The 218,840-nt window shown below is 43.6% G+C and overlaps 1 protein-coding gene across 2 annotated transcripts; it reads right to left on the bottom strand.

Annotated features, from left to right (window-relative positions):
- Nucleotides 1-27,053: 27,053 nt before the first annotated feature.
- Nucleotides 27,054-218,208, bottom strand: BMP1 (bone morphogenetic protein 1). 2 transcript variants are annotated; one of them, XM_058194381.1, is made up of 20 exons: nucleotides 217,533-218,198; nucleotides 116,926-117,039; nucleotides 106,507-106,668; nucleotides 104,197-104,314; nucleotides 101,956-102,134; nucleotides 96,613-96,718; nucleotides 80,397-80,521; nucleotides 73,931-74,046; nucleotides 68,010-68,112; nucleotides 63,902-64,018; nucleotides 61,255-61,400; nucleotides 59,548-59,743; nucleotides 55,411-55,536; nucleotides 53,280-53,440; nucleotides 51,026-51,206; nucleotides 38,038-38,163; nucleotides 34,976-35,103; nucleotides 30,704-30,917; nucleotides 29,261-29,511; nucleotides 27,054-27,898 (listed from the first exon to the last, which is right to left on the bottom strand). In XM_058194381.1, exons 1-20 carry the CDS (start codon nucleotides 217,678-217,680, stop codon nucleotides 27,764-27,766), a joined length of 2,952 nt encoding a protein of 983 aa, XP_058050364.1. In that variant the 5' UTR covers nucleotides 217,681-218,198; the 3' UTR covers nucleotides 27,054-27,763. The 2 variants fall into 2 exon arrangements, with proteins under 2 accessions (XP_058050364.1, XP_058050365.1); XM_058194382.1 differs by lacking the exons at nucleotides 27,054-27,898; nucleotides 29,261-29,511; nucleotides 30,704-30,917; nucleotides 34,976-35,103; nucleotides 38,038-38,163 and adding an exon at nucleotides 38,191-39,380 and having other exon boundaries at nucleotides 217,533-218,208.
- Between the last annotated feature and the right edge of the window lie 632 nt (nucleotides 218,209-218,840).

Here is a 218,840-nt window from a genome sequence, read left to right as displayed (position 1 = left end):
GCAGTGCTTTTGCCGAGTTCTAATTGGAAAAACGTGGGCAATTCAGATCCCTGGTCCCTTTCCAGCCTCCAAGGTATATACATCACCCACTCACTCTTTCTATTCTTATTCATTGGCGGTGGTTGCTATGCGCTACACACATGCCCTTTACAATTCGCTCGGAACAAAATCCTGGCAAAACGACAATTAGCCTGCAATTACCCCAAAATGCTCTCTGCCGGTATTATCCCACTAGAAATATTTAAGCACTGCGTATTTTTAAACAATCGATGAAGAACTGGCTGGACTACTTGTTCCTCCTCCCTTCTGGAAGGACAAGACAAGTTGTGGTTTGCACACATGTTCGCTGGCTCTTCACTAGCTGGCAATTCCTAGGGTAGAGCATATGCTACTACCGGTCAAAACATGAACCTTCTCCAGTGGTGGGATTCAAATAATTTAACAACCTGTTCTCTGCCCTGATGACCAGCTGGGTAGGTGTGGCTCGGTGGTCATGTGACCATGTGGGTGTGGCCAACTCAATGTCACTCACCATGGGCGCTTTGTCTTAGCTGTTACAATGTAATAAGGGTTAACCCGAGAGGCAGTTTCTATAAGCAGGGCAATAAAGGTGAGGCTAGAAACACCACCAGAATGTTTCCTTCCTTACAGGATTAGCCCTGTAAAGTGGAAAAAAAACAAAATAAGATTTCTTCCAACAACCGGTTCTCCGAACTGCTTAGAAAGTTAATAACCAGTTCTCCCAAATAAGTGCGAACGGGCTGAATCCCACCACTGGGTAGTCCTCAACTTAAAACAGTTCATTTAGTTACTGTTGACCATTTTTCACACCTATGACCATCGCAGCAGCCCCATGGTCTCTTTTGCGACCTTCTGAAAAGCAAAGTCAATGGGAGAAACCAGATTCCCTTAACAACCAAGTTATTAATTTAACAACTACAGTGATTCACTTAACAAAAGTGGTGAATAAAGTCATAAAATGGGGCAAAGCTCACTTAACAAAATTTTTCAGTTACCCACATTAGCTTTGGGCTCTACTGTACACGTATGTTGAGGACTATGTGTATTGGGCCTCCTGCTTGAGCAGGGGGTTGGACTAGAAGACCTCCAAGGTCCCTTCCAGCTCTATTCTGAACTGGATTGGAGAAGGCTTTAACATGGGGAACAGAGAAAGAGAGAAAGAGAGAGAGAGAGAAAGAAAGAGAAAGAAAAAAGAAAGACAAAAAAGAGAGTGAAAGAAAGAGAGAAAGAGAAAGAAAGAGAGAAAGAAAGGAAAGAAGAAGAGAAAGAAAGAAAAAGAAAGAGGAAAGAAAAGAAAGAAAGAAAGAAAGAAAGGAAAGAAGGGGAAAGAAAAGGGAGGGAGGAAGGAAGGAAGGAAGGAAAGAAAGAAAGAAAGAAAGAAAGAAAGAAAGGAAGGAAGAAAGAAAGAAAGAAAGAAAGAAAGACCGACAGACCAGCAGCAACCTGGATTGGCTTATCACTTTGAGTGCACAGTTGGAAGACCTGAACAATCAGGGAGAGTTCATCATGGAGAAAATCTGTCTACTGTATGTGGTGTCTAGGAGACAACAACAACTTGATGGCACATAATCAAACAAATGAACAGCTATGCTGTAATGATTGTACCTCTTACACAATTACACCCGAGTAATTGCTTGAAACTTGCAAGGAAGGCTCTATTCTGGTTCTTCCAAACTATCTATCTTTGCAAGTTGGCCTTTCAAGAAACATCCCTTTCCTATACAAACACTTCTTCATGCGCTTAGAGCCGTGTGGCTCAAACCAGGGGTGGCTTGCTGGGAGTTCGCAGGAGTTCGTGAGAACCTCTAGCTAAGATTCTGTGCAGTTGGGAGAACCCCAAATCCCACTCCTGGATGGCCCTGCCACCCTGCTCCTCCCCTCCCAGGAGTCCCCACATGGCTCGCTTTGGATGCAGGTAAGTGCACGGCACTCACAGAGGCCTGGGGAGGGTGAAAAATGGGCCTACCAGAAGTTCAGGAAGGTCTGTTTCCGGCCTCCGGAAGGACTCCAGAGCCTGGGGAGACTGTTTTTGCCCTCCCGGAGGCTTGAGGAAAGCATCCGGAGCCCAGGGAGGGCAACCCCTCCCCCCGCCATGGTGCAGAAGGCCGACTAGGTCTAGGTCACGCCCACCATGGCCACACCCACCCAGCAACTGGGCAGAGAACCCCTTGCTCAAATTTTTGAAGTCTACCCCTGCCTTATACGTTCTTCAGTTGCGGTTCCTCCATTTTCCATTCTGTATGGTCACTGGCTACATTGACTGGGTACTTTAATCCGAATAAATTGGGGAAGTCTTGACTTCAATGAGCCAATAATAGCTGAGTGTCAAAGTCCTTAAAAGCTCAATGGACTAACTCCGCTTTTGAATAGTGCCTTGTTAAGAAGCTCCTTCAACCATCCATCCAGTAGCTGAAGTCTTTAAAATGGTCACAGACCTGTTCTTGATTCTTTTCAAACAACCAGCTTTTTTGTTATCCTTCTCCCAAGAAGCCCAAGACTGTATAAGAAAAATTCCACTTTCTATTTTATCTGCACAATAGCCCTGGAACGTTACATTGAGAGCTTCACAGCTGACTTAACCTATTGGTATTTTTTCTTTAACTTTGTAGAAGAGTTGATATTGATTAATTTTATCTGGTTTGTGGGTTACTCAGGCTGGGAAATGGGGTGTACATTAAACAGATAAAATTTTAAAAATCATGTTTTGTAGAGAAGGGTTCCAAGGGATCCTTCATCCCCTATCCAATAAATCAGAAATAGGTAATCCAGAGTCAGAGGTGGTATTCAGATGGTTCGTACCGATTCAGGCGAATCGGTAGCTGTTGTGACCGAGGCCCAACTTATTTTATTAAAACAGCTGAGAATTAATTCATTCTCAGCTTAGTCCAAAACAAATTCTTCATAAACAATCCTTTAGCTTTATCACTAACCTTTGTTGTCCTTGGCAACCTGCCAAAGGCTTTTTTTGGCAAAAACCCTACAAAGTTCAAGAGACACTGACAAGAAGCAATGGAATCAAGGTTGCTTTTCTACAAAGAACCCAATGGTTCATTGCTGTTCTTTTAAGCCTTATGGGAGTGGCCAATTATCTTCTGGCCTTACTCCCGAGTCGTCCCTTTTGCTGGCGAACCACAACAGTAGCGGAGATCGTAGGCCCACCCACCCTCCCCGCCCCTATGCCGTCCTATTTAAGCATGATTTTAAGTCCAGATGCATGTGTGGAAGGCTTGTGTGCAAGCAAAGCACATGTGCTGAGGGTCAGGCGCATATGCAGAAAGTGTGCATGCTTTTGTGAAGCACACACGGGGCGAACCAGTAGCAACAAAATATGAAACCCACTGCTGTCTAGAGTTCTCTCCAATTCCCAACAACCTGATCACCTTGGTCAATTATTAGGAATTATAGACGTTCAAGTATGGCAACTTAGCAGGACTTCAAGTTTTTCATCTCATGAAGCTGATCCCAGGACACACCTACCCTACCTTGATATTTATATTGGACAAGAGGAAAGGAAGACAACTTGAACAGATTCAATTAGGCAACTCCCAAGTCATGACCTGTTCTCCATTCTTAGTGCCAACGGAGATGCCGAAGGCATTTTTCTGTTAAAATATTCCTGCCAAGCTTTGCCAAGAGATAAAACCTAGAATTATTTTCTTCACCAAGTGCAGACTTCCAACAAAACCCACAGCAATTGCCACGAATGGACAAGCAAATGGGCTTCCGAGAGAGGTAAAGGATGGATTGAATTGGGATGGGCCTCCTGTTCTAGAGATCACAAAGCTGGCTGAGGAATTCTGGGTGTTGAAGTCCACAAGTTGTAAAGTTACCATGGTTGGAGACTCCTGTTCTAGTTGCTTTAAGGCTCATGGCATGCTGTTTTAATAATGTCCCGGCGGTGGAGGACACATCAAATCTCCAACCAGTGAAAACATAAAAAAGAATTGGAACTACAGGTAATCCTCAATTTGCAACCACAATTGAGACACAGATTTATGTTGCTAAATGAGGAATTTGTTAAATGAATTTTACCCCAATTTATGACCTTTCTTGCCACAGATATTGAGTGTTGTAGTCTGCCAGCAGCCTGCGGAGCTGGCAACGGAGTCAGACAGCGATGAGGCTGAAGAAGAGCATGGGCCAGTCCTGGAGGCTGGGGAAGACCCGGATGAGGGCTCTGCGTTGGAGGCAGAGGTTGGGCCAGGGCCATCGGGGAGTGAGGTGCGGACTCCAGAGTCTCCAGAGGCTGACAATAGTGAGGCAGAGGAACAGGAGGAGCCTGTTCATAATGCACACATGAGAAGAGCTGCCAGAAGGCAAGAGCAGCTCAAGCAAAGAGGACGACTCAAAGAGGGCCAAGAGATGATTGGCCCCTCCCATAAGGTTTAAATGACCAGCAACAGCATTTGGGCTGTTTGCCAGAAAACAACATTGACAGCTTTGTCTTCTTGCATTCATTTTTGTATCGGTGTCTTCTGAATTTTTGCCAAGAAAGGCCTTTGGCAGTTTGCCTAATTGGACCAAGGTTGGTGATAGGACTGAGGAATTGTGTTGGGAGGAATTTGCTTTAATTTAGTTGGACTACACTGAGAATGAAGTAATTCTCAGCTGTTATAATAAAGTTTGTTTGTTTTTACACTGACTGAGTTTCCTACTACCTACTTGGGCCTGGGTCATAACACTGACTGTAGCTAAGTTAGTAACATGGTGTTTAAGTGAATCTGCTTTCTCATTGATTTTGTGTATCAGAAGCTAGCAAAAGGTGAATCATATAATGCAGGGACACTGCGACCGTCATAAATATGAGTCAGTTGCCAAGCATCTGAATTTTGATCCATATGTCCATGAGGATGCTGCAACTGTAATAGGTCCCTTTTTTCAGAGCTGTTGTAACTTTGAACAGTCACTAAACGAACTGCTGTAAGTCAAGGACTACCTCAGGGGTGAAATGCTACCAGTTTGCCGTGGTTCAGGTGAACTGGTAGCAGCGGTAGTGGGTGGTTCGGCGAACTGGTAGCGGCAGCAGAATGAGGCCCTGCCCACCCACCTGGACGTCATTATTTCTTGGTTTTAACCAGGATATAATCTGTTTTTTACCCTCTGCACATGCATTTGCGCATGTGCAGAGGGTCCAAGTGCACACGGGGCGCATGCATTTCCAAACCGATAGGGAAGGTAAGTAGATTTCACCTCTGGACTACCTGCAATGATTTTTGGAACTGAAGTCTGAGGGGAACAACCAGATTCTCGGTCTAGGAATTACTTCCTATCCAATGTATCCAGTCAACAATCTTCACTGTGAGGTAATTTTTGAACGGCCGGTTCAAGTCCGAAATATCTGGCCCAATTATTGGATTTCATCCCTTTGCCCCATCCTTGTTTTCTGCAACGTATGGTTCTGGATGGTGAGAAACAGACTCAAGCTCAATCCCTCCAAGACGGAGTGGCTGTGGATGCCGGCACCCTGGTACAGCCAGCTGCAGCCGCAGCTGACTGTTGGGGGCGAGTTATTGGCCCCAATGGAAAGAGTGCGCAACTTGGGCGTCCTCCTGGATGGGTAGCTGTCGTTCGATGATCATTTAGCGGCCGTCTCCAGGAGGGCTTTTTACCAAGTACGCTTGGTTCGCCAGTTGCGCCCCTTCCTTGACCGGGATGCCTTGTGCACGGTCACTCATGCTCTCGTCACGTCTCGTTTGGATTATTGCAATGCTCTCTACATGGGGCTGCCCTTGAAGTGCACCTGGAGGCTGCAGCTAGTCCAGAACGCAGCTGCGCAGGTTATAGTGGGAGCAACTCGTTGCTCCCATGTAACACCTATCCTGCGCAGTCTGCACTGGCTTCCTGTGGTCTTTCGGGTGCGCTTTAAGATCTTGGTTACCACCTTTAAAGCACTCCATGGCTTAGGGCCCAGGTACTTACGGGACCGCCTGCTGTTACCTCATGCCTCCCTCCGACCCGTACGCTCACACAGAGAGGGCCTTCTCAGGGTGCTGTTCGCCAAACAATGTCGGCTGGCGGCCCCCAGGGGTAGGGCCTTCTCTGTAGGAGCTCCTACGCTCTGGAACGAACTTCCCCCGGGTTTACGCCAAGTGCCTGATCTTCGGACTTTTCGCTGTGAGCTGAAAACGCACCTATTTATTCAAGCGGGACTGGCTTAAAGGTTTTATTAAATTTTAATTGGGGTTATTATTTTAGGGTTTTAAATTTTTAAATTTCAGCCATTTGTAATATGCTCAGTTTTAAGTTTCTGTTTTAAATGTGAATATTGTGGGTTTTTTAATTTTTGGCTGTACACTGCCCTAAGTCCTTCGGGAGAAGGGCGGTATAAAAATCTAATAAAATAAATAAATAAATAAATAAACATCTTCCCTCAAGCACAGTTCAAAACATCAACAGCTTGCCCATTATTTAATGCTCTTTCAGTTACCCTTCTTAAAAGAATTCTCTAGCGAAGGTGACACCGTTTAACCAATCCTGGCTGCTCTTGCAAAAAACTAAGAAGAATAGGAATTGCATAGAAATTGGGTGGCGACATCCCAGAGCTGGAGACTAGTCTGGGTAGTTGAACAACAACTCCAGAAGAAAACAATGACATGGCACTTATTACACATATTGTTGTCAGGAGAACCACACAAACATGAAACCACCTGGAGTCAAAATGATTTGGAGAGAGATTGTAATTTACAATAAAGGTATTAAAGGTAAAGGTAACATATGTGCTAGTCGTTCCTGACTCTAGGGGGTGATGCTCATCTCCGTTTCAAAGCCGAAGAGCCAGTGCTGTCCGAAGACGTCTCCATGGTCATGTGGCCAGCATGACTCAACGCCAAAGGCGCCCAGAACGCTGTTACCTTCCCACCAAAGGTGGTCCCTATTTTTCCACTTGCATTTTTTACATGCTTTCGAACTGCTAGGTTGGCAGAAGCTGGGACAAGTCACGGGAGCTCACTCCATTACACAGCACCGTACCGCTGAACTGTCAACCTTCTGATCAACAAGCTCAGCGTCTTAGCCACTGAGCCATGATTTGGAGAGAGATTGTAATTTACAATAAAGGTATTAAAGGTAAAGGTAACATATGTGCTAGTCGTTCCTGACTCTAGGGGGTGATGCTCATCTCCGTTTCAAAGCTGAAGAGCCAGCGCTGTCCGAAGACGTCTCCATGGTCATGTGGCCGGCATGACTCAACGCCAAAGGCGCCCGGAACGCTGTTACCTTCCCACCAAAGGTGGTCCCTATTTTTCCACTTGCATTTTTTACATGCTTTCGAACTGCTAGGTTGGCAGAAGCTGGGACAAGTCACGGGAGCTCACCCCATTACACAGCACCGTACCGCTGAACTGTCAACCTTCTGATCAACAAGCTCAGCGTCTTAGCCACTGAGCCATGATTTGGAGAGAGATTGTAATTTACAATAAAGGTATTAAAGGTAAAGGTAACATATGTGCTAGTCGTTCCTGACTCTAGGGGGTGGTGCTCATCTCCATTTCAAAGCGAAGAGCCAACGCTGTCCGAAGACGTCTCCGTGGTCATGTGGCCGGCATGACTCAATGCCAAAGGCGCCCGGAACGCTGTTACCTTCCCACCAAAGGTGGTCCCTATTTTTCCATTTGCATTTTTTTACATGCTTTCGAACTGCTAAGTTGGCAGAAGCTGGGACAAGTCACGGGAGCTCACCCCATTACACAGCACCGTACCGCTGAACTGCCAACCTTCTGATCAACAAGCTCAGCATCTTAGCCACTGAGCCACCGTGTCCCCTATAAAGGTATTACCAACCTACAAATGAGTGTTTGTGTGCGATGGATGGATGGGAGGATGCATGTATGTCCAAGGCATTTTACATCATGTTAAAAAGCACTTGAAAATATAGCAAAAAATAAAAATAAAAATCACAACTAAAATATAACCGATATATCAACCCGCCGGCATGAAACAGCAAAACTCTGCCAAAAGGAATGTCTTTTAGCAATTAGAAAAACCCAGCCAGACTGGGAGTGAAGCCCGTTGTGTTTCTTCGCAGGTTGGACAAGTGAGCCTCTGTGGCTCAGACTGGTAAGACAGTCTGTTATTAACAGCAGCTGCCTGCAATTACTGCAAGTTCTAGTCCCACCAGGCCCAAGGTTGACTCAGCCTTCCATCCTTTATAAGGTAGGTAAAATGAGGACCCAGATTGTTGGGGGCAATAAAAGTTGACTTTGTATATAAATATACAAATAGGATGAAGACTATTGCTAACATAGTGTAAGCCGCCCTGAGTCTTCGGAGAAGGGCGGGATATACATGCAAATTAAAAAAAAGGTGATAGTTCTCTGAGAAACCTCATCCTCTTCTGGGTATCAATCATTCTTTCAACTTCAATCTCTCTCTCTCTCTCTCTCTCTCTCTCACACACACACACACACACACACACACAGAGAGAGTCTTCTCCGCTACACTTTACCCCATAATGTGGAAAGGGAACTAGCAATCTCTTTAGAGGTCTTGAACTAAGTTCCCGTAAGATTTTACGAACGTTCCTCAACACTTCCGCTCTGTCTGGAAGCATGCTGGCAACGAATGCAGTTGGGTTGCAATCAGTGGAGCACAACTCCACTCCCCCCCCACACAAAATACCATCCTTCAAGGACGTTGGAACAAATCCGAGGTTTCAGACATTCCCGATGAGCTGAAGGACATTATACATTAGGGGTGTCAAACTCAAGGCCTGGGGGGCCAGATCTGCAGGGTACTTAGATCTGATCCGCAGGGCCGCCCTGGAAACATCGAAGGACGAGCCCGTGGTGCTTCTGCCAGTGAGCCTCCCGAGCTCCGTTTTCAGCTGCCATGGCCTCCTGCGGCCCTCTGCCAGCTGCCCACGGCCCTTCCGAGCTCCATTTTTGCTGGAAGAGGCACCACGGGCTGATCCTTCAATGTTTCCAATGTGGCCAGATCTAAGCACCCTGCAGGCCAGATCCAGCCTCCGGGCCTTGAGTTTGATACCCGTACCTCCCGAGCTCCATTTTCACTGGCAGGGGGTTGCACGAGGCCGTGGCAGCCAAAAGCAGAGCTCGGGAGCCTGTTTTCACTGACAGAGTGCTCAGGCCACCACAGGCGCCCCGACGGGAGTGACGAGCTGGCCACAACCACCCTGGCCACGCCCACCACGGCCCGTGGTCATACACAACCCTGATGTACATGGATATATTTCATGTCACAACAAGCAAGGTTTTTTTTTTCATTAAAAAAGGTACAAATATGTTACCCTATCTTGATCAAAACTGGTTTAGCACAATCCTCATACCCCTAACATTCTTCATGCTTCCCATCGCTCTCCCAATCTCAAACACCCTGGCTGAAGAAAACAAAAAGTTACAATCCCTCACTCAATTTGAACACTGTCCTGCAGTGAGTTGTCCTGTGGTGAGATGGCTGTGGCAAGTGGCCTTGCAACTAGCTGGCCGTGGCGAGTTGGCTGTGGCGAGTTGGCCATGACGAATTGTCATAGACCTGCTACCAGACTTGAAATCCTGGGTTTAGAAAATGTAGAACTACGCCACCTTCGACATGACCTGAGTTTAACTCATACAATCATCTATTACCATGTCCTTCTTGTCGAAGACTACTTCAGCTTCAATTGCAACAATACACGAGCACACAATAGATTGAAGCTTAATGTGAACCGCTCCAATCTTGATTGCAGAAAATATGACTTCAGTAACAGAGTTGTTAATGCTTGGAATATACTACCTGACTCCGTTGCCTCTTCCCCAAATCCCCAAAGCTTTAACCAAAAACTATCTACTATTGATCTCACCCCATTCCTAAGAGGTCTGTAAGGGGCGTGTATAAGAGCACCTACGTGCCTACCGTTCCTCTCCTAATGTTCCCTTTGATTGTATCCAATTTCATATAGTTATTGCATACTTATGATTATATATATGCTTATATATCGTGTAGTTATTTCATGCTTATGCTTACATATACTGTTGTGACAAAATAAATAAATAAATAAATAAATAAATAAATAAATAAATAAATAAATAAATAAATAAATAAATAAACAAATAAATAAATTTCAAAACCTCTTGTCCTGTTTTGAAAGTGTAGCTAGGGCAGTTATAAGCACTGAAGAATCTTAAGAAGACATGTTTTTGCTGCAGTCGTAAAATTGCGATAATTATTTTTCCAAATTGCAGCCAGGGATACAAACAAGCCCTCGCAAACTTTACACCAGGATTTCTCAACCTTAGCAACAAAGGTGTACAGATCTCAGCTCCTAAAATTCTGGGATTTGAAATCCTCACCTCTTTTAAGCTGCCAAGCTTAACAAATACCGCTTTATACAATTCAGCAACCTATTTCGAGGTGACCCGTGCTCTCTCTCTCCCCGGTTTTTGGCAAAGCTACATTGATATAGTGACCAGACGTCCCGCTTTTGGCGGGACAGTCCTGCTTTTTAATAATTTGTCCCGCGTCCCGCAGCAATTCCAAAAAGTCCCGATTTTTTTTTGTTTCACTCCCATTCTGAAAATGGGAGGCGGCAACGCAAGAGGAGGAGGCAAAGAAGGGGGAGTGGCGGAGAAGGGGGCGCGAGAGGGAGGAGAGACGCTGCTTGACTTCACCCGAAAGGAAAAGAAGAGCGGAGAGGAGAGCCGAGGAGAGCCGAGCCTGCCTGGAAGAGCGGAGAAGCAGCAGCTGCTCCTCCTCCTTCAGGCAGGTGGCAAGACTCAGCGTGCATGCGCAGCGCCTCCCCCACCCCCCCACCCCCGTCAATGGTGTCCCGCTTTGCCATCGCTGAAATCTGGTCACTTTATACATTGACTCTCATAATTTCATACCGACTCAGTTGCTTTGAAAAAAATGAGTTGTCTTTGTGCTTCTGCCAGCTAACTGCAACAACCCCCTCTGCTGAAATACAGTAGGGTAATTTCTGGCCTAATTATTTAAACACAGCTTTAATTTTCCCCAAAATTGGGTGACTGGCTGGAAGCTGCAATTCATTGCGAGTGTGAGATTTTCACCATTTCTGACGTTCTGTACTGTTATTTTTTTCTTCTTCTTGTCTATTCAAGGTAGCTTTTTAATGGGGGAGAGGGGCAAACCAGTGGTGGGTTTCAAGTTTTTTTACTATTGGTTCTATGGGCATTGCTTAGTGCAGGGGTCTCCAACCTTGACAACTTTAAGACTGATGGACTTCAGCTCCCAGAATTCCTCAGCCAGCTTTGCTGGCTGAGGTATTCTGGGAGCTAAAGTCCACAAGTCTTAAAGTTGCCAAGGTTGGAGAGTCCTGGCTTAGTGGGTGTAGCATTGCTTGGTGGGCATGGCTTGGCTTGATGGGCATGGCTTGGTGGACGTGCAGAGGAAGGTTACTGAAAAGTGTTCCAACAAATTCCTTGTGTGTTCAATTACACTTGGCCAATAAATTCTTCTATTCTATTCTATTCTATTCTATTCTATTCTATTCTATTCTATTCTATTCTATTCTATTCTATTCTATTCTATTCTATTCTAAGAAGAGGGAGTCAAACTATTCTCCAAAGCACCTGAGAGTAGAACAAGAAACAATGGGTGGAAACTAATCAAAGAGAGAAGCAACTTAGAACTAAGGAGAAATTTCCTGACAGTTAGAACAATTAATCAGTGGAACAACTTGCCTGCAGAAGTTGTGAATGCTCCAACACTGGAAATTTTAAAGAAAATGTTGGATAACCATTTGTCTGAAATGGTGTAGGGTTTCCTGCCTGGGCAGGGGGTTGGACTAGAAGACCTCCAAGGTCCCTTCCAACTCTGTTGTTATTATTATTAAATCCCCATTTTCTCCCAATCAGCTGGGACCTGGGAGGCAGAGAAGAGATGGGGGCAGAATTTTTTACTACCGGTTCTCTGAATTACTCAAAATTTCCGCTACAGAACTGGTCAGAATCTGCTGAAACCTACTTCTGGGGCAAACCATAGAAGGAATGAATGCTATCTTTTGCAATTTTACCAACCTTCAACAAAAACAAAACTTAGGTACCATTTATAGCCACCTTATTAACACCACCTTATTGCAAAGCATTCGAAAGTATTATTTTAAAAAAAAAGCACCAGGTAGCCTACCTTGCTACTGTTAAGCACAAACCCCAATTCTACTTTCCTGAAAGGAAGCCTCCATCTTTTAAGTCTCATGCTGCTGATCTTACAAGTTCTCTCCCATTCCCAGCTGTTATTCTTTAAGCTAATTGAGCCTTTCCATACCAGGGAAAAATAATCCTGCAAATACTATTTAAGAAACAATAACTTTCAGCAGGGGATTTAGAACAGGTGAAAAAAAATATATATCTAATTATTGTTAATATAATAAAATGTGGCAATGAGTGTGGGTGCGATTATCCAGAAACTAAACATAAGAACAGGGGAATCTGATAACAATATAAAGGAAAGGAGGGAGATTCTGACAAAGCGGTTGGACTACGTGTGACTTCGTTAGAAAGGAAAGAAGTTAAAATTTTGAGCAGCAGAACAAAATACAGCAGGGGTCTCCAACCTTGGTCCCTTTAAGACTTGTGGACTTCAACTCCCAGAGTCCCTCAGCCAGCAAAGCTGGCTGAGGAACTCTGGGAGTTGAAGTCCACAAGTCTTAAAGGGACCAAGGTTGGAGACTCCTGAAATACAGGACTGTGGCATTTGTAGAGAAAAGGGTGTATATTCTCCAAACTAGGATATATAAAACTTTTGCCTGTTCCTGCCGCAATTTTTCCTGTTCGGAATTATTACAGATTGTACAGTAATTGAGACTAAATTGATTTTAAATCTAATAACAGCAGCAAGATTACTAATAGAACAGTATTGGAAGAAAACAATAACCTACAATAAAAGAATGGATATTGAAAGTTGCCAATTTGGCTGAGATGGCGAAAATATCAGCCTTTTTGAAAGACAATATGCAAGAAAGATACTTAAAGGAATGGAAAAAATGGATTGACTATATTCAAAGTAGATATCAGACTAAGAGTTATCAGACTGCTTTTGAATGATTATGATGTATTATTTTTGATTGTTTTTGGGGGAAGTTAGGAACTGATGAGAATTGCAGGAGTATAATTAAGTTGGGATGAAAATTTTTTAGCATATGTTTGTTTTATTTTTAACTATACCTTGTGCTCGTTCCGGGAAGGGGAGGGGGGAGAAGGGTTGTGAAGGGAGGTGGGAGGGGAGGTGGGGGGAAAGTGGGGGAAAATTTTTCTGTAAAACTTTTTGAATAAAAAAAAACCAAAAAAAAAACAACCTTTGCCAGACCTATCCTTGATTACTGTCCACTTGCTTGGAACCCTCACTGTATTTCAGACATCATTTCATTAGAGAGGGTCCAGAGATATTTTTACTAGGAGAGTTCTCAAATCTTTTGCTCGGAATAAAATTCCCTAATCCACCAGGCTTGAAATCTTAGGTCTAGAAAGCCTTGAACTACGTCATTTTACGTTTCGACCTATGCTTAGTTCATAAGATTATTTACCAAAATGTTCTACCTGTAAATGAATTCTTTAATTTCAACCATAATAACACAAGGGCAATCAACAGATTCAAACTCAATGTAAATCACTCTAATCTTGATTGTAGGAAATATGACTTTTGCAATAGAGTAGTAAATGTCTGGAACACTCTACCTGATCCTGTTGTTACTCTCTCTCTAATCCCCATACCTTTTACTGTAAACTGTCTACCGTGGACCTTTCATGTTTCTTAAGAGGTCCCTAAGGGGGTGTGCATAAGCGCATCAGCATGCCTACCGTCCCTGTCCTACTGTTCCCAATTACATGTAATCATTGTATGTGTTTATGGCTAGGTTTTGCCAATTTATATCCTTTTTTTTTGTGCCAAAAACTTTTCATGTGTCCATGTTTGTGTCTACCCTACTTGTTTTCTTGTATTTGTTGACATATAAATAAATAAATAAATAAATAAATAAATGTTGCACAGTGCTTCAGAAAAATCCTAGCAAGGTTGAATGTCAATAGATTATATGGATCTAATTAGATGAGGAACTTTTTGCTGTGAGTTGTACAGTAATTTATTGAGTGAAACAAAGTTATGGACCTTCTGAAAGGCTTAAAAGAACTGAACAGTACAGATAGTCCTTGACTTACAACAGCAGTTCGGATAGTGACCGGTTGAAGTTACAATGGCATTGAAAAAAGTGATTTATGACTTTTTTTCATAGGTACAACTTTTGTACAGGTACAGAAGACACTGATACAAATGTAACAAGACAAAGCTATCAATGTTGTTTTCCAGCAAAGAGCCCAAATGCCATTGCTGGTCTTTTAAGCCTTATGGGAAGGGCCAATCATCTTTTGGCCCTACTCCCGAATCGTCCTCTTTGCTTGAGCTGCTCTTGTCTTCTGGCAGCTCTTCTCATGTGTATATTAGGAATAGGCTCCTTCTGTTCCTCTGCCTGACTACTGTCAGCCTCTGGAGGCTCTGGAGTCTGCACATCACTCCCAGATGGCCCTGGCCCCACCTCTGCCTCTGACGCAGAACCCTCATCTGGGCCTTCCCCAGCCTCCAGGACTGGCCCACATTCTTCTTCAGCCTCATCGCTGTCTGACTCCGTTGCCAGCTCCGCAGGCTGCTGGCGGACCACAACACCTTCTGCTTTCAAAGCATTTGGTCTACCTCTAAAAAACCACATTTGCCAGCAATAGTTAAAACCTACATATTACATCTCCAAAATTTGGAGCTCCCATCTCCCCTCCCCGTTTACGCAAAATAAAACTATTGGAGAGGTAACATCTCAGGACAATATTCTAAGGAGGCTAACATTTATTTATGATAGAGGACAGAAGAGACTCCAATAAAACCATGCCTTCTTGGACCTTTTCCCACCATGAAATCTGGCTCTTGTCCCTGGCTGACATCTCCTCGCAGCTATCATTTTTGTCTTCTGAACTGTTATCCTCGGAGGGGTTACACGGTTCATTCTCAACTTCTTCCTGGTCTTCAGTTTCTTCTGCCCATTGATCTGGTGGGTGTTCTGGGTTTGGGCATTGATCCTCTTCCAGATCACATTTGCCTCCTCTGTGCGAGATTGGCACTTGCACACCTATACTCTTGTTTTTCCATTTCTTGCACACTTGGACTTCCTTGCCTTCTACTTCCACTCCGTCGTCGTCATCCAGATATATGTTTAGAGGCACGTCTAGGTGAATGCCCAACGGGATCATTCTCTTTTTCCGGCAAGGTTGTGCCAAACAGCAGCATTTCAGGGTCTTTGGGTAAGCGGCCTTCGCTTTCTTTTTCCCCCGACATTTTGTTTTTTTCCCTCCTTTCGCCTTCTGGTAGGAAGTTGGCTTGCTTCTTTTTGGCCTACCGAAGTTGTTACATATTGAAATTTTACACTGGGAGTTCTTTTTGTTGCTCGCAAGGGAGCAGGAGGAGTTCTTCTGATACACTTCCTTTCTTTCGGTCCAAGCGCAGACGGTAGAAGAACTTTCGTCATCACTCGGTTCCTCTTTGCCTCTTTGTCTCTTTCTGCCACAAGGGGTTGATGGGGTTGCAAAACCAGGGGCTCCTTCACATCCACTTTGGTTGCACGTACACGGGTTCTTCTTAGGGCATTTCCGCCCACGTGGAGATGAACGAGGGAAAGCTGCACATGGGGCTTGGGTTTGAACTGGCTTGCGGTAGCTCTGGGTGATGAACTCTGCCATAGAATAGGTGACCCCAATCTTCTTGGACAACTGCCTCGGGGTCAGACCTAATTCCCGCCACCTGGTTTTGTCAATTTCCATTCTTCTTCTGTTTACCATCTACCCCATCTTCATGTCACCTCCCTATGGCTTTTGCTCCCATGTGGCTTACTATGATCCACTAGGGCCAGAGGTTCTGTGACATCAGTAGCTGCAGAGTTGATGTCATAAGCATCACTACATTTAAGCCAGCCTCCTGCCTATCACATATGTGTGTCCTTTGGGTTGATTCTGCTGGAAGAGATAAATCTTTTTAAACAAGGTAATCCCTGGATTCTTGTTCTAAGAGTCCCATCTCACATTTGCAAGAATGGACACACCCATCAGGCCTAATTTACCATTCTAGGAAGGCCTTGAAATCATAACAACCCTGTCAGGAAATTGTTATTTGCCTAACTAGTTGGCCAGGCAATATATAAACTAACTATATATGTTTGTAGAAAGGCATGATATTGCTTTAAGTCTATGCTGCATCATTGCAAGCATCTTGATTGGTTGAGCTCTGTAGCCAATGTATAAAAGGACTACTAAATTATGGTTTGTGGGGAATCTACAGGGATGCTACAGCATTTTAACCTGATGACATGCTGCAACTGTATATTTGAGCTTTATGATCGTTGCTTGATCATGGCTAGTTACTGATTCCTCAAGATACTGACTGTTGTGAAGAACTGTGTTTTACTGAACTGAAAGAAGACCTTGTTTGTTGTACAGGTCTACGTTGGTAAGAAGACTTTGTAACATCCCTGACTGGCTTTATATGTGTATGACCTGGAATTGTTTTTGGACTATGACTTTTCCTTTTCCCTAAAAGTAAAGGAATATCAAACCTGAGTTTGTCTGCAAGTGACTGTTATTGTATACAACCAGTCTCAGTCATTTTCATGCGTAAGGTACTCTGCTCAACAGTCCACAATTTTCATCGTGAACCCAGATTACCCTTAACAAACCCATTTAATCAAATGTATTTATATATATCCCAAGCGTTGGTGATTTCAAAGAGACTTCCTTAGGGAGGCACTACGGCATCACCCAGGAGAACATAAAAAGGGAAACTTTGTCTGACCCTGTCCATCTGTTAGAGGAGGGACAGTTGTAGCTTTTTTCACTTCTGAACTAAATGTGACTCCAACTGCCCCTTATTCTAGCTCTTCAGAACCAAGGGAAGCAGAGGTGGCATTTAGCCGGTTTGGGAGAACCGGTAGCAGCGACCTGCAGGTGGGCCCCTTTCCACCCAGGTGCAATCCTGTCCTATATTGCTGTGTTTTTGATGCTACATACATGTCTGGAAGGCGTGCGCGAGCAAATTGGTGTGTTTTGTGACACAGCATGCATGTGCCGATAGTGCCCGTATGTGCGCTCATATTTCTGGTGCTCAGTAAGTGAATTCCACCTCTGAAGAGAAGATGTAGGAGAAGAACAGATGGAGTCAAGAGATGAATCAGCCTGGAGCCCTTCCCACAAACAATCTAATCCAGGGGTCTGCAAACTTGGCTTTTTTAAGACTTGTGGACTTCAACTCCCAGAGTTCCCAGCAAAGCTGGCTGAGGAACTCTGTGTTGTGTCTGCCGCCCCCCGAGCCAGGCCTCCTGCCAGAAAGTGACTTGGAAAGTGAGGGAGAAGGGCCGTCAGGACTTACTTCGGGAGCACTGGCTTCCCTGGCTCAGCTCCAGGAGCCAGAGGCAGGCCAGGTGGAAGATAATGAGGCCTCCGTCCCCTGACTCTTCCCCACCCCCAGGCCATGCCTTCAGACCCAGCTGATGGCAATCAGGCTTGGTTGGACCCTAGGTTTCGTAGGCAGGAGAGGAGGGAACAACAGAAGCAGGGGTGGGGCAGGTCTAGGAAGTGCTGAGTCATGGAGCCACACCCCACAGGATATAAAGGCAGCCAGAGCTGCTGTGCCTCTTCGTAGCAGGCAAATCAACTGATTAACTAAGAGCTGAAGTTTGTTCCTGGGTGACTCATCGGTGTTGAGGGAGATAACAGAGACACTTGGCAGATGCTCGCTATTTTGCTGCCAGAGCTGATAGTGCCAGCTAATTGGACGGAGGCGAAGGAGGACAGAACACTCTGGGAATTGAAGTCCAAACTCTTAAAAAAGCCAAGTTTGCAGACCCCTGGTCTAATCCAATCCCTCTTGAATTCCATGAACTCTTATCTAGTGTGGATTTAGTGTTGACCATTCGTTGACTAGATTCTTGTGTACAGATGTGAGCAATAGATTAGCTTAACTGAAATTTAATGTGCGGTTCTAATTTTTTATACCTGACAGAAGCTTAAGTGTTTCTCCACTCATTGGATGAAAAGCTTATGGCAATTGGCTTGCAAGTATTTGCATGTTTGCATGTTTACATTAAGCATAATGCAAAACTCAAAAGTAGTATTTCTCAACCTTAGCAACTTGTAAGATGTGTGGACTTCAACTCCCAGAATTCCCTAACCAATTCAAAGTTCACATATCTTAAGAGGTTGAGATACATTGCTCAAAATTAACAAACACTTATCCTGCCAACTTAAAAATTGTTCTCCAACTGTTCTCCTTTTGTATAAGCATTTAGGTTCTGCCTTTTGACTACACAGTAAAGGTAAAGGCTCCCCTCGCACATACATGCTAGTTGTTCCTGACTCTAGGGGGCGGTGCTCATCTCCATTTCAAAGCCGAAGAGCCAGCGCTGTCCGAAGACGTCTCCGTGGTCATTTGGCTGGCATGATTAAACGCCAAAGGTACACGGAACGCTGTTCCCTTCCCACCAAAGTTGGTCCCTGTTTTTCTACTTGAATTTTTTTTATGTGCTTTCGAACTGCTAGGTTGGCAGAAGCTGGGACAAGTAACAGGAACTCACCCCGTTTTGCAGCACTAGGGATTTGAACCGCTGAACGCCGACTTTTCGATCAACAAGCTCAGCGTCTTAGCCACTGAGCCACCGCGTCCCTCAGTACAGTTTTCGTAGAAGGTAAAAATGCTATAGCTTTCAGATTTCATAACTGCTACTACACAGGCCTTTCCCCCTCCCCTCTTCATTTAGAAGTAGATTTTATTTAATTTTATTTTTTCCTCTCTCTTTTTCAACAGAGCAGTAGCTTTTAATTTATTCTGTTGCTTTGCATGCAGTGTTGTTCTTTCTTTTTTATTGTATTATTATTTTATAGCTATCTTGTTAGTTGCCCTGGAAACCAACCAATTAATACTAATAGTGCATGATATAAAAGCAGTTCAACAGCAGTTCAACAGGATACAATCCAATCTCCAGCAAACTGCAAAATATTCTGCTGATATCAATAAGGTTTAAGGATATTTTAACTGTTTATATTCACAGCATATCAAGAGGCTGGTGTTCTAATTAGCAAACCACTCAACCATTGCATGTTAAATTAGGGATCGTGCCCATTACAATCAGCCTGTGAGAACAGGCAGATAAAGGTTATTATCTGATTGGAAGTGCAAGCTTCATTATCAGCGAAATCACTCACCTCCTCCCCAGATCATAAAATTAGGAAAAAATCTTTCTGTGACACACAATAAATGGGTTCTAAATGGGAAACCATTCAATTGTTGCATTCCTGCATCTTCATTCCATCCACCTCAATAACTCTCGCTATAGAGTAATAAAGAATTACATTCAAACTTGGAAAATTATCAACTTTTCATGTTAGGCCAAATTGCTGTCAAAGTCATTGGTTACAACCTAGTGGACATTACCTTGGGAAACCCGATTAACAGGGGTGGGTTCTACTTACCTTTACTACCGGTTCGTAACGGGGCCACGCACGATGTGCAGAAGCTTCCTGATGATGTCAGGGTCGGTGGGTGGAGCCTCCCGCCGGTTTTACTACTGGTTCTATAGAACCGGTTCGAACCGGGGGCAACCCACCACTGCCGATTAAAATTAATGGCGACTGTCCCAAAGCATGCAGGAAGACTTGCTTTGAGACCTGGATAATACCCTGTGTCAAGGTTCCAGAAAAACCTCTTCTGCATAAAGAAAACTCAGAAGCCATTGTCTTTAAGAGTTCTTTACTAGCATGAGGAAACTGGCACACGATGAGTGAAATTCCAAAACTGAACTTCCGGATTCTTTCCCCAGTTATACAAACCCCAAGAGTCCCACCACCCTGACCCCTTTGATGGTCACATGGTCCCACGTTCTCCCAGTTCATTCAAATATCTTCTCGCCACTCTTCCTGCAGATGTGAACACCATCCGACCTTGACCGCCTGAAGAATGTTACCATACCCCTCAGCCCCCCTTCTTCCCCTCAGGGGAAAAATGTGGCAGCGTCTGGAAACCTAAAGTCTAGTATGGTTTCTAGGCCTGACACCCTGTAGATGTCTTGTGCTGTGCCCTAGGAGTTAGTGGTTATAGCCTTCCACATTACACATATTGGAGATTTCAAATTGCTACTAGTGATGCAAAGTTTGTAGGAAGGTTCCCAGTATAATGAGTGGAATCCCTAGAGCTGCCGTGTAATGGGGTGAGCTCCCGTTCCTTGTCCCAGTTTCTGCCAACCTAGCAGTTCGAAAGCAGGTAAAAAATGCAAGTAGAAAAATAGAGACCACCTTTGGTGGGAAGGTAACAGTGTTCCGTGTGCCTTTGGCGTTGAGTCATGCCGGCCACATGACCACGGAGACGTCTTCGGACAGCGCTGGCTCTTCTGCTTTGAAACGGAGATGAGCACCATCCCATAGAGTCAGGAGCGACTAGCACATATGTGCGAGGGGAATCTTTACCTTGATAATGAATGGAAAGGAACATTGTTGTGCAGTTCCTGTGGACAGAGTGGCTTTTAAAAAAAAGACAGGTTGCATTAACAGAGGGATAGAATCAGAAGTGGTATTCAGACGTTTCGGGTGTACTGGTAGCCCAGCCGCCCCAGCTCTATGCCATCCTATTTAGGCACGTTTTTGAGGCTGGCCGCATGCACGGAAGGTGCGGGCGTGAGCAAAGCGCAGGTGCGGAGGGCATGCAGGTGCGCGAAGCAAGGGTGCATGTGGCGAACAGGTGGTAACAAAATGTGAAATCCACTGCTGGGTAGAATCAGTGGAACCACAATTGAACTTTGCAATGAGAGAAAGCCTCATGTATGGGTTACGTTTGACCAATCCTGAGAAATGATTATAATGTACCATTATAATGCAGAAAAAATAATTGCTACCAACCTGCCTTCCATTGAGGACCTGCATACTGCACGAATCAAGAAGAGGGCCGTGAAAATATTTGCAGATCCCTCACATTCTGGACATAAACTGTTTCAACTCCTATCCTCAAAACGACGCTATAGAGCACTGCACACCAGAACAACTAGACACAAGAGCAGTTTTTTCCCGAAGGCCATCACTCTGCTAAACAAATAATTCCCTCAACACTGTCAAAATATTTACTGAATCTGCACTATTATTAATCTTCTCATCCTTCCCATCACCAATCTCTTTCCACTTATGACTGTAACTTTGTTGCTGGCAATCCTTATGATTTATATTGATATATTGACCATCATTTGTGTTGTAAATGTTGTACCTTGATGAAGGTATCTTTTCCTTTATGTACACTGAGAGCGTATGCACCAAGACAAATTCCTTGTGTGTCCAATCACACTTGGCCAATAAAAATTCTATTCTATTTTATTCTATTATAAAGCATTAGTACCACTTTACAAGGCCTTGGTAAAGCCACACTTGGGAATACTGCATCCAGTTTTGGTCGCCATGATGTAAAAAAAGATGTGGAGACTCTAGAAAGAGTGCAGAGAAGAGCAACAAGGATGATTAGGGGACTGGAGGCTAAAACATACAAAGAACGGTTGTTGGAATTGGGTATGTCTAGTTCAGGGGTCAGCAACCTGCAGCTTTGGATGTGGCTCTTTCACGCCTCTGCTGCGGCTCCCTATCACTCAGAATATGCACCACAACCGCCAATGTGCGACACCCGCCGGCACACAATTTATTGCGCCCCCACCCTCCAGTAGGCCAACCATTGATAAATCCAAGAAAAGTTTCAGAAGAAAACAGAATGTGCAATTCAATTACATATGCTAATTTTGTGGCCGCTCAAGAAATAGTCAGGCATGGGAAGGGTTTCGTGACTCCCGGTGTTTTCTTTTCTGTGGGAAACAGGTCCAAATGGCTCTTTGAGTGTTGAAGGTTGCAGACCCCTGGTCTAGTTTAATGAAAAGAAGGACCAGGGGAGACATGATAACAGTGTTCCAATATTTCAGGGGCTGCCACAAAGAAGAGGGAGTCAAGCTATTCTCCAAAGCAACTGAAGGCAGGACAAGAAGCAATGGATGGAAACTAATCAAGGAGAGAAGCAACTTAGAACTAAGGAGAAATTTCCTGACGGAACAATTACTCAGTGGAACAACTTGCCTCCAGAAGTTGTGAATGCTTCAACACTGGAAGTTTTAAAGAGGAGATTAGACAACCATAAAATAGTATCGGGTCTCCTGCTTGTGCAGCAGGTTGGACTAGAAGACCTCTAAGGTCCCTTCCAACACTGCTATTCTAAACCAGATCCAGAGTTGGATGATGTGATTGTGGCTAGTTTTATTTCCATGGTATCACATCCATTAGCGGAAAACTTATATAAAAGCATTTCCTACAACCACTATGTGGTTAGTCATGTTTGAAAATGGCATTTAATATTGTCCCTTTGAGATCTTGGAAACAATCTACATGATGTTTTAATACACCCTTCTATTCTCATTGGCAAAACCCACATACTGTACATTATATCATGTTTATAGAAGGCCACCCCTATACATGTAGTCCTCATTTAATGGCCACTCTTTCAGTGACCTTCTGAAATTACAGCGGCATTCAAGGAAAACCAGTTGAAAATGTTTTACAGATGGCACCCTCCACCTGCAAGGCTTGCCAAGAGGTACCCGAATAGCTCCGCACTATGTTGGAAGTGTAAAAAGATATATGGAATGTACATATACATGGTAGACATGCCCAACACCGAAAAAATTCTGGGTTAAAATTAAAAAGTGGCTGGAAGAAATAACTAATCAACACCTAGACTGGAGACCAGAGACCTTCCTGTTGGGAATATTCAACACGAAATATAGTAAGGAAATAGGATACTTAATTTTACATATAATAACAGCAGCCAGAATAGCTTACGCACAGAAATGGAAAAACGAGAATATACCAACAGAGGAGGAGATGATAAACAAAATCTTGGAATGTGCTGAGATGGACAAACTATCAAAGGAGTTAAAAGAAAAAGAAGACTCTAGAAAGAGTGCAGAGAAGAGCAACAAAGATGATTAGGGGACTGGAGGCTAAAACATATGAAGAACGGTTGCAGGAACTGGGTATGTCTAGTTTAACAAAAAGAAGGACTAGGGGAGACATGATAGCTGTGTTCCAATATCTCAGGGGTTGCCACAAAGAAGAGGGAGTCGGGCTGTTCTCCAAAGCACCTGAGGGCAGGACAAGAAGCAATGGGTGGAAACTGATCAAAGAAAGAAGCAACTTAGAACTAAGGAGAAATTTCCTGACAGTTAGAACAATTAATAAGTGGAACGACTTGCCTTCAGAAGTTGTGAATGCTCCAACACTGGAAATTTTTAAGAAAATGTTGGATAACCATCTGACTGAGATGGTGTAGGGTTTCCTGCCTGGGCAGGGGGTTGGACTAGAAGGCCTCCGAGGTCCCTTCCAATTCTGATGTTATGTTATGTTATGTTAAGAGTCGGAATACTACATAATATGGAACAAATTGTATAATTGGCTAGAGACTAGACTAGAAACACTAGATGATGAAAAAAGGTGAAAAGCTTATATATATATGTGTATGTATATATATATATATATATATATATATATATATATATATGTATGTATGTATGTATGTATGTATGTATGTATGTATGTATGTATATGTATATAAAATGGCAATGTATGAAAGAAAATGAATAGTTAGAAGGATAGATAGGATAGAAAAAAGAAATAAGAGAGAATGGGACAAAAAAGAAAAGTACAATTAAAAGAAACGAAGGGGGGGAATAAGGATGTAAATATGAGAAGAATAAGGAAACGAAGCTAATGTAAAGAAGGAATATATGCTTTATGTCAATGTATGTTATGTGTTGTTGTTCTTTTTTGTTAAAAAAAAAGTGAAAAAAAGAAAGAAATTACAGAGGCACTAAACAAAGTGACTTAACACCCCAGGCCTGAAGTTACAGCTGTTGCAGTATCTTTCTGATTTGTGATTGAAATCTGGATGCTTGGCAACCAATTTGCACTTACAAGGTGTTGCCAAGCGCCCTGTGATTGTGTGATCAGCCTTCTGCAGCTAACCCCAGAAATGAAAAGAACTCCTCTTGTAAACCCTCCATGGATAAAAACCCTGTTTGGATTTGGACCTTTTTTTTTTTTTTGACCATTTCCAAAAGACCTCTTGCCTCTGGGGACCAGCTGAAAAAGATTCACCCCGTTTTCCCCACTCAGGGGCTGAAAAGTCTGCTTAGAATTTTCAGGGGTGGGATAAAAAAATTTTCGCAACCAGTTCTCTGCCCATGTTCTGTCCTCCTTCGCCTCCATCCGAGCGATGGCTTAATTAGCCGGCACTATCAGCTCTGGCAGCAAAATAGCGAGCATCTGCCAAGTGTCTCTGTTATCTCCCTCGACGCCGATGAGTCACCCAGGAACAAACTTCAGCTCTTAGTTAAGCAGTTGATTTGCCTGCTACGAAGAGGCACAGCAGTTCTGGCTGCCTTTATATCCTGTGGGGTGTGGCTCCATGACTCAGCACTTCCTAGGCCTGCCCCACTCCTGCTTCTGTTGTTCCCTCCTCTCCTGCCTACGAAACCTAGGGTCCAAACAAGCCTGATTGCCATCAGCTGGTTCTGAAGGCATGGCCTGGGTGGGGGGAAGAGTCAGGGGACGGAGGCCTCATTATCTCCTCCACCTGGCCTGCCTCTGGCTCCTGGAGCTGAGCCAGGTAAGCCGGTTCTCCTGAGGTAAGTCCTGACAGCCCTTCCCCCTCACTTTCCAAGTCACTTTCTGGCAGGAGGCCTGGCTCCAAGTCGCTTTCTGGCAGGAGACCTGGCTCGGTGGGCGCAGACACCACAGCCCAGGTGCTGGGTGGGCACGTCCATGGCGAGTGTGGTCTACTCAGTCTCCTGCATCACAGGGGGGGGGGCGGTTTTGCCCTACCCAGCCTCCAGAGACTTTCCTCGAACCTCTGGGAGGGCAAAATTAGCCTCCCCCCGGGCTCCGGAGGCCCTCTGGAGGCCCTCCGGAGGCCAGGAATGGGGCTGTGTCTGGACTTCCGGGAGGCCCGTTTTTCGCCCTCCCCAGGCTCCGGAGGCTTTCCTCAAGCCTCTGGGAGGGAGAAAATGGCCTCCCCCAGGCTTTGGAGGCCTTCCAGAGGCCGGAAATGTGCCTGTTTCTGGACCTCTGGAACTCCTGGGAGGCCCATTTTTCGCTCTCCCAGATCCTCCACACGGGTGTTGCACTTACCTGCCATCCAAAATGGGCCGCATGGAGACTCCTGCGAGGCAAGGTGTGGGTGGGGTCAGCCAGTCCTTGCAACTACTGGTTCGGCGAAGCAGATTAAAATTAACACCTGGTTCGCCTGAACTGGTCCGACCTGTCTGAATCCCACCCCTGAGATTTTGACAGGGAGGTTTTTCAACTGCTGAGCAGAGAGAGAGAGACAGACAGTCACCTGCAGCCCGCACGAGATTTCCCAGTGTCTCCACCCCAACCCTGAGGTACCTGGTACTCCTTACCTGGAACCTTGTCTGCTTAACAACCTGTGACATCCCTTAATGACTGGAACGGAAAGTGCTGAGATTGCGGTCATTGAGCAAACTGGTCATGTGACAATGGGCAAGTTGCCTAGTGCAAAAAATGTAGTCAGATGATTCTGGCGGGGGTAGGGTAGATGTTATACCTTCAGAACCGATTGTAAGCAGCTTTTGGGAGGTCCATCCTAATTTTGAATGGTCAATAAGCGACTGGTTGTAACTACCGGTAAAATATGATTCATAAAAATTTGGGTCAAATTTCAGTGGAGACAAATAAAAAAACACAACAGCTGTTTCGTATATGAACCCACAATTACAACCCAAGTTGATATTGCTTGATGACTATGGCAGACATGTGAGGATTGAAATTAATTTGAATGAAACCAAGTCACCATGATATTAGGGATATAGTGGTGCAGTGGTTAGAACGCAGTATTGCAGGCTAATTCTGCTGACTGCTGGCTGCCTGCAATTTGATTCTAACCGGCTCAAGGTTGACTCAGCTTTCCATCCTTCTGAAGTTGGTAAAATGAGGAGCCAGATTGTTGGGGGAAATAGGCTGACTCCGTAAACCGCTTAGAGAGAGTAGCAAAGCACTGTGAAGCGGTATATAAGTCTAAGTGCTATTGCTATCTGTCCCAAAGGAAGCTATTGTTTTTCTATCATTTCTTCACTCTTCCTTCTCCCTGAAGATCTATTAAGGATAAAATCTATCCATCAATAGTTCTAAGGACATGAAAGCATCTCAGAAAACAGAAACCTAAGAACAGAAAGATTCAGTCTACAGAAATAATAGATTTGCATGCTCTGCCTTCAGCCTGTTGTGGCCCGCCAGCGGTCAGCAGAGCTGGCAGCAGATTCAGACAGTGAGGAGGTTGGGGGAAGAATGTGGGCCAGTCCTGGAGTCTGGGGAAGGCTCGGACAATGGCTCTGAGTCAGAGGCAGAGAGGGAGCCAGGGCCATCTGGTAGTTCTTTGCTGTCTCTGGAGTCTGACATCAGCAAGGCAGAAGAACAGCATGAGCCTGTTCCCAGTTTGCGCATGCACAGAGCTGCCAAGAAACAGGAACAATTAAGGAAACAGGGTCGACTTGGGAGTAAGGCTTGGAGGTGATTGGCCCCTCCCATAAGACATAAGAGAGAAGAAAAACGGGACGTGAACAATTAGTACATCTGGCCGATTCAAGATTTGAAACTTTTGTTTGTGACTCTGTGCCAAGTTTGGCCTTGCCCTGTGTCTAGAAATTAGATCTTTGGCAGCATTCCACGTAAGATAGGTGGGTGTTGATAACCGTCCTCTGAAAGACTGTTTCTCAAGCTTTGCGAACTGAAAATGAAAGTAATTTCCAGCCGTATGAAGTAAAGAGATTTGCCAGAGCTAAGTTTGTGCTATTTAATTTCTAAGGAAGATTAGCTTGTTCTTTTTATAGACAGGACAAGCGAAAATGCACGTTTTGCTTTTTGTTTCAATTCAATTTTTAATTTAAAAAAAGAAGTTAGTGAAGGAAGGAGCGAGACATTTTTCAAGTTACATATTTTTCTTGGAGATGAATTTTTTTTTAAAAAAAATCACAAATGGTAAAGATGGAAAGAGGCCGATGGGCATCTGTTTAGAAGTACAAGAAAGAGTATTTATTACATCATTACAACAGACACAGCTTCCGCCAGCCCTGTAACCTCTCCACCGTATTGGCCGACATCTCTGCCGGTAAACTTGCTTTATGGAATTTGTAAAGAAAAACACTGGCTTTATTTTAAACCATACACCAGGGGTGTTGAACCTTAGCCACTTTAAGACCTGTGGACTTCAACTCCCAGAATTCTGGGAGTTGAAGTCCACAGATCATAAAATGGCCACGTTTGGACATTTCTGTCATAAACCATCAGAATCGGGGGAAACAAAACTCAGATGGAAGCTGCAAAGTGGTTAGTCCTGGAGATACTCTGGTCAAAAAAAGAAAAGAGGCACAGGAATGGACGTTCTTTTTTTAAAAAAAATAATAATCAAAAATCGAACGGTTCCCCTCAATAACCCAGAGCCTAGTCCACATAGGCCCCGAGCAGCTGACAGCACCTTTATTTCTGTGAGTGTTTCACACTCTGAGGTGTACTGTGTATTTCTCCTTCCAGTTTATGTGAATTTTTCTCCATAGATGTATATATATTTTTTCTTTTCGTTTTCTTTTTTTTCCTTTTTTTTGCAAACGGTGGAAAACCTGTCCCTCAAGTAAGGGAAGGCTGTTCTCACTTGAAGGGGGCTTTGGGGAGTTGGGAGATCACTTCCGTGTATGCAGCGTGTCCTGGAATTTGGTGCTGGTGTACCGTAAATGGAAGCCCTTCTTGTTGATGGTGTCGTCTGAGTGAAATCTTACCATCACGGAGTCACCAGCCGAGTAGACTTCTTCCGGAGGCTAGCCAAAAAAGGAGAAGATGGAAAAAAAAGGTTAAGGTGATGGGGGAGATAACTTGTGTAAGCCAGGATGACTCAAAGTCTTTGTAATCTTTTTTTAAGGGGTCCCTGGAACTCCTTGGATCCCATGGACCCTTTATTTCAACAAGGGGTGGGCTGCTGGGGGTTCGGGAGAACCTCTAGCTAAGATTCTGTGCAGTTTGGAGAACCTCCAAATCCCATTCCTGGCTGGTCCTGCCCACCCCTCCCCTCCCCTCCCAAGAGTCCCCACACGGCCCGTTTTGGATGCAGGTAAGTGTAGGGCGCGTGTGTAGCAGAGGTGGGTTTCAGCAGGTTCTGACCAGTTCTGGAGAACCGGTAGCGGAAATTTTGAGTAGTTCGGAGAACCGGTAAATACCCCACCTTTGACTGGCCCCACCTCCATCTATTCTCTGCCTCCCGAGTCCCAGCTGATTGGGAGGAAATGGGGATTTTGCAGTAACCTTCCCCTGGAATGGGGAGGGAATGGAGATTTTGCAATATCCTTCCCCTGCCACGCCCACCAAGCCACGCCCACCAAGCCACACCTACAGAACCGGTAGTAAAAAAAATTGAAACCCACCACTGGTGTGGAGGCTCAGGGAGAGCGAAAAATGGGCCTACCGGAAGTTCGGGAAGGCGGGAAATGGGCCTGTTTCTGGCCTCCAGGACGTCCTCTGGAGCTCGAGGAGGCCATTTTTGCCCTCCCGGAGGTTCAAAGAAACACCTCTGGAGCCTGGGGAGGGCAAAAACACCCCCCACCACCATGGTGCAGGAGGCCGACTAGGCCACGCCCACTATGGCCACGCCTACCAAGCAACCAGGCAGAGAACAGCTTTCTATTTGTGCAGCTTTCTGAGATTTGGTGTGTTTCTGTAGTGTTTCACTCCAACTACACAAACACACAAAATCTCACACAGCTGTATGTGGCATTTTTTGTTTGTGCGTGTGTGTCAGTTGTATTGTGTTGTGTTGTGTGTGTGTAAAGTGTGAAAGTTGGTTTTTGAACTTTTTGTGGCTGTGTGAGGTTCCTGTTTGTTGCAGGGGCCATTTTAGGTGAAGTGCAGCTGCTTTTACATTGTGCGTGAGTCAGTTGTGTTGTGTTTTGTGTGTGTGTGTAAAGTGTGAAAGCTGGTTTTTGGTACCTCTTATTGTTTTGTGTACTTTGTTTATTAGTTTTATTATTTATTGTTATTGGCCACGCCCACCAATTAAGCCACGCCCACCGAACCGGTAGGGAAAATTTTGAGATTTCGCCCCTGGATGAATATTGTCACATGCGCCATGTGTCAAACTTTTCATGCCAAAGCATGGCGAGAGAACTACGCAATACACAATATCTTACCCCAGAGCCACAATAACGTCCAAGACGTGGAGCTGTTCCATCGTAGCCATCGAACAGCTCCATGTAGTCATAGCCACAGTCAGCCTCTTCCTCGATCTCAAACGTTTGGAAGATGAGTTCAACTCCGTAGCCTTCCTCAGCCACAATCACCCATTCGCAGTCTGAACCTCCGGGATAGTTGTTGTCTCCAAATTGCGCGTGGGAATAAAGATCCTTGGTTTTCACCTCAGCTCGTACCTGGCCCCCACATTCTGGAAGCAACAAAATACGCAAGCGTAAATTAGGAATCTTAGTTAATGCAGAATTGGATTAGAAGGAAAAGATAGAAGTTTAGACACCAAGGAAGGAGAAGGTCTCATTCTAGTGTCCATGAAATGCAACAGACAAGTCTTGCTAGGTGGAAGTTCTAGATCTGTCCTAATTGGGAAAAGATTCCTAGAAGTAGTGGAGGCTGGCTGGCTTGCTTGCTAATCTATTTATCCATCTGTCTGTCCATCCATCCATCCATCCATCCATCCATCCATCATCCATTCATCTATCCACCCATCCATCATCCATCCATCTATCCACCCATCCATCCATCCATCCATCCATCTATCTATCTAATAATCTTTCCTAACCTCCATCTGTCTTTTTTTTTTTTTTTTTTGGTAATTATTTGTCAATTGAAACTGTTCCCATGTGCTCAAAGTCCTGTACATCAAGTTAATTCATCTCAGTTATCATAATGTTATGAAGGCGAAAGTGAAATCTTTAGCATCTTCTTAAAATGTAATGTAATAACTCAAAAGTGTTCCCCAAACATATATCCTGGACATAAACTGTTTCAACTCCTACCCTCAAAACGACGCTATAGAGCACTGCACATCAGAACAACTAGACACAAGAACAGTTTCTTCCCGAAGGCCATCACTCTGCTCAACAAATATTTCCCTCAACACTGTCAAACTATTTACTAAATCTGCACTACTATTAATCTTCTCATCGTTCCCACCATCCATCTCCTTCCACTTATTATGTATGACTGTAACTTTGTTGCTTGTATCCTTACAATTGATATTGATATTGTTTCCTGATTGCTTATTTGTACCCTATGACTAGCATTAAGTGTTGCATCTTATGATTCTTGATGAACGTATCTTTTCTTTTTCTGAGAGCATATGCACCAAATTCCTTGTGTGCCCAATCACACTTGGCCAATAAAAAAATTCTATTCTGTTCTGTTCTGTTCTGTTCTGTTCTGTTCTGTTCTGTTCTGTTCTGTTCTGTTCTATTCTATTCTATTCTATTCTATTCTATTCTATATGCATTTATTATGGGGAGGCTGATCGGTGGCAATCTTGATCTACCAACAACTTTGAGCTGTGATGATGGCCTCTGTCAGCTTTAGAAGCCTTTTCCTCACCACTATTCCGGTGGAGTACTGCCAGCACTAAGGGTTACCTGATGTATAGGCCGCCTCGAAGCCTTTCTTTTGAATAGAGTTGTCTGAAAAAAACCTGAGGAACATCCTGTTGCTGGTAGAGATGATAGGATCCGGTTCTTTAGATCCACAAAATCGTCCTAGAACAGAAGCTTTTGCATCTTTTCCGTTGTAAACCTCTACGTGATCATATGTGCATTCCTGGTGAAGTTCAATATCCAGCTCTCTGAAGGTCTGAAAAATAATTGCAATTTTTTTAAAAAAAGGAGACATTCAGAGGTGTATTCAGCTGGTTTGAACCGGTTCGCTCGAACCGATAGCGGAAATCATGGGTAGGTCTGCCCACCCACCTACCCGCTGTTGTGGTCCGCCAGCAGCCTGCGGAGCTGGCAACAGAGTCAGACAACGATGAGGCTGAAGTGGGGCCAGGGCCATCGGTGAGTGAGGTGTGGACTCCAGAGCCTCCAGAGCCTGATAGTAGTGAGGCAGAGGAACAGGAGGAGCCTGTTTCTAATGCACGCATGAGAAGAGCTGCCAGAAGGCAAGAGCAGCTCAAGCAAAGAGGACGACTCGGAAGTAGGGCCAAGAGATGATTGGCCCCTCCCATAAGGCTTAAAACAGACCAGCAACAGCATTTGAGCTTTGCCAGAAAACAACATTGGTATCTTCGTCTTCTGCTTCGTCTACGTCTTGCATTTATTTTTGTGACTTCTGAACGTTTGCCAAGAAAGGCCTTTGGCAGTTTGCCTAACTGGACCAAGGTTTGCGATAGGACTGTGTTTCCTACTACCTACTTGGGCCGGGGTCACAACACCCATCTTGGCTCTATGTCATCCTATTTAGGGACGTTTTTGAGGCTGGGCGCATGTGCAGAAGGCACATGTGCGAGCAAAGTGCATGTGCGGAAGGCTGGGTGCATTGTGGAAGGCAGGGGCAAGCGCGAACCGGGCTCGTGTGCACGTGAAGCAAGCAAGCATGGATGCATGCACTGAACCGGTAACAACATAATGTGCAATCTAGATACATTACATGTACAGTACTTTTGAGCCTTATCCAACAAAATGAAAGTTAACGTAGAGCAGAGGTTACTAACCTTTCAGACCTCAGGGACCACTACATTCATAATTTTAAATCCCGTGGACCAGTAATATGGATTTTTGAAAATTTTCTTGAGGACCACCAGTGGTCCACTGATGTAGAAAAAACTAAGGTTTTATACTCAGGCAGGAAAAACCAAATTGTTGTGACTCCAGCCCCCGAACCTGGCCCCATGCCCGAAAGTGACTCCGAGAGTGAGGGGAAAGGGCCGGTAAGGCTTACCTTGGGAGCACTGATGCCTTTGGCCCGGCTCCAGGAGCCAGCACCAGATCAGTTGGAGAACGTAATGAGGCCGACATCCCCTGATTCCTCCCTTCCCCAGACTACGCCTTCAGACCCAGCTGATAATAATAATAATAATCAAGCTTGGATTAATCCGTGCTTCAGAAGATTAGAGAGGCGTCATCATCAAAGGGAAGGGTGGGGCAGGAGCCCCACCCCACAGGATATATAAGGAGCTTTGGGACTGCTCTCATTCCACGGGAAGCAAAAATTAGCTGAACCGTTTCAAAGAGAGCTGAAAGTCTTACTCTGTGAGTCATTTGTTTGAACTTTGGCAGGCAGCTGCAATTTCTCTGCCAGGACTGATAAGAGCCGTGAATCCACTGGCTGAAGGCCAGCTCGTTGCTCCGAAGTGGGGAAGGAGACAGAACACAAATGTACAAATATAGATTTTGGGTGAAACCTGGCTGGCTCAAAAATAGTAACTGTGAGAGGGATCTTGAAGTCCTAGTGGATGTGACAGCACTGTGCAGAGGCAGCCCCCCCCCAAAAAAAAGCTAATACGATCCTTGATTGCATAAACAGAGGCACAGAGTTAAGGTTACATGAAATATTAGTACTGGTCCCAAAGGTGTTTTTTCAAGAGTCAACTGGGCTTTCTGGGTTTTCTTAGAAGATGTTCTGCTTCTCATCCAAGAAGCTTCTACAAGAAGCTTCTTGGATGAGAAGTGAAACGTCTTCAAAGAAAAACCAGAAAGTCCAGTTGTCTCTTGAAAAAAAGCACCTTTGGGACAACGATGACCTGGATGACTGAGAATCTCCATAGACGTATTAGTACTGGGTTTCTAAAATTTTCATAAGACCACACCTGGAATACTTTCATTTTATAACCACGTTATAAAAAAAGATGTTGAAACTGGGAAAAAAAAATGCAGAAAATAGCAACTAAGACGATTAAGGGCCTGGAGGCTAAAACATACGAGGAACAGTTGCAGGAATTGCGTATGGCTTGTCTAGAGAAAAGAAGGATACTAGAGGAGCAGAATTCCAGTATTTAAGGGGCTGCCTCAAAGAACAGGGGGTCAACTTATTTTCCAAAGCACCAGAAGGCAAGACAAGAAACAATGGATGGAAACTAATCAAGGCGCACAGAGCAAATAGACACAAGAACAGTTTCTTCCCGAACGCCATCACTCTGCTAAACAAATAATTCCCTCAACACTGTCAAACTATTTACTAAATCTGCACTACTATGAATCTTCTCATCATTCCCATCACCCATCTCCTTCCACTGATGACTGTATGACTGTAACTTTGTTGCTTGTATCCTTACAATTTTTATTGATATTGTTTCCTGATTGCCTATTTGTACCCTATGACTATCATTAAGTGTTATACCTTATGATTCTAGATGAACATATCTTTTCTTTTATGTACACTGAGAGCGTATGCATCAAGACAAATTCCTTGTCTCACACTTGGCCAATAAAAAATTCCTCCAATCACACTTGGCCAATAAAAAATTCTATTCTATTCTATTCTATTCTATTCTATTCTATTCTATTCTATTCTATTCTATTCTATTCTATTCTATTCTATTAACTTGTGAACAGTGAGAACAATTAACCAGTGGAACAGCTTGCCTTCAGAAGTTGATGGTGCTTCATCACTGGAGGTTTTTGAAAAGAGGCTGGACAACAATTTGTCTGAAATGGTATAGGGTCCTGCTTGAGCAGGGGGTTGGACTAGAAGACCTCCAAGGTCCCTTCCAGCTCTATTCTATATTCTATTCTATTCTATTGTCAGCAACTAATGTTAATGGAGAATTACTTTGAACTGCTCATAGTGTGTTGCAGGACATCACTTGTGAAATGAAACAGCTGGCTACGTTTTTGGAATAATTTCATCTTGCCACTGGGAAGTTGTGTTCCCTAAGAATGTCAGACGTGACTCATACCATGGAATCTCAGTACGCTTTGAATGCTTTGGACTTGAACTTCCTCATGCTTCCCTAGACATACTATTGGCTGGTTCTATGTTATTATGGGAATTGAATCATGACGCCTCTGGTTGACATGACTGTCAGAAGGATAGCATACTGACATCCTCACAAATTTGGATGTCACTATCATATTTGAAATCATGTAATCCGCAGAAGCCACGTGGGGGCAGGAATTTTCTGGATTGATGAAGTCATGTGTGGGAGGACTGCAGATGCTAACAAGGAGTCACGTTGTTCAGATAAGGCTTAAATTAAGATTTTGCTTCTCTAATAATTTTATTCTGTCCTTTTATAGCCAATGAAAGGACTTTCGTTTCTTTGATGCCCAGCATGGAATAATATACTCCACGATGGGAATAAGACCAGTGTTGTGGTCCATCAGCAGCCTACGGAGCTGGCAACTCAGCGATGAGGCTGAGGTGAGGCCAGGGCCATCGGGAAGTGAGGTGCGGACTCCAGAGCCTCCAGAGATTGATAGTAGTGAGGCAGAGGAACAGGAGGAGCCTGTTCCTAATGCATGCATGAGAAAAGCTACCAGAAGGCAAGAGCAGCTCAAGCAGACAGGACAACTCGGGAGTAGGGCCAAGAGATGATTGGCCCCTCCCATAAGGCTTAAAACAGACCCGCACCGGTGTTTCAGCTTTGCCAGAAAACAACGTTGTAGCTGTGTCCTCTGCTTCATATACGTCTTTGTTTTTGTGGCTTCTTGACATTTGCCAGGAAGGGCCTTTGGCAGTTTGCCTAATTGGACTAAGGTTTTTGAGATAACTGAGGAATTTGTGTTGGGAGGCATTTGTTTTACTTTGAGTTGAACAACGCTGGGAATGAAGTAATTCTCAGCTGTTCAAATAAAGTTTGTTTTTCCACGGACTAAGTTCATTACTACCTACTCAGGCCTGGGTCACAACAACCAGAATCTATTAATTTTTGCATCTATTGTTATCCTACTATCTTCTTCCTGGTACTTTACCAGTTTGATACGGTGTCCTGGTGTAGTTGTTATTGCCCAGGTACATTCCTTCTTGCTTGGGTATTTATCAGGCCAGTTTGGGCTGGTGATGGTTCCAGTGATGGATGTCATCTTGTGATCACAGCCAGCTAGAATAAAATATAAATTCATAAATAGACATAAATTCATAAATAGACAAGTTCCAAAAGCAATAAGCAATAAGGACTTTGACTTATATACTTTTGCACAGTGCTTTTACAGCCCTCTCTAAGTGGTTTGCAGAGTCAACATATTTCCCCCAACAATTTTGGCTCCTCATTTTACCGACCTCGGAAGGATGAGTCCACCTTGAACCTGGTGAGTTTTGAACTGCCAAATTGCAGGCAGCCGGCAGTCAGCAGAAGTAGCCTGCAGTACTGCACTCTAACCGCTGCGCCACCATGGCTCATTTCCTTTCTAAACCAATCTGGTTTGCATCCATCCAGTCATCCAATGTAGAGTCACATTGCTGTTACCAAGTTTGGCCTCACAAAAAGATTGCATCTTTGAACCAGGTTTAGTCATATTTACTGAACCATATTTATCTACCTGAACTATATGTATCTATCAGGTTATCATTGGCTTTCTGTTACAGCATATCAAGGAGAGATTTTTTTAATAAGATCTGCAAACTTTTAAACTGAAACTGGAATTTTCTGCAAGTAAAGTAGTGGACTTGAACCGCTAATTGTCTCATCCTGGCAAGAAAACGTGGGATGAAAAGTCAAATGTGCAGTATTTTCTTCAATGTTCTGTACAATTTTTAATGAATAGACTTTAAAGTTTATTATATTCCCTCTTCAAACAATTGTTAAAATTTCACTTTCAATTTTAATCCCTCTATGAATTTTAAGATGAGCTCTAGCAAGAATGTTGAATACATGGGTTTTGTTTTGAATATATCCGAATGCCATGATTTCTGCATGGTCCAGAAATTTGTGGAAAACAAATTCCCCAATTTGCATAATAGTCATCTGGTTTAAGACTTCTGGAAGCACTGGTCCCAACAGACCTGAAAGATGCTAGATGGGGAAGACTCTAAGGCAGGGATATCCAACCTTGGCCACTTTAAGACTATAACAAGTACAAAGTACCAACTTCCATGTATGGTGGCAATGCCCAGAAGTCAAAAAATTCTGGATTAAAATACAAAAATGGCTAAAAGAAATCACACACTGTAATATAGAATTGAAACCTGAACTGTTTCTTCTGGGGATTATTAAAGGAAATTACCCTAAAAGGATTAAATATTTGATTATTCATATAACCACAGCAAGAATCGTACTCGCACAAGCCTGGAAAATGTCCACTATACCAACAGACTCTGCAACAATCCGGAAAAATTTCGAATGTGCAAAAATGGACAAATTTACTTTAGAATTAAATAATAAGGAAGACTCAGAATACTATTAGTATCAATGGATAGAAATTAAAAATAAGGAATGTATAGAATAAAATAAGATACAAAATGTGTTTAAATATGTCGATTAAGTAGGAATATGTTGGAATAGATATAATAAAGTTAAGAATTATGTACTGTCAGAATGATGTTGAATTGTATAATTATTAAAGGTAAAGGTTCCCCTCGCACATACATGCTAGTCGTTCCCGACTCTAGGGGGCGGTGCTCATCTCCGTTTCAAAGCCGAAGAGCCAGCGCTGTCCGAAGACGTCTCCGTGGTCATGTGGCTGGCATGACTCAATGCCAAAGGCGCATGGAACACTGTTACCTTCCAACCAAAAGTGGTCCCTATTTTTTCTACTTGCATTTTTATGTGCTTTCGAACTGCTAGGTTGGCAGAAGCTGGGACAAGTAACGGGAGCTCACCCCATTACATGGCAGCACTAGGGATTCGAACCGCTGAGCTGCCGACCTTTTGATTGACAAGCTCAACGTCCTAGCCCCTGAGCCACCGCGTCCCTCGCATAATTATTACGGAGGTATTTTTGTTATAGATGTATTTTAACTTGTATTTTAGGATTTTAAATGTTAATAAAGGTTTAATAAAAAAAAGACTTGTGGACTTCAACTCTCATGTCTGGCTAGGGAAGTCTAAGACTTCAGGTGAAATAAATTGCCACCATGCAAAAAAGATGTGGAGACTCTAGAAAGAGTGCAAACAAGAGCAACAAAGATGATTAGGGGACTGGAGGCTAAAACATACGAAGAACGGTTGCAGGAACTGGGTATGTCTAGTTTAAGGAAAAGAAGGACTCGGGGAGACAGGATAGCAGTGTTCCAATATCTCAGGGGCTGCCCCATAGAAGAGAGAGTCAAGCTATTCTCCAAAGCACCTGAGGGCAGGACAAGAAGCAATGGGTGGAAACTAATCAAGGAGAGAAGCAAGTTAGAACTAAGGAGAAATTTCCTGACAGTTGGAACAATTAATCAGTGGAACAACTTGCCTGCAGAAGTTGTGAATGCTCCAACACTGGAAGTTTTTAAGAAGATGTTTGATAACCATTTGTCTGAAGTGGTGTAGGGTTTCCTGCCTAAGCAGGAGGTTGAACTAGAAGATCTCCAAGGTCCCTTCCAACTATTCTTTTCTTTTCTTTTCTGTTCTGTTCTGTTCTTCATTCCAATATCTATTCTATTCTGTTCTGTTCTGTTCTGTTCTGTTCTGTTCCATTCCATTCCATTCCGTTCTATTCTATTCTTCATTCCAATATCTATTCTATTCTATTCTATTCTATTCTATTCTATTCTATTCTATTCTATTCTATTCTATTCTATTCTATTCTAGATTGCCATGTTGGATATGGAGAGCATCCACATACAGTAGACAACTTGACCCAAATAACATTCCCCCCCCATATGGAGTTTAGTGCAGGGGTCTCCAACCTTGGTCCCTTTTAAGACTTGTGGACTTCAACTCCCAGAGTTCCTCAGCCAACTTTGCTGGCTGAGGGACTCTGGGAGTTGAAGTCCACAAGTCTTAAAGGGACCAAGGTTGGAGACCCCTGGTTTAGTGAAACGTTATGGCAAATAGACTTTGGAGACTCACAATGGGAGCCCTTCTCATGAAGAAAATAAGGCGTAATACCTTCTTTACAGTCATGCTTGTTGTCGTGTAGCACAAAACCACTGCGGCATTGGCACTCATAGCTGCCAAAAGTGTTGAGACATTCATGCTGGCATCCCCCATTATCCTTCGAACATTCATCTTTGTCTAGGAAAGAAAGCGTCAAATTGCTTAGCAAGCGGCCCTATTTTGAGTCACACGATCACTGCAGCCAACTCAAGTATATCCACATCCGTTCGGTAATTAAAAGGAAAAAAAAAGACAATGTCCCTTATCTGAATTCCTTTCTTAAAATCCATTTCTTACCACCTTCTCTGCAGCCTCTTCTTTAGGAGGAGAGTAGGACTCAGTGAACCATGGAGCCCGTTTATTCATTAGGCAGAATAAAATTAGTTATTTTCCTCTTTTATTAGTCTATGTGTATCCTGCACTTGAATTTCCCCAATGCCTTTTACAAATTATTTGCAGATAAGAATGGAGTTGTCTAGAAGACTTCAGCCTAACCTTCTTCCTGGCACTTGAGCCTGATAATGCTACAAACTGAGTTTCTCTTATCACTCTTTGTGTCTCTTCATCTTAGTCTTCATCATTTCCAAAATAAACAGTGGATAGGCAGTGTCTCTATAACGGCTGCAGCTGCACTGGCCCAAATTTGACTTTTCCAGAAAAGCAAAAGTAAGCTACAAAAACCACAGGCGGCTCACACCCTTAGCCAACCACGAGGCTCTGATCTAGAAATACATCTAGAAACAGCAACATCAGCATTCACCCAAAAGAGGAGGAAGTCAGAGAAAGTAAAGAGAACCACGCTCAACAATTCTAGCCAATGAACAGCCGAAGTCACCTATTAGATCTTGTACGGGCATAACCATTACCTGCTTACTGAACAGAGTTTAAAAACAGACACAGCGACAACAAGCAGATGCAGAAAAGAGAACAGGACATGGCATTCTTCTTTACTTAGCAACAGTAAATGTCGCAGACACAATAAAAACACAAAACGAAATCAGCTGGTCTCATGACAAACCCAGAGAAATTAAATGTTTCAGGGCATTAATTAATTAATTATTTTAAAAAATAACTATCAGTTCGAGTCAAGTAAAACTTTGAGGAGCGCTGCCAGAGAGTTGAACGCGGTGGCCTTCTTTCGATCGTAAATGCTCCGCGCTTTGAACACGGGAGGGAGAGAGAGAGAAGGAGGCGCTCGCTGTGCGTGGGGGCATGGAGGAACACGGGCGATTTGGTTCCTCTGGAGTTCCTGAGAAACAAACGGAAGGGAGGCCGAGTTCATTCTTAGACTTTCATGCGCTTCTTCAGGCGGAATTTCAAGCCAGGGGGACGCATTTTGGCCGACTGAGCCTTTTCTGAAATGAGACAGGGAAAAAACAAACAAAATTAAAAACGATAAGAGAGAACTTTCATACAAATGGGTAAAGTTATTCTTAAACAATCCATTGGAGGGGCATGCAGGAAAGAGGCCATACTCTTACAATAGCTATCAGAAACAGCCAAATGAAGAGGAAGCTAAGATAAAGGTTGGCATACCGTTATGGGAAGAAGACTGCCAGGGGGAACAGCATTAAAATCTAGTAGAAGCCAGAGAGGAACTGATGAGCTGATTCAAAATAAACCACCATTCTAACATCTCTGGATAATCTTCAAAAGCCATGATGGAGGACAACTTTGCTACGGGTGATCAGAATAGAGAGAGGGTTGGTATCCGGGAAGAATATGCCTCAAACAGGGGTGGGCTTCAAAAATTTTAGCAAGGGGCTCTCTGTCCGGTTGCTGAGTGGGCGTGGCCATAGTGGGCGTGGCCTAGTCAGCTTCCTGCACCATAGAGGGGAAGAGTGTTTTTGCCCTCCCCGGGCTCCAAAGGTTTTCTTCGAGCCTCCGGGAGGGCGAAAATGGCCTTCCTAGGCTCCGAAGGCCCTCTGAAGGCTGGAAACGAGCCCGTTTCCGGCCCTCCCGAACTTCCAGTAGGCCCATTTTTCACTCTCCCCGAGCCTCTGCGCACACCCTGCACTTACCTGCATCCAAAACGGGCCGCGTGGGGACTCCTGGGAGGTGAGAAGAGGGGTGGGCGGGGCCAGCCAGGAGTGGAGTTTGAGGGTCCTCCAAACTGCACAGAATCTTAGCTAGAGGTTCTCCCGAACCCCTGTGAACCCCAAGCAGCCCATTGCTGGCCTCAAATGCCAAGAATTCTTGGACAATGAAAAGATCGCTCCATCTCATCAGACCAGCAAACTGATGTGTCCTGATTGGGGATTTAGGGATTTTTGGGCGGGGGGATTGGGGATGAAACGCAAGTGGTTAGCTTTGAGAAGGGATCTCAAGAATAAAGACTTGAGAGTTCCAACCAAGGCATCAGACCAGATACTTCTAGTTCACTTTCTAGGAACCAACAGCAGAAAGAGAGGACCAAGGGACAAGACTTCTTTGGGAAGCCATTTTGTTAAACCAAAGCGATGAATTATCATGGTGTTCCCAACTGGCAGGTGGCACACAATCCCAAGTGAGGCAGAACTATTTATCACTTTAAGATTCCAGCAGCTGGCCTCTCTTTAATACAGCAGCCCAATCTCTGAAGATGCCAGTGATCGGACTTGCATTTCGGTTTTGTGTGGCACCACACAACTTTCACTGAAATTCTGCAACAGCAAATCGTTTCCTGCCAGCCTTCATTTCTGCAGGGATGTGAGTTTTCTTCCCTACCCTTCAGAAGACCCTGTGACTCTGCATTTGCTGGACTGAAGGTGGACTTTTATTGCTGGAGCATCCGGTGGAAATCACACAAATAAACTCTTAATTGCTTTCCATTCTCTACACAACTTCAAAGTAACCCTCAGGGGCTTCCAGATCAGGCTTTATTATAAAAATCATCCTGGGTTTCTTCATAGCATTTGATACAAGCAATCCAGACGTTACCATTCATCATTTGGCTCATTATCATTCATGATAGCTTATGATACCATGACTATTCTTCTCTTGGCTTTTCCTATAACTTTCTCCATGTTTAGGAGGGGAAAAGTAAATGGCTGCACAATCTTCATTGATAGGAGGCCCGCGTGGTTAGGATGCTGGCTTGACAAGCAGCAAGTTCATGTTCAAGACCCGAGTGCTGCTGTGGGATGGGGCGAGCTCCTGTCCTTCGCCCCAGCTCTTGCTGTAGGATAGGGGTGTCAAACTCGATTTCATTGAGGGACGCATCAGGGTTGTGTTTCACCTCAGGGAACTGAGTGTGTGTGGCCCGGGTGGGCATGGCCAGCTCAATGTCACTCATGTCGGGGACACCTGTGGTGGCCAAGTGCTAAGGCAACTTACCTGAGACTCTCCCCCACTCTCATTATAATCTCCTTCCTTCCTTCCTTCCTCCTTCCCTCCCTCCCCCACTACCCGTTTTCAGCTGTAACAGCTTCTTGCAGCCCTCTGCCAGAGAAAACTGGCTCAAGAAGCACCATGGGCTGGTCCTTTGCTGTTTCCATGCTGACCCTGTGGGCCAGATCTAAACACCCCGTAGGCCAGATCCAGCCTGCTGGCCTTGAGTTTGACACACCTGCTCTAGGACACGAAAGGAGCCCCCCAGCTGGGCGACCCCCAGATAGCGGTGATGTCTCTGGCTAACCCTTTCAAACTGGAAGTGCCTCGGTGCCTCTGACTTGAGCGCAATGTGCATGTCCATTGATGAGCACAACCAGGGCTCCCTACCGGGTTTGGGTTCCCCTTACTTTTGCTACTGGTTTGCAACAGGAGCGTGCACACGTGGCACTTCTGCACACGCGCAGAGCGTCTGTGATGATGTCTGGACAGGTGGGTGGAGCCGCCCGCTGCCATTACTACCGGTTCGCAAGATCCGGACCGAACCGGTAGCAACCCACCCAGAAGCCCATGGTTGAGCAGTTTGGATGCATCCCAATGCAGTAGATGGGCTGTTTCCAAATAAATCTGTAATCCTTGCTCTTCTCAGCCAAAATATGGAAAGTTTCTTGTCTAAAGAATTCACTTTTTCAAAACTTAAGAGTGTTAATGTTCATTGAGGAAGAGGCTCAAATTGAACCAGCTTTTCACTGCCCATAGCAGAAAAACAGCTTAGGCCACAGATGGAGAACCCATGATGCAAGTGTCGAAGGTGTCACGTTATGTTGTGACTCGTCCTCCCTTCTCTCCTCAGCCGGGCCCCTCCCATCTCCAACCGGGCCTTTTATCAGACTCCGAGTCTGATAATGAAAATGAACGGCCTGTCATGACTCCAGCCCCCCGGCCCTGGCCCCATGCCCGGAGAGGATTCAAGGAGTGAAAGAAGAAGTCCAATAAACCTCACTCATACAGAGTGTGTTCCTTTGGCTCAGCCTTCAGAGCAGGAAGCCAGCCAGGTGGTGGAATTACCTGGGCCTACTCCCTCTGACCCCTCCCTTTCCCAGACGCTGACAGCAGATCCAGCTGAAGACAATTCCGGAGATCTGAGAAGCAATGCCAGCAGAAGGAAGGGTGGGGCAGGCCTGGATAAATGCTGAGTCATGGAGCCACACTCCACAGCCTATATAAAGGACCTGCTTTTGGCATTCCAACCGTGAGTCAAGCAAAGTCTTATCTAGTTTGCTGATATCGGACCCTGTCGCTGAAGTCACAACTTGGACTCCTGCCTGCCCTGATAAACTTCGAAGGCACTTGGCAAGCTGCAGAGACTTCGTTGCCAAGTTTGTTACAAACTTCCTTGACTCGTTCGTCGGAGTGGGGGTGGGACACGACATGTTAAGATGTTTTGTGTGACACGCCAGTGTTCACCAACACCCAATGTCAACTCTTCTCAGAAGCACGCCTTGCTCTTGTGTGATTTTTGGAGCCTGTGGAGATCGTGTGAGGGTGGGGTGTGCTCTTGTGTGTCCTCCAGAGAACATGTGAGAGGGCCATGCTCTCGCGCAACCCCAAGATGAAAATCTGGTGGTTTTCAGAGACTGGGGAAATGGCAGAACATCTCTCTTCGAAGCCACTTTGAGAAAGAACAGCCTGTGTGACCTAGAGCTATCAACTGACAAAGGACACTTTCTTAAGGTAAGCGGCATGTGGCAGATCACACACAAGATCTGGAGATCTGGAAGTCACACACGATCAGACTGATTTTTTTTAAAAAAAATAAATGAACGTGTAAAGGATTGTTTCTCTTCTGTTTGAGTGTGCATCTGTGAGGGTGAGAGCGAGACACACACCAGCAGAGTCAAATTAGGCATATTCTGAATTTTCAACACTTCAAGCCCAGAAGATTCTCCATTACTTAGGCTCTTCACTACTACTGATCACCGTGGCCCATAATGAGACTTTGATCTTGAAATGACACCAACCACATACTATTTCAGCCTCCGATATAGTACCCTAGTGACACATCCATGGCACAAGGGAAACACCTACGCGGCGCACTTCTGCTGCGTGTGCAAATCGAAGCACAGACAAGAGGGGACGGGTGTGAATCACAGACAAGGATAAACATTGATAGGCAAATCCAGTGAATCACAGCCAACATAGACAAAACGTAAACAAAAGGGCAAACCCCATTTTAAGCAGTATTATACCAAGCGGGAACAATTGGCTCAATCTTCAAATGTGCCGGGAAGCCTGCTTATAAATGCCATCGTTTTTACAATCATCTCAATATTACTTCAGGTGAAACAAGTCACGTAAAGAGAGATCTTACCTGAATTCTGAATTTGCGAGCCAGCAAAGTTGGTGAAATACCAGATGCTCGTAGCGTTTGCAAACTTATTTTTCATTTAGCGGAAGTGAGGTAGGGTGTCTTGCTTACCAGCTCCTCTTAGAATTTCCCAGAATTTGGGGGCCACTTCCTGTTTTGCTCAGCGGGAGTTTCATCCTACCCGATATTCCCACAAGTGGGCTCCACTTCCTTACCACCCAACAGCTCTTGTTCCTTATTCCAGGTAGTCCTCGACTTATGACCACCAATTTCCATGGTTAGGTGAGACATTTGTTAAGTGAGCCTTGCCCCAATGGTGGGTTTCAAATTTTTTTACTATTGGTTCTGTGGGCATGGCTTGGTGGGTGGGGCTTGGGTTGGTGGGCATGGCAGGGGAAGTGTAGTGTAAAATCTCCATTCCCACTCCACTCCAGGGCAAGGATACTGCAAAATCCCCATTTCCTCCCAATCAGCTGGGACTCGGGAGGCAGAGAATAGATGGAGGTGCTGGATTTCACCCCTGGTTGGAGACCCCTGCTCCAAAGCACCTGAGGGCAGAACAAGAAGCGATCGGTGGAAACTAATCAAGGAGAGAAGCAACTTAGAACTAAGGAGAAATTCTAAAGATGAGGCAATCCTTCTGAACGGAAAATGAGCCACCTGCAGTGCTCCACGGTTTCAAAACTGGAGCTAACTCCCTCCCTCCCCCCCGCGCCCCATTTGACAATGTGGGTTACACTGCAGGTTCTCCAGAAATAAATTAAGCTATTTTTCAAACTCAGCAAGATGGCCTTTTTCATAATTGGAACATAATCCCCGTGTCAAAATGCCTTTAGAATTACTCTTCAAATTGCTTAGCAAAAAGAATCAAGTATGAAATTGGGGTGGCAAAATATCTTTGGGTAAGGAACCCAGCGTTGGCTTCATCATTTCACTGGAGATCAAAAAGGGGTCACCGACACTAGATGAAAAGAGACAAAAGGGAAGGAAATGTTTTGCGGGCTCATGTTTTCAATACCTGCCAAGACAAACGACATCTCACTGATTTACATAACTCAATCTTACTGACTCCACTACCATCTAGATGTGTCGGACTACAATTCCCATTATCCTCAATGTCCACCAGATGGGGAAAGTTGATATGATCCTGCATATTCATCATGAATGGATACCGCTGGTGGATACCAGTATAATGGAATACAGAGACATACTACATGTCATTACATAGTATAATACATGCAGGGCAGGGGTGGGATTCAACCAGTTCAGACCGATTCGGGCAAACCGGATGCTAATTTTACATCTGGTTCACTGAACCGGTAGTTGCAAGGACTGGCTGGCCCCGCCCACCCTGCCCCTTCCCTCCCAGGAGTCTCCACACGGCCCATTTTGAATGCCAGTTAAGCCCACGTGGAGGCTCTTGGGAGGGTAAAAAACGGGCCTCCTGGAAGTCCAGAAACGGGCTCGTTTCCAGCCTCTGGAGGGCCTCCATAGTTCAGGGGAGGCCATTTTTGCCCTCCTGGAGACTCGAGGAGAGCCTCCATAACTTGGGAAGGGCAAAAACGGAGGAGGCCTAGTAGGCCACGCCTACCATGGTCATGCCTACCCAGCACCGGGCAAAGAACCGGTTGCTAAAATTTTTGAATCCCACCCCTGATGCAGGGGCTTATTATCAACCTCTCATACCTGAAGAATACTCTATATTTAGCAATATTTAAGTCCAAGGTGTGAAATAAGGACTTTGTTTTCCATTCTGGATACATTTTCTTTCATTTTTTTAAAAAGGAAAGGAAAAAAGGTGATGAGGCCACCAATTTCGTCCATTGCGAGTCTGTTGGTGTTGACCTTAGGAGTTGTGGTGACACAGTGGTTAAAATGCAGTATTGCAGCTAACTCTGCCCAGTGCCAGCAGTTTGATCCTGATTGGCTCAAGCTTGACTCAGCCTTCCATCCTTCCGAGGTGGGTAAAATGAGGACCCAGATTGTTGGGGGAAAGAGGCTGACTCTGTAAACCGCTTAGAGAGGGATGTAAAAGCACTGTGAAGCGGTATATAAATCTTAAATGCTATTGCTATTTCTTCATAAAGGATTAGACAAACAACAGTTGCCCAACAGTCGCCCACAAGGAAACAGAGCTCACTATGAAAGAAAGCTCACGAGGATATTTCTGCAAAACGGTTGCACAAATAAACTAACCAATTAAATACCATACTTTTCGGAGTATGAGACACACTATTCCACCCCCCAAAAGAGGGTGGAAATGTTGTTGTATCTTACACACAGAATACAGCCATTTTTGGCCTCCCGAAATACCACCCTGCACGTCACATTTTTGCCAAAAACAGGGGGGGTTGGGAGGCAAAAAATGGGCCCGTTTTTCACAAAAACGGGGCCTGTAGAGGGTTTGGGAGGGCTGAAGGGTGTTCCTACAGGATGGGGAGGGCAAAAACGCAATGCATGGGGGGTTTGGGAGGCCAAAAATGGGCCCGTTTTTTGCAAAAACGGGCATTTTTTTGCAAAAATGTGGACGTTTTTGCCCTCCCCGGCCCCCAGGAGCACTCTGCAGGCCTCCCAAACACTCTGCGCACCCCATTTTTTTCAAAAAACTGGCCCATTTTTGGCCTTCCCCCCCATGCATCGCGTTTTTGTCTTACCTGGCCCCCAGGAGCACTCTGCAGGCCTCCTAAACCCTCTGCAGGCCCTGTTTTCATGAAAAATGGGATGCACAGAGGGTTTGGGAGGCCTGCAGAGTGCTCCTAGGGGCCGGGGAGGGCAAAAACTTTTTTTTTCTTGTTTACCTCTTGGTGTGTCTTACACTCTGGTGCATCTTATAGTCCAAAAAAATATGGTAAACCCAATACAAATCCAGAGGGGTGAACTCACTTTCCATGGGGATCTGTTGACTATGAGCGGAAAGCCCCTTCTTCCAGGACTATGTTATTTTTGCCCTCTTTTGCAGCTATAGGAGGAGGAGGATCGAAAAAAGAAAGGGATGCATCAGCCCCTTCCCCAACCCAACACAGGGATAATAACCTTAAACTAGGACAAAAAAAGAGGAGAGAGCGAGGTACTCACCCTGCTGCCCTTAGGATCCTCTTGGCTGAGTTGATTCTAGGAATCTTCTGGCTTCTTGATTGCTGGAGGAATCCTTGAAAGCTTTACAAGCCTTGTGTTTATTTTTTAAAAAAATCAAATCATGTCCCAATTCTAACTACATCATTTGTTTTGGTCTAGCTAGCTAAAAGTTCCCAGTTCCCAATATAGGTAATCCCCAATTTACGATCACAATAGAGATGGGAAAACTTATCATGGAAAGGTATGGCCCTTAAATGAGGCATCGCAGGATTGCACCCAGTGTGGTGAACCCCTTTTTTTAAAAAAACCATGGTCATTAAGCAAATCACCATGCTCGTTGAGACATTGTGTGACCATGATTTGAGACTTTCCCTGCTGGCTTTCCCATTATTTTTGCTTTTCGAAAGCTGGCTGGGAAAGTCTTAAACGACCATTATGAGACTCCAATTCCATTCCATTCCATGTTTTCTATTCTATTCTATTCTATTCTATTCTATTCTATTCTATTCTATTCTATTCTATTCTACTCTACTCTACTTCATCTTCTATTTCTGTTCTATTCTATTCCTTCTATTCTGTTTCTATTCTAATTCTAATTCTAATTCTTATCCTATTCTATTTCTATTTCTATTCTATTCTATCTTCTATTTCTATTTCTTTCTATTCTATTTCTATTCTATTCTATTCCAATTCCATTCCATTCCATGTATTCTATTCTATTCTATTCTATTCTATTCTATTCTATTCTATTCTATTCTATATTTATTCCATTCCATTCCATTCTATTCCATATTTTCTACTCTACTCTATTCCATCTTCTATTCTATTTCTATTTCTATTCTATTTGTACTAAGAACTCAGAGATATTTTCTGAGCTATGAAGACAACAGTGGTATTTTTTTTTCTTTTCTTTTTTCTTTTTCTTTTATGTACACTGAGAGCATATGCACCAAGACAAATTCCTTGTGTATCCAATCACACTTGGCCAATAAAATTCTATTCTATTCTATTCTATTCTATTCTATTCTATTCTATTCTATTCTGTTCTGTTCTGTTCTGTTCTGTTCTGTTCTGTTCTGTTCTGTTCTGTTCTGTTCTGTTCTGTTCTGTTCTGTTCTATTCTATTCTATTCTATTCTATTCTATTCTATTCCAATTCCATTCCATATTTTCTATTCTATTCTATTCTATTCTATTCTATTCTATTCTATTCTATTCTATTCTATTCTATTCTATTCATGAAACAATTGTAGGAGAGAAGGCAGAGGATCAAGACAATGGAAGTTTGTAGACATCTTAAAATCATCCTATTTAGTAAATAACTTAGGCTGATTAATCCAACTGACCACCATGCTCTTTTATAGATAAGCATGGTTTAAAATAAAAATACAAGTAGTCCTTGACTTATGACCACAACGGAGTCCAACGCTTCTGTTGCTAACTGAGACAGATTTTCAGTGAGTTTTATTCCATCTTACAACCTTTCTTGACACCGCGGTTGTTAATTTAGTGACAGGGCTATTAAGTGAATCTCGCTTCCTCATTGGCGTTGCTCATTAGATGGTCGCAAAAGAGGATCACATGACCCAGGGAAACTGCAACTGTCATAAATGTGAGTCATTCATTGGCCCAGCATCTGAATTTCAATCACGTGACTGTCATGTGACGACAGCGATGACGCTGAGGAAGAGCGTGGGCCAGTCCTGGAGGCTGGGGAAGGCCCGGATGAGGGCTCTGCGTCAGAGGCAGAGGTGGGGCCAGGGCCATCAGGGAGTGATGTGCGGACTCCAGAGGCTGTCAGTAGTGAGGCAGAGGAACAGGAGGAGCCTGTTCCTAATCATGCATAGAGAAGAGCTGCCAGAAGGCAAAAGCAGCTCAAGCAAAGAGGACGACTCAGGAGTAGGGAAAAGAGATGATTGGCCCCTCCCATAAGGCTTAAAACAGACCAGCAACGGCATTTGGGATTTGCCAGAAAACAACATTGGTAGCTTCATCTTCTTGCATTTATGACTTCTGAACGTTTGCCAAGAAAGGCCTTTGGCAGTTTACCTAATTGGACCAAGGTTTGCGACAGGACTGAGGAATTTGTGTTGGGAGGAATTTGTTTTAATTTGAGTTGAACGACGCTGGGAATGAAGTAATTCTCAGCTGTTCGAATAAAGTTTGTTTGTTTGTTTCACGGACTGAGTTTCCTACTACCTACTTGAGCCTGGGTCACAACACCACTGATATTAGCCGGATCAGTCTGCAGAGAATTTTGCTTAGATCAACTTTCTCCCAAAGTGATGGGGCTTTGTTGAAGGGACGCAAAAGTAATGCCACATTGAAACACAAGACAACATAAGCAGGTAATGGTTTCCCAACATCCTTTTCTTCTGAGATCCCAGTAAGCATTAAAACAGCCTGGCTACACATGGTTGACTCAAACAAAGAGGAGGAGGAGATGGGGAGATGGAAATCTTATGTGCCACACACATAATACACATAACACACCGGTCATTTCTGCAAGAAGACAAACAACCTTCAAAATCGTTCCATCTAAAAAAACCAAACAAACGAAAAGGGTGCTTCCTTATCGGCTAGCCTACATCAAGGTTGATCAAGGCGAGCAGAGAGTTGGGGAAGGTGCTGTTGAGCTAGCCTCTTCGACAAGAGGGCCTGCAGCTGGACTCCGGGTAGCAGGGTGGGGAAAGAGAAAGAAATACATCACGAGACCAAGCCAAGGGGAGGAGGAGGAGGTGGGGCAACTAGGACCATAACAGAAGCAGGAGCAGCAGTCCATCCATGGAGTTTAAAGCCTTGGTAAGTGAGCTAGCGAGTTTTAAATAACACGGAGCCAGAGGATGCAGTGCCTTAAGAGGAGAGGTTAGGTGGGTTTGAAACGGAGAGCGTTGGGGGCTTTCAATGGTTAAAATGGGCTTTTCTGGTTTTGAACTTGCACTGGTACCAACTGTAGCTTTGAGCTCCAGATTTTTCAAAGTGGGGCTTATAATGGAAGGGAAGGGAAGGCAGGAGAGGAGAGGAGAGAAGAGAGAAGAGAAGAGAAGAGAAGAGAAGAGAGAAGAGAAGAGAAGAGAAGAGAAGAGAAAAGAAGAGAAGGTTGATTTTGGTCATAGACCAAAAAAGACGTTTTATACAATACAGAATAACAGAGTTGAACAGGTCTTGTAGGTCTTCTAGTTGTTCAAGCAGCAGTCCCTATGCCATTTTGGACAAATGACTGTCCAATCTCTTCTTAAAAGCTTCCAATGATGGAGCACTCAGAAAAGGAGGAGGAGGAGAAGAAGAAGGAGGAGGAGAGGAGGAGGAGAGAAGAGAGAGAGAGAAGAGAAGAGAGAGAGAGAAGAAGAGAAGAGAAGAGAAGAGAAGGTTGATTTTGGTCATAGACCAAAAAAGACGTTTTATACAATACAGAATAACAGAGTTGAACAGGTCTTGTAGGTCTTCTAGTTGTTCAAGCAGCAGTCCCTATGCCATTTTGGACAAATGACTGTCCAATCTCTTCTTAAAAGCTTCCAATGATGGAGCACTCAGAAAAGGAGGAGGAGGAGAAAAGAAGAAGGAGGAGGAGAAGGAGAAGGAGAAGAAGGAGGAGGAGGAGGAGGAGGAGAAGAAGAAGAAGAAGAAGAAGAAGAAAAAGAAGAAGAAGAAGAAGAAGAAGAAGAAGAAGAAGAAGAAAAGAAGAAGAAAAGAAGAAGAAGAGGAGGAGGAGGAGGAAGAGGTAGAAGAAGAAAAGAAGAAGACAATCAATTGAAGTATAAATTCTTTGATGACTCTCCTTTAAATTCAAGAAGAAGAGAAGAGGAAGGGAAGAAGAAGAAGGAGGAGGAGGAGGAGGAGAAAGAAAGAAAGAAATAAGGAAAAAGAAAGAAAGAAGAAGAAGAAAAGAAGACGACAATCAACTGAAGTATAAATTCTTTGATGATTCTCCTTTAAATTCAAGTGAAATAAAGCAGAAGCTGCTTTTGAGTTGGATGCTACGGTGCAAACCTGCTAGGACAAGGAACTTCGGAACATGATGAAGTAGCCTTACTTTGCCCAGTGATGTGATTCCCAATGTGCAACCACAACCGTTTCTTTCTGGGGCCAGAACTCCTTGTCTTAAGAATGTGACCTCTTCCATTTGGAGGAATCAGGCATTGCATCCTCTATGCTTAATCCATCGTTTAAAAAGGGGAACGTTAGTGGCTGGAGTGGGAAAGAAGCGGGAGACAGACAGACATGCTTTCAAGAGACCAGGTGCCTCTACCTGAGAAGAAGTGAGCTCGGAAGCCTTTCTTGGAAACGGTGTTGTCAGACTTGAATTCAATGCGCATGTTGTTGTACTGGGAGGTGATTACCTCGGGTTTCTCTGCTCCACAAAACTTCCCATGGAGCTTGGCTTCAGAAGTGAGGCCGCTGCGCACTTCCACAAAATCATACTTGCACACCTATAGGGAAAGGCAAGAGGAAATCATTCCCAGGTTTGGGGGAAGGAGAAGAAGGTGAGAAGAAGCGGCCACAGCCAAGGGTTTGTTCTGCGTTCCGCATGGGAACGTGTCTTCCTTCTTGATACCTGAGACCGTCTTCCCACAAACCTTTGGGAGTCTTTAACTGCACGACTATTGCTTTAATTCATTCAGGACAAATTTTCTTATTAGATCAGTGGTGGGCAACTATGGCCCTTTTACAACCTGTGGACTTCAACTCCCAGAATTCCTGAGCCAGCCATAGTCCATAGATGTGCATCATGGAGAATGATTAAAAAAAAAACCACTACCTTTTTAGGCCAAAATGATACCTAACAGCCCCATCTCAACCCACTTCATTAATTCTTCTAAATTTTCTTCCGAACGGAATAGAATAACAGAGGTGAAAGGGACCTTGGAGGTCTTCTAGTCCAACCCCTGCTTAGGCACGAAACCCTACATAACTTCAGACAAACGGTTACTCAACATCTTCTTAAAAACTTCCAGTGTTGGAGCATTCACAACTTCTGGAGGCAAGTTGTTCCACTGATTAATTGTTCTGCCTGTCAGGAAATTTCTCCTTATTTCTAAGTTGCTTCTCTCCTTGATTAGTTTCCACCCATTGCTTCTTGTTCTGCCCTCAGGTGCTTTGGAGAATAGTTTGACTCCCTCTTCTTTGGGGCAGCCCTGAGATATTGGAACACTGCTATCATTTCTCCCCTAGTCCTTTTCATTAAACTAGACATACTGAGTTCCTGCAACCTTTCTTCGTATGTTTTAACCTCCAGTCCCCTAATCACCTTTGTTGCTCTTCTCTACACTCTTTCTAGAGTCTCCACATCTTTTTTTACATCGTGGTGACCAAAACTGAATGCAGTATTCCAGGTGTGGCCTTACCAAGGCATTATAAAGTGGTATTAACACTTCACCTGATCTTGATTCTATCTCTCTGTTTATGCAGCCCAGAACTGTGTTGGCTTTTTTGGCAGCTGCTGCACACGGCTAGTTCATATTTAAAGATTGTCCAAAATCAATTATTCCAACAGCTATTGGAATAATCAATCATCTTTCCAGAACAAAACAATCCATAATACAGAAACATAGTCCATCTTGGGAATATGGATGTCAAGCTGTTTTGGTGATTATCCTGCTATTGCAGAACAATCTTGTTCATAAATCTTCCTTCTACCTTCAGAAAGCAATATAAAACCCCAGGGCACTACGTCTTCCATATTGTTTATTTAATGGGCATCCCATCATCCATCATTGAAAATCCACAGCAGCTCAAGAGTTCTGAGATATCTGTTGTGGCCCGTCAGCTACCAGTGGAGCAGCAGACTTGGGGGATGAGGAGGTTGGGGAGGAACTTGGGCCAGTCCTGGAGTCTGCCTTCGGAGTCGGAGATAAGTGGGGAAGAACAGCAGCTGGGGCCTGTTCCAGATGCGCGTATGCGCAGAGCTGTCAGGAGAGGCGAACAACTGAGGAACAGGGGCCGACTTGGGAAGAAAGCACACCTGGACGCTGAATGGCTCCTCCTTGGCTGGGGAATAAATAGAAGCAAATGGGGAGTGGTAGTTGCAGGAGACAACTGTTCGTATTTCTTTCAGAAGATTTGCTTATCATGGTGTGTGCCTCAGAGATGTCTTGCCAGGAATTACCGTAATTTACAGCTTTGCGACTGGAAGCTCTCCGCCTGGCAATTATCCAAAGACTGATGAGGTCTGTTATTACAATTTAACCCTTGGAGGGATTATTGCCTGGACTATTCTGTGTGTGAATGACACGAATTCTCAGTAGCTAAATAAAGGGGTTTTTCGGGACAAGGAATCTGTTTCTTGGTTCTGCTAAAGCTGGGTCAGAATATAATCCATTGTGCTAACATAGGGCCTTCTTTCTAAAGCAGGGGTCTCCAACCTTGGCAACTTTAAGCTTGGAGGACTCCAACTCCCAGAATTTCCCAGCCAGCTTTGCTGGCTGGGGAATTCTGAGAGTTGAAGTTGTCCAGGCTTAAAGTTGCTAAGGTTGGAGACCACTGTTCTAAAGGACAATACTCACGTCATTGCCTTCTGTCTCAAAGAAGTCAAACAGCAAGGATATGCGATACTGAGTGGGTGCCACCAGCTGCCAGATGCAATTCTTGTTGGGTGGATATTCCTTCGGCCATCCAGGGCTTGTGATGGAGCCATTGAGTTTGGTGAGGAACCCGCCACAGGCAGCTGCAAAATACAAAACCGAACATGGAGGCTGAATCAATCTCACGCCTGGAAGGTGGTCCATAGTTGTGGATTTCTAATTCTAAGAGAAAACGAAGGCGATCAGATTTCGTCACGAAGCATCTCCAAACTGCCTTCTTTTAGAGCAGGGTCTCCAAACTTGGTGACTTTAGGTTTTGTGGACTTCAACTCCCAGAATTCCCCAGCCAGGACTTCAACTCCCAGAATTCCCCAGTCTCAAAGTTGCCAGGTTTGGAGACTCCCATTCTAGAACAGGGGTCTCCAACCTTGGCAACTTTGAGACTTGTGGACTTCAACTCCCAGAATTCCCCAGCCAGTACTTCAACTCCCAGAATTGCTGGCTGAGAAATTCTGGGAGTTGAAGTCCACAAGTCTTAAAATTGCCAAGGTTGGAGACCCCTGCTCTATAGCGTCGTTTTGAAGGTAGGAATTGAAACAGTTTATGTCCAGGATGTGAGGGGTCTGTAGATATTTTCACAGCCCCCTTTTTGACTCGTGTATTACAGACAGGTCCTCAATGGAAGGCAGGTTGGTAGCCATTGTTTTTTTCTGCCGTTCTAATGATCCTCTGAAGTCTTTGTCTGTCTTGTTGGGTTGCAGAACCAAACCAGACAGTTATAGAGGTGCAGATAACAGACTAAAAAAGGTTCTTCATTAGAAGGTCAATGTAAACATCTTTCTAGGTCATGGTAGGGTCTGCCCTTATGGAACTGAATTCACGCTGTTGTAATACAAAGCCCATTTTGAAAAAACAAACAAACCTGTCTGCATAATCCTGTCTCTAAAAAAACAAGGTTTGTCAGGACTCAACACCAGCTTTCACGAACCTTCCCTTCCTTCTTCTGTCTTTGTGTGGTGGCTTTGGCTGAATCACCTTCCCCGGTCTGTGGTCCATTGTACCGTACACAATGCTCTGAATCGATACACATTTCCATGTTAATCACCCCAATTGTGGTGGGAACGACAATGCATCCTTTTCATTAGCTAATGAATCCTCAGAGATGTTTTAAAAGGTGGCAAATATTGCTCAGTTATGATCCCGATAAGGAAACTTGGGTATAAATCAAGTTTTATTGTGGTGCCCTATATTAGAAGGAATTGGCTATCTTCTTCTTTCTCTATATTCTTAGTTCACAGGTTTTTGTCCGTTTGATATATAAATATCAAAGTATATATGTATGTATGTATATGTATATATGTATGTATATATGTGTGTGTGTATGTGAATATATATGTGTACATTCATCTGTATATCTCTATCATCTATCTGTCTATTCTAACATCCATCCATCCATCCATCCATCCATCCATCCATCCATCCATCCATCCATCCATCCATCCATCCATCCATCCATCCATCCATCCATCCATCCATCCATCTATCTATCTATCTATCTATCTATCTATCTATCTACCTACCTTACCTACCAGTATCTCTCTCGCTCTCCTATCTATCCATCTATCTATCTATCTATCTATCTATCTATCTATCTATCTATCTATCTATCTATCTATCTATCTATCTATCTATCTATCTATCTATCTATCTACCTACCTACCTACCTACCTACCTACCTACCTACCTACCTACCTATCTATCTATCTATCTATCTATCTATCTATCTATCTATCTATCTATCTATCTATCTATCTATCTAATCTACCTACCAATATCTACCTACCAATATCTACTTACTAGTATCTACCTACCAATATCTATCTATCTATCTGTCACCAAACCACGCCCATAGAACCAGTAGTAAAAAATTTTTGAAACCCACCACGGATGCTAGGTCTTATTTTCAAGATAGGTCTTATTTTCGGGATAGGTCTTATTTTCAGGATAGGTCTTATTTTCAGGATAGGTCTTATTTTCGGGATAGGTCTTATTTTCAGGGAAACAGGGCCTCTACATTCTTGGAACTAGACCAGATGCTTTCTAAACTGCTTACCTTCACACTTGCGTTTGTCAGGAGCCAACTCATAGCCAGGTTCACAGGCACATTTGTAGCTACCCAGGGTATTCACGCAACGCTGCTCACATCCGCCGTTGTTTGGTCTCGAGCACTCATCCACTTCTGGAATGACAAAAGAAGTGACGTTTCAATCTATATCTTTCTTTCTTTCTTTCTTTTTGGCCTATGCTGTAGGCTAAGACTTGGTGGCCTCACTTTAACGCTACGGTGTTCTGTTTCCAGCCTCAACAGGAAAAAATCTACTTTTCTTGCGTTCTATGACGGTGAGCTCAAGCGGGGGCTATTTTGATGAAGAGAGAAAGAGAAAAAGGAGTGAAAGAGAAGGAGGATCAAATCCCCATGGTCTAGGAGGAAAGATGTATTGTGATTATATGGCCAGCTGTGCAAAACAAGAATCTGTCCTGGAAACAGAAAAATGCAGTAAAAGGATGGTGTACCTAGCAGTCGGAAAAAAAACCCTACATTTTTCCTGTGTTAAGTCTGCCCCCCAGTGGCCCAGTACAAACAATCCTGCAAATAGAAATATTTGTTTGTTCGTTTACTCCTGCATTTGACAGAATAACAGATTTGGAAGGGACCTTGGAGGTCTTCTAGTTCAATCCCCTCCTCAAGCAGGAAACCCTATACCATTTCAGATAAACGGCTGTCCAATCTCTTCTTAAAAACCTCTAGTGCTGGAGCATTCACAACTTCTAGAGACAAGTTGTTCCACTGATTAATTGTTCCCACTGTCAGGAAATTTCTCCTTAGTTCCAGGTTGCTTCTCTCCTTGATCAGTTTCCACCCATTGCTTCTTGTCCTGCCTTCAGGTGCTTTGAAGAATAGCTTGACTCTCTCTTCTTTGTGGCAGCCCCTGAGATATTGGAACACCGCTATCATATCTCCCCTAGTCCTTCTTTTCATTAAATTAGACATATTAACAGATTAACAGAGTTGGAAGGGACCATATAGGTCATCTAGTCCAATCCCCTGCTCATGCAGGAGACCCTACACCATTTCTGACAAATGGCAGTCCAATTTTTTCTTGAAAGTCTCAAGTGATGAAGCTCCCACAACTTCCAAAGGCAACTTCTGTTCCATTGGTTGATTATTCTGACTGTCAGAAAGTTTCTCCTCATTGCTAGGTTGAATCTCTTTTTGGTCAGTTTCCATCCATTATTCCTTGTCTGGCCTTCGGGTGCTTTGGAAAATAGCTTGACCCCCTTCCTCCTCTCTGTGGCAGCCCCTCAAATATTGGAAGACTGCTATCATGTCTCCCCTGGTCCTTCTCTTCACTAGACTAGCTGTGCCCAGTTCCTGTAACCATTCTTCATATGGAGGCTAACTCCAGTCCCCTAATCATCCTGGTTGCTCTTCTCTTCACTTTTTATAGAGTCCCAACCTCTTTTTTTATAGTGTGATGACCAAAACTGGATGCAGTACTCTAGGTGTGGTCTTACTAGGACTTTATAGAGTGTTATTATTTTCTCACTTGATCTTGATTGTATCCCTCTATTAATGCATTGGCTTTTTTGGCTGCCGCTGGTTGTCCACTAAGCAGCTGGTTGTCCACTAAGACTCCAAGATCCTTCTCACAGTCACTGCTATTAAGCTATATCCAATTTCTGCAACTGCTCTTTGTATGTTTCATCCTCCAGTCCCCTAATTATCTTTGTTGCTCTTCTCTGCACTCTTTCTAGAGTTTCTACATCTTTTTTTTTATATCAGGGAGATCAAAACTGGATGCAATATTCCAGGCATGGCCTTACCAAGGTCTTATGAAGTGGTACTAATACTTTATAATGTTACATTATAAACATTTCTCAGGATTGCCTTGCTTTAAAACCCAAAGTCAGACGCAACCCATGAATTGGTCTCAAGGGATGTCTCTGACTGCAAAGTTGATTTGTGGTACCCTAGCATTTTTCTACCAGGTGTATGTGAAAACTGTTTCATAAGGCTAAAATAGCATGAATACTGCTTTCTTTTTTTTAAAAAGGAAGAAACTTCTCCCCCCCCCAAAAAAAGTGAGGGGGGGCATGTATGAGAATTCTCAATCGTCCACATCAGGGGTAGTCAACCTTTTTATACCTACCGCCCACTTTTGTATCTCTGTTAGTAGTAAAATTTTCTAACTGCCCACCGGTTCCACAGAAATGCGCCGTGTATCGTTATCTGCGTATGCCTCTCGCGCATCATGGATTGGGTTGGGGGGGGCGGCTACTAGCTCTGCTTGTCTGTTACAGATGGGTGGTGTGGGGGGAGATGCGCGAGCTATTCTGGGACGAGGCTTTTTTGTTTGCGGTCGCACTATAGCGCCATTTAGTTTCACTTATGTAACGTGAACTAAACTTATGCGCGGGTGATACAAATAGTATATTTTCAGAAAGTTAAATTGTCACGGGGAATTTTATGAAAACCTAATGAAAATGTTTTTAAATAATGCTATGAATTCTTTTTAAAAAGTCAATTAAATTAAAAAAAAAGGAAAGTGCTTCAGTATCAGACAAAACCCCTACCGCCCACCATGAAAGCTGGAACACCCACCAATGGGCGGTAGGGACCAGGTTGATTACCACTGGTCCACATCATGGTTTGTCCAAAGGTGCTTTTCCAAAAGACAAATGGATTTTTTTTTGCTTTTCTTTTCCTTTAAAAACATTTCACTTCTCATCCAAGAAGCTTCTTTAGTTCCCGACTGAAGGTCGAATCCTTCCATTCCCCACCATTCAGCCAGAACGGAAGAAGCATCTTAGATGAGAAGCGAAATGTTTTCAAAGGAAGAGAAAAACAGCAACAAAAACCAAGGAAGTCCAATTACCTTTTGGAAAAAGCACCTTTGGGACAAAAATAAGGGGGGGGGGAAATAGCCAGTTTGGCTCAGGTGTAGATCTCCCACACCGTGGTATCACCCTATCTTGCTATGGTCCTCAGGCCCTCCATAACTGTTGGCCATCAAAGCATTGCCCATCCTTTTTACCTTAAAATTCAAATATTTTCTTTTGGTTCACCGGGATGAACAACCTCAGCTTCTGAATCCAGTTCAGAAATAACACCCCACCACCACCACTCTGTGAGATCAGCCATTTCTCAGTGCTCTGTTTGGCTTCCAGACAGGTATGGGACTTTATCCTTCTAATTAGGGCTTTAGAATAGGGGTGTCAAACTCACGCCTTGTGTTTAGATCTGGCCGGCAGGGCCGCTGCCAGTTTTGGAAGGCAATTTTCTTTTTGCTTCTTAACTGCCACATATTTTAGCTGGAGAAGTTGGGAGGGAGTTTTTGCTGGAGCGGTAGAAAGTTAGCTGTAACAACATTCCGTATTCAAGGACTTTTGTCTGAGTCTGATGGAGACTGCCTGAAGACTGTATCCAATTGAGTGTGAAAAGTTGATTGGACAATGTGATGAACTTGTGAGTGTGGGGCAGGGCTGTGAAGTGTCAACTGGGTGTGGAAAACCCGGAAGCTTTCAGTTTCGGGTTTTCCCAGCTATGCCAACATGACATCTCTAATAAATTGGAACTTTGAGGAACCTCAAGCCTCAGAGCTTTATTTTGCTGGGGGTGTTCCTTGGAAACAGCAAAGGACTCTACCAGCGAAAACAGGCTCCCGGTCTCTGTTTTTGGCTGGGACGGCCTCCTGCAACCCTCTGCCAGCAAAAACAGAGCTCAGGAAGGTGGTCCACCCGAGCTCTGTTTTCACTGGCAGGGGGTTGCAGGAGGTTGTCCTAGCCAAAAACGGAGATCGCTGTTTTAGCTGGCAGAGCGCTAAGGCCACCATAGGCACCCCTGACATGAGTGACGTCAAGCTGGCTACGCCCACTCCGGCCCCCCTGAGGTCAAACACGACCCAGATGCGGCCCTCAATGAAATCAAGTTTGACACCCCTGCTTTAGAACAAAAAAAAAATATATAACGTTCCACCTTCTCCTCTTATCACCCGAGGGGTGGGGGGGGAGAGAGAAATCAGAAGATCTGAACTCTGCTTCTCCATGACACAATCCTCTCTACTTTGCACCAGCCCTTTGTCCGATAAGTGTCACCCTCTCCACGACTGTAAAGCTATAAAGTGTGGGTGCTGCTCATCCAAAGATTATCCAACCCTGCCTTGAATAACTCAAGCTCTATAGACCCTACCTTTGAAGTAGTTGACTGCAAAGCCAGCCTTGTTGATGGACCCATCGGAAACAAACCTCATCCATAGCTTGTTGGAGGTGCTCTTAATATCGTCGGGCCTGTCATAACCACAATACCTTCCAATCACAGGGTCTGACTCTGAACTGCCATCTCGAATCTCCAGATAGTCGTAAGCACAATTGTCATGGCGTTCGATCTGTGGAGATATTGGGGGGAGGGAAAAGGGAGGAGATGGACATGGACATCTCGCCAGACTGCTGAGTTTTCTTTTTGAAAATGTCTATCAGCCCTTGGTGGCCCCTTAATCTATATTAGATGGACAAAACAGAAAGGGAAAAGGCAGCTGACCTAAACCTTTCTGCACATGTGCAGAGGATAAAAAACGACAGCCGGGCCGGTGGGCGGAGCCTCACACCGCGATTACTACCGGTTCTCCGAACCACCAGCCAAGATTGCTACTGGATTAGGCGATCCGGTCTGAACCGGGAGCATTTCATCCCTGCTTCAGAGGGCTGTTTGGAAAGTGAAACAGTATTTGCTGTGTGAGCGAGAAGGAGACAGGAAGGAGCCTGGCCGTGGCTTAGCTCAAGTGTTCTGTATTAAAGCTGCTTCCTGCTGTGAAAGTAAAACTGAAAGTGAAACTCCTCTCCTCTGCTTGTGTTGTGCATTTGGAACAGATTTTTTTTGAGGTGGGTAGCATCAGTAGAACTCCATAGCATCAGAGCGTGTTAATAATAATATAGGAAATACTAATGCTCTGATGGTCATTTTGAAAAATCCTTTCTTAGTAATAATAATAGTAACAGAGTTGGAAGGGACTTTGGAGGTCTTCTAGTCCAACCCCCTGCCCAGGTAGGAAGCTCTACACCATTTCAGACAAATGGTTATCCAACATTTTCTTAAAAATTTCCAGTGTTGGAGCATTCACAACTTCTGGAGGCAAGTTGTTCCACTGATTAATTGTTCTAACTGTCAGGAAATTTCTCCTTAGTTCTAAGTTGCTTCTCTCCTTGATTAGTTTCCACCCATTCTATCATAGCGAGCACCTAGAAACCAAGAGGAAGATACATGGCAAATTTAAAGTTTGTAGGCTTTACGGTACTGGAGATTTTGTGATTACAGCGTGAGTGCTTTTCGCTTTTCGCTTTTATATATATAGATTTCATTTCAGTTTATGAATGGTTATGAAATGTCATCTCAAAAATCTGGAGCTCAAAAACGCAAGGAAAAACAGAAACGTGATGAGATTAATAAAAAAGGGGTGACAAACGCTTTTTCAATTTGGCGTTAAATACTGCCAGCCATTATGGAGCTTCAGTTCCCCTCTGGGATGCTGGAGCAGGAGGCACAGGAGGGCACTCTTTGTGTGGGCAGAGGTACCCTGGACACCGATGCCCACCAAAAAAAACAGAGGAGTCCTGGCTGGGAGGGGGAGAAGCTGAGACTGCAATAAGGGGCGGAGCAGCAAGGGGGGTGGAGCCATTCAGGAGAGCAGAAGCCCCGCCTCCTCCTTGCTGGATTTCCGCTTCCCTCTGCGTGTCCTGCTTCGCTTATCAATATGTAGCTGAGCTTAGTCTTGTTCCAGCACTTAATAATCCTCTCCGCAGCCCTGCCTCTCTTTATGAATGAGATAAAACTCTCATTTTTTATTTTATTTTTTGATATTATGGTGTGGTAGTCTTAGCGCACATGCTAAAACGCTGATACCTCAAAGGACAGGAACGTAAGACCGACGTGGTAGCCTTCCGAAACTGTAATCTTCCATGTACACAATTTATTGGGTCGGTAGTCATCTGGGTAGTTGGGAGACTGGATGTGCCCATTGTCTTTCTTCATGTCTCCTCCACAGATGGCTGGAAGAAAAATATTTATTGCGTTGATAGCTTTATCAGCGAGAGTTGAAGACATATTAGACCAAGGGTGGGTGGGTGGGTGTCTTTCCTTATTTCATCCCCACAAAATTGACTCCTATAGACAGGTTGGGCTAAAAGAAACTGACTGAAGAACCAAAGAAACCAAGGTCATCTAGGGCAGGGGTCTCCAACCTTGGCAACTTTAAGACGTATGGACTTCAACTCTGGGAGTTGAAGTCCACACGTCTTAAAGTTGCCAAGGTTGGAGACCCTACTCCTGATAGTTATGATTAAAACATGGCTGGGAGGTAGCCATGTTGGAGACCCCTGTTCCTGATAGTTATGATTAAAACATGGTTGGGAGGTGGAGGTGAACAGAAGTGACTTCATTCCAAGAGCTAGGTTTGGCCTAGTTGCTTTCAGTTGCCATTTCTGTCATCTAAGATCTAGTGCTTGGCATCTTTCAAATGTGTGGACTTCAACTCTTTAGTCACATAGACCATATGAGCAACCATCGAACCATGAGTTGACTTTGTATATAATATACAAATGGATGAAGACTATTGCTTAACATTGTGTAAGCCGCCCTGAGTCTTCGGAGAAGGGCTGGATATAAATGCAAATAAATAAAAAAAAGAGAAATATGTCCATGACTTCTCTGTAGCCCTACAGAAAATACTTGCCATTAGCTATCCCAAGAGATGCCCACTTAACAACTGCCTCGTTTAGCAACAGAAATGTTCGGCTCAGTTGTGGTCGTACGTCAAGGAACTACCTGTATTTATTTCAATCTATGACCACCTGACACCTAAATATGTTATTCTTTGATCTTTGTTTCTGTTTCCTGTGCCCCAAATAACTTTGCTTGGCCTAAAAGGGAAAATATTCTAATTTAGCTTTAGTTTACTTTATTGTCATTGCACCTCACACAATGAAATTAAATGCTGTCTTCAGTGTATATTATAACTATAAAAATAAAACAAAAACACATATCCCTGATATTCTATACAATTGAATTGAAAACCCGATATTGCATTCATATTGCACTATACAGCAGAATTCAATATAGTTACTGCTCTGGGATAGAAGCTGTTTTTTTGCCTATTTGTCCTTGTTTTTATTATCCTGTACCGTCTGCCAGATGGTAATAGTTTAAAAAAAAAAGGTGCCCAGGATGAGATGGATCTTTAAAAATGTTTTTTTTAAAAATTTGAATTTATATCCCGCCCTTCTCCGAAGACTCAGGGCAGCTTACACAGTGTTAAGCAATAGTCTTCATCCATTTGTATATTATATACAAGGTCAATTTATTGCCCCCCCCAACAATCTGGGTCCTCATTTTACCTACCTTATAAAGGATGGAAGGCTGAGTCAACCTTGGGCCTGGTGGGACTTGAACTTGCAGTAATTGCAAGCAGCTGCTGTTAATAACAGACAGACTTAGTCTGCTAAGCCACCAGAGGCTTCAGAAGTTTTGAACTTTCTTAAAGCAGTGGGAGCTATAAAGCGCTCCCAAAGAGTGGAGAGGGCAACCAATGATCCTCTGGCAGTGGTAGTAAAAAAATGCTTTTAAAAGATTAAAAAAAAAGGCTCCGACAATCACAGCTGAGGCTTTTTTTTAACCTTTTAAAAGTATTTTTTACAACCTATTCCTACCATTCGGGCAGGAAAAGTGAGCGAGCTGGAAAGAAGTGGCAAGCGGGCAAGCGGGCGACCGGGCGATTGGGTGGGCATGGGTGGAGGGGCCAGGGATTTTTGCTACTGGTTCTCCGAACCACCCCACCACCATCACTACCTGATCGGGCTGTCCCTCTGGGCAATGATGTTGACCCTCTGGAGTGCTATCCTATCTGCCACTGTGCAACGGGCAAGCTGTCGTGTCCCAGTCCTCCTCTGACGGCCAGGTCGAGGAAGTCCGTATCAAGCGTGGCTGCAAAGCCTCTGCAGCTTTGCCAAAGTTCTATCAGAGTTCTCAGGGCAGGCAGGAGACCAGGATGTGACTTCAGCAATCCAAGTTAGACTTTGCCTGACTCAAAGAATGCCAGAAAGCAGATCCTTTATATAGGCCATGGAGTGTGGCTCCATGACTCAGCACTTATCCAGGCCTGCCCCTCCCTTCCTTTTGCTGACGTCGCCTCTCCACTCTCCGGAAGCGTGGGTCCCTCCAGCCTCCAGCTGTCGGCAATTCTAGCTCGTGACTGGCTTCACACTCCCCAGGCTCACATGCTGTGGAGGAGGGGCCCAGCTGCTCCGTTTGTCCGGGCATGGTGCCAGGACTGGGGGCTGGAGGCATGTCAGGCCATTCGTCTTGCTCGGACTGTCCGGGCATGGTGCCAGGACTGGGGGCTGGAGGCATGCCAGGACATTCTTCTGTACTATCAGTGTCTGGCAGGAGATGAGAAGGGCCCGGCTGCGGAGAGGGGGGCGAGCGAGGCACAACACAAGCCATACACAGGTGCAGTAAGTTAAAATACTCTCCAAGGTGCAGCAGTAGACAATACCTTCATAAACTGCAAAGAATCCTTTGCCCACCCAGTTGCTGCTGCTGCGGAATTCGATCCAAAGGCGGCTGTCGGTGGAGAGAATCGAATCCGGGAGTTTATTTCCACAGAATCTACCTAGAGAAAAAAAAACACACACACACACACACATCACTGATGTGGGTTTATTATGATGATTTATTATTTATTTCACGGCAAAGCATTGACTGAAGAACGGCACGTATTTTTGGTTCTGATCAGCTAACTTCTTCCTGTCAGCCCTCACTATAGTTCCTATCTTTTAGACGCCATCTCTGTGGTAGAGGGGGGCCGCATGTCAGCCCCAGCCCTGTGACGGTACTTGGGGCCACCATTCATGTGGGGATTGCCATTCCACTGCTGCACACTTTCGCCGACGGCCCTTACCGTGTGCCTGCTCTCCTGGGCCGTCAGCCCGAGGCATGCTTCTCACTTCGACATCAGGGTCATGCACTCAAATGAGTTTATCAACCTTATCACTTTAAGGAAAGACAGAGCAGCCGGAACAACTGAAGTGGCTTGTGATGGATTATCCAATGGTATCCAATTATCCAATGGTAATTGGATAATTGAGTGATTGCGCTGGGGTGGAGCTGTATGATGATTAAAAGGTGATGGGGATGCGGCAAGACTGGCTTTTGCGCAATGTTGGAAGTACGTAAAGATGCCTTCTGAGGATTTAATAATCAAAAACATTTCTGACTGCGCTGAAATGGATAGACGATCTTTGGAACTGAAAGGAATGACGGATGTGGAATATTATGTATCATGGGAGGAATGGTGCAAGTGGTTTGAAAACAGAACGAAACAGACTCAGGCACAGTAAAAATTTGATGAAGTAAAATGTATAGAGTATAAGAACTTCGTAGTGAAATGTAGTGCAAATGGCCACAGTTCTGCACGAAGATTTTCTTTTTGCATTTTTGTAGTTTTGTTTTGTTGTAGTTACGTTTTTGTCTTTTTGTTTGTTTTAAAATTAATAAAATAGGGTTTAAAAAAAATAAAAGGTGATGGAGAGCAGGGCATTCGCTCCAACAAAGATTCTTTTCTCTAACAATTTAAGGTGGTCAGTTAGTACCGATATCAGGATAAAAAGACTTGGCTACTGCTTTTGCGTACTGAGGTTTATTTTTCCAGTCTTTACCGAACCTGACAGTTCCTCCCCCGATACAGTTTCCTGTAAGCGGAATCTTGGAAGCAGGATGATCTCCTCAAAATGCAAAGGATATTTGCAAACCTGTTTGAATATTAATAGCTCGGGTTGGTAGTTAGGTTTCCGGTTTGAGCTCCAAGCTTGGCCATTTGGTTGCAAAACGTTTCGTCACCTTTCGAGGAGACGTCGTCAGTGCGTTTCAATTCAAAGCGGACTGACGACGTCTCCTCGAATGGTGACGGAACGTTTGCAACCAAATGGCCAGCCTCAGAGCTCAAACTAACAGCCTAAATATTTGCAAACTTTACATGGTTTAATTTGTAAAAAAAGAAAAAAAAGAAAAAGTTATACCTCCAGAATATCAGCAAAAAAGCAAAGGTGCTTTTTTTCAAGAGACAACTGGACTTCCTTGTTTTTCTTTGAAGACGTTGAAGAAGCCTCTTGGATGAGAAGCAAAACGTCTTCAAAGAAAAACAAAAAAGTCCAGTTGCCGCTTGAAAAAAGCACCTTTGAGACAACCGTGACCTGGATGATGGAGAATCTCCATGGAATATGCTTCCAGAATGATCTTGACGTTATCCATAAGGACTTGGACAAATTCAATAATAAAGACAGGCAAAAAGGAATTGTCTTGATGAAGCATCGTGAAAAGATGGTTTGGTTGTCAAAACTATACCAATTGATAATGCAAGTATGCTACAGTTTAGAACAGGTCTCCAACCTTTTCGGCTTGGCGTAGAGGAGGAGGTGGCAGTGGCAATGGTGGTGGAGAGGGCATGGTTTCGTGCAGGCGTGAGCCACTTTCACAAATGCAGCTTTGTGCATGCATGTGTGTGCTCGCCCACTTCTTGGCCCAGTTCTGAATAGGCTGCGGCTGAGTACTGGGTCGTGGATGGGAAGTTGGGACCCTCAGTTTAGAACAACAGTTAAGGCTCAGCAAAAAACAACAAAAACAACAACTCAAGTTAAAGGGTTAAATGCTAGATTAAATGCAGTTTTCAAATCAAGAGGGAATTGCATTTGAATGAGGCACTGGATGCTTCCTAGCTCAGGTATATGAGTCATTCAATCTTATCTTATCTAGGTTATCTCAGTCCAATGACTGTAAAAGAAGCCAACTTAACTGTCAAAAGTGAAAATAATGAGCATTTAGGGAATGGCTGCAGTACAAAGAAGTATAAACATCTCAGAGTAGAATTACCTATGTTCCTTCCTTCCTTCCTTCCTTCCTTCCTTCCTTCCTTCCTTCCTTCCTCCCTCCCTTCTTCCGTTCTTGTCTTTTATTTATTTATTTATTATTTTTAAATAGTCTTTATTCAACCTGTTTTTAGTTTTAAAAGCACATTTCCATTTTTACAGCTTTCAACTATTGGTAACCATTCAAATTTCATAATTCCAATCTGTGGCCCATTATTTTATACATTATGTACACCTTTAAATATATAATATCTATATATTAATTTTAAACGGGGTTTTGTACTTTTAACTATCGTTTTAAATTTGGCCTAATGGAATAAGTTTTTTAAATGTCGTTTTAACATGTATTTATTTTATATTTTATGTTTTATAAGGCTGTAAACCGCCCTGAGTCCTTCAGGAGATAGGGCGGTATAGAAATTTGAATAATAAATAAATAAATATAATATAATATTATATATATATATATATATATATATATATATATATATATATATATATATAAAACATAACATAACATAACATAACATAATAACATAACATAACGAGTTGGAAGGGACCTTGGAGGCCTTCTAGTCCAACCCCCTGCCCAGGCAGGAAACCCTACACCATCTCAGTCAGATATATATGTAGGTCTTCGGTTATTCGGGTATTTACATATTCCTTTTACCCTTTAATAAGTTATATCATATTCATAAATATATACAATTTTCAATTTAATGTACTTTCTATATCAGGGGTCTCCAACCTTGGCAACTTGAAGACTTGTGGACTCCAACTCCCAGAATTCCTCAGCCAACAGCTGGCTGAGGAAATTGGGAGTTGAAGTCCACAAGTCTTCAAGTTGCCAAGGTTGGAAACTCCTGTTCTATATCATCCTTATGCATTAATTTTACATCTCGTTTCAAGCCATTGATACCACATATTCCAACTTTTGTCATACTTTGATTCCTCTCTATCTTTTAATTCCATAGTTAATTTATCCATTTCTGCGCAATCGAGGACATTTTTTATTATCATTGTGTTTGATGGCATGTTTTCCTGTTTCCAGTTCTGGGCAAATGTAATTCTTACTGCTGTTGTGAATATGAAGTATAATATATTGAGTCCTTTTACTTATATTTCCTTTTATAATACCCAATGAGAACAACTCTGGTTTCATTAGCAACAAGGGACTTTCTATCATTTGCGGTGGACCTGCCCAAAAGCCCAAAATATTGGATGAAAATTTAAAAATGGTTAGAAGAAATTACAGGGGAAAAAAAAAACTATTGTCTTTTAATGACCCCCTAATCCCTCGCTGGGTGGAGTCGGGCCAACTGAATGGAGCTGAGTGTTTACTGGCCAGATGCCCTTCCTGTCGCCAATGCGGAGTTTATCTTCAGCAGATATATTCTCATTGTGCCCAGAGAGAGAAATATCTGCCACTACCAAGGATCGAACTCACAGCCTCCTGACTAAGGCGAGAGCTCCACCTCTAGGCCACTGCACCACATTTACCTACCTTTAGTACTATGGTATATTTCAACAAATGAAGAAATACCTCAAATCCCTACTGCTCCCCAAAATTTTTGTAAGCCATGAAATATACAAAACACACACAAAAAATCGCAACTGAGTTCTGCAAAGGGGAAGGAAGTCACTTAATGAGCCTGGGAGATGTTTTGATTGTTACAGTAAATATGTTCCTCAGTGAGATCTGGCCACATGCATGACCACCAATACGTTCTCGCGGATTACCTCGTAGTGGAGCTTTCCTCCAGAATCCGTCTCTCACCTCCACATAGTCGTACCAACAAAGCCGGCTGCGGTATAGATCCAGGGATGTAAAGTTGAGAATGATCTGGAAAGCAAGCAGAGGTCACACCACCCTGAGCAGGAAGCAGGCCCTAAATAGCACTTTGGCATACACTACATATTTTCTATTTCTTTCACGAGTTACCATTTTGAGGAACATAAGCCACCTTTTGTCAAGCGTCAGAGAATCATGAAATCCAGATAGTTAAAATGGATATAAAGATTGATCGCAAGCTTAAACTGTCTGCAAGAATCTGAACTACTAACAGTCAAAGCAATTTGGCGGCAGATAAGGAATTCCAGGGGTGTGTGTGGACTTAAGATTTCTTGTGGATGCGAAGGGATTCGTGACTGATGACGCATTTGACCCCTCCCTCGGGCTCAGCCTTTTTCATCTCTTACACCTTGAATAGTCTGCTTTCCAAGTCCTAAATAGCATTCCTCTTCTATGCCCAATGTAGTAAATACAAGCAATCCTGGACTTAAAACCATAATGGAGCCTGCCCATCACAGACATACTGTATTTTTTGAGCTATAAGATGCGCCTTTTCCCCCCCCAAAAAAGAGGGTGACAATCTGGGTGCGTCTTATACTCCGAATGTAGCCCCACCCAGCTTCTCAAACGGAGGTTTCAGAGGAAAGAAGCTTCAGAAAAGAAGCCCCCATACAGAGCTTCAGAAAAGAAGCCTCCAAATAGAGCTTCAGAAAAGAAGCCTCCAAACACAGCTTCAGAAAAGAAGCCTCCAAATAGAGCTTCAGAAAAGAAGCCTCCAAATAGAGCTTCAGAAAAGAAGCCCCAAACAGAGCTTCAGAAAAGAAGCCTCCAAATAGAGCTTCAGAAAAGAAGCCTCCAAATAGAGCTTCAGAAAAGAAGCCCCCAAACAGAGCTTCAGAAAAGAAGCCTCCAAACAGAGCTTCAGAAAAGAAGCCTCCAAATAGAGCTTCAGAAAAGAAGCCCCAAACAGAGCTTCAGAAAGGTACAGGTAAAGGTTCCCCTCGCACATACGTGCTAGTTGTTGCCGTCTCTAGGGGGCGGTGCTCATCTCCGTTTCAAAGCCGAAGAGCCAGTGCTGTCCGAAGATGTCTCCGTGGTCATGTGGCCGGCATGACTCAACGCCAAAAGCGCACGGAAAAAGAAGCCCCCAAACAGAGCTTCAGAAAAGAAGCCTCCAAACAGAGCTTCAGAAAAGAAGCTCCCAAACAGGATTTCAGAGGTTTTTTTTCTGAAGTTCTATTTTGGAGGCTTTCAGAGGCAGAAAAATCTTTTTTCTGAAACAGATTTTCAGAGGCAGAAAAAAAAAAAGCAAAAAAAAAAAAAAAAAGCAAGGCACAGAGCTCACAACCAAGGAACCTGTTGCTAAAATTTCTCTCTGGGAACAGCTGATTGGGGGCATTCCGGGAGGCCGATCCACCTGCCAATCAGCCTTTTTCTTATTTTCCTCTCCAAAAACTAAGGTGCATCTTATACTCTGGTGCGTCTTATACTCCGAAAAATACAGGTAAGTCATGATGATACATTTAACAACTGTGTTACTAACTTAACAACTGCAGTGATTCACTTAAAAACTGTGGCCAGAAAGATCATGAAGTGGGGCAAAACTCTCGCTTAGCAACAGAGATTTTGGGCTCAATTCTGGTCGTACGTCAAGGACTACCCATAAGTTCTTTCGTTACATGTGGAAAACAAGTTGGCTGGAGACATTCCGACATTACTCCGTAATCTAAAAAATGGTCCCAAATCGCTAGGCTTGATTCAGAATTTGCCTGACGTGAAGACTTGGATGCTTTTCCAGAAAGAATATTTTTTCCCAAGCCAGAGAAAACAGAGACAATCCCGCTGAATTACATTACAGCATCGCGTGAGATAGTAAATATGGCAGAAGAACCTAAGGAGAGAAAATGTTAAGTTAGAATAGAATAGAATAGAATAGAATTTTTATTGGCCAAGTGTGATTGGACACACAAGGAATTTGTCTTGGTGCATAGGCTCTCAGTGTACATAAAAGAAAAGATACGTTCATCAAGGTACAACATTTACAACACAATTGATGGTCAATATATCAATATAAATCATCAGGATTGCCAGCAACAAGTTATAGTCATACAGTCATAAATGGAAAGAGATTGGTGATGGGAACTATGAGAAGATTAATAGTAGTGCAGATTCAATAAATAGTTTGACAGTGTTGATGGAATTATTTGTTTAGCAGAGTGATGGCGTTCAGGAAGAAACTGTCCTTGTGTCTAGTTGTTCTGGTGTGCAGTGTTCTATAGCGTCGTTTTGAGGGTAGGAGTTGAAACAGTTTATGTCCAGGATGCGAGGGGTCTGTAAATATTTTCACGGCCCTCTTTTTGATTCGTGCAGTATACAGGTCCTCAATGGAAGACTGGTTAGTAGCCATTGTTTTTTCTGCAGTTCTAATTATCCTCTGAAGTCTGTGTTTTTCTTGTTGGGTTGCAGAACCGAACCAGACAGTTATAGAGGTGCAAATGACAGACTCAATAATTCCTCTGTAGAACTGAATCAGCAGCTCCTTGGGCAGTTTGAGCTTACTGAGTTGGCGCAGAAAGAACATTCTTTGTTACTGTCTGCTATCTTCACCAAGTACCGACACAATGCAATAGGGCAGTGATGGCTAAGCTTTTTGTTGTAGTGTGCCGAAAGCAAGCACAACCCCGACCTGTAATACAATGTGTGAGCGACCCCCCTGCATGCCCGGCCTCCCTGCAGATGCGTGCATGACCCCTATACTCCCCTGCCCCCCAGCATGCACACGCTCCCCCCGCACTGCCCCCCGCCCCGTTTTGGGCCTAGTAGGCCTCCCTGCAGCCTCCTGGGAGCAAAAATGGACCACAAAAATGCCCCCCTGCACCCTATTTTGGGCTTAGTAGGCCTCCCTGCACTTATAACCCATAATGCGGTGTGGGCCGCGGTGTGGCTCAGGCTGTAAGAAGCCTGTTATTAAAACACAGCTGCTTGCAATTACTGCAAGTTCGAGTCCCACCAGGCCCAAGGTTGACTCAGCCTTCCATCCTTTATAAGGTAGATAAAATGAGGACCCAGATTGTTGGGGGGGCAATAAGTTGACTTTGTATATAAATATACAAATTGGATGAGACTATTGCCTTACACAATGTAAGCCGCCCTGAGTCTTCGGAGAAGGGCGGGATATAAATGTAAATAAAAAAAAATGCAATGCGTGCACGACAAACCCCGCACATCCTGCGCATGCGCACGAATCTCCCGCATGCGCCCCGCCCCCGCAAATGTGCAGCAGAGACCCGAAAATCAGCTGGCCGGCGGGAAGTGCGCATATGCGCGGTGGAGCTGAGCTGGGGCGACAGCTCATGTGCCCAGAGAGGGCTCTGTGTGTCACCTATGGCACGCATGTCATCGGTTTGCCATTGTGGCAAGAGGGCATCTGTTATTTCTTCTCCTTACTCGAATTTTGAAAGGATAATGTACATACATATCTTTATAATGATGTGGGGGGGGAAACCTATGAAATATGCTAATGTAGATTTGAACCCTTCTTCCTACGTCAAGCGGCTGACATCTTGGCTTCCCAAAATTACAATAGGTTTATATTCCAGGATGATGAACAGCCTCCAGCTGTTTCTCTGTGTTTTTTTCTGTGTTCTCAAAATAGGAGGAGGAAATATGATACCAGAAGCAATATTAAAAATGGATTAAGAGAGGAAGGGACCGGGATTACAGGAACTTGATGTCCTCCGTATGTTTTGAACAACTCCCGTCATTCCTCGCTATTTGCCATCCTGACTGGGGTTTATGGGAGTTGAAGTGCAAAACATCTGTAGTACATTAGGATACTTTTCTCTGCAACAGATTTTTTGGGGGGGAAACAAAGAGGAGAGTAGATGTCTGAATTGACAGACCCAGTTTAAACCGTAGTTAGGTGATCTGAGGTTACATTGGTTCATCTTTTAGGTGGCTCTAACTTCAGTGGGCTGCGTGGCTCAGTGTCTAAGACGCTGAGCTTGTCGATCGAAAGGTCCGCAGTTCAGCGGTTCGAATCCCTAGCAGTAATGGGGTGAGCTCCCGTTACTTGTCTGCCAACCTAGCAGTTTGAAAGCAGGTAAAAAATGCAAGTAGAAAAAATAGGGACCACCTTTGGTGGGAAGGTAACAGCGTTCCGTGCACCTTTGGCGCTGAGTCATGCTGGCCACAAGACCATGGAGACGTCTTTGGACAGCGCTGGCTCTTCGGCTTTGAAACGGAGATGAGCACCGCCCCCTAGAGTCAGGAATGACTAGCACATATGTGCGAGGGGAACCTTTACCTTTACCTAACTTCAATGAATAAGACTCCGATCCTAATCTTTAATGTACTTTTTGCTTCATAAGAATACTTTTGTTAATAGCTCACCTACGATTCCTTACTGCTATTTTTTTTCTTACTAGAAAAATAATCTATTAAGGAGGAAAACGTAGAATAAGTTACATAATTTAGCTTTTACAGGTTAACCTGGACTTACAAGCTATTCTGTTCAGAGTTACAACGGCACTGAAAGAAGTGACGGATGACCGTTTTTCACATTTATGACCTTTGTAGCATCCCCGGGGTCATGTGATCAAAATTCAGATGCTTGGCAACTGACTTGAACTTATGACGGTTGCAGCATGCCCGGGGTCATGGGATCCCCTTTTGCGATCTTCTGACAAGCAAAGTCGATGAGGAAGACAGATTCAACTTTGCAACCGCGTTACTAACTTAACAACCGCAGTGATTCGCTTAACAACTCCCTGGAAAGAAAGGTCGCAAAATGGAGAGAAAACTCACTTAACAACTGTTGTCACTTAGCAACAGAAGTGTGGAGCGGAATTGGGGTCGTAAGTAAAGGACTACCTGTATTCAGTGGTGGGATTCAAATAATCTAACAACCGGTTCTCTGCCCTAATGACCAGCTGGGTGGGCGTGGCCATGGTGGGCGTGGCCATGGTGGGCGTGGCCATGGTGGGCGTGGCCAGGGGTGTGTGACAGACAGCACTTGGCCTCCTCCATCCCACTGGGAACAAAAACAGGCCGTGGGGGGGAGGGGCACACCGCCTGCCATGTCCCATTTTTTTCCTAGTAGGCCTCCCTGCAGCCTCCTGGGAGTGAAAACCAGTCGTGGGGGGCGCCCTGCCCCCGCAAACCAGCCGAAACCGGCTGAATCCCATCGCTGCCTGTATTGTTTGGAATAATCTGGTTAGATGCATTTATAGCGTCCCCCTGAAGCCAAGAATTCCCAAGAGAAAGCATTCTTGGCAAAGAAGACCAACATTTTGTAAGGTGGTTTGGATCAGGGGTAGTCGACCTTTTTATACCTACTGCCCACTTTTGTATCTCTGTTAGTCTTAAAATTTTCTAACCACCCACCGGTTCCACAGTAATGCGCCATGTATCATTGTCTGCGCATGCCTCTCGCGCATCTCGTGGATTGGGGTTGGGGGGAAGGCGCCAGCTGCCAGCTCAGCTTGTCTGTTACAGCTGGGTGCTGTGGGGGGAGATGCGCGAGCTATTCTAGGACGAGGCTCTTTTGTTTGCGGTCGCACTATAGCGCCATTTAGTTTCACGTACATAACGTGAATGATACAAACAGTATATTTTCAGAAATTTAAATTGTCACGGGGAATTTTATGAAAACCTAATGAAAACGTTTTTAAATAATGCTATGAATTTTTTTAAAAAAAGTCAATTAAATTTAAAAAAAGGAAAGTGCTTCAGTATCGGACAAAACCCCTACCGCCCACCATGAAACCTGGAACGCCCACTAGTGGGCAGTAGGGACCAGCTTGATTACCACTGCTTTGGATGATTCCATTAAAAAAAGGGGCGGGGGGGAAACTAAACCAGCATCTACCTTTTCCCCTGGCGTGACCGATATCCTCCAGATACAATGCTTGTGTGCAGAATATCCATTGGGGAAGTCAGGTGAGGAGAAATTCCCTTGACTGTCTTGCAGTGTTTCTCCACAAGCTGCAGGAGAAAATTAAAAAAAAAAAAAAAGGAAACACAAAAATAAATATACGTAAATAGAGGACACTGCCTGAATTTCGGATCCTGGTCCGCCGCCCCCTCCAACAGCCGAATCAGAGGAGGAGGAGGCGTGGGAGTCAGGATCAGCATCAAGGCAACCTGAGAGCTCCGAGGGGGAAGCGGGAATGGAGCTGGCAGAGAGAGAAAGAGAGAGGCAGAGGCTGGGCTGTCCGTCAGCTCTCAGATGGAGAGTCAACGGCCCCCAGGTCTGGAGGTGGCTGATGAAGAGGAGGAGGAACAGCTGGGTCCAGTGCCTGATGCACAGAAGGCAGAGGAGAGGAGAGCAGTGGAAATCTATGGGCCGGTCCTTGGGACGGAAGAGCCACTGCTGCTAGCAAAGCCCGACCCTAGCTCTGGTGATAAAAGGCAGGGGGTGGAGATGAATAGATGTGGCAGATAACTATCCATCTCCCTGCCAGCCAGACTAGTTAGCCTGCAGTGAGAGAGAAACTTTTTGCCGGGGCTGATGGCGCTCCTAATAAAGACATCATTGCTTCAACTACAGAGGATTTGTCATGTTTGAGGAGCTGGGTCAGAACAGCCCCCCAAAACATATTCCTAAGGAGATCCAAGGGATTTTAATTTCAGGAACCAAACAAAGCTGGGTCTAGAGTTCAGACACTGCCAGATTGTTATGGGGGGAAAATAAACTTGTTCTTCTCAAGAGTACTACCTGTTCGTTGGGTGGTATAACTCAGTTAGAAAGCTGGATGTAAATTATGACCACGTGGACAAGGCTCTGTAACGAGGTTTGTACACAAATGCCCTTTCTCCAATTAAAAACCCTGCCAGAGTAACACAATTTCCACTAATACAGCCTTGCAAAAGGCATACTTTAGGTAAATAGTTCAGTTTTATAGATATCGATTTTGCAAGGCGTTTTCTCCTTCTCAGGGACAGGATCAACAAACTCCCCTCTTCCTCCCGTCCTTTTAGTTCCTGAGATTTGCCCAGGCATGGGTGACATACTTTAATTTCCATCCTACCTTTGCCATTGTGCACTGAGAAAGAAGAGCACGTATTTTCACAACACTGGTTCCTACATCATCCTACTTAAGATACCTGTGTAGAGGAGGGATTACAGAATCGCCCTATTCTTCCTCCAATGAACGGCATTCCGCTACTTCTTTCTTATCTCTTGTTTGGCTCCTGAAATCGGCTCCCATTGGAGATAAGCCCCCCTCCCTAATCCCCCCAAATCTGCAGCTTGTTCTGCAGCTGTGAAAGTAACCATGGAAACCAAGTGGATGCCATGTTGCCACAGTGACAAAAAGTCGGGACTCGAACACAGTCAGCGCCAATCTTACAAGACTTTTCATGTTCTCCTCTGTTGCTGCGTTCTTCCCTTTACAGCAAAACACTTGGGGGGGGGGGACCAGATTCTTCTGAGAAACAGACCCTCTCTCTCTCTCCATCTCCCACTTTTTTTCCAGACATGCCAGAGCACCAATCTTACCCAGGTCTTTAAGGTCGACGTTGGCGCCAATCAAAACTCCCATGCCTTGCAAACTACCATCTAGATATAGAAGTCAACTCCTTCTGCCTAAGGTAAAGGTAAAGGTTCCCCTCGCACATAGATGCTAGTCGTTCCTTACTCTACGGGGCAGTGCTCATCTCCGTTTCAAAGCCAAAGAGCCAGCGCTGTCTGAAGACGTCTCCGTGGTCATGTGGGTGGCATGACTCAACGCCAAAGGTGCACGGAACGCTCTTACCTTCCCACCAAAGGTGGTCCCTATTTTTTCTACTTGCATTTTTACGTGCTTTCGAAACTGCTAGGTTGGCAGAAGCTGGGACAAGTCACAGGAGCTCACCCTGTTACACGGCAGCACTAGGGATTCGAACCGCCGAACTGCCAACCTTTCGACCGATAAGCTCAGCCCCTAGCCCCTGAGCCACCTGAGCCCTTTCTTTCTGCCTATCACCTCATTATTAGGATCAAAATTTTATTAGTTTATCGAAGCATAAAATAGATTCGAAGGCATGATTCGAAGTTGATTTTGTGTGCATGTTCGACTTCGTGTTGATTTCTGGTTACAAAACGTACTAGAGAAGAGTCAGTGGGATTAAAGGAGGGGTAGACTTGGATCACTTGTGACAACTTAATAATTCTAAACCAGTGATGGCTAACCTTTTTGCCGCCGCGTGCCAAAAGCGTGGGGAATGGAGGGAGGGGGGTCGCGCATGTGTGTGCCCATGCCCATATTTTTTTTTTTAATTTGCATTTATATCCCGCCCTTCTCCGAAGACTCAGGGCGGCTTAAGCAATAGTCTTCATCCATTTGTATATTATATACAAAGTCAACTTATTGCCCCCAACAATCTGGGTCCTCATTTTACCTACCTTATAAAGGATGGAAGGCTGAGTCAACCTTGGGCCTGGTGGGACTTGAACCTGCAGTAATTGCAAGCAGCTGCTGTTAATAACAGACTGCAATATTGAGTCTGTTGAGCCACCAGAGGCCCATTCAATGTGCCCTGCCCTCCTGCGCATGCCTGTGTGAGCCCCCCCTGCTGTCCCCCCACTTTTGGCACGTGATGGCACGGTGGGCCCAGTAGGCCCGTTTTTTGTCCTCCCCAGGCTCCAGAGGCTTTCTAGGAGCTTGGGGAACGGGAAAACGACCTTCCTTACCTACCGGAGGCCCTTTGGAGACCAGAAATGGACCGTTTCCCAACTTCCAAGTTGGGAAGGCCCAAAAATCAGCTGGCTGGCACACGCAAACGAACGGGAGCTGACTAGGGCAATGCTCACGTGCCACAGATATGGCTTCACGTGCCACCTGTGGCCGGCGTGCCATCGGTTCGCCATCATGGCTCTAGACTGATAACTTTCTTAACTCTGCCTCTAGTTCTGCCTCTTCTCCTATAAATACATACTAGAGATGAAATTTGAACAATGTCTTGGGTCTCCTCTATGACTCCTTTTTTAAAAAAAGAGTTGATTAGAGCAGGTTGAATTCATTAATTGATCCTAATTGGAAAACTTGACTTTTAATCTTTAACCCAATCTGAGACAATTGTAGTTTTGTAAAGCCCTATTCTTTTAAAAAGGGACGTGGTGGCTCAGTGGCTAAGACGCTGAGCTTGTCGATCAAAAGGTCGGCAGTTCAGCTGTTCAAATCCCTAGTGCCACATAATGGGGTGAGCTCCCGTTACTTGTCCCAGCTTCTGCCAACCTAGCAGTTCGAAAGCAAGTACAAAATGCAAGTAGAAAAATAGGGACCACCTTTCATGGGAAGGGAACAGTGTTCCGTGCGCCTTTGGCATTTAGTCATGCCGGCCACATGACCACAGAGACGTCTTAGGACAGCGCTGGCTCTTCGGCTTTGAAACGGAGATGAGCACCGCCCTGTAGAGTAAGGAACGACTAGCACATATGTGCGAGAGGAACCTTTACCTTATTTTAAAAACTGTTCTAGACTACTTTATGATTTTCATTGAAATACTGTTATATGGACTTTTAATTGTGAAATCTGTTGATTTCTTAGGAAAACATGTTTCAGATTATATCTTGCTCTACGACTGATCCTTGGACAAGAAATTTCTTTATTATTGCCTTTGTAATTGAAAGGCACTTATGCCCAGGCCACTAGGGATTGTCTGGGAATTCAGGAGAATTTTATGTAAATTCTCACAACTGGGCTTGGGAAATGTCTAACAGAAACAAGTATTTGACTCACGCCTCTGACCACATTTCCATGACAAATGGCATATGGATTGGTTGTACATTCTTGGACCTTGAGCTAAGATGTGGAAGCATAAAACAATGGACTATGAGTTATTCATATCTCATGCTGACATGTCAAAACCAACCCACATTTTCTAGATCAAGGCCAAAGGGTCACACTCTCAGCAAAGATTCCCAAATATCAGATGGTCATTTATGTTGACTAGAGCATGGGTCTCCAATAGGGGTGGTATTCAGCAGGTCCTGACCGGTTCTGGAGAACTGGTAGCGGAAATTTTGAGTAGTTCGGAGAACCGGCAAATATCACCTCTGGCTCTCCACAGAGTGGGGTGGGAATGGAGTTTTTGCAATATCCTTCCCCTGGAGCAACAGAAATTTTACGCTCAACTTTGGTCATATGTTGAGGACCATCGGTAGTGCATTACACAAAGCCATCAATGATTTTAGAATAGAATAGAATAACAGAGTTGGAAGGGACCTTGGAGGTCTTCTAGTCCAACCCACTTCCCAGGCAGGAAACCCTACACCATTTCAGACAAATGGTTAGCCAACATCTTTTTAAAAAGCTTCCAGTGTTTAAAACTTCTGGAGGCAAGTTGTTCCACTTATTAATTGTTCTAACTGTTAGGAAATTTCTCCTTAGTTCTAAGTTGCTTCTCTCCTTGATTTGTTTACATCCGTTGCTTCTTGTTCTACCCTCAGGTGCTTTGGAGAATAGCTAGACTCCCTCTTCTTTGGGGCAGCCCCTGAGATATTGGAACACTGCTATCATGTCTCCTCTAGCCCTTCTTTTCATTAAACTAGACATACCCATTTCCTGCAACCATTCTTCATATGTTTTAGCCTCCAGTTCCTTAATCATCCTTATTGCTCTTCTCTGCACTCTTTCTAGAGTCTCCACATTTTTAATAGTCCCAACTCCAAACTAATTCCTTCTTTCATCCGCAGTTCTGTTTCTCCCTAATACTTTCCCTGCAAAGGTCCCATCTCCTTCCTTAATATTTCTCCCCTCTTCTTCGTACTGGCTCAATCACCCATCCCAAGAATTTCCTGCAGGAAACGGTTGCATTCCTTACTAGCAAAAACAACTCCTTTCTGTTTGTAAACGTCAGCCTTCTCCACGGAAACAGACACCCAGCAGGGGATGGATGCTGGAAACCTCCAAGCCAGATCAGGTCTTGGGAATCAAGCAGGAAGCAAGAGTTTCACACACTCCTCGGTCTTTGGCTCCCAATTCCCTTGCCTTCTGTTCCGACATCTGTTCGGCTTACAGAGCCAAAACTGGCGTGGATTGGACGGTCTCCAAAGACTTGGGTGACGGTCGGAGCCATCCATTCAGTTCCAAAGCCCTGCATTATGTCATGCTTGTATCCATTCGAAAAGGGAGAGGTAAGATTGGAGCCCGGAGTAAAACCCTGGGGGGGGATTTTGAGATGCAGCAGAAGGATGGAAACATTCTGGGTTTAGCTAGTTACTCACAGGCTGACATCAGTGATCCAAAGGAAACAAACCTTCTACCATGGTAACTCTCCAAAGAGCAGATAGGACACTGTAGCGTACAAGTCAATGGTTTAGTCCAGGAGGTCAGCAACCCCGTGGCTCTGGAGCCGCATGTGGCTCTTTCATCCCTCTGCTGCGGCTCTGTGTCGCCGATCGGCTCCACAATCGATAGGGCTTTCGGTTAGGACAGGTACAGGAAAAAGGATGCTAGGAGGAGACTCTATGATGGAGGGAACCAGACTTCCTGTGGGCTCCAGAACTGAATAGAGGAGGGGCGGCTTCCGGTTAGGACCTTTGTGGCTCTTTAAGGTTGCCGACTCTTGGTTTAGTCTAAGGAAGACAGGGCTGTGGGGAGACTTCTATGGACTCTCAGGAGTGGGCACGATGGCTCAGTGGTTAAAGATTCTGAGCTTTTGTCTACTGGAAAGCTAACAGCCCTGGTTCAAAACCCAAGCACCATCTAAACACGGTTTCATTGAGGACTGCATCAGGGTTTGACTTTGGCAGGGCCAGGAAACCGGCAACTACCATCTCTGGCTGGCCCCAAAGTGGAGTAGGAATGGAGAGTTTGCAATATCCTTCCCCCCAGGAGTGAGGAGGGAATGTGGATTTTTGCAGTATCCTTCCCCCAGGAGTGGGATGGGAATGGGGATTTTGCAATATCCTTCCCCCAGGAGTGGGGTGGGAATGGGGATTTTGCAATATCCTTCCCCCAGGAGTGGGGTGGGAATGGGGATTTTGCAGTATCCTTCCCCTGCCACACCCACCAAGCCACCTCACCCCACCAAGCCACGCGCACACAACCTGTAGTAAAAGAATTTGAATTCCACCACTGTCCCAATCCAAAGACTCTGTATAACCACTTAATTTCCACCACTCTCCCAATTCCATCACTCTCCCAATCCAAAGACTCTGTATAACCACTTAATTTCCCTTTCGCTAGCTTATTTTCCGAAGAAAAATAAAATAGAGGAGGACTGGTGAGATCTCTAGCAAAGAAAACTTAAAATTAGTTCAACCGAAACTTAAAATTAAAAAAATAGAAGCTTCACCCAGAAGCACTTTTAGATTCCTCTCTTATAAGATGCAACAAAACAATACTTACCAGGGCATTTGTAGAGTTTGCGCGCCTGGGCAATATCGCCTTTGCTTAGCCGCGTTCTCTGTCCAATGGAAGGCTGCATCCCGTTCACATTATATTTGGGAAGAATGGTGTCTAGGAAAATCCCCCTGAAAAGACACAATGGAGAATATTCTCAGCTTTTGCGCTGCCTTGCACAGACACAACTAAAAATCTTGGTTCATAAAATAACTGGTGACTGGGAGTCAGCCATCTGGAGAAAAAAAAAAGATCCTTTATTTTGCAAAAGAGAAAGTAACGGTGATGAAGTCTATCATAAACTTAGGCTTACTTTTTTTTTTTTACTTAATAATCCCTTTTTCCAGTGAACAGATATCTTTTTGAACTGGTGTGAGTTTAGACTGGAAAATTATTCCATTATAGCAATGCTTCGCTTTCAGAGAAAGCCCATATTTCAATCAATGAAATCAGTCAATCAATTGATTGCAGAAAATATGACTTCTGTAACAGAGTTGTTAATGCTTGGAACACACTACCTGACTCTATGGTCTCTTCTCAAACTCCCAAAAGCTTCCACCAAAAATTGTCTACTATTGACCTCACCCCATTTCTAAGAGGACTATAAGGGGCGTGCATAAGTGCACAAAAGTGCCCACCGTTCCTGTCCTATTTGTTTCCTTTCAATATATGTGCTTGTATATAATGTTGTGAAAAAATAAATAAATAAATAAATAAATGTGAAGGTTTTGATATCATTCCTTTAGTCCAGGGGTCTCCAACCTTGGCAACTTTAAGACTTGTGGAATTTAAGACTTGTTGCTGGCTGAGGAATTCTGGGAGTTGAAGTCCACAAGTCTTAAAAGTTGCCAAGTTGCTGGCTGAGGAATTCTGGGAGTTGAAGTCCACTAGTCTTCAACTCCCAGAAGAGGGACAGTAATTTGGTAAGCCCAGAAATATTAGTAGATCCTTAACTTAGAGATTATAGAGCACGGAGTTCTCCAATTGTGTTATTACCGTAGCAGGGCATCAAATATTCTATACCGCTGTGATTGCTACTTTTCCATAGATGGTGATGGGAGCTGAAATGGAAACTAACAGAAAATATGGCCGGTGGGCTCATCATTAGCTATTTCTGTCGTGGATCCATTCCAAGTTGGTTGCATCTGAACGCTGTGGGCATCCCTCACTTAGGTCTTGATTCCTCTTCTTGGCCACATCATGGTCACTCATGCCTTCTCCCAAGTTTCCATGTAATTCTTAAACCGGTTGCCCTTATGAACTATTCCAACTTGGCTGCAAGAACACAGGTAAAAGGTAAAGGTAAAGGTTCCCCTCGCACATACGTGCTAGTCGTTCCCGACTCTAGGGGGCAGTGCTCATCTCCGTTTCAAAGCCGAAGAGCCAGCGCTGTCCGAAGATGTCATGTGGCTGGCATGACTCAACGCCAAGGGCGCACGGAACGCTGTTACCTTCCCACCAAAGGTGGTCCCTATTTTTTCTACTTGCATTTTTACGTGCTTTCGAAACTGCTAGGTTGGCAGAAGCAGGGACAAGTAACAGGAACTCACTCCGTTACACGCCATGACTAGGGATTCGAACCGCCGAACTGCCGACCTTTCGATCGACAAGCTCAGCTGTCTTAGCCCCTGAGCCACCACGTCCCTTTAAGAACATAGGATGAGTTACTAAAAACAGACATGGATGCCCTTGTAATTAGAAAGGCACAAGGGCCTAAATCCAGGAACCTCACCACAGGAAAGGAATTGCCCACGCAAAACCTTGCAAGCCTGAACAGTTTAAGCTCTTGCAGTGGTTCTAAAGTAGTTCCAGAGACATCTGACATCACAGGACTAGCTGGTTTAATCCACGAATATCTGGTTATACACAAGTTGACTTGAAATCGGAACAATTTTTCTTTCCCTGTCAACCTGTAGCGTATGGATGGACTATTTCCTATGGATGGAAACTCTTATCTACTTTGCTTTTTTGGAGTCAAGGAGACTACTAACCTTCAGTTCCGGTGGTGAAATCTAGATTTCTTTCCTACCGGTTCTGTGGGCATGGCTTGGTGGGCTAATCTTCTCATTATTCCTATCACCCATCTCCTTCCACTTATGACTCTATGACTGTAACTTTGTTGCTTGTATCTTTACAATTTATATTGATATTGATTGTTTCCTGACTGCTTATTTGTACCCTATGACTATCATTAAGTGTTGTACCTCATCTTGATGAATGTATCTTTTCTTTTATGTACTCCGAGAGCATATGAACCAAGACAAATCCCTTGTGTGTCTAATCACACTTGGCCAATAAAAAATTCTATTCTATTCTATTCTATTCTATTCTATTCCTATCATTAAGTGTTGTACCTTATGATTCTTGATGAACGTATCTTTTCTTTTATGTACACTGAGAGCATATGCACCAAGACAAATCCCTTGTGTGTCTAATCACACTTGGCCAATAAAAAATTCTATTCTATTCTATTCTATTCTATTCTATTCTATTCTATTCTATTCTATTCTATTCTATTCTATTCTATTCCTATCATTAAGTGTTGTACCTTATGATTCTTGATGAACGTATCTTTTCTTTTATGTACTCCGAGAGCATATGCACCAAGACAAATCCCTTGTATGTCCAACCACACTTGGCCAATAAAAAATTCTATTCTATTCTATTCTATTCTATTCTATTCTATTCCTATCATTAAGTGTTGTACCTTATGATTCTTGATGAACGTATCTTTTCTTTTATGTACACTGAGAGCATATGCACCAAGACAAATCCCTTGTGTGTCCAATCACACTTGGCCAATAAAAAATTCTATTCTATTCTATTCTATTGGTGGCCACGTTTTTGTTGAAGTTATTGTAACACTTATATTTCTACATTGACTTTATTTTATTCTTATTGGTCATTGAAATTAATGGAACTTTTGTATTTTTTGAATTGTTCTGCGGCCAGCTGGCCACCGCAAGTTGTCCAGTGGCAACTTGGCTGCAGAGAGTTGGCCGTGGTGACTTGTCCCATTCCATCTTTTGTCATAGTCCCTATCTTGCAAACCTAAAGATCCGCAGTTGTTTTTCTCAACTTTCTCCACAAAAACTGCATACGCTCTGCATATCCTGAAAAAAAAAAAAATTCAACTTCTATCCTCAAAATGCCACTATAGGGCACTGCACATTAGAACAGCTAGACACAAGGACAGTCCCCCCGCCCCCCATGCCATCACTCTGCTAAACTACTAATTTCCACAACACTGTCAAACTGTTTACTAAGCCTGTATTACTATTCTTCTTCTCATCTTTCCTATTACCTATTTCCTTTTCTACTTATGGCTATAACTTTCTTGCTTGTATCTTTACGATTTTTATTGTTTTATTTAGTTTCCTGGTATGATTTATGTTGATTGCTTATTTATTATCCTATGACTATCACTAAGTGTTGTATCTCATGATTCATGATGAATGTATTTTTATGATGACTATGTTCATGATTAATCACTTATATCTTTTATGTACACTGAGACCTTCTGCACTGGAGACAAATTCCTTGTGTGTCCAATCACACTTGGCCAATAAAGAATTCCTTCCTTCCTCTTCCTTCTCTTCCTTCCTTCCTCTTCCTTCTCTCTCTTCTCTTCTCTTCTCCTCTCCTCTCCTCTCCTCTCCTCTCCTCTCCTCTCCTCTCCTCTCCTCTCCTCTCCTCTCCCCTCCCCTCTCCTCTCCTCTCCGAATTATATAATTTTGCTACATTTGCAGGTGAGATTTTTATCCATCTTCTTGATTGTGGCAACACTGACACGGTCTGTTTCTTTACAACAGCTCAGACAGTGGGAGACTCAGCAATCAGTATCAGGCTGATGTGGTTCTTCTGCAAAGGTCAAACTAGAACAAGGGTCCTCAAACTATGGCCCGTGGTCTGGATACGGCCCACCGAAGCCATTAATCTGGCCCTTGTGGGACCATGAGGATGCCCTGCCAACATCACCTCACCTACTTGCTGGCCCCCACCCACCTTCTGGAGGCCGTGTCCAAAAACGAGACGTATGGAGGCCTCAGGAGGCCAAAAATGGGCCCATTTCTGGTACCGGAGTGGTACTGTTACCTTCTCAGCCTCCAGAGAGAGAAAGGGAGGGAGGAGGGGAGAGAGACACACACACACACACACAGGAGGGGAGGGAGGGACACATACACAAACATACACAAGTTCCTCATGCATACCCCAAGGCAGCCACATCCCTTCACTAACTTGCTTTCCACCCCCAGGAGCATAACAAATTGAAGTTTAATTTGTCTGTATTGTTTAATGGACCGCTAAATTGGCCACACCCACCCAGTCACATAACCACCTAGCCATGCCCACCCAGTCGGTCCAGTCCCCCCAACAGTCTGAGGGACTGTGAGTTAGCTCATTGTTTAAAAAGTTTGAGGACTCCTAAACTAGAAAGTTAGAGGTTTGTGAGAAATCCCGTATTTTCTACGGTGTGAAGCAATCCATTTAGAAAGTTGTGACAATTTTCTCCTGGAGCTAAGACAGCACAGAAGTCATCTCAAGAAATTTACCTGAGTATAAAGAAGAATTTGAATCACAACAGGGATAGCTCAGGCAGTAGAGAAGCCTGTTATTAGAACACAGAGCCTGCAATTACTGCAGGTTTCTCAAGAAATTTACTTGAGTATAAAGAAGAATTTGAATCACAACAGAAGCCATTAGCGGTGGGAAAAACTAACAAGCTGCTAGTATCAACCTTTGTGGTTGAGAACAATTAGGAACAAAAGGAAATATGTGATAATAGCAGTAATTTCCTTCATGTGTCTTTACTGAAGCACTTAATAGATGCCTGAACCTTTTCTGAAATGTCTCCTAATATAGACCTGCAGGAAATATGACCCCAGGTAAAGCTGGGACTAGAGATTTGCAGATTCTTTCTCTAAGCAGCCAGGAACAAAAAAAATTGGATCAGCTGGTCTAGACCAGGGGTCAGCAACCTTAAGCACACAAAGGCCCTAACTGGAAGCCCCCTGTTCAATTCTGGAGCCAACTGGAAGTCCGGTTCCCCCACCATAGAGTCTCCTCCTAGCTCAGTATCCTTTTTCCTCTACCTATCTTAAATGAAAGCCCTATCAATCGTGGAGCCGACCGATGACAGGGAGCCGCAGCAGAGGGATGAAAGAGCCACATGCGGCTCCAGAGCCCCCAGGTTGCTGACTCCTGGTCTAGGCCAAAGAGTCAAAGTTTAAAGATTTTCTTTGCAGAAACAGCAGGGGAAGGTTTAGGCTGTAGTTTCATGGAGCTTTAAATTGTGAAAATTAATGCAGGGAAATGCATAAAAAAACCCAATCTTTAAGACAGAAATAGTGTTGCAATTAGCATTAATATAAAAGAATCCTCATTGATCATGTTATGTAGGAGAGTAGGGAGTGACATGAAATGGGAGAAGAACAAGACCAAAAATGGACACTTCATGCCAGACTGGCCTGGATAGAAATTAGGAAGAAAAAGGAAGCTTAGAAGAAATAGGGTGAGGTGAGGTGAGATAGGATAGGATAGGATAGAAAATATGGAACGGAACAGAACAGAACAGAACAGAAAATATGGAATGGAATGGGATAGAATAGGATAGGATAGGATAAGATAGGATAGGATAGGATGAAGTAAGGTAAGAGGATAGGATAGGATAGGATAGGATAGGATGAAGTAAGGTAAGAGGATAGGATAGGATAGGATAGGATAGGATAGGATAGGATAGGATAGGATAGGATAGGATAAGATAAGATAAGATGAGATAAGGTCAGATAACATTTGTTGTCACTTTTTTCTGTGAACATACAGGCACTTTTAAAAAAATGAAATTCAGGATAAGCTAACATTTACAATTAAGGAAAACAAAGAAACTGAATATTTTTTGACCTGGGACTTATATTATCAATGGTTAGCTGACAAAAACAGGAGCTAGAAACGGGGAAACATATGGAGGGATTAGTGATATGAGGAAGATACGTTAAATTGGTTAAACTTTATGAATATCATTATTAATAATATAATTGATATTAATACAATGAATATTGTTGTAGTGGGGAGGGAATGGAGATTTTGCAATATCCTTCCCCTGGAGCAGGGTGGGAATGGAGATTTTGCAATATCCTTCCCCTGGAGTGGGGTGGGAATGGAGATTTTACAATATCCTTCCCCTGGAGTGGGATGGGAATGGAGATTTTGCAATATCCTTCCCCTGCCATGCCCACCAAGCCACACCCACCAAGCTACACCACGCAATAACCGGTAGTAAAAAAAAATTGGATTTCACCACTGGACAACCATGACCTGGATGACTGCGAATCTCTAGACAATAGTATCTTTGTTGTCCAGTGTTCCAATTTATAGTGGAAAGAAGACGAAAGATTATTTAGGACAGGGGTCTCCAACCATGGCAACTTTATATTTGTGGACTTCAAGTCCCAGAATTCCTCAGCCAGCATGCGCATGCTGGCTGAAGCATTCTGGGAGTTGAAGTCCACAAGTCATAAAGTTGCCAAGGTTGGAGACCCCTGATTTAGGCTGTATTCTCTGGTGCCTACAGTTGTCATCCTTCTGTGTGAATGATTTTCAGGATTTTTTCCCCCCCTGGCCTGGTATACTTATTGTTACACTTTCCTCTATTTGGCAAAGAATCTAAACTAGCAGCTGAAACAGATCAGTTGAAGCACTGGAATTCCCGAAAGGTAGAAAGAAAAGCCTAAGGAAGGGAGGTTATCCTCAACACCACCCAAAATGCTGTGTGTCATTCTGGATAAAACATATTTTTCTTCTTCTTCCTGCTCTTCTCTAAATAAACCATCTAGCATAGAGGTCTCCAACCTTGGTCCCTTGAAGACTTGTGGACTTCAACTCCCAGAGTTCCTCAGCCAGCTTTGCTGGCTGAGGGACTCTGGGAGTTGAAGTCCACAAGTCTTCAAGGGACCAAGGTTGGAGACCCCTGATCTAGCAAACACAACAATAGCATCTTAGAGAGGTAATATCATCAGTATACAGAAACAGGCAGGAAAGCTTCCGGTAAAACTTGGAAATCCGAGCCATGAAACGTGTCTGTTTGCAAAACTGACAGCTGGGCTTCTAATTTCCTAAGCAAGTTTTTAAAAAACAAAAACAAAAACTACCAGGCTTGTTCTTGGAAGATGCTCCTGAAACTGGTGGGGTTGAGTAACGCTCTTCAGAGAAACAACTGGAAGATCTGGGAACATAAAGAGACACTAGGTTCCCCAAACAATGCAACTTGCGGTTGACTCAACTGACAAAAATGAATTTGTGATGATGGAAATGGGAAGAAAGACAGAGAAAGGGAGGGAAGGAGGGAGGGAGGGAGGCAATAAATCACTCCGTGTTATGATTGCAAATCTCCACATCCATTTTGAATCCTCAACTGAAGAGGTTCCAAAGCTCGGGACGTAGAGGGAGAGAGAAGAGAATTTTGAGGGAAGCATTGGTGGACCTAAGATGGTGGACCCACAGAAAGCAGATCCAACAGATATGGTGAATGGTTTGGCTTCTCAGAATTCCTTTCAGGAGCAAGTAAGATGGCCCACAAGTGCTCCATACCAGGGGTCTCCAACCTTAGTAACTTTAAGGTTTGTGGACTTCAACTCCCAGAGTTCCAGTTCCTCAGCCAGCAAAGTTGCTTAAAGTTACTAAGTTACTTAAAGTTTAAGTTACAAAGTTACTTAAAGTTACTAAGCTTGGAGACCCCTGCTCCATACAGTACTCCTCATGAGGAAATCATTAGATAGCCATCTCTGGATAGCAGACCTCTGGGAACCTCATCTCAATAAGATTCAATTAAGTGTCCTCAAATGGACAGTGAGTTGGTTTCAGCGGTGGGCTTCAGATATTGTTACCACTGGTTCGTCTCAGGCACACACGCTCTCTTCACATTTGCACACTTCTGCGCATGTACCTTGCTCGCGTGCATGCTTTCCGTGCATGCTCTCAGTCTAGAAAACGTGGCTAAATAGGACGGTTTAGCGCTGCGGGGTAGGTAGGTAAGCCACCTGTGATCTCCGCTACTGATTCGGGCAAACCGGTCCGAACCAGCTAAATTCCACCTTTGATTGGCTTACTTCCTCTCTTAAACACTTCAGGGAATTGCTTGTTAATGGGTTTTTGGATGTTAACTACTTTAGAAGGTAAGTTTTATTATACCATATGAGCAGAGGTGGCTTTCAGCAGGTTCTGAGCAGTTCTGGAGAACCGGTAGCGGAAATTTTGAGTAGTTCAGAGAACCGGTAGTAAAAATTCTGATTGGCCCCGCCCCCAATCTATTCTTTGCCTCCCGAGTCCCAGTTGATCAGGAGGAAATGAGGATTTTGCAGCATCCTTCCCCTGGAGTGAGGTGGGAATGGAGATTTTACAGAATCCTTCCCTGCCACGCCCACCAAGCCATGCCACACCACCAAGCCACGCCCACAGAACTGGTAGTAAAAAAAAATTGAAACCCACCACTGCATATGAGTTTCTTTCTAGCTTAATGAAAGACGTTTCGTGCAAGTTTAAGAAGACTTTTTAAAGAGTTGGAATAAATAGCAAAAGCGTGACTAGAATGTTAATTTTGGAAAGTTATAAGCAGATTAAGGGGGCCAGGTGGACTTTAAATACGTTTTTGTTTTAAATTCATTACAAGAATATTGTCTTTGGGTACTGTCTTTGTAAATATAAAGATTCTGAATTAGCTGTAGGGAAATCTTCCAACTATGGAAGAAATGCAAACAAAATGCAACTGCTTTTTTGAAAAAGCACATTTCTGTACGTATGTTGCGATACTAAATGATACCAGAGTAGCTCAAAAAGGACCACACAAAAATGCATAACATCAGGATTTCACAAACGAAGTCCAGAGGTTATGGAATATATTGGCAAAAGATTTTCCTGTAATGATTGGATCCATAACAATGGAACTCTCAAAGCAGAGGGCAGTATTACTTCATTTCACACCATTTCATCTCAACTACATATATATTATGGCAGTGTTTACAGGGTTCCTAAGATTTGGAATAAAGCTTGAATTAATCCTAAATTACCAGGAGCTGCTGAATAGTCTTCAGAAGAGATTATACAACAACAACAGCAGGAACAGTTGGTGCCCGAAGGTCATTCATTGCAGTAATGAAACTTTGTCTCCCAACCTAGATTCCTGAAAACCAACTGCTAAAATTCAAGTCAGAAAAAGATTCTGAATGGAAAGGCACTAAAGACCTTGGAGTTTTCATATCAAACGACCTAAGTGCCAAAGGCCACTGCCACTACATCGCCAAAAAGGCTTTAAGAGTTGTAAACTTAATCTTGCGTAGCTTCTTCTCCAGAAAGATTACACTACTAACCAGAGCATACAAAACATTTGCTAGACCAATTTTTGAATACAGCTCTCCTGTCTGGAACCCACACCTCATTTCAGACATTAATACAATTGAGCGTGTCCAGAAATATTTTACAAGAAGTGTTCTCCACTCCTCTGATCACGACAAAATACCTTATGCCACCAGACTTGAAATCCTGGGCTTAGAAAATTTAGAACTCCGCCGCCTTCGACATGACCTGAGTTTAACTCATAGAATCATCCGCTACAATGTCCTTCCTGTCGAAGACTACTTCAGCTTCAGTTGCAACAATATATGAGCACACAGTAGACTCAAACTTAAAGTGAACCGCTCCGATCTTGACTGTAGAAAATATGACTTCAGTAACAGAGTTGTTAATACCTGGAATGCACTACCTGACTCTGTGGTCTCTTCCCAAAATCCCCAAAGCTTTAACCAAAGACTATCTACTGTTGACCTCACCCCATTCCTAAGAGGTCTGTAAGGGGCGTGCATAAGAGCACCAGCGTGCCTACCGTTCCTGTCCTAATGTTCCCTTTGGTTGTATCCAATTCATATGGTTATTTCATGCTTATATATACTGTTGTTTTGACAAAATAAAAAAAGAAAGAAAGAAATGACCTCCTTCTGATAACTGGGTCACAAATTCCTAAACAAGATTCACATTGTAAAGTACACTCCCCCTGGTACTTAGAGAAGATAACTTTAATTAGACACACCAACTATCTTAGGTAGCTCACCGGTGTTCCTAATTCATAGTCTGGAGCAGCGGTGTCAAAAATCAAGGCCTGGGGTTGAGATCTGGCCAGCGGGGTGGCTTAGATCTGGCCAGTGGTGGGATTCAATTTTTTTTTACTACCGGTTCTGTGGGCTTGGCTTGTTGGGCGTGGTGTGGCTTGGTGGGTATGGCTTAGTAGGCATGGCGGGGGGAAAGATACTGTAAAATCTCCATTTCCTCCCGATCAGCTAGAAGTCAGGAGGCAGAGAATAGATGGGGCGGTGCCAGTCAGAGGTGGTATTTACCCGTTCTCCGAACTACTCAAAATTTCACCACCGGTTCTCCAGAACCTGCTGAATACCACCTCTGGATCTGGCCCAAGGGGCTGCCCTGGAAACAGCAAAGGACCGGCCTGTGGTGCCTTTGTCAGCAAAAACGTGGCCTTCCTGAGCTCTATTTTTGCTGGCAGAGGGTTGCAGGAGGCCGTTCCAGCCGAAAACGGAGCTCGGGAGCCTGATTTTGCTGGCAGAGTGCTCGGGCCACAGGCACCCCTGACATGAGTGATATCAAACTGGCCACACCCACTCTGTCCTCCCCCCCACCCCCCGATGTCAAACACAATCCTGATTGAAATCAAGTTTGACATCCCTGGTCGGGATTTTCTGGGAGTTGGTACATCAAACGGAGCAAAACACCATGGCTAAATTGTGTCATTAATTTGTGCAACAGCGGTTGTAGGCCAAGATGCTGAAGGCAAGATAGTTCTCCAGGAAAAGAGTTAACAGAGTTGATAAACAGAGCTTCCTCATACAAGGGGAAGCTTTGGCACAAAAAATATCGACCTAGAACAGTCTGTGTTAATTCTTCTGAGGATACACCCAGAGGCATGTCCTCGCTCTCCAGGATAACACAGACAACACCAGCCCAAACCTGCTGAGATGCAGAAAATTGCTGAGCAAGAATGAACATTGAGTGAGCCACACCTTCCCAGCCTGTAGCCATTAATGCTCACTCATATGTAACGTTACTTGCAAATCCAGCCTCCTCCCAGAACAAAGTTGAGCAGCCATGAAAAGGAAAGGCGAACCCAGAGACAAGAGGCCTAGGAAGCAACAGTGTAGCTTGAAAACAAGCAAAGGTTTGATGTGATATATGGTGGTCTAATGCAGGGGTCTCCAACCTTGGCCATTTTCAGACTTGTGGACTTCAAGTCCCAGAATTCCTGAGTCCCAGCAAAGCTGGCTGAGGAACTCTGGGAGTTGAAGTCCACAAGTCTGAAAGTGGCCAAGGTTGGAGACCCCTGGTCTAATGGAAGCAAGATCAGTTTGAGAACCTGCACTCAATCTGTTCACTTTCTTCTTTGAGTTGGTTTATTTATTGATAGGATTACCAGCTTGGAGACAATGACAGGTAAAGGTAAAGGTTCCCCTTGCACATATGTGCTAGCCGTTCCCGACTCTAGGGGGCGGTGCTCATCTCCATTTCAAAGCTGAAGAGCCGGCGCTGTCCAAAGATGTCTCCGTGGTCATGTGGCCGGCATGACTCAATGCCAAAGGGGCCTGAAACGCTGTTACCTTCCCAACAAAGGTGGCCCTTCTTTTTCTACTTACATTTTTTACGTACTTTCGAACCGCTAGGTTGGCAGAAGATGGGACGAGTAACGGGAGCTCACCCCGTTACACGGTGCTAGGGATTCGAACCGCTGAACTGCTGACCTTTCGATCGACAAGCTCAGCATCTTAACCACTGAGCCACTGCGTTCCTGGAGACAATGATAGCTTGGGCTAAAAAAACTTTGGATATGCAATAGAGCTGGATAAATGGCCGAAATTGTGGGATAGAAATGTTAAATGAACTATGTCAGCTGCATTTAAAGAAGGCTGAGCCAGGAGCATGTGCATGCGCAGGGAGACCCTCCTCAAGCGAGCATCAAAGCTCAGGAAAGGAGGGAGAAGAAAGGATAGGAGGAGAAGAAGGAGGAGAAGATAGAGGGTTAGAAAGGATGGTAGTGAGAAGTGGGAAAGAGGAGGGGAAGTAGGAAAGTGAGGAGAAGGATGGTGGGGAAAGTCGAAGAAGGATGAGAAGGGTAGAAAGGATTAAGGGAGGGAGTGGCGGTCGAGTAGCCCGGATTGAGCATAATTTGAGTATAGGATCGATTGTTGTATAAGTGATTGTATTGTACACTGGTCAAATTGTGGGAATTATTATGGGGAAAAAAAAAAGCTCAGGAAAGGCATGCACGGAGTGGGTAGTGGCTCACTTATGGAGGGTCTCTCCATGCATGTGCACGCTCCCGGCTCAGCCTCAGCTGTCCTGGGCATCCTGAGAGGAGGAGGCGGAAGAGGGTCACCGGAGAGTGCAGGAGCGAAGCTGCCCAGTACCTGCCTTCGTGCCACATTTGCACATAAGACAGCCTTTGCTTCCTGCCACTTCAGGCTGGAATCTCCCTGTGCGTGCGAACACTCCCGGCTCAGCCACAGCCAGCCAAGGAGTTACACTCCCAGCTCAGCCACAGCCAGCCAGGGGGTTACAAGAGGAGGTGGGGAGGAAAGTGCAGGAGTGAAGCTGCCCTGGACCTGCCTTCACGCCACATTTACGCGTAAGGCAGCCTTCGCTTTGTGCTGCTTCCAGGCTGGAGTCCCAAAAAAGAAATAAGAGGGGTGGAGCGAACCAGTGATGGGACAGGGAGCCACGGCAAACAGCCCAAAGAGCTACTTGTGGCTCTGGAGCTGTGGCTTGCCGACCCCTGGTGTAGGGTCTCCTGCTTGGGCAGTGGGTTGGACTAGATGACTTACAATTTCCCTACCAACTCTGTGAATCTGTATCTTTAACTCACGGCCTCTGCATTCAGAATATAAAAAGGTTTATGTTTTGCAAAGAGTGGAAGGGTTTGAGCTCAGACAGGGAGAAGACCAGCAGATGGAAAGCAACAGGCTGACACAAAACTATAGGTTTTATTAGGTTCTCAAGGAAAGGGTTAACATTGCACATATAAAATCACTGACATTCAAGCTCTGGAGATTATTTTCTGGAGAACAATCCTCTATTGAGTCTATTGGGGAGGGAAAGGGCTACCACAGCAGGAAATGCCAGATATGTTTATGATCCTTCCTTTCCACTGGGATTCTATATATAATCTCTCTGCTCATTTATCAAATTTCGTTCTGTGGAATTAGGTAATTTGGCTGAAAAGCTGCGAACTTCATTTGGTTCGGGGTGGGAAATAGTTGACTTGGGCGGTCAGGGGAGAGACGATCCTTTCCATTTATTTTATTTACTTTTTTTACTCTACTGTTACCAGCAGAAAAAAAAAGGGGGCTAAGAGGAAGAACATGGAACGTCTTAAAGCAGCGGTCCCCAACTTATCTGGCTTTGCGGACCGGCGGGGAGAGAGGGATGGTTCCGCAGTAGAAGCGGGCATGCGTGCCCACCGCTCACATACTCCTAATGCAAATGGAGCCATGCGCGCATTCATGTGCTCGCCTATCACTTCTGCAACCCAGTTCCAAACAAGCCACAGCCCTTATTCAGCCGGTTTCAACCAGTTTGCCCAAACCGGTAGCGGAAAACACAGGTGGGTCCACCCCGGCTCTATGCCATCCTATTTAGGCACGTGTACAAACCAGGCAGCCGTGTGCACAAAGCGAGCGTGCACGAGGGGCGAACCAGCAGTAACAAAGTGTGAAACCCACTGCTGGCTGTGTCGCGAGGGTTGGGGACCCCTGTCTGAAAGTGTCGATATCTAGAAAAGCCATAGTTGCGTTCTCACTTGCGATGCAGAAGGCGATGGTTCGCTTTTATTTTGTTCTTGAGCAAGACGAGTTATAGAAGGTTGCTCTTTGGTTTATTACAAGCAAGGAAATGAGGCCAACATGGATGTTTTCTCCTAGTTTGGTGGACATTGGTTTAAATTCTGCTGGTATTTATTTCAAGGGGATGGCTGTGTTCATCTTGAGCCATCATCCAACGTATTTTTCCCTCTGAAAAAGTATATTCAAGTTGCCATCACAAAATGATCCTCCAGCACAAAGGTCTCCAACCTTGGCAACTTCAAGGCTTGTGGACTTCAACTCCCAGAGCAAAGCTGGCTGAGGAACTCTGGGAGCTGAAGTCCACAGGTCTAAAAGTTGCCAAGGTTGGAGACCCCTGCTCTAATATGCGACCCTATCATTCCTCTCTATTGTAGTTGTTTCCTGTATCACATTGCCATCCTAGATTTCATCTCCATTGTTCCTGTGATGCATTTCCTGTTCTTGGCCTAGAGGAGAAGGCCGCACATGCCGGATGAGCCTCTAATACAGGGGGTCTCCAACCTTGACATTTTTAAGACTGGTGGACTTCAACACCCAGAGGTCCTCAGCCAGCAAAGCTGGCTGAGGACCTCTGGGTGTTGAAGTCCACCAGTCTAAAAGTTGCCAAGGTTGGAGACCCCTGCTCCAGCACACGTCTCTAAACAGGATAGAAAGCAAATCCCTTTGGGATTGTTTTAGAAGACGATCCCAACTCCGTGTAACACTTCAGAAGAGGAAGAGATTCAATAACATTTCCCCTTTGTTGCCCCTAACAGCAGTTTTCTCTCAGCCCCCACCCTTCCCTTGTTCCTCAAGTCCTCTTCATGCCTTCTGGCGCCGGCGCATCCCCTGCCATGCGGGTGAGGCAGCTGCTTCTCTCGCTCCCAAGCTCCCAGCCCTTGCTCAGGCATTCGCCAAAGCCCACCCACCTGCCTTCTCCTTCTGCGCACAGGGATGCAGAAGGGAAGTTACACAGCAGAAATTTTCTGCCCCTGGGGAAGAAGCAGCCATCCAAGTCGATAAAAATATGCTACCCTGTTCTGACAGATAGCTGACCTATCCAGAGGTATTGATCAACAAAGGCAACTTTCTCCCCTCCTTCCATCCTCCCTCCCTCCACCTTCCTTCCTTCCTTCTCCCCTCTGTCTTCCTTCCTTCCTCCCTTCTCTCCCTCTCCCTCCCTCCTTCCTTCTATCTTCCTTCCTTCCTTCTCCCCCCCTCTCTCCCTCTGTCTTCCTCCCTTCTCTCCCCCTCCCTCCCTCTGTCTTCATTCTTTCCTTCCTTCCTTCTCTCCCCCTTCATCCCTCCCTTACCCACCTTTAATATTTTTACAAATAATTCAAGGCGGCGCACATATCTAACCTACTTTCCTCCTCCTATTTTCCTCACAACAACTCTATGAGGTGAGTTGGGCTGAGAGAGAGGGGGGGGAGAGAGAGAGAGAGAGAGGGACTGGCCCAAAGTCACCAGCAGGCTTTCATGGCTAAGGCGGGACTAGAACTCACTCTCTCCCACTTTCTAGCCTGGTGCCACTACACCCGTGATGGTGAACCTATGATACACGTGCCTGAAGTGGCACACGGAGCCATGTCATCTGGCACGCATAGCATTGCCTGTTCATCTTCCGGGTTTCTGGTGCACATGCATGCACGACAATCATTTGGTCCTTTTCGGCATTCGGTGACACACGCACTCATGCATGCTCCCTTTTTGGAACTTGGTGCCAAAAAGGTTTGCCATCACTGCACTAGACCAAACTGGCTCTAGAGTTCCCAGATCTGTCTGTCTGTCTGTCTAGTCTAGCCTAGCCTAGCCTAGCCTAGCCTAGCCTAGCCTAGTCAAGTCAAGCCTAGCCTAGCCTAGCCTAGCCAAGCCAAGTCAAATCAAGTCAAGTCAAGTCTAGTCTAGCCTAGCCTAGCCTAGCCTAGTCAAGTCAAGTCAAGCCTAGCCTAGCCTAGCCTAGCCAAGTCTAGTGTAGCCTAGCCTAGCCTAGCCTAGCCTAGCCTAGTCAAGTCAAGCCTAGCCTAGCCTAGCCTAGCCAAGTCAAGTCTAGTCTAGAGGCAGTTTGGTCTAGTGGTTAAGGCACTAGGCTAGAATGCAGGAGACAGTTAGTTCTAGTCCCACTTTAGCCATGAAAGCATGAGATGATCTAATATGACTTGTGGTCATCGTTTGACTTTCACAGCCCTCAATTATTTTGGGCGTTTCTCAAGGTACAGTATATGGTAAAGAATGAAATACGTTTAAACCTTGAATATATTTTTTTTTTAACCCAGGTGTGTCATTCAGCTGAAGAAAAAAAAATAAGCTAAATATGCATAGGCTAAGCAAACAAGACAAATTGGGGGTCTCACTTGGAAAAGGTGTTTCTGGCGTAGTGCATGATGCTGTCAAAATCGTATGTCTCGCCTAAGGACTCCACCTCTTCAGGTTCCATCTTCAGGAAGTTGTACTCCTGCCCTGCAGAAGGACCAAGAGGAAGAAGCGTGAAAATTGCATGATAGCTTAGAGCAGGGGTGTCAAACTCAAGGCCTGGGTGGCCGGATCCAGCCCGCGGGGTGCTTAGCTCTGACCCATGGGGCCGCCCTGGAGACAGCAAAGGACTGGCCCATGGTGCCCCTGCCAGCAAAAACAGAGCTCTGGTGGAGGGTTGTAGGAGGCCGTCGCAGCCAAAAATGGAGCTTGCAAAGGCCGGAGGCGGCCCTCCTGAGCTCCGTTTTCGCTGGCTGAGGGTTGCAGGAAGTCACCGCAGTTTAAAACGGAGCTCGGGAGCCTGTTTTCACTGGCAGAGCGCTTGGGTCACCAGAGGTGCCCCTGACACGAGTGATGTTGAGCTAACTGGCCACACCTACCCTGCCCCCACCCCAAAGTCAAACATTTTTTTAAATAAAAGTTTTTTTTATTTTTTAACAAACAAACAATGCATTTTTTCTGAACAGAGTATTGGCCAAGTCACAAATTTGTACAGCTTTTAGTTATCGCCCAACACAATTTATATATTTCACTTTTTGCCATAATATTCTTTCTCTCTAATTTTTATTTTCTTTTCCTTATTTCTGTTATATAACCAATCTTCCCATTCACCCTAATCATTAATTAATTTTTCTCCTTTTTCCTCCCCTCCTCTCATTGCTACCCCCAAGTTAAAACCCTTTAGTTTCAAATCAATCATTTTTCTAATATTTAACCCTACCTCTAAATCACCCTATTCAAATATTTTCCCATTGCTCCCTTTTCACAACATAATATAGTTTCAAGCATTTTCCCTAAATTCCGTTATTCCAATCACAAGAATTAATATTCATACAATTTTACATATACAACTTATCCAAATACTGCAATCAAATACCTTACTACAATTCACTTAAATATATAACATTAAAAACATTCATTTCTATTTCTCAATTCCAAAGGCAAACATAACCCTGATGCGGCCCTCAATGAAATTGAGTTTTGACACCGCTGGCTTAGAGGGTCTGGAGCAAATACCGTCCCCCAAGACTTAGCCGATTTGGTGTCTTCCCTTGCACATCCTGCTTGTTAATGGCAGCCTCTGCTTTCTCCTGTGTGATTCCCCAAAACACAGAGCCATGATCTGAGCCCATAACCCTACATGGACTAGGGCAGGGGTCTCCAACCTAGGCAACTATACGACTTGTGGATTTCAACTCCCAGAATTCCTCAGCCAGCACATGGAATAGGGATCAGGTTTACCTACAGAACTGTCTTTGTCCCATTAAATCAGTCCCTCCCGCTCGGTCAGGCAGGGAAGGTGTATGATGGATCCTGTCAGTCAAAGAATTACCACCGGTGTGGTCCTGGAAGGGAACTTTTGTTGTGGTCCGCCAGCAGCCTGCAGAGCTGGCAATGGAGTCAGACAGCGATGAAGCTGAGGAAGAGCATGGGCCAATCCTGGAGGCTGGGGAAGGCCCTGATGAGGGCTCTGCGTCAGAGGCAGAGGTGGGGCCAGGGCCATCGGGGAGTGAGGTGCGGACTCCAGAGCCTCCAGAGGCTGACAATAGTGAGGCAGAGGAACAGGAAGAGCCTGTTCCTAATGCACGCATGAGAAGAACTGCCAAAAGGCAAGAGCAGCTCAAACAAAGAGGACGACTCGGGAGAAGGGCCAAGAGATGATTGGCCCCTCCCATAAGGCTTAAAAGACCAGCAACGGTGTTTGGGTTCTTTGCCAGGAAAACAACGTTGATAGCTTTTTCTTGTTGCATTTGTATCGGTGTTTTCTGAACTTTTGCCAAGAAAGGCCTTTGGCAGTTTACCTAATTGGACCAAGGTTAGTGATTGGACTGAGGAATTTGCGTTGGGAGGAATTTGCTTTAATTTACTTGGACTGCTCTGAGAATGAAGTAATTCTCAGCTGTTCTAATAAAGTTTGTTTGTTTTTACACTGACTGAGTTTCCTACTACCTACTTGGGACTGGGTGACAACAACTTTTTCTGCCATTGCCTCTACCGTGGGGGACATCCCTCCCCCCAACCAGAGACAAGGGGTTCCCATTCTCTGGCCTTCAACACAGCTCTGCAACCTTATTTGGGGTGCATAGAAGAGCATGCAGCCATTGGGATGGTTGGCACCCTGAAAATCCTCCCTCTGCCTTTCATTTAATTTTAACTTTGCTTGACTCTTTTTACATTTTATATACAGGTAATCCTTCACTTCAGGGTGACTAAGGTGGCTCAGTGGCTAAGATGCTGAGCTTGTCGATCGAAAGGTCGGCAGTTCAGCGGTTGGAATCCCTAGTACTCCGTAATGGGGGTGAGCTACCGTGACTTGTCCCAGCTTCTGCCAACCTAGCAGTTTCAAAAGCACGTAAAAATGCAAGTAGAAAAATAGGGGCCACCTTTGGTGGGAAGGTAACAGCGTTCCGTGCGCCTTTGGCGTTGAGTCATGCCGGCCACATGACCACAGAGACATTTTCGGACAGCGCTGGCTCTTTGGCTTTGAAATGGAGATGAGCACCGCCCCCTAGAGTCGGGAGCGACTCGCACGTATGTGCAAGAGGAACCTTTACCTTTACCTAATCCTTCACTTACAGTCCTTTGTTCAGTGGTCGTACGAAGTTACAACATCAGTGGGGAAATAATACACAGGCCATGACTTAACTGTTTTTCACACTTACGACCAGTTGGCCCCTGGCATATATTTATGATGGTTGCGGTGTCCCGGGGTCATGTGATCACTTTTTGCAAACTCCTGACAAAGTCAGTGGGGAAAGTCCCACTTCCCAAAACCATGTTACTCGTTTAACAACTGCAATGGTTCACTTAACCACTGTGGCAAAAAAAAAAGGTCATAAAACGGGGCATAAGTCACTTAACAAAGTGCCTTGCTTAGGAACAGAAACCTTGGGCTCAATCGTGGCCATAAGGTGAGGACTAGCTGTATCGTTTTTAAACTTTTATTTGTACAGCATCGTAGTCCCTCTGGGAGGGAAATGGGAGGTTTTAAAATTTGATAAATAAAGAAATGCTGAGCCCGCTCTAGATGCTTGTGGGTCAGTGTAACTAAATAAGCAAATTCGGCTGACACTTGGCCAGTCCTGGGATTCTTTCCAACTACGAAAGTCTGCCGTAATTCTTTTCAATATACAGAATTGTATATTGAATTGGCAGAATTGGAAGAAATATCTATCTGGTTCAGTTCCAAGCCAGGAGAAAGACACTGGAAACATGGGAGGCTGATTGGAAAGAGGGTTTAATGATGAACAGGACCATCAAGCACACGGTCCTGGTACAGCTGATCACATGGAGTTGAAAGCGAGAGGTGTATATATGTATACCTTCTATTGGGCTTTGCACTTGAACTTCCTGTTCCTGTGCAAGAACATGTATTCTGTTGGCTATTGTAAAGGTCGTAGCTAACTTTGTAGGTTGTCTGAGTTCCAGGCTTGGTTGACGTTTGCTGGGTGATGCAATGTCTCCAGGTGATTGTGCCATGGGGTGAGGTCTGCTGCTAGATGAGTTAATCCTATAACCGTGATGGTGAGCCTATGGCACACATGCCAGAGGTGGCACGCAGCGCCTCTCTGATGGCATGCGAGCCATCACCCCAGTTCAGCTTTGCTGGGCATGTGTGTGCGCCTCTCACTGGCCAGCTGGTCTTTTGGTCTCTGCCACTCATGCGGGGGCAGGGGGGTAGGGCGCATGTGGGGGCGCGCATGCCTGCATGGGGCATGGTGTGTGCAGAGGGGCCAAATGCACATTGCATTTTGCACACGCGCACTTTGGGCACTCGGTCCAGAAAAGGTTAGCCATCACTGTCCTATAATGTCCTGGAGGGTCAAGTCTTAATCCCATCACCCTGGAGCTGAAGGTCTTTTGTCTTGTAGATAGGCTGGCCCAATCTTTCCCAATGGGCACCAAATATCTGCTGGGGGCAGTTTCTGTCTTTAGAAACATGTTTCTCCTTTAAGGAAGTATAATATTCTGCCTTTTTAAATATTCCTCAAAATATTTCATTCTTCTACAGGAGGAGGGGTGACTTCCCTCAGTATCAAGCAGGATGCAAGATATCTTGGAAGAATATGTAAATTCCAGAAACATGGATATGCATTTGGGGAAAAAGCAGTGAGGGTGGAATAAGCTAGTAAGAAAGGAAAGTACAGGTATCCTGTTGTGACCCAGGTTCCTGGACCTGGACTCCTGGACTCGGATGATTCAGAAAGTGAGGGAGAAGACCTGGCAAGTGCTGCTTCTCTTGAGCCCTCTCCCTCCCTGGCACCCACTCAAAGGGAGGAGGAGGGGCCGGCAAGGCCTGATTCTCTGGAGCCTTCTTCTGATTTGTCAACGCCCCAAGAACAGTTTTGGAGTGATGCAAGACTGCGCAGACGTGACCGGCGCGCGCAGCAGAAACAGCGTTGGGATAAGGCCAAGGAATGATGGACATCTGCAGAGACTATAAATAGGAGGCGGGACTTCCTGGTTTTTTGTCTTGGACAAAGCAATGAATTTGCGCGGGCAAACTGTATCAATGGAGGGAAGAATATATTCGTGAGTAATTCTGGCCTTATCTATAATTTCCTTGTTATCTCCAGAAACTTGGCAGGCCCGTGGGTAGACGTGGCCAGGACATTTATCTATGTAAATAAATTAGAAAAGGAGGCCTCTGACTGACTCTTTGCTGGGAGTATTGGGGGGAGGGAAACAGAACATATCCCTTGATTTATGACCACAATTGAGTCTCACATTTCTGTTGCCAAATGAGACATTTCTTAAGTGAGTTTTGCGCCCTTTTACGGCCTCTCATGCCACAGCTGTTAAAATGAATCATTGCAGTTGTTAAGTTAGTAACAAGGTTGTTAAGTGAATCTTAGCATTGTCAGAAGGTTACAAAATGTGATCACATATAACCCGGGGACATCGCAGCCATCCTAAATATGAACGAGTTGCCATGTGTCTGAATTTTGACCACCGTGGGAGGGGGGGTACTGCAACGGTCATTAAGTGTAAAAAATGTCACTTTTTTGACTGCCATCACAACTTTGGACGGTCACTAAATAACCGGTCGCAAGGCAAGGACTACCTGCAAAGAGGTGTAGAAGGGAATGGACGCAGATGCAGAAGGATTTTACAAAGGCAGGGGATGGAGAGAATAATTGTCATGTTCTCCAAGATACGGAGCGTTTTCATGCTTCATTTAGGATGCAAAAGAAGAAGAAGAAGTAGTAGAGAGAACTGTTTACCTGGCTGGATATTTTCACGGAAGATGGAGACGTGGGCATCCCTGTCCGGACGTGTGTGTTCATGCCAAAACCCGATGACGTGGCCCAACTCATGCACCACAATGCCAAATTTGTCACAGTTTTTCCCAATAGATATGGCCTGGGGTCCTCCACCTCTGCGGCCCACATAGGAACAGCACCTGTATGGGGCACAAATGATCATTCGGTTGAATGCATGACTTGCAGGAAGACCATGGAAGTCGAAAACACGGAACAAATGTCTTTAGGGTTTCCCCCCTCCCCCAGTTCTAAAAAGTAAACTTTTTGGAACATAGAATAACAAGAGTTGGAAGGGACTTTGGAGGTCATCTAGTCCAATCCTCTGCTCAAGCAAGAGTGTCTACAGTATATCTGTGATGGCAAACCTATGGCACACAACTGGCCCGGCCAAAGTTTCCCGTGCCGCTTCAGCAAGCGCTCCTGGAGAGACAAGAGCTTGTAGGTGCCCGATCTGGCATCCGCAATGGAGAGCAAAACCCAGCTGCTCCCTGGACCAGACGCCATTTACTGCTCCGATTCCCAAGCAGCAGGAGACGAGGGCTGCTTTGTGCCACTGGCTGGCACAAATATACCGAGGAGGAATGCTGATGCCGTGCAAGTGCAAGTAGTGCTTTGCTCTTGCACTTCTTGCGGCCCTTGTTGGTCTTCTGCGCACCTCAGTCTTTCAGGGAGATGCTTGACTTCCTCTCAGCCCCAAGACACTGGCTGGCCCATGAAATGAGAGAAAGAGAATGAGAGAGAGAGAGAGAGAATCAGAGAGAGAATGAAAGAGAGAGAATAAGAGAGAGAGAAAGAGACAGAGAATCAAAATGAGACAGAGAGAGAGAGAGAAAGAGACAGAGAATGAAAGAGAGAGAATGAGAGAGAGAGAGAATCAGGCAGAGAATGAGAGAGTGTGAGAGAGAGAATGAGAGAGAATCAGAATGAGAGAGAATGAGAGACAGAGAAAGAGAGAATGAAAGAGAGAGAATGAGAGAGAGAGAGAATCAGGCAGAGAATGAGGGAGTGTGAGAGAGAGAATGAGAGAGAATCAGAATGAGAGAGAATGAGAGACAGAAAGAGAGAATCAGAATGAGAGAGAGAGTGTGGGGAGAGAGATAAAAAGAGGATGAGAGAATGAGAGAAAAGAGAGAGAGAGAGAGAGAGAGAGAGAATCAGAATGAGAGAGAAGAGAGAGAATGAAAGAGAGGGAATGAGAGAATGAGAGAGAAAGAGAGAATAAGAGAGAATCAGAGAGAGAGAGAGAGAATCAGATTGAGAGAGAGAATCAGATTGCGAGAGAGAGAGAGAGAGTGGGGGAGAGAGAGAGAAAAAGAGGGATGAGAGAGACAATGAGAGAGAAAGAGAGGGAGAGAGAGGGGAGAGAGAGAGAAAGAGAGGGAGAGAAAGAGAGAGAGAATGAGAGAGAAAGAGAGAGAATGAAAGAGGGAATGAGAGAATGAGAGAGAATGAGAGAATAAGAGAGAATCAGAGAGAGAGAGAGAGAAGAGAGAGAATCAGAGAGAGAGAGAGAGTGGGAGAGAGAAAGAGAGAGGAGAGAGAGAGAGAGAATGAGAAAGAAAGAGTGGGAGAGAGAAAGAAAGAGAGGGAGAGAGAGGGCGGGGAGGGAGGAGGGAGAGTGCCTGAAGGACCCCATCCCATCACTGGGAGTTGAGGGCCTTCAGCAAGCAGCGCGCTGGATTCCTATTAGTGGTCCACGGGATTTAAAATTACGAACTTGGTGGTCCCTGAGGTGCAAAAGTTTGGGAACTCCTGTTCTAGAGATACTTGTAACTTTCATATGGTGCCATGGAGAACTCAAGGTGATTGTGTTGTTGTTTTTTTAAAGTCAACATCAGAGTTAAGAGACTATTTTATAACCAAGGGCAAAATTAAAACCTGTTAAAATAAAAAATAAAAAAGTGACTCTTCCTGGGATTCTGCTTCTTGGTTTCAAAATCATTCCGATCTCTGATTCAGGGTTGTTGTTTTTTTGGGGAAATGTTCTTCCAGAAATTCTGACGGCATAAACATGACTACACAACAGACACTGGATGAGCAATCAACTGTCTTTGACCTTTGGTCCAATGGATGAAGCAATTGGCAATATTTTATATTCCTTGGCCGGTCTTTGAGACTTCGAGTGTGTGAAGGTTTCCTCCTCCCGTACCAGAGAAAGACTTTATGCAACCGACAAGATGACGAAGTGTTTCTGTTGCTTACCCACATGGCCTGTATGTAAACACAATGTAGCTATCCTCATCGCTTCGTTCCAAGAAGGTCACGCAAGTATACTTCTCCCAATGGCGCATGGCCTGCCGAAAAATAGCTCGCTGAATGCCTGCAAGAAACAGAAAGAGTCCCAAAAGTGGTCGGAGACAGAAAAAGACCCTCCATCCATTGTTTCAAATATGCAGTCTACAGTTCTGAAGAACGTAATGAAGAACTCCGCAACCCAACGAGACAGGTACAGACTTCAACGGATAATTGGAACTGCAGAAAAAACAGTGGCTACCAACCTGCCTCCCATGGAGGATCTGGATACTGCATGAGCCAAAAAGAGGGCTGTGAAAATATTTACAGACCCCCTCATCCTGGACGTAAACTGTTTCAACTCCTACCCTCAAAATGATGCTATAGAGCACTGCACACAAGAACAATTAGACACAAGGACAGTTTCTTCCCGAACGCCATCACTCTGCTAAACAAATAATTCCCTCAACACTATCAAACTATCTAAAAAGACAGTATTACCATCATTATTTCATCTTCCCTATTCCCTATCTCCTTTTCTACTTAGGACTATAACTTCGTTGCTTGTATCTTTAGGATATATATTGTTTTATTTAGTTTCTTAGTATGATTTATCTTGATTGCTTATTTAGTATCCCATGGCTATCACTATCTTATGATTTATGATGAATGTATTTTTATGAGGACTGTGATCATGATTTATCAGTTATAACTTTTATATACACTGAGAGCTTATGCCCTAAGCCGAAGAGCCAGAGCTGTCCGAAGACGTCTCCGTGGTCATGTGGCCGGCATCGTTTAGCAGATAAGACCCGGAGCATGCCAACTCAGTCTAATTTTAAGGATCTATTTTGCGGATATTCTTATGCATCTTCTCACATATACATATACTGTACATATGCATAGATGATAGATGAGATAGAGATAGATAGATAGATAGACAGACAGACAGACAGACAGACAGACAATAGATAGACACAGACAGATGATAGATAGATGGGTGAATAGATAGATAAATAGATAGATAGATAGATAGATAGATAGATAGATAGATAGATGGATGGATGGATGGATGGATGGATGGATGGATGGATGGATGGATGGATGGATGGATGGATGGATGGATGGATGGATGGATAGACAGACAGACAGACAGACAGACAATAGACAGACAATAAATACACAGACAGATGAGATAGATGGATGGATAGATAGATAGATAGATAGATAGATAGATGGATGGATGGATGGATGGATAGACAGACAGACAGACAATAGATAGACAATAGTAGACAGATGAGATAGATGGATGGATGGACGGACGGACGGACAGACAGATAGACAGACAGACAGACAGATGGTAGGTTGGTAGGTAGATAGATAGATAGATGAGAGAGAGATGATTGATAATAGATGATAAACAGACAGACAGACAGATAGATGTAACTTTTATTCAATGTTTTGTTTGTATCTAGCCTTAGGGCTAAAGTACAAGATGATCAGATATTATCAAAAGTTTGGCTGCTCCTGAGGCAACCCACCCCAATCTGTCTATCTCAGGGACACTGTGAGCAGATACATACAGTACAAGGCTAGATTATAAAACACAATCAATACGTCACAGACTCACGAACAAATGTCCCTCAAGCTTCAATTCCATCTAAAAAAAAACCAATACAGCTGTATTCAAAAATTAAAGAGACGGCAGTTGCAGGTTCTGGCCAGAATAAGAGCAATTTCTAAAGATGATGTTCGGTTTGGAACAGCTGCACGAAGTCCCTTCCCTTTCCTCGCCTGTTCCCTCTTTTCAATAGCTCCTCGAGAGAAGATCAAATTGTGATTCAAGGATTTCTAAATTGCTCCGAGAAAGGGAACGAAGAGAAAGGGAAACAAGGAAGGCCCAGCTGCAAACACTCCGATATATTATGCATTTGGCATATGAATATTAATTTTCAGGAAGTGACAATGCATCTGTCAAATGCTACCAGGCAAAAGACATTTAGTTATTCTGCCCTTTTCTTTTATAACGACTCTCCCCCCCTGCACAAAGAGGGAAGAACAGCAGTGGGGAAAGTCAGAATAGTCTCTAAGAGAAGATAATGATGTTAAAACTGTGTTAACAAAATCGGATTGCGCAATTAAAAGCCATCTCTTGGAAATACGCCAAGAGTCTTACAACACCCATTTAATACCCACGAAATGTAGAGAAGCAAAGAGTTGGGTCAAAACAGAACCCGGCACCAATGAATGTTTTAAACTCATCTTCAAATTCCAACTCACCACTGAAATTTCCGCTGATCGCGTATGGAATGACTCCGTCTGGCCACACCCTCTCGGGGCGGGAAGTGGCAGCCCGCCGACTCCGGGTCCGTCCCCAGCCCTGTTTCCATCTTCTCCTCTGCTGCCTTCCAGGTGAGATGTTGGTGCTGTTTGCATCTTTCCCTGTGATGAGACTAGAATCTAAATCAGGGGTCTCAAAACACAAGGCCAGCATCCGGCCCACAGGGCTGTCCTGGAAAACGTAAGGCTTCGGCCCAGTCTACCCAAACATCAGGCCAGCGTGGCTTTGGTTCCGGTCTACCCAATGGAAAGAGGAAACATGCCAGCAGTTTGGAGAGTGGCGTCAAGTTGGCCATGCCCACCCAGTTGGCCAAGGCCACCCAATTGGCACCCCCCCCCCGAGGTCAACCACACCCTCAATGATGTTGAGTTTGACACCCCTGATCTATATGATTTGTGAGTACCGCTTCTTCCCCAGGGCTTAAATCTTCTAAAAATAAATTTGTGTTGATCTTGCCAAAGGTCATTGGATGAGGTTTATAAAGGACGGCCTTCTTCCTTAGTCCAAACTTCAATACCCTGGATCTCATTGTCCTTCTACTGTCTGTTGGGACCAGCCACCCAAAATTTTCAAGTGGGAAGGCCAGTAGAAATCATTAGAGGAGGAACTGCCTTTCCTTTCTCCTGCAGTTCTGAACTGAGAACTGGGAACTTGGTATTGTGCAATCTAACGATGAGAAGGGCTACGGGTGACGTGATGGCAGTCTTCCAAAATTTGAGGGGCTGTCACAGAGAAGAGGGGGGATGTCATTCTGAACATCCAATGTGACAGAGACATGTCAACGCACTGCAGTCTCCTGAAACAAACAATTGAGCCAGCCACTGCCAAGGGATTTTACTACCTCTGTCACTCTTATGGCAAATCGTAATGGTTTCTAAGACAGACAGTAATTTAGCTGTCCCAAACGGTAGGCTAGGCAAACTGGTTAACCCCCCAACCAGTGGTGAAATCCAATTCTTTTTTTACTACCGATTCTGTGGGTGTGGCTTGGTGGGCGTGGTGTGGCTTGGTGGGTATGGCGGGAAGGATACTGCAGAATCTCCATTCCCACCCCACTCTGGGGCCAGCCAGAGATGGTATTTGCCAGTTCTCCAAACTACTCAAAATTTTGGCTACTGGTTCTCCGAACTGCTCAAAATTTCCGCTACTGGTTCTCCAGAACCTGTCAGAACCTGTTGGATTTCACCCCTGCCCCCAACTTTCACAAATCAAAATCGGCTTTTTTTTAACCAAAAGACACAGCTAAGACTTTTGTTCCGCGGGCTCAAAAACCAGTGAAAAAGAATTTTAAATATTTGTTCTGATAGTGAGGTTTGGAAAACCAGAAGGTAGGTAAATAGGTTTGAATTGGTTGTCTGGATCTAACTGAAATGACAAGACATTGTCTGCTCTTATTAGATTAGCACGTACAGGTAGTCCTTGACCACAATTGAGCCCAAAATTTCTGAGATATTTGTTAAGTGAGTTTTGCTTCATTTTATGACCTTCCTTGCCACAGGTTACGTGAATCATTGCAATTGATAGTAGCCTGGTTGTTAAGTGAATCTGGCTTCCCCCATTGACTTGGCTTGTCAGAAGGTCGCAAAAAGGGGATCACATCAGAGATGGGTTTCAGCAGGTTCTGACCAGTTCTGGAGAATCGATAGCTTGAGTAGTTCGGAGAACCTGTAGTAAAAATGCTGACTGGCCCCGCCCGCATCTATTCTCTGCCTCCCGAGTCCCAGCTGATTGGGAGGAAATGGGGATTTTGCAGTATCCTTCCCCTGGAGTGGGGAGGGAATGGAGATTTTGCAGTATCCTTCCCCTGGAGTGGGGTGGGAATGGAGATTTTGCAGTATCTTTCCCTGCCATGCCCACCAAGTCACACCCACAGTACTAGAACCAGTAGTAGAAATTTTTGAAATCCACCTCTGGATCACATGACCCTGAGACACAGCAACGGTCGTAAGTATGAACAAGTGGCCAAGCCTCTGAATTTTGGAGCTGGCTGAGGAACTCTGGAAGGTTTTTTTTAAAAAAAATTTTAATTTTTATTTGCATTTATATCCCACCCTTCTCCGAAGACTCAGGGCGGCTTACACTATGTCAAGCAATAGTCTTCATCCATTTGAATATTATATACAAAGTCAACTTTATTGCCCCCAACAATCTGGGTCCTCATTTTACCTACCTTATAAAGGATGGAAGACTGAGTCAACCTTGGGCCGGGTGGGGCTTGAACCTGCAGTAATTGCAAGCAGCTGCTAATAACAGACTGTCTTACCAGTCTCAGCCACAGAGGCCCTTCACAGAGTTGAAGTCCACAAGTCTTAAAGGGGCCAAGGTTGGAGACCCTTGCTCTACGGCCCTCCCGAGCTCCATTTCGCTGGTAGAGGCACTGCAGGCTGGTCCTTGGCTGTTTCCAAGGTGGCCCTGTAGGCCCGATATAGTAAGCATCTCAAGGGCCGGATCCTTAAACAAGGGGGAGGGCAGAAGGCAAGCCAAAGTCTTTCTATCCAAGTTCTTTGGTCCAACGGCTGCCACAGCCTATGAACATAGTAGCTGGCAGAAGATCCTCCCCCCTAAATGTCCAAGGAGGAGGAAAACAATGAGGCAGCTCCAATCCAAGCCCAGATTTCTGGCAAGGAGAAGGCTCCGCTCCGCTCTTGCACAGATTTAATATTATGGTGTGCAATGCCTGCCTAGGAGCCTCACATCTTTTCCATGGCCCACCCTTGCTATAGATCAGGAGTCAGAGAAGCTGGCTGAGGATTTCTGGGAGTTGAAGTCCACAAGTCTTAAAAGTTGCTAAGGTTGGAGACCTCCTGTCAGCCTCTGCTTTCTACTGATTTATTGATTTATTGCTCTGCTTGCTTTCTACTGATTTATTGATTTATTGCTCTGCTCGCTTTCTACTGATTTATTGATTTATTGCTCTGCTTGCTTTCTACTGATTTATTGATCTGCTTGCTTTCTACTGATTTATTGATTTATTGCTCTGCTTGCTACGGCTGTCATTGTAACGGGAGTGGGGAGGGGGGAGCTGTCTTGGTTAAGGAGGAAGAGGGGAAGCGAGCTGGTGGAGATGTCTTGAAACAGAGAGGTGATTAGAAGAAGTTTCCCTCAGCATTTTCTCTGCAGCTGGGAGGCGTGCTGATAACCGGTCAAGGCCAACCGTCTGGGCATACCATCTGAAGTTGCACCCACATGATCCCCTGGAGGAACATGGATTCAATAATACAAACTGGATCCTTGGGGGGAGGGTTCTGGGCAGTGGTGGGATTCAAATAATTTAACAAGCGGTTCTCTGCCCTAATGATTTCTTCCAACAAGCAGTTCACCACACTGTTCAGAAAGTTAACAACCGGTTCTCCCGAAGTGGTGCGAACTGGCTAAATCCCACCACCGGTTTTGGGGATGTTACCTATATGTGATTTCCGCGCCTGTTGCCTCAGACCTTGCTTTTCTTTGGTTGCATTCAGTTCATACTCAGTAAAAGTAAATAGAATCATCTATTGCAATGTCCTTCCTGTTGAAGACTACTTCAGCTTCAATCACAACAATACAAGAGCAAACAATAGATTTAAACTTAATGTTAACCGCTTCAATCTTGATTGCAGAAAATATGACTTCTGTAACAGAGTTGTTAATGCTTGGAACACACTACCTGACTCTGTGGTCTCTTCTCAAAGTCCCAAAAGCTTTAACCAAAAACTGTCTACTATTGACCTCACCCCATTCCTAAGAGGTCTGTAAGGGGCGTGCATAAGAGCACAAATGTGCCTACCATTCCTGTCCTATTGTTTTTCTTTCATTATATCCAATTAATATAGTTATTACATACTTATGCTTATATATTATATAGTTATTTTCATGCTTATGCTTATATATACTGTTGTGACAAAATAAATAAATAAAAAATAAATAAAAATACCTTTCTCTATGAAAATGGAGTCGGGGTCTTTCTTTCTTGAGTAGTGAAAGGAGGCACAACTGACACCCCCTGCTATAGATGATAAGCCTTCAGTATTATATATGCACAAGAAGGACTGAGAGTGGAAGTTCATTCTCCAAGCCTGTGGGTTCATTACCAGGCAAGGTAACTTCTTCGGCAGAATTTAGGGGATGAGGGTATTCTTCTACTTATAAGGGCTTTGTATGGTCAGTAGGTCTTGTGATGGGGAGGTCACATCAAGTGAGGGTTAGGTCAGGTGAGGGTCCTATGATGGTCAGGTGCGGGTTATGTCCAGTTAGTGTGTTGTGATGGATCTTGTGTTGATGGGTCAGATGTGCGGCATGTCAGGTGAGGGCAATGTTGAAATCCACATTTTTTTATTACCGGTTCTGTGGGCGTGGCTTGGTGGGCGTGGCTTGGTGGGCATCGCAGGGGAAGGATACTGCAAAATCTCTATTCCCACTCCACTCCAGGAGAAGGATACTGCAAAATCCCCATTTCCACCCTACTCTGGGGCCAGCCAGAGGTGGTATTTGCCGGTTCTCTGAACTATTCTAAATTTCTGCTACCGGTTCTCCAGAACCTGTCAGAACCTGCTGGATTTCACCCCTGGGTGAGGGTCTTGTGATGGGTCGGTGATGTCAGGTAAGGATCATTGGGAGGTGGAGCACTGGTTGCATGGATTGGTTGAGGGTTGGTGCCGTCATGGTTAGTGTTGCAGGTTAACTCTCCCCAGTGTCAGCAGTTCAATCCTGACTGGCGCAAGGTTGACTCAGCCTTCTGTCCTTCTGAGGTGGGTAAAATGAGAAGCCAGATTGTTGGGGGGCCGTAGGCTGACTCTGTAAACTGCTTAGAGAGGGCTGTAAAGCACTGTGAACCGCTATATAAGCCTAAGCACTATTGCTATTGCTGCTTTTGGTTCCATTTTGGTCATATCATTCCAACCAGAAGTCCACAAAGAAGACAGGACATCTTGTGACCACTCTTTCCACCACAACCCAACCATTACCTTCCAGACCGATGGCGCTGACCATCCCTTTATTCAAAAGCCCACAACATTTGTGAGTTAAAACCAACACGGCCAACCGTTAACACTTGAAGAGCATGTCTGGGATTGTCAATTTGCGTAGGAGGGATATACTACGGATAAGGGGTCTCCAACCTTGGCAACTTTAAGACTTGTGGACTTCAACTTCAGCCAAGCTGGCTGATGAACTCTGGAGGTTGAAGTCCAAAAGTCTTAAAGTTGTGAAGGTTGGGGACCCCTGCTATGGATCCCATAGTTTTTCACTCCTTTTCTCTTCTGGAAAGGCTACTCTGATGTAGGGACAAAGGCACCAGGCTAAAAATCTGGAGACCATGAGTTCTGCATGAAGCCAACGGGATGGCTTGGAGCCAGCGTTTCTCTCTCAGTCTTAGGAAGAAGAAAAAAAGGAAGGCGAGAAGATGTTGTTAAGAACATTGTAGGGACCAGTCCAGGTAGTTGCCAGGAGTTAACAAATGACCCAAAGGTACACATATATATTTTTCGTGCGGACATTAGTCTACAGTTGAGCAAATGTCAATGGTAAGGAGATTGCTTGAGTCCAGGGAAAAATCCTTCACATAATTGTCCTCATTCTGCAAAAAAAAACAAACCCCACAGCTGATCACTTGCCCCTCCACAAAGATGGTAGGTATCGTTGCTACTTTTGTCTCTCTTTTTTCCCCTGATGGCAAAGGAGGATATCCCGCCAATGTTATCAGTGGACGTGTGCCAGGGCGACGGCACCCGCTTTCAAATCTCTGCAGGAACAGCAGCTGAGCTAACAGCAGTATTGAAAATGTCAAGATTTTCTGTTCACAGGGACATGATGGATGGAACACGCTGCTTTTCACACTGTTTATTTTTCCTGCAGTGACTTTTGCTCATCACTTTCGTCATCTTTGGTTAAGCCCTCGGGGAAGGGCCTTCTCTGCGGAAGATCTACACTGATAGTCCTCGACTTACAGCCATAATTGACCCCAAAATGTCCATTGTTAAGTGAGGCGTTTATTAAGTGAGCTTTGCCCCGGTTTTACGACCTTCCTTGCCGCGGTTGTTAAGTGAATCACTGCAGCTGATCAGTTAGTAACCCGGTTGTTAAGTGAATCTGGTTTCCCCATCGACTTGGCTGGTCAGAAGGCCCACACGATCTTGGGATGACCACAGCAATGGTCATAAATACGAACCAGTTGCTTGCCAAGCATCTGAATTTTGATCACATGATCGTGGGGGGCGCTGCAAAGGTCGTAACTGTGAAAAACGGTCACAAGTCACATATTTCAGTGTTGCTGTAACTTTGGACGGTCACTAAACAAACTGCTGTAAGTCAAGGATTTGACTTAAGTCAAGGAGACCTATACATCGAAGGATAAGGATCAGTGGTGGAATGCTGCCGGTTTAACAGCCAGCTCGGTGAACGTGTGCTTCGCGCACGCTTTGCGCATGTGCGCCCCTAAGGCGCTTGTGCGCAGCCCTGAAAATGGAGCATTTAGAACAGGGGTAGTCAACCTTTTTATACCTACCGCCCACTTTTGTATCTCTGTTAGTAGTAGAATTTTCTAACCGCCCACCTGTTCCACAGTAATGCGCCATGTATCATCATCTGCGCATGCTTCTCGCACATCGTGGATTGGGTTTGGGGTGTGTGTGCCGGCTACCAGCTCTACTTGTCTGTTACAGCTGAGTGGTGTGGGGGGAGATGCGCAAGCTATTCTGGGACGAGGCTCTTTTGTTTGCGGTCGCACTATAGCGCCGTTTAGTTTCACTTACATAATGTGAACTAAACTTATGCGTGGGCGATACCAAATAGTATATTTTCAGAAATTTAAATTGTCACGGGGAATTTTATGAAAACCTAATGAAAATGTTTTAAATAATGCTATGAATTTTTTTAAAAAAGTCAATTAAATTTTAAAAAAAGGAAAGTGCTTCACTATTGAACAAAACCCCTACCGCCCACCATGAAGGCTGGAACGCCCACTAGTGGGCTGTAGGGACCAGGTTGACTACCACTGATTTAGAAGCTCAGCTGCTTACCTTACAAGTCAGTAACGGTAAGTAGAACAGTGAGGGGAGGGGGAATCAGCTGTGCCGCATGATTGAGATGAGCTAAAAAGCAGGAAATAATGGACAGGATAGAACGAGGGCGGGGCCAACTAGTGGTCGGAGCTACCGGTTCGCCTGAACCGGTCTGAACCAGCTGAATTCCACCTTTGATAAGGATGGTTTGGAAGTGCCTTGTCCGAATCTATTATCTCCCCCCAGGAGCTTTACATTCTTCTAGAAAAAAGCGTTCAGGTGCTTTGTACCATCTGAAGACTGAGGCAGCTACAATCCCTACTCACAGGAAACTGACAAGTCAAAAATTATCTAAAGGCAGAGAACCAAAGGTGCTTTTTCAAGAGGCAACTGGACTTTCTTGTTATTCTTCGGAGACGTTTCGCTTCTCATCCCAGAAGCTTCTTCGGCTCTGACTGGATGGTAGGGAATTTCCTTCCAACTAAAGAACATTAGGACAGGGACGGTAGGCACGCTGGTGCTCTTATGCACGCCTTATACTCCGGTGTGTCTTATAGTCCGAAAAATATAGTATTTTTAATTAGGACGTCATTTCACAATGTTCACCAAGTGTTTTAAATTATAAGTCTGGGACTGCAGTCTTCATAATGCAAGTTGTGGTTGGCAGCGAAGAATAAACGTAAAAGTTAATTATCGTCAACGCCACTAAAAGGATTTATGGATGGTGAGAGAAGCACATGTTAACATAACTTCATTTCTACTAGAAAAGCAAACAGCCTGTAGATCTACTGTACACAGACTTGGTTTTAAAATTAATAGATTAAGATTTTAAGATTAATAGATTAAGAGTAACAGAGTTGGAAGGGACCTTGTCCAACCCACTGCCCAAGCAGGAGACCCTGCATCATCTCTGACAGATGGCAGTGCAGCCTCTTCTTGAAAGCTTCCAATGATGAAGCTCCCACAACTTCTGAAGGCAACTTCTGTCCATGGGTTGATTGTTCCCACTGTCAGAAAATTTCTCCTTATGTCTAGGTTGAATCTCTCCTTGATCAGTTTCCATCCATTATTCCTTTGTTAAGAGATGTGATTGTCCATTTAATAACAAAATCAAATAGGCTTATATACAACCCCATATTGCTTTAAAGTACTCTCTAAGCAGTTTACAGGGACGCGGTGGCTCAGTGGTTAAGATGTGAAGCTTGTTGATCAAAAGGTCAGCATTTCAGCGGTTCAAATCCCTAGTGTAGCATAATGGGGTGAACTCCTGTTACTTGTCCCAGCTTCTGCCAATCTAGCAGTTTGAAAGCACGTAAAAAATGCAAGTAGAAAAATTAGGATCATCTTTGGTGGGAAGGGAACGGCGTTGCGTGCACCTTTGGCGTTGAGTCATGCCAACCACATGACCACGGAGGCGTCTTGGGACAGCGCTGGCTCTTCGGCTTTGAAACGGAGATGAGTACTGCCTCCTAGAGTCGGGAATGACTAGCACATATGTGCAAAGAGAACCTTTACCTTTAATCACTTTACAATGTAAGCATTATTTGCATATTGCCCCCAACAATCTGGGTCTTCATTTCACCTTGGAAAGATGGAAGGCTGAGTCAACCTTGAGCCGGTGAGAATCAAACTTAAGGCTGTGCGCAGAGCTTGCCTGCAATACTGCACTTTTAACTATGAACCGCCAGTCAGTTCTATAACTATATATCATGCATCATTTTAAGCTTTGCAATTTTGTCTCCTCTTTAGCAGATGTATGGCCACAGATGAAGGTTTTGTCAAATGGGTTGCAAGGCTGGAGGTTTCAGGCTTGCCAGAAAGCGGGGTCCTTGGTAGTCCCTGAGCATATTTGTTTTCTTGCAGATGTTTTATTACCCAAATAGGTAACATCGCAGCACTAGAAGGGAGTGGAGTTAGTCCACACCCGGGGTGAAATGTTCCCGGTTCGGACCAGATCACCTGATCCGGTAGCGATGGTGGTGGGTGGTTTGGAGAACCGGTAGCAAAAATCCCTCCCTCCCCCACGCCCAGCTGAGCCGCGTGATCATCAGAGGTTTTTTTTTTTACTTTTAAAAGCATTTTTTCTTTGGCTGAAAAAATGCTTTTAAAAGTAAAAAAAAAAGCCTCTGATGATCGCGCGACTCAGCTGGGATCATCAGAACCTTTTAAAAGCATTTTTTTCTACAACCTCTTCATCCGAAGAGGTTGTAGAAAAAATGCTTTTAAAAGGCTCTGATGATCCCAGCAGAGTTGCCTGATCGTCAGAGGCTTTTTTTTCTTTTAAAAGCAAAAAAAAAAAAAAACCCCAAACAAAACACCAAAAATGCTTTTAAAAGAAAACAAAAGCTTCTGATGATCTGGCAACTCAGCTGGGATCGTCAGAGTCTTTTAAAAACATTTTTTTACAACCTCTTCAACCAAAGAGGTTGTAGAAAAAACACTTTTAAAAGCAAAAAAAAAAAAAAGTTTGGCCATGCCCACCCAGTCACATTAAACCCCCCCCACCAAGCCACGCCCGGAGAACTGGTAGTAACAAATTTTTCATTTCACCCCTGGTCCACACCCTTCTAGCACTGCTGAGGTTACTTAGTTGGGTAATGAGATATTTGGAAGAAACCAACCAATCTCAGAAAGCACCAAGTTCAACCGTGGGCTACCAATAAAAACTCCCTTTTACCATCCTGTAATATTCCTTAATTCGGGGTAGAGTCAGGGAGGCTGGATGTAGCTGAGCGTTTACTGGCCGGATGCCCTTCCTGACACCTGACACTGAGTTCACAGCAATTTTTTTTTTCTTAGCACCCTAGGAGAGAAACATCTGCCGCGACCTAAGATTGAACTCTCAACCAAGTGGGAGGCGAGCATCTTCACCGCTAGGCCACCATGCCGCACAACCCTCAGCTACCACAATTCTCTTCTATTGTTGCCAGAAAGTGCCAAGAAGCTTATGGCCAGAAAAATTGTAGCTCCAACAGTTCTGTATGAGAGTTCGTTTAGTGGCCGTTCAAAGTGACAACAGCACTGAAAAATGTGACATATGGCTGTTTTTCACACTTACGACCGTTTTAACACCACCACCCCAATGATCATGTGACCAAAATTCGGCCACTTGGCAATTGGCTCATATTTATGACCGTTGCACGTGATCCCCTTTTGAGACCTTTTGACAAGCAACATCAATGGGAAGCCAGATTCCCTTAACGACCATGTGGCTAATTTAACAACTGCAGCGATTCCCTTAACAACCGTGGCAAGAAAGGTCGTAAAACGGGGCAAAGCTCACGTAACAAATGTCTCACCGAACAACAGAAACTTTGAGCTCAACGGTGGTGGTACCTCGAGGACTCGCTATATCTCCATCGCTAAGATTAGCAACCCTACCTGAAGTATTCGTAGCAGTTCTTTCGACTTTATGCCGTGTGAGATCTACAATTCTGTCCACCTGGAACAACTTCAGGTCCTCCTCATCCAGGGCGATATCTCCTATAAAGGCAGCTGGAAAAACAGAAGGAGAAAAAGAACTTACATTTTCAAATGGAATGGAATGCATTTAATGTAAGCATTGCTCTTCACCAAACACTGCAAATTCACTGCACTTGTGACAAAAAGAAGGCAGTAAAGACCCACTTTTAAACCCCACTTTCTTTGTTGTTGTTAGTCATTAAGTTGTGTCTGACCCATCGCAACCCCATGGATGACGTTCCTCCAGGCCTTCCTGTCCTCTACCATCCTCTGGAGTCCATTTAAGCTCCCGCCGACTGCTTCAGGGACTCCATCCAGCCACCTCGTTCTCTGTCATCCCTTCTTCTTTTGCCCTCCATCTTTCCCAACATGAGGCTCTTCTCCAGGGAGTCCTTCCTTCTCATTAGGTGGCCAAAGAATTTGAGTTTCCTCTTCAGGATCTGGCCTTCTAAAGAGCAGTCAGGGTTGATCTCCTCTAGGACTGACTTGTTTGTTCACCTTGCAGTCCAAGGGACTCGCAGGAGTCTTCTCCAGCACCAGAGTTCAAAGGCCTCAATGCTTTGGTGCTTAGCCTTCCTATGGTCCAACTTTCACGGCCATTCATTGCAACTGCACAGCCATACATTGCAACTGGGGGACCAGTTTTCTCTTAAGCATCTCTAAATTCGTGCTCAGGGTTGAAGGATTGCATAAGAACGAATCTGGAGGATGTTCTCCTTTGGATCTTGAGGTGCCTTTGTATGTTTACATTATTTTTCCCTCCCAAATTAAAGCAGTACAAAAAGACGCTCTGAAGAAGGACTTCAAAAAAGGCTGTCAATTGTCACAGAAAAAGAACATTTTACAAACAATGAATGAGCTAAGAATTTTATTATCCGCAACCAGAGAAGGCAAAGAGAAATCCATGGCCAAACCTTTTTTTTTTTTTAAACGTTTTTATATATAATGTTAAAGAGATGCTGAACCAGGTGGCCCAACTTCTCAATTGTTGATAGCAATTGTTGGTAGCAATTAAAAAATAATTGCTACCAACCTGCCTTCCATTGAGGACCTGTATACTGCACGAATCAAATAGAGGGCCGTGAAAATATTTACAGATCCCTCGCATCCTGGTCATAAACTGTTTCAACTCCTACCCTCAATACGACGCTATAGAGCACTGCACACCAGAACAACTAGCCACAAGAACAGTTTTTCCCCCGAACACCATCACTCTGCTAAACAAATAATTCCATCAACACTGTTAAACTATTTACTGAATCTGCACTACTATTAATCTTCTCATAGTTCCCATCACCAATTCTTTCCATTTATGACTGTATGACTGTAACTTGTTGCTGGCAATCCTTATGATTTATATTGATATATTGACCATCAATTGTGTTGTAAATGTTGTACCTTGATGAATGTATCTTTTCTTTTATGTACACTGAGAGCATATGCACCAAAGACAAATTCCTTGTGTGTCCAATCACACTGGGCCAATAAAAATTCTATTCTATTCTATTCTATTCTATTCTCCAGCTGTTTGTTTTTTTTTTTTGCCTAAGGAAGGGTAGGAACTCACAGCCTCCAATTTTGTAATCCAGCACTTTAACCACTACGCCAAACTGCCTCTTGGGGTTCAATCCTTGCCCCAGTTCAGTCTTCCAAAATTATTTGCCCTGTAAGATACCATCCACGTTCCCCATCAAACTCTACGCTCCTGCCAAGAGTCCTAAAAATAACCATATTCATGAACTGTCCATGTTCCCGTTGAAGCTGGATCACACTGTCTTTCAAAAATTTCATTCATCTCCCAATCAGACCCCAGGTACTTATTATCATATGTGGGTGGACTTCTTTGAAAGCAAGAAAATATTGGAAGAAAATACATGCTTGGTTGGAAAAAATGATTAAGCAACATACAGATCTGAAACCAGATATATTTTTGTTGGGTATAATGCCGGAGGGTTATGATAACGGGACTATATATATATTTGGTTTTGCATGTACTGAAAGCAGCAAGGATTGTATTTACACAATATTGGAAAAACTGAGAACATCCCATCAGATGAGGATGCCAATTTGGGAAATATTGGACTGTGCAGAGATGGACAGATTGACTTTAAAAATAAAAGACAAAGAAGACACAGAATATTACTTGATATGGAATAGATTTTATGAATGGGTAGAGATAAGAGGTAGAAAGTAGGTGAAGAAATATTATTGCTATATATCTGTGATGGTGAACCTGTGGCACACGTAGTCATATTAGTGGGCACGCAAGCTCAGCTCTGATTTTCGGGCCTTCTGGGCCCACCAAAAGTAGGGAAACAGGCTGTTTCCTGCCTCCGGAGGGCCTGCGGGGGGGTGGGGAAGGCCCATTTTTCTCTCACACCTGGCTCCAGAGCCTTTCTATGAGTCTGGGGAGGGTGAAAACAGCCTTCCCCACCCCACCAGGCCCTCCGGAGGCCAGAAATGGCCCATTTGCCTCTCTAGGAGTCTCTGGATGCTGGGGATAGCAAAAAAACATCACTTCTTGTCATCACTTGGCCTCCCCAGACTCATAGAGAGGCTCTGGAGCCAGGTGAGAGAGAAAAACGGGCCTACAAGGTCATTGTGTGCCAGGAGTGGGGGCAGCGTGGGGGGGTTGCGCGCACATGTGTGCGGGCGGGGAGCATAGAATTATGGGTGTGGGCACGCACGTGAGAGCAAAAAGGTTAGCCACCACTGCTATATATGAATTAAATATAAAGATGGTTTATAATTATAAATATGCCAATATAATTAGCAGAATTATAAATAAGCTAATATAAAGAGAAACTTAGTCAAAACTATTCTGTTATACTATTACTATTGTTACCAGTATATGTGTTGATATTTCTTTTTGTTTTTCTTTTGTAAATGATACACCCTGACAATACACTGTATTCAAAATGTTTATGAATAAAAATAAATAAATACCAAAAAAAAAATCATTAGTCTCCACTTGCTTTCAGGAAGTTCAGGATGTTTGCAGAAGTGTGGGGGAAAAAATCAGCTACCATGGAATTTTATTAAAGGCAATCTTTGATTAACAATGCTAACTGGGACTGGAAACTGGAAACTCCATCATTAAGTGATGTGGTTGTAAACTGAAAAATGATATTGGCTGTGCCACTTAGCGATGGTCATTCCGGATGCCCTGGTGGCTGCGAGTAAGGATCGAGCAAGTTATTTAAGTGAGGATATTTCTTATATCTATATCTATATATCTCTATCTCTATCTCTATCTCTATCTCTATATCTATATCTCTCTATCTCTATCACTATCTCTACCTACCTATCTATCTATCTATCTATAGGGACACGGTGGCTCAGGGGCTAGGACGTAGAGTTTGTCGATTGAAAGGTCGTGTCGTGTCCCACTCCTCCGCTGACGGCCGGGTCAGGGAAATCCGAATCAGGCGTGCCTCTGCAGCTCTGCCAAAGTCCTAGCAAAGTCCTCAGGGCAGGCAGGCAGACCAGAAAGTGACTTCAGCAAGATATGTTTAGACTTTGCCTGACTCAGAGAATGCCAGAAAGCAGATCCTTTATATAGGCCATGGGGTATGGCTCCATGACTCAGCACTTATCCAGGCCTGCCCCTCCCTTCCTTCTGTTGCCTTCGCCTATCAAGTCTTCTGACGCGAGGGTCACTCCAGTCGGCAGCTGTTGGCAATTGACCTCCCTCAGGCTCACATGCTGTGAAGGAGGGGGAGGGATCTAGTTGCTCCGTTTGCCTGGGCATGGAGCCAGAGCTGGGGGTTGGAGGTATTTCCTCCTCTTCAGCCTGTCTGGGCATGGAGCCAGGGCTGGGGCCGGGAGGCATACTAGGACATTCCTCCGTGTTCGGAAGCAGATAAGAAGACCCCGGCTGGGGTGAGATCGGACGAGACACAACAGGTCGGCAGCTTGGTGGTTCGAATCCCTAGTGCTGCCGTGTAACGGGGTGAGCTCCTGTTACTTGTCCCAGCTTCTGCCAACCTAGCAGTTTCGAAAGCAGGTAAAAAATGCAAGTAGAAAAAATAGGTACCACCTTTGGTGGGAAGGTAACAGCGTTCTGTGCGCCTTTTGCGTTGAGTCATGCCGGCCACATGACCACGGAGACGTCTTCGGACAGTGCTGGCTCTTCAGCTTTGAAACGGAGATGAGCACCGCCCCTTAGAGTTGGCAACGACTAGCACGTATGTGTGAGGGGAACCTTTACCTTTATTTCATGATTGCAACTTCTGATTTCCCACTGGCTTCTCCAGTGACTTTGCTTGTGGAAAGCCAGCAGGAAAGCAACAGGCTGGCTGGGGAATTCTGGGAGTTGAAGTAGGGGTGAAATCTAAAAAAAATTGCCATTGGTTCTGTGAGTGTGGCTTAGTGGTCGTGGCTTGGTGGTCGTGTGTTTGGGTGGGCGTGGCCAACATGACATCACTCATGTCTCTCTCTCTCTCTCTCTCTCTCTCTCTTTTTTTTTCCTTCCTTCCTTCCTTCCTTCCTTCCTTCCTTCCTTCCTTCCTTCCCTCTCTCTCACAAACACAAACACACACACCTGGTCTGAGCAGCGGCTACTGCGGGAGAAAGAAGAAAGTGCTCCAGGAGGGCAGGCAGCCTGGCCTGGAAGCAGCCCTTCCTCCATCAGGGGCTGGATGCAGACAGCGGGAGGTGGAGGGGAAGCCAAGCGGGCGTGGGGGACCACTGGGAAGGCAGCGTGGAAGGCAAGCAAGCATGGCAGGGCTTCGGGGAAGGGAGTAAGCTGCTAGGTCCTTCCCTGTAGCCCTGCCATGCTTGCCTACCTTCCACGTGGGCTTCCGCTTGCCTGCCTTCACAAGCTGGCCACCTGGATGCTGGGAAGGCAGCGTGGAAGGCAGGCAAGCATAGCAGGACTGCAGGTCGTGGACCGGTTGGGGGCGTGGCCGGCCGGCCATTGCTCCCGGTTCAGCAAACCATCCCCAATTTCCGCTACCTCTTTGCCCAATCCGGTCTGATCCGGTAGCATTTCACCCCTGAGTTGAAGACCAAAAGTCTTAAAGTTGCCAAGTTTGGAGACCTCTGGTATAGTGGAAAGTTGAGGATTCCTCCCTGCTTCCCCTTGTTCCATCAGCTCAGCTGGCAACTATAATGTTTAAAACATCTGGTCTCCATAAAGTCTGCTGCATGTGCTAGAGATTTTTTGTTTTTTTAAAAAAGTTATTGTTACATAAATTGTTTTAACCTCAAGCTTCTTTTGAAAGTTCTCTTTCTAGTACTCTCTCCATCTCTCTTTCTCTCGGCGCACAATTTTGCCAAGCCAATCGGAGCTCGTATAATCCAAGGGATACTCAAATAACCTCCCGTTCATCTGCCATATAAAGAATCAAAATCATATGGTTCAGCTGAATGAAAGCGGATAACAATGCACAGCTCCTTTGCGCCAGACTGGATTCATTTCTTTTCTTTTTTTTTCCAGTTCAGTTCCTAGCAAATTCGAGATCCAGCTTCCCATTCTGCAATCACAATGCCAAAGGACCAAACATTCTGGCCACGCATACACAATTCCACTTTTTACAGCCAGAAAGCTGTAATTCAAACCAAACCAATTTTCACAAAATCCTTATTTTTGCATTTTCTATCAGCAACGTTACCACATTTAAAGCCAGAACAAAATCTATAGGAGTCCGGGCAGAAGACAGGAAACCAAGTCTTCCAAAAGACATTCGATGGATTAGTTAACCATTTATGCATTATAAAAAGTATTACTTAGGTTATCTAGGATGCAAATATTTGAATGCCCATCACAAAAATAGAAAGACGACAAACGCTGTAAAAACGTCGTCTTCACCTGACGAGACGCTAATATTTGAGGAACGGCTAATATTTGCTCTGACTTTTTGCTGCAAAATATAGCAAAACTGAATTGCTGGCTTACCCATTGTGTCTTAATTTGCTTTGCTAATATGAACTGCCTCGAGGGGGAAAATACTCAAGAGATCGCCAAATCTTTGCACGGCAAGGAACACACGGGGGAAGGAAGAGCAACGTAGCAATGCAGTTCTGGAATGCAACTCGTGAAAATTTCTGGAAGGTGAAACGGACAGCGCTACGGAGAGTGAGTAAGTGAAAACAAGCAAAGCACAGCTTTTGGGTACCTAGCTTCCAAGACGCTCCTGGACATCTTGCTTAATCATTTTCTCTTGGAAGCAGTAGAGTTACCATTCTCTTCCATCCTACTCCCTTCCCACTTCCTTTTTAACTAGTTACTAAAACACATGCATTTATTCCAGGGGTGAAATTCAGCAGGTTCTGACAGGTTCTGCAGAACCAGTAGCGGAAATTTCGAGTAGTTCGGAGAACCAGCAAATACCACCTCTGGCTGGCCCCAGGAGTGGGTTGGGAATGGAGATTTTGCAGTATCCTTCCCCCAGGAGTGGGTTGAGAATGGAGATTTTGCAGTATCCTTCCCCTGCCACGCCCACCAAGCTACACCACACCCAAGCCACACCCCCAGAACCAGTAGTAAAAAAAATTGAATTCCACTACTGATTTATTCATCTGTATTTGTTCAATTCATAGGGCCACTTAGCTCAGCAAGCAGCTCATGGCACATGGAATGTTCCCACCCAAGTGGTACCTATTTATCTACTTGCATTTGCATGATTTTGAACTGCTAGGTAGACAGGAGCTGAGGCAAGTAACAGGAGCTCACCCCGTCTCATGGTACTTGGGTCTTGAATGGCCCACCTTTCAGTCAACAAGTCCAATGTTTTAACTGGAAAAGTTAAGAAACTGATCAAAGAGAGAAGCAACCCTGGAATTAAGGAGAAACTTCCTAACAGTTAGGACATTTAACCGGTAGAACAGCTTGCCTTCAGAAATCATGGGCACTCCACCATTGGAAGAAGAGACTGGACAGTTACTTGTCTGAGATTGTATAGGTTCTCCTGTTTGAGCAGGGGGCTGGACTAGAAGACCTCCAAGAACCCATTCTATTCTATTCTATTCTATTCTATTCTATTTCAACCGTTAAGCCACTTCACCCCACCAGGAATAGTAATAGTTAATACCGGTAGTAAATAAGGATGATGAAGAAGAATATTAATAATTATAATATGCAATGTGTGCAATCCAATGGTAGGTTTCAAATTTTTTTACTACCTGTTCTGTGGGTGTAGCTTGGTGGGTGTGGCATGGCTTGGTGGGTGTGGCGGGGGAAGGATATTGTAAAATCTCCATTCCCTCCCCAAGCCAGAGGAAGGATACTGCAAAATCTCCATTCCCTCCCCAATCCAGGGGAAGGTTATTGCAAAATCCCCATTTCCTCCCGATCAGCTGGGATTTGGGAAGCAGAGAATAGATGGGGGCGGGGCCAGTCAGAATTTTTTACTACCGGTTCTCCGAACTACTCAAAATTTCCGCTACCGGTTCTCCAGAACTGGTCAGAACCCGCTGAAACTCACTCCTGGTACAATCCCTAAACAACCAGAGCATCACCTGAGTATCATCAGCATTGATAACATCACCCTCAGTCAACCGAAGGGCCTGAGATATGTCTCAATATATTTTGGGTACAAACATTCTTTCACTTGATTCTGTAATAAACCAGAAGCTTCCAAACTTCATAAATGTTGGTAGCCTTCTCTTGCTGCTGTTGCTCTTTGTCAAATTTTCATTGTTAGCTGTATTACGTGGTCTTCAAGAATTTTGCCTGCCTTTATGCTGTGATGATTATCATTATTTTAGTTTATTTTATTTCAGGGACCGAAATCAAGAGCATCCCACTCTCGGAATATTTGCAACTGAGGATTCCAAAATATTAGGAGGTTTTGTGTTGTCATCAGACGTTGGCCACACAAACACACCTTCTCTTTCAGTGCCCTGAGGGAGCTTCAGTTTCCTTCAGTCAAAGATTCGAACCGACAAAATAATGGAATGTGCAGAAATGAGTAAACTGACATTAGAAATTAGAGAACAGGAAGATAAGCAATATTATAAGATATGGGATTTATTTTATCAATGGTTAGAAGGGAAAATACGTTAAAAAAGATTGGAGTTTATTACAAGGGAAGAATTATTGAAGAATACAATTGATTTAAGATGACGGAATAAATGATGTAATAAGAAAATATTGATTTAGAACAACTTATATGAAACGAGAGAACAAAATACTATAGTTAATTAAAGGATCAATTGATTAAAACATTTGGATATATATTTGAATGATAAAATGTAAGATTAGATAAATTAATGATATGTATATGTTGAAATTGCACAAAAGATTTGTAACTAACCCACCGACACACTGTATTTGGATGGAAGATTTTTTATGTTTGTCTGTATTAAAATAAAATAAAATAATAAAAAAAAGATTGGAAACTACTACTCTAATTCCAGCTGTGCCACAGCTTTAGCTCCTAGTTCCAACAATTGAACTCGAAATATCCACTCCGAAATGTCGAAGAGACACCAAAATTTCAGCCCAACTTTGATAGTGAGCCTAGAAACATTTCCAAAGAGCCGAGCTGGCAGAGCTGTTGCATGTGTGAACTGGCCTCTTGTTTCAGAGACTTCAAAGCATTCACAAACACAGTAAAGAAATAACAGTTAAATTAAAGAGAACTGGCTTGTTAGAACTGCCTGTTCCTGACAGAAGCCATATGAAAAAAAAAAGCTTAATTACAAAGCCATGCCTATGTGGAGAAAGAATGTGGAGATTCACAGAAAGCTGGTTGATACAGCTGTGCAACAAATTGACGGCTTAATCATCTGAGTTGATGCCAGCAATAGACTGAGCTTTCAAAGGCTGAGCAGAAGAGCGATGACCTATCTTAAGCACCTCAATCCAACTGGTATGTTAAGACTGAGGATCTTGGGATTTTTTAACATGGGGGAAAAAAACGTAACTTTAGATTGAAGCAACATGGGGTCTGATCATTGGTGGGATTCAAATAATTTAACAACCAGGTCTCTGCCCTAATGACCAGCTGGGTAGGCGTGGCTCGGTGGTCATGTGACTGTGTTGGCATGGCCAACTCAACGTCACTCACGTCGATGGGTGCTTCGCCTTAGCTGTTACAATGTAATAAGGATTAACCCGAGAGGCAGTTTCTGTAAGCAGGGCAATAAAGATTAGGCTAGAAACACCACCAGAACGTTTCCTTCCTGCCTTCCTTACAGGATTAGCCCTGTAAAGTGGAAAAAAACAAAATAAGATTTCTTACAACAACCGGTTCTCCGAACTGCTTAGAAAGTTAACAACCGGTTCTCCTGAATAGGTGCGAACTGGCTGAATCCCACCAATGCGACTCTAACAATAGATATTTCTCTTAGTTCTTGTGAATCCAGTCCAATAATTCTTCTGATGTTTGTTTATGTATTATTTAACAATCATTGCCTGTTCTGACCTAGGCTTCCCAAAAGCACGACGCCGACTCCTCATCCCGATAAAACCCTTTTTATTTAGTTTAAAGGGAATTCCTCTCCAGCAAAGTCCCGGCCAACAGTCTTGCAAGAGATTTCACAACTACAGACCTTTTTCAGGCTTGGGGAGCTGCCAGGCTGATATCTTCCAAATGCCATTCTGTAGCAGACAATACTTGGCAAGACGTCAGGAACAGATCTTTACTCAAACGAATTGAACTAATTGTCTCCTGCAAACTCCCCTCCCCTTTTGTTCCTCTTTATTCCCTATGGGAGGGGCCATTCACCATCCACCTGGGCTTTACTCCTGAGTCGACCCTTGTTCCTTAGTTGTTCCCTTCTCCTGGCAGCTCTGCGCATGCCCACACTGGGAACAGCCTCCAGCTGTTCTTCTGCCTCACTTATGTCTGACTCCGAAGGCAGCTGAAAACTGTCAGATGGCTCTGGCCCCATCTCTGCCTCAGATGCAGAGCACTCATCAAAGCCTTCCCCAGACTCCAGGACTGGCCCATGTTCCTCCACAATCTCCTCACTGTTTGAGTCTGCCACCAGCTCCGCTGGCGGGCCACAACATCACCCTCTTAGAGGGTCAGGGACATGTCAGAATCAGTCTCGGCTCTTGGCAATCTCTTATTGTAATTTCCTGTGGCCCCAGAAACATCCTCAAGTCATGAAAACTGTGGCTTTGGGTGAAGTAAAGAGATTTGTTTTGAAGGTCTCTTTCATTCTTCTGAAAAGAAGAACGCAGAAGGAATAGACCCAGTTGGCTGTTCTTTACAATGGAAGAGATAGCAATAAGAAACCAGTGAAGGATTTTATTGTTGTGGTCCACCAGTGGCCAGCAGAGCCACAACAATCAAGACCCACAAAAAAAGAACTTAAAAAATCAAACGGAATAAAAGACACGTAAGCCGAACCTAATAGATAATTATTATTTTTTAACTTCACATTTGTCTTTCTGCCAAAAGACTACTTAGAATTTGTCCGGACGATTATGGTTGTCATTCTGTGGATGGTTGAACCCACTAAGTGTGCAATTTTACACATGTTAGTAAATAAATCCTACTGAGCTAAATGTGTATGTTATTATTTTATTTATTCAATTTATGCCTTGTTTCCCCGAAAATAAGACCCTGTCTTATATTTTTGTGAACCCTGAAATAAGCGTTTGGCCTTATTGCCATGCACTCAAAAGCCCCGAGTGGGCTTATTATCAGGGGATTTCTTATTTTGGGGGAAACAGGGTAGAAGGAATTTGAAGGGAGAACACACAGCAACACATCGAGCATTTCGAGACTGGCTGTGGTTTTTGGTCCCTAATCCTTAGAAATAATTGAAAACCAAACTAGCCTCACTGCAGCTAACCTCAAAATCTTGTTAGCATCACTCGCGAGTCAAATCAGCTGATTCACAAGCAAATGCCAAAATCTGCACACAATTTCCACCCACATTCATGAAGCACAAAAGGGCATCCATGATATTTATAGCTTTTCAATATAACCCGAAGTGGTCAACCTGAGAAGATGCTACCATCCATGATGGCGAACTTATGGCATGCATGCCGGAAGTGGCATGCGGAGCCATTTTTCCGGGCACGTGAGCTGCTGGCCAACTCACCTGCAGCTGCACATGCGGACACGCCCCAGCTGGTGTTTGGGTCTCTGGTGCGCATGCGCACAATTCAGGGCACCCAGCTGGTCTTCGGAGCTCCCTTGCGCATGAGTGTGCATTTGCGCACATGTGCAAGAGTACTGGTGTGCACAAAAACCATGCACAATTGGCAAATTGTCTGATTGTGTGCACAGCACACAGTGGGGGGCGCACACAAAAGCTGCGTGCATGCGCAGATGGTGCGGCTGTGCCTGCAGCACATAGGGGAGGAGCCGTGCATTAGCGCAGAGGGCACACACATGCCCAAATGGCACAAAGCACATACCTGTTGGGCACTTGATGAGTAAAAGGTTCACCACCACTGCGCTACCATATCAATACGTGCTGCCCCACTGTTCCAATTTCCAGCTGAACTCGTGAAGATTCGACACAGAGATGAAACCAGAATTCCAAGCAATGGGAAAAAGGTCTGTGCCAAGTTCCACTAAGCTCCAGCTGTAGGAGATGACCAGGTTGAACCAGGTAGGGCCTCTGGTGGCTCAACAGACTAAGCAGTCTGTTATTAACACAGCTGCTTGCAATTACTGCAAGTTCAAGTCCCGCCAGGCCCAAGGTTGACTCAGCCTTCCATCCTTTATAAGGTAGGTAAAATGAGGACCCAGATTGTTGGGGGCAATAAGTTGACTTTGTATATAATATACAAATGGATGAAGACTATTGCTTAACACAATGTAAGCTGCCCTGAGTCTTCGGAGAAGGGCGGGATATAAATTCAAATAAAAAAAAAACAACCCGAGGGAAGGGTCAAACACGTCATCACTTTGGAGTCCCTTCGTGCCCACAAGAGATCTAAGTCCAGAATTCCGTTGACTCTTATTTACCACAAATATGCCTTGACCATTACTAGTTCTGATTCTTGTAGACAGCTAGCAGGGAAGAAACTTGTACTCACTTGAATGACTTACAGCTGACACCAGCTTGGGGCATATAAAGAGATTGTATAATGTGTTGGTAGAAATAGATTCTGAAAGGGACTTGATAAAGGATTGTATGATAAAGTGGGCGCAAATATTCAGGAACCAATAATGTTGGAAACTTGGGAGAGAATTTGGGTTAGAAATGTTAAATTTATGCAAGCGCAGAATTTAAGGGAAAACTTTTATAAGATGTTTTATAGATGGCATTTAGATCCTAAGAAATTATCATGTATGTATCCAGATATGCAAGCGAAATGTTGGAGATGTAATTGTGATGATGCTACATATTTTCATGTATGGTGGACTTGTAAGAAAATTAAGTCTTTCTGGATAAGAATTTGGTGGATTATGCAGAATGTTCTGAAGAAGAAGATAAAGTTCCTACCGCAATTTTTCCTTTTGGGAATAACAACAGACTGTACAGTGATTGAGACTAAATTGATTTTGAACTTAATAACAGCAGCAAGACTGTTGATTGGACAATATTGGAAGAAAAAAGAATTACCCACATTAGAAGAATGGATATTGAAAGTTTCCAATTTGGCTGAGATGGCTAAAATCTCAGCCTTCTTGAAAGACAGTACTCAAGAAAAATATTTAAATGAATGAAAGAACTGGATTGATTATATTCAAAATAGATATTAGATTAAGAAATTTCAGATTGCCTTTGAATGAAGGATGTTGTTTTTGATTTTAACGGAAAAAGTCAGGTTATGTGAGAGAGAAGGATTATAATTGTGTTAGATTTTAAAAATTTAATGTATGACTGTTTGTTTATTGAACTATATCTTGTGTTTGCTCCGGAAGTCGGGGAGGGGTTTTGGAGGAGGGGAAGGAGGGGAGGGAGGAGGGAAAAATTTAATTGTTTTGTAAAACTTTTCAATAAAAATAAAAATAAAAACCCGAGGGAAGGGTCAAACACGTCATCACTTTGGAGTCCCTTCGTGCCCACAAGAGATCTAAGTCCAGAATTCCGTTGACTCTTATTTACCACAAATATGCCTTGACCATTACTAGTTCTGATTCTTGTAGACAGCTAGCAGGGAAGAAACTTGTACTCACTTGAATGACTTACAGCTGACACCAGCTTGGGGCATATAACGAAATTGTATAATGTGTTGGTAGAAATAGATTCTGAAAGGGACTTGATAAAGGATTGTATGATAAAGTGGGTGCAGAATATTCAGGAACCAATAATGTTGGAAACTTGGGAGAGAATTTGGGTTAGAAATGTTAAACTTACGCAAGCGCAGAATTTAAGGGAAAACTTTTATAAGATGTTTTATAGATGGCATTTAGATCCTAAGAAATTATCATGTATGTATCCAGATATGCAAGCGAAATGTTGGAGATGTAATTCTGATGATGCTACATATTTTCATGTATGGTGGACTTGTAAGAAAATTAAGTCTTTCTGGATAAGAATCTGGGGGATTATGCAGAATGTTCTGAAGAAGAAGATAAAGTTCCTACCGCAATTTTTCCTTTTGGGAATAACAACAGACTGTACAGTGATTGAGACTAAATTGATTTTGAACTTAATAACAGCAGCAAGACTGTTGATTGGACAATATTGGAAGAAAAAAGAATTACCCACAATAGAAGAATGGATATTGAAAGTTTCCAATTTGGCTGAGATGGCTAAAATCTCAGCCTTCTTGAAAGACAATATTCAAGAAAAATATCTAAACGAATGGAAGAATTGGATTGATTATATTCAAAATAGATATCAGATTAAGAAATTTCAGATTGCCTTTGAATGAAGGATGTTGTTTTTGATTTTAATGGAAGAAGTCAGGATATGTGAGAGAGAAGGATTATAATTGTGTTAGATTTTAAAAATTTAATGTATGACTGTTTGTTTAATGAACTATATCTTGTGTTTGCTCCGGGAAGTCGAGGGGAGGGGGGTTTTGGAGGGAGGGGGGAAGGAGGGGGAGGGGGGAAAATTTAATTGTTGTTGTAAAACTTTTTCAGTAAAAATAAAAAATAAAAAACCCGAGGGAAGGGTCAAACACATCATCACTTTGGAGTCCCTTCGTGCCCACAAGAGATCTAAGTCCAGAATTCCGTTGACTCTTATCTACCACAAATATGCCTTGACCATTACTAGTTCTGATTCTTGTAGACAGCTAGCAGGGAAGAAACTTGTACTCATTTGAACGACTTGCAGCTGACACCAGCTTTTCTAACGAAAACTGAATTAAAATAGCTCCTTTTGCACTAGAGATGAGCCAGAAATGAATTAGTTCAGATGGGGTCAACAGCAGGGGTGGTATTCACTTACGTTCCCTACCGGTTCGCAAATGTGAGTGCACACATGTGTAAACGCATGCGCCCGGCCTTCTGTGCACATGTGCCATCCACGCGTGCACCCGGCCTCAAAAACGTGCCTAAATAGGATGGCATAGAACCAGGGCAGGCCCACCCGCAATTTCTGTTACCGGTTTGGGCGAACCGGCCTGAACCGGCTGAGTGTTGTGACCCAAGCCCAAGTAGGTAGTATTAAATGCAATCAGTTCGAAAACAGACAGACTTTATTAGAACAGCTGAGAATGAACTCACTCTCAACGTAGTCCAAATTAAATTAAAGCAAATTTCTCCCAACACAAATTCCTTAGTCCTATCACCAACCTTGGTCCAATTAGGCAAACTGCCAAAGGCCTTTCTTGGCAAAAGTTCAGAAGATGCTGATACGAAACAAATGCAACAAGACAAAGCTATCAACGTTGTTTTCTGGCAAAGAGCCCAAACGCCGTTGCTGGTCTTTTAAGCCTTATGGGAGGAGCCAATCATCTCTTGGCCCTACTCCCGAGTTGTCCTCTTTGCTTGAGCTGCTCTTGCCTTCTGGCAGTTCTTCTCATGTGTGCACTAGGAACAGGCTCCTCCTGTTCCTCTGCCTCACTACTGTCAGCGTCTGGAGGCTCCGGAGTCCGCACTTCACTCCCCAATGGCCCTGGCCCCATCTCTGCCTCTGATGCAGAGCCCTCATCCAGGCCTTCCCCAGCCTCCAGGACTAGCCCATGTTCTGCCTCAGCCTCATCACTGTCTGCTGCCAACTCTGCAGGCTGCTGGTGGACCACAACACTGAGTACCATCTCTAGTCAACAGGTTCTTGTCCTTCAAAGTGGCAACAGACAAGTAAAATCATGAAGACTAGGCCTATCTTTATTGTAAGGTTGCTTGGACAGAATCCTGCAAGCCCACCTCTCCTCCTCTTGCCTTTACTTTTTAGGAATCTAGGGCGAAAATGTTTCCCACACCCTTCTTCTGCTTCTATTAAATTAAATTAATTAAATATTCTGTTCTATTCTATGGTCTGAGATAGTTTTTGCATGACAGCTGTCTAGTCTACGGCTCTTCCTCCTGTCTCCAAGGACTTTTGCACCCACCATTACAACAGGAGTGGCAATGTGAAATCACAGAGGGTGTGGAAGGGCCTTGATGGGAAATTTGAGGCATGATTAACCATAACAAAGGGCTTTAATAAAGCAAGTTTTACAGCATTTTAAAAACTTTTTAAGACTTATTGTGGCTTAAACATTTATGAAGATCAGATACAGCCAGTTGCTATGCTTATTTGGCAGCTGCACAAGATGTATGGATTTGAGAGGGCAAACGTAGGCTTGCAAAGAGGCCACAATAGGCAAGTAACACCACTCCTGGCATTTAACACCACTCCTGCGCAGACTGCACTGGCTGCCTGTGGTCTTTCGGGTGCACTTCAAGGTGTTGGTTACCACCTTTAAAGCGCTCCATGGCTTAGGACCAGGTTACTTACGGGACTGCCTACTGCCACCGTTTGCCTCCCATCGACCCGTGCGCTTTCACAGGGAGGGACTCCTCAGAGTACCGACAGCCAAGCAATGTCGACTGGCGGCTCCCAGGGGGAGGGCCTTCTCTGTGGGGGCTCCCACCCTCTGGAACGAACTTCCCCCAGGACTTCATCAACTTCCTGACCTTCGGACCTTCCGCCGCGAGCTGAAGACATATTTATTTATTCGCGCAGGACTGGCATAGGATTTTAGACATTTTATTTGGTTTTTAATCTTATTTAGGGGTTTTATTGTTTTAAATATATTTTAATTCGGGCCAAATTTAATAAGTCTTTTAATTATTGTTTTATCTTGTATTTATTCATTGTTGTTTTGTTTTATCTGTCTGTGAACCGCCCTGAGTCCTTCAGGAGAAGAGCAGTATAAAACTCTAATTAAATAAATAAATAAATAAATACACATTGTGATTTCAATGCTGTTGTGAATGACCACTATGTTTGCTCTGCGAGCACAATACCAACTGCGCTTGCTACAAGGTTCTTTTTTGTGCGTTTGCTAGAACAGGAAAAGCAGAATTATTTCCACAAAACAGATAGGTAGTGTGTGTGAGAATAAAAGATTTGTGTTGCAGGCATAATTTCACTGCTCTGGAATAATCTAACCCTTTGCTGCAATATTCCTGCATCACAGGGGAAGGGACAACAGAGAAGATCTCAGCAGCACAAAGTACCGAAATGGTTTCAGAGGAGCCCACGCAATTACAGGTAGTCCTCGACTCACGACCACAATTGAGCCCCAAATTTCCATTGTTAAGCGAGACATGTGCTAAGTGAATTTTGTCCCATTTTACGACCCTTCTTGCCACGGTTGCTAAGTGAATCTGGCTTCCCCCATCGAATTTGCTTGTCAGAAGGTCACAAGAAGCAGTTCACACTGACCCTGGGATACAGCAACGGTCATAAATATGAGTCAATTGCCAAATTTTGTTGACATGATCATGGGGATGCTGCAAAAGTGGTTATAAGTCACATTTTACAGTGCTGTTGTAAGTTTGAATGGTCACTAAACGAACTGTTGTAAGTCGAAGGCTACCGGTATAAGCATATCACCATCTGCAATTTGGAAGAAAAACATCTGTAGCAATTTCCTTATAACAGGCAGTAAGAGAAATCTATAATCTTTTAGCGATTTCTTTTGTTCCATCAAATAGAGTAGAGTAGAGTAGAGTAGAGTAGAGTAGAGTAGAATAGAATAGAATAGAATAGAATAGAATAGAATAGAATAGAATAGAATAGAATAGAATAGAATAATGGAATGGATTAGAATAGAACAGAACAGAATAGAATAGAATTTGGAAGTGACCTTCAAGATCTTTTAGTCCAGCCCCCTGCTCAAGCAGGAGAACCTATGGTACGTGTGCCACAGGTGGCATGTGGAGCCATATCTGTGGGCACGCGAGTGTTGCCCTAGCTCAGATTCAGTGTACATGCACGCTCCGGCCAATTGATTTTCAGGCTTTCCGGGGCCACCAGAAGTCAGGAGACAGGCTGTTTCCGGCCTCCAGAGGGCCTCCAGGCGGGTGGGGAAGGCCATTTTCGCCCTCCCCAGGCTCCAAGAAAGCCTCTGGAAAACAGGCCTACCAGGCCCAGCATGCCATCACGTGCCAAAAGTGTGGGGAATGTGTGGGGGTCACGCACACATGCATGGGGGATGGGGCACATTGAATTATGGGTGTGGGCACGCACGTGCTTGACCTCCCCCCACCCCCCGTTCTGTCTCCTTCCCCACTTTGGAGTAACGAGCAGGCCTTCAGCCAGTGGATTCACGGCTCTTATCAGTCCTGGCAGAGAAATCGCAACTGCTTGCCAAAGTTCAAACCATATGACTCGCAGAGTAAGACTTCAGCTCTCTTTGAAACGGTTCAGCTAATCTTTTGCTCCCCATGGAGTGCGAGCAGTCCCAAAGCTCCTTATATATCCTGTGGGGTGGGGCTCTTGCCCCACCCTTCCCTTTGATGATGCAGCCTCTCTAATCTTCTGAAGCACGGATTAATCCAAGCTTGATTATTATTATTATTATCAGCTGGGTCTGAAGGCGTAGCCTGAGGAAGGGAGGAATCAGGGGATGATGGCCTCATTATGTCCTCTGACTGGCCTTGTTCTGGCTCCTGGAGCCGGGCCAAAGGCATCAGTGCTCCCAAGGTAAGCCTTACCGGCCCTTCCCCCTCACTCTTGGAGTCACTTTCGGGCATGGGGCCAGGTTCGGGGGCTGGAGTCACAACACCCCCCCAGTGCTCCCCCTGTTTTTGGCACGCGATGACAGAAAGGTTCGCCATCAACTGACCTATACCAACTCAGATAGGTGACTGTCCCAGTCTCTCCTTAAAAACCTTCAGTGATATAGATATAGAATTGTGATTGTCAAAACTGGCAGCCCAAAATAATTAGGCCTAAGGCCCATTAAAGATACATGTGAGAATCTAAAGTTTGTCTTCTCAAGACTGAAGAAAATGCAACATCTCAATGCCTCTTCTCTCCCACAGTCATGTGTCATTCAAGTATATTTTTCTTCTTCCCTCAAACTTCGGGAAGAATTTAAGTGTGGGAAGAATCAATCTTGCTCATTCAAAATGAGAAGTTTCGATCTGCAAAATGTGGTTTGGTTGCCGAATGGGTACATTTTATGAGGGGGGTGTTGTGCCAAGGCATAAAATAAGGAACCAACCACTGTATGTCTTGATCTCTAGGTTCTTGAACTTTGAAAACTAACTGACTTAAGGGAAAATGGTTTAAACTCTGTTAGAATAGAATAGAATAGAATTCTATATATATAAAATATATATAAAATAGAATTTTCTTTTCTTTTCTTTTATGTACACTGAGAGCGTATGCACCAAGACAAATTCCTTGTGTGTCCAATCACACTTGGCCAATAAAAAATTCTATTCTATTCTATTCTATTCTATTCTATTCTATTCTATTCTATTCTATTCTATTTAAACTCTGTTAACGCAAAAGAATCGCTGGCAGAGGTGGTATGCAGCTGGTTTGGATGAACCGGTAGTGCCGTCCTATTTAGACATGTTTTTGAGGCCAGGTGCATGTGTGGAAGGCACACACATGTGCAGTGAGTGTGAGGAAGGCCGGGCGCATGTGTGGAAGGCACGCGCAAGTGAGTGAAGCCAGCATGCGTGTGGAGAAGCGATGACAACAATATGCGAAACCCATCCCTGATCACTGGAGATGACGGTAGTTGTCCGAAATGCTGGTAACACTTTATTCTAAGTAGAGAATAGTTTGGTCAGTTGTTTTGCAGTGTTTCATGCACCCAGGACACATGCGCAAGCAGAGAGTTAATTTTTAAAGAGTTATGTTCACCACTCAATCAAGCTACTGGAGTTCAAATTTACTTCTACCAATGGTAAAGAGAGTTCATTCAGTTAACTTCTCAGGATAGGAAATATAATCTTTTGTCGTGTCCCACTCCTCCGCTGACAGCTGGGTCAGGGAAATCCGAATCAGGCTTGCCTCTGCAGCTCTGCCCAAAGTCCTAGCAAAGTCCTCAGAGCAGGCAGGAGACCAGTAAGTGACTTCAGCAAGATAAGTTCGACTTTTGCCTGACTCAGAGACTGCCAGAAAGTAGATCCTTTATATAGGCCATGGGGTGTGGCTCCATGACTCAGCACTCATTAAGGCCTGCCCCTCCCTTCCCTCTGTTGCCTCCGCCTATCCAATCTTCTGATGCGAGGGTCACACCAATCAGCTGTTGGTAATAAACCCTCCTCAGGCTCACCTGCTGTGGAGGAGGGGGAGGGGTCTAGCTGCTCCGTTTGCCTGGGCATGGAGTCAGGGCTGGGGCAGGGAGATTCTCCTTCTTCTGCAGTTTGTGTGGGCATGGAGCCAGGACTGGGACCGGGAGGCATACATTCCTCAGTGTTCGGGAGCAGGTAAGAAGGCCCCGGCTGCTCTGAGGGCGGGCAAGACACAACATCTTTTATCTGCATGACAAATTCACCCACGGAGACAGGGGTTTATGCCCGATGGCCCTGGCCCCACATCAGCCTCCGATGCAGAGCCCTCATCCGGGCCTTCCCCAGCCTCCAGGACTGGCCCATGCTCTTTCTCAGCCTCATCACTGTCCAACTCCGTTGCCAGCTCCACAGGCTGCCTGTGGACCACAACAGTGCCCAAAAAGTTGGAGGACGCTGTTCTAGTCCAACCTACAGTCCCAGTCAAAGAATCCTCCAATCAATCACTGTTGAACCTTTGCTTGAAATCCTCCAGTGATGGGTCACCCATAACTCCAGGAGGGCAGGAGGTTAACAGCCCTCGTAGTCAGGAAATTCATCTTTAAGTTTGGGTCTGTTTCTGCAAAGCTTCCATCCATCGCTCAGGAAATGGGCAACAGTTCCATCTCAAAGTGTGTGGATACTTTGTGGGGCTGTGTCTTTTTTGCAATAGGCCCCATGCAGGGAGACCGAGATGTTCTAAGCAGGAACAGAAAGTTGGTGAAAAGCAACCACTGTGGAAGGCAGCTGCCTCATGTCTTCCAGCTCTTCTCTTTCATTTCTGCTCATTCTGACTTTCCACCCAAGCAGCTGGTGCTTCTCGGTTAGTTACGGCCCAGGCAGGCTGGCAAGTTACCCGTTGAGCCGTGCCAAGGGAAGTGTAGAACAATACACAGTGCTATGTAGATGCCAACAGCAGCCAGAATTCCCAGCCAGCTTCTCTTGAGTGAGTGGCAGCTAGATTGGGTGGCCCTGTGGTTTGTCTTCATCATCTGGTGACGATTTGGGTGAATATGAAATTTCTGAGCTGTGTAGCCTGAAGTACTGACACCAATTCTGCCCTTCTCGGAAAGTTAGGTTAACCAAGTTAGTTGGCTTCTGAAGTCATTTTTGAACCCAATGAACTTCGAATTTGATTCCACTAACTTAATATTTGCAGAATGCTGACTAATATGGAAGACCAGTTAATTCATATTTTTCTACATCCATGTGGTCTGGTTGGTTGGCACGACCAAGCTGCCAAATTTTTTTCGTCTCTTCCTTGGCAACATGCTGGCTCCTGGGATAAATAATCATTTTTGTTGCTGCTGCTTTCCAGCCTGGGCATTTATTGGCTTGTGGCTGTAGAGACAATTCACGATGGCATTCAAGATAAGAGAAGTCCGTGACAATAACTATGCAAAATTGTAATACAATTGAACGTGTCCAGGAATATTTCACTAGGAGAGTCCTCCACTCCTCCACTCGCAACAAAATACCTTAATGCCACCAGACTTGAAATTCTGGGCTTAGAAAATTTAGAACTATGCCACCTTCGGTATGACCTAAGCATAGCTCATAAAATCATCTGCTACAATGTCCTACCTGTCAATGACTACTTCAGCTTCAACCACAACAATACACGAGCACACAATAGATACAAACTCATGGTAAACTGATCGAAACTAGACTGCAGAAAATACGACTTCAGTAACAGAGTGGTCAATGCCTGGAATGCATTACCTGACTTGGTGGTTTCTTCCCCAAACCCCCAAAACCTTAACCTAAGACTGTCTACTGTTGACCTCACCCCATTCCTAAGAGGTCTGTAAGGGGCGTGCATAAGAGCACCAGCATGCCTACTGTCCCTGTTCTAATGTCTCCTTTAATTGTATTCATTTTTTGTATTCAATTCACGATTATACTTATATATATTATCTAATACGTACTCGACAAATAAATAAATAAAAATAAAATAAATAAAGTATCACTTCTGTCCAATACTGTATTTTCTTCTTAACCCTAACTCCACCTTATTGATATCACAATGTGCTCCTAAGCATTTTTTACCTGAATATGATGCGATCTGCACTGATTGAAGATTTAAAAAGCTCCCTGCTCAGAATCTTTGGAACAAGGCAGTTTATAAATCTAATCAATAAATACGCACATAAAACCATGTCAATCTCAAGACAGACAAACCGAGACAAGTTTAGACTTAAGGCCTTAGCTCAACAAGTTTTTTCTTTACATTATTTCAGTAGGTAACATGAAGTCAAATTCCTCTTCCTACTTCTGTGATGATAGAGAAGACTTAAATTCGACTATCTCACCTGGCGTTGACAGCCAGGTGGACTCTAACAGTCAGAAGCTATGTCGTTCAGCCAGGGCTGAATTATATATACGCTTTTATTCTATCCTATAATATACTAATATTATAGTATTCTTTAGTTTGGAGTTTCCAACCCGATTTAGACTGGTTTTGAAGATTATTGCAATGCTCTCTACATGGGGCTCCCCTTGAAGTGCACCCGGAGGCTTCAGTTAGTGCAGAGTGCAGCTGCGCGGGTGATTGAGGGAGCCACACGTGGCTCCCATGTAACACCGCTCCTGCGCAGACTGCACTGGCTACCTGTGGTCTTTCGAGTGCGCTTTAAGGTTTTAGTTACCACCTTTAAAGCGCTCCATGGCTTAGGGCCCGGGTACTTACGGGACCGCCTGCTGTTACCTTATGCCTCCCACCGACCCATACGCTCACAAGAGAGGGTCTTCTCAGGGTGCCGTCCGCTAAACAATGTTGGTTGGCGGCCCCCAGGGGAAGGGCCTTCTCTGTGGGGGCTCCTACCCTTTGGAATGAACTTCCCCCTGCCTTGCGTCAATTACCTGATCTTCGGACCTTCCGCCGTGAGCTGAAAACGCACTTATTCATTCAAGTGGGACTGGCTTAAATTTTAAATATTATTTTAATTGGGGTTATAATTTAATTTAAGGGTTTTAAATTTAATTATTTTAAATCTCAACCATCTATTGAATATGTTTTTTAATTCTCTGTTTTAATTGTACATTGTATTGTTTTTATAACTGGCTGTACACCGCCCTGAGTCCTTCGGGAGAAGAGCAGTATAAAAATCTAATAAAACTAAACTAAACTAAACTAAACTAATATAGCTATTAATAGGGATGCAGTGGCTCAGTGGCTAAGATGACGAGCTTGTCGATCAGAAAGGTCGGCAGTTCGGCGGTTTGAATCCCTAATGCCGTGTAATGGAGTGAGCTCCTGTTACTTGTCCCAGCTTCTGCCAACCTAGCAGTTCGAAAGCACGTAAAAAAGGCAAGTAGAAAAATAGGGACCACCTTTGGGGGGAAGGGAACAGCGTTCCGTGCACCTTTGGTGCTTAGTCATGCCAGCCATATGACCACGGAGACGTGGTGCTGGCTCTTCGGCTTTGAAATGGAGATGAGCACCGTCCCCTAGAGTTGGGAATGACTAGCACATATGTGCGAGGGGAACCTTTACCTTTATAGCTATTAATCTTCTATAAATTCTATTGATTAGCTATTCAAGAGCCGCGGTTGCGCAGTGGTTAGAGTGCAGTACTGCAGGCTACTTCTGCTGACTGCCAGCTGACTGCAATTTGGCAGTTCAAATCTCACCAGGTTCAAGGTTGACTCAGCCTTCCATCCATCTGAAGTGGGTCAAATGAGAACCCAGATTGTTGGGGGCAATAGGCTGACTCTGTAAACCGCTTAGAGAAGGCTGTAAAAGCACTATGAAGCGGTATATAAGTCTAAGTGCTATTGCTATCATTGCCCAGGGGATGACTTAACATCAGAAATCAATGCAAGATGAATACGGTAACTATATGTGCTTGTAACATGGGTGGAACCTGAAGAAGTCTTCACTGATTTCTGGCTTGGTCACTGAGGAAATATCAAAAAGATCAGTTTTGCAAGTTTTCCTTTTGAGTTATGGGGAGGTTACTTCTTAGGAGCTGGGTGTCTATTTCTCAGAGATGGCCGTCCTTCTTGAAGTCAAGGTGCCGTCGTGCCATCAATCTTTCAGCCCTATCAACTGATGAAAGGGACAGTTTCCTTGTTTCCCTTTACAGTGGAATGGAACGGAATGGAACGGAACAGAACAGAACAGAAAATATGGAATGGAATGGAATGGAATGGAATGGAATAGAATAGAATAGAATAGAATAGAATAGAATAGAATAGAATAGAATAGAATAGAATAGAATAGAAAATATGGAATGGAATGGAACAGAACGGAACGGAACGGAACGGAACAGAACAGAACAGAACAGAACAGAACAGAACAGAACAGAACAGAATAGAAAATATGGAATGGAATGGAATGGAACGGAACGGAATGGAATGGAACGGAACAGAACAGAATAGAATAGAAAATATGGAATGGAATGGAATGGAATAGAAAATATGGAATGGAATGGAATGGAATGGAATGGAATAGAATAGAATAGAATAGAATAGAATAGAATAGAATAGAATAGAAAATATGGAATGGAATGGAATAGAAAATATGGAATGGAATGGAATGGAATGGAATAGAATAGAAGAGAATAGAATAGAATAGAATAGAAAATATGGAATGGAATGGAATGGAATAGAAAATATGGAATGGAATGGAATGGAATGGAATAGAAAATATGGAATGGAATAGAATAGAATAGAATAGAATGGAATGGAATGGAATAGAAAATATGGAATGGAATGGAATGGAATGGAATAGAATAGAATAGAATCTTTATTGTCACTTTAAATGTACACTAATCAGCATAAATCCACATACACACGCACACATATATGATACAGAGAAACATCACAGCCCTTCCTCAATCTGATACCCTGCGGAGGTGCTATGTTCATGCTGGGACATCCTGGCTAAAACCTGGGAGAGTTAAAATCCTACCGTATCTGGAGGATACAAGGTTAAAAGGGGCTGTTCCAGATCTCCTGGAAGAGCAAAGCAATTAGTGCCAACTAGCGAGGGCTGGAGAAATTCAGCGTGGAAAATGCAGAAAGAGATTATTTACAGCAGTGAAAGGATATTAACCAAATTGGCTGCCAAAACAGATTGGCACGATTCAAATCCAAACTAAGTGTCATTTTAAAGGATGGGTTTGGTCTTGCCAAATACTGCTGTAAATTAAATGCAACTGTTTGGCGGGGTGGGGGTGGGGTGGCTGCCTACTATGAAGCCAAGGAAAGCCAAGGAAAGAGAGGCAGGAAACAGCTAAATCCACCTTTTCCAGTCTAACTTTGATGGGCACGTAGAAATGCCCCTGTCCAGACAGATGGATGCTAGAGGAAGCACACAATTTAGACTGGACCAGGGTGTTGTGGTCTGCCAGCAGCCTGAGGAGCTGGCAACGGAGTCAGATAGCGATGAGGCTGAGGAAGAGTGTGGGCCAATCCTGGAGGCTGGGGAAGGCCCGGATGAGGGTTCTGCGTCAGAGGCTGAGGTGGGGCTAGGGCCATCAGGGAGTGAAGTGCGGACTCTGGAGTCTCCAGAGACTGACAGTAGTGAGGCAGAGGAACAGGAGGAGCATGAGAAGAGCTGCCAGAAGGCAAGAGCAGCTCAAGCAAAGAGGACGACTTGGGAGTAGGGCCAAGAGACGATTGGCCCCTCCCATAAGGCTTAAAAGACCAGCAACAGCATTTGGGCTCTTTGCCGGGAAAACAAGGCTGATAGCTTTGTCTTGTTGCATTTGTATTGGGTCTTCTGAATGTTTGCCAAGAAAGGCCTTTGGCAATTTGCCTAATTGGACCAAAAAGTTGGTGATAGGACTGAGGAATTTGTATTAGGAGGAATTTGCTTTAATGAACTACGTTGGGAATGAAGTAATTCTCAGCTGTTTGAATAAAGTTTGTTTGTTTTTACACTGGCTGAGTTTCCTACTACCTACTTGGGCCTGGGGATTTCCCAGTGATAGAGCCCACAAATGGGCCGAATAATCAGTCACTATTCAATCACTGGGCTTATCAGCCAGAAGGTTAGCAGTTCAAGCCCTAGGCACCATGTGACATGGTGAACTCCCGTTACTTGCCCCAGCTCCTGCCCACCTACATGCAAATGCATGTAGATAAATAGGTACTTCCCACTTTGGTGGGAAGGCAACAGCATTCCATGCACCTCAGTCAATGCTGGCCACATGAACATGGAAGCCTCTTCAGACAACACTGGCTTCCTCAGCTAAGAAATGGAGATGACAGTGATAGATAGATAGATAGATAGATAGATAGATAGATAGATAGATAGATAGATAGATAGATAGATGATAGATAGGTAGGAGAGAGAAAGGGATAATATATATATCAGTTGGTAGGTAGGTGGGATAGATAGATAGATAGATAGATAGATAGATAGATAGATAGATAGATAGATAGATAGATAGATAGATAGATAGATAGAGTTATATACATACATACATACATACATACATACATACATACATACATACATACATACAAGATTCAAATATTAATGAAACCTGAAGCTTTTCTTTTAGGTATGACTTGGAGAAGTCAATTGAAAAACAATATGGGGTGCTTTCTATGAGCTAAATATAATAACAGATGATTAACAGGGATTTGAAGATTAGTGCAATGTTTAGCTCAACCTATTGACTGCTTTTCTTCTTTTTTCTTAGATAGCTAGCTAGATATAGACAGTCAGACAGACAGATAGATGATAGATAGATAGATAGATTGATAGATATAGATAGATAGATACGATGATAGATATAGACAGACAGACAGATAGATGATGATAGTTGATAGATAGATAGATAGATTAGATAGATAGATACAAACGGACAGATGATGATAGATGATAGATAGAATTTATTGCTTTTTATTTTCTTTCTGCACTCAACCACTTTTTCCTCCTTTTCCTCCTTTTTTTTTTGTTGTTGTTAGAGTTGAATGTATGTTTTGGTTTTGTTTCATTTTGTTTGTTTTACTGTCCTGTATTTTATTCCCTACGATAAAACAATAAATAAATAAAAAAAAAGAAATGGAGATGAGCACCCATCCTTCAGAGTCAAACACACCTGGACAGGGGTGGTTGTTTATGGTGTTGTTTTATGGTGGTGGTTTTTTTTTAAAAAAAACAACAAAAAACTAGAGACCTCAGAGTTGCCCTAAACCTGAGATTAAAAAAAAATAAGGATTTGACACAACCCGATATAGATGGTCCTTGACATACAGCCGTTCATTTAGCAACCATGTGAAGACACGATGGCACTGAAAAAAGTGACTGAGAAGCAGTCCTTGTACTTACAACTGATAAAAGCATCCCCACGATCATGTGATCAAAATTTGGGTGCTTGCATGCATTTACAAATTTGCAGCAATCTGGACAGAGGTGGGTTTCAGCAGGTTCTGACCAATTCTGGAAAACAGGTGATTTTGAGTAGTTCGGAAAACCAGTAGTAAAAATTCTGACTGGTCCCACCCCCATCTATTCTCTGGCTCCCGAGTCCCAGCTGATCAGGAGGAAATGGGGATTTTGCAGTATCCTTCCCCTGCCATGCCCACCAAGCCACGCCCATCAAGCCACACTAACAGAACTGGTAGTAAAAATTCCGACTGGCCCCGCCCCCATCTATTCTCTACTTCCCAAGTCCCAGCTGATCGGGAGGAAATGGGGATTTTTTTTATTTTTTATTTATTTTTTATTTTTATTTACATTTATATCCCGCCCTTCTCCGAAGACTCAGGGCAGCTTACAGTGTATAAGGCAATTGTCTCATTCTATTTGTATATTTACAAAGTCAACTTATTGCGCCCCCAACAATCTGGGTCCTCATTTTACCTACCTTATAAAGGATGGAAGGCTGAGTCAACCTTGGGCCGGGCTTGAACCTGCAGTAATTGCAGGCTGCTGTGTTCTAATAACAGGCTTCTTACATCCTGAACTATCACGGCCCTTTTGCAGTATCCTTCCCATGCCACGCCCACCAAGCCATGCCACGCCCACCAAGCCACACCCACAGAACCGGTAGTAAAAATTCTGACTGGCCCCGTTCCCATCTATTCTCTGGCTCCCGAGTCCCAGCTGATTGGGAGGTAATGGGGATTTTGCAGTATCCTTCCCATGCCATACCCACCAAGCCATGCCATGCCATGCCCACCAAGCCACACCCACAGAACCCACAGTAGTAAAAAAATTTGAAACCCACCACTGATCCCGGATCATGTGATTTCCCCATTCGTGACCTTCCTAGCTGGTTTCGGACAAGGGAACTCAATGAGGGAAGCAGGACTTGTATAACAATTTGTTTGAGTCACTTCACTGCAGTGGTTTGCTTAACAATGGTGGGAAAAGGTCATAAAATTGGGTGTGACTCACTTAACAATTGTCCTGCTTGGCAACGGAACCTCTGGCCCCCAACTGTGTTTGTTAGTCGGTAGACTATCTATCTCTGGGAAGACATACAAAACTATAGTTAGCCCATCAACAATGCAACAATGGCTGGTTAGACTAACGAGTAATTTCAGCAAACATTTGTTAGGTTGGAGACTCTATCAGACCTCCCAAGAGGCTGGTCCTCAACCCATAAGACAAATTCTCACCGCTGTGTCCCCCCCCCCTCAAACAGCAAATGGGAGCTATAAACCAAGTAAATTTCCTCATAGGAATTGTTTTTTTTTTTACTACGACCGGAACTTCTGCAGCAACAAAAAAATACAGTGGTTTTTTTTCTCTCATTGCCAACTATTACCCTGTAGAAAGGTGCAATTAGAAACGCAATCAATGTTTGGGCTTCCCAATGCTAATCGTACAAGAAGCTGGTAATCTCTTTTTATTAGACCCTTATTGCAAGGAGGCTTATCCGACCACGTAAAAAGCTGGCCGGATACCAAATATACACAAAAGATTCTTAGAGAGCGTTTGCCAGGTCTTAAGATTGCCGGTACATCAGACGATCTAGATCAGTGATGGTTAACTCTGTTTTGGCTTTCAGGTTGGTGCAGGAGGCTTTCCGGCATAAGAGTTGAAGTCCACAAGTCTTAAAGTTGCCAAGGTTGGAGACCCCTGCTCTATGTGGCAAAAAGTTTGTGTTAACCTCAGCCAACATTGACCCGAAGATCTGATTGTTAGTTGATTCATAGTTTTAACGGAAAATTTGGTGCTAAAAACAGACAAGCAGAGAGTTTGTTATTTGAAACTGCAGTGTTGACTGCAATCTTGGCCACTTCAAGATGTGTGGACTTCAACTCCCAGAATTCCCCAGCCAGCAAACTGTTGAATTGAGAAAGACTGCGATATTCTATTTCCCTGCCAATTAGCCTGACTCTATTATATAGCAATATATAATATGGGATGCGGTGGCTCAGTGGCTAAAACGCTGAGCTTGTCGATCATTGGCAGTTCAGCGGTTCGAATCCCTAGCGCCGTGTAACGGGGTGAGCTCCTGTTCCTTGTCCCAGCTTCTGCCAACCTACCAGTTCGAAAGCACGTAAAAAATGCAAGTAGAAAAATAGGGACCACCTTTGCTGGGAAGGGAACAGCGTTCCGTGCGCCTTTGGCGTTGAGTCATGCCGGCCACATGACCATAGAGATGTCTTCGGACAGTGCTGACTCCTCGGCTTTGAAACGGAGATGAGCACCGCCCCCTAGAGTCAGGAACGACTAACATATATGTGCGAGAGGAACCTTTACCTTTTATTGCAAAGCATGAGACACATTAATATGCACTGAATGGGAGGATTATTAGCTTGTTTGTTTACATTCTTGCTTGTCTGGTCCTGGATCATAATAAATTTCACATACCTTCAGTGTTCCAAGCTGAGGTATCCTGTGGATTTGTTTGGCTGTTTTAATGTCTTAAAACATAGACATGGAAATGTTACGTTTTTAAGGGATTCTTTGACGCTTTAACCTCATTCCCTGAAATGCTCTGAGCTGTTTTGACAACTTCAGCCAAAAAAGCCAAACAGAAATTTCATCAATAAATGCCAGTCCTCTTTCTTCTCTTCATCTACTGCTGCTACTACCACTACTACTACTTCTAGAGTGTGTGAGGAACTTAAAAATGTTTTGGGGTCCCAAGCATGAATTTATTCCTCCTGAGAAAATCCTCTTGAATCCCAGGCCTGAACTCAAAACAAGTAACCAGGGTACGTGTCACAAAGACGATTAACAAAATAAAATAACTTATTTAAAAATTTATTTTCTTAATCGTCTTTGTGACACCTACCCTAGTTCATGTGTTTTGAGTTCAGGCCTGCTAGTAACTAAGCATTAATATTATGTTATTGAGAAAATACTGTTATTATATGACCATTACTAATCAACATTATTATTACCATTACTATTATTATTACAATCATTGCTCAATTGATTGTAACCAGACAACGCACTGTTTACATAGACAGTGAAATTGTTGGTCCTTCTTTATATAGCAAAATAAATAAATAAATAAATGAAAAAACAAAAGAAAATGACTTGTAATCATAATTTTCTATTTCGATAGGAATCCAATGCTAGCGAAACATGGATGCTGACGTCACAAGCAATACAAACGCTACACGTAATGCAAAGACCCCTGGAAAGATACATGCTCCTCATCACAAGACAAGATAGAAAGAGTTGCACATGGATTAGAGAACAAATGAAACGCTACGATGCTATCAAGAGAGTAAAAGAATTGCAATGGTCACGCAGCAAGAACTGATGACTGGTGGACCAAGGCCATCGTAGAATGGATCCCACTTGATAAAAAAGCATCTATGAAACAGACCTAAAACAAGATGGATTGATGACATCAGCAAGTATTGCAGGCCCAACTGGCAAAAGAAAACTCAAGACCATATTGGTTGGAAACATGTTGAAACTTCATCCTGCAGTGGATAAAGAATGGCTAGAATGAATGAATGAATGAATGAATGAATGAATGAGGAATTCAATTCACTGGGTGATGAGCAGGGGTGAAATCCAGCAGGTTCTGACAGGTTCTGGAGAACCGGTAGCGGAAATTTTGGGTACTTTGGAGAACCTGCGAATACCACCTCTGCCTGGCCCCAGAGTGGGGTGGGAATGGAGATTTTGCAATATCCTTCCCCAGGAGTCGGAAGGGAATGGGGATTTTGCTGTATCCTTCCCATGGAGTGAGATGGAAATGAAGATTTTGCAGTATCCTTCCCCTGCCATGCCCACCAAGCCACGCCCACCAAGCCACACCACATCGACCAAGCCACGCCCACAGAACCGATAGTTAAAAGAATTTGGATATCACCACTGGTGATAAGTGAGTGAGCAAGTGGAGGATAAGAGAAAAAAAATTCCATTTTTTTCCAGCTCTATGGAAGAATCAATTTCCAGAAATGATATTTGTGAATACAGTTAGGATCAGAGGAAACTGGCTGACGTATGATGAATTTTCCATGGTTTCTTTAATTTAGCACGGTCAGTATTTACAAGCAAGAATCTGGTTAACTCTTAAGTCATTAGATGGGGACATTGAATAGAAGACTTGTGCACACCACAAACATAACCTTTCCATGAAATAGTGCTTTCCAAGTTAAAATTATATAGCAACACTTAAATGCACACTAACGATGCTTCGGAATCTCAAAAATCAACCACTATATTTAAATAACATACTGGACATCAGCCCTTCTAAGAATATTTTAATGGGAATCCCAAACTTTTGGTATGCATCTGTTTATGCATATAAATCCAGATCAAACCACCATCAAACTGGAAAACAAAATGCAAGTTTAAAACTACGAAGCGTTACCCTGTAATTAAAAATGGGAACTTACAACTTGGGAGAATATTCAGCAATTGCACAATTAACAACATACGTGATACGGAAGTTTAACCAAGCAAGAATTGGTTCCGTAAGCAATTCAGTTTAAGCAAGGATGTTTCCCATTTCCTTTATTTCTAATACTTTATCTAAACAACAGAGTGTCAGTAATTTTAATTAATACTGTACACATTTCATAGCATCAAAACCATACAGTGTATTATGATTTACAGCAATATAAATAAAAAAAAGAGGAGGCTTAACTCTAGAAAAACTCACAATACATTAGCCGTATACTGAACTGAGTGAATTTGATAATAGATAGCCATCAATAGTGCTTTTTTTTTAAAGAAAAAAAAAGAATAATTATAGGGGGAATTAGGGAGAATAGAAAGCTCTGTCCCTAATAAGAATTAATGTAACTGATTTTTAAAGAAAAGCAAACAAGTAGAATCTTTATTCTTGCTGAAAATCTATCCACCTCAATCTTAATTGCAACATACTGTGTTTTCCCGAAAATAAGATCCTGTCTTATATTTTGCTTGCCTTCCATTGAGGACCTGTATACTGCATGAATCAAGAAGAGGGCCGTGAAAATATTTACAGACCCCTCACATCCAGGACATAAACTCTTTCAATTCCTACCCTCAAAACGACGCTATAGAGCACTGCACACCAGAACAACTAGACACAAGAACAGTTTTTTCCCGAAGGCCATCACTCTGCTAAACAACTAATTCCATCAACACTGTCAACCTATTTACTGAATCTGCACTACTATTAATCTTCTCATAGTTCCCATCACCAATCTCTTTCCACTTATGACTGTATGACTGTAACTTTGTTGCTGGCAATCCTTATGATTTATATTTATGTATTGACCATCAATTGTGTTGTAAATGTTGTACCTTGATGAACGTATCTTTTCTTTTATGTACACTGAGAGCATATGCACCAAGACAAATTCCTTGTGTGTCCAATCACACTTGGCCAATAAAAATTCTATTCTATTCTATTCTATTATTTTGAACCCCGAAATCAGTGCTTGGCCTTATTTTCGGGTAGGTCTTATTATTTTGGGGTGCATGGAGCAAGACAGGGCTCCTCTTGCTGTCTTACCTGATTTCCAGCTCTGTCTCCCTAACCAGAGAAAATGGCAGGGACCGGCTGTGCATGCTTTTAAATATTTTCGGGGAGGTCTTATTTTTGGGAGAGGTCTTATTTTCAGGGAAACATGGTATTTTTGACTTGCTAGTCAGGACGATTTCCAAGGAATTCATCCTATATTAACTTGTTGGTGAAGTTTCCCATCACACCAGCCCTATTTCCATCAAGTAGATTTTTTCCCCAGTTTGGCCAGCTGGAAACAGACCAGCCATGTGCCTGTTGTTTCCATTCAAGGTATTCCTTTTCTTATTCTACATTTCAAATTAGAAACCACGCAGACGGGTGAGCTGGTCGTGCAAGCAACGTATGCTTGGAACGAACCGTGGCTTCTGCTAAATGTGGGATGTGTCTTGCATTTTGTTTCCTTGCATGGACACAGATTCAGGAGTCAAACTGCCAGCAGAAAAAGTTGGGGAAAAGTAGGTGTATCTAGGTTCTGAAATTAGAGGGGACGAAATACAGACTCCGCTCTGAAATCTAGTAGAAATGGTGGTCTGTGCAACATCGTAAAGCTGGCAGAGAACTACTGCCAACTGGCTTATTACTGATCAAAAGATGAGCATGAAAAGGGACCCAGACATTAGTGGTCAGCAATGACTCATTTGCACCTCCTCAAGTAAGTAGAATTAAATCAATTCCAGGCCTCAAGTGCAGTGGTAAAATCCAATTTTTTTTGCTACTGGTTCTGTGGCTTGGTGGCTGTAGCTTGGTGGGCGTGACACGGGAAGGATACTGCAAAATCTCCATTCCTACCCCAATCCTGGGAGAAGGATGTTGCAAAATCTCCATTCCCACTCCACTTTGGGGCCAGCCAGAGGTGGTATTTGCCGGTTCGCCGAACTACTCAAAATTTCCACTACCGGTTCTCCAGAACCTGTCAGAACCTGCTGGATTTCACCCCTGCTCAAGTGACATTTCTCTATTAATGAAGTCCATGCTAGACCAAGATGTGCATGCATCTTGGTCTAGCATGGCGGCAATCCACTTCCCCAGTGGCATTTCCAGCTTCCTAATAGAAGCTGCCCATTGGCACAAAACCTTGCAACTGCCATATGAGGAAGCTGTGGGACAGTAGAAGGAGAAGGCGTGGTAGAATCTGGGGGCAGAGTTAAAAGAGGAATCAGGCTACAATCCCTACGTAGCCACAAGCGAATTAAGTCCATCTCCCTTGAATTTTGTGGACCCTTATCTAATTCCATGTGGGTGCTGAACCGTTAGTCGAGGAGATTCCTGCGCATAGTATCCATATAGCAATACATCAGTTTAACTGGACCTTCACGTGCAGATCTGATCTTTTGTGCCTGACAGGGACCAACACAAAGTTCAGTGTCCAGTGTTAGCATCAATGGATCAACACAATGTTTTAATTAACAAAGCCATCTCTTCATCAGTACTTTTGTTTCCACACGGAAACCGCTTCTGAACTTCATGCTTGATGGGGAAAAGACTGTAACTTGACTTTGGGTTTTACAGATTAGACTGAGAGATCTTTATAGAAATGGCTTGTCCATATTATTATGATGAAAAGGCAAAAAGTTGTGATTTGATGTTAATGCCTTATTTTAGTGTAACCAAAGAGAGTCGGAAGTCAATGCTTCTTTTTCTTTCTTTTTCCCTATCTTTCCTCACTTCTTTTTCCCCTTTCCCCTACCCCCTCACTGCTCTTCTATTTACTTTTGTATTTTGTATGTTATAATACACTAACCAATGTAGGATTCAGCCAGTTCGGGCAAACCGGTAGTTACATTGCTGACTGGCCCCGCCCCTTCCTGCCCCTTCATTGGCCCCCACGCGCCCCCTTTTGGCTTCCAGGTAAGTACAGGGAGGTTTCCTAGGCCCAAAACGGGGCGTGAGAGGGTGCGGTGTGCCCCTCTGCTGCCCGTTTGCGCTGCCAGGAGAGTGCAGGGAAGCCTACTAGGCCCAAAATAGGCCATGGGGTTGGCACCTCCCCACACATGGCCCATTTTTGCTCCCAGGGGATGCAGGAGACTGAGTTCTGCTTTTCACACCCCCTGGCCACACCCACCCAGCTGGTCATTAGGGCAGAGAACCGGTTGTTAAATTATTTGAATCCCAACACTGTCTATAACAGGGGTCTCCAACCTTGGTCCCTTTAAGACTTATGGACTTTAACTCCCAGAGTCCCTCAACCAGCAAAGCTGGCTCAGGAACTCTGGGAGTTGAAGTCCACAAGTCTTAAAGGGACCGAGGTTGGAGACCCCTGGTCTATAACGTTAAAAAAATGTTTTAAAAAACAAAAACAAAGCCAGATCTTCTAATCTTGAGTTTTTAAATGGGAATCCAAAGAATAAGAGAAAATTCAACCTTTTCTAGATCTATTCTGGTCAGAGGTGGGTTCCAGCAGGTTCTGACCAGTTCTGGAGAACTGGTAGTGGAAATTTTGAGTAGTTCCCAGAACCGGCAGTAAAAATTCTGACTGGCTCCACCCCCATCTATTCTCTGCCTCCAAGATTGGGAGGATATGGGGATTTTGCAGTATCCTTCTGCTGGTGTGGGGTGGGAATGGAGATTTTATAGTATCCTTCCCCTGCCACACCCACCAAGCCATGCCACGCCCACCAAGCCACCCCACAGAACCGGTAGTAAAAAAATTTGAAACCCACCACTGATTCTAATGTGTTGTCTTAATGTTCAACCTTGAGGATTCCACGATCTCAAAACTATATTCTGCTAGCTATCCAATCAGAAAAGCAAATGCACAAATAAAGAAGGAAAATTGTTAAATAAATTGTTAAATAATAATCCCAAGTCATATTAAAAGCCGTAACATTAAGCTGTAAAGCCTTAATGCAGTTGGCTCCTGCATTAAGGTCCCAGATATCCAAATCACTTCATTTATAAGATTAAATTTAATTAATACTTTTTTTAAATTATTTTTTTTAAATTTTATTTTAATACAAACAATCCAACTTCCATTAAACAGTGTGTCGTCTGAGTACAAATGTCTTGTGCAATAACATTTGAAATTTACCACTGCATTCATTATTCATCTATTCTTAAACTTAATGTTGATATACATTGCATGTTTAACACTGTAACAATTCTCTTCTTAACATATTTAATTCTATTAATCTATTTTCTGTATTTTACTAGTCTACTTTTATTTCTAACTTTCATACTTATTCTCTAGCCATTGGTAGAATAGTTCCCATACGTTACAATATTCAGTTTGTTCCTTCTCTTTAATTGCAAATGTTAACCTATTCATTTCTGCACATTCTAATATTTTCCTAATCACATAGTCATCTGTCGGGACCTCTTCACTTTTCCATTTTTGTGCAAATCGCTGCCAGTTATTATATGAATAATATGAATAATCAAATATACATTCTCTTTACTATAAGTCTCTGGTAAAATCCAGACGTTTTTATCCAAGGTCCCTTCCAACTCTGTTGTTGTTGTTGTTGTTGTTGTTGTTGTTGTTGTTGTTGTTGTTGTTGTTGTTGTTGTTGTTGTTGTTGTTGTTATTATTATTATTATAATCCCCAACAGATTTAATTAACACTGATTATTCAAATAGCTTTGGCTCAGAATCCTGCTGGATCCTGCCTTGGCACTTTTATTCTGATTATTAAAAAGGCACAGGACCAACGGCCTTAAAAAGTGCTTCCTTGCAACCCCAAGGGAAAAAAAAACAGAATTCAAAGAGCTATAGTCCTTGCAGCTTGCTTGGAAAATGGTCCCTGCCATGCCAAAAATTCTTTTCCTGCCTGCCAGGCCTTTATTAATCAGAGCTGCTTTTGGCTCAGTGAATTGGCAGCTCCGCGTAAAAAAAGGGAGAAGGTTTGGTTGGACAGGCAGAATGAAGGATGGAGGGCCCAATGCCTGGACCGACAGCAGTCCAGATTGCATCCCTGAGATTCACCTGAAAGAGAAATCTTTCGGATGAAATGAGATGCAGATTGCAGATGATCTGCAAATGTCTTCCCTGCACGTCAGGCGTTTAGTTTCCTTCCACTCTGGAAGGATGCAGGGACCTTCTGGGATGGAGGGTAGGCCTACGTCTCTGGTAATCTAATCTGAATTAGTTTAGGCTGAGCCAAAATGCTCGTTTTTCTCTTTGTGAAAAAAAACAAAGTGAAGCAAAACGAAAACATAACACACGGAGCAAGATAGTTTGGGAAACTGCTGGGGCAGGTTGACCTGATAAAGCGAAAGGCCAGATGTCCTTGTCTTTCTGCTAGTTGTGAGAAAGGAGGAGACATTCGGTACAGCAAGGTCAAAAACAGAACAAGGCTATCTTGTACTCAACATCCCAGTTTTTGTTTTTTGACTTCTTTTCTTTTCCTGGGGCTGTTTTTCTATCTAAAAAAGTTTCCTAACCTCAGCTGCTTTTTAAGATGTGTGTGGACTTCAAACTTTAGAGACTGAGCTGAATAAACGTATTGGTAAAGCGGCCACCACATTTTCCAGACTTACAAAGGGAGTATGGCTTAATAAGAAGCTGACGGAACATACAAAGATCCAGGTCTATAGAGCCTACGTCCTGAGCACACTCTTGTACTGCAGTGAGTCTTGGACCCTTTACGCACGGCAGGAGAGAAAGTTGAACACCTTTCATATGCGCTGTCTCCGACGTATTTTTGGCATCACCTGGCAGGACAAAGTTCCAAATAGCGCAGTCTTGGAACGTGCTGGAATTTCTAGCATGTATACACTATTGAAACAGTGACATATGCGCTGGCTTGGACATGTCACGAGAATGGCTGATGGTTGGATTCCGAAAAATCTCCTGTATGGAGAATTAATGTAGGGAAAGTGCCTCAGAGGGAGACCAGAGCTGCGATACAAGGATATCTACAAGAGGGACCTAAAAGCCCTGGGAATGGACATTAACAACTGGGAAACCTTGACCTCCGATCGTTCAGCTTGGAGGCTAAAGACGCAGCATGGCCTTCTCCAATTCGAAGAGACATTTGTTCGGCAGGCTGAGGCAAAGAGGCAGTCCCGGAACCAGTGAAATCTGGAGGCTGGGCAAGGGACAGAATCAGTGGTGGGATTCAGCCAGTTCGCACCACTTCGGGAGAACCGGTTGTTAACTTTCTGAACAGTTTGGCAAATTGGTTGTTGGAAGAAATCATTAGGACAGAGAACCGGTTGTTAAATTACCTGAATCCCACCACTGACTTCAATGCCTAGAATTCCCCAGCCATCACAGATTTGATAGAGAGACAAATCTGATATAAATAAAAGCGCAATTTGGCTTTCCATCCCTTTTTTATTGTTCCCGTTGTTTTGTTCAAAGGTCTCTGTCTGGACCACAAAACGATATCCATAGAATTCAACTAGAAAGGCAAACAAATCATGAATGTTCTATGCTACAGGTGCACTCGTGCTGAGTTACCAAACATTGGCAGTTCGAATCTCACCAGGCTCCAGGTTGACTCAGACTTCCATCTTTCCGAGGTCGATAAAATGAGGAGCCAGATTGATGGGGGACAATAGACTGATTCAGTAAACCAGTAAACACAAAGCAACGCTTTTATTATGACAAAGACCAATCTCAATCCCAACAGGGAAAATGGACCGAAACTCTTCAATAAACAACCCTAGTTATCCCTTTTGTCTAGCTGGTCTTTCTGCATCTGCCTTTGTCGGTACAGTTTCTCCTGCCTTTGAGATCATGTCTGTGGCTTAAGGATAGAAATGACCTCAAAGGGGGAAGAAATTGTACTTTTCTGACGAAAGGAATTGTTTGGCTTTTACACTGTAATTTTAAAAGCCACTGCAGGACCTCAAAGAGATGCAAGAGGCCCAGGACGGGTTGGACTGCAGAAAAGGTTTAAGAAAAAATAAGTTGGATTTAAGAAGCCTTGAAAAACTAAAGGTGGAATGCTTTATCATAAACCCACGTTAGGTTTTTTGGCAATAGAAACTTCCAGTGGATTAGGAAAGACCACTCTGTGCTATGTTCTAAGATCCACGATCCCAACAGATTGTTGAAGCAGATAAGATAAGAAACAAACAAACAGAACAATCTCATTTGAGGACATACAAACACTGACCAGAAACAACTTGAAACAAAGGGGTTTTAAGGGGTGTCAGTACAAATAAACATTCAACATTTCTGTTGAACCTAAAGAGAAAAAAACCCACAACCACTTGCACACAATGTCACACAGAGCCACTGAGGGTGAGTTGGGTGGGCATATAAATTTTCTTAAATAAGGAAATTAAAAAAAAAGGCACTAGAAATTCCGTATTGTCACTCATGTAAGTGGAAGACCATAACGATACTATTTCATGACACAAATAATAGGATTTACTAGGAAGGGATGAAGGGAATAGTACTATTTTAAAAGCAGTAGCTGCTGTCCATTGTTGTAAAGGTAGTCCTCGGCTTACGACCACAACCGAGCCCGAAATTTCTGTCACTAAGTGAGACAGTTGTTGTTAAGTGAATCTGGCTTCCCCATCGACTTTGTTCGCCAGAAGGTCACAAAAGAAGATCACATGACCCCGGGACACTGCAACTGTCATAAATGTGAGTCAGTGGCCAAGCCTCTGAATTTTGATCATGTGACCGTGGGAATGCTGCAACAGCCGTAAGTGTGAAAAATGGTCGTAAGTGTTGTGGTCTGCCGGCGGCCTACGGAACTGGCAGCAGAGTCGGACAGTGAGGAGGTTGGGGAGGAACATGGGCCAGTCCTGGAGTCTGGGGAAGGTTCGGATGAGGGCTCTGCGTCGGAGGCAGAGAGGGAGCCAGGGCCATCTGGTAGTTATATGTGGCCTCCGGAGCCTCCGGAATCTGACATCAGCGAGGCAGAAGAACAGTGTGAGCCTGTTCCCAGTGCGCGCATGCGCAGAGCTGCCAGAAAACAAGAACAATTAAGGAAAAAAAGGGCGACTCAGGAGTAAGGCTTGGAGTTGATTGGCCCTTCCCATAAGAACTAAAAGAGGAGCAAACGGACGTGAGCCTTTGCAGGAAGCAATTAGATCATATAGTCGGTTCAAGCTCTGAGAAGTCCTGTTTGACTCTCTGTTCCGTTTGGCCTTGCAAAACTAGTAGACAGTTAGGCCCCTGGCAGCGTTTCAAGGGAGATAGTGGGTGCTTATCAGAGGTTGGTTTCAGCAGGTTCTGACCAGTTCTGGAGAACCAGTAGTGGAAATTTTGAGTAGTTCGGAGAACCAGTAAATACCACCTCTGACTAGCCCCGCCCCCATCTATTCTCTGCCTCGGGAGGAAATGGGGATTTTACAGTATCCTTCCTCTGCCACGCCCACCAAGTCACGCCCACCAAGCCACACCCACAGAACCAATAGTAAAAAAATTTGAAACCCACCACTGGTGCCTATCAACATTACCCTGAATGAAGAAATGGTTTGGGACGCCAGTAAAGCTTTTATGAGAGGTGTATTAATATATATTAATAATAGACAGAGAAATAAGCAACAAAGACAGATCTAATAACAGCAGCAAGATTACTAATAGGACAGTACTGGAAGAAAAAAGAACTACCTACAATAGAAGAATGGATATTGACAGTTGCCAATTTGGCTGAGATGGCGAAAATATCAGCCTTTTTGAAAGACAATATGCAAGAAAGATACTTAAAGGAATGGAAAAAATGGATTGACTATATTCAAAGTAGATATCAGACTAAGAGTTATCAGACTGCTTTTGAATGATTATGATGTATTATTTTTGATTGTTTTCGGGGGAAGTTAGGAACTGATGAGAATTGTAGGGGTATAATTAAGTTGGTACGAATTTTTTTTAGCATATGTTTGTTTTATTTTTAACTATACCTTGTGCTCGTTCCGGGAAGTCGGGGGGGAGGGGGGTTGTGAAGGGAGGGGGGAGGGGAGGGGGAGGAAAGGGAGGGAAAATTTTCTGTAAAACTTTTTGAATAAAAATAATAAAAAAAATATATTACCCTGAACGACTGCGTCAACTCGAGCAGACTCAGGGGCTGTGAAGGACCATAATTCACAGCCGTCTCAGTAAGAGGTTTTTTTGGGGATTAAAATTGTGATTTATGCTTTGTCAGGAAGCCTAGGTCAGAGCAATAAGTCCCTTTTTTTCAGAAATGTAACTTTGAACGGTCACTAGATAAGCTAGTTGTAAGTCAAGGACTACCTGTACACCGGTGGTGGGTTTTACTTACCTTTATTACTGGTTCGCTCGCACACACCCATGCAAACTTTGCTCGTGCGTGCGCCACTTCTGCGCATGCGCAGAGTGTATTTGATGACTTCCGGGTGGATGGGCGGAGCCTCCCGCCATCATTACTAGCGGTTCTCCCGAACCGGTGCATACTGGGAACAATCCACCATTGCTGTACACTCATAACGTCCCCGAAGATCAGTGTGACCTTCTTATTTATTTTATTTATTTATTTATTAAATTTTTATACCGCCCTTCTCCCGAAGGACTCAGGGTGGTTTACAGCCATGATAAAAACAACAACAGGGTACACATAAAACCATAATTTAAAAAACTTATTTTACAGATGGCCGAATTAAAACATTTAAAATAAACCCAAATTTTAAAATGTTAAAACGTTGAAACTAATTAAAATCCTATTAAAATCCCATGCCAGTCCTGCGCGAACAAACAAATAGGTCTTCAGTTCTCGGCGGAAAGTCTGAAGGTCCGGCAGTTGCCGAAGTCCAGGGGGAAGTTCGTTCCAAAGGGTGGGAGCCCCCACAGAGAAGGCCCTCCCCCTGGGGGCCGCCAGCCGACATTGCTTGGCGGACGGCACCCTAAGGAGTCCCTCTCTGTGCGAGCGTACAGGTCGGTGGGAGGTATTCGGTAACAGCAGTAAGTACCCTGGCCCTAAGCCATGGAGCGCTTTAAAGGTAGTCACCAACACCTTGAAGTGTACCCAAAAGACCACAGGTAGCCAGTGCAGACTGCGCAGGAGAGGTGTTACATGGGAGCAACGTGTGGCTCCCACTATCACCCGCGCAGCTGCGTTCTGTACTAAAATATACAGCACAACATTTGAGGAATAAGAAATATAACAGTCTGTGTATCAGCCAGTTTGGTCTAGTTCAGGGGTCTCCAACCTTGGCGACTTTAAGACTTGTGGACTTCAACTCCCAGAATTCCTCAGCCAGCTTTGCCATCGTAAGTCAAGGACTACCTATAGGACAAGGAGTGTGTGCCTACGGTAGCGGCAAACTTGAATCTGGAACCCCTTCAGTCCTAGAACAGCACCTTAATCACTGCGCATCTTTTAAAGATTAAAAATTAAGATTAAAACTAATCTATGCACTTCCTTCTTTGGTCCTCTAAATACTAAATTTGGCAGCCAACCTTATGGGAGCTGAGTTCAGGGTTAAAAGCCAAACATTCCTAAAATAAGAAAGATAGGAATCCTGGTCAACGCAAACATGATTCAAGCGTTAGGATATTCATTACAAAAACAGAGAAAACATAAATAAAGTGGGGAATGTCTGTCAAAAATAATTTTAGAGAGATTACTAAGTTTATCCTGTGTATTTAAGGTTGTTCGTTGGATTTGTACAGGAAGATTTGAGAGATAATCTCTGCAACTAGAGGTTTTACCGGCTTATATTTATTTTCTGTCTGGGATGAGGGCACATGATTCACATCTAAATAAGTGAGTACTTTTTCAGACATCTGTTAGGTAACTTATGCAGCCAGACAAAAGCACCAAAGCAGTTCTCACAGGACAAGAGACAAGTTTTACAATTCCGAAAGTAACAAACTCAGAGCTAAAGAAGGAAAGAAATCTTTATAAAATGGGAGTTTATTTTAGTTGAAGACAGTTGACACCGTCAATTCTAAAGAGGAGTAAATCTATTGACACCAGTTACATCTAGAGGTAATTTAGTGGTCAGCCTTGAAAGTTAGTCTAAATTCATGTGACTTGCCTCTTTACTAGCCTTCAAGGAATTCAGTAACATCCAGCATTCAGTAACCATCATCTTCCACTTATGACTGTAACTTTGTTGCTTGTATCCTTATGATTTATACTGCTATTGATCGTTTCCTGATTGCTTATTTGTACCCTATGACTATCATTAAGTGTTGTATCATTAAGTGTTAAATTTGTATCCTATGACTATCATTAAGTGTTGTAAGTGTTGTACCTTGATGAAGGTCTCTTTTCTTTTATGTACACTGAGAGCGTATGCACCAAGACAAATTCCTTGTGTGTCCAATCACATTTGGCCAATAAAAATTCTACTTTATTATTATTATTATTATTATTATTATTATTATTATTATTATTATTATTATTATTATTATTATTATTATTATATTATGATTCTTGATGAAGGTATCTTTTCTTTTATGTACACTGAGAGCGTATGCACCAAAGAGAAATTCCTTGTGTGTCCAATCACATTTGGCCAATAAAAATTCTACTCTATTCTATTATTATTATTATTATTATTATTATTATTATTATTATTATTATTATTATTATTATTATTATTATTATTATTATTATTATTATTATTCTTGATGAAGGTATCTTTTCTTTTATGTACACTGAGAGCGTATGCACCAAAGAAAAATTCCTTGTGTGTCCAATCACACTTGGCCAATAAAAATTCTACTCTATTCTATTATTATTATTATTATTATTATTATTATTATTATTATTATTATTATTATTATTATTATTATTATTATTATTATTATTCTTGATGAAGGTATCTTTTCTTTTATGTACACTGAGAGCGTATGCACCAAAGAGAAATTCCTTGTGTGTCCAATCACATTTGGCCAATAAAAATTCTACTCTATTCTATTATTATTATTATTATTATTATTATTATTATTATTATTATTATTATTATTATTATTATTATTATTATTATTATTATTCTTCTTCTTCTTGATGAAGGTATCTTTTCTTTTATGTACACTGAGAGCCTATGCACCAAAGACAAATTCCTTGTGTGTCCAATCACACTTGGCCAATAAAAAATTCTATTCTATTCTATTCTATTCTATTCTATTCTATTCTATTCTATTCTCAGCTACAATTTTTTACAGTTTCAGTCGCAAATTGACTTCCGCGGACCTTACTTCATGCTTAAGTGGTCAGTAGAGGGGGCGTGGATAAGTGCACTAACATGCCTATCTTCCCTGTTATTGAATTTTTATTCTTTTATTCTTGTTCTGGTTTTTGTTTGACAAATTCTAAATAAATAAAGAAAAATAAATAAATATCTCAATACACTTTTCTGTCCTGTTCTTCCAAATCCAACTTCTGTATCCCCCCCGAGTGTCATTAAGAAGAACTACTGCCTGAACAAGTCTAAGGGTTAGGCAGATCACAACATACAACCACTGTCTCCGAGCCTGTCACTGCAGCCTTACAAAATGCTAGACCGCTAGATTTCTTATTGCTAGATCCTTTGCAGCTGATGATCAGTCCTAAAAGGCAGAACAATCCTTCTTGCAGTTTTCTAAAAAGGTAGTGTTGTGTCTGCGCCCCCCGAGCCGGTCCTCCTGCCAGAAAGTGACTTGGAAAGTGAGGGGGAAGGGCCGTCAGGACTTACCTTGGGAGCACCGGCTTCCCTGGCTCAGCTCCAGGAGCCAGAGGCAGGCCAGGTGGAAGAGATAACGAGGCCTCCGTCCCCTGACTCTTCCCCCCCCCAGGCCATGCCTCCAGACCTGGCTGATGGCAATCAGGCCTGGCTGGACCCTAGGTTTCGTAGGCAGGAGAGGCGGGAACAACAGAAGCAGGAGAGGGGCAGGCCTAGGAAGTGCTGAGTCATGGAGCCATACCCCACAGGATATAAAACCAGCTATGCCTCTTTGTAGCAGGCAAATTAACTGCTGAACTAAGAGCTGAAGTACTGTTTGACTCATCGGAGGTAACACAGCCACTTGGCAAACGCTCGCTCTTTTGCTGCCAGAGCTGATAGTGCCAGCTAATTAAGCCATCGCTTGGACGGAGGCGAGGGAGGACAGAACAGGTAGTTTATGAGGGTGAAGGTTCATTCTCTGAGCTTGTGGGTTGGTTTCCGAACCTTTCGTTACAATTTTTAGCGGAAAATTTCTCTGAAGATGTTACCCAGCCTGGAAACCAAGTTACCAGCTTGAAGAACGAATCTTCACCAGGGGTGCATTGAGGGCCGTACCAGGGGGTTCGGGGGTTGGGGTGAGTGTGGCCAGGGTGGGCATGGCTAGTTTGACATCACTAGTGTCGGGGGCGCCTGTGGCGACCCGAGTGCTTTGCAGGCGAAAATGAGCCCCGTTTTTGGCTGCGATGGCCTCCTGCAACCCTGTACCACTGAAAACGTCCCTTTTTATGACTTTTCATGCCACATTTGTTAAGTGAATTACTGCGGTTGTTAAATTAGTAACTGCTGTGACCCAGGCCCAAGTAGGTAGTAGGAAACTCAGTGTAAAAACAAACAAACTTTTATTAGAACAGCTGAGAATTAACTCATTCTCAGCGTAGTCCAAGTAAATTAAAGCAAATTCCTCCCAACATAAAGACCACTAAAGTCATAATTTTCAATCCCGCAGACCACTAATATGATCTGCCTAATGACTGACTGGGTGGGCGTGGCTAAGTGGTCATGTGACTGGGTGGGCATGGCCAACTCGATGCCATTCATGTCAAGGGGCGCCTCACTAGCCTCTACTCACCCCTCCCTTCCCAGCCACGCCTCACCTGCCCGCTTAGGCTCCTTAGGGCCCCAACAGGTAGCAGTTGTTGGAACTAAGCAGCCACCACGAGAAAGAGTCCATAGTTTGAGGACCCCTGATTTCATGCAATACAAAAAATGCAAATAAATTTTCTGTGGACCACCAAAATTTTCTCACAGACCACCAGTGGTCCACGGAAAACCAGTTGACCACCACTGCTTCAGGACATAATAGGATTAACCCACTACCATTTAGCAGAACACACAAAGCTCACGACATTGCACAATCTCCTAAGGACATTGCATCCTCCTCCAAACTGCAACCAAACTCAGCTCAGACAAGCACCTAGGATTTGTACTTTGCCTATAGAGCCAGCTATGACCCCTACACGGCCCCATGGGAGTCTGACAACAGCCAATAGAATAATTGTTCTTGCACAGGAACAGGAAGCTCAAATGCAAAAGCCCAAGAGAAGGTATAAAGCAGGGGTCTCCAACCTTGGTCCCTTTAGAATAGAATAGAATAGAATAGAATAGAATAGAATAGAATAGAATAGAATAGAATAGAATTTTTTATTGGCCAAGTGTGATTGGACACACAAGGAATTTGTCTTGATGCAGATGCTCTCAGTGTACATAAAAGAAAAGATACGTTCATCAAGCTACAACATTTACAACACAAATGATGGTCAATATATCAATATAAATCACAAGGATTGCCAGCAACAAAGTTACAGTCATACAGTCATAAGTGGAAAGAGATTGGTGATGGGAACGATGAGAAGATTAATAGTAGTGCAGATTCAGTAAATAGGTTGACAGTGTTGATGGAATTATTTGTTTAGCAGAGTGATGGCCTTCGGGAAAAAACTGTTCTTGTGTCTAGTTGTTTGGTGTGCAGTGCTCTATAACGTCGTTTTGAGGGTAGGAGTTGAAACAGTTTATGTCCAAGATGTGAGGGGTCTGTAAATATTTTCCCAGCCCTCTTCTTGACTCGTGCAGTATACAGGTCCTCAATGGAAGGCAGGTTAGTAGCAATTATTTTTTCTGCAGTTCTAATTATCCTCCGAAGTCTGTGTTTTTCTTGTTGGGTTGCAGAACCAAACCAGACAGTTATGGAGGTGCAGATGACAGACTCAATAATTCCTCTGTAGAACTGAATCAGCAGCTCTTTGGGCAGTTTGAGCTTAATTAGTTGGCTTGTGGACAAAGCTGGCTGAAGGACTCTGGGAGTTGAAGTCCACAAGTCTTAAAGGGACCAAGGTTGGAGACCCCTGGTATAAAGAAACCCCATTCTCAATTCCATTTTATCAGCTGCCCCAGAATCACATGTGGTTCTGCTTCATCATTAAACCATCTTTACAATCGGCTTTCCTGTTTCCAGTGCCTTTCTCCCTACTTGGAACTGAATCAGATGGATATTTCTTCCAACAGCTGGAACTAAGCACAGCCACAGACTCCTATCTTATGCATACGTCCCCAAAAGGAAAACACAGCCATAATTTGAGTGAGGAGCGCTATGTGAAGTCAGCTGCTTTTAGAAAAGAACATAAACTTCCAAACTGAACTGAGGTCAGGAGCAAACGGTACTTACCATTTCCAGGAAAAGTCAATTATGCAAAGCTGAGATTATTTTAATGGGCAGCCAGTCAGAAAACCACTTTCTCTTCCACTCCTCCATAGGGAGGTACAGAACGCTAACTAACTGGCCCCCATCTTAAAGCCACTTTCCCATCACAGTGAGTTAAACTAACAAAATGTTGCTTTTTAAAAAAGGTACTAAATAAATGTCAAAATTTATTTATTTATTTTTATTTATTTGCATTTATATCCCGCCCTTCTCCGAAGACTCAGGGCGGCTTACATTGGGTTAAGCAATAGTCTTCATCCATTTGTATATTATATACAAAGTCAACTTATTGCCCCCAACAATCTGGCTCCTCATTTTACCTACCTTAAAGGATGGAAGGCTGAGTCAACCTTGGGCCTGGCGGGACTTGAACTTGCAGTAATTGCAAGCAGCTGTGTTAATAACAGACTGTCTTAGCAGTCTGAGCCACCAGAGGCCCTATGAATATGAATAATATAGTAGTGTATTGTTTAAATAAAAAGTTGGCACGAACTTTTAATACCACTTTATAATGCCTTGGTAAGGCCACACTTGGCCTTACCAAAACCACCCAGTTTTGGTCACCACGATGTAAAAAAGATGTTAAGACTCTAGAAAGAGTGCAGAGAAGAGCAACAAAGATGATTAGGGGACTGGAGGCTAAAACATATGAAGAACGGTTGCAGGAACTCGGTATGCCTAGTTTAATGAAAAGAAGGACTAGGGGAGACATGATAGCAGTCTTCCAATATCTCAGGGGTTGCCACAAAGAAGAGGGAGTCAAACTATTCTCCAAAGCACCTGAAGGCAGGACAAGAAGCAATGAGTGGAAGCTAATCAAGGAGAGAAGCAACTTAGAACTAAGGAGAAATTTCCTGACAGTTAGAACAATGAATCAGTGGAACAACTTACCTGCAGAAGTTGTGAATAGTCCAACACTAGAAGTTTTTAAGAAGAGGCTGGATAACCATTTGTCTGAACTGGTACAGGGTTTCCTGCCTGAACAGGGGGTTGGACTAGAAGGCCTCCAAGGTCCCTTCCAACTCTGTTATTCTATTTGTCTGAACCACAGAAAAAAGCTGAAAGTTCCTACTGAAGGTAGATGCAGGCATTTGAAAGAGCTACAAGGAGCAAGTAAAGCTCATCCTAAAATACCAAATTATTTTAAAAAGGTTTCATTCACATGTGCAAGGAAAGGAAATGTGGCAGAAGAATTTTGGGCAGATTTATAAGGCTGGTGTTAGAGCCGATGATGGAAGAGACCAGCACAGCGCTTTCCGTAACAACAGCTCTTTATTAGTAGACCAGGACAACCCAACAACTTGCTTGTTTGGCAGTGCCCTCTTTTATATATAACATACATACATAACATACACGCTTTTGTACATACAGGTAGAGCTTAAAGCTGACACCCATAATGCAATGTCCCCTCAAAGACCCCGTCCCCTGCACATGTGCGCGCTCCCCCTGCCCCCCTGTGCATGTGCACGTGACCACTGTTTTGGTTCTAGAAGGCCTCCCTGAAGCGTCCTGGGACCAAAAACGGGGCGCAGAGGGGCACCGCATCCCCCACCCCTGCGCATGTGTGTGCATTTCTTGGCAGAGACCGGAAAATCAGCTGTCGGGCGGGAGGCATGTGGGCATGCGTGGTGGAGCTGACCAGGGCATCAGCTCGCGTGCCAGCAACGATGGCCTCCGCGTGCTACCTGTGCCATGCGTGCCATAGGTTCGACATCACAGAGCTAAGTTATCACATACAAATGCCAAGCAGCAAGGCAATCGTTTTTGAAAAAGAAAAATAACACAATAGTTTTTGGAAAAAAATAGTTTTTGGTTTTCCCAGTTGCAATGGATGGCTGTGAAGGTTGGACCATAAGAAAGGCTGAGCGCCAAAGAATTGAGGCCTTTGAACTCTGGTGCTGGAGGAGATTCCTGCGAGTCCCTTGGACTGCAAGGCGGTCAAACAAGTCAGTCCTAGAGGAGATCAACCCTGACTGCTCTTTAGAAGGCCAGATCCTGAAGAGGAAACTGAAATACTTTGGCCACCTAATGAGAAGGAAGGACTCCCTGGAGAAGAGCCTAATGCTGAGGAAGATGGAGGGCAAAAGAAGAAGAAGGGGACGACAGAGAACGAGGTGGCTGGCTGGAGTCACTGAAGCAGTCGGCGTGAGCTTAAATGGACTCCAGAAGATGGTAGAGGACAGGAAGGCCTGGAGGAATGTTGTCCATGGGGTTGCGATGGGTCGGACACGACTTTGCAACTAACAACAACAACAACAGGTTTTTGGAAAAAGAAGCGACTTGCAATCAGCTCAGATGATTTTAATTCTGCCAGAGAGAGAGATAAATAAGCAAACAACAACAACAACAACCCCAAAAACCACCAGTCACAGTTCTCAACACTCAACAATTTGGATGAGCTTATGGAATAATTAAGAGAACAGTTCTAAAAACTATCCATTCGGAAAGAGGAAAAAGGAAATTCGAAGGACTTTAGGATTAGGTTTAGGATTGCCTAAAACCTATTTATAGAAACGCTAGTTGGTTGTGTGTCTATGAAGTTGGGTCCCATGATTCCCTCTGGAGCTTAGCAGGTCCGTTTAGTGAAAAAAGACATTCCTGCCCACTTTCTTAACTGGCAAAAAAATAATAACCGCAAGTCAGCAGATCTGACTTGCTTCCTGAAGGAAGCTAAATATGTTAGGAATGCTCCTTCCACATGGCTCACTGGCAGCCCGCGTGCCAAGAGAGAACCCATCCATGCTTATATATGTGAAGAATTAATAGAAATAAACAGCACAGACTTATCAAGGCCAAAAAGCTGGGCGGGGTGTGTGTGTGTGCTTACTTCATGGTAGGTTAATGTTTGATCCAAGAGAATCCGAATGACGTAGAGGCCTCCGAGAACGGAGAAGAAGGCTGGACATTTAAATATTCATTTTATTTATTTTGTCACACAGTATATATAAGCATAAGCATGAAATAACTATACAATATATAAGCATATATATATAAGCATGAGTATGTAATAACTATATTAATTGGATATAACGAAAGGAAACAATAGGATATTATATGGAGCATTGTTCCATAAGTATGGTGGAAGAAAAGGCTTACATCCCTGTTATTGCCAATTCAAGCAAGGAGACAAATAATGGGGACAACATCTCAGCTCCTTAGATGTGTTCTTCGCAGGGACGTGCTCTGCATCTCCAGATGTTTGGGCCCTGCTGTGACTCTACTTGAGAAGGAAAGTGCCCAGCTGTCTCACAACTTTGCTTTTAGAATAGAATAGAATAGAATTTTTATTGGCCAAGTGGGATTGGACACACAAGGAATTTGTCTTGGTGCATATGCTCTCAGTGTGCATAAAATAAAAGATACGTTCATCAAGGTACAACATTTACAACACAATTGATGGTCAATATATCAATATAAATCATAAGGATTGCCAGCAACAAAGTTATAGTCATACAGTCATAAGTGGGAGGAGATGGGTGATGGGAACGATGATAAGATTAATAGTACTGCAGATTTAGTAAACAGTTTGACAGTGTTGAGGGAATTATTTGTTTAGCAGAGTGATGGCGTTCGGGGGAAAAACTGTTCTTGTGTCTAGTTGTTCTGTTGTGCAGTGCTCTATAGTGTCGTTTTGAGGGTAGGAGTTGAAACAGTTTATGTCCTGGATGTGAGGGATCTGTAAGTATTTTCACTGCCCTCTTCTTGATTCGTGCAGTATACAGGTCCTCAATGGAAGGCAGGTTGGTAGCAATTATTTTTTCTGCAGTTCTAATGATCCTCTGAAGTCTGTGTCTTTCTTGTTGGGTTGCAGAAACGAACCAGACAGTTCTAGAGGTGCAAATGACAGACTCAATAATTCCTCTGTAGAACTGAATCAGCAGCTCCTTGGGCAGTTTGAGCTTCCTGAGTTGGCACAGAAAGAACATTTTTTGTTGTCCTTTTTTGATGATGTTTTTGATGTTAGCTGTCCATTTTAGATCTTGCGATATGATAGAACCTAGAAATTTACAGCGGAAGATGCTGACTCTGCCACCTATAGATTGCAGAGAGTGAGTGGGATGGAGATAAGCAATCCACTGGGGATGGCTTGTCAGACCAATGAGTTGAGGTGGGCTGGCCACTGAGGAAATGTAAAGTTCTTGCCAAACGCAGATGACAAGTCTGCACAGGTGTTTTTCAACCTTGCCACCTCTAAGATGTGTGGACTTTAGCTCTTTGCTGGTTGGGTAATTCTGGGAGGTGAAGTTCATGCATTTTAAAGATGCTGAGGTTGAGAAATGCACAATTGGATGGATCAAGGTTTAAAACATCATGTTTGTTGTTCTTGTTCTTGCAAAATCCCAAAGTGTGGATAGGGTCTTCCCATGGCGTCTTCAGTCACTAAGGATATTGAGTCACATTTTTTCTTTAAAAAAAAATCACATTATACTATGTGTTATACTACAGAGAAGGCTGAGTGCCGAACAATTGAGGCCTTTGAACTCTGGTGCTGGAGAAGACTCCTGCGAGTCCCTTGGACTGCAAGCTGATTCAACCGGTCAGTCCTAGAGGAGATGAACCCTGACTGCTCTTTAGAAGGCCAGATCCTGAAGATGAAACTCAAATCCTTTGGCCACCTGATGACAAGGAAGGACTCCCTGGAGAAGAGCCTCATGCTGGGAAATATGGAGGGCAAAAGAAGAAGGGGACGGCAGAGAACGAGGTGGCTGAATGGAGTCACTGAAGCAGTTGGCGTGAGCTTCAATGGACTCCAGAGGATGGTAGAGGACAGGAAGGCCTGGAGGAACTCTGGTGCTGGAGAAGACTCCTGCGAGTCCCTTGGACTGCAAGGCGATCCAACCAGTCAGTCCTAGAGGAGATCAACCCTGACTGCTTTTTAGAAGGCCAGATCCTGAAGAGGAAACTCAAATCCTTTGGCCACCTAAGGAGAAGGAAGGACTCCCTGGAGAAGAGCCTAATGCTGGGAAAGATTGAGGGCAAAAGAAGAAAGGGACAGCAGAGAACGAGGTGGCTGGATGGAGTCCCTGAAGCAGTCGGCGGGAGCTTAAATGGACTCCAGAGGATGGTAGAGGACAGGAAGGCCTGGAAGAACATTGTCCATGGGGTCGCGATGGGTTGGACACGACTTTGCAACTAACAACAACAACACAAAGAAGGAGCAGTGCCAAAATTTGCGTTGGCTTTGCCTGAACAAACTCAAAGCAAAGGCCCAGATGGAATTTCAGACGCAATTCTATTTGCTTCCAGATGTTTATTAAACTGAGTATTTTAATGGGTGATAGTAAGAGGTTAAAACAGTGGAGTAACAAAATGGGGCCACAAAGTTTTAAGTTATGCTTGAGGAAATCAATCTATACAGACCTCCTGACCAATTAGCAGGCTGCTAATTATACTATCAGCATATTGCTTTTAATTAATAGTTCCACTGTCAGAGGATAAAGCAGTGGTGAAACCCAATTTTTTTTAACTACCTGTTCTGTGGGCATGGCTTGATGGGCGTGGCAAGGGAAGGCTACTGCAAAATCTCCATTCCCACCCCACTCTGGGGCCAACCAGAGGCGATAATTGCTAATTCTCTGAACTGCTCAAAATTTCCGCTACGGATTCTCCAAAACCTGTCAGAACCTTCTGGATTTCACCTTTGGGATAAAGGATCATTGCTGCTTATATATATGCTGGCAGGTGTGGGATTACATACAGCTGTGGGAATCATGATTTTAAAACAACCTCTTGAAAATAAGACAGAAGGAACTTAGCATCTCAAGAAGAGCCCAATGCAAGTTTTGAGTTTGGTTACCCCAAATCATTTATTCCGACCTTCCGCCACGAGCTGAAGACGTACCTATTTTTCCGCGCAGGACTCGCATAAAATTTTTAGAATTGTTATTATTGAGTTTTTAAATTTTAAATGGGTTTTATGGTTTTAAATGTATTTTAAATTGGGGCCAATTTGAATAAGTTTTTTAATTATTGTTTTACTTGTATTGTTTTCATTCATTGTTTTTAGCTGGCTGTGAACCGCCCTGAGTCCTTTGGGAGAAGGGCGGTATAAAAATTAAATAATAATAATAATAATAATAATAATAATAATAATAATAATAATAATAATAATAATAATAATAATAATAATTTTGTTTTATTTATTTTGTCACAACAGTATATATAAGCATAAGCATGAAAGTAACTATATAATATATAAGCATAAGTATGTAATAACTTTATTAATTGGATATAATGAAAGGAAACAATAGGACAGGAACGGTAGGCACATTTGTGCTCTTATGCACGCCCCTTACAGACCTCTTAGGAATGGGGTGAGGTCAATAGTAGACAGTTTTTGGTTAAAGCTTTAGGGATTTTGGGAAGAGACCACAGAGTCAGGTAGTGTGTTCCAAGCATTAACAACTCGAGTCTTCAGAGATGGGTAGTATAAAAATTTGAAAAATAAATAAATAAATAAATAAACTCTGTTACAGAAGTCATATTTTCTGCAATCAAGATTGAAGCGGTTAACATTAAGTTAGCCTATCATTTCTATCACTAGTCTTGATTTCGGTATTGCATTCTTGCAAACGAGTTATCCGTGGAAAGATTTACCGATTTACCTTTTATTTCTTTGGATAGCTGCCCATCTCACAAAGTGATTCGGGGTGGTGAATCCTATTTCCCTAAAAGAAATTGCATACCACGTGCATGTCATACAATTTCTCCCCCAATGAGTCCTTCCAACATAAGAAACGGCTAAAGCTACACCCACGGCTCATTGAAACATTTGTGTGACGAAGCTGCATTTGAAAAAGAAATTGATGCAAATAAAGGAAGCTACAAGATGCAACTACAGGAAATACTTGATTTATAACCATAATAGGAGCCGTGGTGGTGCAGTGGTTAGAGTGCAGTACTGCAGGCTACGTCTGCTGACTGCCAGCTGCCAGAAGTTCGACAGTTCAAATCTCACCAGGCTCAAGGTTGATTCAGCCTTCCGTCCTTCTGAGGTGGGTAAAATGAGGACCCAGATTGTTGGGGCAATAGGCTGACTCTGTAAACTGCTTTAGAGAGGGCTGTAAAGCACAGTGAAGCGGTATGTAAGTCTAGTCCTATTGCTATTGTCCTTCCTTCCTTCCTTCCTTCCTTCCTTCCTTCCTTCCTTCCTTCCTTCCTTCCTTCCTTCCTTCCTTCCTTCCTTCCTTCCCTCTGCCCACTGCCAGCAGTTTGATCCTGACCTGTTCAAGGTTGACTCAGCCTTGCATCCTTCTGAGGTGGGTAAAATGAGAACCCAGATTGTTGGGAGGCAGGAGGCTGACTCTGTAAACCACTTAGAGAGGGCTGTAAAGCACTGTGAAGCAGTATATAAGTCTAAGTGCTTATTGCTATTTATTTTCCTTCCTTCCTTCCTTCCTTCCTTCCTTCCTTCCTTCCTTCCTTCCTTCCTTCCTTCCTTCCGCCCACTGCCAGCAGTTCGATCCTGACTGGCTCAAGGCTGGAAACAATCAATATAAATCGTAAGGATACAGCAACAAGTTACAGTCATACAGTCATAAGTGGAAGGACATGGGTGGTAGGAATGATGAGAAAATTAATAGTACTGCAGACTTATAAATAGTTTGACAGTGTTGAGGGAATTATTTGTTTAGCAGAATGATGGCATTCAGGGAAAAACTGTTCTTGTGTCTAGTTGTTCTGGTGTGCAGTGCTCTATAGCATCGTTTTGAGGGTAGGAGTTACCAAGCCCTTGGCATTTTCTGATCTTGGTTTTCTTCCTGGTAACTGAGCATTGATAATGTTACCTAGTTTAAATAATGAAACATCTGCAAGAAAACAGCCAAGCTCAGAGAGCATTAAGGACCCCTCATTTCAGTTCTGAGCTACAAATATTCTCCTTTATCAGCCTACCAAGACCCAGTCTGTGGTATCTTTATTGATTGCTGCTTCCTTTATTGTTGATATTGTTGCCAGTCCTAAAAAGCAGAAGTCATCCATTATTCCACAGTATTGTCAATTCAATTCTACTTCCCATTTTTCATTGGGTGCCTTTATTTTCATTAAAAGAGCCTCCAGATCATTTACATTTTCTGTTATCAGAATAATGTCACCAGCACAGCGCACGTTATTGATGTTTCTTCCTCCAATTTTGAAATCAGAGTTATCGTCTTACAATGCAGCCTCCATCGATATATATTCAGCATATAGTCTGAATAAATAAGGCGACCGTAGTATTCAATCTTGTCTCTTTCCTTTGTCAATCTACAACCAATTTGTTTTTCATGTTCCCTCGGAGCTGGCTTGTTTTGTAATGAAGACTTTGAGATGTTCTGAGGTTTCCATCTTCCTGAAGATGTTCCACAGCTTGAGGTCGTTGACTCAATAAAGCAGGGGTGAAATTTAGCAGGTTCTGGAGAACCAGTAGCAGAAATTTTGAACAGTTCGGAGAACCAGCAAATGCCACCTCTGACTGGCCACGGAGTGAGGTGGGAATGGAGATTTTGCAGTATCCTTCCCCCAGGAGTCGGGAGGGAATGGGGATTTTTGCACTACCCTACCCCTGAGTGAGGTGGGAATGGAGATTTTGCAGTATCCTTTCCCTGCCACGCCCACCAAGCCACACCATGCCCACCAAACCACGCCTACAGAACTGGTAGTAAAAAAATTTGGATTTCACCACTGATCGTATTGTATTGAAGGACTTGGAAGAGAGATTGTCTGATAGCAGTCTTCCAATATCTCAGGGGTTGCCACAAAGAAGAGGGAGTCAAGCTATTCTCCAAAGCACCTGAGGGTAGAACAACAAGCAATGGCTGGAAACTAATCAAGGAGAGAAGCAACTTAGAACTAAGGAGAAATTTCCTGACAGTTAGAACAATGAATCAGTGGAACAACTTGCCTCCAGAAGTTGTGAATGCTCCAACACTGGAAGTTTTCAAGATGTTGGATAACCACTTGTCTGGTTATCCAATGGTAAAGGGTTTCCTGCCTGAACAGGGGGTTGGACTAGAAGACCTCCAAGGTCCTTTCCAACTCTGTTATTCTATTTGTCTGAACCATGGAAAGAAGCTGAAAGTTCCTACTGAAGGTAGATGCAGGCATTTGAAAGAGCCATAAGAACAATTAATCAGTGGAACAACTTGCCTCCAGAAGTTGCAAATGCTCCAACACTGGAAGTTTTTAAGAAGAGGTTGGATAACCCACTTGTCTGAAGTGGTGTAGGGTTTCCTGCCTAGGCAGGGGATTGGACTAGAACAGCGGTTCTCAACCTGTGGGTCGGGACCCCGTTGGGAGTCGAATGACGATTTGCCAGGGGTCGCCTAAGACCATCGGAAATATGGGAAGTATACTTGCGAGTCGAAGAATCACAGTCCAATGGTTGACTCCACAAGCCAGCTGCAGGCTCTTCAAATCGCTAGCCGAATTCGGCTTCAGGTGCGATGAATTAAAAAAGAGAAATCTTTGCTCTGATGTCTCCCTCTCAAGCCAGCTGCAATCACTCCCAATCGCTAGCCTAATCTGGCTTCAGGCGCGATAAAACTTAATAGGGGAGGAGTCTCCGCTTTAATGCCTCCGTCCTCAAGGCAATCGCAAGCAGTTCAGATCGCTAGCCAATACGGCTTCAGGCGCGATAAATTCAAAACAAAAATAATTTTACGGTTGGGGGTCGCCACATCGTGGGGAATTGTATTAAAGGGGTCGCAGCACTATAAAGGTTGAGAACCACTGGACTAGAAGACCTCCAAGGTCTCTTCCAACTCTGTTATTCCGTTCAGTTCTGTTATTATGGACATCCATGTTTTTTCAGCCGAAATAACCTTTGACTACCATCTACTCTGAATGGACAAGTTGAAAAGCCCAGCGTGTACATCTATTTAAAAGGAAAACCAGCTTCACTCAATCCATCATGGAAGACAACTGAGGACCATGCCACCATGAAAAAACCACAGCTTTACTGTTGCTGCACCGGAAGAGGGACAAAGCATGAAAACCGGGCTCAGCCAAAGATCACAGCACTTCAACCCACCTTTTCCGCGACCCTATTTATCAGAGAGAAGATCCCCTGTGTAATACAAGGGTGAAATTTCCCAAATTCATTTTAGGTCTGCAAGGGTGAAGGAGCAGAAGAAAACAAAGTCTTCTATGAAAGGTCTCTTGGATAGCAGCACATTCAGAGATTCCAGGGCCTGCTGTGGCTGGTTACCTAGCAGCCACCTCCGTAGTTGGTCAAAGTTATTATTATTTTTTTTCTTTTTACTTCTCTGTGGGATGCCTGATCTCTCAGTGTTTGCACAAGCAAGCTCCAGTTTTCGATGTTTGCTTGGCAGCAGCTTTGGCTGTGTGAAGAGACTGAGAATAGCAACAAGGCTCGAACACTTAAAGCAAGATTCTGGAAAGAAACCTTTTCTTCTTGCTTCTTCTTGTTGATTATATACCCAGGGGCTTCACTCAGCAGGAGAACAAATGTACTTGGTTGGTTGGGGGGGGGGAAGGGACAGCATGAGCCAACGGGCCTGTGGTTCAGATTCTCAGCCTCAGTTCCCCCATGTGTACATTATTTATGGAAACATCAACATACAACATTTCAACTTTGCAAAGGAACTTTGCAAGAGCAGAGCCCCATTAAACAGAAGGCTTTTAAAAGAAGCTGGAATAAAGTTAAGAGAAACAGATCTATTGCACGCAGGGTTGAGGCAGACAAATGTCTTAACCTCAAAGCTTCAAAATAGCGTGACCATTTAATTTCCCCTGGGAAGCAGTTCTACAAATTGGAAGTTCTTCCTGAATGTTCCGGTCCTAACTTTCCTGTCTATCATTCCTTGCTTGGCAAAGGCATTAAGAGTTGTCAACCTTATTTTCTGATGCTTCTTCTCCGGTAACATTGTACTGCTAACTAGGGCATACAAAACCTTTGCCAGACCAATTCTCGAATACAGCTCGTCTGCCTGGAATCCACACTGTATATCGGACATTAATACAACTGAGCGGATCCGGAGGTATTTCACAAGAAGAGTACCCCACTCCTCTGCTCACAATAGAAACTCTTATGCAAGTGGTCACCAACTGGTGGTATGTGGACCACCGGTGGTCCGTGAGAAAATTTTGATGGTCTGCAGAAAAATTATTTGCATTTTTTATATTGCACTAAATACTATTTATCTTTTTAAAAAAATCATATTAGTGGTCCGTGGGATTTAAAATTATGAATTTAGTGGTCCTTGAGATTCAAAAGGTTGGTGACCCCTGCCTTAGGCCACCAGGCTCGAAATTTTGGGCCTGGATAACCTTGAACTACACCGACTATGGTCTGACCTAAGCATAGTACACAAAATTGTCTGCTACAGCATCCTACCTGTCAATGGCTACTTCAGCTTCAGCCTCAATAATACTTGGGCAAACAATAAATACAAACTCAAGATAAACCGCTCCAAACTTGATTGCAGAAAATACGACTTCAGCAACAGAGTGGTCAACGCCTGGAATGCTCTACCTGACTCTGTTGTTACATCTTCAAACCCTTACAGCTTCAACCTTAAACTGTCTACCGTGGACTTCACTCCATTCCTAAGAGGTTCGTAAAAGGGACGTGCATAAGCGCACCAGCGTGCCTACCATCCCTGTCCTACTGTCCCCATTTTCTATGTTCATGTCCACGTTTATACTTACATCTGTTCTCTTGTACATGTTTGACAAAATAAATAAAATAAAATAAAATAAAAATGGGAACCCAGAATCAAATCTAACTCTTTGGATATGATTAATACGAAAATATATTAGAGAAGATATGTTTTATCCGGTGAAACCTGTCTATCAGGGCATCCTGATTCTGCTTTCACCTTTTAGCCCCAATCCAGGAGCCTTTGCAGGCAGTTGCTTCCGTGACAAACTATTTTTGTGTTGAATTTACCGACAAAGAAATAAAGGGAGACTAGCATAGATCTATTTCAAGCTGTTTAGTTCTCATCAGCTAGCCATACCCCTTTGGGATTCAAACCCGGGCTGCCTGCATATTAGCTAGATGTATTAACCTCTAAGCCACGGGCTCTCCTCGCTTTGTTGGTTATACCAGGGGAAAGATTGTTTTATCCAGTGAGACCAGTCTATCAGGGTAACCTGGTCTACCCAAATATATGGGACGGAGCATACTGCTTTCTCTTTCGCCTTTCAGCCCCAATCCAGCAGCCTTCGCAGGCAGTCACTTTTGCGACAAAATACTTTTGTGTTGAATTTGCAAGTAGCCCGGGTTCGAATCCCAGAAGGGTATGGCTAGCTGATGAGAAATAAATAGCTTGAAATAGATCTATACTAGTCTCCCTTTATTTCTTGGTAAATTATATTTCTTGGTAAATTATATATTACCAAGAATTTCTTGGTAAATTCTTGGTAAATTATAAATTCAACATTAGAGAAGGTGAGGAATTTCATTCTGTTTCAAGACTTCCCAGCCTAACTGCACTACCTGGATTCACGCCTGCCCTGTAAGGTGTGCATTGCACACTTTTCTCACTTTTGATGAGGCAGTTCTTGGCTCAGCTATTGTAACTGCAGGCAAAAATGTCTGGTCTGTGAAAATGTAAAATACGAATATATTTTCTAGGAAGAAATGCGCACAATTGAAATGCAAAATCCCCTACATTTTTGTAGTTGCAGAAAGTGGGTGAAACTTTCCTACATGTGAAACCAAACCAATCTCACCATATTGTGCATACACAAAGCACAGAGAGTGCTCTAAAGGGCTAAATAAATATTAGCTGTTTAGTAATATTGTGTTATGGGTTGCTCACGGTCCTTAAAAACAACCGGGCTTCATGAGAATGTTAGGTGAATAAATAAAAGGCCTATTACAGAAGGTTCTTCAAATTTTTTGACAAAGTTGGCTTAGAGAGGATTGTTATGTTTACTGTGCTAATCACACTGTTTGGTTAGGACGTCAGAATCTGTGCAAGGTGCATAGATATTGTCACTCATTTGTACAATAGCAATGAGCTTTCCCAATAAGAATGTTATTCTTCGTTGTATGCTCTCTGGTATCGGATGAAACTAAAAAATTGAAAGCCGGATGAGCCAATGACCATCAGAATTTCCTCATTACCTTCCAAGATAACTGCAGCACTTATAATTTTTCCACATATATGGCTAAGTGGGTGTGGCAGGGGAAGGATACTGTAAAATCTCCATTCCCTCCCCACTCCAGGGGAAGGATACTGCAAAATCTCAATTTCCTCCCGATCAGCTGGGATTCTGGAGGCAGAGAATAAATGGGGGCGGGGCCAGTCAGATGTGGTATTTACCGGTTCTCCGAACTACTCAAAATTTCCGTTACCGGTTCTATGAACTACTCAAAATTTCCGCTACCTATTCTCCGAACTACTCAAAATTTCCGCTACTGATTCTCCGAACTACTCAAAATTTCTGAAGTGGTCAGAACCTGCTGGAACTCACCTCTGGTTTGGTGGCATTTAATAAAGAATATAAATTGTTCTCATAGATCTATTATGTATCATCATAACCATTTTAGATAACTATCACAATTATGACAATTATCTGGATGATTAATAAAGCTTTTTGAACTGGTACAAGAATATTCTTTACTGTTTGGTTACACTATCAACTGGAAAAAGTTTTAAGTTGCTATAAAATCTACTTGTGGAAGACATTAGGATTCGTGTCTGTACAGATTCCATAAAACACTTGGGTTTATATTTTTCTCTGGAATATTTCACGATACGTTAAACTAAATGTTTAAAACGTACAGTTGTAATTTCAATAGATATAACTCAATGGCAAAAATATCCATTAAGTCTCTGGGGTTAGACTGATGAGTTTAAAATGTGTATTACATTAACATATCTTTAAAGAGGGATTCCCAACGTTAATTCCTATCAGATACATGAGGCAAATTAATGAGACCAATTTAATGGCGGATCAAGATGCTTCAAATATCTTTGGTTAATTTGGTGTAACTATTAGCATAAAGGCAGCTTCAACCTACCAGAATTTTGATTGTACTATTAGATTTTGCTTTTAACATCTATATTCTTCTGGAGTGGAAATTTCTTTGAATATTGCCGTTTGGGACTTCATTGTAGAACAAGTGTTTAACCCCTTTAAAACTGAAAGAGAAGCAACCTGGAATTAAGGAGAAACTTCCTAACATTAAGGACAATTAACCAGTAAGGACAATTAACCAATTAACAGCTTGCCTTCAGAAATCATGGGCGCTCCATCACTGGAGGTTGTTAAAAAGAGACTGGACAGTCACTTGTCTGAGATTGTGTAGGCTCTCCTGCTTGAGCAGGGGGCTGGACTAGAAGATCTCCATGGTTCTATCCTATCCTATCCTATCCTATCCTATCCTTTCCTATCCTTTCCTATCCTATCCTATCCTATCCTATCCTATCCTATCCTATCCTATCCTCTATTCTATTCTATTCTATTCTATTCTATTCTATTCTATTCTATTCTATTCTACTCTATTTTCCTATCCTATCCTATCCTATCCTATCCTATCCTATATTCTATTCTATTCTATTCTATTCTATTCTATTCTATTCTATTCTATTCTACTCTACTCTACTTTACTCTATTATTCTATTCTATTCTATTCTATTCTATTCTATTCTATTCTACTCTATTTTTCTATCCTATCCTATCCTATCCTATCCTATCCTATCCTATCCTATCCTATCCTATCCTATCCTGTCCTGTCCTGTCCTGTCCTGTCCTGTCCTGTCCTGTCCTGTCCTATACTCTATTCTATTCTATTCTATCTCATTCTATTCTATTCTATTCTATTCTATTCTCTATTCTATCTATTCTATTCATTCTATTCTATCTCATTCTATTCTGTCCTGTCCTATCCTATCCTATCCTATCCCATCCTATCTATCCTATCTATCCTATCCATCCTATCCTGTCCTATCCTGTCCTATCCTATTCTATTCTATTCTATTCTACTTTACTCTATTATTCTATTCCACTCTATTTTTCTATCCTATCCTATCCTATCCTATCTTATCCTATATTCTATTCTATTCTATTCTATTCTATTCTATTCTATTCTATTCTATTCTATCCTATCCTATCCTATCCTATCCTATCCTATCCTATCCTATCCTCTATTCTATTCTATTCTATTCTATTCTATTCTATTCTATTCTACTCTACTCTACTCTACTCTACTCTATTATTCTATTCTATTCTATTCTATTCTATTCTATTCTATTCTATTTTTCTATCCTATCCTATCCTATCCTATCCTATCCTATCCTATCCTATCCTATCCTATCCTATCCTGTCCTGTCCTGTCCTGTCCTGTCCTGTCCTGTCCTGTCCTGTCCTGTCCTATATTCTATTCTATTCTATTCTATTCTATTCTATTCTATTCTATTCTATTCTATTCTATTCTACTTTACTCTATTTTTCTATCCTATCCTATCCTATCCTATCCTATCCTATCCTATCCTATCCTATCCTATCCTATCCTCTATTCTATTCTATTCTATTCTACTCTACTCTACTCTACTCTACTCTATTATTCTATTCTATTCTATTCTATTCTATTCTATTCTATTCTATTCTATTCTATTCTATTCTATTCTACCCTACCCTACCCTACCCTATCCTATCCTACCCTACCAAATCTTAACAAGTTTTAGGGTCCAGGGATATTAAACATGAAAACTGTCTATGGAGATTCTCAATCATCCAGGTCATGGTTATCCCAAAGTTTCTTTTCCAAAAAGACAACAGGACTTTCTTGGGTTTGTTGTTATTATTTTCTTGAAAATGTTTTCTTGAAAAGCTTCTTGGATGAGAAGTAAAATGTTGTCAAGGAAAAAAACACAACAACCCAAGGAAGTCCAAATGCCTTTTCGAAAAGCACCTTTGGGACACCTTGAAGAAAGTTACACATATTTGGCCCTTAATAGATAAGTGGTTACATTTTGATCCTGATTCACATGACATACTGTAACTTGAAGATAGTAGGGAAGATGTTTTATTGGACCATCTGGGTCCAAGATGGGATAAATGCCTTAAGCCGACTGATTTATAACTGTTGCTTTTTCTAACTATAACATCCCCTTGGCAAAATGTACAACATAAACACGCACTAAACATCTTGGCCAGATGTTTCAATAGACTCAAAGGTACTAGTTGTCATTAAGAAATGGAATATTGGAACCAAATTCAACAATTCAATAGGATAAGGCAGGGGTCTGCAAACTTGGCTCCTTTAAGACTTGTGGACTTCAACTCCCAGAATTCCTCAGCCAGCAAAGCTGATTTGCCCCATTTTACGACCTCCGCCACCACAAAATGAAGCACTGCAGCTGTTCAGATAGTAACACAGCTGTTAAGTGAATCGGGCTTCCCCACTGATTCTGCTCGTCAGAAGGTCGCAAAAAGCGATCACATGACCCCGGGACACTGCAACCGTCAAAAATATGAGTCAGTTGCCAAGTGTCCAAATTTTGATCACATGATCATAGGGATATGGGCGTGGCAATAGCCTTAAGGTGAAAAACAGTCATGTCACTTTTTTTCAGTATTGTTGTAACTTTGAACGGTCACTAAATGAGGGGTGAAATCCAGCAGGTTCTGACAGGTTCTGGAGAACCGGTTGCGGAAATTTTGAGCAGTTTGGAGAACCGGTAGCAGAAATTTTGAGCAGTTCGGAGAACCGGCAAATGCTACCTCTGGCTGGCCCCGAAGTGGGGAGGGAATGGAGATTTTGCAGTATCCTTCCCCCAGGAGTGGGGTGGGAATGGGGATTTTGCAGTATCCTTCCCCCAGGAGTGGGGAGGGAATGGGGATTTTGCAGTATTCTTCCCCCAGGAGTGGGGAGGGAATAAGGATTTTGCAGTATCCTTCCCCCAGGAGTGGGGTGGGAATGGGGATTTTGCAGTATCCTTCCCCCAGGAGTGGGGTGGGAATGAGGATTTTGCAGTATCCTTCCCCCAGGAGTGGGGTGGGAATGGGGATTTTGCAGTATCCTTCCCCCAGGAGTGGGGTGGGAATGAGGATTTTGCAGTATCCTTCCCCCAGGAGTGGGGTGGGAATGGGGATTTTGCAGTATCCTTCCCCCAGGAGTGGGGTGGGAATGGGAATTTTGCAGTATCCTTCCCCCAGGAGTGGGGTGGGAATGGGGATTTTGCAGTATTCTTCCCCCAGGAGTGGGGAGGGAATGGGGATTTTGCCGTATCCTTCCCCCAGGAGTGGGGTGGGAATGGGGATTTTGTAGTATCCTTCCGCAGGAGTGGGGAGGGAATGGAGATTCTGCAGTATTCTTCCCGTGCCACGCCCACCAAGCCACGCCCACAGAACCAGCAGTTAAAAAAATTTGGATTTCACCACTGCACTAAACGAACTGTTATAAGTCAAGGAATGGCTGCACTGTACTTCCCTCTTTGGCTATTGTAGCTGGTTTTACTATTAATTTAAAAATGGAAAGAAATACACTTATATAAAATCCTTATTTCTTACTTCCACTTGAAAATGATTGACAGGATCTAAATACAATTTAGAGGGGCTTGTCCATGGAGCTTCTCAGTCATCCAGGTCATGGTTGTCTCAAAGGTGCTTTTTTTTCCAAGAGGCAACTTGACTTTCTTGGTTTTTCTTTTGAAGACGTTTCGCTTCTCATCCAAGAAGCTTCTTCAGCTCTGACTGGATGGTGGGGAAGGGAAAGATTTATATTCCTTGCTGGTCATTTGCATTCTGCAATATAAATCCTTCCCTTCCCTTCCAAGAAGCTTCTTGGATGAGAAGCGAAATGTCTTCAAAAGAAAAACAAGGAAGTCCAGTTGCCCTTTAGAACGGTTTCAAAATCTGAATAATTTAAGCAGGTGGAAATAGGCTCCTCCTTCCAGCTCTCTACCTGAGACTTTACTATCACTTGAAAAGGAATTCTTGCTCCCTCCACTCCTGACCCAATAAATTTAGGGTAAAACTGCTGAAGACCACTATAGAGTTTTCCTACTTGAAATCAATAGAGTCATCAAACTATATGTACCACAAACTACCACCAAGATCAGGAAAAGCAAACTACCCGTATCAATAAAAAAGCTTCAATCTAAAAAAAAATCCCTCTGGAAAAGAAACAAAAACTTCCCCTATATATATATATATATATATATATGCTTATACTACCTTGTTTCTCCTCATATATATGTTTATATATTATATCATCTTTTGTGTTATGCTTGTGTATATTGTTATGACAAAATTAAATAAACAAATAAATAAAATAAAATAAAAATTGTAGGATTTGCAGGGAAAGCACGGTCATCATCGATTAATTGCGAATAATGGTGTGCTTCTACCACAACCAGTCATTGTACCAAACTGGAGAAAAGCAAAACACCAGCATTTTCATAAGAATTACCACTCCCCCCCCCCGCTTTTTTTCCCTTTCTATATTCGTTGGGTTTCTATCATTCTAGATCAAGCTTAAGAACGTGTCTCTTTGACGCATACATTGTCAGCAAAAGCGTAGGACAGGAATCCTTGAGACGCATCTATCTGTATCAGGGTTGGGCTGTAGGGGGTTCGCAGGGGTTCGTGAGAACCTCGAGCTAAGATTCTGTGCAGTTCGGAGAACCTCCCCAAATCCAACTCCTAGCTGGCCCTGGCCACCCCACCCCTCCCCTCCCAGGAGTCCCCACATAGCCTGTTTTGGATGCAGGTAACTGCAAGGCGCGTGTGGAGGCTCGGGGAGGGCGAAAAACTGGCCTACCAGAAGTTCGGGAAGTCTGGAAATGGGCCCATTTCCGGCCTCCAGAGGGCCTCTGGAGCCTCTGGAAGCCGGAGGCTTGAAGAAAGCCTCAGGAGGCCAGGGAGGGCAAAAATGCCCTCCTCCCCGGGCCGTTGGTAGGAGGCTGACTAGGCCACACCCACCATGGCCACGCCCACCTGCAACCGGGCAGAGAACTCCTTGCTAAATTATTTCAATCCCACCCCTGATCTGTACATATCACACATTAGCATTCACACTAAATTCCGGTGAAGGGAAGTGGTCCCATACAGTCTTACGTAATACCGTACCACTATTATATTTATTTAAAAAATGTAGGACTTTGATCCTGAAATTTGCCTATCTTGGCACACAGAGAGAAAAGAAAACCGAGATGGTATTTCTTGGATCTGATCTGCAAGTTCAAAGAAAACAACAGAAACAAATTTTGAGCCAAAAACAAAACAAAACAATCTACTGGGCTCTTGTAAAATAGTTATAAAGAGGGGAGGAGGATAGAATAGAATAGAATAGAATAGAATAGAATAGAACAGAATAGAACACAACAGAACAGAACAGAATAGAATAGAATTTTTTATTGGCCAAGTGTGATTGGACACACAAGGAATTTGTCTTTGTGCATATGCTTTCAGTGTACATAAAAGAAAAGATATGTTTGTCAAGAATCATAAGGTACAACACTTAATGATAGTCATAGGGTACAAATAAGCAATCAGGAAACAATATCATTATAAATCGTAAGGATACAAGCAACAGAGTTACAGTCGTACAGTCATAAGTAGGAAGAGATGGGTGATGGGAACAATGAGAAGATTAATAGTACTAGTAATGCAGACCCTAGAGTCAGCAATGACTAGCACGTATGTGCAAGGGGAACCTTTACCTTTACCTTTAATGCAGACTTAATAACTAGTTTGACAGTGTTGAGGGAATTATTTGTTTAGCAGAGTAATGGCATTCGGGAAAAAATTGTTCTTGTGTCTAGTTGTTCTGGTGTGCAGTGCTCTATAGCGTCGTTTTGAGGGTAGGAGTAGAAGATAATTATTTGATAAGGATTTAGGAATCCTTGGGGACAAAGTTAGAGTAGAAGGAACCATTTTTTGTTTCAGAAAGAGGAGTTAATGGTTTAGATGTAAGGACTGAAGGTTGGCCAAGAAGACTGAGAAATATTTAACACAATCAAAGCCATTAGTGTAGGCAGTTTGGAAATCAAACCATGTGTGGCTGTCTACATGTGGTTAAGTGCGGGAGTGTGGTTTAACACAGGAGTCTCCAACCTTGACTACTTTAAGAGTTGTGGACTTCAACTCCCAGAGCTTTGCTGGCTGAGGGACTCTGGGAGTTGAAGTCCACAAGTCCTAAAAGGACCAAGGTTGGAGACCCCTGGTTTAACAGATGGCTAAGGCCTTACTTAGCCTAGTATCAGTTTCATGAGGAACTACTAGCTCAGGGGTGTCAAACTCAAGGCCTGGGGGCCGGATCTGGCCCATAGGGTGTTTAGATCTGGCCCACGGGGCCACCCAGGAAACAGTGAAGGACTGGCCCAAGGTGCTTCTCTCAGTGAAAACAGAGCTCGGGAGGGCCACATGCAACCCCCTGAGCTCTGTTTTTGCTGGCAGAGGGTTGCAGGAGGCTGTCACAGCAGAAAACGGAGCTCATGAGAACAGCACGTGCCCCCCCAGCTCCGTTTTTACTGGCAGAGGGTTGCAGGAGGCTGTCCCAGCAGAAAACGGAGCTCATAAGGACCGCAAGAGGCCCCCTCCCAAGCTCTGTTTTTACTGGCAGAGGGTTGCAGGAGGCCGTCCCAGCAGAAAACGGAGCTCATGAGGACCGCAAGAGGCCCCCTCCCAAGCTCTGTTTTTACTGGCAGAGGGTTGCAGGAGGCCGTCGCAGCCAAAAACGTAGCTCGGGAGCCTGCTCGGGCCACCACAGGCGTCGCCGACATGAATGACATCAAACTAGCCACACCCATCCTGGCCATGCCCACCACTGCCCCCTGAGGTCAAACACAATGCCCTCAATGAAACGCCCCCCCCGCCATGGTGCAGGAGGCCGACTAAGCCACGCCCACGCAGCAACCAGGCACAGAACCCCTTGCTAAAATTTTTGAATCCTACCCCTGTCCTACCTCCTTTTCTTTGAGAAGCCCTGATAAATGGGTTTGCAGCTGAACAAGTGCTCCCATTTTCCCTTCAGAATGACAGTTATTGTTGGAAATATCTATGGAAAAGGCAGGTAATGTTTAGCCCAGGCAAATATGCTGCAGCAACCATCTTTCTGTTTAAATTCTGCCAACTCTGAATGATTTGTTCTCGCTTTTATTCCACACATTTTTTTCCCCTCAGCAACCACAAGAGAGGTGAACCTTCTACTAACTGTAGGAAGCGCTTTCCCTCTGCTAGATATATATATTTTTTTCCCCCGTTTACACTTTTTCCAGGCTCGTTCCGTATTTTAATTATCTTCAGCCGGCTGGAGGATTTGACGGAGGAGAAAATGTTGACTTGGGAGTCAAAATCCAATTAATACACAAATAACTGTAACTCCGCCAAGCGATTGTTACCTGGCCGTGGACAAGACCAAGGGATGGGACCAGTGGTGGGATTCAGCCAGTTCGCACCACTTCTGGAGAACCGGTTGTTAACTTTTTGAGCAGTTTGATGAACTGGTTGTTGGAAGAAATCATTAGGGCAGAGAACCGGTTGTTAAATTTCTTGAATCCCACCACTGGATGGGACAGGTGTGATTATGCTACGTTTCGGCAAGCCACAACTGGCTGTGGGGTTGTTGTTTTTTTGATTCCATAAGCTACGGTTTGCTTTCATTCGGCGAGCAGATTCTTGATTTGGTTTTGTTCATCAGTAGGGATTGTTGCAAAAGGGTGGCTCAGTGGCTAAGACGCTGAGCTTGTCGATCGAAAGGTCGGCAGTTCAGCGGTTCGAATCCCTAGTGCTGCTGCGTAACAGGGTGAGCTCCCGTGACTTGTCCCAGCTTCTGCCAACCTAGCAGTTCGAAAGCACGTAAAAAATGCAAGTAGAAAAATAGGGACCACCTTTGGTGGGAAGGTAACAGCGTTCCGTGCACCTTTGGCGTTGAGTCATGCTGGCCACATGACCACGGAGACGTCGTTGTACAGCGCTGGCTCTTCGGCTTTGAAACGGAGATGAGCACCGCCCCCTAGAGTCAGGAACGACTAGCACCTATGCGCGAGGGGAACCTTTATCTTTACCTTTAGGGATTGTTGCTAGAGAATACAGGCAGTCCTCGACTTACGACCATAATTGAGCCCAAAATTTCCGTTTTTAAGTGAGGCATTTGTTAAGTGAGGTTTTGCCCCATTTTGCAACCTTCCTTGCCACCGCTGTTAAACGAACCTGGCTTCCCCCTTTACTTTGCTTGCCAAAAGGGATCATGTGACCTTGGGGTCACAGCAACGGTCATAAATATCGGTCGGTTGCCAAGCATCTGAATTTTGATCACGTGACCATCGGGATGCTGCTATGGCCCTAAGTGTGAAAAACAACTCACCTTTTCCCCAGTGGCGTTGTAACTTTGAAAGGTCACTAAACGAACTGTTGTAAGTCGAGGACTACCTGTCATTGAAACAGGTACACGCCGGAGATCATCACCACATTAACAGGACCGGGGGGAAAAGTGCCTTGTCATTCCCAGGTTTTGGAACGCAGCCCAGGTGAGCTGTCTTTTTCTTATGCTGCCCTGCAGGAGCCTTGTTATTCAGGCATGCCGCTGGCATGTAACCGCTGCGCTAAAATAAACTTTAACTTGTTGAGTCCTGTGGGTTACCTTTCCTTATCTCTCTCTTAATGACATTTTAATTGATTTGGAGGGTATTTTGAATTCCATTCTGGCTTGCTTTAATGGTATTATTGCTAAATGCCCCCAGGCAGCATTTCTGAGAAGCAAATGGGATTATAAAACAAATGCATGGACATGCAAAATCGGAGGGTTGGGTGCTCATTCGTGTAACGCTAAATCCAAATTGGGCGTCATGCTTGAGACATGCTTCATGCCTTTGCCACGTCGGCCCCCGTGGTCATTTCATTTTCAACGTGGACCTAAGAACTAATAGAACCACTAGCTAGCCAGCCATTACAGGCTTCCTTTTGTAAACATGGTGTTGTGTCTGCGTCCCCCCCGAGTCGGGGCCCCTGCCAGAAAGTGACTCGGAAAGTGAGGGAGAAGGGCCATCAGGCCTTACCTTTGGAGCACCGGCTTCCCTGGCTCAGTTCCAGGAACCAGAGACAGGCCAGGTGGAGGAGATAATGAGACCTCCGTCCCCTGACTCTTCCCCCCCAGGCCACGCCTCCAGACCCGGCTGATGGCAATCAAGCCTGGCTGGACCCTAGGTTTCGTAGGCAGGAGAGGAGGGACAACAGAAGCAAGGGTGGGGCAGGCCTAGGAAGTGCTGAGCCATGGAGCCACACCCCACAGGATATAAAAACAGCAAGAGCTGCTATGCCTCTTCGTAGCAGGCAAATCAACTGCTTGACTAGAGCTGAAGTACTGTTTGTTCCTGGATTGACTCATCGGCATCAAGCGAGATAACAGAGACACTTGGCAGACGCTGGCTAGTTTGCTGCCAGAAGCTGATAGTTGCCAGCTAATTAAGTCATCGCTCGGACTGAGGCGAGGGGAACAGAACACATGGCTGAGATAATGTGATACTCGATGTCCAAAGAATTATATCAATGATATGAATCATCAATGCTATCACCACAACTGTCATAAGGGGAGGAATCCCAAAGGTGCTTTTGTAAGAGGCAACTGGACTTTTTGGATTTTCTTTGAAGACGTTTTGCTTCTCCTCCAAGAAGCTCCTTCAGCTTTGACTGGATGGTGGGGAATAGAAGGACTTATACTCCTTGCAGACAGCTGGTCATCTGCATCCTTTTAGAGGGTCATTGAGGCCACTTGGGGGTTTATCTGTGTCCTCAGAGTCACCTGAGTGGTGCAAATGGTTCCTGTAGTCTGCAATTTTTTTCCTCTGAAAATCCATTCCTACTCCCACATCATTCAAAGGACGTTCATCCCAAATTGTATAGCTGAAAGTCTGTAGAGATTCTCAGTCATCCAGGTCATGGTTGTCCCAAAGGTGGGTTTTTTTCAGGAGACAACTGGACTTTCTGGTTTATTCTTTGAAGCTTCTTCAGCTCTGACTTGGATGGTGGGGAATGGAAGGATTTATACTCCTTGCAGACAGCTGGACATGTGTATCCTTTTAGCAAGTCGTTAAGGTCACCTGGAGATTTATCTGTGTCATCAGGGTCACCTGAGTGGTCCAGATGGGTGTGGAGCCTTCTTGGAACTGTTGAAAGGACTGTGTTGTAGACCGGAGATAGATGATGTTGTATCCCCCACCCCAGTCTGTTGAAAGAGGGCTGTTGAATTTTGACACAGATGGCCTCTTAGACCCCTCTTTCAAACCAGCAATCCTCTTTGTCCAAAATATGGACTTTGCTGTCTTCAAAAGAGTGGCCTTTGCCTTTTAAATGCAGATGGACTGCTGAATCTAATCCTGATGTATTTGTTCTCCTATGTTGTGCCACACACTTATGAAGTGGTTGTTTTGTTTCCCCAATGTACAGACGGGACAACCATGACCTGGATGACTGCGAATCTCCATAGACATAAGTGGAGGAAGTTACCTCTTCTTCTGGCACTTCAATCACCTCTAGTTAAAATTGTTTAGCACTTTGGCTCTCTAATGCAGTGGCCCCCAACCTCTGGGGTACCAGGGACCAGTTCCGTGGAGAGAGTTTTCTCCGATGACAGGAAGGGCTGTGGTTTTGCATGCTGCTTGCATCCCACAGATGGGGCTTTGCTTGTTTGCGTAGTCTGATTTCTGGCATGCTGCGGCCTGGTGCCAGTCCACGGAACCGAAGGTTGGGGACCTCTGATCTAATGAATTGGAAAGAACAACTTCATACGCTGTTTCCTGAATGAGGGGCTTATTCTCTAGAAAACGTGATGTCAGTGGAAGCTCCGAGCTGCAACCTTGAAGAGTGCCATGTTGAATTTAAACATCGGAACAGCTTCCTCTTCTAACAAACTCGATTACTGTCCTTCCACCTTCCGAGAATTATCATCCAACACATTTGGAATGCTCCATGAACCAATCCTCCAGAAACTCTAAGTCGCACCAACAGTGAGATGAGCAGCATATAAATTTAATAATAACTACATGAAACCAGCGGTTGGTTTCCAATATTCTTACCACTGGTTTGCCCTGCGCAGGCATGCATGCTTCGTGCACACGCCTTCTGTTCATGCGCCTGGCCTCAAAAACGTGGCTAAATGGCATGGCATTATGCTACCGAATCGCCGCTACTGGTTCGCACTAACTGTTCCGAACCGGCTGAACAACACCTTTGCATAAAATCTATTCTTCTCATCTCACTCCTTGCCAACTTTTAACAAAAACAATCATTTGTGAATATAAGAGCAACAGTTATTCCAACGATTAGCATCTGTAGGGTTTGGGGACAAATCTGAAGTTATTCAAGAGTGCTCTCCTCACTACTGTGTACACGTTATAAAGAAAAACGCCTTATAAAGAAGAAACAAGAAAAAAGAGTAGGGGAAGCTACCTTCTCTGAATATGATTTATTGACTGTCCATTTCAAGGATGGAGAATTGGGTCCTTAGCCTTCTCAAATGGTCTCCCAGCAAGCAAAAGCCACTTTGACCCATCCTGCATTTATCCCAGTAATATTTTCCTGCACAGATTTTGGAAGCCTTCTGAAATAAATGTACATCTCTATATAATCCTACGCAGCGGTGAAATCTGAAATTTTTCCCTACCGGTTCTGTGGGCGTGGCTTAATTGGTGGGCATGGCTTGGTGGTCAGGTGACCCGGTGGGCATGGCCAATAATAATAAATAATAAAAATAATAAAGTATACAAAACTTGGGAGGCACCGATCTACCTTCTTTAAAAATAGAGGCACCGGTCTACTAGCCCCTACAGCATTGATCAGCTGTAGTGTGGCCCTTTGAAGCACCGCGGCAGTCATTTAAGGCCGTTTGCAACTATATCATCACTGAGAGCTTCAGGGACAGAGAAGAGGAACAGCGAGGTGTGGGTGGTGGGTGGGGGGCAGGGATTTTTGCTACCGGTTCTCCGAACTACCCACCCCCATCACTACTGGATCACGCGATCCAGTCCAAACCGGGAGCATTTCACCCCTGATTCTACGGCAACAATTCTCCAAAATGCATTCTTTTCCCATGAGCAATACAGGTAAGTCCTCGACTTAACGACCAAAAGCCGAGCCCAAAGTTTCTGTTGTTAAGCAAGATAGGTGCTTAAGTGAGTTGTGCCTCTTTGTATGACTTTTCTTGCCACAGTGGTTAAGTGAACTGCTGCAGTTGTTGAGTTGGTAACGTGGTTGCTAAGGGTACCTGGCTTCCCCATTGAATTTGTTGGCCACAAAAGGTGATCACATGACCCCTGAACACCACAACCAATGTAAATACACGCCAGTTGCCAAATTTTGATCATGGGTCCATATGGATGCTGCAGCATTCGTAAGTCTGAACAGAGTCGCAAGTCACTTTTTTCAGTGCTATTATAACTTCAAATGGTCATTAAACAAAGTTGAAAACTATCGGTATAAAATGTCAGGGTTCCAAGTAACACCCCCAACCATTGAAGACTCCAAGGCTAACAGTTCCTCAAAGTTCCATTTTATTTGTTGTTGTTAGCTGCGAAGTTCTGTTCAACCCATCGCAACCTTTCTCGGCCTCTACTATCCTTTGGAGTCCATTTAAGCTCATGCCGACTGCTTCGGTGACACCATCCAGCCACCTCGTTCTCTGTCGTCCCCTTCTTCTTTTGCCCTCAATCGTTCCCAGCATTAGGCTCTTCTCCAGGGAGTCCTTCCTTCTCATTAGGTGGCCAAAGTATTTGAGTTTCATCTTCAGGATCCGGCCTTCTAAAGAGCAGTTAGGATTGAGCTCCTTGAGATCTGACAGGTTTGATCGCCTTGCAGTCCAAGGGACTCACAGGAGTCTTCTCCAGCATCATAGTTTAAAGGCCTCACTTCTTTGGCGCTCAGCCTTCCTTATGGTCCAACTTTCCCAGCCACACATTGCAACTGGGAAAAACATCGCCTTGACTAGATGCACTTTTGTTGGCAGGGTGATGTCTCTGCTTTTTGGAATGCTGTCTAGATTTGCCATAGCTTTCCTCCCCAGGAGCAAGCGTCTTTTAATTTCCATTTTATTAGAGACGTCATATTGGCATACTCTGGCAGCAAACATTGGTCAGGACCGAGTAGCATTTTGCGCATTGGAAGTTCTCTATAAATATTGGCTGTCTTTTCCTTCCAGCAGATAGAAGGTAAGAGTTCCAGAAGGCTCACAAACAGAGCCAAACCTCAGTTCTCAGTCCTGGAACCATCAGGGCACTGGAGCCAATCAGGAAACAAAATCACTCACTTGAATATTCTATTTCTGCAAGCAGTATAACAGCTAACATATAATTCAGGGTAGCTTAGGGAGAAATCAAGAAGAACATTGGCTCAAACATTGACTCGGGACTTTTACTGTCTACACATTAATTAGAAAAATATGAGAAGTAAGCAACATTTCAATAACAAGTTGGGTCTGTTATATAAATGATTGGACAGGCACAACAGAGACCTGGTGGGGTAACAAAATAACAGAGTTGGAAGGGAATTTGGAGGTCCTCTAGTCCCACCCCTTACTCAAGCAGGAAAATCTATACCATTTTAGACAAATGGTTGTCCAATCTCTTCTTAAAAACCTCCAGTGTTGGAGCATTGACAACTTCTGGATGCAAGTTGTTCCACTGATAAATTGTTCTAGCTGTCAGGAAATTTCTCCTTGGTTCTAGGTTGCTTGTCTCCTTGATTAGCTTCCATCCATTGCTTCCTGTCCTGCTGGAACCATGGTGCAGTGGTTAGAATGCAATATTGCAGGCTAATTCAATTCAACCTGCCAAGAATTTAGTCCTAACAGGCTCAAGGTTGACTCAGCCTTCCGAGATCGGTAAAACAAGGACCCAGATGGTTGGGGCGCCATAGGCTGACTCTGTGAAACCGCTTAGAGAGGTCTGTAAAGCACTGCGAAGCAGTATATAAGTCTAAGTGCTATTGCTATTTCAGGTGCTTTGGAAAATAAGTTGACCCTTCTGTGTAAATAGGGTATTTCTCATGATGATAAGCAGAACCAGTTTGAAAGGAACACAAATGATACAACAAGAGAAGGAGTAGTACTTTGAAAAAAAATCAAAATCAGGTCTAAACAATAATCCAAGTGGGTAAATTTGGTGCAGTATCAAGAAAGAACAACTGCAGCATTGTTGTTGATGTTCACTCTCGACCAACCAACCAAGGGCAACATGGGAATAATGCCATGTTTTCCAAAATCAAATTATAGATCTTTCAAAGAGCATAAAGCAGTGATCATGGGGACTTAATTACCTCAACATCTGGTGGAAGAAAAACTCTGCCAAGCAAGTCCTTTTCAGGAAATTCCTGATCTGTTTTGCTAACATTTTTTTTATTATTATTATTTTGCAAATAGAGGAAGGCATAAGATCAGCTTGATGGGGAAGATTTAATAGACAGTATCAATGGAAAATTTTAAGAAAATGAGATATTGAAAGCACATTGCCAATAAGGAACAAAAAAATCCCAGACAGCAGAATTAGCTAACGGGCTGCACGAAAAACTAAATGAAGATTTGAAAAGACAGTGGGATGGTCGTATGTACAGGCAGCTTAGATTTCTAGAGATGTTTCAGAAAAAGTAAAGCTCAGAATCAATTAAGATTAGTGATGGATGCTAGGAACAAAAAACGTGATTTCAAATATGTTCAAAAAAGAAGGAAAAGGAACTGTATCCTGGTTGCTCAATAAACATGCCAAGGGTAAGAAAGAGATTAGATTAGAATTCTTTACTGGCCAAGTGTGATTGGACACACAGGGAATTTGTCTTTGGTGCATACGTTCTCAGTGTACATAAAAAGAAAAGATACCTTCGTTGAGAATCATAAGGTGCAACACTTAATGATAGTCATAGGGTACAAATAAGCAATCAAATCATAGTAGGAAACAATCAATAGGATAGGATATTGTGATAGGAACGATGACAAGATTAATAGTAATGCAGACGTAGTGAATAATTTGACAGTGTTGAAGGAATTATTTGTTTAGCGGAGTCATGGCATGGGGGGGAAAAACTGTTCTTGCGTCTAGTTGTTCTGGTGTGCAATGCTCTGTAGCGTCGTTTTGAGGGTAGGAGTTGAAACAGTTTATGTCCAGGATGCGAGGGCTCTGTAGATATTTTCATGGCCCTCTTCTTGATTCGTGCAGTATACAGGTCCTCAGTGGAAGGCAGGTTGGTAGCCATTGTTTTTTCTGCCGTTCTAATGATCCTCTGAAGTCTGTGTCTGTTTTGTTGGGTTGCAGAACCAAACCCGACAGTTATAGATAACAACCGAACAGACAAAAAGCAAAACAAAAGGAAGCAAAGTCAAGCAAAACCAAACCACTCGACATCTGCTCTCGCTTAGTCTTCTGGAAGAAGATGACCTGTCTTCCACTGGATAATTCTGAAGAAGGGATGCAAGTAAAGCGATTCCATATTGATAGCGCTGAAGGTCAAGGCTCTTCTTATCCTAAGCTAAAGCAGATATTCAGGGCCAAATGGGATTGCATCTTAGGGCAATTAAGGAAGTTTCAGATGATCTGGCCAAAGAATTTGGGGATATGAGCCAGCCGTGTGCAACAGCTGCCAAAAAAGCCAACACCATTCTGGGCTGCATAAACAGAGGGGTAGAATCAAGATCACGTGAAGTGTTAGTACCACTTTATAATGCCTTGGTAATGCCACACTTGGAATATTGCATTCAGGTTTGGTCGCCACGATGTAAAAAAGATGTTAAGACTCTAGAAAGAGTGCAGAGAAGAGCAACAAAGATGATTAGGGGACTGGAGGCCAAAACATATGAAGAACGGTTGCAGGAACTGGGTATGTCTAGTTTAATGAAAAGAAGGACTAGGGGAGACATGATAGCAGTGTTCCAATATCTCAGGGGTTGCCCCAAAGAAGAGGGAGTCAAGCTATTCTCCAAAGCATCTGAAGGCAGGACAAGAAGCAATGGGTGGAAACTAATCAAGGAGAGGAGCAACTTAGAACTAAAGAGAAATTTCCTGACAGTTAGAACAATCAATAAGTGGAACAACTTGCCTGCAGAAGTTGCAAATGCTCAACACTGGAAATTTTTAAGAAGATGTTGGATAACCATTTGATTGTAGTGGTGTAGGGTTTCCTGCCTGGGCAGGGGGTTGGACTAGAACAGGGGTCACCAACCCTTTGGATCTCAGGGACCACTAAATTCGTAATTTTAAATCCCGTGGACCACTAATATAATCTACCTAATGACCGGCTTGTTGGACATGGCAAGCGGTCATGTGACTAGGTGGGCGTGGCCAACTCAATCTCACTCATGTCAAGGGGTGCCTTTGCAGCCTCTACTCGCTACTCCTCAGCTTTAGGGCCCCAACGGGAAGCAGTTAAGCAGCCACTATGAGAAAGAGTTGGCCAAACAGCTGGCTCAGTTCAAATTGGATCTGAACAAGAAGGAGGCTCAGCAGAAGCACCTCACTGAGGACTAGGAGCATAGGCTTTCCAAGCAGAGGGAAGACCTGCAGGAGAGCAAGGCCAGGTACCGGCGCCTGGAGGCTCAGCAGGCTAAGATGATCAGCCAGTTCCAGGCCATGATGCAGTCCCACTGGAACGAGGCCCTCCAGCTTTTTGCCACCAGCGGCTCTTCTTCCTAGCCTTCGCCCAAAGCCCCACACCAGGAGGCTGAAGCAGACACCCAAGTCAGAATTTCTGCCCCCCCTCTGACCCACACAAAAAGACCCCAAAGAGGGAGACTCTCTGCAGCAACACAAACATTCATTGCATGTATCTGTCCCAGGGGCTGTAGTTTCAGGACCCCTGATTTATGGCAATATAAAAGATGCAAATAATTTTTCTGGGGACCACCAAAATTTTCTCACGGACCACCAGTGGTCACCAGACCACTGGACTAGAAGACCTCCAAGGTCCCTTCCAACTCTGTTGTTGTTGTTGTTGCTGTTGCTGTTGTTGTTATTATATAATTACTAGAAGTCAGCACAGGTTTTGCAATACTAAGTTTTGTCTAATTCTTTCTTTTCTTTTCTTTTCTTTTCTTTTCTTTTCTTTTCTTTTCTTTTTTCTTTTTGGTTAATGGCCTTAGCAGATTGTGGATACGTCATGGATATAATATATCTTCATTTTACCAAGGAATTTGACAAAGGTATCCCAAGACATTCTGACTTGCATACTCCCAGTTCTTCCTGGACCGAAATTTACAACCTGGACTGAGCTGTCATTTGTAAGATAAGCTACAAACAAATTCCTCTGCCATCTGTTGGCTGTTTACATCTGGATTTCCTCTTGTTCCTCTCTCAGCTGGCTCACAACATCTCCCAACTGGTTTTGATTTTACGTTTCACTCCAGTTACATTTAGCAGCATATAAAACTCTGGACTTATCTCAGCAATGAAATCTGGTTGAGAGTTCAAAAACGGCACTCGTTCTTTGTAAACAATGGATATTGTTAAGAATCATAGGATAAAGTATATCCCCATTTTAAGAAAGGGTAAAGAGGTTTTTTAAATATATATATATATGAAGTGTGTGGTTTTTTTTAATTTTCCCATTTTGGTTTAATCTCCAGGAAAGTTACTAGTATTATTTTAGTAGGAGTAATATGGTTTAAAGAGGTACTCTATTTTGGGGGAAAAAATAGACAATGGGACACGGTGGCTCAGGGGCTAGGACGTTGAGCTTGTCGATCAAAAGGTCGGCAGCTCAGCGGTTCGAATCCCTAGTGCTGCCGTGTAACGGGGTGAGCTCCCGTTACTTGTCCCAGCTTCTGCCAACCTAGCAGTTTCGAAAGCACGTAAAAAATGCAAGTAGAAAAAATAGGGACCACCTTTGGTGGGAAGGTAACAGTGTTCCGTGTGCCGTTGGTGTTGAGTCACACCGGCCACATGACCACGGAGACGTCTTCGGGCAACACTGGCTCTTCGGCTTTGAAACGGAGATGAGCACCACCCCCTAGAGTCGGCAACGACTAGCACGTATGTGCGAGGGAAACCTTTACCTTTTATTTTTGGAATGTATTATTACGAAGAAAAATGAATTTGGTAAGCATGAGGTATAACAAAAAAAACATTCTTACTATCTATTCGTGTATTATTAGACAATAGGAAAAACAGTACCGTTCTGAGATTTACAGTCTTGGGTTGGTTATATGGGTTCAACTGACTTCTTATTAAACTAATGGAAACACTAATGAATACTACTCCATGCGATCCCAATTTAAAGCTACGTCAAGATTCTCCAGCATCCCCGAATTCAAGACACAAAGTAATGATCTTAAGGTGCAGCTGAAGGAACAAAACTAAGAACAAAAACAGATATTGATGTGGAAGTAGATATTAAGGGACATGGTGACCTCTCCTTGGTCTTCAACCCAGTATAAATCAAATGAAAATAAAGGTTAGGGTTAGGGTAGAATAAGTAGTTAAAGAAGAAAAAAACAATGGGGGGGGGAAGTTAAGGGGAGAGAAAGCTAGAAGTTATAGTAAATACAGATCTAAAAGTAAACGGAATAAATTATCTAACAGAAGGGTATGAGAGGCAACCCCCCCCCCAAAAAAGGAAATTAAAAATTTGGAATAGGGCGAACAATGTGGGATAAAGGAGTGGGGGAAATGGGAGTGTGAAGTAAAACATTTTATGTAAGTATCTTACATACTTTCATAATATTGTTAAGTATATGAATATTAGAATTATATAATTTCGATAATTGTTTATATGTGGTGTAAGAGATAAAAATTATTTTTGAATATACGCTAGGAATGTAGTAATGTAATGAATATAAGAAATGAAGGACTTGAGATAATATATACATTAAAAATGTGATAATTAACAAAGTTAGAGAAAGATTATGATTGATAAATTGGAATATTGAATAATGCAAAAAGGAAAGATCACGTCTTTGATTATTACAACGATTGGGGAAGGGGGGAGAAAGAGCGCTAAAATGGAAGTAGAAATATGAGGGGAAAAATAGTAAAAACAGATATTAAGATGATATGAAGTATGGTAGAATTATGAGAAGATTTAGAAATGAACGATGACAGGAGAAACTATATGTTAGTAAATTTAAAAATGGACTGTAATTATTAAGAATAATATTGTTATGATTATTTATGTTGAAATGTATGAAACGCAGCAATCAAACCATTCACGAAATGAGATGTATAAAAATAAAAATATTCAAAAAAAATGAAAATAAAGGTTTTTATCATTTATAATATGATGGTATTCAGCCGGTTCAAACCGATTTGGGCGAGCCTGTAGTGACGACCTGGCATTATGCTGCCTGTTTAGCCATGTTTTCTAAGCCACGCGCATGCGTTCGGTGTGTGGCGAACCGGTGGTATAATTATCTCCACTAGCATTTTGTTCGCTAGAGGTCAAGGTGAGGGCAATTTTTGTATTTAATTCATATTTTATATTAGGACAGATTACTGCTTACTATGTAGCTGAATGGTTGAAAGCAACTGAAATACCGAAATATTTAAAATGACAGTTTAATCGAATTAGGCAAGATGTACCTGGCTCACACTCCCGAATCAATAGCAAAGATAAATTAATTTCACCACTGCTTTGTGGACTAACGGGGGGGAGGGAGGATGCAAGCAGAGGAGGAGCGTCCGTGGACAGCTTCATTTGCCCGCAGTTCACACAAACGGAGTGTGCGTGCTCGCCCACTGTTCGCACAAGGGTGGGGATGGGTACTCGTGCACGCTCGTCTGCTACTTCCATGGCCCAGTTCTGAAACGCTCAACACCCAGTAGTGGGCTATGGCCCCGAGGATTGGGGAACTCCTCGAATTTAAACTATGGTTTAGTTTGACCTTTTATTTTATGTACATTGAGAGTCTATGCACCAAGACAAATTCCTTGTGTGTCCAATCACATTTGGCCAATAAAAAATTCTATTCTATTCTGTTCTGTTCTGTTCTGTCTGTTCTATTCTATGACTATCATTAAGTGTTGTACCTTATGTCTTGATGAACGTATCTTTTCCTGTAAGCATATGCACCAAGACAAATTCCTTGTGTGTCCAATCACACTTGGCCAATAAAAAAATCTATTCTATTCTATTCTATTCTATTCTATTCTGTTCTGTTCTGTTCTGTTCTGTTCTGTTCTGTTCTGTTCTGTCTGTTCTATTCTATTATATGACTATCATTAAGTGTTGCACCTTATGATTCTTGATGAAGGTATCTTTTCTTTTATGTACACTGAGAGCATATGCACCAAGACAAATTCCTTCTGTGTCCAATCACACTTGACCAATAAAAAAATCTATTCTGTTCTGTTCTGTTCTGTCTGTTCTATTCTATTCCATGACTATCATTAAGTGTTGTACCTTATGATTCTTGATGAAGGTATCTTTTCTTTTATGTACACTGTGAGCATATGCACCAAGACAAATTCCTTGTGTGTCCAATCACACTTGGCCAATAAAAAATCTATTCTATTCTGTTCTGTTCTGTTCTGTTCTATTCTATTCTATGACTATCATTAAATGTTGTACCTTATGATTCTTGACGAATGTATCTTTTCTTTTATGTACACTGGGAGCATATGCACCAAGACAAATTCCTTGTGTGTCCAATCACACTTGGCCAATAAAGAATTCAATTCAATTCAATTCAATTCAATTCAATTCAATTCAATTCTATTCTATTCTATTCTATTCTATTCTATTTTGAATGAGATCACTGCAAATCAGTTACTCTGTGCATCCCACCTCCCGGAGATGCTATAAAGATGAATGGCCAGTACCTTACATATCGCCTTTAATCTTCTAAAAGAATGGCAGAAAATAAATGTAATAAATGAACAAAGTGTTCCTTATCAGAAGCGGCATGAGTGGCAAATACCTAGCTACATTTAAAACTTTAAAGGCAACAATTTCACTCAATTATGCCTTTGAAGAAGTAGATAATGCTAACATGAGTTTGAAGAACCTGTTTGTATCCTACACACCAGGAAGTTGGTTCTGTGCATTTCTGCCTGTATATAATAATGAAATCATTCTAATTTTGGAATGTAAGCTGAGACCCATTTACCTAAAGAAAAAGGAAATATCCTTTTTATATGCCTTTTCAAAAACTTACATTTTTAATGAATCCTATAGAGTGAACAAGATGAAACACCCAAGAGAACTTATAGTGGTGGCCAAAATTGTGGAAACCTTTTGGGAAAAGTGCGTTTTCTAAAACTAGCTAATAACGCCACTTTATTTTTTGGAGAAGTACCATAAAGTTATATATTAATGGAAAGATAATTTAATCAAGAATGTAATGCAATAACATTTATGAAGGATTTGCTATTAGAATAGCAGTTAACAGTAGAAAGAAGAAAAGTGAAACGTAGAAAAAACGAGATATACAAAAATTACCCCCGATGTCAGTTAATACTTAATTGGGTAACCTTTAGCATGAATGACGGCCTTACAACATCTTCCCATGGAGTAAACCAAGTTTTTTAGTTCTGCAGTTGTTATAATGTGAAACCAAGATTGAATTATTGCTTCTATTAACTGGGTTTTTATTGCTGGGTCGCTTCTGACTAACAAGTTTCTTTAGTGGGCTCCATAGATTTTCAATTGGGTGACGATCTGGGCTATTCCCAAGCCATTCCAGCAGTGGAATAGGATTATCTTGAAACGCCAATAAAAAAGTGGTGTTATTAACCATCAAAAATACACTTTTCCCAAAAGGTTTCCACAATTTTGGCCACTACTGTAGGTATTGTAGGACAGTAGTCTCCAATCTTTCCAGCTTGGCCATCGCTGTAGATCAGCTCCACCGTTTATCCACACGCACCTCCCACCGACCAGCTGATTACTGGGTCTCTGCCGCGCATGCAGGAGACGTGCATGCATCCCCATACAGCACCTCCCTTCCCAGAAGTCTCCATGCAGCCTATTATGGATGCCAGGTGAGTACAGGACTCGCGCGGAGGCTCTAGGAGGATGAAAAATGGGCTTAGTGTAAGTCTGAAACAGCCTCTTTCCAGCCTCCGGAGGGCTGGGGGAGGCTATTTTCGTCCTCCTGGAGGCTCCAGGAAATCCTCCGAACCATTCAGACCCTCCAGGGTGAAAAACGGGCCTACCGGAAGTCCAGAAAAAGGCCATTTCCAGCCTCCGGAGACTTCAGGGAGGCCTCCTAGGCCCAAAATGGGGTGTGTGTGAGGGAATCACGTGCACATACACGAGTGGGTGAGGAAGCCTGGGGGGTTGCACACATCTGCGCAGGGGGCAATGCAGTATGGGGGGATTGCACATGCATGCATAGGGAGGGTGGTGTGGTATAGTTGGTGTGGCGTGTGTGCTATTGCACGCACACGCACACTTTTAGCACCTGAGGAAAAAAAGTTTAGCCATCACTGGGCTATTCTGTTAAAAAAAACGGTTCAACGTCTTTCAAAGGAAACAACTAAAAAAACTAAAAAGGAATTTTTAAAAAAGATTGGACATCTCCTCTAGAAGCCAAATACTCAGAGAAGCAGGATTTAACACCAGACAAACAATCAAGCAGAAAACAATGTCCTAATCAAGCAACTATCAAAGAGAAAACCACAGCTCTATGGAAACTGGCAGGGCAGACTACTACCGTATATATAAACACCACGCTCACTCACACTGATGGCGTTACCTAGTTGGGAAATGAAATGTCTGCAAGCAAGCCAAGGTTAGGGAGCACCAAGGACTCCACAGTTCAACCCTGACTTACATATATTTTCTTTTAATGTACTCTTAAATGCAGACAGAGCATAACTTTCTTGATGCGTGGACTCTGGAGCCTCCAGAGGCGGACAGCAGAGAGGAAGAGGAACAGGAGGAGCCTGTTCCTAGTGCATGCATGAGAAGAGCTGCCAAAAGGCAAGAGCAGCTGAAGCAAAAAGGACGACTCAGGAGTAAGGCCAGGAGATGATTGGCCACTTCAGTAGTGAAATATTTTTTTTTTTTACTACTGGTTCTGTAAGCGTGTCTTGGTGGGCAAGGCAGGGGAAGGATACTGCAAAATCCCCATTCCCTTCCCACTCTGGGGCCAGCCAGAGGTGGTATTCGCCGGTTCTCCGAACTACTCAGAATGTCCACTACCGGTTCTCCAGAACCTGTCAGAACCTGCTGGATTTCATCCCTGGGCCCCTCCCATAAGACTTAAAAGAGCAGCAACGAGCCATTGGGTTCTTTGTAGAAAAGCAACACTGATTCCATTGCTTCTTGTCAGAGTCTCTTGAACTTTGTAGGGGTTTTGCCAAGAAAAGCCTTTCACAGGTTGCCAAAGACAAGAAAGGTGGATGATAAGGCCGAAGGACTGTTTATGAAGAATTTGTTTTGGATTGTTTTAATAAAATAAGTTTGTTCAGGACTGAATTGTGTTTGGTAATCACTACTTGGATCTCGGACACAACACCAGGCTCTCTTTAGACAGAGAGAGAGGGGGCGGGCAAAGCAGGTAATATTGCCAAGTTATTTAAATATCTAATAATGTACATTCTGTTGGTAACATTATCACCCATCGTAACAGCACGGCTTACCTTACAACCCAAAAGAATTGCGGGCAACGGAACAGCACAAAGTACCTTGCTCTGGCTTTGGCCACACTCTGCCTTAGAATATGTGGGCAGTCAGGGAGTTAGTTAACCGGTGAACCTTAGATAACCTAAGTCTCAGCAAGAATCTGAAAATGGTTCTCCCCATGTAGTATTTACTGCTATAAAATGAATTGCCTCCTTTTATAAATACACACAGTATAGACTGCAACAGTCATTTGTGGGAAAGAAAGAATGAAGCCATCTGCCCCGTAACATGGAGTGCTAAGAAGAAATCTATTGAGGGCAGATACGTATTTTACTGCATCTGCTTTTCTGTGTAATTCATCACTGAAGGTTTGGGAAAAAGTCCGAGGGGATATAAGTACCAAGCCTTCTCCCCTAATCATACAGCTCTAAGTTCAGAAGGAAGGAAGGAAGGAAGGGGAAGGGGGGACGGAGAAGGAAGCGGAAGGGGGAGAAGAAGGAAGGAAGAAGGGGACAGAGGGAGGGAGAGAGGAAAGAAGGAAGGAAAGAAGGGAGAGAGGGAAGAAGACAGGGAGGGAGGAAGGAAGGAAGGAAGGAAGGATGGAAGGAAGGAAGGAAGGAGGAGAAGGAGGAAGGGAGGTAAGGAAATAAGGAAGGGGGAGGAAGAAAGGAAAGAGGGAAAGAAGAAGAAGGAAGGAAAGAAAGAATAAAGAGGGAAAGAAGGAAGGGGAAGGAGAAGAGGAAGGAAGAAGGGAGGGAGGAAGGAGAGAGGAAAGAAGGAAGGAAAGAAGGAGACAGGGCGGAAGGGAGGAAGGGGGAGGAAGAAGGAAGGAAGGGGCAAAGGAGAAGAAGGAAGGAAAGAAAAGGAAAGAGGGAAAGAAGGAAAGAAGGAAGGGGAAGAGGGAGAAGAAGGAAAGAAAGAAGAAGGGGAGGAAGGGGAGGAAGAAGAAAGGAAGGGAAGGGAGAAGAAGGAAAGAAGGGAGGAAAGAAGGAAAGAAGGAGAAAGGGAAGAAAGGAAGGGGAGGAAGAAGGAAGGAAAGAATGAATGAAAGAGGCAAGAAGGAAGGGAAGGGTGAGAGGGAAGAAAGGAAGGGGCAAAGGAGAAGGAAGGAAAGAAGGAGAGAGGCGGAAGGGAGGAAGGGGGAGGAAGAAGGAAGGAGGGGGCAAAGGAGAAGAAGGAAGGAAAGAAAAGGAAAGAGGGAAAGAAGGAAAGAAGGAAGGGGAAGAGGGAGAAGAAGGAAAGAAAGAAGAAGGGGAGGAAGGGAGGGAGGAAAGAAGGGCAGGGGAAGAGGGGAAAGAAGGGAGGAAAGAAGGAAAGAAGGAGAAAGGGAAGAAAGGAAGGGGAGGAAGAAGGAAGGAAGGAAAGAATGAATGAAAGAGGGCAAGAAGGAAGGGGAACGGGTGAGAGGGAAGAAAGGAAGGGGCAAAGGAGAAGAAGGAAAGAAGAAGGAAGGAAGGAAGGAAGGAAGGAAGGAAGGAAGGAAGGAAGGAAGGAAGGAAGGAAGGAAGGAAGGAAGGAAGGAAGGGCTTTCAAGATTGCTTATTGGAAACTAGTTAAAGAGCAAAGAGTAGCCTGAGACACAGATAAGGGGGAAGCGATTTGAAAATGCTATGAAGATATCAAGTCTCCCTCCCTTCTTTTTTGGGATTGCAAAAGTGGTTAGCAGTGTCTCAGGAGGCCTGCAGAGCTAATCAGCAAACCACCCACGGTGACTGATAATGGGCTCAGTTATCTGCTATCCTTCCTCGCCTCACTTTCCTTTTGCTGACCTGAGAAGATGACATTCTACTTGTCATCTCGCAGGTCAACAATCCCTGCAGGCTGGACTTGTTATCCGTTTTGTCAGGCAGAAAGCAGGGTGCAAATGCCATCTCCTCACCCCACCCCCACCCCTCATTTATCATTCACCCACCCCCACCCCTCATTTATCACGCGCCAATCAAATAGGTAAATTATCCCAGCAGACTCGCTTCTGGGGAAAATCCTTCTTCTTCATTCTAGATTTGGACAGCTAGCAATTCTATAAGGGGAGATAAAAGGAATGCTCCTTACTTCGCTTATCTGGACGATCTTATTCAGCTTCCAAAGTGAGGAGTCATCCCTTTTTGCGTTTTCTGGGAATTCAGAGAACTGGTCCGGGGAAGCCCCAAATGAGAAGCAAGGCAAAGGCAGCGTGATAAGGAAGCCAATTGGATCAGAACCAGATGCCGGAGGTCATCCATTTTCCTTCGGCAAGCGAAAGCTACGCGAGGATGCAAGATAAAAGGAAGGTTGCACGTTGAGGCAAGAAAAACAAAATGCGCAGGTACAGGATACGGCAGTCATGGTTAACCTTTTTGGTGCCGTGTGCCCAAAGAATGTACGCCTGCGAGGGAATGCTCACGCGTGTGCCTGAACCTCCAAAATGCAATGCGAGCATCCCCCCCTCCCAATGTGTTGTGACCCAGGCCCAAGTAGATAGTAGGAAACTCAAACTAAAGCAAATTCCTCCCAACACAAATTCCTCAGTCCTATCGCAAACCTTGGTCCAATTAGGCAAACTGCCAAAGGCCTTTCCTGGCAAATGTTCAGAAGTCACAAAAATAAATGCAAGACGTAGACGAAGCAGAAGACGAAGCTACCAACGTTGTTTTCCAGCAAAGCTCAAACGCCATTGCTGGTCTTTTAAGCCTTATGGGAGGGGCCAATCATCTCTTGGCCCTATTCCCGAATTATCCTCTTTGCTTGAACTGCTCTTGCCTTCTGGTAGCTTTTCTCATGCGTGCATTAGGAACAGGCTCCTCCTGTTCCTCTGCCTCACTACTATCAGTCTCTGGAGGCTCTGGAGTCCGCACTTCACTTCCCGATGGCCCTGGCCTCACCTCAGCCTCATCGCTGTCCGACTCCACTGCCAGCTCTGCAGGCTGCTGACGGACCACAACACTATGCAGGTGCCCCGTCCCTGTGTATGCACACGTGTCCCCCCCACATGTGCTCCACCCCCACCCCCAGTTTTGGCTTCCAGATTGGTGCAGGAGGTTTTCCAGGCCAAAAATGGGGCGCGGGGGGGGGCAGCCTCCAGACTCCATTTTGGACCTGAAAAGCCTCCTGCACCAACCTGGAAGCCAAAACTGGGGGTGCTGTGCGAGGCCCCCCTCCATGCCCTGTTTTGGGCCTGGAAAGCCTCTTGCATCAACCTGCATCCCCCATCCCCCCAGCTTCCCCTGCACGCGCCCCCTCCCGCATGAGCAGCAGAGATCCTAAGACCAGATGGCCGGTGGGAGGCATGTGTGTATGCGCGGTGGAGCTGGCCTGTGGCAATGGCGGAAGTGCCAGCGGAGAGGGCTCTGCATGCCACCTGTGGCACGCATGCCGTAGGTTCGCCATCACAGGTATATGCGGTACCTTGCTCAAGAGTGGTGACTGTGAGAAGGATCTTGGAGTCCTAGTGGACAATCACTTAAATGAGCTGTGTGCTGGTTCATCAATCAAAGCTGATTAGGGGACTGGAGGCTAAAACATATGAAGAACGGTTGCAGGAACTCGGTATGTCTAATCTAGTGAAGAGAAGGACCAGGGGAGACATGATAGCTGTGTTCCTATCTCTCAGGGGCTGCCACAAAGAAGAGGGAGTCAACCTATTCTCCAATGCACCTGAGGGTAGAACAAGAAGCAATGGGTGGAAACTGATCACAGAAAGAAGCAACTTAGAACTAAGGAGAACTATTCCTGATAGTCAGAACAATTAATGAGTGGAACAACTTGCCTGCAGAAATTGTGGGTGCTCCATTATTGGAGATTTTTAAGAAGAGATTGGACAACTATTTGTCTGAAGTGGTAGTTCAACTCCTACCCTCAAAATGAGGCTATAGAGCACTGCACACCAGAACAGCAAGACACAAGAACTGTTTTTTCCCCAAACGCCATCACTCTGCTAAACAAAAAATTCCCTCAACACTGTCAAACTATTTACTAAATCTGCACTACTATTAATCTTCTCATCATTCCCATCACCCATCTTCTTCTGCTTAGGACTGTATGACTGTAACTTTGTTGCTTGTATCCTTATGATTTATATTGATATTATTTCCTGATTGCTTATTTGTACCCTATGACTATCATTCAGTGTTGTACCTTAGAATTCTTGATGAACGTATCTTTTCTTTTATGTACACTATGCACCAAGACAAATTCCTTGTGTGTCCAATCACACTTGGCCAATAAAAAAATCTATTCTATTCTGTTCTATTCTATTCTATTCTATTCTATTCTATTCTATTCTATTCTATTCTATTCTATTCTATTCTACAGTTTCCTGTCTGAGCAGGGGGTTGGACTACAAGACCTCCAACTCTGCTATTCTATTATTGTTTTGTTTTAAAAAGAAGGATGAGTATCTTTTTATTATACTTCATTGCCTGTTATATAACATGGCATAGATATTCCAGCAATGCTAATAATTTCTTCTCACCAGATTGGCATTCAGACACTTCAGCAAATATGTGTTCAAGTACAAGGAAAAATAATTCATTCTGATGGCTTGACTGTCTAAACGGGGATTTCTCAACCTTTGGCAACTTGAAACTGTTTGTGGACTTCAAATCCTAGAATTCCCTAGCCAGCCAGCCCCCCCCCCCCGGGGAATTGGTCTACTTATAAGCATGGGTCAAGCAGTTTAAGCAGGAATAAAACGGTCTTAAATGCTTTTGTATTTACATAATTTAGAAAACTCAGGAATCCTCTGACTCTTCCCAGAATATCATGCTAGAGGAAAAATCGCACTTCCCAAAGGAATGCTTTGAATACGGTCAAATCTGCATATGTGAACTCATTTGTATGTAAATGGACAGTAGCTCTCTGACTGACAAGAGAATCATAAATCAGGATATTAATGAACTACACAAATGAGGGTTTCTGAATGTTTTCTGATACTGTTTTTCACTCTAGGGACTAAACAACCCTGTTTCATTTAAATGCGGCATCTTTGGGCACATTAAAATTGCCTTCATTAGGAGAATCTATACAAGTTGCTGCCCTGCATACAGGCAATTGTTGGAATATTTTAAAAAATAAATAAATGTCCATTTAAGGTTATCACTCCAGTGCCCCAACTTATTTCCATAAAACCTGTTAAGATTTCACTGACATTTGCTTCAAACTTTACTGCGTACTGTTTTAAAAAGCCTGCACTATTATTATTATTAAGTGTTAAAAACAATAACAGTGGCTCGCCTGATTAAAGGTAACGGAACAGAATAACAAGAGTTGGAAGGGACTTTGGAGGTCTTCTAGTCCAACCCGCTGCTCAAACAGAAAACCCTGTAACATCAGTAAGCTCAAACTGCCCAAGGAGCTGCTGATTCAGTTCTACAGAGGAATTATTGAGTCTGTCATTTGCACCTCTAGAACTGTCTGGTTTGGTTCTGCAATTCAACAAGGAAAACACAGACTTCAGAGGATAATTAGAACTGCAGAAAAAATAATTGCTACCAACCTGCCTTCCATTGAGGACCTGTATACTGCACGAATCAAGAAGAGGGCCGTGAAAATATTTAAGATCCCTCGCATCCTGGACATAAACTCTTTCAACTCCTACCCTCAAAACGACGCTATAGAGCACTGCACAAAAGAACAACTAGACACAAGAACAGTTTTTTCCCGAAGGCCATCACTCTGCTAAACAAATAATTCCCTCAACACTGTCAAACTATTTACTGAATCTGCACTACTATTAATCTTCTCATCATTCCCATCACCCATCTTCTTCTGCTTAGGACTGTATGACTGTAACTTTATTGCTTGTATCCTTACGATTTATATTGATATTATTTCCTGATTGCTTATTTGTACCCTATGACTATCATTCAGTGTTGTATCTTAGAATTCTTGATGAACGTATCTTTTCTTTTATGTACACTAAGAGCCTATGCACCAAGACAAATTCCTTGTGTGTCCAATCACACTTGGCCAATAAAAAAATCTATTCTATTCTATTCTATTCTATTCTATTCTATTCTATTCTATTCTATTCTATTCTATTCTATTCTACAGTTTCCTGTCTGAGCATGGGGTTGGACTACAAGACCTCCAACTCTGCTATTCTATTATTGTTTTGTTTTAAAAAGAAGGATGAGTATCTTTTTATTATACTTCATTGCCTGTTATATAACATGGCATAGATATTCCAGCAATCCTAATAATTTCTTCTCACCAGATTGGCATTCAGACACTTCAGCAAATATGTGTTCAAGTACAAGGAAAAATAATTCATTCTGATGGCTTGACTGTCTAAACGGGGATTTCTCAACCTTGGCAACTTGAAACTGTTTGTGGACTTCAAATCGTAGAATTCCCTAGCCAGCCCCCCCCTCCCCCCCCCCCGGGGGAATTGGTCTACTTATAAGCATGGGTCAAGCAGTTTAAGCAGGAATAAAACGGTCTTAAATGCTTTTGTATTTACAATAATTTAGAAAACTCAGGAATCCTCTGACTCTTCCCAGAATATCATGCTAGAGGAAAAATCCGCACTTCCCAAAGGAATGCTTTGAATACGGTCAAATCTGCATATGTGAACTCATTTGTATGTAAATGGACAGTAGCTCTCTGACTGACAAGAGAACCATAAATCAGGATATTAATGAACTACACAAATGAGGGTTTCTGAATGTTTTCTGATACTGTTTTTCACTCTAGGGACTAAACAACCCTGTTTCATTTAAATGCGGCATCTTTGGGCACATTAAAATTACCTTCATTGGGAGAATCTATACAAGTTGCTGCCCTGCATACAGGCAATTGTTGGAATATTTTAAAAAATAAATAAATGTCCATTTAAGGTTATCACTCCAGTGCCCCAACTTATTTCCATAAAACCTGTTAAGATTTCACTGACATTTGCTTCAAACTTTACTGCGTACTGTTTTAAAAAGCCTGCACTATTATTATTATTAAGTGTTAAAAACAATAACAGTGGCTCGCCTGATTAAAGGTAACGGAACAGAATAACAAGAGTTGGAAGGGACTTTGGAGGTCTTCTAGTCCAACCCGCTGCTCAAACAGAAAACCCTGTAACATCAGTAAGCTCAAACTGCCCAAGGAGCTGCTGATTCAGTTCTACAGAGGAATTATTGAGTCTGTCATTTGCACCTCTAGAACTGTCTGGTTTGGTTCTGCAATTCAACAAGGAAAACACAGACTTCAGAGGATAATTAGAACTGCAGAAAAAATAATTGCTACCAACCTGCCTTCCATTGAGGACCTGTATACTGTATGAATCAAGAAGAGGGCCGTGAAAATATTTACAGACCCTTTGCATCTGGATATAAACTGTTTCAACTCCTACCCTCAAAACGACTATAGAGCACTGCACATCAGAACAACTAGACACAAGAACAGTTTTTTCCCGAAGGCCATGACTCTGCTAAACAAATTATTCCCTCAACACTGTCAAACTATTTACTGAATCTGCACTACTATTAATCTTCTCATAGTTCCCATCATCAATCTCTTTCCACTTATGACTGTATGACTATAACTTGTTGCTGACAATCCTTATGATTTATATTGATATATTGACCATCAATTGTGTTGTAAATGTTGTACCTTGATGAAGGTATCTTTTCTTTTATGTACACTGAGAGCATATGCACCAAGACAAATTCCTTGTGTGTCCAATCACACTTGGCCAATAAAAATTCTATTCTATTCTATTCTATTTCAGACAACTGGTTGCCCAATCTCTTCTTAAAAACCTCCAGTGTTGGAGCACCCACAACTTCTAGAGGCAAGTTGTTCCACGGATTAATAATTCTAACTGTCAGGAAATTTCTCCTTAGTTCTAAGTTGCTTCTCTCCTTGATTAGTTTCCACCCGTTGCTTGCCTCAGGAGCTTTGGAGAATAGCTTGACCCCCTCTTCTTTGTGGTAACCCCTTAGATCCATGATGGCGAACCTATGGCATGCGTGCCAGAGGTGGCACGCAGCGCCCTCTCTATTGGCACGCGAGCCGTCTCCCCAGTTTAGCTCTGCTGCGCATGTGCGCACGCCTCCCACTGGCCAGCTGGTCTTTGGATCTCTGCCACGCATTGCATGGGGAGGCAGGGCACTTGCGGGGGGCTGTTCACGCATGCGTGGGGGCAGAGCGCATGCAAGGTGTGCATGCGTGGGGGGGAGCATGCACGGGTGCCATGCACACACTGCATTTTGGGGGTTCGGGCACTCGATCTGGAAAAGGTTAGCTATCACTGCCTTAGATATTAGAACACTGCTATCATGTCCTTCTTTCCATTAAACTAGACATACCCAGTTCCTGCAACCATTTTTCATATGTTTTATCCTCCAGTCTCCTAATCAACTTTGTTGCTCTTCTCTGCACTCTTTCTAGAGTCTCGACATGCCTGTCACAATACACTTAGCCTTTGGAAAATTCAGCCTTGCTCCAGAAGAAAAGAAGCTTCCGGTTCCATGCTGGATGCTGTCTTCCCGTGAGGATTTTCCTAAGAAATGTCACTGGCCCAGCTTACACAAGTCAAAATCCTGATTTCGGATCCTTCAAAATCAGCAATTTGGCTTTAAAAGAGCAGAGTTGGAGCTGGAAATCACATCTGGATTTTGCGCTTGTGATGGAGGGGAAAAAAACCATGAAACTTTGATTTGGCTGACTAGATAAGTTTGTTGTTATAGAGATGGATTTTTTTAAAGTATAAAGGTAAAGGTTCTCCTCGCACATTATGTGCTAGTCGTTCCCGACTCATCTCCGTCTCAAAGCCGAAGAGCCAGCGCTGTCCAAAGACGTCTCCGTGGTCATGTGGCCGGCATGACTAAATGCCAAAGGCGCACGGAACGCTGTTCCCTTCCCACCAAATGTGATCCCTATTTTTTCTACTTGCATTTTTTACCTGCTTTTGAACTGCTAGGTTGCCAGAAACTGGGACGAGTCACGGGAGCTCACCCTGTTACGCGGCACTGGGGATTCGAACCGCTGAACTGCCGACCTTTCAATCTTAGCATCTTAGCCACTGAGCCACCATGTCCCTCCCCTAGTCTATATTACTGTGTAAAAGTAAAACCCTTGAGGCTGCAATGTTATTGTCTTCTACTGTGCTAAAGAGAGCCAGATGTCAATGTTTTTTCCCCGTTTTCTCCTTCTACCCCACACTTTCTCCTATCCCCCTTTTCTTCTCTTCCCCCAGTTTCCCACTGTTTTCATTTTCTGTGTGTTTTATATTCTGTTTGATTAATAAAAAAAAGTTAAACACCGAAAGAAAGGATGGAGCTGGAAGTTCTATTCCATCCAATGCTCTTAATGAGTTTCAGACCTAGAAGCAAACAAACCCATATTGTTTTTAACTACTGGGGCTAGAAATTTCATAGGAGTTAAAACCCAGAGAGGTTGTTATTAAAGATTAAGTTCTAACTGAAGGTTGCATGACACATAAGTTGTTCTAAATTCTCAGACTGCAATCTTAAGCGCGCATAAATGGGAGTAGCCACCAAACACGACTAGGAATTCATGTGGCCTGCAGGCAGTATATTATGTGCTTCAATTCAGCATAGAGATGAAAGGCAGAAAATAACCTTTTTCTCAAAGGGTGTCTTCAAATTACAGGTAACTCTTCAATTTACGACCGCAACTGAGCCGAAAATTTCTCTTGCTAAGTGAGACATCGGTTAAGTGACTTTTGCTGCTATCCACATACAGACGGGAGGTTGAACAACTAGCCTCGTGGTGCGACCGGAACAATCTGGAACTGAACACACTCAAAACCGTAGAAATGGTGGTAGACTTTAGGAGAAACCCTCCCATACGACCACCTCTCACAATACTAGGCAACATAGTATCAACAGTAGAGACCTTCAAATTTCTAGGTTCTACCATATCGCAAGATCTAAAATGGACAGCTAACACCAAAAATGTCATCAAAAAAGGACAACAAAGAATGTTCTTTCTGCGCCAACTCAGAAAGCTCAAACTGCCCAAGGAGCTGCTGATTCAGTTCTACAGAGGAATTATTGAGTCTGTCATTTGCACCTCTATAACTGTCTGGTTTGGTTCTGCAACCCAACAAGAAAAACACAGACTTCAGAGGATAATTAGAACTGCAGAAAAAATAATTGCTACCAACCTGCCTTCCATTGAGGACCTCTATACTGCACGAGTCAAGAAGAGGGCTGTGAAAATATCTACAGACCCCTCACATCCTGGACATAAACTGTTCCAACTCCTACCCCCAAAACGACTCTATAGAGCACTGCACACCAGAACAACTAGACACAAGAACAGTTTTTTCCCGAAGGCCATCACTCTGCTAAACAAATAATTCCATCAACATTGTCAGACTATTTATCTGCACTACTATTAATCTTCTCATTGTTCCCATCACCCATCTCCTCCCACTTATGACTGTAACTTTGTTGCTTGTATCTTTACGATTTATACTGATATTGTTTCCTGATTGCTTAATTATAGCCTATGACTATCATTAAGTGTTATAAGTGTTGTACCTTGATGAAGGTATCCTTTATGTACTCTGAGAGCATATGCACCAAGACAAATTCCTTGTGTGTCCAATCACACTTGGCCAATAAAAAAGTTAAACACCGAAAGAAAGGATGGAGCTGGAAGTTCTATTCCATCCAATGCTCTTAATGAGTTTCAGACCTAGAAGCAAACAAACCCATATTGTTTTTAATTACTGGGGCTAGAAATTTCATAGGAGTTAAAACCCAGAGAGGTTGTTATTAAAGATTAAGTTCTAACTGAAGGTTGCATGACACATAAGTTGTTCTAAATTCTCAGACTGCAATCTTAAGCGCGCATAAATGGGAGTAGCCACCAAACACGACTAGGAATTCATGTGGCCTGCAGGCAGTATATTATGTGCTTCAGTTCAGCATAGAGATGAAAGGCAGAAAATAACCTTTTTCTCAAAGGGTGTCTTCAAATTACAGATAACTCTTCAATTTACGACCGCAACTGAGCCGAAAATTTCTCTTGCTAAGTGAGACATCGGTTAAGTGACTTTTGCTGCTATCCGCATACAGACGGGAGGTTGAACAACTAGCCTCGTGGTGCGACCGGAACAATCTGGAACTGAACACACTCAAAACCGTAGAAATGGTGGTAGACTTTAGGAGAAATCCTCCCATACGACCACCACTCACAATACTAGGCAACATAGTATCAACAGTAGAGACCTTCAAATTTCTAGGTTCTACCATATCGCAAGATCTAAAATGGACAGCTAACATCAAAAATGTCATCAAAAAAGGACAACAAAGAATGTTCTTTCTGCGCCAACTCAGAAAGCTCAAACTGCCCAAGGAGCTGCTGATCCAATTCTACAGAGGAATTATTGAGTCTGTCATCTGCACCTCTATAACTGTCTGGTTTGGTTCTGCAACCCAACAAGACAGACACAGACTTCAGAGGATCATTAGAACTGCAGAAAAAATAATGGCTACCAACCTGCCTTCCATTGAGGACCTGTATACTGCATGAGTCAAAAAGAGGCTGTTAAAATATTTACAGACCCCTCACATCCTGGACATAAACTGTTTCAACTTCTACCCTCAAAACAACACTATAGAGCACTGCACACCAGAACAACTAGACACAAGAACAGTTTTTTCCCCGAACGCCATCACTCTGCTAAACAAATAATTCCCTCAACACTGTTAAACTGTTTACTAAATCTGCACTGCTATTAATCTTCTCATCGTTCCCATCACCCATCTCCTCCCACTTATGACTGTAACTTTGTTGCTTGTATCTTTACGATTTATACTGATATTGTTTCCTGATTGCTTAATTATAGCCTATGACTATCATTAAGTGTTATAAGTGTTGTACCTTGATGAAGGTATCCTTTATATACTCTGAGAGCATATGCACCAAGACAAATTCCTTGTGTGTCCAATCACACTTGGCCAATAAAAAATTCTATTCTATTCTATTTTATAACCTTTCTTGAAGCAGATGTTAAGTGAATCACTGCAAGTTATTAAGTTAGCAACACGGTTGTTGAGTGAATCTGGCTTCCCCATTGATCTTGCAAGTCAGAAAACCACAAAATTTCCATCATAAATGAGTCAGTTGCCAAGCATCTGAACTTTGATCACACGACCATGGGGTTGCTGCAACGGTTCTAAGTGTGGAAAAACAGCACTTATTTCAGTGCTGTTGTAACTTTGAATGGTCACTGAACGAACGGTTGTAAGTCGAGAACTACCTAGACTTAACTGAGCATATCTACAGTAGTGGTCAAAATTGTGGCTAATAAGACCACTTTTTTGTTGGAGTTGAAGAGAATCCTATGCCACTGCTGGAATGGCCTGGGAATAGCCCAGACGTTCACCCAGTTGAAAATCTATGGAGCCAACTAAAGAAACTGGTTAGTCAGAAGCAACCCAGCAATAAAACTCAGTTAATAGAAGCAATCCTTCAATCTTGATTTCACATGATAACAGCTGCAGAACTAAAAGACTTGGTTCACTCCATGGGAAGACGTTGTAAGGCCATCATTCATGCTAATGGTTACCCAACTGAGTATTAACTGACATGGGGATAATTTTTGTATATCTCGTTTTTTCTATGGTGATAATTTTTGTATGTCTCAGTTTTTCCTACGTGTTTCACTTTTCTTCTTTATACTGTAACTGCTATTCTAATAGCAAATCCTTCACAAAAGTTACTGCATGACATTCTTGATTAAATTATCTTTCCATTGATATATAATTTTAGGGTACCACTCAAAAACAAGTGGTGTCATTAGCTAGTTTTAGAAAATACACTTTTTCCAAAAGGTTTCCACAATTTTGGCCACTACTGTATTTGGAAATAAATCACAGCCATTTCAGTGCACTTTGCTTTTCAGGGGGTGAAAACCCCCCCAAAATCAAGGTTATAGTATTTTATCTGATGATTTACATTTTGGAATCAAGAGAAAGCCTGGGAGTACTAATTTATTTGAAATCATTATAGCTTATACCAGAATCCTAGGACAGGATCTTTAGAATAGAATAGAATAGAATAGAATTTTATTGGCCAAGTGTGATTGGACACACAAGGAATTTGTCTTGGTGCATAGGCTCTTAGTGTACATAAAAGAAAAGATACGTTCATCAAGGTACAACATTTACAACACAATTGATGGTCAATATATCAATATAAATCATAAGGATTATTATTATTACCTGTACAGATTTTGTAAGTCTATTAAAAGGAAGAGAATCTTCATCCCCTAAGTATGTAAATGCTGATCACTCTGTGGGTTTCTTTGCATTTTTGCACGGGAAAGCAAAAATATAAAATATCAGTGTGTCCTAAGCCTACATGGAAATTGGTGTACTCAACTGCCTCAAAAATCTGGATCCATCAGGAGCCAATCCACCAAGTAAGATGAGACGCAACTCGGAGGCATTGTAACAGAAATGGAAATAATAAAACAAGATTAGGACAAAATGTGTTACTTTGTGTATTATGGTACTTATACACAAAGTAATTTTTCTTTTATGTACACTGAGAGCATATGCACCAAGACAAGTTCTTTGTGTGTCCAATCACACTTGGCCAATAAAGAATTCTATTCTATTCTATTCTATTCTATTCTATTCTATTCTATTCTATTCTATTCTATTCTATTCTATTCTATTCACCAAGACAAATTCCTTGTGTGTCCAATCACACTTGGCCAATAAAAATTCTATTCTATTCTATTCTATTCTATTCTATTCTATTCTATTCTATTCTATTCTATTCTATTCTATTCTATTCTGTACAAAAAAAAAGAACTTATATTTTTCTTATAGTACTTTTTTTTCTGTTCAACCAGGTCTGATTTTTCAGAGACTGCCTGGATCAGGGGTCACCAACCTTGGCAACTTTAAGACCTGTGGACTTCAACTCCCAGAGTTCCTCAGCCAGCAACCTTGGAGACGCCTGGCCTGGATAAGTCCCTGCAGTTTTCTGGGCATGGTTTCATAAGAAGTTTGCCATTGCTTCCTTCCTAGGGCTGAGAGAAGGTGACTGGCCCAAGATCTCTCAGCTGGCTTTATGCTTAAAGGCAGAACTAGAACTCACAGTCTCCTGGTTTCTAGTTTCATGCCTTAACTCAGGGGTCTCCAACCTTGGTCCCTTTAAGACTTGTGGACTTCAACTCCCAGAGTCCCTCAGCCAGCAAAGCTGGCTGAGGAACTCTGGGAGTTAAAGTCCACAAGTCTTAAAGGGACCAAGGTTGGAGACCCCTGCCTTAACTAACCACTACACCAGACTGCCTCTATGCTGCTTAGATACATTTTTTTAAAAAGGCTTTCCACCTGCGAACACATTCATAAAATCACTGCATTTCATTGTTTTTTTATTCCATGAGGAGCGGAATATTGTTAGCATTGGCAGAGTACGTGATTGGGGCTTGTAATTTTCTGTATCGGTTTGTCTGTTCGACTCGAAAGCATCTTTTTTAAAAACTGACCTCCTGTCTCCCGTATTCCTCTGTAGGGTACCACAGTTAATCCTCAATTTATAACAGTTCACAGTTACAACATCCCTGGGGGGAAAAAAAGTAACTTATGACCATTTTTCACACTTATGACCGCTGCTGCATCCTCACGGTCAGGTGAACAAAATTCAGGCAGTAGGCAAACTGATTCACGTTTATGACCGTTGCAGTGTCCTGGAGTCATGCACTCCCCCATTCTGACGAGCAAAGCGAATGGGGGGGGAGCCAGATTCACTTAACAACCATGCTGCTTAACAACCACCGCGATTCCCTTAACAAATATGGCAAGAAAAGTCGTAAAACGGGGCAAAACTCACAACACATGTCTCGCTTAGCCACATACATTTTGGGCTACAATTATGGTCGGCCATCGAGGACTCTCTCTCTGTATTATCCAATCCCACCGACTCATTCCAATACTTGGATTGCTTTTCAATTTTGAAATGACTTTGAAACTTCAAAGCCTGCGAGCCTCTTCTTAGCGCATCGGCTGCCAAGTTGGTCCTGTCAAACGTCATTGAGGCTCGACCGCTGATTGGCAGGATTAAACATGCGGTCCCACCGAGGTCAATTTCAACAGAACGACTCTTCTCGAGATCAGCGAAGATCATCTAGTAGGCAGACCCTTCATTCGTGAAAGGGTCTCCAAAATTATGAAATCGGATATATATATAACTACCGCTCCAGAAATTTTGGCATCAGCCTGACACATTACGGGATGTTGCAATTATGGGTCACAGGTCCAATGAACATTAGTGCAGAGATATGTGATTAGCGCAGCTATTACAGTCCTTTTTCTGAGATTTAGAGTGGCGGCACAAGCCACGCTACATTACGGGGACAAAGAATGAGGAAAATTGCCATTTAGATATATTTTACAAAGCACGTCTATGGTGACTGAATACTGTAAATGTTATAGGGTTACTCGGTGGGCAGTGACAGATTAGGTGGTCTGGAGAAATCCTTCTGAAATGAAGAAAGCATTTCCTTTGACAGCTACCTCTCTGCTAACTCCTGTAAATAATTCGGCTGGGAAAGGGAAAATAAATCGAGAACCGAGGCAACTCCATCCCACAAACCTTCGCTTTCGGAGCCCAAACAGATACACAAATAGAAAGACAGTCTTGGCAACTTCTTCCCTTAACATTCCTCTTATAGCATCCCTTGACTTTCCTTCCACTCTAAACATTCCCCCTAAGGAGACACACAAATAGAAGAGGGCCTCATTCCACAGCCAAGGCACAAAGAGTCTCAAAACACACACATATACACACACACACTTTTAAATTTATTTATTTTTTAAACAGGACGGTAGGAAAAGAAGCAAGCAAGGGACGGGATCGTGCGAAAGAGAAACGCCAACAATCAGAGAAATGACAACAACCCGTGTGGCTGAGAGAAGTGGGGGGGGGGGTTTGTTGCAAACACAACTTCTTGACAAGTGCGGGAGCAGCCGGGGATCCCAACAACCAACATACTTCCTTAAAGGGCTGGAGTTTGGGAAGTCAAACATTCTCCATCCCAACTTTCAAAAGAGTTCCTTTACAACGCCAGAGTGGAGATGTCTGAGGAGAGGAGGGGGGGGGGGAAGAGAAGAGGCTCCCTGCTTTTCTTTTGTCTGCGGGCTACCCTGCCAACCAGGCAGTGTGCATGACCCGGGTTCAAACAGACCCCCTCTGCCCTTTCAGAGCCTCCCGAGCAGCAGGCGAGACACACAAAAGAGCACTGGTTCCCCTTTCGCCCACCCCCCAAGTCATAAAAAAACAACAACCCAACAACAACCCACACAAACACACACATTTGCACAAGGAGGTGGCCACAAGAGAAGTAATAGCAGTGCAGGCAGTGTGCTCTCTCTCTTACACTCACACACAGTCCCCCCCCCACTTTTTTTCTCCCAAACTCACCAGCTTTGCAGGGGTCTTTATACTCAATTGCTTCCTTCTCTTCCTCTTCCTCTTCCAGCACATCGCTGTAATCTGTAAAATCCACGGCTTGTCCCAGGACCAGCACCAGGAAGGAAAAGAAAAATAGCCCCCCCTTGAATGCAGACATGCTGGCAGGTCCCGGGAAATGCTCCACGGAACTGGAAACGGGAGAGGGGGGGGAGAGAGAGAGAGAGAGAGGAAACAAGAGTGGGAAAGGGGAGGGGGAGGAGGAGGAGGAGGAAGAGGAGGGGGGAGAGAACTGGAAAGAGATGGGGTTGTTCTCCCTTCCTTCCTTTCCTTCCTTCTTTTCTTTTTCTCCTTTCTCTCCCTCTCTCTTTCTTTCTTTCTCTTTCTCTCTCTCTCTTTCTCTCCCCCCCCTTTTTTTTCTTTTAGGGAAATGAGATCTGGCGGAGGCGGGTTCAAGAGCCGGAGCTCAGCCCCCTCCAAGCTGGAGGGTTTGTTCACAGTACAACCCTGGGAACTGGGCCAGCCCCGGGATGTGGTGGGGGGGGCGCGAAAGGGAAGGGGAGATGGAGGAGAAAAGGGAGAGAGAGAGAGAGAAAAAGAGAGAGAGAAAGAAAGAGAAGCTTTGGAGCTTCTGGGAGATGCTGCCACTCACCCCCAACGTAGCCTCTTTTTGCCCGGCGCGGTCCAACTTGCGGGGCTCGCCAGCACCGGCGTCCGCGGGAGGGAGGGCGGGAAGGAGGGAGGGGTGCGCGTGGGTGGGTGGGCGTGGAAGGAAGGCGAGGACCACTCGCCAGTCGGGATACCCACCCACCCCTTTATAAACTTTCTTTTATCCCCCCCCTTTTTCCTCCAACGGAGGCGTGGAAACAAAGCTGGGCCATCCCGGACGGGCCTCCCCGGGTCCCCCCCACCCGCCCACCTACCCACCTTCCTCCTCGTTCCCAGCCGCTTACCTAGAGAGACCCCTTGGCCAAACTCCGCAAAAGTGGGACGAGGAGTTGTTGGGGAGGGCGGGGAGAGCCAGGCATCTTAGGACAGAGCGGAATAGGGGTTTTTTTTAGCGGAGCCTGGCTCCTTTCCAAGAAAAAGAAAATGGGGTTGGGGCGGAGGGGGGAGTTTGGGGGGGTGGGGGTGGAAGGAGGATGGAAGGAAGGAAGGAAACCCTCCCTCTCCTCCTCCCCTCCCTAATACATCCCCCCCTTCCCCTCTTTTCCAAATCCCGCCGTTTCCACGGAAAGCGGAGTGGAAGAGAGCCCGCCCGGGGTAGGGGCAACTTCGTGGGAAGGTCACAACTTGGCCGGCCTGGGTCTCCGCTGGGAG

Source organism: Ahaetulla prasina, chromosome 9, assembly GCF_028640845.1.
Source record: "Ahaetulla prasina isolate Xishuangbanna chromosome 9, ASM2864084v1, whole genome shotgun sequence".
Lineage (NCBI taxonomy): Eukaryota > Metazoa > Chordata > Lepidosauria > Squamata > Colubridae > Ahaetulla > Ahaetulla prasina.
Note: the sequence above shows the minus strand (reverse complement) of the source record. Positions and strands in the feature narration are given on the sequence as shown.

Bases quoted from the DNA above. Each gene is read 5' to 3' on its own strand.
- BMP1 (XM_058194381.1), bottom strand. From the start codon at position 217,680: ATGTCTGCATTCAAGGGGGGGCTATTTTTCTTTTCCTTCCTGGTGCTG. The intron at 106,669-116,925 runs GTAGGGTTGCTA...GTCTCATCACAG, and splicing joins AACTGCTACGAATACTTCAG to GGAAAGATGCAAACAGCACC. The intron at 27,899-29,260 runs GTAAGATATTGT...TTTTTTGGCTAG, and splicing joins GACGTTATTGTGGCTCTGGG to CCTCCGGAAGAAGTCTACTC.